We start from the raw sequence: 227,495 nt of genomic DNA, 5'->3' as shown, positions 1-227,495 counted from the left end.
TGAAAAATTACAAAGCCAAAACTTCACAACTTGACATCTGTGTGATACTATAACTGTGCCATAAAGAGATTTGAAGTAAAAGAAAGCATTTAAATGTGTATATACTACAGTTAAAACATTAGGGGTAGCTTAGAAATATCCCAACTCTTTCAAGGAAAAGCACTGTTTTTCTCCATGAAGATAACATGAAAATAAATCAAAAACCTGAGCACAGCAGCGGAGAAGAAAAACATACAGAGAGTAATCAACACAGCCCAACAGATCATTGGCTGCTCTCTGCCCAGCTTGGAGTACAATGCCGGCTTGCAATAACGGAGCAGAGTCATCAATAAAAAATAGACTTCCCACCCTGGCCACCACCTCTTTGACCTGTTGCCCTGTAGCGACAGGTCCCTCAAAACAAATACAGACAGACTTAGAGACAGCTTCTTTCTCAGGGCTATCACCACCCTTTTCTTTTTGTCTCTGCTAAATGTCATTGCACAAAATTGTTATTATACATACCTTGTGATTGATTTTTGTTTTGTTTTTTTGTTGCTGCTAAATGTTATTACACTTCTTTTATTCGCACTATTGTTTTGATTCTTTATTCTATTTCAATCATGAACATTGCACTATTATTATTAGGCCAGCCTTTAAGCACTACTTTGCAAAAACTTAATTTCTGCCTTTCATCCTAATAGGATTTGATCTTTTTTTTCTCTTGGTTGTGCCTGAAACTTTAAAGTATTATAATTGCTTACGCTATCTTCTGGCTATAATCCTTATTGCAGCTCATACAAATATGTAAAATTGTTAGACTTACGCAAATAAATTTCTTTTTGGGGGGTTTGGTTGGCATTTGGACTGTATTTGAAACTTATTTTCTTACTTCCACCATTTTCATCATAGAATAAAAGAAAAACCCGAGCATGCGCGTGAAATCACTCTCTGCCCCTATCCCCCCGCCTTCTTTCCTCCAGACTAATGTGTTCCATGGCCAGAATACCAAGGGTAAAATATTAAAGCAGATATGTGCAGTGGGAAATGCTCTTTAAACTCAGTTGGGAATTGTTAACACATACTTAATAGGGAAAATATTATGGCATGTTTACCCTGGAGTGCCATGTCCAATCTAGTAACATGCAACATTTCCCAATGTAGATATAATTCACAAAAAAGACAGTTCAATTCAATTCAAAATCCACATCATGCATTGTTAACATGGTAAAATGCCATTTTAGCTGAAAATAATTGCTTTTTCATGCAATATATACATATGTGTATAGAGGACCAATTCCAGCAACCAGGACTCCAGTGTTCTAATAAAATGTTGTTTTTGCTAATTGCAATAGAAGGCTAATGGATGATCATAAATCCCGTGTGCAATGATGTTAGCACAGCTGAAACTGTTAAGCTGGTTAGGGAAGCTATAAACTGACCTTTCTTTAAGCTGGTCAAGTATCTGGAGCATCACATTTGTGATGTGATTGAACTTTCAGAATGTTCAGAAAAAGATCATGTTTGTGTGAAACTCAACAGTCTAGTCTCGTTATAGGAAATCAAGGCTAATTCATGCGAGAAATTGCTAAGAAACTGAACATGTACTAAAATGGTGTGTACTACTTCCTTCAGAGCAAAGCAGAAACAGGCTCTAATCAGAGTAGAAAGAGAAGTGGAAGCAGAGGCAACAAAAGGACAAGTACATTAGAGTGACTAATTTGATTAATTGATACCCAAAAGGTCCTCGACTAGCAGCCTCGTTAAATAGTACCCAGTGAAGGGGTGACTCTGAGATGCTGGCTTTCAAAGCGGAGGGGCAAAGAAATAGCCATGAGACTGAGTCTGAGATTGGTCAACAAAATAGATTAATGTGGGCACAAGAACACAGACATTTGACAAGTTAGAGTGTGACTTTTTCATGGAGTCACCCCGAAATTTGAATGGCAGTGTATATTTGTCTGACATAAATTCTGAACACAAAAACGCTACCAACTGAAACTTTCTTTTTTGGGAGAGAACAGCCACTACTGCAACATTTTACTGAGAAGCTAAGATGTCCTACTGCCCTCAGGTGACCCAGAAATATAAAACCATCAAGCAGAGCAGCATACATCAGTCTCTGAGTAAAGATCCAGAATCTGTTAAACTATTTCACGGTTTACTGATTCCTTAACCACTTGGGCTTGAAGGGGCACCACTCCCTGTGGTGTGTCTTGGGCAAGTTACAGCCTGGCGGTGCCCATCCCTATCCAGGCCAGATTTTTGGGTAATGGTTTCTATGTTTACCTGTAGCAAGAGAAGCCTTCTGATCTGACCCGGATAAAGCATTCTCATAATCTGGCCGCTGTTCTTCAGTGCAATACATCAACCCACTCTTCACCAGACCTCCACATGAACAGGCAGTGACATGTGATGATACTAATATTACATCCTAAATCATTTGGGAATACCTCTTAATATTTTGATCAAGACACTAGAGATCTCATCCTCAATAAGATTCTAAGCATTTAGGTTCCTCATTTGAAGATTTTAATTGTCTATACAACTAGTAGCACAATTTGGTTGTTTGTCCTCTTTATCGTTCCATAATGTGCATAAGGCACAGGAGAGACCACATTTTTTTAGCCACTCTAATTTTCAATTAGCTGACAACTTCCATCCATCTAGCCATGATCTGCACCGGTTATCCTCAGTATGGTCGCGGTGGTGCTGGAGCCCATCCCAGCTATCATCGGGCAGGGGACACACTGAACTGGTTGCCAGCCATTCGCAGGGCACACAGAGACAGACAACTCACTTGCTCATTCACACCTAGGGTAATTTTGAACCGGCCAATTAACCTGACAGCATGCTTTTTTTGGAATGTGGGAGGAAACCAGAGTGCCTATGTATTAGTGCTTAGAAAAAGTGGCCTGATCAATCTGAACAACGCATGAAAAGGCTTTATTTTTCATTTATTTTGGGGATCGTGTGACAAGTACATATGACTTGCGTGAATATCAAACAGTAATTCAAGGCAATGAGTACAACTGACGGGATTGATTCAGGAAGAAAAATGACTGCAAAAAAAATAAGATTAAAAATGGTTATGATTTAATGGCGTGTGGGCGGAGTCTCCACGCTTTGAACATTTTAAAAATTGTCTTTATAGATCAATCATTCAATTGGTTTGTGGTTTTTCCCTTTTTGGTAGTCTGTAGTTTATTACTAGTATAACAATTTGTTCATTTCAAGGGAGAAAATGCTTTGACAAATTAAGGTTTTTAGCATGGCTACATAATGGAACTGTTGAGTACTCCCAGTGAAGTGTGTGATGTAAACTTTCACAGTAATAATGTCTCCGGTGATGCAGAGGATGCAATTTAACATTACCAATCATATGTACTTGTCCTCTGGTGTATGAGGGTTGTTGTACTCGTGAGTGTAAAGCACATACTCATACATGAACCAAAATCAGCACATCAGTGATTTAAAATAAATGCGGCAACGCCTTTCTGATAAGAGCAAAGACTGAGCCATAACAAAACATCTTTTTTTTCCCCTAGACCACAAAGCATCTTCTCACTGTTTATGGTACTGAACATTCTGCGGTGGATGACTATGAATCCATAATGTTCCCCGCCGGGTTTCTACCGCCAACCCCACCCCGGAGATGCAATAAATGCGTCTTGCTACATGAGCACAATGTAAAGCATACTTTGGGTCTTGCTGTTTACAATATCCTTGCATCCTTTACTTGCTCATTTTATTATGTTTCAGTACAAAATAATTGGCACGGTTTTTGTCTCTAAATGTGATAGTGTTATCTCTTCTTTTGCAACTCTCATGAAAAGTATCAGTCATCCTGAGGAGAAATGTAATATTAGTTCATCTCAGGTTCCAAGTTTTGGCAAGTCACGGGCGAGTCACAATTTGAAACTCAAGCTTGGCCTCAATGGGTTTTGTTTCCAATGAAGTGCAGCCAAAATAATGATGTAAGGAGATAACAATTTCAAGCAAATTGCATTACTTAAAAAGATGATTCTGAGCAATTATTTTGTGATGTGTTTAAGTCATAAAATATTTAAATGAGACTGCAAAATGTTCTGCTTGGGACCACTTATATGAAAAAACCCATTATCAATTGTATGTTACAAAATAACTTATCTTCTTTCAAACTGTAATTCACACTTTTGGGGGTTTGATTCAGTGCTAATCATGTTACTGACTGGAAACAATATACAGCGGTACCTATACTTAGGAAGTTCTCTACATAAGGTTACGAAGTACCTGAACGGGAAAATATTGCCTCTTGTTACAAAGGCGTTTCAGGATACAAAGTCAAATATACAGTAGGGTACGCACTGCTATTAGCTGCACCCAGCGTTTCTCTAATGTAAACAAGACGACTGCTTGTATCCCAGCATGCTTTTCATGTCACTGTCTTAGTTCAGAGACGAGAAGAGGATGAGTTTGCAGGGTGGGGACCGCAGCTATCATTCAATCAGCCCAAATCAAAGACATTTTGCAAAATTATACGAAGTCTTGGAATTTGTGGAAACGAATCACCCCCAAAAAGTATTGACAATTCAGGCTACCGCTCATTATAATGTCTGCCTTGCCTTTCCGACGTATTGTCAGAAGCCGGTAAAAGCAGATGTCTTTGAATCAGTATTTCAAGAAACATGAGCCGGAAGGGTAAATTAATATTTGTATTGTTTCCTTCATTCTGTTTTTTTTTACATTATCTGCCTCTCATTCTCTGTTTATTCTTCAGTGATCTAATTCTAACATGTGTTTCATGTTTTGATGCTCCTATGATTTATCCAAAAAAATATTAATATTGTACTTTTGCAATTCATTACTAGAGGTACTACTTTATTGTTCATCTGCAATGATCAATCGAAATTCTTAAAAAAAAAACACCTAGCAATTTGAACAACTCTTTTTTAAACCAATGAGTAAATCATTGGTAAACGTAAAACCATAGTAAAAATATGTATCCTGGTTAACACCCAAAAAAGCCAACATCCATCTAATAAAAGAACAGAAATTTTCTAAGGCAGATAGACAGTGTTTCTCATCCATTACACCACTCACACTGTTGGTCCGAATTGCGGTTGCCTTTGCTAAAGTGTTTTCTGGGAAATGATTGGCAGCAGGAGACCTTTTTCTTCCTCTCTGTAACCACCAGTGCAATGACTGCAGAGCCGCGGCTGAGTGTTTAAAACCACACAAGCATTCTGAAGCAAAAAAAAACTTTGTGAAAGCAAACAATGAAATTCTTTTAACCTCTGGACAGGACATTATTAACATGCACTCAGCTGCCACAACACTCGGAACAAATGTATCCGTTTTCCTACAGCATCCTCATTAGGGTGACTGTTGAGGTGGAGCTTATTGGTCCTGACTTTGGGCTGGAGGCTGTGTACTCTTCAGCTGGCCTGTATACTAAGAAGTATACAAGGGAACTTGCAAGCCCATGACATTACTCTGATTGAAAGGTGCCACATAAAATCAATCGAATGGGTAAAGCAGGTCAAAGCATGATTTTTGAACATTAGCGGATACTTCACTTACTGTCTCCATGGCGCAGAGTCGGTCCCGATTTAGGATATAAGGACAAGATTCCACTCAAAGAAAAAAGGGGAAAAACAACATTTGAATTAAAAGCACTTGTTCAATTCCTCTCCGTTTTAGGCAGAAGCCATGTTTTATGCAAGAAAATTGTTGTTGATTCAAGGCTATAAGTAATGAGCAGCGGTTGTCAAGTTTTGTGCTCAAGGCAAAAAAATGTTACCTTGAATAACAACACAATAGTACTATTGTATAAGAAAGAATCAATTCACTAATTTAAAGTCACAACAAACTTTGAGATTCTTGTGATTTAGGGCTATAACAAAAAAAACGTGCCAAGACTAGGAACTATCATTTTTAAATTTTTTGCATGTGGGTCATTTACTTTTAATCACATCGATGGGTGAAGGGAATAGACAATGTTGGAAATACCTAAAGACCTCCCTGCCGCTAATTCAAATGTAGGATCTTGTGTGGGCACATTGCATTTGCACCAGATAGGCGCCTAAGCAAGTGAAACCCATCGAGCCCAGTTTTCAAACATGCGCAGTATTCAGTCTCATCTCATCTCATTAGCTGCACCGCTTATCCTCAGTAGGGTCGCAGGGGTGCTGGAGCCTATCCCAGCAATCATCGGGCAGTGGGCAGGGGACACCCTGAACTGGTTGCCAGCCAATCGCAGGGCACACAGGGACAGACAACACGCTCATTCACACCTAGGGACAATTTGGACCGGCCAATCCACCTGAAAAGCATGTCTTTGGAATATGGGAGGAAACCCACGCAAGCACGGGGGGGAACATACAAACTCCGCACAGGAAGTCCAGTAGCTGGATTTGAACCCACACAGGATATTCCCAAGACCTTAGAACTGTGCCACAATCGTGCTAACCACTGCACCGCCTTGCTGCCCAGTATTCAGTCACAACTTCCAAATTGACTTGACAGCTTCTCTAAGCATTCCGGACAATAATTGTAACTGCGCAAAAAATGTTGGGCCGCTTTGGAATCCCCAAAGCGACTGCAAAATCCAACCCAGATGACAAACAACAATAATTGGAGACATTTTTTTATTCTCTGTTCTTCCAGTGTTGAATTGCGACATTTGCGCAGGGAGTTGTGCCGCAGAAGGATTGTCGGGACCCCCGAGAGAATCTTTTTCTTTCTCCGGTGCACTGAGCAAATATTGCTGCAGAGCATTGAGGAAAATAAAGGCCACTCTAAGCGGCTTATCTGATGAATTCCCCTCCCATGATCCAGTGCTCTAATAAGCTTAAAAACCACCCCTAAGCGGAGCAAGATTCATTTAACACAAATGCAAATGTCGAATGTTTAACTCCTTGCTAGGGTCTCTCTTTGACTCCCCATAACTGCGCACCTTCTGTAAGCAGTAAACATATGTTTGACGGGCATGCGTAAGGGAGGCTGTTTGGTAGATAAAGAGAAAAATGTCAAATATGCAATTTGCTAGTGTTGTGCGTATTTAACAAATGCCGGTTTTATTTAATAATACATCATATGCACACTGGGAGCAATAAGAGAGCTCACGGCGACGGAGCGGCAAGCCTGAGGAAAAAAAAGAAAGTGTTTTATTCCTGAGAGAGGGCCTGATGTTCTGCTGCTTTACGATAAGTGTGTGAACTCTGACACACTCTGCTAGACCATGAGATGGTCAAACATGGTGGATGGAAGACTTTCCTCTAGATATTCTAGCGCTTTACTGCAGTACATCACTGAAAAAATAATTTCATGGTGCAGCAAGGAAATATCTTTGTCATAATCATAGCTTAATTTAAAGGAGAAACTTCCTGTGATTTTAGGACTTTCACAACCAACTTAATACATCAATTTCTACTGCATCTTTTATGGCTAAGCCTTTTTGTATTAAAAAAATTAAGTTGGGTGGACACAATTCTCACCAGGAATTAGGACTTGATCATAAAAAACAAGCCTCTGCAGGGGTCAGCAAACAGTAGTATTCTGACGAAATTTGGGATGCATTCAAAAACCAGACACAGAAAAAAAAAACAACGCCCATCTGAATGTTTATTTTCATTTGTGTTCCAGAATTATTCGTTAAAATTCTATATCTATCTGTAGCATGGCTGAGATAAACTTACAGTGAAGGTTCTTGTCATAGTGAAGGCTCTCCACAGTTTTATGTACAAAAGTATGCAACCAGCTGTTTTCAGGAGATGCAAGGAACACAAGAATGTGCTCACTAACGGGTGAATGGAGGAAAAAAATCGCTAGTAGTTAGCAATACACTGCATTGTATGAATTTCACAAAAATGCAAACCACTATCCATACTTTTTTATGTCATATTTGTATGTGTGTACAACAAAATGTCTTCTTTGCTCATAGCTGAGTATGAGTTTTGGGATAACAAGATACCCAAGATTTCTACTAAGAGTAACAAAGTACTTAACTGAAATAACTTCTATCAAATATTTTCCCTAATTATTCAAATTTAACATTCTAAAAATGCTCATTAATGACAATTCTACACCTGTGGTCCCCTTCATATCTGCCACAAATATTGCAACGCTTAAGAACATTGTCAAGTTCATGAACCGTACAAACAGGAAATTCACTAAATGCTCAAACAATAGTAAGTAGACATAAAGCTGAAATTGAACTATGTGTTGGACACGCATACCTCAGCTGACATGTCGACAGCAAGGCCAGCCGACGGGCTAAATTGCTCTTCCTCTTCTGTCCCCTGTGGAGAAGTTACAGATGGGAGGGCTGGAGCCATCCTGCGGGCCCTCTTAACCAGACGCTGAAATGTCAGAAAAATGTCAGGGGAAAACCCGGTCGGCTTGACCGCAGCAGCTCCTGAGTGATGCCATTGAAGAGCAACAAAGAGGGAAGGCCAAAGCTGTGCTCTCACGCTGCACTTTGCCACAACCGTCCTCACAAAATGCTTCACTTTTACAGTCAATAGCTGTTTATTGTGGGGGGATACAGAATATACCTGTTTGTCTTAACTTTTCAGAAAGCAGGGCCAGATTTGGTAAGCTGTAAAATCAGAGGGTAGATCGAATTTACTCAACCATTTTTATGACAGCCTTTAAAAGGTTCACCCTCCGTGAAAGGTTTGCCAAGCTTGGCGATCTGTGTTGCGACGTCGTAGCATTTTCATTTGGCATCACGGTGTTCAGTATTTTGGTTTCTCCCGAGTGCCAATTAAGCAAAATCAGTGTTGCAACTCTTGCTGTAGGCTTAATTTCCTTTATTGGATCCACCAACAGCATTCAGTCACCCAGACAGGCAGGTAGTAGGTTATAAACCTTGGTTGGTTAAATCCCTTAACCACTAGGGTCATAGGAGCATCAGTTCCTGTGGTGTATCTCGGGCAAGTACAGCCTTGTGGCACCCATCCCTTTACAGGCCAACTTATGTTTTCTCCCAGTCTCGAACAGAGGGCCTACAATGCAATTAAACACTTCAATTTAAAGTACCAAAATAACAAAGCAATAAAATGATATACATTTTAAAGCAACATTCACTATCCTAACCCCCCACAAACATTTAAACAAAAGTACAATACTCATTTATCACGGTACAGCAGAAATGCAGTCATGTGACCGTGCCTAGTCTAAACATTTGCGAACCGAAAAACTGAACTAAAGTAGTGATCACAAAGACAGTGATATTTGTGGCTTAGAGTGACGAAAAAAAAAATGACGTGCTCACAGAATTAATAACAGTCAAACTGGAGCAAAATGAAGAAGGACTAACGGGTGCCTTTTAGCTTCTCTTGATGCACAGTAATGTTATAAGTTCTTTTGACTCAAGCTCTGATGCACACTCCAGTTTTAAATTCTGGAAGCGCAGTTGTTTCGGATTTCGGTGAAAACAATACCCCAATTCCCACTTGTCCTAGACGCAGCGGCACTCACAATCAACCTTCCTCTTTTTATTAATAGTCGCCATGCCGAAAATGGGGACTGTGGCCAAAGGGCTACACCCACCATGTGTCGAAATGTTGAAATTGTTTTTGTTCATATTGATTTTATACTGCGATGAACATTACTGGCAGGCCACATATTAATAATTTTATGAGACAATAGGGGCCAGTCAAAATGTGATCACGGGCCGTATCTGGCCCACAGGCTGGACTTTGGACACTGCTATAGACCCACCTGCCGCAATTGAATATCAGTGATACACAAAAATTGGGGGCAAAAAGACAATGAACAGAGATACAGTGAAAAACCTATCAATTTTTGTCAGAGCATTTGGACAATGGGTGGAACGAAGGCCCAGTGTGCAAACACTGCGTTTATTAACAGTGACAGAAACCAGCTCCATGCAATCAGTCGGCAGGCTTTATGGTCCCGTTAAATAATCTACGACCTTTACTGGACCAGCAGGATTTGACAGCCATTTGGCACGACTTATCTCCCCCTCTAAGCTGCTGGCGTGTGACCAATATTCATCCACTCCTTTAACGCACTCCCACAAGTGCCTACCGCTAAAACAAACTCAAAAAGCTGCACTTGAATAAAGAAATAAAATTAAAAGACATCGAGAGAGTGGACGGATACAATAAGTGTAGAATTTAATTTCACGTGACAATGCTTTCTGTATTTCGGGCGCTTACATACACAAAAAAGAACAAATTATAATCACATGGCTATGTTTGGATAAAAGTATTATGTAAATAATAGGGTTTGTACACCTTTTTCATTGCCATATTCACTTTTTAAGGACTTTCATGGCAAATTAAAAGAAATCTGGTGTGAATCATGTATGCAGAGCCAAAAACATATCTGCGACCGACATATGTGAATTTTAATCTTGAGTACATTTCAAATATATCTGTTTTGGAGACACGTCTCTCCCCATAAAAGTTGTGTAAAAATGAATGCGTAATATGTAGCTTACATTTTTCAATTGCAGGAAGTTCTTCCTATTACAATTTGCTCCTGGGAAACACAGCTTTAACTTTTGCATAGTCCATAAAAAATATCAATCATTAATATGCAAACTTTGCACTAATATAGGTTTCATAGTGCCCTGTTTAAGTGTAGCAAGCACCTTTCCGCTTGGGCGTGACATGGCATACAAACTTGTTGCCGTTAATCATGAGGGAAGAATAAATGCAATAGCAAAGCCGCGAGAGAGCAGTACCGATATCATTTTTAAGCAGATTTTTGCGGAAAAATTGCAACAATTTCAAGCATTTACAAGCAATTCACCCAATTTAATGTAAAATTCAAGCACTTTAAATCTGTGAACACACAACACTTAAATTCAAGCATTTTCAATAATTTCAAACATATTTACGAACCCTGAAAAATGCTTTACCTCACCTGAGAACAGCCTCTTACTTTGGAAAAAGCAAATGCATTTTTTAAATAGCCAACTCGTTTTAAGTTCTGCTTGATTAGCAGTAGCAACTTAAGAGTCAGTCTTGAGAAAAAAAGTGTAGAAAAATCTCAATTGGATGCAAAATTCTGAGAATCCCAAGTCTCACCTTTGAATTTACTATGTCGGTTTTCTTCCTGCGACGATTCAGTTCAGGTGGTGTCCTAAGCCGCAGGGAGCCTGTTTCTCAACTAGCTCCATAAAGAAAGCACCTCCAGATGAGTTATTTTGATTTGGTGCAGTGGGAAAATAATGAAATTGAATTAAAAAAACAATCTCTGGGTTTATGGCCTGTAGTTCATCAGCTGGTGGTGAAATCCCGAGTTGGGTCTACTGGAAGGCCTTGCCAGCTTTACCTGGCGGTATGCCTCATCAAATGTGAGCCCATCTTTCCACATCAAGTAGGCTATGATGATAGAGGATGAGCGTGACACACCGGCGTTACAGTGGACAAGAACCACGCCACCCTAGAGATTCAGACAAAGAAGTTTCAGCCAGACATATAACATTAAAAACAAAGTGTGAAAGTCCATCCTTGTGTTATGTTCTCATTTTTTTTTCAAAAAAACAGGAAGTAGTTAAAAGTAAGTGAATCAGACCAAAGAAAAGCTCATGTATGGTCGCAAGCTAAAAATATAATCCACTCTTTTGGAGTATTGTCAAAATATTCGAGAGAAGTAGGTGGCATTGTGTCTTGCTGTAAAATGTAGCACAATAAAACTCACATACAGTATCAAACTTACAAGCAACTCTCAGTTTGAACATAAAATATCACTTTGAAACAGAGACCAAGGATTACTACTTTGCTATTTTGACAGCAGTCTTGCTGCATTAACATATGGAGGACCAATCCTGCCATATGTAAAAATGCATAAATAATTAATACCTACAGTAATATGCCATAGAAATGAATTAACAAAAAAATAAATCATTTAACTAAATAGATGACACGAATGAAATGTACTCCTATATTCATGCATTTTTGTCTTTTTTGTATCAATTAAATCGTGAATTATATCACTTATTTGGTCGTGTAGTTTGTTGTGTATTTTGTAGTGTATTTTGTCACAACAAAATGTTATTCAAATGAGGGGGCGGGTCAAACAGGGTAAGCTTTTCACCCTTTGGTTGATCAATGAGTACACCGATCGTTCATCACTGATCAATGGGTGAAAAGCTCAGGCCCCCTTCTCATTTGAATAAGAGTTACTCGTGACAAATTACACGAATAAATTAATGACAAAATGCTTGACAAAATAAATACCAAAATAAATAAATGACAAAGTGAATACGTAAATTGTATTTATGTCATATGTAGGTGTTATGTGATTTATTTGTAGGTATTAACTTATACATATACCAGGATCGGGCCCTCTATGTTAAAAAACAAATAAAAAAAATACAAGGATATTTTTAAAAAGTGTTCAAAAACTAAAAATCCAATACCCCCCACCCACCCCGAAAAAAGAAGTGCATGTGTTGTGTGATTCAGAATGTTAAACTTTATTTGATCCCAATTGACTACAAGTTAATAGCTGTTCAATTTGAGATTCTCTGTTATTAGGTTGAGTTGAAAATGACTGCATTATGCGTTTGTATTTTCTTCTCACACAAGCAGCAATAGATAAAATGAATGTAAAGATGCAATCTGTGTACGGAAGCGTGAATATGTAACTTGATTAATATTAATGCCAATGCAATTATTTCTACTGCCTGCAGTGTGTCAAGATGATAATGATTAAATTAAAGACGCATCTCGAGACAGGCCAAAAGCTCAGTCAAGACGCCGACTGCATTGACGTGGTTTGTATTCTATTTGGAGAAGTCTGTTGCGGCGTAAAATCTCTTGTCTCTTTCCACCTGTCAATCAATGTCCAGCGAGTCAAACGGATGAAAATCTCAATACGCTTTTCTGGCCGTAATAGACGAGTTATCACTGCTTTCTGTGGTTTGCTTTTAAACGTAACCTTATCTAGCAGCCCCTCAGGGCTTGCGCAGGCAAACGTAAAACAGACACAGATAAGAATATTCATCTTTTATGAGTCACCATCAGACAGAGAACGCGCTCCATTGCATTTTCTGTGCAGGCTTGGCCAAACTTACTCAGAACAGGAATTTTTTTTTAGACTTTTAGGCGGGAATGAGGAACATCTGCAAAATAAAAACTGCCCTAGCTAGATAATCCATCAAGGGCAACATGAAAACTTAATTTGCTTTTGGTCCGAGTGCTTTGGTTTTGTCCTCATTTGACAGCGTTGGGCTGAGTGTTTTCATATCAGCAGGGACATCGCAGTGTCCGGCGCCCAGGAGGAGCCGAAAGGGTCTGCCAGGGAGGCCATTCAAGAAAATGAGGTCACAGGTGAGTAAAAGGGACATTTTGATGCAGACCTGATGCCAGCCGAGACTTTGTGCTGAGCTTTGGTCTTTGCGTCGCACTGCGCTGCAGATAATCCCCTACTAGGGTGTAACAAATGTAAATGCACTGCAGAGAAGTTGCAAGCCTGCGCAGTGCGCCTAGATTAACCTATAGCAGACTTTCATAATGCAAATTGATATTAGTTTATTTAATTTGTGTTGGTATGTAGTTTGAGTGTCTGTAAACAAAAACAAAACAACAACAAAAAACAAAAAAATAACTTACCGTAGTATGAGTCTAACAAGTTCACAGCCCAACAGTGTTTCTCAACCTTATTTTGAGCTTCTCCATAATTTGTTTTTAAGCACAACGTCAGTCGAAAATCATTAATAATTCATTCCTGGCACCAGTTCCATGTTTGTTTTTCATCTTAAATTATAATGGTGCCTAAAGTATCAGTGCAATTAATTTCTTTATAGATTGTTTTGCTATAAATTGATATTTTACTGATTTCTAACCTTTTAGTTTTAGTACATTTTTACCATGTTTTTCTAGAAAATAAATCACAAAAGTAAAACTTAAAATGAACAAAAATGGTCTGCTAGTGGAACTTAATATTTTGAATATTTTCTATTTTTTTGAAAAAATAAGAACATAATTAATACATAAAATTTTGTGCAATATTCTTACTTTATTTGATGTATTTTATTACTTTTTGGAGTGCAGCTTCAAACAAAATAAGCTATTCAATACAGTTCAATGAACTATAGTCATGATCAAATATTATATAAAGAAAATGTGATCTGCTGCCACCTACTTAAGTAGATAAATGTTACAGTTACTCAGCTGATCACTGGAACAAAGCTAAGATACTGAACAACGGCACGCTTTTTTTTTTTTTTGCAAAAAAAATTGGGAAATTCCTGCAGCACATTAGACAAGGTGCCAGGGCAGCACGGCGGCGCAGTGGTTAGCGCTTGTGCGGCACAGTTCATGTCATGGGAACCTGTTGTGGGTTCAAATCCAGCTCCAGACTTCCTGTGCGGAGTTTGTATGTTCTCCCCGTGCTTGCATGGGTTTCCTCCGGGCACTCCGGTTTCCTCCCACGTTCCAAAAACATGCATTTCAGGTGAATTGGCCGGTCCAAATTGTCCCTAGGTGTGAATGAGCGAATGAGTTGTCTGTCCCTGTGTGCCCTGCGATTGGCTGGCAACCAGTTCAGGGTGTCCCCTGCCCACTGCCCGGAGATGGCTGGGATGGGCTCCAGCCCCCCCGCGACCCTGATGAGGATAAGCGGTACGGCTGATGAGATGAGATGAGACATTAGACAAGGTGCCACAATAGATACACTTCAATGGATTTTTTTTCGTTTACAGTTAATTTGGCTGATTAGTATTCAAGTTATTTAAAAGATTTTATTTCAAACTGCGTCCAGGTCAAAAACTTCAACAACTCTTTTTCAATCACTCTAAAAGAAGATATCGTATGTATTTATAGCTTTTGCCTAACAAAAATTAAGTGGTAGTACTATTCATTGTAAATGTGTGTTGTATCTGTGCACCATTCTTCCACTTGTGCATGAGATGTGAATTATTATCAGCTTTGTGTGATTCAAATTAATCTTGAATTCCTTCCCCCCAATTACATGATTTTAACCAATTTTCAAATTGTTTTTTAAAAAGGCAAATTGATCAAATTAATCCTATTTCACAGTTCTAATCAGCTATTGAACAATCATCAGCTTATAAAACTGTAGAATAGTATTAAGTGATGGATCGCTCCATGTATTGCGATACCAGTTTGATTGAGATAGTGTAAAGAGTTCAGATAAAAAAAAATGCTATTTCATGCATGTTAACAACTTGTGTAAAGTGAAACAAAAGAATACGTCAGTCAATTTATTCCTTTCCCAGTGTAGCCGTTGAGTTGCAGATACCATATTCAGCTGTGTATTCAAAAAAAAAAAAAAAGTGAAAGAGCAAGGTGGATCGGGTGCAGTGCGTGATACCGAAAACAAAGACAGGAACAGATTTCTCAACTGTAGATGAAAACATTGCCGATTCAGCAAAGTCAGGCTTTCGATTTCTTGCTTTAATTTGTAGCCCGCTGTTGATTCGCTTCTCGCGTCTCATATAAAACAACATGATGAATGTACAGAGTGCCTTCGTTGATTGAACACACAGTAAAGCTGGGCAGTGAGAGCCAATCGCAAGTGCTCCCCGGAGACACAGTTGGAGAGTGCATATGGATGAATTTTCTGCCTGCGTGTGCGTCAGCGTACCTGTTCGCAGGCCTGATCTATAAAAGAGCCGCACTCTTCCACATAGGAAGTGATTTGTGTTTCTGGGAGGTCCAGGATTTGGACAGTCTTGTAGACCAGACGATCGGGGAAAGGGTTGGCAACTCCATAGGCCACATTTAACACGTGCGACACCTGCAACAAAAAGACAACAAGACACCTTGAACAAAAAGCCTCCATTGTGAAAGGGGACATAGCAATTACTTGATGGCTTTGATGGAGTTAAAAAATGAAACAGGTGTGGGGGTAAAAAAAGGGAAAAGGAGACAGAAGGGGTGTTTATGATGAGACAGATGGCTTTGATTCATTTTGTTGTCATTGTCCCCTCTCTCACTTAAAGTGACTTTACCTCAGAGGCTTCAATCCTAGGGGCTTTTGTCTCTTTGCAAACAAAGCTCGTTTTCCTTCTTTTGTAAAGGACTTTGTCAATTTTGCATTTTCATAGAAAAAAAATCAGTACAGGCATCTGTGCAATGGTTGGCAATTAGGGGCGTTTGCTACCACTTTTTTAGAGATTAGCCACAAATATGAAACTGGGTACCAATATAGATGGTTTTTTTTATAAAATGTCCACCCCAAAAAACAATGCCTAGAATCTAGGCCAGGGGTCAGCAAACTTTTTGGTGTGGAGTGGCACTTTCAAATTTCCTTCTAAATCAGTGTGCCACACCAAGATTAATGACTCGCACAACATATTTTTAATATCTAACACAGCTGTAATTTTACACCAGTCCAAATACACAACATGGATATACATTTTAATTGTAAAACTCAGTGTTTCAACCCTTTTTGAACCAAAGTACACTTTTATTTATAAAAAAGTTCTGAGGCACACCGTCCCTCCAAACTGTTTAAGAATTAAGTTATGTCAAATATTTCCCTGTACCACCTCATAAGCAGATATGTAGTATATAAAAAGAAGAAAATAATACTAAAAATTAAAAAGAATGATGTGCTTTATGTTTTTAGTTTTTACAGTGCAATCCTAAACCGCTTTGTTAAACAAATTAAGTTATTAAATGTACTGTGCGACCTCAAGAGCAGATAATTAGAACATAAAGGATATAAAAATCTATTGCCACCTACTGATATGGATGACTATTACAGTTCCTCGTCTGAAGATTGCAAAAATACTGAATAATGGCCTGATTTATTGGAAAGATAAAAAAGGGAAAATTCCAGCGGCACACTAGACAAGGTCTCACGGCACACTGGTTCGAAAACTCTGGTATAACTGACCAATTTATCTTCCAATATTCATGTTCATCAATCAACTAAATATAAATGTGAATAACAAGTGGAAAGGCCAGTAGCAATCCATGACTTAAACTTTTTTCCACAAGAATTAACCAGAATCAACCATTCATTAACAATGAACTACAATCAAAAAACAAGTGCTATGGACAGCTACCATACCATTCATCAATGATATCTGATATCTAACAAAAATGAGGGCTCAAAATGACTAATTAAGAAGCGCCTTAAGTCAAAGTTACAGTGCATGAAGGTAAAAATACACGGGTTCCCCTGACGTTGCGTCCTAAATGCGGTATTTTAAAGTCAATGTCGAACGAAGTTGAAAAGTAAAGTCAGTAGAGTTTGTCGAGAACCGGTTCGGCTCACTAAAAGGAACCGGCTCTTTCGGGTCCTAAACGGCTCTTCAGGTCGTTTTTTGCTTCTTTAATCCCAACATGACCAAATATTATGTAAAATTATGCACAAAACGACTTAAAGGAATGGGGGAATAGAACAAAAAAGAAAACAATACCAAAATGAAAAAGTAGTGAAAAGCTGAGAAAAAAAGAAACAAAAGGAAGAGAAAAAAAGAAGGAAAAATTTAGAAAAAAGCCAGAAAAAAAGAAAAGAACAAAATGTAGGAAAAAAGTAAATAGAGAACAAAAAGAAAAAAGTAACAGCTCGGAAAAAATAAACACAATGAGATTTTTTTTAAAGGAATTTAAAAAAAAGTAGAAAAGAACACAGAAAAAAGAAGAAAAAGTTTGTGTTGCATTCAAATAATTCCCAATTATATCAAGTAAATCTTGTTGCCAACATTGTACTTCCACTAAGAAATGTGATTAAGTACAGTTCTGTATCTTACAACCGACTAAATGAGCCCCCAAAAATGTTAATATTATACGACAAAATATGTCAGGAAATAAAAAGAGATGGATATCTTGTGAAAGAATTGTAAGAACAAACGAAGTTTGTAGGCCGTACAACCTTTGCAATAGTACATGAGTCAATTCATTCAAAAGAGAAAAATAATTTTACATTGCCGGAAACTCGGCAAAATGTAACTTGATGTCACGTTTTGGACATGTTTGATAATTAATTATCTTGCCACACTTGGGATTATGGTTGCTCACTGTTGTTTCAAGCGTTGCTCACCGACTTTGTGTGAACACTCAAAGTTCTGATGTCATGAGTTCGAACCTCCTGTGTGGAGTTTGCATGTTCTCCCTGTGCTTGTGTGGGATTCCACCGGGCAACCCGGTTTCCTCCCACATTCCAAAAACATGCAGGTTAATTGGCCGGTTCAAATTGTCCCTAGGTGTGAATGAGATAGCGAATTGTCTGTCCCTGTGTATCCTGCGACTGGCTAGCAACCAGTTCAGGGTATCCCTTGCACACAGCCTGAGGATGGCTAGAATGGGCTCCAGCACCCCCATGACCCTACTGAGGATAAGCGGTGCAGATAACGGATGGATGGATAGTTCTTCAGCAATTATTTTTCAGAGACTTATCAGAAAAACTTCATATACCTAACCGCCTGCAAACCTCACATACATACCGGTAAATTTCGTATTAAGAAGTATAATCCGTTTCATTAGCACTTTCTTAATTATTTCCTGTTTATAAGTTTTTTTTATGTGAACTGCTCTTGGTGATGCAATTGGCCTAGTTGTGTGTTATATAACTTTTTGTTACTGACGGAGGTGTAACAATACTTGGCAAGACACTACCTTATTACAGAGCATCAGTATTTGCAACACTATGAAGGGATTGATTTGTTCCCGTCTTCTTGAGGGTGTTAAACCATCAGGATGTGGAAATGAGAAATTACTGACATTAATTTCATGATAATTAGATTTGGAGGTGAAAGGCTATTTAATTATAGTCCTAACAGTGTCTGGACTTGTCATCAGTATGAGTGAGTAGTGTTCTAGAATCATTCCAAAAGTAGTCAAACATTCCAATTTCCAACATTATATTTGTCAACTGAATTTTTACCGATCATATTTAAAAGAGTCATATGTAAAACAAGTTGCATATACAAGACTGTCTGGTAACCACACATATAAGGATACATTACATAATAAGTAGTATCATTTAATTTATGAGATTTTTTATTTAATTATTTTGTCTTGGTTTTAGATCATTTCAATGCGATTTGCTCCCTGTGGTGCAATTAGCCTAGTTGTTTGTTGTTATAAAGAACCTTTCTAACAAGGAGTGTGTAAAAATACTTGGCAATAATCTGCCTTATTACATAGCATCAGTATTTGCAACAATATGAAGGTGATGATAATGGTCGTCTTCTTGTAGGTGTTAAACGATTAAGAAGTAAAAATGAGAAATTAATGAACTTAAATTTCACGATAATCAGATTTGGAGGTGAAATGTAAACCATCAATGGTCCTAATAGTGTCTGGACTTGACATTAGTATCAGAGACTAGTATTCTAGAATCCATCCAACAGTAGTCAAACATTCCAATTTCCAACATTGAAATATATCCATTTTTTATGTGTCAATAAATGTATTTTACCAGTTTCTTCTATCAGTCATATTTTCAAAGTATCATCAGTAAAACTTGTTTTATGTCCGTGTAGAAATATTCTCTGACCGAATAAAGAATCCCTAACCCCCTGCGACAGAAACTTTGTCCCATTTGCATTCCGTCTATACACCCAAATGCCCTTTCGTCTACCTGATCGGGTTACTCTTGTTAGATTACAGTAGCCGACTGACAAATATTTCTATTGCAATAAAAATCAATGGCTGTGTTCGCATGTCATGATAGGCCGATGTTAGCTGATTCCTGATCTTATTAGTATTTCAGAATTCATTACTTGTACTGTACAGGTGTGAAAAGAAAAGCATTCCTTTTTAACTGTATTGGTGGTCTGTAAAACATACTGTGTCAGTGGTGGTATCAAGGGATGGATTGGGTCTGGTAAATCCCCACTGAGGTCCTTGGTATCAAACGCACGGTCCACCACTGAGCAATGAGCACTGTAGCATATATACAGGCAGCCAAAACGAAGCCCCGATAAAAGTGTGCACATTTCACTCGATCTGAACTCACACCAGCAATAAAAGCAGGAGTGCGGAATGAGTAAAATGATGACTGCGGTGTACTCACCGAGCACCGTGAGTGTTGTGTTCAGCAAATGGAGAGCAGCAGTCCAAAGTGAATGACACTTTTGTGGCTCATTAACGGGGCGCTGCAGAGGCAGTCAACGTGTAAAAGGGGGGTCAGTCGGGTCAACAAATTACTCTCAAGCACGCTCGTTTTATCTCGCTCTTAACACCGGCCGCCGCATCTGCTTCAAAAGAGGAAAGAAAAAGTCAGCTGCCTCAATGTAAATGTGGTCTAAGTCAGCAACCTCGCTGATTCTGGCTGATGCCCTCTTGCACGAGCGTGTGCATTAGCATGTTAGCATGTGATGGATGGCGCTAATTACTCCGTGAAATGTCACAGGTGCGCGCGCCAATTAAATTACAAGAGTCAGTTAGTGTGATTAACGAGCTCAACGAGGCGCGCAAACGGGAATCAAAGTCGACATCAGCATTTTTCGCTTTCGTTTTTTTTTTGACTCAATTTGTTGAGATTTTAATAGAGCCGCCGCATTCACACTCAATCTTATGACTTCTTGTTAGGGGGTAGGCAAACTGATCCAACTATCGATATTATTATTATTACTGAGCAAGTACTCTGATTCGATCGATACTATTGTCCTGGGATCGATACTTGGCTCCTTCACACATTCCCTCCAAGCACCGCTTCTTTATGTAGATAGCACAGCCCTTCATTCTTACCCAACGTCCTCAGCCATTCACTTAGTTCATGCCTGAGCGGGTGACCTAGAGGTCAAATCTATGCGGGCACCTCGACCAGAAGCTAAAAATGACAGAGGTCAATAGAAAGTGCAGCGCAGTGTGAATTTTTTTTCCAACAACAGAAAAGGACTTTACCAGGTGTCATTTGTGTGATAAAGTGGTCTGCTACTGTGGCGACGCCACAAATTGACATAAACACATGGAAACCGCTCTCCCCGCAAGAGCAACGAGCGTGAACCAAAATTGTAATGTCAATGTCCCTGAACAAAAACCTGTAAATCCATTGTCACTATGGGAACAGAGCCTATAAGAGACAATTGATACGTTACAAACACAGCTGACTTTATTTTCAAACCATTGTGTAATTGGAAGTACTTAAGTTGTCTTGTTGACATTGCTATACAGTATTTGTATTTGCGTTACACTGCTTCTTTTTTCTGATTTGACTTTCTTGGCTTTTATTCTGAATTATTTCCATTCATTCTTTTAAGTTTGTGATGTAGTTATTTCATTAAAAAACTAAAACTTATTAAAGTCCTAAAATCTTTAAGCTGTGTTTCGGGAAGATATAAACTAACTCAAGTGGCTAACATTTCAATTATTCAATAATCATGAAATTTCGAAAACATGGTTATATTTATTCAGTTTTAAAGTTATCTTTCTTTTAACTTCAATAATTTGGGATTTTATTTTATAATTCACAGAATTTTAACATTATATAATGAATATTATTAAAATAATTAGTAAGTAACGTAACACTGTGCTAAGAGGATGGAGAATCAGAGTGAGGCACAAAATTCGTAAAACTTCTCCGTGCCTTAGCTGTCGTTAAGGAAATATAAAATGGAATCTATATACAATGAAATATATATATTATGTCTCATTCAATTTCTCAAATTTGGGGATTTTCTTATTCAGAATTTTCTTTCCTCATGGCAAAGATCACCTATCCATTGAAGCTTTTATTCTGACTGAGCAGGGTATACACTTATTGTATTAGCTTAACCGATGAATTAAAACACATTTTCTCTCCTACAAATCATTCACGGTTGTCTAGCTGTGACAATCAAATGATGAACAAGATGTAGGTTCATTTATTTGTAAATCGGACTGTGCCGCACGTCACTGCTCAGTCAGTACCCATTTGTAAAATGATTTCTGAATCCAACAATTCAGACCCGAATACTTGTTTTCGAGCATGTGAAAGAAAGAACTGTTTTTGTAAAGAAAAAAATAGTCCACATACTGTAATGTTTTTATTGTTGTGACACTTCAAGATTTTGAATATTCTTTTTTTATTTTTTCATCCAATTCTAACACTGAACTCACAAAATTAAATCTATGTAGTGTAGAAAATATGGGATTAATGTCTTTTTAAAATGTTTCTGACAAAAAATAATTTTTAATAGTAAATAAAGGGACAGTGAGTACAAATTTGCTCCTTGTGGATGTACAAAAAAAACTAATTTGAAAAAAAAAACTTGATTTAAATAACAAACAAAAATACAGGGACAATGATATAAACATGCATATTTTTTAAAATACTTGAAGGTCAAGAATTTTGTATTTATTTACATAACATGAACCTGACCTAAAGTTTGCTGACATAATAATCAGCCATTTTGCCACTACAGGTACCTGAAAAAGACAAACATCTTGCGAAAGGCCATCTTAGAAAGAAAAGTAGTGAAGTTTGGTCTCGGAGTCTCCATACTCTATACTTCCTTTTGCTTTTTAGCACTAATTTTCAGATGCACACCACGATATAGCGACCTCTAGTGGCATAATAACACATACTGTGCCTTTAGAGCTTTTACTTAAAACGTCTTTACTAAAAATACCAAAAAAGTTATGTTTCCTATGTTGAAGGAAGGAGACATGGCACACAGGCCTAATAGTCACCTTCGAAGACCAAATTCAGGTTCCTAAACGATAAGATTTGTTTGTAATAAAGGAATTTTTGACAAAGCTCTTTTCTAAGATTTTACCGAACTGTGGACAAAATAAAAGTGACCTCTCAGTCCTGCCAAAATATGATCACATCTTCGCAGGCAGTAGGAAAGGGCCAGCGTGTGTCCTTCCAGGCAGAACTAGCAGAGGTATGAAAGCGATCATCCCCAGAGAGAGAGCATTACCTCGGAGTCATGCTGGCATCATTTACTCCCCCTACTGAGGCAAAGCCACACTGCACGAGGCTGTGTCTAATCTCATGTCTCTGCACATGTGAGCGCCAAATCACAAGGGCACCACTGCCTTATTGATTCGCACATCCCGCCCGCACACACATGCACACTGACCTGATATCGCTGCAAGGTGTCCATGTCGTGGGCAGCATCCTGAGAGGCTGAAAGACCAGAAGAAAAGGTGGGAGAAAAGAGTGTTTGAAGCAAAATTGAAAAAAAAAAGAAAAAAAGGTTAAGTTATACATAGTTAAACCTGCAGTTATGCAGGTTTAAGTAGGCAATCTATACACAAGTACTTAAATTGTACCGTATTTTCCGCACTATAAAAGGCACACCCCCTAAAAACCAGTCTTTTATCATATATTTTACAGAAATAAGATGCACCGGACTTAAAGGAGCATGAAATTGAGACTCCAGTTAGAGATACCATGTGAATTTGTGTATAATCTTTGCGTTCTTTATACACTAACGGGAAATATTAATGCAGTTGGTAAGAGTCGCTGATCAAAATCTCAAAATATTGTATGCAACGAGAATCAAACCAGAGTAGTGTCAGTAACACTTTACCACTAGAGCACCATAGGTTTAACAGTCTCTCCACTTCTTCACCCGTTTGTCAATAATATTTCAGTTAAACATATGTTTACGTACCTATAAGAGCTGGTACTGTATTGTGTTAAATGCTTTTCTGTTTTCTCCAATCTATAACATTTGTCGGTGAAGAAGTGAAGAGACTGTTTAATCTATCAGAATGCACTTTGCAATTAAGTGTTTCTGGCACCGTGAGTAATAATAGTGTGATTATGAGATAGGCTTTAATGCCTTTTCACAAGTCCTCTAAACCACTGGTGGCATAGTGAAGTGTCGAGGTTCTCACTGCCACTACTCGGCTTTGACTCTCATTGCAGACTAAATGAACGATAATCAAAAGATCAGTCATTGCACGATCATTGTTCAATTCGGTAGTACAGACGCTCCGCTCCTCTCCTTACGAACATTCGACTTACGCAAAACGGTAGATACAAAATTTTATTTCATAATGTCAAAAATATCCGGACTTGCTGTAAGTTAGATTTTGTATAGTGTGCATCTTTTTCCGAGTAGAGGACAGTGCTGTAGTGGTTCTTTCCGCCGCATGGAACTGTGAGAGGTCACCCAGTATCCACCCCGAAGAAGAAATCCGGCTTCTACTTCCTAGTTCTTGTGTATATACACTGCACTGTATCTCTTGCACGCTAGGAACTTTGACGTTTTTATTGTTTAATATTTTGTGTATCCATTCAATATGGTTGGTGTAAAGAAGAGGCGAGGTGTTTTTTTTTTTTTTTAATTAATAAAAGTGGAATAAGAAAGCTTGATGCGGTTGAGAAAATGGTTGTATTGCTTTTTTTCCCGTCCACTTTTTACCACAGCGGAGGAAGTAGCCTAAATCTTCCAAAAGTATGCTAAACTTAACTTTATTTATCTTTATAGTCAAGTCATGTTTATTTGTATAGCCCTTAATCACAAGGAGTCTCAAAGGGCTTCATCGACAACATAATTTAAACGCCTAATGTCTAGCTTTGTTTTTCATTACCATGCTTTATCATTCAGCCTACTTTGTAACGTTATAGAGCATATCATTTTATTAAACGTTAAGTTTTCCATTTAAAAACAATAAAGGCTACTTAGAGAAGCCTTTGAAAATACTCATATAAACCTTAAACATACATTCCATGCAAAATATATCACTGAAGCAACTTACGAACAAATTCAACAGATCAACGATCGCCCAGAACCATCGTTCGTAAGTAGGGCAGCGTCTGTACACCCTAAAAACCTTGGATTATAATGCATACCTATAATTTCTGCATGCATATCCAATCTTATCCTCAGGATTCTCCAGTTTATAAGGTGCACCGGGTGATAAAGGGTACTTTCAAATTTCTGGCTAAATGGGGTTTTTTAGGTGCGCTTTATAGTCGGGAAAATATGATATATGTCAAGGACATGTAGGTCAAATTTAGGACTCTAAAGAGGTTTGATATGGACAGACTACATTGAGAGAAAGTAAGTATACTTTAGTAAATACAACGGTAAGAATTGGGAATTTGTGACAATTCAAAGCAGAACCTAGGCATTTGGAAGTCCCAGAGCAATCAAAGACCACCTTATCCATTTGCAAGTTGTTATGACATGTGTTCAAAGATAAATTTAACTCCCTCCCAATCTTGTTTTTCATGTTAAAGTTGGTCTGCCAAGTATCTTCTTTGACACCAATCGGAACCCAGCTCTCCCCGTTGTGAATTCTGTAAATGAATACTCAGTTTCCAACCTCCCCTGTGTTTTACTTGATTTGAGTTGAACCTAGACACCTAACGTGCAGTATGTTCTTATTGTCTGATGTGTTATTGACCTAAACAAGAAAGTTTGCGTTAAGAGGGCCATCATTTTGAAACCAAGTTGTGTATTTTAATAAAAAAAATTAACTTTTTTCTCAAGATGGTTAATCTAAGAATCAAAGAATTGTTGAAAGACTATTCCTTCGTTGAAGTTTTACGGCTTTTGCATCCACGGGCACCATCAAGGGCAAAGTTGACGTGGAAATTGTTTCCCCCCTCAGCCACCACCGTTTTATGATAGAGTTTTATGATAGAAGATGACTCAACATAAATTGTAGTCAGACGTGTTCAATAAGTATATGTTGGGAAAAGTTCATGTAAGAATTAAACAATTAGGGCAGGGCTGTGTATGTTTGTACCACAGCCATACCCAACAAGTGGGAGTAGAGTCAAGAAGACACTTACATTTTTGCCTCTTTCTGGGAGATTAAACACTCAAACCAACTAATGTGTCACAACACCATTAGGTGAATAAACCCCCCAATTCCAAACCCTAATGCCCAAGCAGGGAGGCCACAGGTGTCATTCTTACTTATGACTCAGCCGAGCCTAGAACCAATGACATCACAAACTCGGGGCGGATGCCCCATCCCCAAGGCCACCGAGATGGTTATTTATCTTACACTGTATACAAATTGACAAAAGTCGAAAGTGTGCATAGTGTTCTCAGAAGTGTTGGGCACGTTACTTTGAAAAAGTAATTCGTTGTAGCTACTCACTACTTCTTCCAAAGAGTAACCGAGTTAGTAACTGAGTTACTCTATGATAAAAAGAATGAAATACCAGAAAAAGTAACCATTTCTGTTACTTTGAAAATAAGGTTTGTCTCAAATCATTTTAATTTTTCTGAGCATTATTCAAGACAGTTGAGTAGAGAAGAACAGACAGGTAGTTGTGTTATAGAAACATCAGCAACATATTTATCCTATACTTGAAGCGCAACAAAAAGAAACAGTAAACAATATCATAATATAACAATCAGCAGGAAAAGACATAAAGTGAATTTATTAAATCAAATCCAACTTTAATAGTTGGTTGTAGAGTTATATTGTGTTGTTTACACAATATACCGTAAATTCTGGACTATAAGCCGCTACTTTTTTCCCAAATGTTCAGCCCTGCGGCCCATCCAGTGAAGCGGCCAATTTATGTAATTTTTCTAACGGCCGCTTATGACAAGGAAGACTTCAACTCCTTAGATTAGGCAAAAACTGTCTATTTGTCAAAGGTTCTTTCAGATGGCGAGGAGACGCCTTTTATAGCGACAGTTATAGAGAGGAAGATGAGGATGTTTTACTGTGAATTTAACAATTACGGTATGCTTCTTTAACAGATACGTTTGATACGATGCGTGCGTGTTCATAGTAGCGTGTTGGTACTTTTCAAAGGCACAGTTTGGGATGAAAGTTATATTATTATTAAAGCTTTGAAAACTCTCTCGGTGTACCGTCTTTCTTTGTAAATATGTGTAACCATGTATAATATGTATTTGCAACTGCATATTTGTGTAATGTATTTATTTGTATTTATTTGAGACACTTATGCTGATTTTAATGAGCGAATAAGAAAGAAGGGGCGGAGCAAATGCGGGCTGATGGGAACTGGGGTTGGGTAAAGGTGAGTGTTTGTGAACGCAGGAGACAACAGTGGATATATATTTTTCCCACCCTTACCTTTGGAAATATACACTTTTTTTTCCTTGGATTACTTTCAACGGGTACCCCAACTCTGCAGGTCTGCATCAAATGATAAGTAGCTTGCTCTGTTTACTCCACGTATGAGCCCGGTATTGCAGTACCACTGGGAACGATGAGATAGCACTGGTTTGTTCAAACCTCACTTTGTGTTTGCTGTTAAAAACGTAATATTGGAATATAATATTGTGAATGTGCTTAATTGCTGTTGAGATTGTCATGATTGTTTTCTGTTTTTAGTGTCAATAAATTTGTTCAAACCAAAAAAAAAGCACTGATAGTTGCTTGGCCCTTGACTCAGATCCTTGACTGGGACCAAGTGTCTCAGCCTAATAGCATTGAAGTGTATCGTGAATTGACTAATAATAGATAGTGGACGATTGATAAAGAATATAAGTCAATGAGCTTATACAAATCCCCCCTGTCAACAGAATAGTTCCTTCAAAAAACATCCATTATTGAATGTGGGCGTATGCGGCTAATATACCAGTGCGGCTTGTGTATGTACTAAGTCAGAAATGCGGTGGGTGCGGCTTATAATCAGGTGCGCCTTATAGTCCGGAATTTACGGTATTACCATTTATTATGTATAATTATGAGTAATTTAAAAGGGGGGGAAATGAAGCAAAACTAACACTTAAAAACATAGAAAACATGAATTCGCTATCTCACTGTATGGTCGTCGCTATTTTAAATGGTGACATGATCCTAAAAGGTGTGACGCAATGGACTCAGAAGAGAGCAAAAAAAGCCCCTATATTCAAAGTCATGAACAGCTTTTGACCGTCAGTAACGATAACGGCGTTGTAACGGCGGAAAAAGTAATGAGTTAGATTGCCCCGTTAATGAAAAAAAAATAATAATAACGCCATTTCGTAACGGCGTTGTTTAAAACGCGTTATTCCCAACACTGGTTCTTAGGGGAAGTGTGTCATCTTGAAATGAGTTTGCTCAAAAAAGCCAAGTAAAAAAAAAAACACTACAGTGAAATCCCAGCAGAGTGATGAATGAATGTTTTTTCACTTGGTGCATGCTCACACTGATTGGCTGACATGCAGGAAATATGAGCGGCAATTCAATGCTGTTAACACTAATGTGCCATAAAGGAAATATTCCATTTTATTGAGGCGAACAGATGCAATAATAATATTGATCCCCACTGACAGTGAAGTGAAGGGTCAACTGAACGTCTACGAAAATAGAATGACTAAATTGAGCTGAGAGGGAGTTCAATGTCAGGATGAGGGACACTCCAACAGAACACAAATAGATGTAAGGCGCTAAAGTTTGGTCTCACCAGGTGTCGCAGTTTTTTTAGTGTCCTTGCTATTTTCCCAACATACTTTAGACCAGCAGTCTCCAGCTGGTGCGCTAAGAACATAGAAGTAGCCAGGGGACAGGTTTTGAAAATAGCTCACCAGGGTTGGGTCATTGCGATTTCCTGGTAAATTTGATTTTTATTTGACATGATATTTTAGTGGTTGACTTCACTTTTAATATGAGTAACAAAAAGTAGCTTTCAGCTTCAAAACTGTGACCACTGCTTTAGAAAATATTTTATACAGGATTATCACGACATTCAGTTGTTGATTCACAGCATATGTGATGGTTATACGGTGCGTGCATTTCTGTTGGTTTAAATTGACTTTGGCTGTACATTTAAAACAATTATATTTTCTAAGAGACATTAGACGAATATGATCTTTAAACTGATGAATTATGCTGAGCATTAGCTGCAATCAAGGTGACTGATTGGTTCAACACATTAAATCTGAATATCTGTAATAAAATGTGTTATAATCATTGAATTAAATGTTTTCTCTCTTTGCATAAACTGAATATTATGCACCAGTATCACATTATACTCTCATTGCCCTGTTTTAATGCAATTGTTTATGATTCATTTTAAATGTGTACCATAAGTTACCATTAAATTATCATTACTCCGTTTCAGCCTCCCCCAGAAAATCTAACCGGATAAATTGTGCCATGTGGTTCTAGTCTATGTTTTTTGGGGTTCAATTTATTTGGTCCCCTTAGGGAAATTCATTTTCACCAACTGTACTGGTGTACATTCCGTGCTGTCACAGCAGAGCGTGCGCCAAATGAACAATTTACAGAACTTGGTATCCCCAGGCAGTTTCCTATCCAAGCACTAACTAGTCCTGACCCTGCTTAGCTTCGAGAGAGCGGGCGTTCTCAGGATAGTATGACAGTAACAAGGTTATAGTGAGCATGAATACCAGGTACAGTATCGACATTGGCCTGATTTATATGAATTAGTCTTACAGTACTTGCATCTTTTTGTGACCATTTTACCTTCAAGAACGAAACATTTGGAGACAAAAATACAAACAACCATTTAAAGGACTGCTATATTTGAATAGATAGTAGAGAACTATATACGCGGACTGGATTGGACTACACAATAATTGTATACTGGGGATCTAGATACATGATTTGGATGAGTGAGTGGGTAATTGGCTAGTTGGTTTGGTGAGTTTCTGGTTTTAGGTCGGTGGGATGGATGGATGGATGGATGGATGGATGGATGGATGGATGGAAAGGAGGGGGATTGATGGATGCTGATCTAGATGGATGGTTGAATAGATAGATAAGGATCTACAGTGCATCTGGAAAGTATTCACAGCGCTTCACTTTTTCCACATTTTTTTATGTTACAGCCTCATTCCAAATTGTATTAATATAATCTCTTATCTCAAAATTCTACACAAAATACTCCATTATGACAATTTTTTTTTTACTTTTTTTGAATTTATTAAAAATAGAAAGCTAAGAAATCACATTTACATAAGTATTCACAGCCTTTGCCATGAAGCTCAAAATTGAGCTCAGGTGGATATTTTTTCCACTGATCATCCTTGAGATCTTTCTACAGCTTAATTGGAGTCCACCTGCAGTAAATTCAGTTGATTGGATATGATTTGGAAAGGCACACACCTGTCTATATAAGGTCCCACAGTTGAGTGTGCAAGTCAGAGCACAAACACCAAGCATGAAGTCAAAAGAACTGTCTGTAGACCTGCAAGACAGGATTGTCTCGAGGCACAAATCTGGGGAAGGATACAGAAAAGTTTCTGCTGCTTTGAAGGTTCCAATGAGCACAGTGGCCTCCATTATTTGTAAATGGAAGACATTTGAAACCACCAGGACTCTTCCTAGAGCTGGCCGGCCTTCTAAACTGAGCGATCGGGAAAGAAGGGCCTTAGTCAGGGAGGTGACCAAGAACCCGATGGTCACTCTGTCAGAGCTCCAGCGTTCCTCTGTGGAGAGGAGAGCCTTCCAGAAGGACAACCATCTCTGCAGCAATCCACCAATCAGGCCTGTATGGTAGAGTGGCCAGACGAAAGCCACTCCTTAGTAAAAGGAACATGGAAGCCCGTGTGGAATTTGCCAAAAAGCACCTGAATGACTCTCAGACCAAGAGAAACAAAATTCTCTGGTCTGATGAGACAAAGATTGAACTCTTTGGTGTGAATGCCAGGCGCCATGTTTGGAGGAAACCAGGCACCGCTCATCACCAGGCCAATACCATCCCTACAGTGAAGCATGGTGGTGGCAGCATCATGCTGTGGGGATGTTTTTCAGCAGCAGGAACTGGCAGACTAGTCAGGATAGAAGGAAAAATTAATGCAGCAATATATAGAGATATCCTGGATGAAAACCTGCTCCAGAGCGCTCTTGACCTCAGGCTGGGGCGAAGGTTCATTTTTCAGCAGGACAACGACCCAAAGCACACCGCCAAGATCTCTAAAGATTGGCTTCCGTGAATGTCCTGGAGTGGCCCAGCCAGAGTCCAGACTTGAATCCGATCGAACATCTCTGGAGAGATCTGAAAATGGCTGTGCACAAACGTCTCCTATCCAACCTGATTAAGCTTGAGACTTATTGCAAAGAAGAATGGGCAAAACTGCCTAAAGATAGGTGTGCTAAACTTGTGGGATCATATTCAAAAAGACTTGAGGCTGTATTTGCTGCCAAAGGTGGATCAACAAAGTATTACGCAAAGGCTGTGAATACTTATGTAAATGTGATTTCTTAGTTTTCTATTTTTAATAAATTCAAAAAAAGTTTAAAAAAAAAAACTTTTTCACAGGTCTCTCTCTGTGTCTTTTAGGTAAAATAGTGATCAGAGATGGCATTAGGATACGGTAACATTGTCATAATGGAGTATTTTGTGCAGAATTTCGAGATAAGAGATTAAATTAATACAATTTGGAATGAGGCTGTAACATAACAAAATGTGGAAAAAGTGAAGCGCTGTGAATACTTTCCGGATGCACTGTACATACGCAACAAGGATAGATAGATGGAAGGACGGACACTACTATTGTTTCTTACCCAGCAGTAAAAAGGGTCTGACCATGCCAACTTGAAGGTCCAGACTTTTATCTTCCACGTATCCACAACCGTTTCCATCCTCCAGCACCTCCACCTGAACGCTGCCATCGGTGCTCCTCTCCAACATCTTCTTGCCCGTCACCGTGGTAACGCGGGTGCACTGTTTCCTTAAGCGGCTTTTAGAGAAGCCCGTGATCTCACCGGACAGGGACATCTCACGGGACTCAAGCAGAACTGGAAGAAATGCAAAGTACTGTTGGTTTGTCTGATACCTTAACCACGATGGTCGTAGGGGCACCATTTCCTATGCTGTGTCTTGGGCAAGTACAGCCTGATGGCGCCCATCCCTTTCAAGGCCCCGGACCTTTAGCGGGTAAAGTGCCTTATCGAATTTGAAAAAAAAAAAAAAAAAAAAACAATGTTAAGAACGAATACCTCCGCCTCCCATTGATCCCCCTTTGCATTAATAATAATAATAATAATAATTTCCTTTGTATTGTCATTCTTTGTAAGAACGAAATGTCGATACACCTGACCCGTTGTACAGAGTAAACCAACTACGTGACAGTAAAAGGCTCTAATTGGTTTATCAGTTCAAAATTATACGTTGCTATCATCAAAATCTAGATAGATGCGTGACATAAGTCAAAACCAAACATAGCTTTGCAGTTGAAAATGATAAGTGTACTTACTCGTCTCGATTAAAACGTTCGTCGTGGCATCCAAAATAAATTTTAAAGTCTCGATCCCAGGTCTTTGTTTTATATGATATAAAATAATCTACTGTCAAAGGATAACCCAGGGCATATGATCTGCCTTACACATTGTCAACTCAAGTACAGTACTAAACTCCAAAAGAATCCGGAAGTGCGTAACGGTATGATGCCTTCGTAGTAAGGTAAAAGTGGGAAAAAAGAAATTCACACAAGGCGACGCTCTTCTCTAATAAATGTCGCCTTATAAAATTGAACACGACAGATAACATTTTGCTTACAAATTCACATTTGAATGTAGTACAATCAAACTGAAATCATTCTAAATCATTCTCTTGTTAAAATTATTTGGGGGTTTTATTCGTTAAGTGCAAATTGTATTGATACGATCTTATGCTCTATTTGTTTACATTTAAATGTTCATATAAATTATTAAAAAGTAATAAAAATCATCATCAAACAAACAAATCATACAAATGAAAGATAGCGTTAAACAAATTATCTAAATGACAATACCAGACAAAATGATAAAAAACGATGTTCACAGTGAAGGATTTCATACATTTGACTATAAAGGATTTTATACGGTTGAATACAAGTTACATTTATTGAGTTTAATGCTGTAGTTATTTACTGACTGTGCCTTTATTCAATGAGCAGTAAAAGTTTAGGGCACCCTGGTAGGAAATATTGTTTGCAGGAATGGCGGGAACAGGACGTAAGGCTGATAAGATAATCAGCACATCCAACGACGCAGAAAGGCCCTGACGACGGAGGACGGCAGGCATTTTTTTGAGAAACGCTCTGTGCTGTTTTGAGTTTTCCAGACATCGCGGCGAGGTGGTGGAGCTCACGTTGGGCTTCATTGGCACGCCCATGGGAGGAGCCGGCACACCATCTTGCGGAAAGACGTGGGCCGAGAGGAGAAGCGAGAGGACTTGAAGAGAGGGTTTCCTAGAGACTCCAACGACACCAATTCGACTAATTCGGCCGTTCACTTAGTTAAATTGTCAATGAAATCAAATCTGCCCCCGTGTGAAAATGTCGGCTTTTCTTGTTCATCTTTTCCATCAAGAAACGAGCGTGCACTGTTGGGTGAATGTAGATTGTGTTTGGTTAATGGGGTCAGATAGCTAATTCGAACAATTTGGTAAACGATACATTTTAATATTTAATTCCCAACAACAGTAGGCCTACTGCTATTTCTTATGGCAGGGGGTGTGGGCTGAAACGGTTTTAGAAAAAGAGTTGTGTCCTAGAAATAGAATACAAAAGCTGGACTGTATAATTTGGTGGGAATTCGTACTTACTTTTGCAATAAAATATCTATATTTTATTTGATTACAATGTAGTGTGCATAGTGTACAAAGAGTCTAGACGTGGCACCCCAGGATAAAGACGTGTAGACCCGACAATATTGCAATCAAAATAGTGCAATGGCATTAGCAGCAACACTGTTCAGAAATGGGAATGAATTAGATATGAAAATAATTATAATTTCTCTATACATCAGGGATGACAACGACCTGGCCTACAGAGAGGAGGTGGAGCAGTTGGTGGGCTGGTGCAGGGACAACAGCCTGGTCCTGAATGTTGACAAAACTAAAGAGATCATTGTCGACTTTAGGAAAAACCAGCCCAACCATGCCCCACTTTGCATCAACAACAAGGCTGTGGAGGTTGTCAGCAGTATCAAGTTCCTAGGGGTGCACATTACAAACAAACTCACCTGGTCCGTGAACACTGCATCACTGGTTAAGAGGGCACAGCAGCGCCTGTACTTCCTGCGGAGGATGAGGAGAGCCCACTTGCCCCCACCCTCCCTCATCACATTCTACAGGGGCACCATAGAGAGTATCCTGACCAGCTGTATCTCTGTGTGGTGTGGAGGCTGCAGCGCTACCGACTGGGGTAGTGTGAGGAGGGTAACGAGGACAGCAGAGAAAATAATCGGGACTACACTTCCCTCCATTCAGGACATTGGCCAGAAGCGCTGCCTATCCCATGCTAAGAACATTACCGGGGACCCCTCTCACCCCCATCATGGACTGTTCACTCTGCTAGCCTCTGGGAAGAAGTACTGCAGTGTGCGGTGCAGGACCACCAGGCTCCGCAATAGTCTAGTCCCCCTGGCCATTAGACTGTTAAATGGTCAATCTAACATATAGTTAACTTAATTCTAAACGGCTGCTAATCTGACTTTTTGCACTACTGGCAGTTTTTTTTTTTTTTTTTTTTTTATAGCTTGCCACTCCTTGCACATTGCTCTCTGCACTATTGTAATTACAGCGTTTTTGTTACAGTGTTAATGTTACTGTGTACCTGACTTGTTAACCTGACTGCCCATTTTGCACATCTGGTTAGCTACTCTTCTTGCACTATCGGCACTATGGTAAAATACTATACGTAGCCAAAATACAGTACAACTTTATTTATATCTGTACATTCAAGGAAACTGAGGGGGTCAGATGCATCGACATTTCGTTCTGTATACACGTGTACTAGAATGACAATAAAGTAGATCTGAATCTGAATCTGAAGAGCAGAGTGAACTTGCAATTGTATCAAAACTTATGGTAATCTTTCAGTCGTTTTAATCGTGGCTCGCCACAAGCAGTGTCATTTTTTGTACAGCCTCTACCATATTATATAGTCATTAAAAACAACTATATAGACAGTCTAAGTCAGGGGAGGTCAACCATTTTGAAGTCGCAGGCCGCACCAAGTAAAAAAATTTGGCCATGGGGCCGGTCCTATTAACTTATCCAATTTTTTTTCATGAATCTATAAATATACATGCAGACATTTACATGTTATATTTCTTTGTTTTTAAATAGTTTCATCAGATAAAGCTGGTCCCTGTTTAAAGCACTTCATTTGGTATTTAGTTTTGTAGTATTATTGTAGTTCTTGTTTTTTTAAGTATTTTTGTAGTATTTCTGTAGTCTTTTTTGACATTGGAGTTTTAATTTGGAGTATTTTGGTAGTATTTACATTATAGTATTTTTGTAGTGTTTCTGTGGTATTTCCCCAGTAGTATTTTGTTGTATTACCATAATACAATTGTTGTAACATATCTGTAGTATTTTTCTAGTACTACTGTATTTGTATTTTTGTAGTATTTCTGTCCTATGTTTCTGTAGTTGTATCTCTGTATTATAGTATTATTGTAGTGGTATTTTGTAGTATTTCTGAAGAAGTATTTTTAAGTATTTCCAGTAGTATTGCTGTCATATTTCTGTAGAATTTTTGTAGTATTTCTTCAGTATTTTTGTAATATTACTGTAGTAGAATTTTGTATTACAGTGTTACTGTAGTCTTATTTTTGTAGTATTTCTGGAGTGGTTTTTTTTATCTTTTCAGAATGAAAGCAAAATTACATATTGGGTCCCAGTTTTTGAGCGCTAAGTTTAATATTTAGTTTTGTATTATGTTGTAGTATTTTTGTAATATTTCTGTCGTATATTTTAAGTGTAGAACACAAAGGGACAATGGGGACAAAGTTGGCACCCGAAAAAAAGCATCCGGATGGAAAAGCTCGACAGGATTAATATGGCCCATGGGCTGTAATTTTCCCACCCCTGGTCTAACTCAATAAACAATGATCATATTAGACCAGTGTTTTTCAACCAGTGTGCCGGGGAACAGTAGTGTGACGTGAAAGCTTGTCTAGTGTGATGCAGGAAATTGTCCAATTTTATCCTAGCATGCCTTTGTTCAGTCTGTTTTGTAACTGTAACCTTAATCCATATCGGCAGCAGATATATATATAGTTATATACAAATTATCTGGCCATTAGAACAGAGTAATATAGTTGATCAATTATTTAGTTTCAGGAAGATGTTTAAAGGAGCTGTACAGAATATTTAATTCTTTACCCGCTTCTGCAATCTCCTGGCTTATGTCATCATTGGGAACTTAGCTTTTGTGTTTCATAGGCATGTACATGCAAGTACATACATTTCTTAGATAGGCTTGTAAAAAAAATGTCTTGGGGTTTGGGTTGGCGGTTGGATAGGAATGTTCAATAAAGCAAAATAATGATAGTAATAATATAAAAGCAAACAGACACAATGGAAAATAAAGCAGAGGGGGTTTTGAACCCATTTGGGCATTGCTTACACATACATATAAGATAACATTCAATACAATTCAATAATCACCTCTTAAGGGCACATTTCCACTGCGAAAATAGATTAAACAATTAAAAACTTTGCACATAAGTTTATTTATCTAAATTAGTTTGCTGTTTCACCTCAAAATATTAGAATGGCAGATATATTTGCTCATTTTAATTATTTTTGTTATTTTTAATGGGAAAGGGGGCTTTCAAATATAGTCAAATAGGTTAAAATATAGTAACCTCCCAAATTACATCAAACTGACCAAAATAAATAACCTGTATTGCTTTCCTTCTCCTGAGCCACAGTAACCACAAATAGTTAAGGAAAACAGATTGTCAATTTAAGCGATATGGTAATTTAACAATGATACTGGTGCAAGGAATTAATGTTTAAACATTTTTTACAGACGATGTGTCTCGACCCTTTGTAATGATAAAAATGTGCAAGTTGGGAAACACTATACTGTACTAGACTAGTAAGTAGTGGGGGAAAACTTCTCATGTGCACGTCGTGATGCGAAAATGCGGTGTACTGACCGTGAACGCCTCACGATGAGGAAACGAGGACGCCTCCTTTCCTCTCATCCTAGTGACCGAGAAAAAAAACACAACGAGCGGCTGGAGCGAGGGTGGGTGGAGTACAGGAAGCTGGTGCTGTGCTCGGCTATCTGATAATGGCCCAAATCTAATTCCAACGAAAAACTCTATACATTGAGAAAACGGGACTGCGGACAGTTGTGATTTTTTATTACACTCGTGCTTTTTCGTTTCTCGACTGATCCGTGGAGATCGAGGAGCTCCAAGATGTCTCGGGGAGTGATCCAGCCCAGCCAGCAGAAGCTGGCCGAAAAGCTCACCATCCTCAACGACAGGGGCATCGGGATGCTGACCCGGGTTTACAATATCAAAAAGGTTCGCACACTCGCATATACTAAGCACGCAGATCAGATAAATTGGACATACATTTAAATGCACCTGAAAACCGGCGTCAATTGAATTAGCGTACGTGAGAAAACGAATGCTTGATTAGCTAGACTTTAGATGTAAAATCTCAACACATACCACCACTATTTGCCAATTCTTACACTTTGAGCATTTAGGTTATTTCATAACGCTGAAAATAATTGAAAAAGGTGGTATTCATGCACGGTATTCGAGCCTATCTATGGGCACGGTTGCGGCTAACCGTTAGCTTGCGGTAATGTTGGTCCCTTGCGCTTGAAATCGAATTATCGGCCGGTTCGACGTCTTCATATTTGACAGAACCTTTAAAATATTCATATTGCAATTGGTTGTTGAAATAACAATGTTGGAGACGTGTACATTTCCACATTTGGCGTATCTTTACAAATGTCGGGGCCTGGTTCAGAGCTAGCGTTGCTTGATGTTTCGTTAATGGCGGAGGGTGTCGGCTAAGCTAGGCTAACGAGCCGGGGCTCCGCCTAACTCACGTCAACGACAAGACCCGGGAGGAGGGCCCAAGCATGGCGGCATCCTCGCGGGATTCCGCTGTCATTCCCCCAAAACGGAGCGAGCCGCTTTAAAACGAGTGTTTTTCCAACCTTTTTCGAGCTAAGGCACACTTTGTTTTATTAAGAAATCTCGAGGCACGCTGTCCGTCAAACATGTTTGGCAAATAATTCTCAGCTCCAGTTTGATTTTATCATGTTTCCTAATTAATGCAGATTATTCATGTTGGTTTATAATTTTGATGTAGTCTAGGAGGTTACTATAATTTAACCTGTTTATTTTCGAGCTTTACAATATTTTATACTTAAAGGTGGGATGTGTCGTGTCTGTTGGCCTCAAAAAGATGAAAGAGAAATAGTTTCTCACATGTGTTATCAACGCCAAACTGAGTTTAAAGAGCCTATTTTTCACCAGCGCCTATTTGCTTTTATTTTACTTTATTAGAGCTGTTCAGAAAATGCAACACATTACGGGACTGATTCAAGTCTAGTCATGTTTATTTGTATAGCCCTTAATCACAAGGAATCTCAAAGGGCTGCACAGACCACAGGTTATTGAAAACCACATTATTATTACACCATGCCCTGATCTAAAACCTACATGAGGGCAAGGAAAAACTCAAAAACCTCATCATGAGGAAACTAAAGTAACCGTGAGAAGGGACCGCACATGAGGTAATCATGGATTTGCTCCCTCTAATCTTTTCAGATTTAGTCCCCCCACAGAACCAAGTTAAAAATTACAAATACATCTCTCTGAGTTAAAAACTTTATGCTAACTCATAATGCTAACAACTCAACGCTACCGGTTCTCTACCAACATCTGCCAGATCAATCACAACTCTTACAATTGCCTTGGGAATTGTCTAGTTACATATATTTTCCTGTACTACCTCATAATTGTATAATTAGTATGTAAAAAGAAAATAAGTAGTAATTAGCTGCCACCTACTAATATGGATAAATGTTATAGTTACTTGGCTGCTCACTGGAATAAAGCAAATATACTAAAGAATGGCATTCTTTTTTGTAAAAATAATATTGGCAATTTTCTGCGGCATTCTAAAAACACTACTTTAAACTGATAGACTAAATCTTGTACTGTATCTTATTACTTTTATTTGAGAAAACTTGGATCTGAGGGACATGTAAATTCACTCATCGAATTTCAAAATTTAAAACATTTGGATATAACAGATGCACCGAAATGAAAAATTTTGTCGGAGACCGAAAAGAAAACATGTGTGTGTATGTATGTATGTATGTATGTATGTATGTGTATGTGTGTATGTATGTATGTATGCATATACGTGTGTATGTATGTATGCATATACGTGTGTATGTATGTATGCATATACGTGTGTATGTATGTATGCATATACATGTGTATGTATGTATGCATATACATGTGTATGTATGTATGCATATACATGTGTATGTATGTATGCATATACGTGAGTATGTATGTATGCATATACGTGAGTATGTATGTATGCATATACGTGAGTATGTATGTATGCATATACGTGAGTATGTATGTATGCATATACGTGTGTATGTTTGTATGTATGCATATACGTGTGTATGTTTGTATGTTTGCATATACGTGTGTATGTTTGTATGTATGCATATACATGTGTATGTTTGTATGTATGCATATACATGTGTATGTTTGTATGTATGCATATACATGTGTATGTTTGTATGTATGCATATACATGTGTATGTTTGTATGTATGCATATACATGTTTATGTTTGTATGTATGCATATACATGTGTATGTTTGTATGTATGCATATACATGTGTATGTTTGTATGTATGCATATACATGTGTATGTATGTATGTATGCATATACATGTGTATGTATGTATGTATGCATATACATGTGTATGTATGTATGTATGCATATACATGTGTGTGTATGTATGTATGCATATATGTGTGTCAATTCTGACTGTTCTATACTTTCACTTTCTTGCTTTAAAAAGTACAGTATAAAATAACAACTGACAGACATGTTTCATTCATTAAATTGTCATGAAACAACCAAAAAAGGCATTTAGGTGCTTTAGAAACTTTAGACAACAAAGTGATACAGAAGAATTTATACTGTTCAGCGATCTAAATTGCAATAAAACAAGCGTGTTCATCGTACTTTGAGTAATGTGTCTGGTTATAATGAAAAATACATTTCTTTATTCAGAAGCTTTTTTTTTCCAGTTTCAATTTTTCTTCATTATTAGCATAAACACTTTTGTGCCTAAAATTCAGTCTATTCCTAGTGTCTACAAATCAATGTCTCTTGACATCCACATGTCAAAATCACAGTTACCTTTTAAAGCTAAAACTAATTTTGAATAAATAAATCATAAGATAAGGTTGAGCAGTAGTAGTCGCAACAAATACAAATTAATATATATATATATATATATATATATATATATTGTACATTATTAAAATATATGTATTAAACTCAAAATTTCAACCACAATGGCAGTTCTTACAATAAAAAACATAAGGCAACATTGTGTTTCCTGTGGTTATCTTTAAAAAGGAATGTGTAACTTTGGCATTGTTGGACATTAAAAAGTGTGTGCTTATTTTAACAAGGTGTTGTGACGAAATACATGTAGGAATTTAAATCCAATTAAAGTTCTAAATTATATCTTTTTTGTCACTGCAGTTGAATAGTTGGGGAAATGTTCTGTCAACTTAGGTGTACTGTTTTGATACTCTTGTCCACCGCAAACTGCTATTATTAAGCAACTTGTAGACTTTTTGGTGTAATCAAATTCAAAATGACCTTGCTCTCACGTCTTTAAGGCCGCTTTTTGAGGGCAAGAGAAGTACTGTAGTGTTCTTCTATGAATAGTCTCTGAGGGCTTATATTATTTTTGAATGAAGGGGTCAATTATCCAAATTTGTCAAAGAAGCCATTTGTCTGTCTTCTTAGAATTGGTCTTTCATTAAATGATATATACACATAGAGGTACAGTAAATCGGTCATGTTAGATAATAAAGTACAGTACTACTTGCTGTCTGTATCCAGGATGTACACAGCGAGCTATGTCAATTCTAAATGATTGTGTTAAAACAGTCCCTTTCATTTCCTCCCATCGTTTTATTTTCATTTTCTCATAGCACCCCTGAGCATGTTTAAATTCAAGTGCGTGATGAAGACTGGCAAGAACACAAAACAGTGCCTATTTTTACCAAGTCCTTGACCTAACCTACTGTTTATAATGGGGGTGTTTGATAACTTTTTGTTCCCTATCCATACCGATAAATCCTGCCTCTGAGATCAAAAACGCTTTCCTTTTAAAATGCATGCTATACTTGAAATTTAACCATACGCAAAATCAAATTGTTTTTATTTGTGTTTTTATTTTTGTTTACTTATAGAATACTGTGAAATTATGAACTTTCGTAAAGATGAATTCTCGAAGACTATGGCTTGCTTTGATCAATCAAACAACCGGACGATTCTTACGATGTCGAGTAACTATAATGACTATAATAACCAGATGTTGCTATGAGCACTATAATACTTACAGATATTGCAGGACATGCCAATGAATATCAGTATAGGTGTGTTCTTTATGTGAAAAGACATGACCTCTAAACATTATACTAGTGCTCCTAAAGCTTAACTAAAAAAATACATACATGTTGATGCATTGAGGGGAAACTAAAGATTTGGCCAATTATGGCCATGAAGGTCTTTTTCTGCGGCGCACGGGAAGCGAATCAGTGACAGTGATGACTTGCCAAAGGAGAACAAAATATTCAAATATGGGCACTACACTTAAAAGTAAAAAGAGTAACAAGTTATGTTGCAATTCAGACAATAGATGACAGATTTCGCCCGGCAGCTGTCAATCTTAATCAACAAACACAGCCAGGCTGTCAATCTTAATTTAATGGCCGTTCGCATACAATCACACGAGTGCAACAAAAACAAAATATAATTCGGCAAACAAAACAAAACCCACTGTACTTACTATAGATTAACTGTCTATATAAACACAACACTGCACACATCCTGAGCCATGCTGGTGATGGGCGAGCTCTCCGGTCTCTCGTGCACATTACGAGGCAGTAAAGAGTAGACACGACCAATAATACCATAATACCTTTTTTATGCTATCAGTCTAAAATTTCTCATGCATCCTGACTTAACAACTTTGGAAGCTATCATTTTGTAGAAATTTGGAAGCCTGATCAGTGACTAATTGATTGACTCTCCCTGAGATGTCAAGTGTTGTCAAATAAAATCCTAACTGACAAATCCAGCGGGATTTTTGTCTCTTCTTCTAAATTGGCCTTTTCTTAAAGTTTGGCTTACACTGCACAATTAAAGTCCCAGACCAAAATGCTGTTCATCCATCAATGTCGGTTCGTTGAAAGGCACAGAGTCCAAAGTTGTTTGGGTAGACTGTTTTCATGATTGTGTCTGGCCATGACTTTTGAGTATGTTAGAAATTTGCTAATTCCATATATCAGTGCATGTTTTGCTGTTGTTACTGCGCACATTTTGGGAGACTGGCCACACCCACAGTTTTGAAGCTAATGGAGTGCAAAAGTGCAGACCTTGCATCGAAGGTTTAGGCCAGTTTTCCAAGCACTTTGTTGTGATTTATTTTGCCTATTTATCCTGATAGTTTTTTCTCTTTTTTTCTCTTAAGTCTTTATTGCATGTCTAAACTAATTGCATGCACGTTTTACAACATTGATATCAATGACTATTCTATTCTATTGATACTTTTTTTTCAAACATACAAAGTTCAATTAACTATTTTATGTACCTTTCAATGAACAACATTATACAAACAATAAAACAGGAATTAGCCTTAAACCAACAACACAAGCTACAATATATACAGTGCATGAACATTGTGAAGACTAGATAGTTAGCTACAAATAATTGTTATTCAATCTGACAATTTTTTGTAGTTGCCCAAGGATTACTTTGTTACATCTGTGACTTTTGAGATGTGAGAACATTTAAAACTTCCAATCTTATACAAAGTAGCTGAAAAAGATAACATTGGGACAACCTCAAGCACTCTTAACCATGTTTTCTAATCAATGCTCTGAGTAGTAATGTTTTCACTACGCATTTGAAGATTAAGTTGCAGTTAAACATCTCTCAATTATCCAGTTTTTCACATGTTAGTCCTAGTTGTGTGTAATAGTTTGCGTTCCTAATGCCATAACCCCCTGTTGCCCCCATGTTGTGTGCTTTGTTACCCAACTGTTCTGGGCTCAACTAAAGGCCTCCATGCTGCAGCGAATGTTCCAGAATAAAAAGCAGGCTTAAGGCTGATATGATGATCATAGGGCATTTCTGGGGTTGTAAGCAGCCATTATGCACATGTCATCAGTGAAAAAAAGATCAGATTAAATCAAAATACTATTACTCTTAAGGCAAAAATTACCAATGACAGTATCTGTACTGTATATTTTTAATTACCATACGTTGTTTTTAAAAAGGCATTTTCATTTCAACACTTACTTTCTGCTATTTTCTTTTCAGGGAACATTGTTTTACTTCCAATTGAGTGTTTTTGTTTTTATAATAGCAATTATTACTACGTGAGTCATATTATTGAAACAAATAACGTGACTATTAGAGTGAAATTTTGGGCTTTTCTTAACCTTTTGTATTCTTAATAGAAGATAAAAATATATACGGACCACCAATTAAAATTCCGTTTTCAGTAAACAACAAAGAAAAAAATGTGCTGTGTCATCCATCCATCCATCCATCCATCCATCCACCCATCCATCCACCCATTTTTACCAGCTCAGTAGCCTAGATGGTAAGGCGCCCGCTTTGAGACTGGGAGGTCGGTGGTTCGCGCCCCGGCCGAGTCATTCCTAAGACTTAAAAAGTGGTCGGCGGCGCCCTCTGTTGGCTGCGGCTGCATCGGCTCGCTACAACGGGTCAGGTGCAATCGACATTTCGTTCTGTGTACATTGTTACACAGAATGACAATACAAGGAAATTATTATTATTATTATTACTATCCATCGCAAGTGAGACAACATGAAAGTGTTCCCAAGAGAAAGTCATAATGTATACAGCTAATTTAGTATTGTAGCATTGTTGCTCTTTGTAAGGAGTCTTTAATGTAGTAAGCCTAAGGACCTCTGCGTAACCCTTACATTGCTTCCAAAAATAAGCTGTTGATGGTTCATTGTGATTTTCTGGGAGAATTAGATTTCTAACTGGCATGTTTTAGTGGTTGACTGGGCTTTTATTTAACATAACCTGTAAAAATTTCAACCTGGTATTACCATAATAACATAGTAACATCGTAGTAATAACTTGACAGGATGGTATTTTAGAAATGCATATATAACTAGTAGCCATTTGTTCTAATTAGTAATAAAGGCATAGATATCAGCTTCAAAAAGGTTTGCGTCCATCAAGTGTTATTGCTGTTTTTACTCAAAAGGAGTGTTTAATACGAAGTGTGAAGTTTTTACCAGGTCATGAAATTCTCGTTCAATGTCGACTGAGCGATGATTGTTACTCAGAAACTTATTCTAATGCCCCATTGTGGCCAAGACAAACGCAGAGTCACTTAACATGCATAATGAAAGCAAAGCAATTCTACCCTTTGATTGGCTGACACCGCTTAAGTCAAGATTCTACAGTAAGGAGGCGAAAAACTAACCCCAAGTGGACTAAAATAACATGTGCACCTCACATGCACAAAGTAAAATCCTTTTTTATTGAATGAAGATGTGATACCCAAATTACACCCCCTTGTAATTATTCAAGTAATAGAGACATGAGCTGCAATGCTGAAGAAGGACATTTAGCAGCAGTCAAGTGGCCGGCGCATGGACGCTGAGGGAACTCTCAATGTCTGCCAGTTACTAGGCAACAACCTTCCCCAAAATGTAAATGGAAAAGTGCAAGGGCTTAACTTTGTCGTTACGGTGCTGAGTGTCGTTCATATTACTTGGGCACTCAAAATGGATGTGTTACTTCCCGGTGAGTGCGTAGGTACTGGTAGGGATGCTACCCAGCGGGTTAGAGGCAAATCAGCGTGTGTTAAGTGAGTGATAAGTGAGTGATCGCATGCTCGCGCGGCGTGTGTCCTTTTTAATCTGTTGTTATTGCAGCAACACGTTTGTAACAAAATGCATGTGTGTCTGTGTGTGTGCTGAGCAATTTGCCTAGGTGGTTTTGATTTCCTTCTCTTCTTCTCTCCGTTCCAATGCTTCCCCCTTCTCCTATGCAGCAAGGACAAGTTTGGAAGGTTTGCAAAGTTTATCGCCTTCCACTGATGAACGTCCCACCCGTCCTTTTCCTTCCTTTTGCCCTCCCACCCCCAACCATTTAACTCCTTCATCCATCCCACCCTTCTCTTCCTTACCCTCCCGGCTACATGTACTTATCTGTTGGTCCTCTGTGCTTCTTCATGTCCTAATTAATGGTTGTGGACTCCGTTCATGTGTACTTTAGAAGGAACATGTTTGCATGTTTTGTGAAAGATTAAAAAAGTAAAGCAAGTTAGTAAAACTGCAATGCAAGTTGATGATTCGTTCATTTTGGTCATTGATTTTAGGACGTTTTCAGACATTTCATTTTGATTTACAAAAGAAAGAATTTAATGTGAGGCTGATCGCCTTGGCCCCCCCAAAAATCGTTATTTTTATTAAGTTTATTTTGGCGGGGGGAAAGACAATATAAATACCTTTTATACTGATAAACCCCACCAAACATACACTTTTAAGTTTTACTTTTCAAGTCAAGTCAAGTTGTGTTTATTTGTATAGCCCTTAATCACACAGAGTCTCAACACGTTTTACCAAATGTGTACGTAAGAATAATTGATTTTAAATCAATTCTCAGCAAAAATAACCTTATAGGTTCTGTCTAGCCCTTGGTTGAATGCCACAATTTTCTAGTAGGTAACTATTGTTTATTAATGAGCACCAACTTTGAGTAATTCAAATTAAACTCTTACTTATTATTTTCAATTTCACGGATTAGCAGGTTTTTTAAATGGCTCTGTCTAAATGAAATGAATTTATTTTTTTGTCCAGCCTTACTAATAAGGGAAACAATTTTACCCTGTTTCATGCACAACTGTAACACCATTTGTTGTCACGGTAGAAATAGTTTTACAACAAAATTTACAGTATGAACATCTTGTATTGTTCATTTCATTTGTTATAATTAGGCTTTTGGGATGAAATTCTTAATTTTCACCCCAAAACTCTCTAGCTAATTAGTTTCGAGTACAGCAACCATAAAAACTTGTGTATTACCAGTTAACTTCCTTCTAATGTTTATGCTTGTAGGCTGCAACAAATAAAGTTCCAATAATGCAGTCAATCTTTTAAGAGAATATGCAAAATCTCTGCTGAAGTGTCACGGCAATAACTTCTGAAATACACACACTGTTTTGAAAAAACAAGTTGACATGATGGTAAAACAAAAAGTTGGCGGGAAACGCATGTCTAAGATATTGGTGCAGAACAAATAGTCCCTCATATCTACTGCAAATGTTGTATAATAAATATACCACAAAAGTACAACAGCGCCACTAGTTCCACAGAGTGCACTGCAGTCACTGTTTTTGAAGAAATGTTAACAAAATAATTGGGTAAAATGTCATGAACACCGGCTGATTCTTTTTCTTCCTTGATAGCCACTAAACATGGCTTTGCTACAGACACTTATTCTTTAAAGTGGTAATGCCAAATTTCCTGAAAGTCACATGAACCGCTGTTGAGCATAGGAAAGGTGACCATCCAAAATGGAAAAAAGGTTGTGCTCTTTTCGCTGCATAATGCAAAATATCTCATTCAATTACTAAATCAAACAAAATAATCATTATAATAAAATAAAATATTGGATGACTGAATTATAATGTAAACTTTTGACTTGTCCTCCAAATAAATGCCTCTCATAGATGTTTTTTACTCTTATGTTTGAATAAGGAAATGATAATAACTAATTTAAAAAAAAAAATCGCACTTCGAAATTAAGTTTGCAAATGAAAGCAGTGTAGTGACAAAGATGAGTGGCATGCCAAAATAGTGACACTAACTTTGCCAGGTTCAGGATCCTGTTCACCATTGGAGCGTGTAGTAGCATGCATTATTTTGATCAATCAAACTTCACCCCCCGAAAATTTAAATACCCCAAAGATTACATTCACAAATAATTGAAAAGGCTAATCGTAGCTAGAACTTGCTTTGCTGACGTTTGGACAACTTCAAAAGGCCAATGTTAGCTGCGAGTAGAGACGAGATGAAGTTCTATTCTGGTATCCGAGCAACCGCTTCCACGCCCTTCCCCCACCACTCCCACTTATTCCCGAGCCCTCCATGTATTGGCTACACCGTTCCCTCATTCCTTATTTCCATCCATCCTTCCACTATTCATTCAGGCACACAGCTTTACGGATGTATTCTAGCTCTCCATGTCAATTATATCCTGCAATTGTAGTTTGGATCAAATTGATGCTAAAATCGACTGCACTTGGTAGTAGCAGATATCAACTTGAGCATTCGAAGCTCTTGCATGTGCTAGTGGTCGACACCTGCAAAGCAGAGTCTATAGCAGGTGTTTCCATCAAATATGGAATGTCTTAACTCATTGACTAAAATGCATGCGAGAAGCTCCTGTGCCATGACATTGCATCCACAAAATGTTTGTCGTCAAATTTGATTTCACTCAAATCATTGGAACAGAGAAAAGAGATTGTTTCACTTTAGGATGACTGCTCAACATGGTGTTTGCTGGTACTATTCATGTTTTGTTTTTTTTTTGACCAAGTGAGTGTGACCGAGAGAAAAGTTTAATCTGAATAGACTGTGCTGAGATCAATTGGCTACAGACTCGCATCTTAAAAGCTCGTCTGTTGTTGAGTTGGCAAGCAAACAGACAGTAGAGGCCCAAGTGTGAACAGAACTTTTTTTGTCGGTTCAAAAGTGAATTGGCTTTTGTTAGTGTTTTTTTTAATTTTATCCAAATCGTTTTATTGGCAAGCATCTGTTTTTCCTGTTTCAGGGTAACCGTTACATGGTGTCTTTTATTGTTTTGTTTTTTTTAACAGTACTAGTAAATTAATTAACTTAAAAGAAAAGTTATTGGTGAAGCTTGCTTGTTTTTTTTTCTTTTTCTGGGCTCCTTAGTTAGGCTCTTTGCAGAAAACGTCTTAAAGTTAGTGTAGTTAGCAAGCATTGCTTTATAGTTAGAATGTTTTCATGGTTTTCATGAATGGTGTGTTTACATATTTGTGCTTTTTTTTCCTTGTTTTTTTTTAAGCTATTTTGGTCGTTGCTTGATCGACATAACACAATTGTGGGTGTAGTGTTAAAGTAATTAGGTTATGCATGCACCATGTTAATGTTATACTTTTGTACTATACTGAAGTTTCTACTACTACTACAACTAATGATTTTACTACTCCTACTTAATCCAAGTCTGTCGATGGCACATGCATGCACCACAGCTTGCTCACCATTCACCACTACAAACCCCCATGATGCATGAGCTCTGTCGCTTCCCACCATTCAGAGGTCTACTTGGCAAGTCACTGATGGCAATTATACACAGTGCCATTTGTTATAGTGGAGAAAGCTGTAAATTAAATTTTCAGCTACAACTTCTAACATTCTCTTGTGGTGAGTTTGTTTACAATCAACTAAATGTGTAAGGTTATAGTTGTAGTAGTGGGAAGGTGCTCCCATGTACCCTATTTCCTTAAAGAGTGGCCAAAGACGTAGATTCACTCGGCTATAATATTAATGTTGGTATGAGAAGGCAGAATATTTTAAATTATACAAAAGTTGAAAACAGAAGCAATACAGGAGAAAATTGGCAGACATAGCACACATGCATCATTGTAGGTACACAGCCATCATTACAAAAGATCATTAATTCAGCACCGCAGGGAAGTTGTTTACAAGTGCTAAGACTTTACTCCTTAATTCCGCTGAGAGAGTTTACGTGCTTGTCTGGATGCAGCTGTTTTGGTCAGTGAAGGGGCGATATTAAACTTTGATCAGTTTTTTTCTTAAGTGTCAGGCATTTATTTGTCTGAAGTACGGCCGAGCAATAAAATAAATACGTTTAATTAATTAGCCGTTTTTTAAAATAGACAATTTGAAAATTGGTTCAATCGTGAAATCAAGTAAGGAATTTAAGCGTTTTATGAATCAACCAAAGCTGGTGATGACTATTAAACCTTTTGGACTATTGCTGAATGGGATGATTCATAAGACATATTTACAGTAGATGCTACCTAATTGTGGTTGGGAAAAAAACTGAAAAGATAACAAAAAATGAATGTTAAGAGAATGTTTAGGGGAATTTAGGATCTGTTATTTTTGCCTGAGTTTTTTTTTTTTTGCATAGGATGTTTTGGTGACAGTGGTGTGTTACAGTAATTATTTTGTTTAAAATGGATAAAAATGGTGGCCCAAACTAACAGATATAATGTAAGATATCAACTTTTGGCAAATTAGCCATCCCAAGTCAGAAGTAAATGATGCCTAGCTATGATTTGAGGAAATATGTCAATAGAAATCGGCTTTTCTTAAACTTGAAAACCACAGACCGACATGCAGAACTTTCCATTTTGGTCATGCAGTACAAAATGGAAATTTGCCTATATGCGTTTTCTGTTGGAATGTGCGTCTTGTGTGTTGAATGCAGAGAAAGGACGTCAACCTTGCGTCTGTTTTCCATCTGATCAATTTGGACCGGTTTCATCCACCTACTATGATGTACCAGTGTCCATGTTTTGAGTATCATGCCCAATGAAGCTAGTTACCACATGAAAAGGCTTTCATCAAAAACAAACAAAAAGCAAATGTATAACCTTTACTTTTATGTATCTCCTCGCCCTCAGGCATGCGGAGATCCCAAGGCCAAGCCTTCCTACCTGGTGGATAAGAACCTGGAGTCTGCTGTCAAGTTTATAGTTAGGAAGTTCCCCACAGTGGAGACGCGGAACAACAACGTGAGTGCGCCTGCAGCTTGATTTGATTTGTTTCCCCGAGTGTCCATTATGCCAACAGTTTTTTTTTATCTCTAAGGAAGTGTTCCCTCCAGATCATTGGAGATGCTAGAATACAGCTATGTGTTTTTATAACACATTTTTATGATTATGCCTTTGTTTGTCTGAAGCAGTCGTAAAACCGGTGTTTAGAGAGAAATGTGCAATTCACTCTGAAATACTTGAGGAAAAAAAGTGTGTTTTTGCCTGTGGAGGCTCACTGCTTTGCAATACCAATTGTTTCTTTAGCTTATGGCGTGTGTGTTTAGACAAAGCACCCATTTGTGTATGTGTCTGGCTAACCGCTTTATTCAATATAAATGTGCAAAAATTGTCTCTTACGTTGTTTTCTGTTTCTGTGTGTGTCTGCATGCTAATCCTGGCTTATTCCTGGACTTGTGCTTTTTGGTAAGTTTATTTGTGTATATTATTTGAGTTTTGTTGACTGCAGTGATTTTGTTTTCACATGCTTTGAGGCTAAATTGGTCTCTTTGCTTTGCCTGGCTGGCCACATTATTTCTTATTTCTTGCATCCTGTAGTCTAGCTAATCTACTTATTGTCTCTGGAAGCAATATGCAGTTGTTTTACACTGCGTGTGCAAACAGATTAATATTTCTCATCAAATGCAGCATCCGAATATAAATACTGGTCCTCTTATATATGTCACAGAGTGAGGAGCTATATAGGGTGGCCATCCTGACGTAACGGTCACTTAGGGTGAGAAAGGTTTGACTGTATTCAGGCAGTTGCAGCACTGACCGTTAAACCTAAAATCAAGGGCAGATGAAAACAACAGCACAACCACAAACATCAAAGTCCAGTATCCAGATTAAAACCCCAACTGCACACAATACAGGGTTTTGCTTGACTTTATGAATGTTGCCTCACACATATTTTTGTAGCCTCCATACATTTTATGAATATATTTTTTAAATTATTAATGAATTAATGAAATAAAGTGTTGAAGTCCATTATGGTTAGGTTGTGTGCATTGATTCTGATCTCAAGACTCGAATGTGATGTTACAGCAACAGCTGGCTCAGCTGCAGAAGGAGAAGTCAGAAATTCTCAAGAACTTGGCTCTCTACTACTTTACTTTTGTAGATGTGATGGAATTTAAGGTTAGAGGTCACCTCAGCTACATATTTAGCCGTTGATGTTTTTCAGAATGCTATAATGGACACATTTTTATGCTTCAACAGGACCACGTGTGTGAACTCCTCAACAGCATTGACGTGTGCCAAGTTTTCTTTGACATTGTAAGTGATCTTTCATCTCTAAAATGAATCTTCTGTCTCACGATTGATGGATTTTGTTTTCGTTCAGACGGTGAATTTTGATCTGACCAAAAACTATCTAGACCTGGTGGTGACTTACACTACGCTCATGATCATATTGTCACGCATTGAAGAGAGAAAAGCCATCATTGGCTTGTACAACTATGCTCATGAGATGACACACGGAGCCAGGTGAAAAAAAACACATTCAAGACTTTAATCACATTCACTTATGTGACTTCTAATATGTGTGTGTAAATCTGACTCTGTGTGTGTGTGTGTGTGTGTGTGTGTGCGTGTGTCAGTGACCGTGAGTACCCCAGGCTGGGCCAAATGATAGTGGATTATGAGAACCCCCTGAAGAAGTTGATGGAGGAATTTGTCCCACACGGCAAGGTAGTCTCAATTAAATCAAATGAATCATTGATTCTTTTCCTAGCTGTGGAATAAAAAGCTATTTTCACATCTAGTTGTGATGGATTTTCTAAAAGATACAGACTCCCAAGGGGTGCACTAATGCCATTTATTTCAGATTATGAAAAGGGTTCTTACTTTGGAATACTGATGATACAATTTACTGGTAATGCCACAACGTTTTACACTTAAGATGAAGACGTTTTTTTAAATTCAAATAGTGTTTGAAAATGTGTCTTGATAATGTCGCATTAAATGTTTACCACGAACAAAATGAATGAAACAAAATTAAATCAACTAATGGCATACCTAGTTGACTAAAGTTGAAGTTCCAATGTTTGACGTTAAACTCTTGTTAAGACATGTCATAAAACTGGATTAAATGTAATACACTTATTCACTTCAATTTACTAAGTGCATTTCAAAGCTGCACTCTCAGGTTTCTCTTGACTGCATGTGCACCAAACAGAAAGCCGTAAATGATTTCATGAACATAAGTTAATATAATTATGATTCAAATAAAATACAACAACCATATTCGTACAGTTCACGGTCGATCAAAAATTGCCGATGGGTGGAAGAAAGAACTTTTCTCTCCAAATTGTCACTTAAAAGAGACCAGGATCTCAGTTTGTGTACACTTCATTCAACAAAAGTTTTTATGAGCCTTTATAAAGTAAAATACAGCAATGTTAAATTGTCTTCAGTGAAGATATGTTGAAAGTTTGCGGTTGTCTCTTGGTGCAGTCTCTGTCGGACGCTCTGATCAGCCTCCAGATGGTGTACCCCAGAAGGAACCTTTCCGCAGACCAGTGGAGGAACGCTCAGCTGCTTTCGCTCATCTCTGCTCCTTCAACTATGCTCAATCCTGCACAGTCAGACACTGTGAGTGGGTCCAAATCACAGTTTACTTAAATTACTTCAAGCAGAGATAAGGTTGCAAACATGTCTTCTCTTTCTAGATGCCCTGTGAATACCTATCTCTGGATGCGATGGAAAAATGGATCGTTTGTAAGTAGTCAAGACATGTTTGTATCCACCGAGCTTTCGGATTAATTTGCTCTTGTTCCTTGTGCCCAGTTGGTTTCATCTTGTGTCACGCGGTACTGAACAGTGACGCAGGTGCACTGTCTGTGTGGAAGTTGGCACTTCAGAGCTCCACCTGTCTCTGCCTGTTCAGGGATGAAGTCTTCCATATCCACAAAGCTGCAGAGGACCTTTTTGTCAACATTCGAGGGTAAAAAGAGACACTGGGAGTGCAATTCAAAGCCCTGAGGAGTTGGGCAATATTCCCGCCAATCAAAGTCTAATATGAGAAAAAACAAATACCGTATTTTCCGCACCATATGGCGCAAAAGATTATATAGCGCACCACCTAAAAATAGTCTTTTTTAATAGACCTATATAAGGCACACCTGACCATAAGATGCATGTAATTAAAGCAACAGGCGCATACAATAAAATTACATTAGGCGCTCTACCACATTCCTGTTTATAAAATGCGTAATGTTATATGTGCAGTGATTGATCAGGCTGTAAATGTTGCTGACCAAAATCGCAAAACATTGAGTGCAACGGGAATAAAACCCGGGTCGCGGCGGTGGGAATGCCCAAACCTGACCACTAGACTAATTGCAAAAAGCACAACGAGGGGAAAAACTCTGTTGTATCTGATGATGAACCGGACTTTGCGTTTTTTATATATATATATAATTCAGACGAACATATCTGTTTCTCTTTTCTCTAATGTTCGTTTCTGACATCAGGAGTAAAAATTGTTTGATAATGAGATCAAACCATGTGCCTTTTTGTATAGCATCCGTATCATTGGTGGGCTAATGAGTAAGTGTTGTCACTCTCATCGCCAGGATCCGGGATTAATTGCCGTTCCATACAATGCTTTGCGATTATGGTCAGCGATGATTTTTAACGTCTCAATCATTGCACAAATACGGTAGTATACAAACCCCGTGCGTTATTTGTATAGTAACGCACACATATGCAATTCCAAACTAATCTACCGTATTATGCTGAATATCATGCGCAGCGATATACTAGGCAGAATTTCACATTTATGGCCAATTTGGGGTTTCAAGGTGCGTCCTATAGAAAGGAAAATTGGGTAACTGCAGTCGTTTTTTGTAAAAGCTAAACACAGCCCTTTATCCGGGTAATTATTTGACAACCTACATCTTTTAAAATCATCTCTCAACATGATTTCTCAATCGGTTTCTGTATGACCAAACAAGCCTTCAAGTCAATTCTCCTTGTGTGTTTTTTTTAGGTACAACAAGCGCATCAATGACATCAGAGAGTGCAAGGAACAGGCCCTGTCTCACGCGTATGTTCACACTCAATTCCCAAGTGCCATCGTCTCATCTTTTTTTTTCCCTCGCACTTACCAAACTGATTTATTCAGTCACCTACATTTTCCCCCATTTCCATTTCCTTTTCTGTTTTTGCGACCCGCTCATATCATCTCTCTCGGGTGACTCAGACGTCTTGTCTTGCCGTCCTTTTTTCCTCTTTGTTCCTTCTCTGTCTTCCTCAGATTTCATCCTCCGTACTTAATCTGTCTGCGGCTTTCATCTTTGTTCTGATTCTTCTTGCTATGGCTGTCATTTACTCACTTTGGTGTCTGGCGAGGATTGTCCTCAAAGTGTCAATGTTGGGTGTAAACCGGCGGTGGGTGCACGTTTCAATTCTCCACGCTGACTTCCACCTTCTGTTTTCCCGATTCCTCAGAGGCTCCATGCACCGAGAGCGCCGCAAGTTTCTTCGCTCCGCCCTCAAGGAGCTGGCCACTGTCTTAGCGGACCAGCCGGGTTTGCTGGGTCCAAAGGTAGTCTTATCTCATACCCTTGGAGTGCTGCCTCTACTTACGAAAATAATTCCTTCTGAAAGCTGTCTTGTATACTGATATCTTCCTAATAAGAAAGACATTGTACATGTAAATTGCCCAATCCATTCCAAGTCTTCCAAAATCGGACTTCATTTTTATAAATGTAGACGGTAAAACCTGTAAGTGCATTACATCAAAGAGTTCATTTTTTTATACCTCTGTGGTTGTTAGGCAAGAAAGAAATTTAGATGATGAATGAAGGGGCCGATTATCCTTTTTCAGTTTTGGGGTATTTTTCCGTTTTGCATTTCATTTTTCTTATATACTGCTCTCTTCACCATCATTAATCGCTTCAGTTCCCCGAAGTTTTGTAAAAGAGTACGTTTGTTTTTGTCTGTATTTTTTTTCCTAAAAGGCCTTTTTGTCTCATAAAAGCTGTCACAATTCCATCACATTTTCTCTCGAATTGTTCTGCAGGTTTCTGGTCCATTTTCAATTTCTTGCCATGTCATGTAGCAGCGCATGTGGATTTTGAAAAGTTTAACCAAATATTTTTTTCATTCAGGAATGCAAATTTTTGTTATGAGAGCGGTTCATTGCCTTAATAGATATGTTTGTTAGTAGAGGGTTACTCCGTTGTCTCCATAGTCACAACTTGCGACAAAGCTGATCAACAAAGACACGGTTCAAATATATATTGAGAGATCTAATTGATTTGGTGTATTTTTAGGCACTGTTTGTTTTTATGGCGTTGTCTTTCGCTCGAGACGAAATCATCTGGTTGCTGCGTCACGCTGACAACATCCAGAAAAAAAGCACCGACGACTTCATTGACAAGTACGCATTCCGCATGATTAAGAATGTCCACGCTTGTATGCAATAACACGGAATATTATGTCTTGCTTCCCAGACACATTGCAGAGTTGATTTTCTACATGGAGGAGCTGCGAGCCCACGTGAGGAAATACGGCCCCGTCATGCAGCGGTATTACGTGCAGTACCTGTCCGGCTTCGATGCTGTGGTACTCAACGAGCTAGTGCAGGTAATACACACCCCCTGTACTTGATGGTTTTCCTTTTGTGACAAACCTAACAAATACAATCAATCACAGATGTCTGAGTTCAGTATGTTTACTCTTTAAAGACGGGAAAATTATCTGTGTTCCATTTTTTTCATCATTTTTAACTGGACCCCCTTTTTTCCGTTTTCCAGAACTTGTCTGTGTGTCCAGAGGATGAGTCCATAATCATGTCTTCATTTGTCAACACTATGACCTCGCTCAGCGTCAAACAAGGTTAGCGCAGTGGAACTCGCGACCCCGAAATTATTTGGCTCAAAACCTTATATGATTCCTTTGATGGGTGTGTAACTGAAAGTAAATTGTCTTTTGCAGTTGAGGATGGAGAGGTGTTTGATTTTAGAGGGATGAGGCTTGACTGGTTTCGGCTGCAGGTTGGAATAATCGCCTCGCTTTAAATAAATAATCCTCAAAATAACGGTATTTAATCTGAACATAACAGATCTTTACCCAATGTTTTTTGCACAGGCTTATACCAGCGTGTCTAAAGCCAGTCTTGGCATTGCCGACCACAAGGAGCTTGGCAAAATGATGAACACAATCATTTTCCACACAAAAATGGTTGACTCACTGGTGGAGATGCTAGTGGAGACATCTGATCTGTCTATATTCTGGTGAGCTTGCATATATACTTGGTGCTCACTACTATGAAACTACAGAGAATTACAAATAGGAGCTACTACTGTTCTTCATTATTTTTAGTTCTTTGAGTATTTTTTGTCCTTTGTTGCTAGATTTTGTTGTAAGTCAACTTTTTTGTTATGTGTAATGCGATTATTTTGTCTGTGCGCTGGGTGAGGTTAGTGTTCTGGCAAATGGCTGCCTTTTTCTTTTTAGTAGGTCCCTGAGGATACAAATTTAGCGGTACTTTAATTTGTTTTAAATCATTGGACGCGATGCGGAAAAAAATAATAACAACAATTTGGAAATAGATTTGTTCTGTGATTTAGTCGTACATTGGATGTAAGTAACCAATGGCAAATCTGGCAAGATTAAATCTTTAACGACATCAAGCTGATTCTACTTTTTTTTTTAAATGTTTGATGCTATTAGATTCAAACCTACTTCCTGTTTATTAATTTCCAACTGTGTGTTGTGTGCAGTTTCTACAGCCGTGCATTCGAAAAGATGTTCCAGCAGTGCTTGGAGCTTCCCTCGCAGAGCCGACACTCCGTATGCTTCCCTTTGCTTTGCACACATTTTATGTCCTGCACACATGAGCTTTGTCCCGAGGAGGTAAGCAAAAAACAAAGTCCCAATATGGTGAGTGTGGCACGTTGCATCTGTTGTCCTAATGTTATTTTATGTCCTTGCCTCATCCCTGCAGCGCCACCACATAGGAGACCGCAGCTTGTCATTGTGTAACATGTTTCTGGATGAGATGGCCAAACAAGCCCGAAACCTCATTACGGATATCTGCACTGAACAATGTACCCTCAGTGATCAGGTAGGGGAACTGGGTTTTTGGCGTGTCCAACATTTTTCTGTTTGCCATTGCAACTGTCAATATTTCTGAGTAGGTTTTTACAAATGTAATTGAGGGAATTTTATAACAGTGAGAAGTACAAAACATAATACAATGCAGACTTTCCTGATTACATTGTGTGTTTTAACAAGTATCTTTTTTATGTGAGTCCTTCACTCCCATCTGTCGCAATGGCCGTTGCACCTAATGCAAGGAAAAAATATAAATATTGTTACTCAATGTCTAAAGGAGATGTGTAAGTAAAGCGAACTCCATAATCACAATGTCCATCTTTTATATTCCACAAGCAAATAAGCCACAATAAAGACAGCAGAAGTCCACATGCTGTAAAGGGATTAGTCAGTCCTTTAAAAAGAATTCCCTGTGTCACATTTATGTTGGTCCTTATGTTCAAACAATGTAAAAACCTCTTAATTAGCCATGCGATAACCAAATCAGCACTCAAAAATCATTTACGGCCGACCTGACAAGGTTATTCCATCTGTCCAAATGACCCTCCGTTTTTTCCCTTTTGCTGACAGCTGCTTCCCAAACACTGTGCCAAAACCATCAGCCAGGCGGTCAACAAAAAGAGCAAGAAGGCCACGGGAAAAAAGGGCGAACCAGAGAGAGAGAAACCAGGAGTGGAGAGCATGAGGAAGAACAGACTACTTGTCACAAAGTAAGCATACTCTTACACTTCATCCTGATGGCGAATTTCTTCCTTCATCTGTTGTGTCTTTTTACCCCAGTCTGGACAAATTGCATACGGCACTTTCGGAACTCTGTTTCTCCATCAACTATGTTCCCAACTTGGCAGTGTGGGAGCACACATTTACGCCGAGAGAGTACCTCACTTCCCATCTGGAGATCCGGTTTACCAAGTAAGGATCTACTATTCTACTAACAGGTAGTTGTCATGGAATTGGATTGTATAAGGAATACAAATGTAATACATTTGGACCTCTAGAATCTATATAAACAGTACATGTGTACACCATTGTCACTTTGAGCTGTAGAAAAAAAGCTTTCACATTTAACCAGAATCAACATCTTCCAGGTCTATAGTGGGCATGACCATGTACAACCAGGCTACTCAGGAGATCGCCAAGCCCAGCGAGTTGCTGACGAGCGTGCGGGCGTACATGACAGTGCTGCAGTCCATTGAGAATTACGTCACCATCGACATTACGAGGGTCTTTAACAATGTCCTGCTGCAGCAGACGCAACATTTGGACAGCCACGGCGAGCCCACCATTACCAGCCTTTACACCAACTGGTCAGTCTCAAAGCGTTTCCAACATGCATATCATCTTCATGTTTTCACATTCACTATTTGACTTGCAACGCAAGCTTGTTGAATCAAACCTACTATTAAATGCAACAAAATCAACGAGTGTATGATTTTATGTAAACCAATTTTTAACACAGCTTGAACTTGAGAAAATATACACCATAATACATTCCAAGGAAGTGCCCCACAAACTGATCTGATGCGGCGTGATAGTAATAGAACTGCAAACCCTAGAGCACATTCAATTAGACATAACATTTTATAATTGGGCATGTAATAGCTTTATGCAGCATTAATTATGGTTCCATTTTAACAGATAAATGTTTTTTTCCTTTTATAAAGGATAAGGGTGCTTTATCTGGGTAGAAAGATGAGTAGGTATTGTAAATTAGATTTTATTTATTGGTCCCCTTAGGGAAATAAACTTCCATCGACTGTACGAGGGTAAACAGGCATTATCATTGCAAAAATTGCAGAATGAAAAACATATGACAGTGGGACAAGGAGGAAAGACTGAAAGGATGGGTCAGCTGCGTCCGTTGTTTAGAAGGGTAATAGATCAGGCTTTTCCCGAGGTGGGTCCTCCTGAATCGTATTGTCCTGAATCTGCGCCTTGACGGGGGTAGGATGATGTATGGGTGTATTGGTTGAGTCCTATCCTGGACTATTGTGTTCACCGTTCAGATGATGGACATGCTATTTAAGTCTGAGAGGATGGATGTCAGTAGGTTGATGGTTATAGCTACTGTGTAAGTGATTCGTGTGAGTTTGGTCCGGTTCATGACAGAGAGTTTAGTAAAAAGACCCATGGAGCTGAACAAGAGGATGGTTTAACAATGCTTTGGTACAGTAGTAACTGGAGGTGAGGTGGAACGTATGGTTCTTCTAGTTTCCGGGTGACAGGCAGTCTTTGTTGACTCTTTTTTTTAATATCTGTGGAATGCTGATCAAAAGTGTTACTCCCAAGTATTTTAAGGTGTCCACTCTTTCAACTGGTTGTGTGTTTATGATGATGGGGTGTTGGGTTCAGGGGGGGCTTGAACCATTTTTCATTTGATTTACTGATATTGATTTCAAAGTCAGCTGCTGTGCATGAATCTGTGAAATGTTTGATAGTGTTATGGTAGTCCAAGATGGATTGCCTGTTAGATAGGAGTGCAAGAATGGCTGTGTCGTCTGAGTATTTTAAATTTACATTGTTATAAGTGGATATGTTTAAAAGCAGGTAACAATCTGATTTGACATCAGAAATTGGGTGTTAAGAACGTTGGACAAATCAGAATAATACATTTAGATGACTAGTGACAAGAGAACACCATACACTGGGCGTTTTGAAGTAACCTAATTGATATGGGCAAAGCATTACTGACCTCACTTTTCAGAAAGACATTGTTTCCACATATAACTTTTTAGAATAAATAAAAGACAACTTCATTAATGCCTTTCAAGACAATCAATACAGTACAGTTGTTGTTTCCTCAAAAGTTCTACATTGCAATACCTCTAGTATTGACATGGTGTGCTCATACGTTGCTTGCCAGAAAAGTATGTCTACCGTGGTGGCAAAAAAAATAATAATAATAATGTCGCGGAGAAATCTATCAATTTGTGCTAGGTCTCTTGAGTGGATCAAGCCAGATTAAGCATCTTAATTAGATTTTTGTAGCAGCCGGCATCCTAAAAAAAGAAGAAAAAAGTAGTTTAAGAAGAAATCGAGAATGTACATAAGGCAGTGGATAAACCGAATAAGTTTACATAAACAAGTTTTCTATTTGTGAATGGACTATCTTAACCCTCTTAGCATATTCGGATAAATGTACGTGTTTGTATGCCTGGAACTAGGCCGTTGGTCCAGTCTTAATCTGACTATTCCCTACATGTAAACCTATTTAGAACAATTCTGTCCGTCAGCTTTGAAAAGTGATTTGTCACATTTTAGATATAAAAGTGGTGCACAAACAACAAAGCTCGAGCGAAGTATTATTTGAACAGTGAAAGTGGTGTTCACTTAAATGATATTTTCTGTTGTCCTGGAAACCATTGTCGTCAATTATGAAACTGTGGTGCAGGTACCTTGAAACATTACTGAGGCAGGTCAGCAACGGACACATTGCTTACTTTCCCGCCATGAAGGCCTTCGTGAACCTGCCCACAGAAAATGAGCTTACCTTTAATGCCGAGGAATACTCAGACATCTCAGGTACAAGTGCTCACAATCCTCTAATAAAACATGTGACTATACTTTAAAAACAACAAGTATTCATATTGGCAACGGTATTTGTGCTTTATGGCAGAGATGCGTTCACTGTCTGAGTTGCTGGGGCCTTACGGCATGAAGTTCCTAAGTGAGAGTCTCATGTGGCACATTTCCTCGCAGGTGGCTGAGCTAAAGGTACGAGCAGCACGCAGGGTAATGCGTCAAACTTCAGATTTTTGCGTTTGCTCTAAACATTTGTGATATGTGCAGAAATTAGTGGTGGAGAATATGGAGGTGTTGACGCAGATGAGAACCAGCTTTGACAAACCCGACCACATGGCAGCGCTCTTCAAGAAGCTTACATGTAAGGCACAGCCGTCACTTTTCTTTTTAACCTTTTTTGGCTCGTTTATTATTTGAGCCTTGCTTATTTCAAAGAAAGACGACGGAAATAAGAATTTTTATGATTGACACAACCCCCATATAAACTAAGGCATGTTTGGTATTAAACATTATATTTGGGTTGTTTTTCAGTGTGACATGTGCGACTATTTTTCTTTTTTTTAGCCGTGGACAGCGTCCTCAAGAGGATGACTATCATTGGAGTCATCCTGTCATTCCGCTCCCTGGCCCAAGAAGCACTCAGAGATGTAAGGCACACAAATACAGGGCTAGAAAGTGTCACAACAACTTTGCCATTCTGGCAGATAGTCAGCAGTAGTGCAGGAATCAAGAAATAACATTTATTTTCCCTTTGCAGTCAAAATTCAATAACTTGCTCAATTCATCAAACATAACAGCACACTGTAATCAAATTGTAACAAAATTTTCAAGGAGGAAAGAACACTTAGCATTGGACTTTTTTCCCTAGATGACTAACAACAGATGACTTCAAGTGGTCGCGAATGATTGCATTATCCAAAGCAAGTGCACAACAATAGTCATGGGAAACCGGTGATTCTTGCTCTAATATTTTTATTTTAAATTTACCAGTGTTTTGCTAAATGACAACAGACAAGTTTACCTGATAATACTGCCCACCATTAATCTAATCATTATTTTACTCACTCATAGTTCGCTGGTATGATGGCGAATATTTAATACTCTGCTAGTTGCACTTACATTTGTGTTTCTCTACAGGTGTTATCGTGCCACATTCCCTTCCTGGTCAGCTCAGTTGAGGATTTCAAGGACCACATTCCCAGAGAAACAGACATGAAGGTACTTGCATGGCACACCAAAGAAAAAAAAAATAGGGTTATTAAAAATGTCAGTAAAAAAATTTTGGGGGTGTCTAGGTGGCCATGAACGTTTATGAGCTGTCTTCTGCTGCCGGTTTGCCCTGCGAAATTGACCCTGCCCTGGTGGTGGCGCTGTCTTCACAAAAAAGTGGTAAGACACAAACACACACCAAGGCAAGTTTCCCTAAATAATTTGGTCTTGATATGTGCCTGCAGAAAACATCAGTCCTGAGGAGGAGTACAAGATCGCATGCTTGCTGATGGTGTTTGTGGCTGTTTCCTTGCCTACGTTGGCCAGCAATGTGATGTCGCAGTACAGCCCTGCCATTGAAGGTATGCACACGAATAGATTTTTTCCAAATATTAATCGATTCATGTGAAGGTGTACTACAACTTACTAGCTAGACACTTGTTGGGCAATTGTAGACAATTCAGTTCGTGAAAAGGATGAAAATGAGCAATCATTTTATAATTAAAAGACAACCAGGAGACATGATAGGAATCGTTGATTGGTTTGGCAAGAGTCAACATTCCCATGAAGGCCTTTGTACTAGAAAAAATAATTAGTGTGTCCTGAGGGTTTTGTGGATTTACGAAGCTTAAAAAATAGTCAACCCCCAAAATTGGACAAGATCAGGCGTTGTCAGGGTAGTACGGCCATAAGTCAAAAAATAGTTGGTAAGTTGGTGTTTTGAGCATATTAAATAGACCAACAACACACCCAATATCCAACCATTTTCATGCAAACCCTAAACTCAACACCTGGATTTTGGCCTGCTTAACTGCCACTTCTCATATTTTGTGCAGTCACGTCCATGAGATTTATCGCCTGTAGATATGTGCCTTGACCCAAGGCACGTTACAAAGCACTGATAGAAAGTATGTCCATGGCTATGCCTTCAGGGCTGACTGATATTCTACACGAAAGGTCATGTACATGTCATGCTCTGCTATCAGTGTTTACTCTGTATTGTGTACAATATACAATTTATAATCGAGTTTTGATGCATCTCTAGAAAACAGTGACATCTAAGTGTAGTACTTAAGAGACTATTATGTTTTCGTCTTGTGGAAAGTGTGAAGAAATGTTTTGATTTTCTTATTGGAAAAAAATATAATATAAATTATAATAATTTTAAAAACGCACAATAATTTCTAATGATTTGGACGAAATGATGCATTCATTGTTTTCTGTTATACACTGCAAAAAAAAACAAATTATTATACATGTCAAAAAAAAATTCTTACTTTAAATGTAATTGTTCTTAGATGAGCTATCATTAAAACAAAAAAAAATGTATACCTAATAAACTGTATCTGATCTAGTACATGGACGTTTTTTTTAAATAATGCAAAAAATCAAATTCTTGTCATGAGCAAAATAATTTTATCATATTTAGCAGTCAAGGAGGAAAGAACACTTTGTAGCACTCTTTTTTCGGTTGCACTACATGATACAGTGACCTGTAGTGGTCAAATATTACAGTGTACCTATCAGAAAGAAGAAAATGTACTTAGAACAGGCATAATCATCAGACAATTGGGGTAGAAATTACTTTTTTGCAGAAGTTGTTTGAAAAAAATGTATGAAACGACCCAAGTACTTTAAATACTATGAAAAATTGAGGAAATCGTACACCTTTGATAATGATTTTCTTCAAAATTAAGGGGAAAAAACCCTAAATCATAAGTTAATTAAGCTGCAAATCAAACATCGAAGGATGGCCCGCTCGTGTGTTGCCCTGTCAAGAAAAAGATAAAAGTGGGTGGCGACTGCACCGTGTTGCGACTGCTGCAGGAAATGTCATTTACTGCTCCAGTGGCACGAGGCGGCAGCGCCACACGCCAACCGGCCGTGATCGATTTATTACACCGCAGCTCGGCCGCTCACTTCCACGTTAAGGTCACGCCACTCGGCGGCGCTAATTAAAGATGATTATTGTAAAAAGGCGGCACTGAGGAAAGTTGATTCTGTGGAGCGAGAGCCTCTTGATGGAGTCATTGAGACGCGCCAGCGCTAACAACCTTGAAATGAAAGGCGCCATTGTTAATAGGGGCCGTTGGAAGAGGATAATGACTCGTAATAGACTATTGTCAGTATGCGGGCGTCCCGTGTTTCAAGCACATCTCAATATCACACACGCTAACAAAGTCATTGTGTGTTTAAATGTCACTCCAAGTCGCTGTCAATTGCCTAAATGATATCTGTCCTTTTCCCTGTCAAAAAAACAACAAAAAATGGCTAGCCCTTTGCACTGTTACTTCCTAAACTGGCTACAGAAGTGAAGGAGGACAGACTTCTCCTTCCTTTGCGTTTTCGAATCAACACCCTGGAGTGAACAGTTTGCGAATTTGATTTCAATAAAACTAATTAAGTAAATAAAATGGAATGGTCTGGGCTTGAGAGTACAGAACAAGGTTGTAATGGTTTCACAAATTCCATTCCTAAATGTCTGACACTCATTTGTAAAGGGGCGGAAGACTGAAGGTAGTGGAAAATTCCCACAACACTAGTTTCACACCCGCCCTTCGTCCATGTGGTTTGATAAGACTCAAGTAAATATGAACACCACTTAGAACAATGTATTGACTAAGATGACTACATTATGCCAACAAATTAATACAACGATTAAATAAATACAAATGAGTATATGGATAATCATAAGGGGCATTTCTTAACACTGAAAGAATAACTTGGTGATTTAAAAGAATGAAAGGGATACAACTGTAAAATTCCCTCAATTATGACCTTTCTAAATTCTACCAATAGCTACGGACTGACAGGCTGCGGCATCTGTAAACAATATCCATTTTTTAAAAATAGCTATTAAAATATGAATATACGAAACAGTCATATCTAATTGTGATTACTGAGAATTGTTTTATATATGTTTCAATTTGCTTGTATTCATTATTTAACTGTGAATCATGGTTATACATTTAGGAGGAGTCGGGTAAAAAATGTAAATTGGGTGAATGGTGAATAAGGAAACGCAAAAAATGTGAAGGCCATGTAATTTAAATGCATTACAATTGAATGTTGCACAAATGCATAGCTATCGTTAACATGAGTTAAGAAGTTAGTGGGATTTTCAGTAACAATTCATCCCACTTCTTATCCTCAGTTTAGCTTTTGTACTTGCGCAATTGTGCTTTTACATTTTAGTCATGCAGAATAATCATTTACGTTATTAAATTTGAACACTCCTAGTTGTACTAGAAATGCTTGGTGTGTGGGTGTTTTTATTTCACATTGACGCTGTCCTTTAATGTTTCCCCACCTCGCTAACTTGCACTAAAAGTTTGCATTTGCTGCCCCCATCAGGTCATTGTAACAACATCCACTGCCTGGCTAAAGCCATCAACCAGATCGCAGCCGCACTTTTTACCATCCACAAAGGAAGCATCGAGGACCGCCTCAAAGAATTCCTCGCTGTGAGTGGACTGCACGCCTTCTTCTAACATTAAAATCCATTTTGAAATTGGAACTGCTTTTATTCTCACTGATAACAACGTCCTGTTTACAAGTGATGTTAGTCGTAATCAGAGGTGGGTAGAGTAGCCAAATATATTACTCAAGTAAAACTAGTATTACTTCAGAATAATATTACTCAAGAAGTAAAAGTAGTCATCCAAATATTTACTTGAGTAAAAGTTAAAAAGTACTTAAGTACTCAGTAACTATAGCGACGTCATTTTTTTTTTTTCAAACAACCAATCATATCATCAAATTATCAAAGTCTATCCAATCAACATAAAAATAAATTTATTTTAAAATGTATTAAAATAATCAACGTAAATTTAAGTGCTTTAATAAACATCCATCAATCCATTACCTGCACCGCTTATCCTCATTAGGGTCGCGGGGGTGCTGGAGCCCATCCCAGCTATCTTTGGGCAGTGGGCAGGGGACATCCTGAACTGGTTGATGCCAGCCAGTCGCAGGGCACAGAGAGACTGATAACTCACTCGCTCATTCACACCTAGGGAAATTTTGGACCGGCCCATTAACCTTACATGCATGTTTTTGGGATGTGGGAGGAAACCGGAGTGCCCGGAGGAAACCCACGCAAGCATGGGGAGAACATGCCAACTCCACAAAGGAAGGTTTGATCTCATGACCTCAGAACTGTGCCGCACACGCGCTAACTGCTTTAATAAACGATACCAGCTCAGTAGCCTAGATGGTAGGGTGCCCGCTTTGAGACTGGGAGGTCGCTGGTTCGCGCCTCGGCCGAGTCATACCTAAGACTTATAACATTGGTAAAATGGCGGCGCCCTCTGTTGGCTGCGGCTGCATCGGCTCGCTACAACGGGTCAGGTGTATCGACATTTCGTTCTAACAAAGAATGACAATACAAAGGAAATTGTTATTATTATTATTATTAAAATAAAAATAGTATAAATCAAATAAATAAATTAAGCACATGTAGCACCAAGCAGCACATTGAAAGCCCCAATACTTATTTTAACAGGCTCTGCAAGCAGAACAACAAGCTAGCCCATGAACTTGAACAAAGGAGACATTGCAGATTGTAGCTGGTGTTTCACATCCTTTTAAGGGGAACATCCTTTTGATGTGAGGCCAGGGGTGCTCCTCCTTTTCTGTGTTTTCATAGTCGGAATTGTTAAGGGCAATTTTCGATCTCTTTCATCTGTAAACAACTTTTCCCCACCGCTGAAATTGAATATAGTCACGTGGTTAAACACGGTAGAGCCTGGCAGAGTTCTGCGTCAAAATAAATGCGCCTTAGCGGAGACAGACAGACGTGTACTTACATGGAGGGGATTTAAGTTACGAAGTAGCAACTTCAATGTTGCCTGATGTAGCGGAGTAAAAGTACCATTTTTTTTCTTCACAAATTTACTCAAGTAAAAGTATTGGGATTTAAAATTAGTCCTACGAACATAAAATTTCCCAAAACTGAGGTAAATGTAACTGGGTAAATGTACTTCGTTACTACCCACCTCTGGCCGTAATGCTTTTCATTTTACCGATACCTTTGTGGTATTGCCCTGAGCTCACCTGCGGTGGAAGCAAATGGTGTGGGTGTTTGTGTAATTAATTGCCGTTTGTGCGTATGTAGCTTGCATCGTCGAGCCTTCTGAAAATCGGCCAGGAGACGGACAAAATGACCACGCGCAACAGAGAGTCAGTTTACCTGCTGCTGGACATGGTGAGTTTTGTTACATCTTCAATTACTCTGCATTGATTGATAAACAGAAATAAAGTTAAGTTTAACTTACTTTTGGAAGATGAGCTTCAGCAGTTAGGTGACTTCCTCCTCTGTGGTAAAAAGTGGCTGAAAAAAAGCAATCCAACTATTTTCTCATTAGCATCAAGCTTCCATATTCCACTTTCATTTCAAGAGAAACGGCTCGCCTCTTCTTTACACTTTACACCAACCATATTGAATGGCTGCACGAGATGTTAAACAATAAATATGTCAAAGTTCTTAGTGCGCTAGAGATAAAGTGCAGTGTGTTTACACACGAACTAGGAAGTACTGTAGAAGCCGGATTTCTTGTTCGGGGTGGATGCTGGTGTGACCTCTCACAGCGCCACCACACGCCAGTAGTGGCGGAAAGAACCACTACAGTACTGTTTCGTAAATGGAAAAAGGTGCACACAATACAAAATCTAACTTACAGCAATGTCCAACATCCCGAAAAAAATGTTCGTATGTATCGTTTTTCGTAAGTCGAATGGTCGTAATTAAGGGAGCGTCTGTAAACACTCATTTATTCAAAATAATTCAGAATAATTACTGATTCAAGTCTAACAATACAGTGTAGAGGTAAGGTCTGTCCTATTTTTGAAGGGGTGTCGCTACTTCGCGGATTTTCACTTTTCGCGGGTGGTCTTGGTCTCCATTAACCGCGATAACCAAGGGATTACTGTATACCAAATATTGAAAAAGTGTCTCGGGCCGGATGATTTTAGGCCCGATCCTACCTCTGCTATGACAGTGAGAGACCACTTATTTTTGTTTTCTCCATTCTAGTAGTGTACATTTTGTGTCTTTGTGTTGTCAGATTGTGCAGGAGTCGCCCTTCCTGACCATGGACTTGCTGGAGTCCTGCTTCCCTTACGTGCTCCTGCGTAACGCCTACCACGCCGTCTACAAACAGAGCGTCAACGCCAACGCATAAACACACCAACACACACACTCCATAACAACTAACAGTACACTAAAAACATCTATGGACAGTGTTTCCCGCAGCCGATGGTTTCGGAAGCCTGTCTTCAAAAATAGACTGAAGAGTTCAGAACAGGGGCAAATGCTGAAACTTTTTACCAAATCACGTGTTGAATTGTTTGTGCTGTGGTGCAGTTTGGGGGATTTTATGGAAGCGCATGGATTAAGGCGACATACTTTTGGTAAGTAGGCCGAGGTGCTGTTTACATTGAAAAGTACCTTTTTATTTCACCTTGAGGAAATTCAAAAGAATCGATATTTTTTTGTCGATTGTCACTCTTTCAGAGTAGTGCTCAGCCTCTTTCTTGGTCTGCCAAAATTTGTCTGAATGAAAAATTAAGACTGGTGACGCAAAAAGACGCCAAAGCACTACTTTTATTACAAACAGGCTTTCTTAATAGAGGCCCCACTTTTCTTAAAAATCTACCGTATTTTCCGCACTATAAAGTGCACCGTGAGTAAGACGCATCACCCAAAATAGTCTTTTGTTATATATTTATTATACATAAGAAACATCAGACTATAAGGGTGCCTTACATTTAGACTACAGTAAAAACTACTGTTTTAATCGGTGTATAACAGCTCTTATTAAACGTACAATATAAATTAATGCAACGATTGATCAGTCGATAAGTGTCGCAAATTATTGTTTGCAATGGGAGTCGAACCCGGGTCGCGGCAATGAGGGCACTGACTCAGCAACTAGACCACCTGTGGTACAGATGAAAGACATAAAGGGATTAAACCTTATCTTATTATCACAATATTTTACTCACTCCAGAAACACTGACTTGCATAGTACATGTTGTTCCGCAGTTTGATAGGTTAAACAATCTCCACCCAATAGTGTTGAAGTAATATGTTTGCGTACGTAAAAGAGCTCGTATAGTGTTTTGTTGAAAGACTGTTTTTCTGTTTCTGTCTTTTGGAACATTGACGAGAAGTGGAGAGACTGGTTATCTAATCGGATTAGACTTTGCAAATTAATGTTTCTGGCACTGTGAGTAAAAATACTGTGATAATGAGATAAGCTCTGATGCCTTAACCTATGTCATCTGTACCACAGGTGTTCTAGTGGAAGAGTGTCATTGCCGTCATTGCCGTCATCGCCGCGACCCGGGTTCAATTCCCATTGCAAACAATGTTTTGTGATTTAGTGGTCTAGTGATAAACTGTCTGCACCAACCGCCACGACCCGGGTTCGAATTCAGTTGCATTCCATTGCGGTTTGGGTCAGCGATACACAGTAGTATTCTGTAAAACCTCGTGTAGTGACGTGCACATATAAACAATGTATGCATTTCAAATCTTATCCACCATTGTTTGCGATGTGTGTATATCAGGAACACTTTCAAATTTTTAGCCAATTTAGGGTTTTCTAGGCACGCCTTATAGTTCGGAAAATACGCTACTCTCAATCTAAAGGAACAAACATCCCCTTCAACTGACTTCAATTGTTCCCTGGCACAAGAAAGCCACTAGAGGGCAGCAGATCTCTGCTTTTGTAAAACCCAGCTCCTTAACTCACTTAAGATGAGTAATTCCCAAAACAATCAGGCGAGTTCTTTAGATACTAACCCCCCAAAAAATCTGCAAATATGCAAAAACTGTGGATATTGGCTGCTTGCCTGTATTGACACCAAGAAAAACACGTGCACACACTCACACAAGATTTAAACAATTGCATCCAATGGCTGAGCGACCAACATGTGACACGAGCTGGATAAAGCTGGGGATCAGTTGACTGTTTTGCGCTTTTATTATTTTTCTTTTAATATTTCAAGCTGTTGTTCGGAGAACATTAACCGCGACATCAGATAACAAACTCCAGCGTTTGTTTGTTATATGATCTAAAAAAAAGTTATAAATAAATAGTATATATAAATCTACAGTCTATATATTGAGTTGACACTAAACTATTTGACGGCTTGTATGTGGTGGTGGTGGTGGTGGTGACGGATTTTGGATGATTTCTCGATGTATTTTTTATTTTGTTTCCGTTTGTTTTTTGCTCGAAGATGGCGGCCGATGTCCGTTTGCCTGTGTACATTTTCTGTCAATGACGGTGAAATCATTCCGCTGCCTAGTGACATTTCATGGCAAAAAAAAAAAACCACTTCTGCACGCGCACACTTGTAACATGGTGATTCTTTGTTCTTTTCTAGCTAGTGTATAACATGCAACTTTTTGGTGGGTTTCAAAAGAAAAGATTTTGATGTGAACCCAACCGGTCTGTTTTTATGTTTTCTTACTTTTACAATTTTTTTGCCAAACGTGTTAACGACACTACATCGTGTTTTGCGTGAGAGAGGGACGGATGCTGATTGCGGTTTCTGTAACAAAGAAAAGGGAACAAAAAAATATAATAAAAGACCAGGAAGCCCTCAGCTGCTTTCAATCACGGTTAATAAAGTACAAGTGAACATGTCTTCTTTTGTTTGCGTGGACTTGTGGCACTTAAGTTGTTTTGTTTTGCGGCCGAGGAAAAACCATTGCGACTCATTACAGAGCACTCACTCCACCGCAGGACCTGCAATGACATTGTGAGGCACTGTATAACTAAAAAGTTCCTTGTTCATCTTAACCAGGGTTCTCCAACATTTTCAGTCTAAAAAACATGATAGTAAAAGTTTGAAAGGGATATTGTGTATCATCAGCGCCTCCTAGCGATAAAACTGGATTTGAATGACTATCAATCAAAGCGGCGCTGCCACGAGCGGCTGCCTTTTCCAGCAGCTGCCCTATTGTTTTATTGTCTGCTCCTATCTTCGGTGTTTTTTCTTTCCGTTTTGACAACTACACTATTGATTACTTCTATCCTATGGACACGGGTTTTAGCGCACAAAAATGCGTCTAATCAAGGAATCAACTCCTTGCCCTGAAGAATTCTCGTGCCGGCGTGATGAAGGGGCCTATTGTGGAAGAAGAGCCGGAGCTAGCTAAGCGGCTAGCGGCGTTATAAGTCTTCGGTACCATCCGTAATCATGGTAAATGCGAACTCACGACCAAATAAGATCTTCGAGTGCTGGTGGAAAACATCGAAGCGCACAGGGAGCGCAGTTGCTGTGTTTTGCGGAAACGTGGCTCACGTTTAGCATTCCGGACGCTAACGTGTAGCCACCCGGAGCTATCCGGCTTCATCGCCGCTAAATAGAGACACGAAAGCCGGAGGGAATCGGAGAGGAGGCGGACTTGCTAACACGAGGTGGTGTATCCCTGGATTTTCACAAAGAAAAGATTTCCATCTGCCGCAGGCATGTCAAACTTTTGGACTAGCGTGACGTCATCAACTCCGCTACAAGCACCCCTAAGGCATCATGTTAATCTGTTAATAAACAACGGGGTAGACTGCTGGAGGTGTGAATTTCCCTACGGGGATGAATAAAGTATCTTATCTATCAAAAACACATGGAATATCATATAAACGTGCATTCTTTTTAATACTGTACTCAGAATTCTAGATATTTGTATTTATTCTACATAGCACGACGCTTACCTAGAGGGAGATTACGTGATTGCCAATCATCTTGCTGCTACGGGTTGCCTCGACCGAAAACCTTGTGATTGGCTGGGGGAAAAATGAGAAGAAAAATTGTGCAGTTTGGTCACGTTCAGCCTCTGTAGTTTGTATTCTTCCTTGTGTTTTGCAACACTCTTTTTTTGGTTGCACTGGACCAGGTGTTGCATATACCAAAATGTTGAAAGAGCCATATTGGACCCAAAAATTAAAATAATTAAAAAAGACATATGAAACCGCCAAAAAAAAGCCTTACATAAGCCTTATAAAGAGGGAATCTTATACTACGTCTTTCTATATTCATTGGAAAACATTAAAAATGTCTTCCCCGTTTGTCCCCCAACAGAAAGCATTCATCCATCCATTATCTGCACCGGTTATCCACAGGGTCGTGGGGGTGCTGGAGCCCATCCCAGGTATCAGCGGGCAAGGGACACCATGAACCGGTTGCCAGCCAGTCGCAGGGCACACAGAGACAGACAACTAACTCACTCGTTCACGCCAAGGGAGAATTTGGACCGGCCAATTAACCTAACATGCCTGTTTTTGGAATGTGGAAGGAACCTGGAGTGCCCAGAGGAAACTCACTCAAGCACGGGGAGAACATTCAAACTCCACACAGGAAGGTTCGATCCCATGACCTCAGTGCGGCACACGCGCTAACCACTGCGCTGCCCGACACAAACCATATCTTTTCCATTATCAAACGTTTTTGAAAAAGTGCCAGTGAGCCACTAGGGAGCGCCAAAGAGCCACTGATAGCTGACCCCCGCAATATATAGGGGTCTCCAACATGGTTCTAAAAATAGCTCACCAGTGTTGGGTTATTGTAATTTTCTAGTTTAATGTTTTTATAATTGGTCAACAAAATCAATTTAGCCTATTTTTAATCATTAACCTGGTAAGACATGGTACCCGCAGATCCTTGAAGTCTTAAAAGGCATTGAATTCATGATTCTAAAACATTAAAATGTCTTAAATCCAATTTCTTAAAAATGTGAACACATAAGATTAATAGTTATTTGAACTTAAAACATTTAGTAAAGTAATTTTTCAGGAACATGATAAACATTTTACATGAATGTAGAAGAGATTTTTTGGGGAATTACAGTAGTAGTTATCTCCCAGTTTTGACTCAGGATCCATAATACAATGTAAACATACTTTTCATTTATAGTTTTTGATGTCTAAAACATTGGAGACTGCTAAGTTTTTCAACAGAACCAAAATTCGATTTAAAAAAAAATCAAAAACATGAGTTTAAAAACGTCTCGAACTAATTTGGTGATCGTATTGTTTTGTTTCGATTTTTTTTGTTTTATGTTTTTGTCGATTTGGCCTAAATTTGATTTCAAAAGGCGTTAAAAAAAGTCTTTAAAAGTCTTAAATTTAAGCTGTGGGGACGCTGTAATCACATAGTAACAAAATAATATTAACATGATAAGTTGTTATTTTAGTCAGTTGACGGACAAAAAAAAGACTATTCAAGTATCGATAACTATATACAATACAATTAGGGGAACAAAATGTACATTTATTCATGTGTTAAACTAATTTATTTATCTTTTTCTTGATTTACTTTACTAGAAAGAAAACAAACTAAATTCCAATTTTTGGGGTTTCTAAAGTAAAAACACAAATGTGCAGTTTTTGTATTTAGCCATCTCGCTACCTTTTAGCTTTGTTGCTTGCTAGCTTCTTACCTTTTTGGCTATATCGCTTGCTAAATACTGAATATTTGTACATTTTTTTTGCGTGCTATTTAGATAAAATGTTATCTTTTTTGATAGTTATCAAGCTAAATTTTAGCCTCCTTTCTATCTAGCTATTTTTCTTAGCTTTTTATCTTGACTATTTAGTTGTCTTTTTACTCGTTTAACTAGCTATCAAGCTCCCATTGTCTTTTTTACCTGTTTACCTTTCTAGCAAACTATCAAGCTAATTTTAAGCTATTTAGCATGTTGCTATTTTTGAAATCCATATCAAACTGGGCGCTCTATTCATAACAAAAAGTCGCTCTCATCTTTAAAAAAGTTAGATACCCCTGAGCTATACTTTATGATCATTTTTTCCTATTTATTTACCAAATATGTTTTATGATTCAGAAGATTATGAGTAGGGTATATTAGAGCACATTTTCCATCAAATCTCCGAGTATACTTTCTTACGTTTTGTTTCAACATCCAAATTTGAACCTATTGTGTAAAAAAGGGTTACTCAAGATCTTGGGCAATTATTGGATTTCCACAGAGAGTTGATTTACGATTGTTTTACCATATTAAAGAAAGATCCCTGCAACCAGTGACTTGCTTTGAGGTTTTCGTCTGGTCACAGTCAGATTGACAATTAAGTGAATCTGCATCTTATTTGTAGCCAAACAATAGCATTCTGTGTATTCAGAATATGGGGACTGGTGCGTTATACTACAGGACGCATTTTTTTGTCGATAAAAGAAGAATGGGGTAAAATATTCATCATTGACCATCACTGATCTTCGCCTTATTGAAGACTCACACTAGAGACAAGAACTTGGGCCTGGGCCGGAACTTCGGCCCAGGTTCGGGCTTAAAATGTCAATGGTTAAGTCGGGCCGGTCGTGCTTCTCTCGCGTGTTTTTTTTTCCTTCGTGGAGGATCTACTGTGCACAGTAAGCACTTACTTTTACTCGAGCAATTATTTATAGAAAATGCTTACCAAAATATCAGTTGAACTCAAAATGACAAAGTCCAAAAGAAATGGTGTTTGGGTAAAAGGCGCGCGGCTTCCTTCTTCCAACTCCCAGACGTCAGACATCACTTCTGCTTCTTGCCAATAGCTTACAAGCTTTACAAACTTTCTGGTTTTCGTCCTAATCTTTCACTATTTGTAGGTTGTAATTTGCGGGATTTGATTTTCTTATCGGTGCCATTTTGTTCCGTTTCACTTTTGTTTGCTGCATGTCGCTAAGATGTGCACTTTGGCGCCAAACCGATCATTTAGGTGCTGCACCTGCAGTGGAGACTAGATTTGAGGACTTGGCCCCAAGTAAACCCCAAGCTGCGTGGTTCGGTGCTGAAGTACACACGGCTGGAGTAAAGCTTCGTGTTTACTCTGCGGCAAATTAAAGCTTCAGGTTTATTTCTGGGTCGTTTATCAAATCAAGTTAATCCGTCAGGTTTGGGCGAGTTCGGGTTTATGTACCTGTGACTCGGGTCGGGTCGGGCAGACTTGAGGCCTGATCTGACCGCTAAGTCGCACTAACCATTTTAAACGCTGTCAACAGATGTTTATTGATGATGGAGACCAATTCAAACACCACATAAAAACTGTCTTAGATTCATTTCTCTTGGGTTTTGAAGTTTGTGACCGCCCTCCCAGTATAAAATTGTCGGGTTTTTTGTCGGCCTATGGTTGATGGGGCGGCAGTAGCTCAGGAGGTAGCAGGTTTAATTCCAGCTCGTCTGAGTTAAATTTCAAGGTGTCCCGGGAAAGACACTGACCCTCGAATGCCCCCGATAAGCTGGTAGGTGCCTTGCATGGCTGACTCCCTATTGGTGTGTGAGTGTGTGTGTGAATGGATAAATGTGAGGCACATTGTAAACCGCTTTGGGACGTCTTCAGTGACTTGAAAAGCATTATATGATTGCAGACAATTTACAATTCTACAAGCAATTGTCTTGAAGCTCTGTGCCCGAAGATTCTGCACAAATCAAAACTTTGGAAACTGCTCAGTTCCAGCTCCAAGGCTTGTAGGCTATTACCCATTTTACAACCTGGATGTAAACAAACATGCGTGGTAAGAAAAATGACTATTTTCTGTGAGAAATCTGTAAATATTTACAATTTGTCATGAGGGTCTTGTAAATTGATTTCACCTCTGGTTGCAAATGTTGCTATGGATGTTTATGGTCTGTGTATGCGGTGCACAATCTTAAGTCTTCTCTTCATCACAATCCGAAAGAAGATGAGGTTGGACTTTTATTTAATATTCAAACAAATGGAATACGAGAACATTGAATACTGGGATGATAATCTTGGATTACTCAGTGATGTAATCGAAAGTTAGAACAACTCCCAAAATTAACCTTGGACAACCCTCGGGTGATCATTTTCCAAAGAAGAGTTCTTGGGTTCTCCAGGGTTAAGAGTGATGGGGCTTAATCTGCTCGAGTTACATCATTTGGTTTTCGTCATACTGCTTTGTAATCAGTGAAACTGCATAAACGGCTTGCGTCCTTTAGAAGGTGCTCCAGGAGTTTCCTTCATTCTAAAATACTCCAAAAGTCGCATTATTCATTCTGTTGCTTTATTTCTTCTTTTTCTTCTTCTTCTTCAGCAACAGAAGGTTCATGCTTGCCTGCAGGAAGGAGCAGCTAGTTAATTTCCATTTAATAGAATAATCTGGGGATGATTTTAGGCAATCATCCCAGGGAGGTTTTCCGAAAAATCGTCTTCTCAAAGAAAACTGAATTGTAAAATGCGTGTCTTTGATTCTATGGATTTTACCTTAATACCACCTCCAATATAGATCCCACCATATGCAAAAATAGTCAATAAATACAAATATATGCCATATTAATACATGAACACATCATGCAATACCTAAATATATGATATAAATGCAAATTCATGTTTTTATGCATTCAGTCATTTATTAATTTTGGTATTTATTTTTGAATGGATATTGTTGGGTAATTTGTGGTGTAATTCTGCTGGTAGTTTATTGTCCATTTTGTTGTGTATTCTGTTTTGTATTTTGTGTTTATTCTGTCCCTTATTCTGTTGTGTTGTCCGTCGTGTATTTCGGCGCGTATTTGGTTGCAGATTTTGCTCTATATTTTTGCATGTATTTTCTCTCTCATGTTTTCTGCCGCATATTTTATCACAAAAATGTTATTCAAATAAGGTGGCGGCCCAGTTACCGTAACTTACCACCTATTGGTTGATCAGTAATGAACGAATTGTCTAGGATACCAATCAACCAATAGGTGAAAAGCTCAACTAGTTTGACCCGCCCCTTCTTTTAATAACATTTTGTCATGACATAATACGTGACAAAACTAATACCGTAATGAATAAATAACAAAATAAATGACAAAATGCGTAATATAGATAGATGCGTAGATAGATAGATAGATAGAGATAGGCAGTACGGCGGCGCAGTGGTTAGCGCGTGTGCGGCACAGTTCTGAGGTCATGAGATCGAACCTCCTGTGTGGAGTTTGCATGTTCTCCCCGTGCTTGCGTGGGTTTCCTCCGGGCACTCCGGTTTCCTCCCACATTCCAAAAACATGCATGTCAGGGTAATTGGCCGGTCCAAATTGTCCCTAGGTGTGAATGAGCGAGCGAGTTGTCTGTCCCTGTGTGCCCTGCGACTGGCTGGCAACCAGTTCAGGGTGTCCCCTGCCCACTGCCCGAAGACAGCTGGGATGGGCTCCAGCACCCTCGCGACCCTACTGAGGATAAGCAGTGCAGATAATGGATGGATGGATGGAGATTGCATTTCTGTCATGTATTTTGTGATTAATTTATGTGTTCATATATAGTGGAAACCTTTGTTGGCCTGGAGAGGGATGGGCACCACCAGGCTGTACATTTCAAGACACACCACATGAAGTGGTGCCCCTACGACCATCATGGTTAAGGGATCCAAACCAAACCAGACCAACCACATAGTATTTATATGGCACATAATTGTAGATATTTATTTGTACATTTGTTTCTACATATGACAGGATTGGTATTCCAGACACTGACCATATAATACGATAATAATAATTTAATTAAAAGAGTTTTGAGTTTTTTTTGTTTTGTTTTTTGGCAAAACGCATGCGCATCGAGCAACTATGCCAGGAACTCACCGGAACGGCATGTGACCAGCCCGTCATAATTGATGTTGGGTAAAACGATTTTGATAGCTGCTGTCTTTTATCTTCTATTCATTTCCCCACAAAAAACATTTCCAGACAAATGTGTATAAAAGAGAATAATGGGAAATATTTGTCATGTTATCCTTGGCATATAACAACGCATCTTTATTCACAGCCATGTGCATGAACGCCAGCTTACTTTACATGAGATTGTACAATATCGTCACTGTTAAAGCGGCAGCCGGGGAAAAGAGGAAAAAGAGGAAAATCAGGTGGTGGCGGCGATGGTGGTCGGCTACCGGGAAACAGAGTCTGGACTGCAAGCTTGGGACTCGCTCGAAACCTCTGAGGAAAACGAAGGAAGGGCGGACGGAGCAGGAAATGCAAAAAGGACAGAAAAAGTTAGTGTTGCGTTCAAGGCCAAATCATGTCAAACACCACCCAGTCATACCACCAAATTTGCTCAAATTCTACCAAACTGCAGTGTTGTGTTTTTAATATTGTGCCCTAAGAATCCATAAAGCGGTGTTTCCAAACCGTTTTTGAGCCATTGAACTTTTTTTAATCAAAAAATCCTGAGGAACACTATCGAAAATATTGAAAAATGAATACCTGGCACCAGTTACATTTTTTTCAGACACACTGTGTAATATTTGACGACAGGATGTCTCTGTATACCAGCGGTCTCCGACATTTTCAAGCGTCGAGCTATTTGCTGTTAGCATTTAGTGCACCCAGTTTGATAGGCATTTTTTCGAAATAGCAACTTAGCTAGCGAGCTCGCTAAATAGCTAAAAGGGTAGCTTGCTAGATACTGTAGCTGGAAAGATGAACAGGTAAAAAAATAAACTAAAAGGGAGATGGATAGCCAACTAAATATCCAGATAGAAAAGTTAATATACTATATAATTCCATATACAACCAGATGTACTGTATCTGTAAAGCAGTTGTTTGGACATTCACCTAATACGCAAAAGGTCCCCGGTTCGAGACCGGGTGGAAACATATGTGTGGGGGAAATTATGGTCTAGATGTGCCTTTGATACTATATTCTATACTTTTACTTTTATACATTTATACTTCCTCAAAAATTGTGCAGTTGCGCGCTCGAGTTGTTTTCTGGAGTGAGCACCTCCAAGGTCAAGAGCCTAAGCTTCCCAAGCCAAATGAGCTTTGTCTCTACAATTTGGAGCCCACTGGTGGGCTCCCTATCTGTTATCAAACAGTTGCACAGAACTCCTTTCGGCTAACCCATACAACCCAAGGACAAGAGCATAGGCTTCCCAAGCCAAAGGAACTTTGTCTCTACGATTTGGAGGTCGCTTGTAATTTTCTCAAGACTCCAATCTAATTTCAAATAATGAACTGCTGTGATGTATCATTTTTTTATAATCGCACGCTATCTAGCGACCAAAATTATACACTGCATTTAGATAATCTGATTCCTCTCTAAACCAATCAGATTAAGTTCCTGTGTTCATATAAACCAATAAGATAGTAGTTTCCTTCTCATGTTTTACAATGAATGATCTTCCTAATAAAAGAGGTGCGTGTTCTTCTTCTATGAGCCGACTTTGGAAGCACGCACCTCCAATGGGAGGTGCTATCAAAAAAAAGTCAGATTAAGAGTCGGTTCTTTTCCTCTTTCTACTACAATCTCAAGTTTTAACCTTGACAATATGTGAGCCTGGAGAGGGATGGGTGCCACCAGACTGTACTTGCCCAAGACACACCACAGGAAAAGGTGCCCCTATGACCCTAATGGTTAAGTGATCCCACTACCCATACTACCAGATAATTAGTATATCACAATAAACATATTAGTAATATGCTGCCACCTACTGGTATGGATGAATGTGACTTGGCTGATCACTGCAAAAAAGCAATGATAATAAACAATGGCATGCTTTTTTGCAAGGGAAACTTCCTGTGGCACAATAGTAAACCCCGGCACACGGGTTGAAAAACACTGCCATAAAGGATAGATTACGACGAAATGCATATCATTTTCTAAGTGTAATTTATATGCTTCTACTGAAGTTTTACAAAAAAATAAAGAGGCTTGGCCATTTATTATTTTTTTAATAATAATCAATTGTTTACCGGCTGAACTGTTGCTCTGAACCATGCCTCTCTCGTGATTGGCTAAACGTGACACCTGGTTCCCATTGTCTTCCTCCGGATCATTCCGATTGGTCCACGGGAAAGAGCTGTCATAGAGCTGCGCTGTGATTGGACTAGATGGACGGTGCGACCCCCGCGGGGGCTGTTGTTGCTCCGCCCCCACGTGAAGCTCTGAGGGCGACAATTACTCCACAGCTTCCTCAATTCAATTTGGTTGAGCAATAACCTTACTGAAAAATATATTTTCGAAACAAAAATAGTCAATATCGTTACTGTCATGTAAACGTTTTCCCTGCCTTTATGCAACGTTTACTACGTAATTGGGGTCACATAGTACCCAAAACTGATTTATTGTGTTCAACCCACCTCTTGTCCTCATTTTAAAATATATCTTTGTACTTTTTTATACAGCTTACGTGAAATGTGAATAAAAACATTTCATTTTCAAGTAAAAGTCATACATTTCTTAAATATATATATATATATATATATATATATATATATATATATATATACTGGACTGTCTCAGAAAATTAGAATATTGTGATAAAGTTCTTTATTTTCTGTAATGCAATTAAAAAAAACAAAAATGTCATACATTCTGGATTCATTACACATCAACTGAACTATTTCAAGCCTTTTATGATTTGAATATTGCTGATTTTGGCTTACAGCTGAAAAAAACTCAAAAATCCTATCTCAAAATATTAGAATACTTCCTCAGACCAAGTAAAAAAAATAATTTTATAACAGCAAAACTAAATCAAACATTTGAAAATGTCCATTGATGCACTCAGTACTTGGTTGGGAATCCTTTTGCACGGATTACTGCATCAATCCGGCGTGGCACGGAGGCAATCAGCCTGTGGCATTGCTGAGGTGTTATTGATGCCCAGGATGCTTCGATAGCGGCCTTCAGCTCATTTGCATTTGTAGGTCTGGTGTCTTTCATCTTCTTCTTAACTATACCCCACAAATTCTCGATGGGGTTCAGGTCAGGGGAATTAGCAGGCCAATCAAGGACAGTGATGCCATGGTCAGTGCACCAGTTACTGGTGGTTTTGGCACTATGGGCAGGTGCCAGATCATGCTGGAAAATGAAATCCTCATCTCCATAGAGCTTTTCAGCAGATGGAAGCATGTAGTGCTCTAAAATCTCTTGGTACACAGTTGCATTTACTCTGGACTTGATGAAACACAGTGGACCAACACCAGCAGCTGACATGGCTCCCCAAACCATTGCTGATTGTGGGAACTTCACACTGGATTTCAAGCAACTTGGATTTTGCTCCTCTCCAGCCTTTCTCCAGACTCTGGCACCTTGACTTCCAAATGAAATGCAAAACTTGCTTTCGTCTGAAAAGAGGACTTTGGACCACTCTGCAACTGTCCAGTGCTTCTTCTCCATAGCCCAAGTCAGACGCTTCTTCCGTTGTCTTGAGTTCAGAAGTGGCTCGACCATGGGAACACGGCTATTGTAGCCCATTTCCCGGACACGTCTGTGAACTGTGGCTTTTGATACCTGGACTCCAGCTTCAGCCCACTGTCTTTGAAGCTCCCCCAAATTCTGGAAGCGGCTCTTCTTCACAATTTTGTTAAGGCTGCGGTCATGTCTCTTGGTTGTGCAACGTTTCCGGCCACATTTTTCCCTTCCAACAGACTTTTTGTGGATATGCTTTGAAACTGCACTCTGTGAACAGCCTGCTCTTTGAGAAATTTCTTTTTGTGTCTTACCCTCCTGATGGAGGGTATCAATGATGGTCCTCTGGACAGCAGTCAGATCAGCAGTCTTCCCCATACTTGTGATTTAGTTTAATGAACCAAGCTGAAGTGTTTTTAAGGCTCAGGAAACCTTGCAAGGTGTTTCGAGTTAATTAGATGATTCAGGTGATTAGTTGAATAGCCTACTTGTATACTTTTTCATGATATTCTAATATTTTGAGATAGGATTTTTGAGTTTTCTTAAGCTGTAGGCCAAATTCAGCAATATTCAAATAATAAAAGGCTTGAAATAGTTCAGTTGATGTGTAATGAATCCAGAATGTATGACATATTTGTTTTTTTAATTGCATTACAGAAAATAAAGAACTTTATCACAATATTCTAATTTTCTGAGACAGTCCAGTATATATATATATATATATATATATATATATATATATATATATATATATATATATATATATCATTAAGGGTTTTTTTTTCTGGGTTTTTAACAAGACAGCGGCGGGTCGCATTGACCCGAGGACAACAGGAGGGTTAGGACGACGCCTAAATGAGGCCATTCTATTTTTTAAAAAGCCACAAAATTGTGGCGTAAACATTCCACGAAGGAATTAATTGAAAATCGACTAAATAGAGTATGTTTTATCACAAGAGAGCAACGATAAATTATTTGAAAAATAGTACCACTTTCAATTACTTCTGCAGCAAAGCCAAAGTAAAACTCACAAATTATCAAAAATGGATTGCAAATAATGGATGGATGGATGAATGGATAGAATAACTTCAGTGGAATTAGCATTAAAATCGGATTAAGTGTATCTAAAGTTAAAATGTTGTTTCTGCTATTCGAAGAATATTTATTTCAAGTTTTTGTCATTATTTAATTTCTATGATTGGAGTATTCAATAAGGAAAAAATGCAAAATTAAAACTATTTCCCTGAAAATGAATATATGTCTTTTTGAAATAGCAATTAATAACATTATACATCGAAAGTCACATTAATGCAATCTAGTTTGTCTCAAAATTAAACTGGGATGGGGTGGATTAAATTATGCAACAAAATGTAATCTAAACTATATAAGTACCGCTGCTATTTCCAAAATGTTAATACTGCAAATATCCATTGAAATCCAAATGAATAATAAAGGAACATTGTGTCTTTTTTGACCACTAGATTTCGCTGTATTGTGTAGCGCGACTGAAAACAACTGCTAACAAGCACAAGGAAAAATACAAACTACAGAAACTTAAAGTGACCAAAACACACCAATTTTACTTCTCGGTTTTTTTGCCCACACCTTTTGAGGTTTTTGCGTACCCGTAGCGGCAAAATGGCCGACAATTATGTCTGCTTCCTACAGGTGAGGCTCATGATGTGTAAAATAAATACACATTTCTCTACCTACGATTATATAAAAAGAAATGTATGATGGATCAAGTATTTTTGCTTGTTTATTAAATCCATATTATTTTGGTTTAACAAAGTATTTTACCACTTGGTGGCGCTGGTAATACACATTGTCACTTTAAGGCAGAGATGTCAAATTCAGTCTGGCTCTGGGGCAGGATCCAGACTTTCTGTTCTGAGTTAAGCCAGACAAGTCAAAGAATTTCAGCTCGAAATTTGAGCTTTGTTTTTGAGTATTATCCTTTAGCATTAAGCCTACATTAGTGACCTACCCTACTTATTATAAACAAGGGATCTTTTCGAAACACAACACATTTATGGAGAAAATATTTTCATCTAAGGCATTGAACATGTTAACTGGTTTGTTTTAACAGTTAAGTTAATCCAGTTTTACACCTGAACCAACTTATCACACTACACATAACTGTACTGAACACTGCCCCCTAGTGGCCAGAGAAAGCGTTTGGTTTGTATTTAAAAAAAACATAACGTTTGATAGAAATGACCTATAGCAGGGGTCGGGAACCTTTTTCACCCAAAGAGCCATAACAGCAAGATATATTCTCTTTGAGAGAGAGGGCCATACCACACATTTTAAGACAAATTTCAGCGAAAGCACCAAGCCCGCTCTCAAGACGAAATCTAATTTCTTAGCACATTTTAATTTACTGTCTGATGTTAGATGATTTGATAAAATGTACTTGTATCCCTCCCGCAATTGCTTAAGATCGTTAAGGCTCATTTTGACATAATTTTTTTCATTAACAGTGGTTCAAAAACATGGTGCAAGCGGAGTTATTTTCTAAAAATGTCACAAAATACTGAAAACGAGGATACTAACATATTCACTCTTGGTGCAGGAGGCATGTGCAGAAAGAAATGCGCTGTGTGGATAACTCAGCCCACCCAATCGAATTGCTGTCAAGTCAAGTCATTTTTATTTGTATAGCCCTTAATCACAAAGAGTCTCAAAGGGCTCTGAGTGCCTGGCTGTTTACATTTTTTCTGTGGGTTTTCATCATAAAGTGTCTCAGCAGTGAACCTAAATTGTTTAATGAGATTCCATATAAAGGATTCCTTAGCAACATGCGGCTAAAACGGGGTCTGACACCTTGATTGTAGACTGTAGTGTGTAGTAGGCTCTTTATATACGGGACCAAACCATTATTACTGGACTTGACAAAGAATCAGACTGCTATAGATGAGACTTTCACGAGTATTATTTTATCTCTGAGCCATATGTAATCATGAAAAGTCAAGTCAAGTCATGTTGATTTGAATACCATTAATCCCAAGGAGTCACAAAGGGCTGGACAGACCACAAATTACTGCAAACTACAGACTATCATTACACTATCCTCTGATCTAAAACCTATATGAGGGCAAGGAAAAACTCAAAAACCTCAGCATGAGGAAAAGGAAGAAACGTTGAGAAGGTTAATCCCCCTTTCAGGATGACTAGAGTGCAATGGATGTTGCATTAACAAACAAAATAATAAATAAGATAAGTATAATATAAAATTAAAATAAAAAAAATAAACAGGATAACCAGGTTGTAATGCATGAGGTATTAAGAAATAATAGACAAAAAAGAGCCATATATGTCTCCAAAGCCATAGGTTTCTGACCCCTTATTTAGAGACGCGCTTCTTTTTTGACAAATATAGACATTTCTTGAATATCCTACGGGCCCGGTCCGACCAGCAAGCTGTATGTTCGACATCCCTGCTTTAAGGTATTCGTCCGTTGTTGTGTACGCTATTACAAAAGCAACAGCAACAATAACTGTGCTGACGGCTAAACAATAAACGCAAACAAAATTTAAAAAAAAATCCTCCGTCGAGCCAACTTTGCTCTCGGCTGCAATATTTTGCTCTTATTCCGCACATCCAAAATCACACACAGATGCTTTTAATGCTACCGCTGCTCACAGGCTATTAGTAAGAACACACACACGAACACACGCACACTTAGCGGATCAATAGGAGAAAAGCTTTTAGGGTCTTCACTTCCTGTCTGGCTACTGGAGGCTACGCAAGTCAGTGGTTTTTTCCTTTCTTTGTGTACTTGCAACATTGCGACATGCGTGCGTACGAATATTGAGACCACACGGAGGTTGGCAGCCTGTTAAAATATGCCAGAAGGCAAAGCAGGAGCGGCAGAAGGCGATGACTTCACAGGCTGGGACGTCAAACGTATTTTTTGGCACCGAAATCTCGATTTTCCGACATACTGAAGTCGCCAGCAGCTCGCGACGCAACCATCAAGCACGGACAGTGTTCACACCCAGAACGGTGCGGCCCACTTGCTAATACCATATATACTCGCATTTAAGCCAAATTGAGATCTATAAAATAGAGGTAGACCGATTATCGGGCGGGCCGATTATCGACACTGAGAATTGGGAATTTGACCGGTATCTGCATTTTTATTTATTCGACAGGCTGATTATTTAGGCTCAGATGCAGCCGAGCCTCTCCCACTTTTACCTCCCTCCGTCTCGGATGCTACCAACACTGCACCTTCTGATAGGTTAAGCGACCGGGGGTGCAGCCACTGAAACAGGAAGAATAACGTTAGAGTGGAGTAAACAGTGGCAGCTCTGCTAACTCCCGACATACCTGTGAATCAAAACCGTTTAAAATATCAAGATTTAAAAAAGTCTATGGTAAAAATGTGTGTTTGTGATTAAAATATAGCGTAAAAAGTGTAGTTAACTTGTTTTAGGGAAGCTTGTTCAGGTGGAGACTGATGTATTAGCTCTTATCATAACATTAGTTTGTCATTCAAGTGTGTGTCTGTGATTAAAAGCATAGAAAGCACACAAAAGTGGAAAGCTTAGTCATTAGCTGTTACCATGACAGTCGCTCATCAATCTGAAAAACATCCTAAAAAAAAAATATGTGCACACTTGTTTCAATTTGCCAGCTTCGTTGAAATTTTAATGCACTTTTTAAAAGTTAATTGAAGTCATGTTGGTTGTATTTACATTTTTATTTATTTATAGTATTAGAAATCAGTGAACTATTTTGTACGTATCTTTGTAAAAGTTGCTGCTAAGCCTAATTTTATACTGCTTTACTGTTATTTTTTTGTTAAAGTGAATAAATAGTAATGTAAGTTGTGTTGATATTCAATTTTTTATACTGTATAAGGTTACAGAGAGCTTTTTAAGTTTTATTTGAATTTATAACAAATTTCCTTTGTTTCTTTCTGCATTATTCAAAATTTCTCACACAGATTTTTAAGATTTTACAGCAAATAATTATGGGCTCCATATATCGGTTATCAGCCTCCTCTTAATTCTAATAGTCGGTATCGGTATCTGCGCTGCAAAACCCATATCAGTCGATCCTTACTGTAAAAGACGATATTGAAATTGTTTCGGCTTATATGCACATAAAACAGGATGAACGCAAGGGGGTGTAAGACAGGTAGAGCCACCTTTCCAGGCTCTGTCAATTTAGCTCTGCCAAGCTCAGTCCTTGTAAATCACGACTCGGGTGCTTTTCCTAAAACCCCCTTATCTCAGCCTCCATCTTTCTTCCACGATGTCTTACGGCCTTGCAGTGTCCTAAAGCTCCCTCTTCCTCTCCTTGTTCAATCAATCAGCCGCATCCTGATTGCGTTTGTGAGGGACCACATCTCACTTTATTGTGATTTTGTGTGTTTTATTGCCATTTTTCCTTTAATCATGGGGTTTCATGAATGTTAGTAATAAGAGGAAGGAAAACTAGGAAAACAATGACAAGTTGTCAAAACAAAGAAGCAGATTAAGCCATAAACCTGGACAAACTGTACTCATTGGATAAGTTAGAATTCCAGTCTTTAAAATCATGTTACAATTTAAGTCAGATGTGTCTATTCTAGTGTTATTTTTATAATGATTCTTTAGTAACGGATTTCAATCATTAAATACTGTTACTTCTTGATACGTTTGTTGCTATTTGACGAGTACAAAGAAGTTTTTATGGGATGCCAGTTCCTTATTTGGACTCAGTGCTGTTCGTTGTTTTAACTATTAAACCTTTCCAGCTATCGGCCAAACATGTGGTTATTGTTTGATTATTTTATTGCCCTTTTAAGCCTTCTTCTGACCAGATTTAGGAGCCGCAGAAATTCCAATGAAAGACTGAGTAATACAGTTCACAAAGAATTTACACTAAACCACCAGCAACAGCACATGTCCTTTAACAAATTAGATGTTTTTCAACAAAAAAATAATAAAATAAATATTATGTCTGAGGATTATACGCATCATTTCTTGCAGACCAGAACCCTAAACCAGACCACAACTGGAACACGCCTCAGCCAAAGCAGGACTCTTTCCATTGCCAAAGCAGGAAACTCACATATAACATACTACACATTTAATGAAAAACGAGATTTTTTTTAATTGCATTTGAAATGGGCCAGATTACTTATATTAAAAGTAAACAGATGGAAATTGCTACTGCAATTTTATGATTTCAATAAGAGGGCCAAATTGTTATATTAAAAGTAAACTAATGAAAATAGCTGCTGCTAATTCAATAAGCCATGTATGTTGCCGGCCATGATGTAAAGTGTGATACTGGTGAATGGCCAGTACACATGTAAAATGAGTGGGAACATTGGTGACAAAACACAATCAAATCGAAGAAAGAAAAGATTGTACTGTAATGTTGGTGTATGCCATTAAATGTCATCTTAAAGGTACAGAACATTGTTTAAATGTAATTTATCTTTATTACCATTACATTGATCTTTAATATCTATACATTTAAATAATTAATCCAAAAAACATGCATTTCAGGTGAATTGGCTGGTCCAAATTGTCCCTAGGTGTGAATGAGCGAGTGAGTTGTCTGTCCCCGTGTGCCCTGCGATTGGCTGGCAACCAGTTCAGGGTGTCCCCTGCCCACTGCCCGATGATTGCTGGGATGGGCTCCAGCACCCCCGCGACCCTCCTGAGGATAAGCGGTGCAGCTGATGAGATGATGAGATGAGATGTTCTTTAGGTACTCGTTTCATCAATATTTTGGGTACGTATTTCTTTTAGTACGTGCCTATTTAAAGCGGTTTTAGGAAGTGGGCTTAAATGCGATGTAGGCTTATATGCGAGTATGTAAGGTAGATGTCCTCTTGAGTTTTGAAACTGAAGATTCAAATCACCAAGTTTCAAAACCCTGCTAGCCCGCTTGTTAGCGTTTTTCCTGAACTGGTGCTATACGAAAAAAAGGAATTATACACATTGTTTCTCTCATCCTTTCTCTCTCTATCCCTCTATCTTTAACAGGAAAAAGGGAGGGAAGAAAAAAAACAACAACAAAAAACATAATTACCTTTCATGTTGGGCGGGGCTAAGGTGCTTTGCTTCCTCTGAGCGCCATCTACAGACTGACAGGGCATAGAACGGGGGTCACCAACTTTTTTTAGGCTGAGAGTTACATTTCTAAAATAACAACTTATGTTATTATTATGTTATCACAAGGTTAAAATAATCAGAAGTTAAGTCAACCCCAAAAACATCAAGTCAGTTAGAAATCAAATTGACTAGAAAACTGCAATGACGCATCACTGGTGAGCTTATTTTCAGAACCTGTCTGCAGGCCACTAAGATGTTCTCAGGGGGCTACCGGGTGCCTGCGGGCACCATTTTGGAAGCCCCCTGAATGGAAGATGCAATGGAATTGGGTGTTAGTGTGCGTTTACGAGCAAGTGTACAAACCTGAGCGTCTCCACTGGCGTTGTTCTGATCGGCAGCTTCTGCACAAGACACAAAACAGAAACAGCAAAGTCAAAAGTGTCAAGAAAATGAAAGTGGTTTTAAAGGCCAAGTATAAAATACAAAAATCTGGAAACAAAATGTTAAATGTGATTACCAAAATAATACACTCAAAAGGGACATTTGGTATTATCTAGCTCCTCTGAGTGTTTAATTTTTTTTAAAAAGCTGCTTTGTACCACTTGTTTTTGTTTGCACTACACTAGACAGTGACATTTAGGGGTCAAATAATACACAGTGTCCCTTTAAAGTAGATATAATCAGCTGAATCAGTGATTTCTGTTTCCAGCCATGATCGCAGTCTTGTGATACAATTCACGTTTAGCAAGTGGAGGTTATTTGACAGGGATAGTGTCTATATGTATTGCCTTCTAGTGGTAGAAATAATTTATTCATTAAAAAAATAAATAAATAAATATTGATTTGATTTATAAGCAAAAATACATCAACTATCATATAAATGTGCATTTTTTAAAAATACTCGTTGGTCAAGACATTTGTATTTATTCTATAAAACATGAGGCCATGTCATGAGGCTGACATGATTGTCGGTCATCTTGCTGCTAGAGATATCCCCCAAAACCAAAAACCTTATTAAAGGCTGGGGAAAAAATGAGAAGCAAAATGTTGATGTTCGATCACTTTGAGTCTCCGTGCTTTATATTCTTTCTTGTGCTTCGGAGCACTTGTTTTCAGTCGCGCTATACCATCCAGTGACATGTAGTGGTTAACTAATACACGCCGTCCCATTAACGAAATACTAAAAGTCATACTTCCTGGTAGGAATCGTCTCCACCATAATAATAATTAGAAAACACAACGCCATTCCGTCAAAGGAACCAAATAGCCCTTTTTCCATCTGTTTTTCTCAATTGTTATATAAGTACCATAGTTTCCCTACTATAAGGCGCACCCCTGAAAATAATGTTTTTTTTTTCTAATGTATAAGGCGCAGCAGATTAAAAGGCAAACTGAATAAAAACTCAAGAAAGGGCTAAGGTTGCACATGGAAATAAATAAGTCCCATATTTGTTCGTTAATTGGTCAGTTGGAATATATCACGGATCACAATTGCACGAAAAACAAACCCGGATTTCGGCGGAGACGGTGCCGAAACCTGTCCACTGGACCACTAGGGATAGTGACGAGACAAGAAACTTTATTAGATTTGATCTCATCATCACTCTTTTATTTAGTCACAGTACCAGAGACGAATGTTAGAGAATGGAGAAAAAAATTGTCGTCCTGTAAAAAAACGCAACAAAACACAACAAAAACAACTCTCTGGTGTAACTAATAACAAACCAGAGTTTGAAAGATGTTAAAGAAGTACCTTATAAATTTAGTTTATGATGTCAATACATAACTTCAATCATGGCCACTCCTATTCAACAATGTCCGTCACTTACAATACTATTAAAATCATTTTCTGTTTTCTCCATTCTCTAACATTGGTATCTAGTACTGTGACTACACATAGCGTGACAATGAGATAAGACTTAATGCCTTTTCTTGTGCCATGTATGTCCCTAGTATACGTCGCTATCCGGGTTTGATCCCCATCACCACCATTGTTATGCAATGGCGGTCCGCGATATTTTTCGATTGCTCACTCATTTTTTCATGAGTGTATAAGGCACATTTTCAAATTTCTGGCCAATTAGGGTTTTGCAGGTACGCTTTATAGTCCGGAAAACACAGTTATTTATTTTTATTTCATTGTAAACTTGTATTTGGATAAAAACAGTGAAGAAATGCCGATCACTTAACCCTGTATTTGAGTCAGATGAGGAGGCTGCTAATGCTACTGGTAACCACAGAAACCAGTACTGTTTCGTTTGGGGAAGCAAACCCCTACCCCAAAAACAGCCTGGAGAGGAACGGGTGCCACGACACTGTACTTACTCAAGACACACCACTGGAGGTGGTGCCCCTACAACTCTAGTGGTCAATAGATTGGTGAACTGGGATTCATTATGAAAGCTCTTATAATACAAAGGATATAAGTCTTCTATATGTTTCACAACTGTTCACGGATATTGTTTGTGTGTAATTTGGATTCCCGTTGTGTTCTTTATTTAGTGCACGATACAATCAACGCTCCACCTTGCCGGATTCGATCTTCCTGGCCAGTCAATCGTCACCGTCCTGATATGGTTTAAAAGCGACTACATCTTATTTTGTTGTGATTTAGTCCGTTCCATTGCCTTTTTTGCCAGGCTGTTCTTGCTCAAGAGACACCACGGGAAGTGGTGCCCTGACGACACAGGCGGTTAAGGGATCCATGAACTGTTAATGGGTCCCAATAAAGATAGTTACAAAAAGAGGGAAAAGGAAAATAATGATAACAATTGAGTCGAAGAAAATTATTTCGAAATCCGAAAACAGTGTTCCAGTGTCTGTCATCGAAGTACTGCTTAAAGGTACAGCAAAGTATTTATTACAAGTATATTAGCATTTATTATTTACATATTTATATAATAACTCATCGTTTAGGTACACGATTGTTTTCCTATTTTGGGTACAAACTTCTTTTAGTATATGGCTATGATAAAGCAGTTTTACGCAATGTATTCGGTAAATGCCATCTGAGTTTTGAAAGCATAGATTTAAACCATGCACTTTCAGAGTGCGAGGCAACCACTTCTACACAGGGCTTGTCCGCTTGATGGCATTTTTTCCCTGAACAAAATATTTCAAGTCTCGACCAGAACGGAAGTAAGACCCAGATGCGTAACATAACATTAACATATAGAGGAAAGCACCCGCGATCCGGTTATCGCCAGACGCAGGGAAACTAGCCGCTCACAGAATCGAAACGTGTTACGAATGCGGAAGAGGATCTTCCGGAGCCGGAGATCGTAGCGTAGTTAGAAGGAAAAACAGGTCATTAGCCGGGATGGGAGCGCAGAACGTGCTCGGGGTCAAACAATGAGTTGTTAGCCAAGAGGGGAGAACAAAACGTGGTCGGGGTCAAAAAAAGGGTCGTGGCCGGAGACAAACGGGGAAATCAGGAACGGACGCATGGGAAACGGGTGAAAAAGCGAGACCGACGGGAGTCAGAGTCCAAAAATGCTTGCCCTGTGAAAACAGGTTCGCTGGCGGACTCACAACAGACGAGTGAAAGGACGGAGCTAAAGTTGGACAGGGAACCAATCAGGAAGCCAGCAGCGGCTGGCGCCAAATGAGCGTGCACAGGTGAACTGAATCAGTCATCATGACATTTCAACTGAGTGAAAGACGATTCCCGTTGTGTTCTTTATATAGTGGACAATACAATAAACACTTTCCCTTACTGGATTTTATCTTCCTGATCAGTCAATCATCACATCCTAAGATTGTTTGTTAGCTACTACATCTCATTTTATTGTGATTTAGTGCGTTCTATTGCCTTTTTTTTGCCAAGCTGTTCTTGCCCAACAGACACCAGGATGTGGTGCCCCGACGACACAAGCGGTGAACCGTTAATGGGTCCCAAGAAAGATGGTCATAAAGAGAGGGAAAAGAAAAGAGTGACAACAACAATTGAGTCAAACAAAATTATTTCGAAATACGAAAACTGTGTAAAAGTGTCTGCCATCGAAGCGCTGCTTAAAGGTACAGCAAATGCTTTATAATGGTCTTAGTTTTATCTTTACTACAGGTATATTAACCTTAATATCTACACTATGTTTAGGTAAATGATTTTTTTTACTATTTTGGGTACAAACTTCTTTTGGTATATGGCTATGATCCGAAGCAATTTTATGCAGTGTAGGCGGTAAATGCCATCAGAGTTTTGAAAGGGTATATTCAAACCATGTGCTCCCAGGGTGCGAGGCAACCACTTCTACACCACGCCTGCCTGCTTGTTGACATTTTTTTCCTGAACAAAACATTTCCACTAAGTGATAGACATTGCGTAACTCTAAAATGACGCCGTGTTCTTTATTTAGTGGACGATACCATCAACTCAGTGAACTCCTCCTCCTGCTTAGAAGAGCTCACCAAATGGAACCGAGCCCGTTTCTCCATCAGTCTACACACGCACACTCAGCATCCATCAGTCAAGTCTTCACACGGACTGACATCACTTCCCAAACGCTGCGTCTCAAATCTAATAAAGCTTCCATTATAGCCCCACTAGGCCCCTTCCTAGCCTTCCCCTGCCTCCCCCTCACCTCTGGTCCTGCTCACATTCAAAAGGTTCTTTATTGACACAAACGCTGTTGCCAGAGCGCAAACGACCTGTACTGGGGTCCGTTGGTATGCATGTCGTGGGTATGCGTTACCTGCTTGTCTGTAGATTTGCAGTGTTGCAGGCGTCGGTCGTCTGCGACGTATCTGAAGAAAAACAAAAACGAATGTCGATTTGGTAATATGAGGTCTCAAAGTTGTGAGTTGTGTACAATTGAATAGTCAAGTCATGTTTATTAAGGGCGTCACCCTTTATCACAAAGAGTCTCACAGGGCTGCACAGACCACAGATTATTGCAAACCACAGACTATTATTACACCATCCCCTGATCTAAAACCTACATGAATGGAAGTAAAAACCAAACAACCTCAACATGAGGAAAATGAGGAAACCTTGAGAACAGAGCCGCACATGAGGTAATCCCCTTCCAGGATGACCAGACTGCAATGGATGTTGCAATAACATATAATAAACAGATATTGTCAACATAAAACATAGGTTAGTCATACACTATAGAAGTGTGTTTTAATCCTATATTCAAACAGTTCTACTGAGGTTGGAGGTCGAATCTCAGGTGGAAGAGCATTCCATGATATGAGTTGACGTGGCTCCACGGACAATTGTTAAAAGTCAACAGGAAGTGAGAATAAGATGTTTCTGGATAAGATAAAGACTTTAAGCAAGAAGCTCACGAGTCAACTCATGTGTTTTCAACCCGTTCCATTATTTCATGTTTCATTCAAGATTATATAGGCCAGGGGTCATCAATCTTTTTGGAACTGAGAGCGACATCTTTGTTACTGATAAGTGCAACGGGATACCGGATTGACATGCATTTTTTTTAAAGAACTCTTCTTATGTCGTCACTGTGTTATTACTAAGTTGTAAGTGTTAGGAGTGGGGTTAATGAGTTCAATCAAACACAAAATTGCCCTACTCAAAGGAAGGCAATTGATTATTACATAAATATGATCATTTAAAACCATAGTCAGAGTTACAATCAAGAATTTAAAGACCTTGATCATGCCAGTGTCATCTTATACAAGTTAGAAAACATATGCAACCAATGCAAAACACTTCTATTTCATATTATTTCATTCGTTGATTTTATTTGAGCTTTTGTGTGTGTGTGTGTATGCGCAGGATCTTCAGTATAAATCTTGATCAAACTTTGGCCATTCCCCTGTATTTTCAACTTCCAGTTGACTCAAGTAGTCAGAAAACCAGCATAGGTGAAACGCAGATGTAGCCATGTGATACCCTGGGGCTACCCGTTTTTTTGTTAACGCTATATAGCATTCAAATCGTATATACTCCCTATTAAATATTATCTTTTTAGTGTTTTTAGTGCAAAATACTTTTAAGTTTCATTTTTATTAATGTATATGGCCTTATTATAGTATATTGTCATGGTTGCCATGGCGCCCAATTGTCCCCGCCCACGTGGCGCCAGCTGCGGGTCGTTGACAGATTGGCTTTCCAGCTATTTAAGCTCAGTGCTCTCACTCTTCCTTGGTCAGTCCATCAACGAACCTCTGCCCCGCAAGACGTGGGTTCTGACTCGGTCCTGTTTCCTGTTGGTATTTCCTGTCCGGTATTGTTCCCATTTATTTTGTCCTGTTTAATATCGGTGTCCAGTTTCGTTCCCGTCTAGTTTGTCCCGTTTAAATGTTTCAATATCAATCCTGTCTGTCTCGTCTTGTCCGGTATCGACCCCATCTGTCCGATATCTGCTCGGGCAATTTTTGTTGGATTTTTGAGTGTCACTGTTTTGTATTGTATAGCATTCAGACCCAATAGATCTGATCTATCCACAACATAGGCCAAATATGGAGGTTTATAAATGCAGAATGCACAAAAATTAATACACGTTGTTGTTCAGTATAAAAGAAAAATAACAAAAACACTGTGATGAAATGTCTACTGTATTTTGAGGTTTTTCATTGCCCGCATGTTGCAGCCTAGTCACCCTGGAAGGCGGATTACTTCATGTGCGGTCCCTTCTCAAGGTTTCTTCATTTTCCTCATATTGAGGTTTTTTGAGTTTTTCCTTGCCATCATGTAGGTTTTAGATCAGGGGATGGTGTTATAATAATCTGTGGTCTGTGCAGCCCTTTGAAACTCTTTGTGATTAAGGGCTATTCAAATAAACATGACTTGACTTGACACTAGTCTATTTAACATATAGCACAGAGTCCACATTTGGTCCCTCCCCACCGGACTCAAAACATGATGATGTCATCCTCACATCCTCATCACCAAAACACACTATAAGACAACTCGAACAAACGTTCAAACTTCTGTCCAAAACAAATATTAGGTCAAGTGTGATTTTTTGACAATTTTTCCTTAATATTAAAATCTTATGTTGATACTTAAAAGAGAGAAATGACATTTGTTGAGTGATACTCACACTCACACGCACACACGCATGCAATCCTCGCAGAGAGAGGCCCCATTGACGGCGGTTAGTGTGGCCCACTCACGTGTTCTGCAGCCTGGGGGTCCAAATGTCCCTGCAGGGTCGGGACCTCAAACTGAATCTTTTTGGGACTGCCGGGCTCCATCGCAGTCCGAAGCTCGCTCCAGCAAACAAACAAAGAAAGACGAGGAAATAGAGAGCAGAGAGAAGGCGTTGTGTACACGAGTGTATGTGTGTGTGGTGAAGAGGGCGTGGCCTGCTACCCAAAAGCGACTGATTGAGGGTTGAATGTCAATAATTCATAAAACATTTATATTAAATATAAATCCTGGTAAAAAAAATGATTGCAAGGGGAAGTGTTTGTTCTTTGGTGCTAGTTATTTAATAAAAAAAAATATGTAAATAGATATTAAAAGGAAATACATGTTATACTGTAATATCTATGTTAAATTTTGAAAGGGACAGTGTGTATTATTAGTAAGTGCCTCCTAGTGGTAAAATAACTTAATTCATTCGAAAAAACAATATTGATGTGAATAATAAGCGAAAAAAATGTGAACTATCTTATAAATGTGCATTTTTAAAACACTCACAGGGGGAGGTTCACCTAGAGGCCGCTGACATGATTATAAGCCATCTTGCTGCCAAGGGTACCCATTTTTCATTTTATTTTCTCCTTTTTTTCTTTTGCCCTTTTTTTTCTTGCGTTTTTCTTTTGCCTTTATTTGTATTTTCCCCCTATTCCAGATTTCCTTGTTTTTTTCCGTTTAGTTTCCTCCCCTTTGTGCAGTGTTGCTGTAGTTTTATTTTCGTACTTTTTTTTGTATTTTTGAAGGTTTTTGGGGGTAGTATTTCCAGAGTAGTATTTTTTTAGTATTTCTCTAGTACTTTTGTTGTACAAAAGTCAATTCCATTGAAGTTGGGAAAAAGTTTAAAATGTCAGTAAAATTAGAATAGAATGACTTGCAAACCTTTTCTAACCCATATTTAAATGAATACACCACAAAGACAAGATTATCCATGTTCAAACTCATAAACTTTATTTCCATAAGCAAATAATGATAAACTTAGAATTTTATAATTGCAACAAGTGCCAAAGTAGTTGGGAAAGGGGCTTCTTCACCATTGTGTTACATCACCTTTCCTTTTAATAACACTCAATAAACGTTTAGGAAGTGAGGAGACTAGTTGTTGAATCGTTGATAGTGGAATCCTTTCCCATTCTTGCTTTATGTACAGCTTCAGCTGTTCAACAGTCCGGGGTCTCCTTTGTCTTATTCTGCGCTTTATAATGCGCCACACATTTTCAATGGGAGACAGGTCAGGACTGCAGGCAGGCCAGTCAAGCACCCGCACCCTCTTACTACGAAGCCACGCTGTCGTGAGACGTGCAGTGTGTGGCTTGGCATTATCCTGCTGGAAGAAGCAAGGGCGCCCATGGTAAAGATTCTGTTTGGATGGCAACATACTTTGTTCCAAAACCTGAATGTACTTTTCTGCATTAATGGTGCCTTCACAGATGTGCAGGTTACCCATTCCTTGGCCACTCATGCACCCCCATACCATCACAGATGCTGGCTTTTGCACTTTGCGTGCATAACAGTCTGGGTGGTTCTGTTCTTCTTTGGACCGGAGGACACGACGTCCACAATTTCCAAACACAATTTGGAAAACTGACTCATCAGACCACAGAACACTTTTCCACTTTGTATCAGTCCATTTTAGATGGGCTCGGGCCCAGAGAACCCTGCGGCGTTTCTGGATGTTGTTGATGAATGGCTTACGCTTTGCAACATAAAGTTTTAACCCACACTTACGGATATAGCGTCGAACTGTATTGACTGACAGTGGTTTTCCAAAGTGTTCCTGAGCCCATGTGGTGATGTCCTTTACACATTGATGTCGGTTCTTAATGCAGTACCGCTTGAGGGCTCGGAGGTCACGGGCATTCAATAATGGTTTACGGCCATGCCGTTTACGCACAGTGATTTCTCCAGATTCCCTGAACCTTTTCACAATATTATGGACTGTAGATGATGATATCCCTAAATTCCTTGCAATTGTACTTTGAGGAATGTTGTTTTTAAACTGTTCAACAATTTGCTCACGCAGTTGTTCACAAAGAGGTGAACCTCGCCCCATCCTTGCATGTGAATGACTTAGCTTGTTCGGGTCTCCCTTTTTTATACCCAGTAACAACTCTCACCTGTTGCTAATTCATCTGTTCACCTGCAAATAGTTGGTTGATTTCCATTCATCCACTTTCTGAGTAGTTATTGACACCTGTCCCAATTATTTTGGCACGTGTTGCTGTCATCAAATTACAGAGTTGATGATTTTCTCCCAAAACAATAAAGTTTATGAGTGAAGACAATAAATATGTTGTCTTTGCTGTGCATTCATTTAAATATGGGTTGAAAAGAATTTGCAATTTACTTGGATCAATTTTTATTTGCAATTAACACACTTTCCCAACTTCATTGGAATTGAGTTTTGTATTTCAAAAGTAGATTTTTTGTTGTTGTACATCTGTATTATTTTCATAGTATTTTTGTATCATTACAGTAGTTTTATGATTTTAGTATTTTTGTAGTATTACTGTAGTATTATTATCCTTTTAGTATTTTTGTAGTATCTCTGTTGTATTTTGTAGTATTTCTATAGTATTTTTGTTGTACAGTGTTACTGTAGTTTTATTTTTGTAGTATTTTTGGATATTTCCTTTGGAGAATTTTTGTAATATCACTATTGTAATTGGTGGTATTTATGTTGTAGTAATATTTCTCTAGTAGTTTTTATATTATAGTATTATGTATTGGTATTTTTTCAGTATCTGTCATGGTCGCCTTGGTGACCAGTCTGCCCCGCCCTCTGGGCAACAGCTGAAGCAGTTCAACTAATTGTGTCTGCTATTTAAGGCTGGATTCTGGGCTTTGCGGGTGCTGGCTCATTATACATATACACACTCCCGGTCTGTTATGCCTTGTCCTGTCTTAGTTTAAAACATTGTCCGTTCTGTTATGCTTTGTCCTGTTTAGTTGATTTGGAAGAATCAACTGTTTGTTTCGTCATGTCCCAGAGTTTTGGACAACTTTTATTTTGTTAAATAAAACCTATGGATCGTCAACGCATTTGAGTTCTCCTTTCCTGCCTCCTGCATCCGTTCTGGTCCGGTCACCCCTCTCCTTCGACCCCACCACGCCACGTGACAGAATGAGCCAGCCACGACAAGAACTCAGCGAACGATCCCAGCGCGATTTGGGGAGACCTGGAGAACGCAGCTTGGCAAGCGCCCACTGAGTCCGACTTCGACTCCCTGCCCGTTCGAAGCACGGCCCCGCCCGTCATGGCCATTGCTGTGCCTCGAATGGGGTCCCGGGAGGAATTGACGCCTGCCTGTTCGACTCTCATGCCTGCCTGCCCGACTCCCGTGCCGATTGCCTGCTATTCAGTCTCCCCTGCGTGCCAGTCCGACTCCGCTGCCTGCCAGTCCGACTCCCCTGCCTGCCAGTCCGACTCCCCTGCCTGCCAGTCCGACTCCGCTGCCTGCCAGTCCTACTCCGCTGCCTGCCAGTCCGACTCCGCTGCCTGCCAGTCGACTCCGCTGCCTGCCAGTCCGACTCCGCTGCTCCTGTTTTGCCGGTTCTGATTTTGACTCTCTCCTGTTTTGCCGGTTCTGTCTTGTCTGTTCTGATTCCGCCTGCCCTGTCTTGTCTGTTCTGATTCCGCCTGCCCTGCCTTGCCTGTTCTGATTCCGCCTGTCCTGTCTGAATCGCCACTTCTGAATCTGCCTGTCCTGAGTGCGACACTTCTGAATCGGTCTGTCCTGAGTGCGACTCTTCTGAATCGGTCTGTCCTGAGTGCGACTCTTCTGAATCTGCCTGTCCTGAGTGCGACTCTTCTGAATCGGCCTGTCCTGCTTATCTGTCCTGTTCTCGTCGGTTCTGCCTGTCTGCTATCCCCTGTCCAGTTTGCCCGCCGGACCCCCCCCCTGCCGAGCGCCGATTCCGATCCGCCTGACGCAGATGGCGCCTGCCTCTCCCCGTTCCTGCGTGTTCGGAGGAGGGAGCGGGGTTGCCCCAATCGTGAGCGTCGAACCATTCCGGGGCGCGAGGTAGTAATTCTTTCTTTTTGGGACCTCGGGAGCTGTCCCTTAAAGGGGGGGCTCTGTCATGGTCGCCTTGGTGACCAGTCTGCCCCGCCCTCTGGGCAACAGCTGAAGCAGTTCAACTAATTGTGTCTGCTATTTAAGGCTGGATTCTGGGCTTTGCGGGTGCTGGCTCATTATACATATACACACTCCCGGTCTGTTATGCCTTGTCCTGTCTTAGTTTAAAACATTGTCCGTTCTGTTATGCCTTGTCCTGTTTAGTTGATTTGGAAGAATCAACTGTTTGTTTCGTCATGTCCCAGAGTTTTGGACAACTTTTATTTTGTTAAATAAAACTTTTGGATCGTTACGCAATTGAGTTCTCCCTTCCTGCCTCCTGCCTCCGTTCTGGTCCGATTACTCCTTCCCCCCACCACGCCTCGTGACATATCACATTAGAAGTATAATTGATGTATTTCCAGATCACTATTTTCGTAGTATTATTGTAGAATTCTTGAAGTATTTCCATAGTAGTATTTTGTCATATTTCTTTAGTATTTTTGGAGTAAATAATTCTGTAGTAGTATTTTGTAATATAGTATTACTTTAGTAGTATTTTTGTAGTAATTCTATGTTTCTATTTTTAGAATGAAAGCTTATTTATTTATGAGGTCCCTGTTTTTAAGCACTATATTTGATATTTAGTTTTGTAGTTATTGTGTAGTATTTTTGTTGTATTTAACTAGAAGTATTTTTGAGTGGACACACAAAGTGACAATGTTGCCCCCCCAAACAGTTAACGACTCTTGGGGGGCCTCCTAGTGGTTGCAGGGCCCTAAGCAGCCACTTACATCGCTTATGTTCTGCATTCACTGTAATTTTAGCAACTAAATGAGCAATTTCGAGCCCGGACCTTTATGCATTGGATATATTTTCTGTGCACGGAGGTCTGGGCACGCGCACAGCTTAGAGAAAACATTGGTCGTGACACAATTTCAATTGCCTTAACTTAAACAAATACAGAGTTCCAAAACATTAGAGGTCACATTATAAACATTAAATAAGAATGGCTAAAAAGAATGTTCAGATAGTTTTTTTATAGTAGAATTTAGAGAGACATTGAGCAAAACACACACAAGGTTTTTGATTTTCAGGGGTAAGATGGCAGACAATTACCAATCAAACCTGTTGTTACTGCGAGTGTCCAGCAGATGGCATTAATACACCATAAATAACTAAAGAACAATCAACATTGTCCATACAACTATGCATATTTCGTGATTTTTTACAATTTTTTTATTAAGTTTTAATAGAAAAAGTGTATTCCGTAATTTGCTCTAAACTGGCATAGTAAACTACAGAAAAATCATCGTTTTTGAAGGCACTGAAAAACATTTTTTTCGGTTAACCGACTCGTTTGCAAATTATACAAATTATGAAGAGTGCACAAGATGAGGCCAAAGGTTTGCAGCGATGCCAGGTTAACACCAACTTAAGGTTCCGCATCGCCCCCTGCAGGTGAAGGCTGGACTTGCACTTGAGTCGAGGCAAATGCACCACCTGAAGGAGGCCAAATAAGAAACCAGTTCAACAAAGTAATAATAATAATAAAATAATACTAACAAAAATGGTTTTAGTTTTCAAGCCTTTAGGTGTATAAAGTGTGGAAATCTGGTTTCACAACTAAAATGAATGCATTCCTTCATACATGGTTACCATACATAAAAGTATTTAGTTTTATTCATGCATTTTCAATTGTATTTACTGTATTTCCGGTCTTAAAACAGACTGGATTATAAGACAAACTTAAAATTTCCCTCAAATTCTAAATCTTTAGGTGTTCCTTGAAGTCTGAAATTACGGCACCTATTATTATTATTATTAGAATAGGCGGTGAAATACCATAAATGTTGTTGATATCCACCTGATCGGTTACTGATTTTCACACATGCCAACCTTGTGACATCAAAATTCGGTAGACGTTAATGTGCCCCCTATTTTTACGTGCAAAACTCAATCCGTTTCAAGAATATTAAAAATCACAGCATGTGCTTGTTTAAAACCAAAAGTGGCAAACTTTTACCAAAACAAAAATCTAAGGTGATATTTGGAGCAGTTATCTCATGCACAAAGACTTAGTTTCACTTCAAAAAAAAGAAGCCAAGATTTTTTGTTTACTTTCAAATTTGGGAAAGCAGTAGTTGTGTTGTTAGGTATGTGAGTGTATTTACATAAGTGAGTATTAATTGCAGTCAGTACAGATAGTTCCTAATCACGTGAACAACATCTGGGCAACCTGAGTAGTGGTGGCCATGTTGGATGGGAGCAAGTTTACCTCATTATTATGATTGGCATTGGAAATATGGCGATCAAGGCTTTAATTTTGCTGTTGTTAACCCTTGCGGGCTGAGTTACGACCAACAAGGTTTACAGGTGTACAAAAAAAGAATGAATGGCGGACTATCATCGGCAAGGCATTTTAGCGTGCCTGGGCCCTCCTCCAAGGTTGTATTGCGTTCATTCTGATCCTATCTCTTCCCTCAACTCACTGGACAAGGGCGCACACTTTTCCGCCTGGCTTTCACGAACACTCGGGGCATTCTTTGGAGCTCATTTCGGCTGGTGAATGGCACCATATTTTCATATACGGTTTATGGCACGTGCCCACTTTCTCGGAAGATTCCAAATGAAGTTCTAGCCCTGGCCTCCACTCACCAGGTAAGAGTACTTAGAAATAAACGGTAGGGGAGATCGGGTACAGTTGTAACACGGGGACAGTTGGTCAAAGTTTGACGAATGGGAAGAAAGTTTTGTAAGGGAAATTATTGTCTAAGTGGGCCTTTTCTACTATATTTTATCTATCTATCTATCTATCTATCTATCTATCTATCTATCTATCTATCTATCTATCTACCTACTGTGGTCATATCCCTCAAGAGGGGTGACCGACAGCAAGACAAACACATACAATAACAAAGAAAATAAAAGGGGGAAAAAAAGCATTGGGCATTTGGGTTGTTTGGCCAACCCAAATGCCCAAACACCCAAACAAGTTAGGCACCTCGGCACCTAAGTTGGCAATGCTTTCGTCCCTCCAGATGAAACGGGACACAAGAAAGCGGCCATGTCACTCGGGTCAGGGTGACACAACACACTCTTTTGTTCAACAGGACAGCTTTCACTGGTTTACCCCTGACGCATCATAAAGGTGCCCTGCCCAACCCTTAGAACACACCCAAACATCCCACTATCAAGTCAAGTCAAGTCATTTTTATCCTTTTACAACACCTCTCGACTCATTCCTATCACCATATAAAGTATATATTTTACACCCAATATATACTTTATACGTTTATATATCTTTATAAGTTTACATATTGCTATATTGTGATCAAAACCAGTTAAGTTGTCAAGTTGTTCTCAGGAGCAAGCACCTTCAAGGTCAGGACAATAAGGTTCCCAAGCCAAAATAATTTGTCTCTAATTAAAAGCTACGACTCTGACACTCACTGGTAGACTCCTATCTGTGCACGGAACTCCTTTGCTAACCCAACTCGAAGGCCACTACGTATTCTCAAACAATACAATGAACAGCTGTAGTGTGTCAAATGAATCGTTCAAAGGAATTTGTTAGTAAAAGGTACAGCCTTCAAGTATATTGTTATGTTAGCTTGGAAGAGTGTACTAGATTCTTTCCATGTTTATTGTTAGGTTAGAGTGCCAGCAGTGTATATTACACCATGTAACCAAAGAAACCGTCCAATCAGAATCATTTTACGTACAAGTGGTTTTTTTCTATCCTCCAATCAGAATCCACGAGACCGTATAAAAAGGAGGCTCACACTTCAGTATGGGGAAGTATCTCATTTCAATTCAAGAATGTAAATTTGCCTCGTTTCAATGTGCTTGCTCTTCTTTAATAAAGAAGTTTGATTGTAAAGTTTCTTTTTCATCCGGACATCGTTTTTTACCTGACAAGTTTTATTGATGCCACTGATATAGGATTCTAAAGAAAAAAATCCAGGCACATGGCTCCTCTGTCCACATTGTTGGCTTAAATCCTATGAGGTTTTTTTTCATGCTAGCTAGCAACCATATGGAGAAAATGTTAGCTTAATGATGGCTGATAGGTAAGGGGACAGTTGGAAGCTGGAAAACATCCCAAAATGACAACTTTTGATAGTCTGTATGGACAAATGCAAGGGCAAAGAAAATATAGGAATGAAAGAAAATTGGGTACAGTAATTTGATAGCAAGCAATTTGCCCATGAAGGCTGCACCTCAAAGCATTGGCTTCTACATTTGCCACAACTGCTTTTTAGACTTTGATTAGCAACCCTGTCCATACAAGGATAGATTTGACACAAGGACTGATTTCTATTCCATGCTCTTCTTGTTGTTTATTTATATTAAATAACAAGTTCTTCAAAGATTGGACTACAGTGGAACCCCGGTTTTCGAACGCCTCTCAGTTCGAACAAATCGGAGTCCGACCAAAAATTTGGAGAAATTCTTGCTTCGCTGTTTGGTAAAAAAATCGGAGTTCGAACGCCGGTAATGTGTGAGTGACTACGCTAGGGTGCGATGCTGAGCGGCGTACAGGTGTTTTAGCCCCTTATTATGCCTCAGAAGAAAGTCAGTGCAAGTAGCAAAGTTGCTACAGGTGAAAAAAGAAAAGTAGTGCGTACAACTATTGCATTTAAGAAAGAAATAATAGCCAAATATGAAGGAGGTGTGCGAGCGCCTTCTGCTGACCACCACAAAGGTAAGAAATTCGATTCATAAGATTACGATAATGCGAACGTACGATTAGCCTGGGTTAGCTTTAAGTTTGCGTTAAACATTCAGGGTGTTGGAACGGAGCCCAACATTGAGGGTGTTGGAACGGAGCCCCCTTTCCAATGAACCGCTCACCACTTGTTGTGGAGACCCGGGTGCTAAATGACTTGTAAACGACCTGATTTTTTTATTTTTACACGTTCATGTTAGGGAAATCTTTCGTACGGAAGATTACGATAACGCGAACGTACGATTAGCCTGGGTTAGTTTTATGTTTACGTTAAACGTTCATGGTAAACATTCAGGGTGTTGGAACGGATTAAAACGATTTACATTATTTTTAATGGGAAAAATGATTTCCGTGATTGAACAAATCGGTTTTCGAACAGGGTTCTGGAACGGATTATGGTCGAGAACCGAGGTTTCACTGTATCTGAAGCGTATTTGTCATAATAAATCACACTGTAATGGCTCTCAACTAACAGTGTTACAACTGTGCCTGGAACAGTTGCAACACTTTAGCTCTGTGTTTAAGAGACTGCCACAGACTTTTTGAGCTAATTAGCACTCTACCATTGGTGTTTACTTGTAAAAGGCAAATAAGGGTACCATGCAGGGATCAGAATGGAGATTTTCATTTTCAGCTGAAATAGCTAGCGTCCGGTGGGGGGCTCAGGGGGGTGAAGCCCCCCTGAAGCCAACAGCATTTATCTTATTTGCTATGTGAAAATTGCACTAGAATGAATTAAATCCAACAAAACAGAAACCATGTATTTTATATATATATATATATATATATATATATATATATATATAAATTTAAAAAATAATAATATATTGACATTAAAAGCATTTGTAATATTGAACATGATCATGATGATACAAAATAATTTAAATTTTGTTTATCCTGTTCTAAATATTGTATAAACACAAAAGATAAAATCATTTCATAAATAGATTTATAAATACCTCAGATTGGGATTTTCTGTCACACAGGGGAACCAGTGGTTGACTGCTGCTAGTATTTGAAGTGGAAGGATTTGGAACGGCCAATAATGTTGAACCGGTGGTGTTACTGTTAGTTTCACTGCCGATTTTAAATGCGGATCCGAGTGCATAATTTGATCGCCGGCAAGCTATTTTTGCTTTGTGCTTGTTCATTTTAGCATGATCGATCAGTGCCACACAACCTCGCGTACCATAATTGATCAGATCGACACAGTATAGACACTTTGCTTTCCCTGGAACATCACACTTTGCGATGAACTGGCTCAAAGTTTCTGTAACTTCCTCGATCTTTGCGCCGATTTTAACGTTTACTGTGACAGTCTTCTCCAGCCATGACCACTTAAATTTATTCTTGATTCCTTTATCAATCTCGGAGACAAAAGCCTCGTCTTCTTTTCTTAGTATTTTCATATTTACTTTTTCAAACACTCATTTCACCGTTTAAAAAGACCGGAAGGAGCGCTATGTTTGAGAAAGTAAATGCTCTGAACAAAAGCTCCGCTTATTGGTTATCAGCGAACCTATCGACCAATGGTAGGAGTCGATCTATTTGTTAGCTAAACCACGTTGTGTGTTATAGATCTAATGCGCCGCGCTTCTTTTTGCCGATTTTTCTCGCGATCTCTAACTGCTAACTTGGGGTGATGAAACAGTCACGTATCATACCTCACCCCCCCAAAATATTTTCTCATCGAATTTAGACGATTTACGGGAATGACCTTTGGGGTTCAAAAACAGCGGAAATCCGCAGATCCGCGGAAAATTCTGATCCCTGACCATGTATAAAATTTTGAGAGGAATAGCACAAAAGATTGTAAAATGGGGAGGGAGAAAGCAAAATGTGTTACAACTGTACCCTGCTTCCCCTAAAGTCACAAAAACAACTCCATACACATTCCTCTTTCATTTGAACGTCCTAAAATAATATTGTAGAACCGTGACAAGATAAAACCGCATCTATTGGACCTATCCAATATGGCCGACTGCTTACATTCCCAAAATCATCAAGTTACCTTCCAGGGCCGTGTTGGGGTCTGTTGTCAAGCTCCGCTGTTCAGTTTGCTCGAAGGTGCCCCCTGCAGGCGGGCCCAAGTCAGGTTCACTCTCATCTTCGCTAGAAGATGAAGATGGGTTGCAGTCGTCAGAGGATCCTGCATACTCAATGGCGTGCTTGCGCTCCTTATAGCAGCCGGCGCAGCGAGGCACAACAGTCCAATCTGGAATGTACCCGCCCTGGAACAAACAAACAAACAAACGCAGGCACACTTTGCGATGCGGTTAACCTCTTTTTAACACTCCGCTTATGCAAACTTTGCTGCTCGAGTGCAGTTTTTGCATAGACATGAACTGAAATGTGTATGCAAAATAATTGATTTTTGATTGAAAGTTGTGTGCCTCCTTACGTGCGAGCCACTCTTATCATTTTGCATTTGTTTGACTGTAATAAAAATAAGATTCTTAGAAAATCTACGATATGTGCTCGTTAAAAATATTTAAATGATAGGAATGAAACAAACATGTATTATCATAACCGGTTTGAATTCACAATTCATGCATCCATTCATTAACTAAGCAATTCTTGATTTAAATACATTAGGAAAATGTGAAAAGGTTCATTTCGAGTTCAATTTTACTTATTTTCAAAAGATATTGATGGTTCTAAAAGCTGTTTTTGTTACTGATTAGCTCGAGGGGCTACCACTTTGATATGCATTTCAAAAATATCAAAATTTCATGTTATTACAATTTTGTACTGTATTATTGGTTATAATTATTGGAAGTAAGGTTAAATAGGCATACCGTAAATTCCGGACTATAATCCGCTACTTTTTCCCCAAACTTTCAACCCTGCGGCTTATTCAGTGATGCGGCCAATTTATGTAATTTTTCAAACGGCCGCCAGCCGCCAAAGGTAAGATTTAGACCGTTGGAATATATGCGCCGAGGAAGACTGCAACTTCTCGGCTTGACTAGCGGCGAGAAATCTTTCACTAAAACTGGCCGCATGCGAAAGGCAGCTTTTTCGCAAGTCTGCCAGTGGATCCTGACAGCGTAGGGCAGCATAAAAAAATCCACCATCACCAACGGGTTCCGAAAAACCGTGACGGAGAGGAGGGCACACCAGGGACAGTGACAGCGCGAGTGAGGCTGCAGGAGCGTGGGACGACGTCTATATGACACTGTTTCTTTCCGACACAGAGGAAGACAACTTTGATGGCTTCAGTTTTAAGGAGGAAGATGAGGACGGTTTACTGTGATTTTTACAAGTACGGTATGTTTTTTTTTACAGACCCGTTTACTGTGTTGCGAGCGTGTTGCTAGCGTGTTGCTACCTGTCTCAGGCACCGTTTGGGATGAAAGTTATATTATTATTATTAAAGCTTTGAAAACTCTCTCGGTGTACCGTCTTTTTTTGTAAGTATGTGTAACCATGTATAATATGTATTTTCAACTGTATATTTTTGTAATGTATTTATTTGTATTTATTTTGGACACGTATTCTGATATGTTTTGGACGGGCAAATTAAAAAGAAGGGGCGTAACAAACGCGGGCTGACGGGAAGTGGGGACCGGTAAAGGTGAGTGTTCGTGGACACGGCGGACAATAGTAGATATATATTTTTCCCACCCTTACCTTTGGAAATGTACACTTTTTTCTTTGGATTACTTTCAACGGGAACCGGACTCTGCCGGTCTGCATCAAACCATAAGTACCGGTATCATTTTACGTTCATTTAGCCGGCTGGAATTTTTGGACTGGGTACTTTAACGAAGGATATTCAGTTACAATCGCGAGACTTAAATTCGGGTCTGGGTTAATTTTGTGTTACATTTTTTTAATGTGGGCGCATGCGGCTTATATACAGGTGCGGCTTGTGTAAGTACTAAATCGTATTTCCTCTTGAAATGTGGTGGGTGCGGCTTATAATCAGGTGCGCTCTACAGTCGGGAATTTACGGTAGTCAAACAATAAAATACAGTGTCCGGACAGCCCTTCGAGACTTCTTGTGATTAACTTCTGTACAAATAAAAAAGACCAGACGAGAGAAGCATTTGCCTTATATAAGGTCACTGAGTGATTCACATGCATAAGCAAGAAAATCATTTTAAAAGGACATTTGAACAAATCTATCTATCTACCTTGGTCATATCCCTCAAGAGGGGTGACCGACAGCCAGACAAACACATAAAATAACAAAGAAAATAACAAAGGAAAAAAAATATCAAAAACACACACAAACATTTTTGGACCATGGCCAACCCAAATGCCTAAACACCCAAACTAGTTAGGCACCTCGGCACCAAAGTTTGTCATGCTTTTGTCCCTCCAGATGAAACAGGACACAAGAAAGCGGCCAGGACACTCGGGTCAGGGTGACACAACACACTCTTTTGTTCAACAGCAGGGCCCGACAGCTTTCACTGGTTTACCACTGCCGCATCATACAGGTGCCCTGCCCATTCCTTAGAACGCGTCCAAACATCCCACTATCCTTTTACAACACCTCTCCACTCATTCCTATTACCAACAAGAGCTCGAGCTTCCACTAGATTTAGACCTCTTTCCTGCAGTGCATTCATAACACCATCCATCCACGTCAATTGTGGCCTTCCTCTTGGTCTCCTTCCCTTTACTTCTGCTCTGTAGATCCTCTTCAACATCCGCTCCTCATCCATCCTCTCCATGTGTCCAAACCAACCGAGTACTCTCTCATCCACACGCTTGCTCAGTTCCACGACTACTCCAGTTCTGTCTCTCACAATTTCTATTCTCAATCGATCCAATCTAGTCATTCCTCACATACTCCTCAAACACTTCATGTCAAAAAGTTTAACAAATAGATTTAAAGACACTGATCTTGTCAATGAGTTTTACGCAGTTTAAAATAAAGAATTCCTAGAAAATCAAAGTGACTCATCACTGGTGAACTATCACTGGTGTTGTTAGGGGCAATGGTCACCCTTCCTGTACGTAGTAGTTTATTTAAAAAAATAATAGATAAATATTAAAAATACGTTTTATACTTTATTCATGTTTTAACACATTTATTACATCCCAAAAGTTTGATATGATGAAGTAGAAAACCTTCTCTGGTCAACAGTGTAACTGATCAAAATGTTTCGATATTAACAAAAATGTGCGGGGAAAGCACAATTTAAGTCGAGTCATGTTTATTGGTATAGACCTTAATCACAAGAAGTGTCAAAGGGCTGAAGAGACTAGAGACTATTATGACACCATCCCCCTGATCTAAAACCTACATGAGGGCAAGGAAAAACTCAAAAACCTCAGCATGAGGAACTTAGAAAACCTTGAGAAGGGACTGGACACGAGTTAATCCCCCTTCCAGGCTGCAATTACAGCATATAATTATTATTTTTAATATCATTATCATATAATAATAATAATTATCAGCTTAAGAGAAAATAAGTTTTAAAAAAAAATTAAATAAAGTAAAATACTTGCTCATAATTTTGTTGATTTTAATAACAATAAGTTATTTTACTCCCTAACCCCAAAAAACAAGAAAAAAGTTAGATTCGTAGTAAAAAAAAATGTTTGTTCCGCTGGCAAATAATCAAAATTACACCAACATTTTAAACCGATATGAATAACCTGTATTACCTTTTGAATCATGGTGACCAAAGGTAATAAGAACATCTTTATACTGCAAATTTAGTCAACATAACCTGAGACAGACAACCACAAAAAACATGAAACCAGGGCTAATACATTTTCAACATTATAAACTGATGGTGTGCATCAAGATTTATTTTTTAAATGAAAAAGTGTGCCTTGGCTCCTAAAAAGTTTACACAGTTTTGAAATATGTTTAATTCTTTTTTTTTTCTTTTATAAGCACAATCTTAAGTCATCAATGTTTTGGACAAAAGAAAAACCTAATTAACCGAGAAAAACGATTGCCTTTGAACTTAGCAACAAATGAGAGGTTACCTTGGGAAGCTTCGGACTTGCTGCCGGTTGCTCTTCAACACCGCCTGCACACACACAAATCTATAACTTTCTGCAAGTGTCTATGAAGAAATCCAGAAAAAGAAATGAGATAAATAAGAGCAATCCAGACTGACCGTCAAGGGTCTGTCGTCCGCCCTCTGCCACATCCATCTCTGATCTTGGCCCTGCTCTCAAGCGCGCTTTTTGAACAAACAAATTTGCTCATGGGCGTTGTCGTCATCCTTGTCAACTTTTCTTGGATGGAAGGGAGGAAGGTGTACACCTGCAGCACTAACCATTTGAGCAGGTCACGCACATTTCTAGTGTAATATATTCCCACTTTTTGATTTCTACTAATCTGAGTGGGCATTCTTGGGCTTTCCTGGCCATCTTCGAGTACTGCAATATTTTTTCTGTTAAAAAGTGAGGGCCACTTTGCAAAATAAATCAAAATCATTTCATGTAAACGTCATTATTGGGTCTGTCTGGGCAATTTAGTTCTCAATCTGTGTCAGTCCGGTGACATGGGCCTTGCCAACCCTCCCACAGTGGTGCAAGATTCCAAACTTGCAGCATGGCGTACTTGTTTACATTTGATAGATGGGTTAAACAAACCAGCTTTCACATAAGCATAAAGCTCATTATAATGTGTCACGTTAACAAACTACATGTGTCATGATTACTGATGTGACTCAGCTGTGCCTGCTCATTTGGCGCCGCCCGCCGCGGGTTCTGATTGACTCCCTGTTACTATTTGAACCCAGTCCTGTCAGTCCCCTGTTGTCAGTCCGTCTGCAAATCTCCATGTATACTAGGCTAGGTTTTTTTTCCCCTGACTCTCGCCTGTCCCATTTTGTCTCCGGCTATGACCTGTTTGGATCCTGACCAAGTCTACTCTCCCGTCCCGGCTTACGACCCCTTTTTGTTCCTGACAACGTCTTGCTCTCCCAGTCCCGGCTACCGAACAGTCTTCCGCCCCTGACACCGCGATCGCTCGCTACGGAAGATCCGCTTCCGTGTTCGCATCACAATCCGAGAACGAGAGCAACTTGCTTCCCGCGCCCAGCGAACACCGGATCGTGGGCGCAGCCCTTCCTCTCTCTTTCAATAAAACTTGTGGTAAACATCACGCAAGTGGGTCTTGTTTCCGTTCTGGTCCTGACACCATAGTTAATACAGAAAAAGTGTTTGCTTCCAACCAACGAGAGGGTGTTTCACACTTCCATGGAATTGTTTCCAAAGAATGAATCAGTCACGTGCAGTCTAGGGAGGTAGGTGGGGTGTGCCTCACCTGCCTTCATGGCAATATAACAAATCAACAATATTAAATAGTTATATTTAAAGTAAACAATCTTCATCATTTAACGTCACAATTTTTCGATTGTCTTGTTCAATATTGCTGAAATTTCACATTATCTTTGCAGATGTGGACTGAGGCACCCAAATCTCTTGCCTCATGAGGATAGTGAGACGATAGTGAGAGTAAGGATTCTGATTCGGCGCACACCTCAGCCTCTAACAATAGAACTGGTGATAGTATTAGCAAGCTAACTGCAAATCAAAGCAGCCAGTATTTTTCGTCCCATTGAATTTACCTATTTTCATTATTGAGGATTACCTATCTCTTGATGTTTTTCTATTCAAAAAGAGCAGCGCTCAGACTTCATCTGTAAGTTAAGAAAATGTTTTTTCAATTCTGTAGTTTAGATGCTTTCTCACTCAGCCAATCAAAAGAGGAATAAAATGATTCCTTGATGTGAAAATATATCAGTGTCTCAACAGACACGAACCTCAATGCCCGTCAATAGAATGCATTTATAAGCTTCCTTAATCAAAGCGTCAGGTCGGTCTGTATAGAAATAAAATACTACCCCTGAGAAAAACCAAGCACTTTTCAGGGCATGCGTAAGCATCTGTAACAGACCTCGTGAATGATCGTGCACGTTTGTGTCCTGTTCAATGGGCCGGCTCAGGGCGCATCCGGCACAGACGCATCCAGACCGGCGCTTCCTCGTCAAATGACAAAAACAACAGAAATCTGTTGAACCAAACCTTGTAGGCACACATACGCCCAGTCTGTAAACAATGACACAGGTAGCATTGCGTCCCATAAGGGGCCCTCAACTTCCCCTTCAATTTATTTTTTTATTTATGTACGTTCCCCTTTACTTTTTAAATGGACGTTTAGTTATATACTTTTTTCTGTTTTTTGACTGAATACTACAATTGACCAATTTGACAAATCAATACAAAATAATCTGTAATACAATAGTATTTATTCTTTATTACATAGTGGTCCTCTTCATGATGTTTAGGGAAAAAGAAAATAGCTTTTTTGTCCAAATCCAGTTATTTTTCAGGTGTGTTAGTGCATCTGTTTTAACAGACTTTTCCTGTTTAACCAGCAGAACTGAATGAATGGACTAACCAAACTTCAGCTGTAACCACACGTACCACCAATCATTGCAACACTCTTGTAATGGTTTCATTAGAACTTCATCTCAAGGGAAAAAAATATCACTGGGATTAGGGAATGGCTGATGACAGCGGACTTACGGACATATTAGTTCTCACTCACCTCAGCCGGAATTCAGTTCATAATCAGTAAGTAGAAATGGGTCCAAAGTGCTAATTTGCTGATCAAGAAAAACATTCAGTGTCCACATCTAAGTGAGATCTTTTGACCTTCACATGGCCTTCAAATGGAGAGATCTGTGTCCGTGTCGGTGGGTGTGGTCTTGGGACTGGCCACCGCACCTCGTTCCTCGGGGATGCACGGTGGGTCGCCGCTGAGGCATGGCATCAAACCTGGAAGGAAAAATGACTTAAAAGTCGCTCAAGATTTTTAGGTTTGTGGTGAAAATAACCATTTATGGGAAAAATTTTTGAACACAGATTTAAAACAAGTCAACAATCCTCAGCATTATCTTCACACCGTCGATACTAAAGTGATTTCAATTCTGTCTTTAATATTTGACATTGTGATACAGCTGCAAATAAGTATTTGAACAACTGAGAAAATAAATGTTAATATTTGGTACAGTAGCCTTTCTTTCCTATTACAGAGGTCAAACGTTCCCTGTAAATTTTCACCAGGTTTACACATACACTGCAAGGAGGGCTCTTGGCCCACTCCTCCACACAGAACTTCTCTAGAGCCGTCAGGTTTCTGGGCTGTCGCTGAGAAACCCGGAGTTTGAGCTGCCTCCAAAGATTTTCGATTGAATTCAGGTCTGGAGACTGGCTGGGCCATGCTAGAACCTTGATACGCTTCTTACGTCTATTCAGAGAGCAGCGCTAAGAAGAAGGATGCCTCTCGTCTTAAAAAACTGGTAAGGAAAGCGGGCTCTGTTGTGGGCACAGAGCTGGACAGCCTGACAACTGTAGCCAAGAGACGGGCACTGAAAACGCTGCGGTCAATCATGGACAATTCATCACATCCACTACACAGCATCATCTCCAAACGGAAGAGCAGCTTCAGCGACAGACTGCTGTCACAGTCTTGTTCCACGGACAGACAGAGGAGATAATGTCTTCCTCATGCCACGAGGCTCTTTAAGTCCACCCGGGGGAGTGGGAGCGATGTCAACACGTTATATTGGGTATATATGTATTGTATTTCTTTTATTTTATCATTATTGTATTTTCAACACAAGGATACTGCTGGAAGTGTGAATTTCCCTCCGAGGATGAATAAAGTATCTATCCATCTATCTTACGGAGCCACTCCTTGGTATTCCTGGCTGTGTGCTTCGGGTCGTTGTCGTGTTGGAAGACCCAACCACGACCCATCTTTAATGTTCTGACTGAGGGAAGGAGGTTGTTCCCCAAAATCTCACAATACACTGCCCCCTTTCATCCTATTTTTAATGCAGTGCACTCGTCCTGTCCCATGTGCAGAAAAATACTCCAAAGCATGATGCTACCACCACTTTGACAATTGCTCCGTAGCCCTTTCAAGCCTTGTGGATATGTATAGTTTTGTCCCTGGTGTATTTAGAAAGCTCTTTGGTCTTATACTTATATTCTTCACTGTAGCAGTCAGTTGTCACCATGATTACCAATGAGAATGATTGTTATTATAATATACACTGTACTCTATATATAATATGCTGAGAATGGATGGAGACAGCAATGATAGTGCTGATGACAGTGAAAGTGGTATTGGTTGTGGTGGTGATGATGATGATGATGAAGTAGTTACTGTGCATCCACAGAACTTTTGTAAACATGTATAATCTTGAGGTGTTTGTTAAATGTAAATACACGGGATATATAGCTATAAGACACAATTATTAAGGAAGTGGGGTATGGTCAAAAGGGCATATGCTTCTCCCTATTCCTTTTCGGACATGTTACGTTCCCATTGTTTTTGTTTTTTGACTTGTTTTGTTTGAATTTTTTTCTCTCATGTACGAAATAAAGTTTCATTCATTCATTCATTCATATATCATTTATCAGCCAATAATCCATCCCTTATCTGCACCGCTTATCCTCAGTAGGGTCACGAGGATGCTGGAGCTCATCCCATCTATCTTGGGGCAGTGGGCAGGGGACACCCTGAACTGGTTGCCAGCCAGTCGCAGGGCACATAGAGACACACAACTCATTCACTCATTCACATCTAGAGACAATTTGGACTGGCCAATTAATCTGATATGCATGTTTTTGGAATGTGGGAGGAAACCGGAGTGCCCAGAGTAAACTCAGGCAAGCACGGGGAGAACATGCAAACTCCGCACAGCATGATTCAATCCCATGACCTCAGAACTGTGCCGCAGACGCGCTAAACACTCAGCCGTCGTGCCGCCACCAGCCAATAATATTGTTCTTTTTTTATTACCACACCTTTTATCTGCTCTTGTGACCATGCAGATTTAATGAAAAGAGCTCTGAGGAGGACCTTTATTCGGCATTTTATACGGCATTCATTTTTTTGGACCGTCCTTTCCTGTTCTCCTTGTGAATTTAAAATTAATTGATGTCGTCTGTCCTTACTATAACTTTAAACTTATCAGTAAGACACCAGAGAATAAAAATACGTTTTAAAGGAACAGTGTGTTTAGCACTTCCAAGTGGTAAAAAAAAACTTCCTTTATTAAAACAAAGCGCTACCGATTTAAATAATGAGCAAGAATACATGTTTAACCTAATTGACGTGTACCTTTTTTAAATACTTGTAGGTCAAGAATTGTGTATGTATTTTACATCACATGAGCCTAACCTAAGGGAGGGGGTACAGGTTCTCCCTGAAACACAAAACTTTGTGAAAAGCTAGGTAAAAAGTTAGAAGAAAAATTGTGAGGTTTGGTTACTTTCTTGGTCTCTGTAGTTTGTATTCTTCCTTGTGATTTAAAGCACTCGTTTTTTGTTACACTACAAAATACATCAACATTTAGTGATCAAATAAACTGTCCTTTTAAAATGTTTCCTGTGTCCCTTCATGTGACAGCTTTCGAACACATATTTAAAAAAAAAATCCACATTCAGCATCAATTTCACATTCTCTATTCGTGAAAATAGTACTGTAGAACTGTTTTTTTTTTTTTTTTCAAATCTAATTCAAAAGACTGCAGAAAAACCAAATCCAAAAATGGTGGAAAACAAAAAACTGCAAAATATGATAGGAGAAAACACTATTGGGGAAAAAAACTATTTGAATCCAACAAAGTTCTTGCCACCTTTATGCATTGGCTCAGTGTCATAAACAGAGCTGTCCGAGCTGGCCCGGTCCCGCCGTGGCTTCAATCTTGGCCCTCCGCTGCAGCTATCTCTCGTTGCCCCACACCTAAAAAAAGCACAAACAACACACGAGTCCCATTGATTTTATTCTACTAGATCTGGGGTCGGAAACACACGGTTCAGGAGCCGCATGCGGTTCTTAAGCGCTGCCGAGCGGCTCCCTGGCGCTTTTCCAGAAATGTTTACAAATTGAAAAAGATTGGGGAGAAAACTATCTCTTAATTTTAATATGGTTTCTGTCCGAGGATAAACATGACAAAAACACTTTTAGTGTTTTTCAGTGCTGTAAAAATGTGTGGTATATATATTACATTTCAAAGAGGATCTGGTTCACGAAGTTGAACTCCTACACTTTGCTCTCTCTTTCCACTGTTCTGTGTGGCTGTGTGGCCCCAGTTCCTGCCTTTTAAAGGGGAAACATCACCAGCAAGCCCCATGCACCACAAAGGTATACAGATAATTATAACTGAAAAGAACAGAAGATTCAACATTTCTATGACCAAATTATTTGCATTAATTGCCAATGTGAATGGATTGACTGAATGCTTGACAGAAAGAGTAGAATGGTAGATGGTGACTACGTGAAGGAGTCATTCATTAAGACATCAGAACACATTTTTGTCGACTTTTAGAAGAAAAGTCAATTAATGCGGACAATTGAAGACATGCCTCTCTCCACTAAGACAGTGAAGGAAAAGGTCGTGAAAATGGCAAGCATCATCATTAAACAACATATCAAGGTCATGTAGCGCCAAAATACTAAATTGCCTGTAAAGAGTCATGTGATGTGATGGATTTCTTTATGGCAATCTTGAAATTTATCAAAGCAAAAAAAAATATTATCAATCAAATGTATTGTAATAGTTAAACTTGAGGCGGTAACCTACAAGAGAGTAGTCACTTGTTCCATCATTATTAAGAGGATGTGCTGCATCCAACTTAGTCGTTTTGATAGTAGGCTAACATAGCTAATCTAGTTACCATACAGCATGCCTTGCATTCATTATAAGGCTTTTAAAAGGCTATTAGTTTTTTTGCGGTTCCAGACAAAAGATGTTTTTTTTTAATTCAATATGTCTCAACATTTTGGGTTGTGTACCCCTATATTGGAGGAATACATTAAAATATAGCAAAATAAGATCAAATAATATGAAAGGAGTAGAAAAGCAAGTACAACATTGTAAATTAAGAAAGATCATGAGAAAAAATATCTGCCAATGGCACAAAGATTTTTGTCAGGCAGTGTTCAATATCAAAGATCACCACTGGTTAGAGGGATATAGCTGAAACAATATTTTCCCAGTGGTACATAAACGCATTTGGACTGACCTGTCCAAAGTGGATGTGCCTGGATGACTGACAGATCTTCTCATCTGCACACCAAACATTTCACAAGGAAACAGAGATGACATTATCATTAAATTCACATGAAACGCTGTGTTTGTATGATTCAAGTTCAGTTAGAAAACAGCTAACCCTTTCAGTGGGCTGCAAGTGTGGTGCCAGGCTGTGCTGCACCAGCTTCATGCACTCCTCCAGCGTCCTGATAAAAGTGGTACAGGTGGCACTTAGGAGAGACGCCTGAGGAGAGAAGATCAGCCATCAGTACACGACCGCAGGACCCGACAGGTACAAATAAGGATTTCAGCTGGATTCGCAACCTCCGATGTGGGCGTGTCCTCAGGGTCTCTGCAGCTCTGCGATTGGATTGTTTGGACCTGCTGGACCAGGAGGTCACAGTAGAGACGAAGCTCGGACATTTTGGTCCGTAGGCAGTCTGGCCCTACGACGCAGAGCAATGAGCGGGGTAGATTATTCATAATACTGAACATTTTTCAAAAATCGTTGAAAGCGATGTTTTTCGACAGATCAATCATTGCTCAAATATTACCCATGAATGGTCACAGGTTTTACTTCATAAATTCTTAATTAATATACGTGACAACTTCATTTTTTGACTTGCCCTATCTTCTTGTTTGTACACAAAATCAAACTTTACTTTAAACCAGTAAACATATATGTATGGCACTGGCAAAATGAGGTCACTTATTTTGTATAGTTCATTTGGGTATGTTACCGCGCACCCAAACTTTGTGGGTAAAAAAATAATGCGCTTTAAACAGCATAAGCAAAAAAAAAAAAAAAAAAAAAAAAAAAGACTTTTTATTCCTTCAAATAAGTCAACTTTTATTCATTTATGAGCGGCCAAACGACCCAATAATGGTACGCGGCCCGGTGCTTGCTGACTACTGGCCGAGACCACATTTGTAAAAATTGGGTCCTCGAGGGCCGGTGGTCCGGGACGTTGTAGAGGTTTCCGATACAGGTTTTTGCAGAGCTTGCTAGTGAATCAGGCACGTGTAGAAAAGTAAACCTCTACAAAATGCAGCACGACGGACCATTTGGGATTTACTTTGACATCCCAGTTAACGGTTCATGGATACAAGGCCCCCACAATTCTGAGAAAAAAAACTAATTGCGTTTTTACAGACCAGTATTGCAATTTCAAAACGATTTTTGATTTCAAAAGACAGTTGCATTTTCTGTGTTATTTTTCAAAGTATTTAACCTTTGGATGAACGACTGACCAGTATATACTTCTTCTATGAGTGGAGTCGGTAATTAGTGTGGGAAAAAAATAAAAATACTAAAAGAATCATGTCAAAAGCACGTTTAATGAGGAATACCTGGAATGTGAAAATATGACTGTTTTTATAAAGAATAACAACCCATGGGGTCATTTTTTTATCCCACTTATGCATTCAAGGGTTAAGATAAGTGACAGGGCCATCACACTGTTGAGAAGCAAATGTGTATCTGTATGATGTCACCACTCACGTTTGAAATACCAATGTTTAGTTTTGGTGATCAACTTTGAACTGGGACCAGGTAAGGCTTCATAGTATTGTTCCAGCTGTTTTCCAGGTAAGATGCCTAAGGTACACTCTACTTGCATGTGATAGGAGAAAAACAATATCAGGCGAGAGTTAAAAACCTACTATTTCTGTTTGTTCCAACTTAGATTACTAGATGTTGGTACAACTTGCATTGATTATTTCAGTTGTGGACAAAACTTGAGAGGGTTTCCTTTCAAAAGAGAAACCCTCTCAAGAAACCGTCCAAATTCTCCAAACGTTCAACAACAGCTTTCAATTTACTTTGGGTACATCTTGGATTGAGATTTTCTGTGAATTTTACAGTGTTGTTAAGAGGTTAAACTTAAGTAAACAGCGCTCTCTTCTGGGGAGCTTTGTTAGGGTTTCTGTCAATAAAAATAAAACCAGTGTCATACGATGACACAATAACACTACGTCACATCGCAATGTCGATTAGATTTCGGTTAATCGTGCAGCCCTAATGGATACCTCAACCAGGGTTGTAGGGTCACAACTTCGTGTGGTGTGTCTTGGGCAAGTCCTGCCTTACAGCACCCATCCTTTCCCAGGATGACATACTTGGCCTAAATTTTTCAGTTGAAAACTAATTAGATTTGTCCCTTTTTGTTTTATTTTGGAAACCGTTCAACCTGCTGTCTGCTGTAGTGAACTCAATGCTCTTAAACGGGCAGGCAAATGTAACATTGGGTTCCTCCAAAATAGTTAGGATTTTAAGAAACGCTTCATTATTATTTGTATGTGAGTTTTACATCCATTTGTCAAAACGTCCACAACAGGGACAGTTCGCTAAAGGAGTGCCACCTAAGTGCATGCTTGCCTTAATAGTGCATTCTTATAAAAGACTAGACATTAGATTAACAGCGACATTTTCTTTGTCTTGCAGTGAGACCCTCGCGGTAACGCAGCACGATATTGACGATAAAATTATAATATTTGGATATTGGATGGAAAGTAATCTAAATAAAACTATCACATAATGCTTGGTACCAGGGAAAAAAAACAACCGGGAAGATGACAAAAGAGTAAGAGTAAATGTTGATTGAAATAGGAAGAAAATAATATAATCTGTAACGTGAGCTCTCAATTCTGATGTAGTAGAAGCGGGATACCTCTGTGCTTGTGCGCGTCCAAGGTTCCAGCTTTGGACGAGCCGAGCGCCACCAGCCAGCGTTGCCTCTCAGCTGCATTCACTGCCCTCACGTAAAAATGTTGCTCACGGGGAATGATGAGCTCCAGGCGGGTGGTGTCCGTTGGGTGAACTGGAAAGTGAGCCCTCCTCCGTCTTTAAGTGCGTCACACTTTTAGGACGGGCACCGACTAACCTTTTATTTCACACACGGACATCTTGATGGAGCCTTTACTTCCTTTGCCAACATCGTCTTCACTGTCGTAGTATGATATCACGCCATTGTCCAGCACGAACCAGCGCGGCTGCCAACCTGACATAAAAAATGGTTAACTAAAAATAAGACCTCCACTGTTGTAAAATTAAAATGTATCACTCCATGAGTTTTCCATTTATATCCTTTTCATTCTTGTAATAATTTCATCAATAATTTAATCCAGTTAATTATTTAGTGGTAGTCAACGCACCTTATGAATATCCATATTAATGGAATGTTGGTATTTACTCATTTGCTTTGTCTCAATGTATCCATTCATGTAGTCGTTACATTACATAGTCTCTACTATGTTGTAAGTGGTGTTATGATTTGCTGTTGATAGGGAGTCTTATGAAACCACCTACAGGATTAGGTCTGGACAGAGGATGGTGTGAAGCTGGGATTTGGGGAATTTTCCACTGACTTGTGTTCAGTTTTTGTCATAGCCTGCCGTGGTCTGCCCCTTTTGCATATAAATGATTGCCAGCCATTTTGAAAGTGCACTTGTAAAACCATGACAGCATTGTTTTTTACTCACATGCCATGTTTTACAACCCGGATGAAATGAACACGCAGACAAAGAACAATTCATCCTCTTTCATCATAAAACAACAATTTCTTTAATGATTAACGTACAAAGTAGATGTAAATAAACAATACCAATGTGTGCTTCCTTGTGAAAAGATTTCCTATAAAGTACTACTCAGTATCCACAGACTACAAAGTAAAATACTTGCTGCACAGTTTTCTTTACTCAAAAAGAACTAGGGATCATAGCAGAGAAAATATGACCTAACATATACACAACAATTCAAAATGTGACGTTAATGCACGATACTGAAATTACAATTGTTTATTTGTTGATTATATCTATCGATAACAACATTGTTTATGACAAGATTAGACATGGTAAAAAAGACTAAAAAGAAAAAAATATCAGGACAAATAGGCTAAAATATTTACCAGGTAAAGCTTGGGGACTGTCGTAAGTTGTAAATGTATCTGAATAGCTCAAAAATAAGAGTTGAGCAATAGACATGCAAACCCATATTTATATACATAGGCAATAAAATATATATTATCTTTTTCAGTCTTCCATTTGTTTAGGGTGGCGATGCCCTGGGAAAGAAACTGTCTCTGAGCCTGTTAGTCCTTGTTTAAGGGACCTGTAGCGCCTACCAGAGGGCAGCAAGTCAAAGAGCTGGTGGTCGGGGTGAGAGGAGTCCTTTATTATGTTGTTGGCTCTGCTGCAGTATTGCAAGCTGGTCCAACAGACTGGGTAGAGAGGAGCTGATTTTTTTGGGGCTCTGTTGATGAATCTTTGTATGTTTGCTGCCATGCTCCCAGAATACAAGACTGTGACGACGTATGCCAGATTCATTGCAGAGTTTGCATGTTCTCCCCACGCACACATCCTGAAGACATGCTAGAAAGTCAATTGGCGACTCCAAATTGTTCCTAGGTGTGAATGAGCGAGTGAGTCGTCTGTCTCTGTGTGCCCTGGCTGGCAACCAGTTTAGGGTGTCCCCTGCCCACTGCCCATAGATGGGATGGGCTCAGTCACCCCTCGCAACCCTGCTGAGGAGAAGCGGCGTAGAAAATGGATGGAGGTTTTCTATAACTTTGCCTTGAGAAAAATATAGCATGAATCGCTAAAAGTTTTACTTCATAAATTCTAAATCAAATTATGTGACAAATTCCTTTTTTGACTTGCACATCTTCTTGCTTGTACACAAAATAAAAAGTTACTTTAAACCAGTAAACATATATGTATGGTACTGGCTTCATGAGGTCACACAGTCTGTATAGTTCATTAGGGTATTTTCCACTAAAATAGGATTCATTTTTGCCATTTGTGCATTTTACATGTATGTATCAACAAGTAGGTGTGACGGTTGGAATAAGTTATCCTCTGACTGCGTACACCGGTGTATCATAAACGTGACATAGATTCTTGTATTGTAATTAAGAAGGGCCAAAACCCCGCAGAACTGAGCCGGTGAGACTTAACAGCGAACGGGAATGGAACTCACCTGTCATGTAGTTTGTCCATTTGTAAAGGACGCCCTCCATGCTCGTATGTGTTCAAAATCGTGACAGCTGCTAACAGGCTAAAGCTAGTTGGTGAGTTATTTCGCTGCTATTATCGGCGAAACGCAATAACTCGCCCATGCACGCTACTGTCATGTTGAGATACTTCTACTCTCAAATAGGACAACATTTTTACATATAGATGAAATGTGAGCGACATTGCGTTGTCCCGAATAAGCTTTGTTGCTAACTTAAGTACAAATCAGCTGACAAGGAGACAAAAATGTCAACAAAACAAAAGATGACGACGGTGGCCGGCGAGGATCAATCTAAATCAATAAATCATACGCCAACGTTGTGATCGTTTTTACAAGGGATTTTGCTTCGGTCAACATTTTTACAAACTGCATTATGGTGATAACAGATGTCAACGTTTATAAGACCGCTTACGACTAAGTTCTCATCACATGGTGTAATGAATCAGCGTTAACTATGGGTAAATAGATCAATCTAAATATTGATACTTTCATGTAGAGCATGTAATTAGAACAGATTGAAATTATTGTCTTGCGATCAAAACTGTCTTCCCATACATTATCTGGACCGCTTATCTTCACTAGGGTTGCGGGGGTGCTGGAGCCCGTCCCAGCTATCTTTGGGCCGTGGGCAGGGGGCACCCTGAATTGGTTGGCAGACAGTTGCAGAGCACACAGAGACACTTGCTCAGTCATACCTAGGGACAATTTGGACCAGCCAATTAACATGACATGCATGTTTTTGGAACGTGGGAGGAAACCGGAGCGCCCGGCGGAAACCCACGCAAGCACGGGGAGAACATGCTAACTCCGCACAGGGAGGCTGGGAGCTAGATTTGAACCCATGATCTCAGAATGTGCCACAGACGCGCTAATCACTCACCTGCCGTGCCATCCCGACCGACTTCCCGTTAAAATTTAAAACTATCACAATAATAATGTTGGTAGCGTGTCATTTGTTTTAATTAGAAAATACGTTTTTTTTTCAACTCCCTATATGTTTTGGGTTCGTTACAGTTCTTTCAAAAATGTTGAGTTGCCAACTCCTGTGTTTCATGATTTGAAAAGTCCTGTGTCACACCAGAGAAGGAGCCCTGGTACACTGGTTAAGAACCCTATTTAAAGAATGCAGACAGTCATAGAAAAATAACATAGCCTGCAATTAAAACTAAGTGTGACCCAGAAGATGAACGTTTCAAAACTTGCAGAATCATTGATCTTCACTTGCCCTCTATACATTTAGGCTAAGGATGGATATTGTTAGCAAGCAGCTCACAGTTTAGGCCAAAAAAAATCAAATATGGTAAAAGCATAATGCACACGGGCTTTTGCATTCAATCACTGTATGACAGAAGAAATACACATTTTTTTAAATAATCCATCATTTTGTGTTTATTGCATTAGAACATACATTTTTCATATCTATCTATGTATATATTTATATATATATGTATACTCTATAAATGCGAATTTGTACACTACAATCTTGTAACATGTTAAAAAAGACTGCAAAACATAGCACTAAAAACAGTTAACAAACAATGATTGATACATTTGCTTTTGTTTTTGGCCAACAACTTAAAAACAAGTCTGCGGAAATGATGCCGTCCACCTCAGAACGGGGACACGGTTTTTGTCATCACACATAATTTCAGACAAATAAAAACATCTAGAAATTGCCAACTGCGCCTCAGCAGCTAATGTCTGTGCTTTACATCGGGTTTTTTTTTTCATTTTTTTTTAAAAGGTTTAACACAAATCACACACACTGCTAGGAAATGACATCTACTAGAAGTGCTTTGTTTGGCACTATTTTTGTTTTGTTTTCCACACAGTTTAGAGATGAGGCAATATGTTGATCTTCTCGAACAAATATCGATTGAACATTTGTCTCGTAAATCATTTTGTGCTTTCTTTAGGAAAGAAAAATGAACATTAAGACATCACGTTTGAGTTGGCGGTTTTGGAAAACAGCTTGAAGCGGCTGCACAAGTAAGCGAGGGCAAGAGGTGATGTGAGGCATTCAAACACTCCAGAAACATCCCATGTTGGGTTCACATGCTCTTAGCAACAGTACAATGCCTAAATCATTTGGAACAACATAGATTTTCAGTTGTCTTGGAATGCACAAAGGTTAATTAGCAACAACCAGAATCTATAGAGTATTTTTTTTCACTTTGTAAAATGTTTCAGGAGTGATTTCGGCTAAGCGATATATTCAGTTTTTACACCTTTTTTCATGGCCAAATTCAAGCGCTTTTCAAAGCCAATTATTCAATTTCTACAGTACCATTCAAAGAAGAAATCTGATGAGAATCCTCTATTTTGCAGATCCACGATTAGCGTATGCGATTTTTAATCTACATTCATCAGGACATGTGATTTGTAGATTTTGAATGAATCATAAATATATTTTTGGATCCGAACAATACGTGCGTAAACATATTTTGTGACCAATCTCTTACCGTATGTGTCTGGTAAAAATGATAATGGTAATATTTAAGCCTACATTTTCAACTAGTTGTAAGCTAGAAGTTATTTCCATTGCGATTTACCACCAGGAAACACTACCTTATAAATGTTTGCATGGCCTATAATAAATGTACATAACTTTTATGTAATCCTTGCTGTAATACACATTTTATAGTGCCCTGATTAGGTGTAGCATGCATCTGTCCTCTTGGGCGCGACCGCGATGACGCTTTATACGAAAATGTCATACGAACTAATGAGAGCCATTGTCATGGCAAAGTGAAGCCGCCAGAGAGCAGTGTCTGTGTCGTTTTTAAGCAGACTTGCTGTGAAACATGGCAACATTTTCAAGCATGAACAAGCACTTCACCCGAAATTCAAGCACTTTTCAATCCTTGAAAGCACATTAAAATGCAAGCATTTTCAAGAATTTCAAGCACCCGTACAAACCCTGTATATTGGAATCCTAATTTCAGAAAAGCAACCTTGCATTGGAAAAAAAGGGCTGAAAGATCAAATCACGTCCCAATTATCTGATTCCAGATGTTTTTCTTTTTTCATTCATTGAAAAATATTCCACTGAATTTCGCATGGATTCTTTTTTTTACTGTGCCTGCGTGAGTTTGAGAACCCCAAAACAAAATAAGACAACATAAAAAGCGACAATTTGCACTGTTTACACAATTGAGACACACTAAGTCAGGCATGTCAAACATATGGGCTGTCTTGGCCCCATTAGATGTTTTGATCTGGTCCGAGATAAATCCAAGAGAATGGAAAAAAGGGCAAGTTTTTTGTTCGTTTCTATCAAGTTTTTTTTTTAAATAATTACAGACCAAATGCTCCTTCCCGCCACAAGAGGGCAGTGAAGGTGTAAAGAAAACTGACGTCCAGTCTGGTTTCATGTTAGCCTGAGGGGCTTTTTCAACTTCACTAAGCCCAGCCTTTTAGTTTGATCTGATTTTATTGCCCGTTTTTATTTATTTTTCATTTTATTTTAAGGCAGGATGACAATTGACACAAATATCTTTTTATTCATAGCTCCCACTTGAGTTGGTTTATGTTTGTGATGAGTAAAGCTATGTTTACTCAAAAACAAAACAATTTAACACTTTTAATGCCAAACACAAAAATAATGTTTTCATTATTTGTGAATGAATGTGTTGTACTTAGGAAAGATCCCTTTTCATCCATGATTACAATTTGTAGGGTAGGCTGAATTATAAGACATAATACTGCAAACTAAACAAAAACATTTAACGGTAAGTTGGCATTCTTTTACTAAACTGAGTCCGACATGCCTGTTCTAAGTCAACAAAGGCACACTTTTTTTTCTTTAAGTGAATCCCTTTCATACCACCAATTAATCTTTCTTACGTTCGAAAAAAAAAATTGTTTGCTATAGTGCTTTGGCCACACAAATTACATGTAATCTTTCATATAAATTCTCCCCTCATTTTCATTTGGGATAATCTTCCTTCAATTTGTGAATTTTCATCACACACATGCCTACGCACAAAAACCCTGTGTCCATCCATGAATGTATACGCACACATACAAACAGCCTCAGAAAAGACACAACAGGTACAATTTGGAACGATAAACACGGCTGCCTGCTTTGCCAGCAGGAAGCTAAGACACTGTAGTCGAAAAGATAGAGCAGCCAAATGACGCAAGAGGTGAAACGAAGCTCAAAGCGGCTTGATGAGGACCTTCATGATGCATTTGTGTGATGTTTAACCAATCATCGCACAATTACCAAGTACAAAGTAACTCATTGTCTGAAAATTAAAGATATTAAACTATAAATGCATGATAGTTGCCCTTCTTTCTACTGAGTGCAACTAGCATTTCCTCAAATAGTGAATGTAAAACGTTTACTCAATTACAGAAGACTTTTACATATGAAAGCAACAAAACAACGTCATGTTAAATGGCAGAAGGTCAAATTAGCTAGTTGAAGATAACTGATAACGGGAAGCGGCGTCTGCATATTTTAGCTATCATTGGAAACTGCTTTACTTGTGGTTGCATGAAGGCTCAACGTTGCAACTGTAGTTAAGAATAAAGTTGAAGTGATACTTATCACGATACTTAATTTTGCCTAACTTACCTACCACATGAATCACAATTCCGCTATTTGCTAAATTCAACATTGCTCAGTACGGCAAGAGTTCCAACAGGCTCAGTGGTCAACTCGTTTCACATTTTCAATGAAAAGAGACTGTTTGAGGGAAAATTTCAGAGGGGATACTTCATGTTTTAAAAAATTCGATTATACTAGAGCAAAAAGATGGCTTTGTGATATAGTTGTCATTTTGAAACACGTCTTCCATTTAGGGGAAGACACTTTGGAATGTTTCAGGCCAGCCAGCGAGACGGCGTCTTTTCTAATTGTGACATCAAGACAATTGTGTTATTAGTGCTAGATATACAGCTTCTTACCGTACATAATTTTCCTTTTTACCCTCCTCACATCACCTCTTATTGGGATGGTGGACTCAGTCATTCATTTTCTTTAAAATTTTGAAGTTTTGGCTATTCAAATTGAAAATTTTCAGGTCATGTTTTTTTTCTTAAATGAAAAGATTATATTTCTTAAATAGATCAGATAAGCGTTCTCACATAATTAGACCGATTTCAGCCTTTTGGGCCTGATTGTCGGATATTTTGTAAAAGGAATCTAAAGTCCGAACTTTGATTGTGTCCTGAATGCAGTAAAAAGCGTTCCCTTTTTGCCATATCTCCTCTCTGCATATATTTTGGGGCGACGCCCAACGACGTTCTCTCCAAAAGTGGCATGTTGGGAAAAATTTTACCTACCCGAATTTCGCCCAAATCAATCAGAAATGCTTAAGGTGTTCACTTTTTATGACAGTTGTTGCTTCCGGGTCAGGGTTACTGTTAGCTGAGTGATGTTTTAGTTGGTCATCTGGAATTGACACTTTTTGGTTTCTGATGTTGCAGAAACAAGTCACAATGTTAAAAATCAATATGTGTGAACTCTCCTTAATGGGATATATTTAAGGTCATTAAAACTATTGAAGTACTAGAGTGAGAGTACCGAAAACTTGTGAGTGTAGTTTAGTAGTACACCATGGTCAAATAGACAGTCAGCTACTATACAGATGGTCCGATACAGTTATAGTACAACATCTATACATCGACTATACATTGTGCGTTTTTTTTCTTCTCCTTTGTAGTATTTTCTGGGGAGAGTGGAGGCGGTCACCAATACAGCACTGCTAAAAGACGTGTGAAAATGGAGGTGGAACCGCAGATTGGGTCTGACGTCAAGTTTTGACGATCTGCTTTTCGACTCTATTAGTGGCTTTGCATGGAGGCTAGCGGCTTTCGGGTGTTACAAAATGACCTTGACAGCGAAGAGAGAATGTCTGTCGTTACGATATGATGGTGGCCTCAGTTACAATAGCGGGGTCCTCAATGTCTGCTTTGCTCTGGACCATCCGCAACTCCAACTGGGGCGGGCTCGGTCTTCGACCAGGACCTGCTAGTTCTGGTAAAGGAAAAATAAGGAGTGGTAGATGGGTTTTTTGGGTTGTATTTTTGTTTGAGGGCTGTTAAAATACATGAGTTAAAAGCAGTTGCTATGATGTTCTGAGTCAAGGTTGAACGGGTCTGCCTTACCGTGAGCGTACGATATGGTCCGCTGGATGACGTGATGCATCACCGAAAACGTTTTCTCACAAGCTGTCTGCCCGTGAACAGAGAAGATGCACAAATGAAAGTTGGGCTGATTATTCTGGAAGAAACACTGCTCACAAGTATTTGGAAACATCAAGGACCTGAAAAGTGGACTCTTAACATTTGCTACATTTTAGCCCCATTGACTGCTAATTCCTCCTTATTGTGGGATGGGCCTCATTCACATGCAGATTTTATGTTCATATACAGAAGTGCCAAATATTGAAAATCATATTTTACAATGATAAAGATAATTTTTGTAGTCGTAGCATTTAAAGGGATAATGTGTTATTTAGCGCCTCCTGGTCATTAAAAAAACTACAATTATTAACAACAACAAAAAAAACCCAATATTTATTCAAACAATCATCAAAAATACATCAACTATCATACAAACGTGTATTTTTAAAATATGCTTTGGTCAAGAATGTTTTTTTTTACATGACATAAGCCTCCTATAGAGAGAGCTGACATAATTTTCCACCATGTTGCTGCTATAGGGACCCGAAAACCAATTAAAAACTTGCAAAAAAATGTGCAGGTTGGTCACTTTGACACTCTGTAGTTTGTATTCTTACTTGTGCTTTTTAGCACTCTTTGTTTGGTGGCACTACGCATTACAGCAACACCTACAGGTAAGATAATACACACTGTCCCTTTAAGAGTGCCGTTTTTAAGTTGAAAGTGGTTCTTGGACAATGTTATAACTGCAAACAACAAATTTGGTTGGTTGGATCCCTTAACAACGAGGGTCATTTCCTGTGGTGTGTCTAGGGCAAGTACAGCCTAGTGGCGACCATCACTCTCCAGACCAACATATACGGTATTTCATGCAACAGCTTTGTCCCCCTGGCCATTAGACTGTTAAATGGTCAATCACACACACAGTAAGCCTACACAGCTGCTAGTCTGTACATCAGTCTGTTTTTTTTTTTTTTTGCACTACTGGCAGTTCTCTTATACCTAGCCACTCCTTTGCACATCTGTTCTCTGCACTATCGTACTCCAGTGTTATTGTTATTGTATATTGACTTGTTTACCTGACTGCCCATTTTGCACATCTGGTTAGCTGCTCCTCTTGCACTCTTTGCACTTCTGTATAATACTATACATAGCTATAATTATTTAGCATATTATTAGTACTTCAATACTATTATTTATATCTGTACATTCAAGGAAAACTGTGTGGGTCAGATGTATCGACATTTCGTTCTGTACACTTGTGTACAAGAATGACAATAAAGTATATCTGAATCTGAATTTCCACCCGGTCTCAAACTGGGAGCAAAATGTGCAATATGAAAACAACAAAGTGGCATTCATTAATAAATTTACTTAATACCAATTTGGTTAAATATTTGTTTAATGTTAGTAACAATCAACATATGTGTAAAAATTAACATTTTCAATATGTTCTTTTAAATCAAGATTGCTTGATTTTATTTCAATTTTCTTATTAAACCTTTGTAGTTCAACAATGGCATATTCATACAATTTGGTAGCTCTGTATCATGGTGATCCCTCATTTATCACAGGGGTTGGGTCCCAAAATGTACCTTTGACATGGTAAATCTGTAAATTGGAAATCTTTATTTTTTTACAATTACAACATATATATATATATATATATATATATAATATATATAATATATATTGGGCAGCACGGCGGCACAGTGGTTAGCGCTTGTGTGGCACAGTTCATGTCATGGGAACCTCCTGCGTGGGTTCAAATCCAGCTCCAGACTTCCTGTGCGGAGTTTGTATGTTCTCCCCGTGCTTGCGTGGGTTTCCTCCGGGCACTCCGGTTTCCTCCCACATTCCAAAAACATACATTTCAGGTGAATTGGCCGGTCCAAATTGTCTCTAGGTGTGAATGAGTGAGTGAGTTGTCTGTCCCCGTGTGCCCTGCGATTGGCTGGCAACCAGTTCAGGGTGTCCCCTGCCCACTGCCCGGAGAAGGCTGGGATGGGCTCCAGCCCCCCCCCGCGACCCTACTGAGGATAAGCGGTACGGCTAATGAGATGAGATAATATATATTATTAATATTATTATAAATACTATAAAAATGAATTGAAATCAAAGAACAAAACCTTTTTTACAGGCCCACACATTAGTTTAACAAGTAAATGTACTGTACAATTTAATCATTTATTTATAACCAATAATTACTATTTTTGAGACGGTTTAGCTAATCAGAATACAGAACACAATGCACAATGTAAATCCATGAAGTAACAAATCAGTGAAAAGCCGTGTTATAACAAAGGATCACCGTTTATAGAGATAGAGGAAGAAAGAGAGAAATAGAGGGAGAAAGAGGCAGATTATGAGCCCTGTCCCATTACTTTGTCCTCACTCAAGTGGGCATGGGGTACCTTGAGGTCATTTGGGTAGTGGTGCGTCCACGCCAGCAGCATTGCCGCAAACAAGTCGCCGGTCCCGACAAAGACGGCGTCTACTTTGGGAACTTCTATTCTGACCCTCTGTGTCGTCCTGCTGCCGTCGGGATGAACTGACGGCAGAGAAAACGTTTACGTTGAGTAACTCAAACAAATCCAAAAAAACTGAGATGAGGCCCACCGTGACGCTGGCTGCCCAGCGACACCAAGAAGCGATCGCCAAGTCTGGAGGGAAGATCCGAGGAGGTTATGACCACCGTGTCCGGGCCCATGGCATGTAGCAGGTCCATCACCTAAGCACCAGAAAAAACCCTTTCAAATGTTTTTGATCAAAGGTATATATCTTATTGTCAATAACAAAAGTCTCTCACCTCCACAGCGTCTTTCTGTGTGCTAATCTTCTTTCCTGTCAAAAGTCTGTAACAAGCAAGGAAATGATTAATAGCTCAAGTTGCTCTATTTCTATTTCTTTACTAACGTTCTGGCAGATTGAACACTTTAATTGGATTATATATGATAGTTATCAAACGTCTTTTAATTACCCTTTAAACTGTTTTTTTTTTCTATCTCACAGATCGACATTTCATTATGGGTATGGTTGCATATTCCTCCAGAACCCATTTGGCGCTCCCCAAGGATTATTTGTCATGCCCTGCTCTCTGGTCTTCCCATAAAGAGTATTGCTAGCTTGCAGCTATTACAAAACTCAGCAGCACGGGTGCTTACACGGACCGGGGAGGGATCACATTACAACGGTTTTGAAATCGCTGCATTGGCTCCCTGTGTGTTTCAGGCTCAATTTTAAGGTGCTTTTACTTCTTTTTTAATGTTTTAACTGTCTTGGGCCATTGTGTCTGATTTGCTTTTATCATATCAGCCCTTGCGGTCTCTGAGGTTCTCTGGCAGCGGCTTGTTGACTGCTCCCAGGGTGAGGACCAAAATTTATGGTGAAGCAGCATTCAACCAATTTGGTCTTCATCTTTGGAACTGTCTGCAGAGGACATCAGGTCCGTAGGGACCCTTCCCATTTTCAAGAAGAGGCTCAAGACACACTTAGTAATATGGCTTTTGAAAATTTGTTGTCAGGGTTGGGTAGGGTTACTTTGACTTGATTACTTTCAATTACTTTTGGATTACTCCAATACCAAACATGCTAATAAAAAACAAAAGAAACTGAATGTGAATAAAATTACTAAATTTTGTGCAGGCTTGGGGAGTAACGGAATACATGGAACGGCAAAAATGATGTTGGCGAGTAGTTTGGATTTATTTTCATTTTGTTTCTGTCGCATTTTATGTTAGTTTTGCAGGATATCAAAGAAATCAAAGCCAGGAGAGAAAGCTTACCACGTGTTGTGAGTCATAATTTTATTTATATTTAGTTTCTTTTGTCTTTTATTAGCATATTTGGTATTGGAGTAATCCAAAAGTAATTTAAAGTAATCAAGTTAAAGTAACCCTACCCAACCCTGCTTGTGGAATGCTGAATGTTTTTACACAGCAATTTGAGCAATTTTTTGCCTGAAAAGTGCTTTACAAATAAATTTGATACGATTTGATTACATCCTACTATTTAATCTGTTTATCTATTTAATAGGATTAACAATTAATACAAATTTTAATTGATTTCACATTTTGAAACTAAAAAAATATTTTTTATCAACTCAACATAAACAAAAGGATTTTAAGATTAAACCTTATTGAATTAAAAACTGAAATAATACAAGAAAGTCATTAACTGGACAGTCTATTATTTTACCACTAGATGTCTCTGTATTGTGTGTTACAACCAAAAAAAGACTGATGAAAAGAACAAGTGATAACACAAACTACAGAGCCTTAAAAAATGACCAAAAAGCACAATTTTACTTTAAAAATATTTGGGGGTACCTATAGTAGCAAGATGGCGGACAAATATGTCAGCTCACTCTAAATGAGGCTCATGTTATATAAAATAAATTTCAATGTTTCTACCTGGGAATACTAAAAAAATGCAGGTTCATATGATAGTTCATGCATTTTTGCATTCATTTAAATCAATCTTGTTTTTAAATGAATGATTTCTTTTTTTTTTTCACAAGGAGATGCTAAATAATGGTAACTGTTTTTTACAACTGTTAAAATTGTGGTTTTAGACTGTAATACTCCCTCTGGGTTATTAACTATAAGCATTTAAAAAAGTTAAAAAAAAAAACAGTGTGTTCTATTCATTCATTCATTAAACAACAGACTATTGATTTTAAAAAAATGAGCAAAAATACTTGAACTATCATATAAACGTGCATTTCTTAACGTATGTTGAAATATGCCATCTTCGCGAAATGATGGGCAGTTTGGTCACTTTGAGCCACCGTAGTTTTGTATTCTTCCGTGTGCTTTGTTGCACGACACGATACAGCCATATCTAGTGTCCCTTAAACCATGCTACGATATAAAGATTATATTAAAAGAGACACTTTTTGCTGAATATTTAGGATATCCCTTCATGTATCATGCATGTGACGTGAGAAGCTATAACTCCTTCCAGGTCAAGTCAAATTTATAGCTCTTAATCACGCAATGCCTCAAAGGACTGCACAGGTCACAATTACACCTTCCCCTAATCTGAAACAGACATGCGGGCAAGGAATAACTCAAAACCTCAACATGAGGAAAAAAAGAAAAATTGAAAAGGGGCCAAGTGGTAATACCCCTTCCAGGATGACCAGGCTGCAATAGATATTGCATTGGGTAATAATACATAAATCAATAGTCAATAATATAAAAAAACACACAGATAATATGTAAAATTGTTCAAAAGGTCCATGACAGCAACAACGGGATTTTCATTAATTTAGGTGAAAAACACGACACACTTATTCTAAAAATTATCCTTAGCAAACAACTCACTTTCCTTTTTAATAATTGCATGCTCCTATCAATGTTGTTCAAGCTTTTAACAAATTAACGAAAAATGAAATCATGCTTGATAACCAAAGAAGTGACAAATTAAACTCACTCTGCTTCAAATTGGTTGGGAGTGATGATGTCAGCCACAGGAACTACTTTGTTTTTGTACACAGGATACAGATTTTGAGGGACGTACTGAAAAGAAATGGAGAGTGTCCACATGAGGACAAAATAAAGTATAAACAACAACACTAATGAAAGCTCGGGCAACCCACCATGGAGCCGTGGTCACCCAGCACCGGGTCGCATACTGCAACGACAAACAGGAATACAATAAAAATAAAGAAAGCAGCAATTCTAAGAAAGATCAACAAATACCAATCTGGCTGGGTGTAAAGTTTGAGATAGACTGATGGGATTAAAAAAACGTGGCCAATGCTCACCATAGACCAAATTTGGATTGGCCCTCTTTAACTCCTGAACAATATCTACCACCATCTCCAGGAAGGATGTGTCCCTGGTGTACCCTAAACACAAAACATACACATAAGAGTTGACAATTGTGTGACAAATGTGATCGTCCACAAACTGCTATGCACGCACCTGTGAGAACGTAATCATACTGGTGCACGTTGTTCAGCTTGATTCCTTCGTAGAGAACGTGGAGCTCGTCTGCCGTTAAAACCTGACCTTTCCAGTGGGAATAACCTGGATGGTGGGGACGAGCCCGTTAAGTGCCTAACTTGCGCTTCGTGTGCACACGCACAGTCGCATTCAGTAACTGTTTGCAAAGACAATCATACACGACGTGACCTTCTGTCACAAACTTAGCCTTACATGGGCAGTATTAGGACAAATGCCTTACAATGGAGCACATTTCCAGAATGCGATCACTTTTCGACATCAAGAGTACTCTAATGCACTATTGATAAAACCTAGTATCTCTACTGTCGTTACTACATGGTGTGTTACAGCATCATTTTATTCAAATAATAATTTGCTGTGTCCTAAATACTCCTTCAACACTAACATTGTCACATCCAACCCCCTGATCCTCCAGCCACATGCTCTGTGGGCTGTGAATGTTTATGTTATGGGCGGCAGTAGCTCAGAAGGTAGAGCGCTCGTCTTGGGATCAAGGGATCCCAATTCTGAACCCCTAATACCCCCAATAGCAGGTTAGCGCCTTACATGGCTGCAAGGCTGCTATTGGGAAATGTGGAGCACATTGTAAAGCGCTTTAGGAAGTCATTGACTTGAAAAGGGCTATATAAATGCAGATCATTTCATTTATCAACAAGGCACAACTAAAACAGTTAGGGTAGTGCCAGCTCAAGCACGAGTGCGAGCACTCTGGGTTTTTCCTCATAGAAATATTCTCACTGCTGTCAAAAATAATAATTCAGAACCATAAAATACAGAAATCTGGTGGTCAGCTTATATGTGCACTTTGGGTTGTGTGTCCCAGGTAGCAAAATGTAGGCAGTGCGTGGGAACGAGGGAGCAGCTTATGGCAAAATGAAAACCCAACAGGAAACAAATGTAACAGACCTTTGCATGATGCCAGAGAATTTACCAAATAGTGCGCTGAATTTTGATGATTTTATCTATAAGATTAAATTTGCAATACACTATGCCAGGGGAATAGAAATGTCTGTACTGTACCGCTGACTACAAGCTAAGAGAGATAAACGTCGCTGTAGAAAAAACGAACTTGGAAGCAGCAAGAAAGTTTGGTGTAGCTGAAAACAATATCAGACAATTCAAAAATGATACATCACTAGAAATTGCAGCAAAGTCCAAACGTGCGGACAGCAGATAAAAACATGGACAGACATGTGGCCCATAAGCCTCTACTTTGACAAAAAACTTTACAACCCTTTACCAGGCCCAGACTAAAGTCCAACTGAAAAACCCTATAAAATGGGTTCGACCCAGTCCCCATTAAGAGTAAAAATCCTAAAATGAGCCCAAGATGTGAAGGACAGACTTTTCTTTCTTAAGGTACAAGTTTTGCGAGCCAACAGATAAAACAAATATTCGGATTTATGAATACAATCATGTGCATAAAGTACCACAAAATGAAAAACTTGATTTAAATATTGATGTGAGGATTAAAAAGAAGGAAAATGACTGGAAAAACTCACACAATTATGACTATATGCGGTGACACATTTTACTATTACAACAAATGGTAACAAATAGGAGTACATGCACACACACAGTGACAAAACAAACAAAGTAGCATGGACACACAAAAAGGAGACTCTGTAAAGACAACCAGATAAATGTTTGACTTTAAATAGCTATGTATTTACTTGTGTGTGTGTGCGTGCGTGCATTAGCGCACGTCTGTCTGCTGCAGGCTGATGTCGCAGCTCCAGGTGAGTCACATGCGGGTCACGTGTTGGGGGGATCTGGTTGCTAAGCAACACGGCAGGAAAAAGCCGAAGGGGATGAGGAAGGACGTGTGAGCGGTGTGAACGCCACGCCTGCGCGTGTGCGTAGGAGATGACATCATCACTTTCTAATATCGCAAATGAGAACGTCACCTTCCGGGTGTAACCGCGTCTTGTCTCCTATCAGGTCTCCTCCATCTACAGGTTCAGTTGGCCACCTTAATAAATAATAAGGGGATTGCGCTATATATTACACAATTAGTATTTCTATATAGGTTGATATGGCAGGATGCAGAAGCATTCTACACTAAACGTAACCCAAACTCTTACCCATAAAGCAGGGGTCAGGAACCCATGGCTCTGGAGCCATATATTTCTCTTTCCATGAGTACATATGGCCTGGAGATAAAATAAAACTTGTGCAATTGTCGCACGTGCAATGCAGACAATACATACTGCTGGATGGTTCGGTCCAGTATATATAGAACACAATTTGAACTAAGGTCAAGCTGTCACACCAACAGACACTGTAAATCCCAAAATAATCATTTTACGGAAGTTTATTAAACAATCCATGTTCATTGTTGAGCGTCTGCTTCTGACTACCCCTTTTCGAAGATGTTATGATAACATTATTTTGTTGTTGAGTCATTGTTTTTGTCCTGTTTTTATTTTAATGATCAAAATAAAGTTTTCATTCATTCATTCACTAAATGATGAGAAGTCACCAAACACCACAAAAGCTCTAGCAAAGCACATAGAGCAATTTTATTGGGTGAGCGATAAAAATGGGGGGAGCTATACACAGGGCGAGCACACTTCTCCTCCTTGCCCAGCGGTCTGCGCTGACGGTAAATACGTTGGTATCCTTGTTTGCAGTATTTTGTGACATTTTTACAAAAGACCTTGCTTGCACATTGTTTTGAAACCATGATTAAGGACAAAAATGGCAGTCAAAATAAGCCTCAACACTCAAAGAACTGCAGGAGGGGACAGATTTTGAGTGTTATATTCATATTGATATTGGACACAGGCTTCGACATTATCACTATTTCATAGATTTTACGAAATCATCAAACATCACACAGTGGAATAAAATGTGCTGAAAAAATTAATTATTTGTATATAGAGTGGGTTTGGAGCTTTTGTCTTAAAAATATATGGTGCATCTCTCTCTCAAAAAAAATAAATAAATAAATAAAAACAACAACAAAAAAAATATATATATATATATATTCATTTATTGTATTTTTTTTTTTTTTTTTTTTGCTTTTATGGCTTTTTGGGTCAAAAAGGTTCCCCGCCTTGAGACACTGCAGCTACAATTATCCTCTCTGGCCTGGCCTTCATCCATACCAGGCAATAACACACACACACACACACACACAGTAACTGTAGGTGAGCACACTGTGAAGTGTTTGCTCCGAGAAGTGAATCCCAGAAAGGCCCCTGGTCCTGACGGTGTACTATGGAAGGTGCTCTTAGTATGTGCTTACCAGGTGTCCGTAGTTTTCTGCAGGATCTTAAAACTTGCACTGGCCTAAGCAATCATCCCCATGTGCCTTAATTCTGCCACAACAATGCCAATTCCGAAAAAGTCACCTGCATCAAGCCTTACTGACCATCACCCTGTTGTGCCCTCACACCCATTATCATAAAGTGCTTCCAGAGATCGGTCCTTCAGCACATAAAGGATTGTCCTACGCCCCGGACGTGACCAGTTTGCATACTGGGCCAATAGATCCTAGGACACCATTGCCATAGCCCTGCACATGGTGCTTAACCACCTGTAAAGAAAGCACAGCTATCTAGAGGAGAAAAATTAAAAAGGAATTTTTTTTCCAATGTTTGTAGTTCTCATATGAAATGGGCATTTCGTAATTTGCTATAAACTGGCGTAGTAAACCTCAGAAGAGTCTTAGTATTTGCTATCTCTGGGTAACTCCGTAATGTAAAAAACAAAAACCGACAATAAGAACCACCATAGATAGCATTATATCAGCTAAGAATGAACCCTCTCACCAAAATATGTTTACGTTCCTCCACAAAAAGGCCTAATCTTATAAATATTATATAAATCTGGTCATACTACATCAAAAAAGGGACAATATGGAAAGAGATAGTTTGAATTTTAAAAGACAAGCATTGACATTTTACACTTACTAACACACATGCAAACCCACACACGTACAATTGGCAAGCATGAGTGCACACACGTGCACGTATTGGGGTAGTAGGTACTTATTATTTCCAGAATCACAAACTTTCGTTTTTACATTTCTATTAATAAACTAAGTGATGTTGCAGAAGACGCTCACAGAGCAAATTGTTACACTGTACACCTTACCTGTGTGGTTGGAGAACTGCACTGAGTTGATGGAGTCCACCTCAAAGCCCAAAACCTGAGAGCAGACAAAAGTCACAATCAGGATGTATAGTTGTTCTTTTTGATTAATAAACCTTCCAGAATCCATCATTACAAGCCACTTCCAATACATACTTTATCACGTTCCAGAAAAAAAAAATCATCATGAAATCTCTGACGAGATAAATTGCCTAGCACGCTAGATTGATTTTTATCATTATGACTCTGATGGAGCTGCGAAAAAGTCAAATAGAGCACTTGTCTAATATCATGCACGACTTTATCTCGCGTGTAGCTAACCACTTTGTTAGCCTTTGTGTGGTGACCGTATTTGTTCATTTGTGGTAATAATTTAATAATATTTGCTGACAAGCAAACTGATATCAAGGTGTCATATGCTGTGTGCATGGTAGCAGACAGGAAACCCTTACAGGGAGTCATCAACACAGTTTAGAAAATCATCAACTGTGCTTTGCCCAGTCTGGAGGATATTGCCATATAGCAATACAGCAGCAGAACCAACAACAATATCAAAGACTCCTCCCTGGCCACCAACCCTATGACCTGCTGCCTTCTGGCAAATACAACTAATCACTTAAAACAAACACTAACAGGCTAAGATAAAGTATCTTCCTCAGGGCCATCACTGCACTACACAGGTACACAAGACTGAAAACCTGCCTGTGTAGTGTATACACATATTTTAGTTATTCACTTGTATTTTTCCACAATGTTGCCGTTACAAGTCATTTAACTACAGACGCTGCCCTACTTACAAATGAGATTCCGGACGATCGTTCTTGAATTTGTTCCTAAGTTGCTTCAGTGCTGTATTTAGTATGGAATGTATGTTTAAGGCTTGCATAAGTAACCTGTATTGTTTTGTGCTAAAAAATAAACATTGTATAAAATAATATGCTCTATAAAGTTAAGTTTAACATACTTTTGGAAGATGAGCTTCAACAGGTGACTTCCTCCTCTGGACGAAAAAAGGCCATCCTACCATTTTCTCAACAGCATCAAACTTCCATATTCCACTTTTATTTAAAATGAAACGGCTTGCCTCTTCTTTACACTTCACACCCACCATATTGAATGGATGCCATGATCATAAACAATAAAATTGTCAAAGTTCTTAGCGCGCTAGAGATACAGTTCAGAAGGTTTACACACAAAACTAGGAAGAAGAAGCGGATTTCTTCTTCGGAGTGGATGCTGGGTGACCTCTCACAGCGCCACACTGGTAGCGACTGAAAGAAGCACTACAGTACTGTCCTGTACTCGGAAAAAGGTGCACACAATACAAAATCTAACTTACACCAATGTCCGGATATTTTTCGACATCCTGAAAAAAATGTTCGTATCTAACGTTATTTTACCGTTTGTTGGTCGTATGTAGGGGAGCGTTTGTATATTCATTGCACCATTTTCTGATGTACTTACAACAGTGTACAAGCTAGTACACCTTGAAAATATAAATGTATTTAAATCCTAATATATCTGATGCTGGAGTCCCACGGCTAATCCTGTTAACAATGTCCACTACGGTGTCAGCAATGAGAATAAAGATAATTCGATTCTATCATATACATGACTATGGTTTGGATAACCTGAAAGTCCACAGGTCAATAAGGTTTGTGGACATAATGTAGTCCACAGTATGCACCTTCGCTCTTCAAAGTTGAAATCAGTTACTAGAAAAGCCCGTAATGGTTCATCTGTTAAAACTATCAATGTAATGAATAATTATGTCATGATCGTCTTGCTTAATTGCTCACTCTTGTTAAGATCCGTTATTTCATTAATGATTATTGAGAACTAATTACAGAGGTGACAACAAGATGCAAATAACTAATTATTTTCGTAACTTTAATTGCAATTCTGTGAAAAAACAAAACTCAAGCATAGCCAGCATGAAAAACTGAGAGAACATGAGCAGTCTGGATGTCTTTCGGAGGCATCCAGCAGCAGCAAATCGGCAGCCTAGTCACATGCTTATCTCAATCCTCAATTACAACTCCCGTGGTCCTCCCAATTGAAATCTCGATTATGGCGCTTTGTATCTCGGTAAGAACTCAGCAGCATTTTGCCCATGACGTGATAGTTAACTTCTAGCCCGGCCTGCAGCCGTTATAGCCTTAAAGCAGTCATCAGTTTGCCTTTTAAGCAATGACTGAGACAGGGCTGAGGCCCACAAGTGGGAAAACCAGCAGACGAATGTTTTAGGGAACAGCAGTGAAAATCAGCTTTTACAGGCCCCTGTGAAAGGCTTTTCCGTTATATAAAGCAGCTAATGGCTTTTGTGGTCAGCCCCATAGAAAGACTATTATTTGCGCATTAGCGGGCGCAAAGAGAATCAATCAGACGTTACAAGTTGAAGCGCTCTTGCGGGCTGAGGATGAACTTGCCGCAACTTCCTCGGCGTCCCGAGGCGCTGGCGGGGCCAAAAATAGACTTGAGCGCTATTTGCTACAGTTTGACTGATAGAGGATAGAGGTCCATCCAGCACCATCGTTATCATCATAATCATCATCCAAGCAAAGCGGCCACCTCGCTATAACAGTGAGAAAACTTCATGGGCTACCATGCTCACTTTCACGCCCTGCTGAGCAGATCGCTTGTGTGTCTTGCAAAGATTGTTCAGGGGTGTTGGTTTTGCAAAGAACCATTTTCAGTTTTTTTTAACAAGCAATAAACCATTGAGGTAAGATAGGAATTGAAAAATCAATGTAGTTCGAAGCATTTGTGTGCTGTGTGGAGTCTTGGTCATCAGGTTTGTTCCATTCTTTGTGAGGTAATTGTTGCTGTTATGAGCCCCAATTCTGTTCTATATGACATCCATTCTCTTTTGCTACTTTATTCCTCGTTTTGGGTGAAAAATATAGGGAAAATTAGAAATATCTTTTGTCATTGATGACAACGTAGTAAACATTGTTTACAAGCAGACGTGGCATCCAGGATAAGCATATCAAAAAGACTTAAAAGAGAAAAGAGGTAAAAAAGAATATTAGGAAAAATAGGCAACACTATTAACAAAGTAGTACTTGGAGACAAGACTAAACTGTAAGTGCATCAAAATGATGAAAAGTAGTGTAATAACATTAAGCAGCAACATATATCCAAGTAAAGTTGAGACATTATTTTCCTAGAGCAGGCTATGGTTTCTAAAATTGACATCAGTACTGGAATTGATCAACTTCAAACGTAAAGTGTGTTTTTTTTTTTGTTTTTTAGGCCATCTGTTGCCATCCCTACCAGTGTAAATATTGATTTATGTTTTCTAATCGGTATCGATTAGAAAGGTGAGGCTATGCTCGCTGTGTCTATTCCTATGGTCGTATGTGTATTCAGGTTAACTAAAAAGTACCAAAAAAATCAGAGTTCAGGCTACATAATAAATACAAAAAAGTATATACTTTATGTGGAGCAGATGTAAAGAATGGTGGAAGCTGTGTTGGACAGTGACTTGCAGTTACAAGAGGCAGGTTATTTTTCAGAATCAATGAATTTTCACATTGTATTATGAATATTATCAATAATAATAAGTATTTAATGTATTACTGTGCTAAGTGGAGCATTATTTGCATTATGGCAGAGGGGGATACGGAGACCAAAGATGCTGATTTGGCGCACAATTCAGCCCCAAACAATTGTATTAGTGATAGCCTTAGCAATCTGACAGCAAGTCAATGGTTTTGATTAAAACAACCAGTATGTAACATATTACTGGGCTGAGTGTCTCCAGATGCAGAATGAGATACGCAATTCGCTTGCCTCATGGCAGGGGGGAGAATGAGACCAAAGATCCGAAATTGTAACACACCTAAGCCCCGAACAATACAACTAGCCATAGTATTAGCAAAGTTTTTTTCAATTTCCTCGTCCTGAGATTTTTAGGTTTTTCTTGCCCTCATATAGGTTTCAGATCAGGAGGTGTTGTAATGATGGTCTGTGCAGCCCTTTGAGACTTTTTGTGATTAAGGGCAGTACAAATAAACATGACAAACAGAAAGTCACGCCAACCAGTAATGTGTTGCATCGACTTATTTTCATAATGGAGGATTAATACCTGTCAACCTCCACGGCCCCATGCCCGTACAAACTGACATATTTTCCCGTACAAAATAATCGTACACCATATATTTTTTTCTTTTCTGAATGATGCATGATGGGAAATCCCCAGGTAGCAGACACATGCGCACCGTAGTATCAAACCACTCGCTTCGGAAAAAAAACGATACCGAGATAGAGGCTTCCGCGGCAAACTCCTTTGACTTGATTGATTTGCCGTTTCGTGATAGTCTGTGTATACCGGGTGGTACCCATCATTGACAAATTTGCGTTTTTCCGTACAGATTTCCTTGTACTCCGTACTCGTCTTAAAATGCATAAAAAAGGTACTTTGTACGGCAAAACCGTACAGGTTGACAAGGTATGAGGATTCGTTATCTGTTGATGCTTTGATTTAAAAGGAGCAGTGCATAGACTTCATCTAAGATTTAAGGTAAGACAATTGTACTTTTTCTATGCCACAGTTCATTTATTGCTTTCTTGCTCAGCAGATCAAATGGTGAATAAGAAGTTGGTACATTTATTTGCAGGGTTGGGTAGGGTTACTTTAACTTGATTACTTTCAATTACTTTTGGATTACTCCAATCCCAAATATGCTAATAAAAGACAAAAGAAACTAAATATGAATACAATCACTACATTTTGTGCAGGCTTGGGGAGTAACGGAATACATGGAACGGCAAAAATGATGTTGGCAAGCTGTTGGGATTTATTTTCATTTTGTTTCTGTCGCATTTTATGTTAGTTTTGCAGGATATCAAAGAAATCAAAGCCAGAAGAGAAAGCTTACCACGTGTTGTGAGTCAGAATTTTATTCATATTTAGTTTCTTTTGTCTTTTATTAGCATATTTGGTATTGGAGTAATCAAAAAGTAATTGAAAGTAATCAAGTTAAAGTAACCCTGCCTAACCCTGTTTATTTGTAAATGTGACACAAACCTTCACCGCACGTCACTAATCCTAATGGATTGCGTGACCTTAACAGGTTCCTTGAACAACCTGGGCCTCATGTAAACACGCAAGTAGTGTCTCCCGAAAGGATCGCTGGGGTTCGAGCTCTCGTCATAGATAGTAAAACACTTTGTCCTGTCTGGACAGTGGTGTCGGTTTCAATGTCAGGTGTCTTGTGAGAAATGACACAAACGCTCAGGAGGTTTTCGTCCCCAGGATTTTCCAAAATCAAAAACGGACGACTAGACACGTCACGCCTCGTTTGTTGACCAACAGAATAAACTTGAAATCGAATTCGAATGGGATTTAATGAGCGTCACATTGGATGTCAGCCAAGGTCCCCATCGAAGCATCGCATCATGGATGCGAGGAAGGAAGGGGAGCTTGCTCGGCGTACCTGCAGCGGGAAGGAGGCGCTCTTGTTGCCGACATAACCCCTCACGACGTGGCTCTGAATGGACAGGACGCGGCATTCCATGGCGGCTCCCGGTGCACAGCCAAGGAGGACAAGCGCAGGCGGCTGTTTGCTTCACAACATAGCGACGTAGAACCAAAACGACGATTCGGAGTCCCCCGACAACCCGCCCGGCGCTCGCCCACCGGAGCTTCGGTTTAATGTTAGCTCACTGGCTAATAGTGATGGGTAATTTCGGACGAAGCGGCTTCATCAGACGGCTCTTTGAATTGAGCGACGAAAGCAGGTTCACCATTACTGGGGAACTGGCTCCCTTCGACACGCTCTCTTTTTCTTTCTTTCTTTTTTCTTTTCTTCTTTATTTTCCCCTCTTGATTTCTTTCTCCCTCTCTCTCTTTATCTACTATTATTTTTCTCTTCCTTTAACTCCCACTCTGTCTCTCACTTTCTCCTGCCTTCTCGTTCTCACCCCCGTTCTTTCGCTTCTTTATCTCCCATTCTCTGTCTGACATCTCTCTCTATATATACTTCTCTCTTTCCCATCTCTTTCTCTGTCTATCGTTGTCTATATTTTTCTTCTCTCTCCATCTTCTTTCTTTCTCTCTTTCTGCCCTTCCTGCTCCCCTTTCTCTCTCTGTCTTCTTACTTCTCTCTTTCTTTTCATCTCTTTCTTTTTTTACTCATTTTCTCTTTCTAAAAATAAATACAAAAGAATAAAACTTGACCCGACACTTTCTCTCTTTTTCTCTCTCTTTTTCCCCTCTTTCTTCATCTTAATCTCGCTCTCGCTCTCTCTCACTTTCTATACCTCCCTCTGTTTTTAACATAGTCAACATGAGTGGCGTCATCTCTGTATTGTTTGCTTGGAATAAACAATTTGAAAGTTTAAATTACGTAAATTAGCGCGTGTGCAGCACAGTTCTGAGGTCATGAGATTGAACCTCCTGTGTGGAGTTTGCATGTTCTCCCCGTGCTTGCATGGGTTTCTTCCGGGCACTCCGGTTTCCTTCCACATTCCAAAAACATGCATGTAGAGGTGAATGAGCAAGTGAAATGTTAATTGGCTGGTCCAAATTGTCCTTAGGTGTGAATGAGCGAGTGAATTGTCTGTCTTTGTGTGCCTTGCGACTGGCTGGCAACCGGTTCAGGGTGTCCCCTGCCCACTGCCCGAAGATAGCTGGGATGGGCTCCAGCACCCCCGCGACCCTACTGGGGATACGCGGTGCAGGAAATGAATGGATGGCAATTCCGTAAAATTGTACACAGTATCATACATTGAAAGAACAAAAGCTATTATAATACAGTAGCACCATATTTCTTTTTTTCAAAACTAATAAATCCGGTGCGTCGTGTTTCATTATCCTTGGAAATATATAATTACAAACAAAACCAAAAATCAGAGGACCGTTTGTGAGCCGAAAGAGTCGACTCTTTTTAGTGAGCCGAGCCTAAAGAAACAGTTCTTTGAAAAGAAATTCCCATTACTCCTGGCTAATCTGAGGTGTCACGCGCACGTATGACGCAAGTGAGGGTGCACGCGCACAGATGACAGCGCTCGATTTAACCACCTGTCACGTTTTGTTTTACCATTTACCGGTAGTTTTTTTGAACGTTTTCAAAAGATATCTACCAAGACGTAGTTTTATCAAGACAACGTTCAAGTGACAACAACTAAAATCACTGTACATGTTCTCTATCTTCGCCAATGCTGTTGGTGGTGCTGTTGGTATTGCTAGCAACTCAAACGAAGTGACCCTTCTCAGGTGAAATTTAACAAATTTTCAAATGTGAAAGTTACTATTTGCGCTGACATGCTCAAATTAATGAATGATAAGCTTTAACAAATGCGCGTATTACTTGTTTACGGGGTGTGTCGTATCGACTAAAGGCGGCACGAGAGCAGCATTATTGTTTTTTAGTAGCACATAAAAGTCAGGGTCCTCAACATACACGTAGGAGTCGGGTTTTTAAACAGGCGAAATGCGCAGTCACCTAAAATAGCCTAATTGGTAAATGAGGCATTTATGGACATCGTGTACAAATCAAGAATGACGAAAGAGAAATACATTTTATTTTATGTGCAAAAAAATATTAACAAAAATGTGAAACAACTTTTCAAAATTGTGTTTATGAATTTGTTTTGGGGTCTGATATTTGAATAATTAATAATTCCAAATATACAAGTGCTATGTACTGCAGTGTACTGTTGGAATACCCCCTTAAATAAACATGTCTTAACTTTTATTTTCGTTATTTTTCAGAACCGCTTATACTCCCCAAGTTTTTTTTTATTTCATTTTATTTTTTGTATCAATTTTTAGCATAAATTATTGTTGCCTTGAAAATGAGTTTTGTATTATATTGTTTCATGCCAATTTTGTTAGTAACGATGCAATTGGCATTCATTATTTTGTGGTTGCAAATTAAACTCACTTGTTGTTTGACTAAACATGTTATGAATTGTTATCAAAGAAACAAAACCTAACCATTGACACTCAATCTTAAATATATTTTATATTAGTAACCATTTTGAGTTTTACATTTTGACAACTCGTTTCCCAGATTAGTGCATTTCCACCTGGAATTAAATAAAATTCAACTACATCAAATTAAGGAGAAATAAGAAAAGGGATGTTTGTATCAAATGTTATGAATCTGGAATCTCTTGATATACCCAGTTAATGCTATCCATAGCCTACAAAGAGAACAAATGTAATGTTAAATACCGGTAATTGCCTTTTTGAATTATTAAACAAAACATTAATACAGACATAATATGAAACCTGGATCTGTTTGGATTTCAAAAAGAAAAACTGCTAGTGCTGTGACGTTGGCTATGATTGAATTTTAATATTTGAACAATTTACGGCAGGATGGAAGAGGCACGCCAGATTTTTTATGATTGAGACACAATCGGAGTCGTGACTGAGTGAGCGTATAAAACACGGGAGGCTGCAGGGGGAGGGAGTGCATATAAATGACAAATATAGCACAGTATTGCCGCAGAGTCGTGATTGGAAGACTAACGAGTGCAATGCATGTCTCCAACTCCATCTGCTGCGATAAACGAGAACTAAACGTTTGCTAGTCTATCCTTCAACATAAACGCACACGTGGTAGTATTTTCTTTTACTACGAGCAAGGTCAGCACTTAGAAACAGCGATCACTATCAAATTTCATTTTACCCAGTAATTTATGATTTTGTCATCCGCCACTGCCCAACAATGCCGAGGTCAGGCTCATTTCTGAGGAGCAGGACAACGCCAGGAGAAAAAAAACGACGAGCAGATGATGAAGGCGCTGCATCAGCGTCAGATCTGGAAGCTTTTCCGGCACGGAAAGTTTTACAAACCGTTTCATCTGGGGGAGCAAGCCCCTAACTAAAAGGATGGGCTCCAGCATCACAGGAAGTGGTGCTACCATGATTGGATCAGTGAACTGTGATGTGAGAATCGTAAATAGAATTTTCTGTATAGCAGGGGATGTAAACCTATACCAAATAGCCCAGAACCCCAGTACGAGTACGTAACAGGTACTACACGTGTGTAATATGAATGCGTATTATTAAATCGGGTTATAAAGAAAAATACATGTAAAGGAAAAACGACATTTCCCTTTGGTATGATGTGGCTTGAGCTGGTCGAGTGGTGTAACGGCCGGATGCAGAATGGGTAGGAGCCAGTGGATGAATGAATGAATGAAAACTTTATTCGAACATTAAAACAAAAACAACAAAAACAATAACTCAACAACAAAATAATGTTACATAATATGTTCAAAAAGGGGTAGTAGGAAGCAAATTGCTTATATTGGATTAAAAATAAGACTAGGTTATCATAATTTTGTGTGTATATATATATATATATATATATATATATATATATATATATACACCTCTTAATTTCACATCTATTTATTTAGATATTAGGGTCTAAGTGTTTTGAAGGACAGTTTTAAGGTGTTTGAGAATTAGCAAAATGAAAAATTTCTATCCAAGGTATATTAGATTACCATTCATGGATAGAAAAATTGTACATTTTCATAATCTAATATAAACTCCTAATATGAAATAGTCCAGGTTTCTTTTAAAAAATATTTAATTATTTTCGTAAGGTTAAAAAAAGTAGATTTGAGTTAAAACTCGGGAAATTATTATCATATGTCAATATATAACAAAAATCATAATGCTTATTAAGAGTGGTTTATTTAAAATGTATACAAATTTGAATACTGTTATACCAAGGACAACTGAGTTGGATGAAATATATATGAACGTTTTAAGAGAAAGCCATCGAGTATAAAACAGTAATTTGGCACTCGTTTTTAAATGTTTAAAAGGTAAAAAAAAACAGCGAATCATTAGACGCCTGGTTGTGGCTTTCTTTAATTGTAGGCTGAAAATGGTGAAAAGTAAGTAAAGGACTGATTCAAATACAGTCCAAAGGCCAACCCAAATAGATGTAAAAGGAAGTGTATTCGAGTGCATCTTAGAATTTCACATACTTGCACGCGGCAACAAAAGGGGCTGCAATGATCATTTCAGCCAGAAGAGGGTGTCAGTGTGTTTATTCTGACATTTATTAACACGGAAAAGACAGCAAGATACGTACATTTTCATCTACAGCGACGTCCCATCTTCTATTGTCCGTTACCGGTCATATATTAACTCTTCAGTCTTTTTCATCAGTACTTCTACAGCAGCCGAGAAGGCAGACAGTATAAACGGCTTGATTAGCTTAGTATAGAGGAAAAACCATGGAATGGAGAGTAAAATACAAGGTTAAGACGTTTTATCTCATAAGGAAGACACACAAACACTAAACTTTGCCCAGTCCGATACAACAGTGGCTGGTCGCGAGGGCAACCGCCAGTTGTTTAGTGTGTATGTTCAATGTACTGTACACATTCTTCTACGAACAACAGTTCATTCACTTTTGTGTGTTTGTGTGCATGAGCTCTCAGCAGCAACTTAATAACAAGGAAAACAGAAGCCCTCGCAAAAACAATTGTTCTTCCGGTTAAAACAATAAAGGTAAAAAAAGTTCTAGTACCTGTACCAATAAAAAGTAAAACAATCGTCACCATAACAAAATAAACGATGGCTATGGTTGCAAAAATTAAACTCAGTTGAATTGATAGGACTTTCTGGTAATAAATGTAGGGAGTAAAATGAAAACGACATTGACTATCTTCGCGAGTAAACAAAAACAAAATTGCATCATCCTCAGTAGTAGACTTTTGTGTTAGTATCTCCAGTTAAAACTGTAAACTTTACACGCACACAAATAAGAGATTGTCACTGGAATAAGACTGTGGGAGGAAACCGTTAAATTGGATGTTACATAGGATTAGCTGTTAGTGATAAGCTAACGTTTTCCCAAAATGTCATATTCTCCTAAACCAGTCGCACGGAAACGCACAGTTTTGCCGTTGGGTTGCATTGTGGCTTTCATTTGCCTGTTAAAAGAAAAAAACAATTCCTGATCAACGTTAAGTTTTGCAAGCAAGCTGCCTTGTGGTCAAATTTACCAGCTGACGAACCGACTTCTTCTACTGGTCAATTCATAAATAACAAGGATAAGAAAGTCTCCCGTGTATAGAACTCGCTGGCTGTCAGGTCCCCACTGATGATGATCCTCGTGCGTGGTTTTAAGGTTCCTCAAAGAGCTGCAGGTCCAGCCTGACTACAATCTCGCCGGTGGGAACCTCATGGAGTAGCAAGCGCTTAGTGATGGGTCCCTTGGAGCCTTGGTCCTTCTTGATCTCAGCCAATCGAATCTCTGTCCTGCCCAGGAAATCTGAGGGGGAGACATTGTCAAAATTCGTTTAGTTCCTTGTTATGCAGGTCTTCTCAAATATTGGTGGATTTTTTTTTTTTTAAACTGTCCTCGAAAAAAGTGCAATTGCACCTCCATTACTATAGGGGGGAGTGGCGCGCTCATTGACAAAGTGTGCAATCTGTGGTGAAGAAGTTGTTGTTTTTTTCCCTTAATCACTAGGGTGGTAGGGGAACCATTTCCAGTGGTGTGTTTTGGGCAAGTACAGCCTGGTGGCGCCCATCCCTCTTCAGGACATTGAGTGATTTGTACATTGCACAAAGTATGAAATGTATGCAGTAAGTATAGCAGACCATTAGGTTACACTATGAAAAAATGTTTAACAGGCAAGAGTAGACAGGTAGAGAGAGACATTGATAAAGGGACAAACAAGGGCTTTTCCCGAAAGCCAGAGGTTTTCTTCTTCTTTGGGGGAACACGTGAGATGCGACATATTGAGGACAATTCCTGTTATATGTAGTATTAAATGTATAAATAAATACCTACAAATATATACCATATAAATAAATGTATAACATAGGTGCAATTTATTAATGTATTTATGCATTTTGTCACAGAAATAGTGTGATCATGCGATTTAATATAAAGCCTTTTCTATGTCATCTATAACTTTAATGTTCTATTGGTTAAAATTCAACCCCTTTCACTGCCGCGATCAGGGTACGAATGTCGTTGCATCCCTCCATCCATCTATTATCTGGACCTGCTTATCCTCAGTATGGTCGCGGGGGTGCTGGAGCCCATCCCAGCCATCTTCGGACAGTGGGCAGGGGTCACCCTGAACTGGTTTCCAGCCAGTCGCAGGGCACAGAGAGACAGACAATTCACTCGCTCATTCATACCTAGGGACAATTTGGACTGGCCAATTAACCGAAAATGCCTATTATGGGTATGTGGGAGGAAACCGGAGGGACGGGGAGAACATGCAAACTTCACACAGGAAGGTTTGATCCCATGACCTCAGAACTGTGCTGCTGCCCATTGCATCCAATGCTGTGGAACGAGGAGAGCAATAGTTTGACTCATCAATCAGTGGTCAAATATGTTAATGTACTACGGTAAAACCTAGTGTATAACATGCACCCAGACTTAAGAGTCTTTTTTTTTGCGTACAAAAAAATGTGCGTAAAACACGAATAACACTGAGTTACGTGATTTATTTATAATTTAATCTATTTACATGGCATACATTTGTGGCTATTGTTTTAATCATGAATTTCTACATATGGCAGGATCAGAACTCCATAGTGACAGTGGAACTCTCAGCAAAAGTTTATGCACTTATAATAGCTTATTCCACAGCCAGGGGAGGGTACTGTATGCAGCAGTTTGACTAAAATCAATGCAACAAGCCCACAAGAGTTAAGCTCCATAAAAAAAGTTAAAGTTCATAGTTTAGTTTTGCTTGTGTGTTGTTGAAGAAAGAAAATAAAAAGACTGACCGTCTGGTGAAAACTGGTCCCTTTCAAAAACGGTAACACACAGGACATCCTGCTCAAGGTCCTTGATGAAAAACTGGCAGTTGGAGTTCCACTTGGGATTCAGTGTATCCTGAGGTCAATCAATAATCGCAATCAGAAAACAAACAATAGAAGCGGATCAAGGTGCAAAAAAAAAAAAAAAAGATCGGAACAGTTGCCGACAATGTACATGAGAGTATAATCTTCTTACCTGCAGAGTTTTGGTGATGTGGCACTGCGACCCCATGGTGACCTCACAGTAAGGATTGCTTTTACCTATCGCACCAACAAATGAAAAAAGATAAAATTAATGAAAAAAAAAATAATCAAGGAAAAGTGTGTATTATTTGTCTACTAGATGTCACCGTATGATGTATTCAACAGAAAACAAGTGCAGAAAGCACAAGGAAGAATAGAAATAACAGTGATCAAAAGTAAGCATTTTACTTCTTTTTTGCCGAGCCTTTTTGAGCTTTATGGATACCCATAACAGAAAGATGGCGGACAGTTATGTTAGTTCTCGTTAGGTGAGGCTCATGGTATGAAAACAAATGAAAGTTTCTCTACTGACATGTAGTTTGAAAAATGCATGTTTACATGATAGGTCATGTATTTTTACTTATTGTTTAAATTAATCCTATTTTCATTGACACTAAGAGGTTCTAATACATAATACATCATGTCGTTTTAAAGACAAACAAAAATACATTATAAAAATAATGAATGAAAGATTGGAATTTAATCAAACAACATTTGGAATGTAATTTTTAAAAACAAACCCCAAAAATAGATAAAAATGATTTATCAAAAAATGTATTGCTGCCTATAGAATTTCTTCACGTAAGTTCATTTGCATACAGATTTAAAATATTTAAAAACACATTACAAAAAGAATACGATCAACATTAAAATGCAATTTTAAGAAAAAAAATTTTGTATAAGGAGTTGCTTTTAAAATGTGAAATCGCCATTTTTCTTGACCACGAATCAAAACAAATTAAAACAGATTATTCAAATAAAAGAAAATATTGAATGCAGTCAATTTAAAAAATAAGGAAAATGCAGAGCAAACAAACATTGAAAATGATTTTTCAGAATGGATTAAGAGAATTTTCATACGGTTTTAGACAATGTCACTTAAAGAACAAACCGCACATTAAGCCTGCTGTAACTAAAAGTGTCCAGCAGATAGCACTAATTCGCCATAAGTAACAATCAACATCGTCAAAAAGTAGGCATTGCTCGATTTTATTGTGCTTTTCGTAGTTCTCATAAAAATGAATTGACTAGACTGGCATGATAAGATTTGTAGTATTTGGTAGCTTGAGGAAATAATTTAACTCATTCAATGACAATGTATAAATCCGTTTTCAGAAGCATTGTCCCTAAGTACCAAAACGTAAAAATATGTTGTTTCTTAATTAAAAAAAATATTATAAAGGATTTGACACAGATTATTAGTTATCGTCAAGCCTCTGAAAATGATTTCATTATGATAAATCAGCATTAGAAGGTGGGCTATGATCAGATCTTCGGCCACACGTCAAGGAAACCCAACTTCCTAGTGTTGCTTACTTTTTCCAGCAGATAAGTGTGTAGGCAGCACATATGGCGAATGGGCATAGTGAAGCAGTGTTGAGAGTCACAAGATATAGACACATACTAATAGGTACTTAACTACTCAACAGAGCTTATTCTTTTAAAAAATAAATGACCAAGTCCTATCGTCATCCTCTGGACAGAGAAGCATGATGTTCATACACGTCCACGATGGCCATGGTGACCAGAATCGTGTGATTACATAACTGGAAAAAACTGACGCTGAAATGTTCCTGCAAAGTTCATGCATCTTATTTTGCAAACAAAGTGCCCTTTTGTTATGGGAAGCATTGTTTTATAATGTACCGTATTTTCCGCACTATAAGGCGCACCTAAAAGCCTTTATTTTTTTCAAAAGCTGACCATGCGCCTTATAATACAGTGCGCCTTATTTATGGATCAACATTAAGTTTTCCAACTAACTTGCAGCCGCCGACTCGATTTTCCCCCGAACGCCAAGTAGTACGCGGTGGATGCTGGGATTTATTTACCGGCGTTTCATTGGCTAACCAATGTGTCAATCATCATTTGAATTGATCTTTATTGGCTAAAGTTATTCGGAGGTCAAGAGGCGGATCCTTTTTATCATTTACAGACTGCCATTGGCTCAAACGGCAAACAAAGCCTGCAATTGGCCGAAAAAGACGTGTCAATCATCAGTTGAATCGATCACTATTGGCTAAAGTTATTCGGAGGTCAAGAGGCGGATCCTTTTTATTATTTACAGACTGCCATTGGCTCAAACGGCAAACAAAGCCTGCAATTGGCCGAAAAAGACGTGTCAATCATCAGTTGAAACGATCACTATTGGCTAAAGTTATTCGGAGGTCAAGAGGCGGATCCTTTTTATAATTTACAGGCTGCCATTGGCTTAAACAGCGAAACAAAGCCTGCAATTGGCCGAACGTACGTATGCGTATAGCATGTGGCTGACGGCATAGAGAAAGCATTTTTTTCTATTCTGTATTTGTAAATATTGTATTCTCCTGGATTTACTACCCTCACGGATATAAAAGGACATTGCCTGCACATTATTATGAACACAACGACTTCGGTGAGCTACTCCGGCTTTCTATATTATCCCTGTATCTTGTTTCAGACTGAACTCGATGTTTCTGTGATAAGCGGTGCAGATAATGGATGGAATGCAGTGTCTATTTTTAAATTCAACTCAATTCCAAGTGTTTATTGTCATATGCACAGTAAAGTTGTGAGCGAAAAAGAAAATAGATACGAAGGAATGGTTATCATTTATTGAATCCCAAGACTTTAACCTTCCGAATGATGGAACGATGCATTTGAGTGACATCTTACGGACACCGCATCCGCACGTGTTCTCGACACGTATTTGCGTCTTTGCAAGCTTTGGGAATGTTAAGGGGGTAATAAGTTGGACTGAACTATCTGACTGTTTTGTCGACGTTCCCATTGTAGCGCCTTATAATCCGGTCCGTCTTATGTATGTCAAAAATAGGACCAAAAACTATTTTTTCGGGGTGCGCCCTATAACCCGGTGCGCCTTATAGTGCGGAAAATACGGTACATATCATAATTTAAAGTTCTGCTTGAAATGCATCCTTTCACAAAAGCTGCTTTTCTTAGAAGTTTTCTTGAAAATGAGTATTCTCAAGAAACTCAGCAATCTTCAACTGTTGTTTGCTAAACAATGGTTACAGTTAAAAATATAATAACTAATAAAAGTCGAGGGTTGAAGCTAACTTTTGATATGTCTTATGTCTATATAGCTACAAAACTAAATTTTCTGTAGGCCTTCAAAAATTAGTCATAATGGAAAAAAATGGCCTGCACTATTTGAGAGAAACGTATGGCATTGAATGAGTTTAAAAAGGTGAAAAACGTTTTAAAATTGTTTCAACCGTCAATGCTTTATAATGTGTTCCTCGTGCAAGCTTATTAGAATACAAAATATTTGATGAATTAATTACCATGTGAGCGGCACGGCTTGAGTTCGATTCCCTCCACGATGTTGACCATCAACCTGCCGATGCCCGTCGCCCTCTGTGAACGCACTAAAAAAGCGCATCACCACACAACGTAAAAAGAAAGCACTATGACGTCATTACATTCCAAACCATGACAACTACCCAGATAAGCTTTTTCTCTCTTCTTCTTCTCCGTTTCAATAAAGAGCTCAGAAGCCGCCTTGATTTTCTGGACCCACGCCGTTCTGCACACACACAAAAACACATGATGAGATCGACTTTACTTTTGGTCTGCCTACCCAGTCGAAGTTTAGTGATTATTTACCGCTCGTTGATGCTCTCGGCCCTGAGCGTGTAAACTCTGTCGATGTGAGAGATGTGGAAGAGGGGTTCGTCTCCCGATGGGTCCGTCGGCAGTTTCACCAGAACTTCGTTCAGGAAGATAGGCTGCGCAGCGCACATATATCAGGATTCAAACAGTTTTTAAAATGGACAAATTCAAGCCTTTTTAAGAACTTTAAAGCCAATTTTTAAATTTCTCCAGTGTGAATCGTGTATTTTGCAGCTCCACAATTTACATATTACATTTTCAATCGTACGTGTGCATTTATAAAGACATAAGATTTATAAATCTTGAGCAAATCGAAAAAATATTTTTGAATCAGAACCACTATTGAGTTATTATTTTTGAGACAACTCTCTCCCCATGAAGATATTGGGTAAATATAATATGTAGCATAAATTTCCAGTCGCATTAAGTTCTTCCTGTTACAATTGACCACTGGGAAACGCTACTTTAATTTTTGACATGGCCCATAATAAATGCCCATGATTGATTGATAATCTTTGCGCTAATGAATATTTCATAGTAGCCTGTTTAAGTGTAGCATCCACCCGTCCTGTAGGAGGCGAAGACACCTTATAGGACAATGCCCTACAAACTATTGCCAGCTGCCGTTAATCATAGGGAAGAAAGAATGCAATGGCAACACCTAGCCCCCAGAGGGCAATGTTGGCTTCAAACTACACCCAGCAGGCCACATATTTCCTGTCAAGCCTTTTAATCAGACACGCCAAACAGAGAGCAAAAAAGTATGTGAAAACCTGGTTTTATTTTAGTTCTGCATTCTGATTGGCTAAACAGTCTCTGTTCAAAGTTTAAATTGGTGTTTAAAAGTATTATTTGACAGTGCAGTGCCGGTATATATATATATTTTTTTTTAAAAAGTAAATGAAGTACAATCATTAAAGGTTTCTACTTCACAGATTTCGCCTATCACAGGTACTTTGTGGAACGTAACCCCTGAGATAAATGAGGGTTCACTCTACTACAAATATTATGTTGTTGTTTTGGTTCTACAAGAATCCCAATGTGTGTCCGATTCCGCTACCCTCTCCGTTAAAACATGTTGTTTTAAAAGGATTAATGTGTTCTGCGCCAACATTCAAATAAATATTTTTCTAAATGTACTTTTTCTGTGTTAGCTAGATTTTCATCATGCATTTACGTTATCAAGATATGTATCATATATCATGGAAAAAAACACCTTTGCATATTTTTTGTGCATAACAAATGTTGTGCTTGGAAAAGTGTGTAATACATTAGAGATGGTCAATAAATAACAAATATTGAATTAAACGTAACATGTTTTTGTAAATGTCTGCATGTAAATTTATTCACACACGTGAAAAAATGGATGTCTTTTTTCCTAGTGCATGGTCGAGATATCGGATACATAATGAAATAGATCTTTTTTTTTTATTCTTTGCCCAGCCGTTCTGTCAATGTTTTTAATTCAAAGTGGTCAAAGATTAAAAAGGTTTACCCAGTGCCCCTTGTTGATCCAAAGTAAAATATTTAAAAAAAACAACATAACATTAACAAAGAACAAATTGAAATACATAACCTCTCAACAAACACATTGCTAACACGTCAGATTTTTTTGTGATTTACTTTAATATGTGACTGAGAACAGATACTTTAGGCCAGACATGTCAAAAATGTGGCCCGCGGCCCGGATCCATAAAAAACAGTATGTAAAACAAAAAAAACACAAACGACAGCGGATCCGCGGAAAATTCTGATCCCTGTATATTTAGCATTGACATTTTTTTACTGATTAAGCCCACCTGAAAAAGTCTGGATCTGGCCTCAGAGCCAAAGTGAGTTTAACATGCCTGCTTTAGGCATTCACTGATGCTAAACACAGACATGTATCTCTGTCAAATAGTTGATGTTGTAATATTGATTTTGATTTAAACAACACACTGAAAAGTAACGATCTGTGTACATATGGTCTCACCGTTTTGTACATGCGGTACTGCAGGTGCGTTTTGGAGGAGAAGACTTTATCGGATCCAGACGAGCCCAGAGGTTTTGTGACCTGGGGGACAAACATGAAAGTGGTCTTCAGATGACACGCGAGTATTTTGGGGGAGACGTGTAAACTGGTGACAGTGGTGGGAATCCTCTGCGAGGTTGGATCACCTGCGTCAGCAGCAAAAAGTCATTGAAAAGGAAGCCGAAGAGCTCTTTGCTGCTTTTGGCTTTGAAGAGTTTGCCGCTGTGGAGGAACTTGCGAGGACCCAAACAATTGGTGACGGAGTTGAATACCAGTTGCTGCAACACCGTAAGAAGGCATTTGAGCAAATTTGCCTCAATTTGGTATTTTCAGTGTGTGCACATTCATTTCTAAAAAGTCTTGGTTATTATTTAAGGACCATTAAATCTATTTTCAAGGCCTAACATCCGATTTACGGCCGGGACCAACTGTCGTCAATTAGATTGGACGCAAGTCGAAATGCATTACAATTGCGCCATCTGTTGTCGAGTCTGTATCCAGACCAGTGTTTCTCAACCTTTTATAGGCCAAGGCACCTTTATTTTGGTTGAAAAATACCGAGGCACACGGTCTGTCGAAAACATTTCAAAATTAATTCCTGCACTAATTTCACCTTTTTTAAAGGGACAGTGTGTAATATTTAGTGCCTCCTATTGGTACAAAAAACTTTCATCCAGTTAAAAAAAATATTGATTTGAATACCAGACAAAAATACATTAACTGTCATACCAATGTTAATTATTATAAATAAAAAATATAAGTTGAGACTTGTTTATTTATTTTACACCGTGGATACCCACTGGGTTTGGCGCCGTGTTTGTCTGGAATATTTTCGCCACGCTGTGCTGTGTATTACTGGCCCTCGCTGGTAACAGACAACACACTGCCATCTAGTGGTCAAACATTACACGTTGGGGCTTTAAAGCTTAAACAATCATGTTTTCTAAATTGTCAGTCTGTTTTTTAGTCATTGTGGTCTATGTGGCTCAGAAGGTAATACTGGTTATTCATTTTGGTTGATAATTGTGCTGCAATCTTGGGCGGCATAAGCTCAGGAGGTAGAGCGCTCGTCTTGGGATCAAGACGTCGATTCCCGGCTCCTCCGTGTTATATGTCGAAGTGTCCTTGGGCAAGACACTGAATCCCTAACGCCCCAATAAGCAGGTAGGCACCTTGCATGGCTGACTCCCTATTGGTGTGTGAGTGTGTGTGTGTGAATGGGTGTGAAGCACATTGTAAAGCGCTTTGGGAGGTCTTCATTGATTTGAAAAGCGCTATATAAATGCAGACCATTTACCATTTAACTACAGTTTTAACGTGATTTTTTTAAGTGTTACTAGGTTTCAATCAGCTTTTTTTGCAGGAATAACAAAAACTAGAAGAAGAAGAAGAAAAACTAGACTTTAAATGTGTGAAAATGACCTACTAGAAAATGAAAAAGTTGTTGCAGGATCTTTAATTTTAGTTTTTTTGCAGAGCAATCTTAGCTTCATCCTACAAAACAAGTTAAAAAATGTTTCCCTGTACTACTTCATTAACAGATAATTAGTAATCTGATTCCACCTACTGATAAAGATGAATGTTAGTTACCCTTCTGATCAGTGGTAGAAAGCAAAGCTACAGAACAATGGCATGCTTTTTTGCAAAATAAAATTGAGCAATTTTCTACAGTACACAAGACAAGGTCTCATGGCACACTGGTTGAAAAACACTCATCTAGACTGAGTGTTATGGTAGTCTGCTGTGTGGAAGTGAGATGATGGGATGCCAGCTGTGTACGAAAATTGTGCGGAGCTGGACTGTGGTGCCAGATATGTAAAAATCATTACAAAAAAAAGAGCATCTTGGTCATAAGTGTGAGTGGATGTAAGTGGGTTGTAAATCGGATGTTACTTTTATTGCTGTTGCAACAATATGAATGTTGTTTTTTCACTACTGCTAAGTGTATTCTGTTTATTTATTTTTCACAGCCAACATTTTAAGAACTTCAGAAGCTATGTTGTACCTCGGACAGGCCTTCACACTGAACATGTGCCTGGATCCACTCCAGACGATCTGAGTTCTCTTTCTCTCTCACGCCCTCGTTCACCTTACACACAAAAAAAGGGTCAGATTTTTTTCAGGACTATACACAATCCCCCACAATATTTTCTTTTGTACTGTATTTTTATAACCATAAGGCGCACGTTGGAGCCTTGGCTGAATCAAGACTTACAACATTTATGGGTGAAATACAATATTTTCGTGAGGTAGTTAAGATTTTCAACTAAATGCAACATGTATGCAATCTCCAGTGGCTTTTATGCCTTCTGCCATGTTCGCCACAAGTTTCCCACAAGCACAAGAGGACACGTGACATCACATAGAATAGAATAGAATAGAATATGCCTTTATTGTCATTGTTACAACATGGGATATGCTGTGACAACGAAATTGGACGACTCCAGTCCCACATTTACAGTGAGGATAAGGAAACAAAGAAACAAGGAACAAAGTACTAACTGACTTTGTTGTCCTCGGCAGGGGTGGGGGGTGGGGGGGGGTTGTGAGGGTCAAACAGAGTTCCCGAATGTTTGATCTTACATTACACAGTCCAGCGTTTTTCCGAATTGCTCAGTCCACAATTAGTAGATTTGGGAGTCCACAATTGAAAGGATTTGGGAGTACAGTCAATAAACATGCCCGATTAAAGTCGCCGTCGACGATAAAGCTCCGTTGGGGTAGTGCAAGCTGATGTTTAGCAGCGGGCAGGAGATATAGCGCTATGCTGATAGCTGCTAACACAGTAGCGTATGTAGCAAAATAAGAGTGTCATTTTTTCAAACGGACAAGAGTAAAATGGCACAGAAATTTCCAGCAAATTATAATGAAAATAATTGATTGCTGACGCTTGGGCTAATGTGTCTGCCGGGACCGTTGCTCGAGCTTTCTGAAAGTGACTCTGAAAGTGAAGAAAGTGAACCTTTAAATCGAGATTTAGCGAAGATGTTCTAGTCAGAAACAGAGGACGAGGATTTTGACCGCAATTTTACGGTTTACCAGTAAAAAAATTGAGTGCCAAACTGTTTCGCACCCGCTCTTTTTTAAAAAAATGTTATTTTATTCGTACAATTTACTTTGTAATCGATACTTTAATAAACGACAAAAATACTCCGTTTTGCTGCTGTTATTTTCTTAAATACGCACACTTGTATGCTTGTCTGTGTTGTTGTAACGCGGCCGCAAGCAGAAGGCTCCCTTGCCCTATAGTGTGGTGCGCCCTGCGTAGTATCAAATACAGAAATGGGACCAGTTATGGAGACTGTGCTTTTTAACACGGTGCGCCTTATGGTCGTGAAAATATAATACTTTTTAAAGGTCCTTCTAAAAGCTTTTGAGGGGACAATGCAATGTATTTGCCCACTGAATCTATACAACCTGCGAGCACAACTCCTCTGCTTTTTCAATTGCAGCTTTCAAGTGGTTGTGGTCCGGATGTAACTCTGGTGTGTTTTCCAAGATCTGTTCGTGAAAGCAGAGGAACTGAATGATGCCACTGTGCGTGGATGTACATGGATAAGTGTAAAAATGCTACGTACATTCTTGATAATGAGGGGGTAGCGAGTAACTCTTTGCATGGGCTTGAGGAGAAAGCTGGAGAGTGGCATCCCTTTGCAGCGAGGGTCCATCGCTAACCGCTGATAGACACAAACACTGCTTCAATCAATTGTAAAATATAGAATAATTTCCCTCACAATACTATTTTACATAAAACAGAATGGTAAAACGTCTTGGCATTTTTTGATTGAGACAGAAAATATATTAGTCTTTGTCTCTGAAATACTCATGAATTCATGTTACCTTTAGGAAGTCTTTAATTTCAGGGTTGTCATCAGTTTTTTGTTGAATCAGCGTGGCTCCATTCAGTTGACAAGAGCAAAACCTGTATGATCACAATCGGGGATGAGAAAAAGTCACAGGATATCACAATCGATCCACAGGTAAGTATGATCACCTGATGTATGGCTGCATGTGCGGAAGCTGATTGGTCAAGATGTCGCCGATCATCTTGACTGGCATACGGTCGCCAGACATCTTCTTTCTGACCCTAAGTGCCCTGTTGGTTGTTGCTCTTGAGGATCATTTTTTCCCCCGAAAAGCCAAACTTGCTGTAGATGTACGGATGACATGTGTGTGATCTTACTTGAGCAGCTTGATGTTGCACATGATGAGTTCCTTCCAGTTCACAAAGATCATGGCCACTTCTTTCTCAGTCAGTAACTCGCACTCCAGCAAAGGCTTGTGGAAAACCTAAATCAACAGGCACATATTTTGAGTATATACAATTATGTAATCTATTCTTTCAGAGGATGGAGGAATATTGACTGTTGACATGTGTTGCTGAACTGCCTTTATTGAACTGCAACATGACATTGATGCAAATTTTGCGTTCTCTTCAATTACCGTATTTTCCGCACTATATGGCGCACCATGTTATAAGGCGCACCTTCAATGAATGATATATTTTAAAACTTATGCCATACATAAGACGCACCCCATTATAAGGCGCTATAAGTGCATGCTGGTTTAAGATCAGGTAATTGTGCAATTTTGTAATTGTAATCCTGTGCAGTCCTTCGAGACATTTTGGGGATTAAGGGCTATTTACGGTAAATAAATGTGACGACTTGACTACAGTAGAGAATGTAGTTACTTTATGCAACCTCTAGATGTTGCCACGCTCAAGGGAATGTCAACAAACCATTCAAAAAGGTCAAACTTTATTAACAAACAAGCTTTCCACAACTCCATTCACTCCCAAAATAAATAAACAGCCGTTTTATTATTTTCTCTGAGGTAAAGCATTTTCGTGACACATCTTTAACATCTTTGAACAACATCGACATATCATTTTATTTTTTGTCCATTTAGTCAACACGCAAAGAAAAAAACGTCTGATACTGTTATTTTAAATGAAACGTTAGTGCAATCGCAATAAAGTGACACTCGTAATGTGCAAAAACAACGAGTGCAAAGCAATAACATAATAACTGTAAAATGTAAAACGTAAACACACAAAAGAAAAACAAAGATCACTCTATAAGCTCCTCATCGACGAATCCCTCGAATTCTTCTTCTGCTGTGTTCGAATTGACCATATCTCAGTGAATGGGCCATCCAACACGTCCGGTGTTTTTGTGCCAGCGCTGTTGCCTTCATACGTATAGTTATCGTACTGACACTTCTGCTTGCCGCTCTTTGTTGAACAACCCACTGTTCAAGTGTCTCCTCTAACTCTGGCTATCTTGCTTTATTGCCACGGAAACTTTGTTGAGTTTTCCTTACTTGGCGGAGCTTATCTTCATCCTTTCTCCACTTCCGTACCATCGATTCATTTAAGTTTAACTCTCTCGCTGCCGCTCTATTGCCGTGTTGTGCTGCGTGACTGATCGCTTTGAGTTTAAACTCGGCGTTGTACGCGTGTCTCTTAACAGGAGCCATTTTTTATACAAATGCACGTATGAAAGAGAATCTCGCTCGCTCTCTCGCTCTCTCTCTCTCGCTCTCTCAAACGTGACATTCTGAATAATTCTGCGTTTGTTTAAGGTAAATTGTGCTTTACATCTTCACCAGTCATAACCCTGGATTCAGACAAATACTGTATTTGTTGAATATGAATTAAGCAGTTTAATGGGGTAGCCATTTTGCCACTTAGTAAACAAATACAACACGAGCCCCGGCAACTACCAATCGTTTAATATTTCCCAGTATGCACAGCGCGAAAAATGGAGTCGGCGGCTGTTTCTCGTAGTTGCGAGACCTTGCGAATTTAATATTGAGCCATATATAAGGCGCACTGTGTTATAAGGCGCATGGTCAGCTTTTGAAAAAAAAAAAGACTTTTAGGTGCGCCTTATAGTGCGGAAAATACGGTATCTTATACCATAATTTCAATACTATAAACCCTACCCTTTGTGACACAATTTAAATCCTGTGGCCTATGCAGAGATGCAGCTAAAGTATGCATTAGGCGCTCGAGCAGAAAAGGTAAGAGTGAGACAGATGGTGTCAAAGAAAGCAAAATACGTCACAACCACCAGTATTTTATCGAACTCTAACCCGCTTTTTACATGAACAAAATTTGCATAAACTGACCCTCATCATGCAAAATACGTCATAACCACCAGTATTTTATCGAACTCTAACCCGCTTTTTACATGAACAAAATTTGCATAAACTGACCCTCATCATGGAAAATACTAAAGGAAAAACAGCTTTTCAAGTTGAAAACAATCAAGCTGGCCAATGAAAAATGAAACAAAGCTTCTGCACCTCAGCTTTGCTTTGAGGAATCAGTTTTACAACACCCGAAACGTCATCATAAAGGACTGGAGCAATATATGAAGAGAAAAAAAAGCTTGGTTGGTTTAAAATCAGGCGATGGTGTAATTGTAATTCTGTGCAGTCCTTTGAGACATTTTTGTGATTAAGGGCTATACAAATAAATAAGACTTGACTTTCAGGAAAGACAAAAGCGGGTGATCCCATTTGGAACACATCCTTGAAGGATGGGTGAACACACAGAGCAGATGGCCAAAGTGTTTCTACTGTGCAGATCATTGACTTTAACCAGTGTTTTTTAACCAGCTCTGTTAGTTGCATGCTACATGTGTTGCTGCTGTGATTTTCCGGTGTTACTCGTGTTGCTGTGTCTCGGTGCCTTTTCCTTGTGTGTGTTTGTTGTTAAAAGTTTGAAAGGGGTTTTTTAAGGGTTATTGTTCTATCTTCGTTATTCATTATCCATTATCCGTTATCGGTCAGTTCATAATACGCTACAAAGCCTAGGAGCCGGGACACTTACTCTCAGCCAAAAGGCCAAGCTAAGGTCCTAGCCCTAAAGCCTTGCTGCGATCATTGCGAATGCACCGTTCCCGGAGGTACAGCAATACCGGGCCGATGCGTGGAGTGGACAGAGCAAGCTCTTATTCCATCTCCGGATTGCAAAAATCAAAGATCATGGCAAAGGCCAAGCTAAGGACTGACATAGCGTCAAAGCGCCAGAAACTTCTGGCCGTGAAAAACTTATGCAACATGTGGCTTATAGTCAGGTGCGCATTATGTTTGTACAAAATTGTTTCACATTTAAAAAATGTATTGGGTACCGCTTCAAGTCAGGAAATTACGGTAGATTGTGGGTTAGTTCAGGTGAATAGGAAACAGGAAATGGGTACAACTGACAATTACAAATACTTGTGAAGTTCATTGCTGCCATATACTATAGTGTTTATGAAATGTGCTTATGTAGTATTTCAAATTTTATGATAACTATATTGCAAGAAAGCCCATTTCTTAAGAATATTTCTTTTAAAAAGAAATGTCGCTAAATATTAAAGAAAATATACGGACAGAAAATGTTTTTCAATTGCTTAGTCAATCATGATTGTTCTTTTTTGATGCAGTCCTCCCCCGAAAAATATTAACTTCAGAACAAGTGAGAGAACGTTAAACTTAAAACATTTTTTCCTCTACCTCAGTGACGAGCTGCAGATCATTGACGTAATTTTCCTCGGTAACGATGAGCTCGTGGATGTAGCCTTGACGTTTTCTCTCCATGGGACTCAGCATGTCCAGCAGGTGCAAGTCAGCGCACCCTAAAAACACAAAGACCAAATCAAGAAAAATTTGAAAGCTCAAGAAATAAAAAAAAAAAATAAGAAGATGGATACATACCTGATGGCTGAACACACATCATGTGTGCATTAACCAGAATGCAATTGAATTTGCATTCTAATTTAAAGAAATAATTGTATTTTTTTTTTCTAAGAAAAGGTTGTCTTTTCAGTTGCTATAAATTTTTTTTTTTTTTAAAAACAAACATGGGTTTTACTGACTCCCAAAGACGTTTTTTAAAATTACACCAAGCTTATCAATTTTAAAATAATTGTTGCTATTTAGTGCAGGTAAAAAAATTGACATTTGACTATGTAATTCACAATCTGTTAAATGGTTGATTGTGTATGTATAAGTAAAAAGCACGTACATGTGTCTCAGAGCATTTAATCTCCTGGATGCAATATGATTCAGCATCTCTCTCACAAAGCAGGAACAGTTAGCGTCAGGCTAACATTCATTCTACACACGACTTCATTCTTGCATTAAAAAGAAAATTAATTCATTCACTCAGGCCATATTTCCATTTGTGCACAAATAGTGCAGCCTGCTTGCATTCTTCTCGTTAAAGATCCTCAAAATTCAGACGCCATGATTAAAGACATTCAAATAGCTCATAAAATCTTGAGTCACCAATGAGATAGGGAGCCAACGTGGGATGCGGGCAGGCTAATAACAACCCAAGTGTGTCTTGGATCTTTTTAAAAAGGTTAAGAAATCAGTAATTCCATGTGTGAGGGCAAACACTTAAAAAAATCACAATACTGTCATCTGGATAAACAACTACAAATAAAATATGGCAAACACTATAGAGCGAGTCTGTTGCTATAGGAACAGTTGAAAATCTAATGCCATCTTTTCTTAGAATTAAATTTCATGTTGTGTTTTCTGTTAATGTCTATGTTAGCCATGCAGAAGAGTTTTCTGTGCAAATTAAAGTCTTGAGCTTTAAGAGGTTTTGTAAAATTACAGTGTCTCTCACTCAAAGAGTGATACTAAAAACATGTCTCAATCGTGAATCAAATTCGGAAAATCTAGAATAAAAGCTAAACCAAAAATCTAGAAAATTTAGTAAAGGTCAGTGGCCAATTTGTGGTGCTGCTGTAAAGGCTACTACTAGTGTGTGTGCGTCAATAAATAAGCTGAATAAAACTGCATAGTTGAAACTCAGTAAACGTAGATATGACAACCATTATCTGTGTAATTGTTTTTGAGGGGCGTGGCTGTATTTCTAATTGCTATTGTGATGCCAGATTTTTCTAATTTTGATTAAAATATACGAATTGACCACCCCTGCTGTACAGCAAAGACTATATGGAAAATACCTGGTATTCATTATGACGCAATAAGAAAAAAAAACTTTCTGGAATGATTCATTAGTACCGTGTGTGCGCAAGTGTATGCATATTGAACTGCCAACCGTCTAATTGTAATAGCAACAGAGAAGCCCATAATAAAAACGTAAACAGAAAACAAAAGAACAGAACTATAAGAATACATCATTAAATTGCTAAAAATGACCATGCATGAAAAACCTGTTGGATGTGTGTGAGGGTAAAATCCCCCAACTCTGTACCATGTCCTTTTTGTGTGTGCATGTGTTTTCCTTGCCTCCCCTACTTTATTTCCTCTTGCGGGGAAAAAGAAGAGGAAGACTCTTTGGCTGTTACGTTACACATTGAACGCATCTTCCAGCAGATAGTGGGTCTTTCTGTGAAGCTGTGGGGAGGGCTTGGGTTAGTCGTGGGGGCTGGCAGTGAGGGTGGTCTGGGAGACGTTTGACTGACAGGTGAAGGGAACTGCTGAGGGGAGAAGTAGAAAAAAAAATGCAAAAGTACCAAAGCATGGATGGACAGGATGAAGATTAGGACCACACTGAGAAAAAAAATTGAGATTTAAGTTGTTGTTTAGAATTTAGAGAACACCATTAGAGTACTGTATTTTTTGCACTGGATTATAAGGCGCACACCGAATACATTTGTGACATATTTTTCATATATATGGCGCATGAAAGTAGAACTAAAGTAAGGGCTATGGTCTCACAAAAAACAAATAAGTACCGTATTTGTGCATTGATTGATCGGTCAAATTTTGTCACTGACGTCAATTGCAAAACATTGGATGCAATTGGATTCGAGCCTGGATGGTGGCGGGGAGAGCGCCCTATCCTTTTTTACTAGACAACTAGAGATGAAAAACAGGCATAAGCTTTTATCTCATCATAAAAGTAATTTTAGTCATAGTACCTTGTTAAAAAACAGAAAGTCATCCTAAAAGATGTAAATTAATGCAAAAAAGCACGAGGGGGAAACAGCCCCTTGGTTTATCTGAAGATGAATCATACTTTGAAGGACAAAAATATATTGTACATTTTATGTTGGGATTGTGTTAATGTTTAAATTGTCAATAAATTATTTTAGTCATGGCCGCATGTATTCAACGTTTGTCACTTACAAAGCTTTGTTTGAGCTGGGAAAAAGTGAATCAAAATTTCATACTGATTTTAAATAACTTTTCCCCCTCCATTTTCTGACATTTGTATATGGTACTGTGACTAAAAATAGTGTGATAATGAGAGGCCTAATGCCTGTTCAGCCTAGTGCTTAGTATTTGGCATTCTCTTTCAACTGATCAATAATAGCGCATATATGTTACTTTGCCAGTATGCAATATCAATTTTATGCGTATACAAAGGAGAACTGGATTAAAGGCAACAATATCAGATATCTGTCCAATTTGCGTTTATTAGGTGCACCTTATAGTCCGGAAAATTACGGTAAGTGCATTTAAAGGGACATTGTGGGCAAGACATACTTTTCATCATAACTATTTCAGATAAATAGAAATATTCTTGTATTGATATAAGGTGCAACAAATACATATTCTTATAAGCTATTGCGTGCGTTGATGTTTACGTTTTAAGATATTTTACTTAAATTGATTTCCGAAACAACTATTCAAGAACTTTCCCTCCAAAATACAACTTAACTCTCATTGTATTTGATTTCAGTGTGGCTCTCATACTTTCAGAGAGAGATGAGCTGAGGTGTTTCTAAAGTGACAAAATCTCCCGTAAAGCCACAAAACGACCCACTATCCACTTGTCCACCGCGCTAAAACTGAGGCGAACACGCACATGCGTGTGAATACAGTCCAGGCCAAACACGTCAACAAGTCCAATCATCTTGATTTCCCTCTCTCCTGCAGGCCTCGCCTCTCCTCTCGCTAAAAACAAGGTGAGAGGCGAGCAAGTCCCGCGCACGCTGACAGACAGATGCTGAACAATGCAGTTTGTCAGTCAGTCAATCTGTCTGTCCTTGTGTGAGGCTTCTATTGGTGGTGAAGGGTCGCCATTTCCCGGGTCATGTGACCGCTCGCTGCAGTCCCATTGGTTGAGTGGCCTAGTGGGCGTGGCCTAGTGGGTCTCTTTGAGGGCTTTGAGGAGAGGGGGGATCTGGGGAATGATATGATCCTAGAGAGAGGACGACAACAACAACATCAACAGAAAATAACAAAAACAAAAACAACAACAACAACGACAAATTGGGTGCTACGAGGTGGGTGAACATGTGGCGACAGCACACAAGAAGAACACTTATTTTTGACCCAGACCCCCTTATGAATTCCTTCTTTTTTCCCATCAGGCCCTTTCTGATTTAAAGCAACCATCAGAGTGTTTTGGTCATTAAGAATACAGTCAAAATTCTTACTTTTTTTAATCTTAATTAACAACATGTATTTGTAGCAGAACATATTACCGATACATTTTATTGGTTTGGTGCCGGCCATGTCCATAGTCTGGCCTATGATTACATTTTTACTGGCCCATGGGCTCTGTCAAAAAATGTATAATATGTGGCCCACCCAGTAATGTTGAGAGCAATATAAAATAAATCTGACAAAAATAAATAAATAAAAAAATTATCAAAAAGATGGCAGTAGCCCTCTAGCCACCTTGCCCTTGGCTTTCTGTGACAATTTGATCCCACCCCATTTCCGACAAGGCAAATGTAAATAAAAAAAGTTGACTGCTGGGGCCGCTTCTTCCAGGATTTTTTTCACCAAGTCCCAAAACAACTATGTCTGCCTAATTTACCAAGAGACTGTGGCTGTTTTCAAAGAATATCAAGAGGCACTGCCAGAGGCACATGCGGACTACAAAAAGCAAACTGGAAAAAAATGCTGTGAAAGAGTTATGCAACTCTAAGCTGTTTTAACCGCACAGCCGGGATTTTTTCACAAGACCCTGCGAGTCAAATAAAAATGGTACAAACACAAGCTACGAGGTAGCGACACTGATCACCAAACACTGCAAACATTTTAAGGAGAGTGAATTTATCAAATAATGCCAGACTGAATAGCCTACAAAATCTAGCCCCCATTCTGAAAGGTTTAGACACCCCTATTGTAGTGAAATACAAATGACTTAATATTGAATACTTTAAAAAAAGCGATCATGTTTTCATATTACCAACATCTGTAATTCACAATTTATTTAAAGATTGGCAATTTTAACATTATACCTTTTCTTTAGTAATTGGAATGTTAACCAGGATTTATCAATATATTATTTATGATCACAGTTACACGTTTTTGAAAATTTACAAAATTAGGTCGTTCTTATTTGAATACTTTTAAATTCATTCTTAAATGTAGACATTTTAAGTAGAATTATTCTTTGTATTATTTTGTATGATTAATACACATGTTAAGCTTTTAAGAAAAACTTCTTTGTATTAAAAACATGGATCAATAATCAATAGATTATTATTAAAAATGAAATTTTGGAATAAAAGTGAATTATTTTGTTTTAGACTGAAAGAAGAGAAGAAGAGAATAACACCCATAGGATAACTTTGCATTTCATGATTTACCACGTCAAAGATGTTCTTTTTTGGTGGAAAACCACAAAGACTATGTTGACTTGTACCTGTGTTTATTCAGTTTAATTAATCTGTAATCTTTAACATGATCCACCAACATTTTTATTTTTTATTTGCAATGTCAACGTGTCTTTTTCCCAAAACGGAGTTCACAAATTAATATACATAGATTTCTTTTCCCATTAATCTTAAAAAGGAACATTTAGGGCAGTTGCAAAACTTTTGCAAATTAACAAAAGATTTAATCATGGCAATTGTTTAAATTACTTTCACAATGAATTTCAAACTATAACTATTCACATGTCTACATTTTTATTTTTAAGCACATTCATTTAAATGTTCTTGTGCACATGAAGGCCACATGTTCAGTCTATTATCTTCTACATCTAGGATGGATCATGCTGAAAGTGGGTTGGGCAATATGTGTGTGAGGGAAGGGGGAGGCATGCGGGAACAGAGCAATCACCGAACACTAATAAGCTTTCACATGCATAAACACACACATAAAATGAAGGCATATGGGCACACAAACACCATCCAGCGGTGGTGTGTGACTAAACTGGGGAGGTTACCAAAGAGGCCCAAAGGACGCCAAAGTGACACGGTGACTGGGAGGAAAAGCGTCTCCACACCACAATCTGAGGTGTGTGTGTGTGTGTGTATATATTTGTGTGCTTTTGAGGCATAGATAGTGCGTGTAAGTGGACGTGCATGTGTTAAAACGACACACTGCAAGGATGTTTTGATTCAGTACGTTTTTGTGCGTGCGTATGTACTCACACTGGGTGCTGGGATCTGTGTCTGTTGTGAGCTTGACATAATTGCTAGGAAAGAGACCCTCTCGGCCGTTTAGCTCGCCTTTCCACCAATCACAGTCGTCCTTGTTAAGCACGGTGATCACTTGGCCCTTCTGGAAGGCCAGCTCATCGTCATTTTGCGCCACGTAGTCGTACATGCCAATCACCTGACACACGGCTAACGCCCCAAACACCAAAAGTGAGAGTAAGTCGCATGTACATTTCTTAAAAACTTTTTGTCATTAATTAGTTGCCTCCCATGTTCATGAGAGAATGTGGATTGAAAGTGTTTACCCGAGTTGGCAGGGACAAGCTTTGGTGGCATGGGATCAGTTGGCGTTGTCTTGCTGGTGCTGGGGCTGAGCAGCTTGACGTAATTGGCTGGAAACCATCCGATTTGCCGCTTTTTACCTCGGGCCTTGACCAATCATAGCGCAATACGTGAGGCATAAAATCAAATACCTATGTTTATCTCATAACTTTGTTTCATCAGAGTTGTTTGACGCCTAGCAAATATTATGCACGTCTACACAACCTAACTGGAAAGGTTGCGCAAACACAAGGCTTGGGTGCCATTTACTGAAACACATCAACACTGGAAAATGAAACTCACAACACAGCAAATAGGAATAAATAACCCATGCGAATTCATTATACATGAGCTCCAGTGGGAACAAAAAAAGACTGACTTTGAGTGTAGTGACATGCAGCTAGCATGTTAAGTCCTCTAAATGTTAGCCTGTTTTACTGTTACTAGTTCATCTCATAATGGTTGTCTTAGTACCTGAAGCTCGCCTTCCCACCAGCCACCTGGGTTCTTCTTCCTAATAAGGATCAACTGCCCTGGTGCTAATGTCAGCTGCTCCGCTCCCGTTGCGCTGTAGGGGGCGATCACTTGTGCAATCTCTGATGAATAGCAAGGAAAGAAAGTTGAATCATTCCAGTTTTCATACTTGGAAAACTGCATCAAGTGTTCAAGAAAACAAGGGTGAATAAAATACCTGGTTTCTTTCCCAAGCTTCCAGTTTTTCCTGCAGGTCCTAAAGACTGAAGAATGATAAATCATTAAAGTACTGAGCTACATGCTGAATCAAAAATATATAGAATTCCATGCGGCAGCCTATTCCTGGGGAATCTCACCTCCGATGAGGCATCTCGCGGTTTGACATAGTTGGAGGGGAAGACCCCGGTCTTGCCTGCTACAGTGCCAGTCCACCAGTCACCCTCCTTCCTGGTCACCATTACTACGTCTCCTTGCTGGAAGCTAAGGTCGCCCTGCTCACTGCTCTCGTAGGTGTACATGGCCACATACTCTGCGCAAACACATAAAAAAGGATGCATCTGTGAGTTGCATGCGTGAACAATTACTGAATGTAGTAAAAGGAAAGGTTTTGTGTGATGATTACCATCTCCTGATTCTGACGGCTTGCATGGGATGGGTGAGGGGCGTTTTCCATTGGGGGAGCTTTCTGACAACACGCATTCACTTGAGGGTGAAGAAAGAGATACAAACTTTATTTGTAAAACTAACAAATTGTTTTGTCCCTGGAAAGGCAAATGTCAATATTTTCATTTTGCAATATTGAAATTTGGTAAGGGTTTGTTCCGCACGTGTTTTATGCTTTTAGATCCAGTATGCAAGCCACTCGCATTTGTGCCACTTGTTTGTAATTGTAATTGAATCTATACAAAGTGATGGTTATGCAGTGCATCATAGTCAATACTGGCATAACAAAAAAAAAAAACAAAAAAAAAGAAAGGGGATAAGCAGTATATAAAATCATTCGTTATGCTTATTCTATATCATCAACTAGGTCACAGTTAAAATATGGAGGGGATAAAAGTGGAGAACATGTTCATTATGAAGTGTTTGAATCCCAAATCCAGCTTTCTTGTGTGAAGCCCGAAATAAAATGGGCACTAAAAAATAAGAGTGGCGTTCTCCATGGATACCTCTAATGAAACATAACTGTTCTACTCCAATTGAGTAAACCCATTTATAGTTTAAAGCAAACCGCATTTCAAAAGAGAAGAACTATACCTTGTGTTCTTGCCTCGTGCTGAGCAAACGACCTGGGCCGGTGCAACCATTGGACCCACCACAGGTAGCGCAAGTGGCGGTGTCATATTGGCAGAGATGAGTTTAACGTAGCTTTTGGGGAACCATCCCCTTTGTCCGGACTGGAGCTCTCCCAGCCACCACATGTCCTGCTGCTCCAGCACTGTTATAATCTGTGACACAATAAGGAGAATTGACTGCAGATATGGCACGTGACTACTAAGAGTGGGAACGACACATATATTTAAAGTGTACGAGGAATAGAAGAAAAATTAATGCAACAAAAGAATAATATGGAAATAATTCCATCTAGAAAATCCTATGTGTCAAATGACGAAAAATTAGGATGATGACCTCGTTTTTGTTAAAGTTAAGGTGGTTGTCCTTCTTGGCTCTCCAAGGGTACAAGGCCTGAGCTTGGAGACCCTCAACTTTTTCACCCTGGCCTAGTACGGGAGAGGGCGAGGAGCCTGTGGTCATTGTGGCAGGTGTGAATGCAGATCGCTGCCGCAGCTGAGCCGACGGGACACTGAGGGACGGATTCTGAGCGGTCGAGGATGTAGGCCATGCGTCCCAACCCTCGTTGTCCATCTGGCTGCTAGCGTTTGATGGCCAGCTGCAATTGTTCACCACAAACATCAACATTGCCATACAATGCATTGGATAAAGTGTGCATAGAGTTTACATCTACATTTACCCAGTGATAATCAACAACCAGGCCACGGACCAGTACCGGGCAGCATAGAAATATATAAAAGTTACCTTATTTTAGGGGAAAAAATGCCTTATTTGTTGCTTATACCATATATAACGCACATTTTTATTAGCCACCAAAATAGCTCGAAGTTTGCAAGCGCATTACACGTAATATGATTCCATATTTGAGCAAAGATTGATAAGTCGAAAAATATTCCTGACCACATTTGCACAACATTGGATGCAAAGGGAACCGAACCGGGATAGCAGCCGTAAGAGCTCTGATTCCTAAACACTGGAAAACTAGGGCTGTGGATGACACAGGACAAGGGATGAGATTTTATCTCATCATCCCACAATTTTACTCTTGGTACCACATTGAAAATTAAATTTACAATTTATTCATTTAATGTACTTCAAAGTTGGGCTCATCACCAGATAGACCAAAAAGTTGCTTCACTCGTCGTGCTTGTTTATTTATTTATTTCTGTTTTCTTCATTCTATAACATTCATCTCTAGTACTGTGAGTGAAAATAGTGTGATAAGCTAAAATCAAATGCATTTTCCTGTGTCATCTACATCCCCAGTGGTCTAGTGATTACATAGTGGATTAAGGCTTATTGTTTTCTTATATTGATATTATTAGGCTGGGTCTCAAAAATATTGTCAGACAAACTGGTCCATGGTACAAACAGACCATTGAAAAAACAAATCTTTGATGCCAATAAAGAGGAAAACACCCATCTCTAAATAACCTTTTCATTGTTTATTTTACCTCAACTTCTATTCATTTGAGAAGACTTGAACTTATCATTGATAGCAGAATATTAAGTACGGTAGTCAAGTCACATTACATATCAATCTGAGTTGACAGCAGAAGGCATTAAAAGTCTATATAAGGCCCCTGAATGGAGTGATATGCTTTAAATGCATTATAACGCCCCCAGAAATCAAGTAAACTAGTGTGGGCACAAAGAACGGATTGAAAATAAAACGTGTAGCTTGACTTCAACTTAAAGCTGGAGAAACCCTGTGGGGTCTCATACCAGACTCTGTGGCTATAAATGCATGGGTAGCAAATCGTAAAATGTAATCCTCACGTGGTGCTGAAGTCGGCCCAGTTACTATTGCCAGACGACGTTGATGAAGAGCCCTGCCCAGGTGCAGGCGGTGGCGTGCTGTCTGGTTGATGTACAGAAGTTGGCATGGAAGAAACTGCTGTCCGCAGGCTGACGGGTGCTTCGCTGTCCGGTATCCGCTCGGCGTAATTGGCAGGAAACCACCCAGTTCGACCCCTGAGTTCTCCGCCAAGCCAACCAGGCTCTCCTGTCTGAGACTCATCCACCTATAAAGACACAAGAGACTCTTAAATGTGCATGAAATGCAAAGCTGTACAGTGACTGTGTATAAGCTTGTACACTTGGATTAATAGTACAATTTTCAATGCGTGATATGTAATCACTAGAATAATTTTAAAGGTCTTTTTTAAATCAACAATGCCATTTAAGTGCAGCAGATTGTGCTGGTGACAAAAGTAAAGCATACCATCATGTTCATGAATATTTGCCAAAGTGCATGCTTCGGAATAAAATAATGTCTAGGATGTGGAATGGTATGTAAATATATATGCAATCATGATTTATAATTTCCCTTAACTTCTAAAAATGAATTCCCTTACACAAATTTGTAATCATAACATATGGCTAGAGATTTTTGATTGGGTGTAACCTGCATTTTACTGTCTGCACCTTTGAGTGCAATGACAATATTTACAATTGATAGATCATTAAAATCTAATGGAACATATTTTATCATAAACAGATAATTTATGAATCATTGTACTATTTATTTACAAACATCGATTTTGTTTTAGTTAATACAACAACTTAAAAATCTTTGTGAAACATAAAAATGACAGGTGAATGAACATGAGTGAGAATAATGAGTTGACACAAGGGTCGCAACACCGAGCTGGAAGAGGCCGTGCACTTACCCATTCCCCCTTCACCTTCAGTTTGCACAGCAGAGAAGAAAGCAAAAGGTTACACGCTCATACACAAGCACACCAGATATAAAGAGGGTGTTTGAACAAATGTGATATCCTTTGAATATAAATAATTAATTAGAATAATATACTTATTTCCCTGGACTAACTCACAAGCAGATGATTTGTGTATAAAAAGAAAAAAATATGAATCTGCTGGATACTGCAACCCCAAAAAACGTTTGGCAGGAACTGGATTACAGGCTAGACGTACGCCTTGATTTAAGCAGTGCGTATATGGAACATTTGTAAAATCGTTTACATAATCCACATGCTTGTCAATTTCTTATTCAGTTTTAATTTTATTTGCCTTAGTCATGTACTTTCTGTGATATTTATATCTCAAAGGATATAAAATGTTTTAAAACACCCTGCATTTGATTTGGAGAAGAATTAACTTTTTTTAAGTTAGGAAAGAGGACTGTAGTATTGTAATTATTTTATGCAACGTTAATAATAATAATCAGTATCTTACTATTATTACAAAAATAATCCAACTACTAAAAAGAAAGTTATCACAATGCTCTTTGAGTATTAACTGTGCCTAATTTTATCATGATTTAGTGATAGATCATTTTATCACAGAAGTATCTGGGTTTTGGGAAAGCTTTTTACCATGATGACGTCACCGGGCGTTATACTGATCTCGTCATGGCTCCGGGCATCAAACGGGTAGAGTGCTCTGTAGTAAACCACCTTCACCGCCTGCTGCTGCTCAAAGCCACTGCCAGTTGCCTTCTGCTCAAACAAGCCAGCCACTGGAGCCTTTTCTGCTGTTAATAAAAATAATTGTAGCAACCGCAGTCAAAAGATAAGTACAAAACATGTTGGGCTGGAGTAATATAATGTTCAAGCTAGCGTGGCAAGAATTATGCAAGTGAAATTAAGGTTTTTAAATTCTAAATTAGATTGAAGTAGACTTTCCAATTAATTTCAGGCAAAAATTGATCAAGTCTTGAAGATTCAACAAACTTACAGTGGTATCTTGTTTTGCCGGTTTGTTTTTAAAATCATGCTTAAAATTCTAAACCTGTTTTCTTCATTGAAAAAAACAGAAAAGCCGTCGATCCACATTAAAAAGTAAACAGTTTATTTTTTTAAAATAAAAATGCATTTATGGTGTTGGTCATTAGCGTAATGTTTTTCACATTGATCAACCTTAGATTCAAAAGAAAACTGGAAGGCAAGGAATTAAAGTAATTGACAGCAATCCTACAAATCTATTGTAATGTAGATCACAACCAACCTGTCGAAGCCCAGGGGTCGGCAGGTTGGTTGAAGAGTTTATTAGCTTTTTCTTGCATGTCTTTTTTAGCCCGGTTGTCCTGGTCCTTCTCTTCCATAGATGTGGCAATCTTGCGGCCCTCTGCATCCTCCTCCAAGCCTCTGCGTTTTCTCTCCTCTTTCTCCAGGGTCACTCGGTTGAGCCATGCATGCGAGGTAGAAGCGGGGCTTGGCGCCTTGAGAGCAGAGTTTCCTGCGTTCTCAGTTCTCCAAATAAGAGTTTTGTCTGAGGACAGCCTTAAACACAACGTGAACCTTAGTTTACTATAATGTAAAATACAACTTTTAATGGCTTGTGTACAAATATCGGCATATTTGAATTTCAATATTCACAAATTATCATATGCTTTCGATATATTTTTTAATATAAAATACAGCTAGAACCTAATGCACCTAGTTGTTCAATTTCTAGGGCAAGATATAAACTACTTTAAGCGAAAATGTTTCCCATTACACTCGATTATTCTCTCATTATCGTTTTTATTTACTTGAGTCCTACCTGCTATCCTGCAACTCGGTAGAATTACTGTCAATGGGTGTATGCATCATTGAGTGTAAGTCGCCTTCCAGCTCTTTCTGCTTCTGCATCTGCTGCCGGCTGTGGATCTCCCTTAGTTCCTGCAATGCAACACGGGAGATACAGGAACCCAGAATGGTAAGGAGGAAGGGTGGTCGGATTGGCTGATTTCTATGGGTTAACACTAAACACAAAAGCAGCGGTAACAGTGACAAGAGCAGCGGCAGCAACAGCAAATTGTATTAGTTCAGAGACTGATGTGTAATTATGACAACCACCTGTGCCAACTAATCTGCTATTCAGGCAGATTAAATTTACTTTAATTACTCTTTTTAGACATTATTTTTTAGATTGTTGCTGTGTTTCCGTTTACAAATAAATATTTTAGTGCTAATGGCTACGTCAGCGGGTGCCACAAGGGAGCCTTGGCACCATCTGTGAGTGTTTCTGTACAAACTTTTTATCCATCCCATTCTAATCTTCGTACAGACATTGCCTATTAGCTAAAAGCTGTTTCAATTCAATGACTATGTCTTTGTAAAGATAAGGCCATGTTTTTTTATGTTACGAAAATTTGAAATACGGTTAAATTTCATAATCGCTTTTGAGACAACAATTTACAATGAGCCGCAACCAGCGGAAGTCCAGCATACATATGACAAGCAAACACTAATGCTCATTTAAACATCCTGTGTTGATTACAGGGGTAAAATACCATTGATAATATGGAAAATAGTTCAAATCTAATCAGCAAACACTTAATCGCTGATAGCATCACATTTAACATGAAATGGTACTGAGAGTAACAGAGAATTAAATAAGCGCAAATAGGTGTGATAGGTATTAAAACGGAGCTGTCCTTCCCCCAAAAATCTATTTCTTATCTTTGGAATCATGTGTTTTCCTTTAATTAGCAGATTTCGTCAGATGGAAGGTTAGAAGCACACAACTACCAAAAGACACGACACACAAAAGTCAGTGCATGCATGTCAAGCCTCAGCAAAGTCCACAAAACCAAAACAACCTGGGCCGGTATGTGATCACGCATTACTCTGCCCTTCATTAGTAATGTCCAAATTCCCTAAATTATTACAGTGTGGACAAATGAAAATATGAAGTGTTTTGCATTCCACTGCACACGAACATCATTGAATATTACAAGCCTGTGAACGTTTATTGAACAAAGAACTGACAGGGACATAATCTGAAATATGTATGGAAAATAATGAACTCAAATATGGTTCTAGTTACAGTAAATTATTTAACCACTTTCTCCAGTTCCAATTTGTCAAGTGTGAAATTACGCTATGAAGGAAACCTTCTACAAGTTTATCAAGTATAATATGCATGATTTGGCAGCAAGCCTGGTCAGAGATGTATGACATCCAAGACACCGTGTTTAAGCCAAAATTCATGGAATATTGCGTTGAATTATTCTGCAAATACGAGGACTAAGTTGTGATCAGCAGCACACACTTGATCTATGAAATTGTCCAAGCAGTGGACAAGTTGAGGAAATTTCGCTTTAATATAAATGTCTGCTCAACTGTATTAGCATTGTTTCACTTGTTAAGTGTACCTCATTTCCTGCATAAAGTGTTGCCTCCACCAGTGAACTTTCTTTTACTTGCATGTTTTTTCACACTTTAACTTGTGCTTCCGCAAGTAGAAGTTCCTAGTTGCATTGAACTTGCAATACATGACCGCAATACACTGGTTAGGCAGTGGCATGAGTTGCGGATTGGGGTGAAGGCCATTAGACAGGACAGCTCATTTAAAATATCCCCCAAACAACTGGAAATTTCATGCTCCTGACTATATTTTGCGGCTGATTTTAGAGTGAGTAATTTTTTTGAAATATATGTTATGCTTGGGCAATATCTTTTAACTATATGTTTTAATAGTTTTGTTCATATCAGGCCGTTTCCCAGTCACAGTACCACCCCAGTCCAGCAGGAGCAGAGTGCGCTACCTGTCTCCCTCTCTGTTCGTTGTCAAGCCGTCGTCGCAGAGCTTCTATTCTGGCACAGTGGCTGGCATAGAACTCACAAAGAGACTGGCATGGGCAATGGAGTGAAAAAAAGACATTGTGGAAAAGAGGGCGGGGGAATAATTAAACAAGCAGAAAACAGAAGGAAAGTTCATAGGAAAAAAACTCACACAAGTTTGAAAAAGAGGGCATGGAAAGAGAAGGCAGTGGATGAAGTAAGGAAGGGTTATGTGGCCAGAAAAAAAGCCATGTAGTGAAGTCAAAAGGAAGGAGGAATTCCAGGACAAATGTCATCCTGTACTTCACAGTAGACAACGTGTTACTGTGAAGGTCTAAAATCAACATCTATCTCCACATTTAATAAGCCATAATTGCTAAATTACTCAGTTTAGTGAGATGCTTTGCTCCGTTTGTGTAAACATTTCTCTGACTTAACCTGCGCTATTGTCATTCATCAGTAAATATACCAAATCCTCCTAATTTCCACTGTCAGCGGAAGAAAGTCGGACACTAGAATGCTTCAAGAGAAGTTTTGATATGCTAAACCCTAAAACTTGTTAATGGGTTATAGTTAAATAAGTTAGTTAAATAAGCAAAATAAATATCGAACAACACAACACAAAGCAAACATATATGAAGCAACAAATTTGGACAATTATAGCACAATGTCAGTGCTTTCATAATTCAGAGAATATATTGCAGGAAAACTCCAAAGCATGTTTAAAAGGCCATTAGTTTTTTAAATTATTCCCACACAAGTTTCACAAAAGCAGTAAGGAAGAAGCATTGAGAGATTGTAAAAAAATAGTGCAAAATTGAGGGATGTTCCAATTTGCAACCCACACAATGGACATCATCAGGTTTGTGCAGCTGTTTGGTCGTTGTTATTACTTTAACAGCACTTTGTATGCAGCAACAAATGTCTTAAAATGCTAAAAAAAAAACATGGTGATGGGTATTAAAATGAATAAGCTGAATGAATAAATACACAACTTGATACAAAAACAGGAACACAAAGTTTATCCAAACTCTAAAAATGATGCTCCATTTCCTCATCACTACCTAAAAAAATTAACGCGGAAGTACCCGATAATCATCTAACGTCATTTTCTTTTCATACCTAAGGACAACTGGAAATGTGATCAGAAATGGGAGAATGAAGGAATGATTGCAATTTAAAAAAACACAGAGGCAAAGAATTAAACCCAGCGTCCTGATGTTAAGGACTAGCCTTGGCACATGATGGAGAGAGTCAACTAGTGACCAATCCACCGCTTAACTTAGTGAAGTGTTTTATGTCGAAAACTAATATCTTTCGAAAACATCAAAAGGAAAAGTGAGATGAATTTCCAGTGGTTTGACCATCCAAAGAAGTGCAATATGTTGAGGTGTTTTAGCAGACAGACAAGTAAACACAGACACATGAATTGATTATATTAAAATAGTTGTCTAATCGTCGACTTACCTTTAACTGAGTGTTGAAAGCATCAATCTCTAGCAACTTGGCCCTGGTTTCCCTCTCCACAATGTCGAGCTGCTCCTTGAGCTGCTGTCTGCTGGATTCCTTCTGGTCCACAGCCTTTTGTAGCGACGAAAGACTGTCGCCTGCACACATGAACAAATGTTAGTAGATGTCATATTCACCTGACAATGCTAGAATACCAAATTTAGGAGTACAGGGGTTTGGGTGAAAATTGTATTTTACTTTTAATTTATTTTTATATATTTATAAGGACAACGACAATACAAAAAAAAAATACTCACGGTGCAGGCTGTTCTGTTGAACTTGTTTCAGCTGATCGTTGAGATTTTGCTTGTCTGGAATGAGACTCCCGAGCCAATGCTGGGAGTCCTGCAGTGACGCGGATGAGTATTACATGATGCATTGTAAAGAAGACAAAGATGCACGAGAAGATTTGAAGCATACTTGAAGCTGCTGTTGCAGCAATGTGATTTCAGCGATGCGCGTCTCTCTGGCCTGGTTGGTCTGCTCCACTTCCCTTCGCTGAGCTGACAGGCGGAACCGAACGTCTTTTAGTTTGCCCTCTAACTGGTTCTTCTTGTCATTCTGAAAAAGAATGCACAGGAAATTACAATTATATGTTTGAAAAGTCATTAAACTGAGGCTGAGTTATTTTGTTTGTTTGTGTAGTTTTGGTTTACCAGAGCTTCCAGTTCAAACTCTAGAGTCTTCTTCCGGGCTTTGAGCAGGACAATGTTCTCCTGCTCTCGGTTCCTTTGAGTCAGAAGCTCCTGGCGACGCTGCCGCTCCCATTCAAGCTGCCTCTGCCGTTCTAGCTCACGTTTAGCAGCCTATTATACAAAAAGACTAATTAAAGCAGCAATTTCCAGCCTAAAGACTTATGAGGTACAGAATGGCACAGGAATGTAGATTAATATTATCTCGTGCAGTACTTTGAAATACTCTTGGGTTTAGTATATTTTTGTGTTCTGGCTCAACTAACAGTTGTAAAAAATCAGTATCTACACAATAAAAGTCACAGTATGTCTTTTTTCCAGCTAACCTCTCTTCTCTCTATTTCTTTGCGTCTCTCTTCTTCTCGTTGCCTTTCCAGCTCCCTCTGTTTCTCAAGTTGTTTCTCCAACTCCTGCTGCCGCCTCCTCTCTTGCTCCAGCCTTTCCCGCTCCTATCACACACAAACAGAAAACGGCTGTCATTTATTCCAGTCCAAATCTTCCTTGTGTCATTCGTTCTTATGTTTATATGTTTTATGTGACAGACCTTCCTCTCCTGCTCTTCTCTCTCCAGCGCCGCAAGCCTCTCCTGTTCTTTCCTCTGCTGCTCCTGCAGGGCCTGGCGTCGCTTTTCCAGCTCCAAGTTTCCTCGCTCAAAATTTTCTCGTTTCTTATCCTCAAATGTGACTGTGGGGGAGCAAACACAGACCAGTTACAAATATATTAATTAATCAACTTTTGTGTCTATTATACAAATAACGTTTGTGAAAATGAGGACTTTTTGGTGTTTTCCTCTCCTAAAAACAATTTTTAAGACATTAAAATTTAAAGACAGTTACAAAAGATGCACTCTTGAGAAATAATCAAGAAAATGTGTATCTCCTGTCTTTGAAGTATGCAACATGTAACATGTAATTTTTTGGAGAACTTAGAACACAAATATGAAGTTGAAAAAGCTACTTATGTTGCACCATTCCAAACCTCTGAATTTGATTTGTGGGCATATGTACACGATGATCTTTCTCCCATTTTCTGGCTCTGTGTACCAATGAATATTGTGACTCGGATCTACCCAGTAGTATTACGCAAAAAAACTACAATCAATTACTAGGAGGAGAGTCAAAAATATTGCTGAACCTGGGAGTTTCTTGTCCTGGTTGCTCTCAGCATCTTCCTCAGCTTCTTCTGGGACACTTTTTTGGTCTGACTGCACACTGTCACTTCGCACGCGCCTGGAACAGGTATAACAAGACAAATGGCATATCAGTCTTGTAGTTGGGTTTTGTGTACACAAAATAACAATTTAGGTTCTTGTTTTTTATTAGCATACAGTGTTATACTAGTTCTCTTATTATGGAGGGAAGAAAAAAATATTACTCTTTCAATAAAAAAATATATGCTTTTAACTTCAATTGCACTATGAGGTACATATGGTAGTTAAGTTTAAATGAAATCAGGATTAAGAAGGGTTCAAAGTAAATAAATCAACACCTATACTGTAAACCTTGGCCTTAAATGTTTTTAAAATCCTTGCGATTCATGATCGATGTACCTGAATGTAGGAGGGATATAATCTGGTGGCAGCACAGGAGGAAGAGGTAAACCAGACATAGCCATGTCTATGAGATGCATAGCCAAGATGAACTCCTCAGCGGTCAATTTCCCATCCTGGTCGATATCCGACAGACTCCTGTCAACAAAAGACATGTTTTACCATAGTTATTAATCGGATACGTTTTTGAATATTTTTTTTTTTCAAATACTGACCATATTGAGGCCAACTGGCCTTGAGGAAGACTAGACTGCATGAGGATGGTGCGCGCCTGGGGACCTGGACGAAACAAAAAGAGAATATGTCAGTCAACTGACACGCTCTAGGTACAATAAAAAAACATGTTTTGTAGGTGTTGAAGAGTGTACCAGTCAGGTGGCCGCTCATCATCTTGTCATGAGAGTTAAAAAGCTGCCTGTACTTGAGCCTTGACGACTGAGGGACTGCCCAGTCCACAGGAGGCAGGCCACTGCCATACACATGATAAAACAAATAGTGTTTTTATTATAAAAATAATAATAATAATAATAATAATTTCCTTTGTATTGTCATTCTTTTGTAAGAACGAAATGTCGATACACCTGACACATACCCGAATATTAACAGGTCAGAAATGTGCCGCGACCTACCCAGTGGCATCAAATGATGGGCCTTTTTGCAATTTGACGCTGGAACGATTGAAGGAGCCCTTGTTGATTGAAGAAGCTATGAAGGAGAAACAATTGGAAGGTATTAAAACCCTTTTTCTCTAACTGAAATTAGCCTGTTTCTAGGCAGACAACATTGAGTTAATACTTCATTACTATAAAAGTTAAAAAAAAAAAAAAAACGTTGAAAAAACTTGAAAAACAAAACAGTGCCTTGTTTATTTTCTTCAACACAAGCTTTAATTTGGTGATAGAGGTAAGATCTATCCATACATGTGACCATGTCAGACAAAGGATTTTATGATTAAAAGACTGGGGAGTACACTAGCGTAAAATCAAGAACTATGTTTTTCCTGAAGGTGACAGCACTTCAACAAGACACCAAATTAAGCCAGTTCTCACCATCCTATTTATGAATTAGTAAACCACAATATGCGCTTAATGGCACACCAGACCATCACACATTGCCAAGACATTGCTTTTTTAATTTACCGTTTTGCTTTTGTCAGACAAACAATGATGAGAGATTAGTTGACATCTTCAAAAAAATTCAGAAACAGAATGTGTGTAAACTGTGTAAACACACACAAAGAACCGAGCTGACATATAGAATATCCTTAGGCACCATCTTACCTGGGTGGGAAAAGCCTGAGATGGGTTGCATTAAGCCGGTGGTAGGAGCTCCATTGGCCATTGGTGGTGGGAGGGGAGGTGGTGCCGCTGAAACCATAGGCGGTGACACCCCAACTGACAAGGGAGGGAGCGGGAGAGGCGGCACACCTGGAAGGGCAGTTGTCATCGGTGCCATGGTGGGCATAGGTGGCATGCCTAGAGGTACAAAAAAAGAGTCTTGGTACAAATATCCAGTAGATTGGTGCGATTCCGATTATGTACATTTTGTAATGATGTCCATATATCAAGCAGAAAAAAATAGCTTTTTCAAAATTAGCCACATTGCACTCTGAAAAGTGATGAAGATTGATGGTCACTCAATCCCTTGATATACTCCACAAGGCATGTCATAAGCGCAGCCATAGAATAAACAAATCTATGTGATGTACATTTGCAAAAAAATGCCTTACCGAAGCCAGCCTGTGGGGGAAGAGACAGCGGGGGCTGTTTCATACTGGCAGGTAACGCAGGAGGAAGGGGGTGGCCTTGGAGTTTGAGTTTAATTAGCTTCATTGCAATGGAGAACTCGTGGATGTCCATGCGGCCATCACTGTTCATGTCGGCCAAAGCCCTGGAAAAACAAAAAAATCGATGTGAGTGACGGCTCAGCGGGAAATACAGGACTACTTTTTTTGAAACAGATTTGTATTTATAATTAACTGAAGACTTATTTGACTAAAGAAAAATACGTCCAGGTTTTAAAAAGTGTGTTCTTTCGATATACATTGCTGTTGCAACGCTTGAGGGTTTCCTCAAAACTTGCAAGTTGACTCACCAGATTTGGGCGAGGATTGGTGGAGGCAGTCCAGACTGCAGGAAGAAGTTCCTGGCCTGGTCTCCTTATAATGCCAATGAAAGCACATACACCAATACACAAACACAAATATTAATTGAGCAATTGGGATGACACATAACCACACAATGGATAACCCTGAAAACCATATTAAATTGGATGCATATGGTCTGGAAAACATTAAAAAAGGGTTACCTGTAATGTAACCCCCTTGAGTGGGAGTGAGGCTATGAAACTGTTGGTCATGTTTGGCTCTCTCATCCACTGAAATCACAAACACATCCGGACCTAAGACCCCAACAAATACGCACAACCCAAAGGGACAGAAAGAAGGGGGCCAAGACACAGAAGAATGGGGGAAGGAAAAAAGGAAGGTATGAAGAGAATGCATTAGTCATGAGTTTCATTTCCTGTGTAAAGAATTACATTGCAGGGACGACAAGGCGTTGCATTTACTGACCTGTGAATGTGGTGGGAAACTGTGCCATGGTTCATATAGACCTTCAGGAACACAACCTATAAAAAAAGAGAAAAGGATTTAAAGTGGCTTGCTTTTCAGCCAAGTTACTGCCTGTCTCCTACTCTTTCAATGTATGAAACATACACTTGCAGTACTGTGTCTAATTGCATTTAGTACGCTTCTATTGTTTCATCAGGGCTAATCACTGAAAATGTGATCAATCATACCATCAATCATTTGTGTCTGCCATATTTATTATGTGTGTGAGGAGTAGCAGTTTGTTTTGATGGGATTAGTCCAGATAATTAGAGCATGGGGATGAAAACCGGAATGCTGTTAAGGCTTGTGGCAGATGCCAGTTTAACTCAATGAGACACACACAGACACTCGCACTAATATGAAAGCACACACACATTCAATGTGATACCGATTAAGGTTGAGGCTCATACTCTGCCCTCTTACTTACCCTGATGACCCCGCTTACATGTGAATGTTTAAAGATCTAAGTGCTAGTGATACTGATGCACTGAAAACTCAGATTGTGCTCAAAAGATTAAAATGACACTCCATCAAATGGATACAAGCAAATACAATTATCTAAGTCTGACTAAAAACAGTAGCAAAAAGGACAAAAGGGATTTTTTTGCAGAAAATAAATTGTTTGGTTTAATCACTAAGGTCACTTTTTGCATAACAAGGATAGTATATACTGGCATTCTGGAGTAATTCCGATAAAACAGGGAAACATACAGAGTGAAAAAAGTTTCCCTAGAACTGACCCGATGGTAACCTACATGCAATGGTCTTTCGATTTTTAAATTTTCAATAACTTACAAACTAATTTATTTCAGGTAAGAAACAGTACCTTTAGAACAAGTCAATTACACCTATGTGAACTGTCTCCCAAAGCATTAGCAGATTAGCTCTCATACCGCAAAGCTATTTAAAACACACTCACCTCTCACTCTGCTAACCCTAGCGCAGTAACACATGGCAGCACATTCTTATCACACTGCTGTAAAGTGGTGAAGTCATATGTAGCACATCAACCCAACCACACCCTCCTCCATTTCATTTATCAAACTTCATATATAAGAGATGAAGAACCTTAACACAGATAACAATTTAATGCAAGTTAACACAGTTCTTATTAAACCTCCCGAACATTGGGGTAGAGAAAAAGTTCCGTATTTTCCGCACTATAGGGCGCACCGGGTTATAGGGCGCACCCCCAAAAAATAGTTTTTGGTCCTATATCTTCCATAGATAAGGCGCACCGGATTATAAGGCGCTACAATGGGAACGTCGACAAAACAGTCAGATGATTCAGTCCAACTTCTTACCCCCTTAACATTCCCAAAGCTTGCAAAGAAGCAAATACGTGTCTTAGACACGTGCGGATGCGGTGTCCGTACGATGTCACTCAAATGCATCATTTCAAATATCATTCGGAAGGTTAAAGTCTTGGGATTCAAGAAATGCCAACCATTCCTTAGTTTCGATTTTATTTTTCGCTCGCAACTTTACTGTGCATATGACAATAAACACTTGAAAATGAGTTTAATTCACTCAACTCATCACAGCAACATCAAGATCGTTCTAAAACAAGATACCGGGAAAATATAAAGGGGCATAGCTCACCTAAGTTCTCACGTTCAATAATGATACGCAACCATGGTTTTCTTACGACCGTGAGTGAAGTAAATCCAGGAGAGTAAAATATTTACAAGTACAGACTAATGAAACATGTTTCTTTATGGCGTACTTTAGCAAGCTTGCTACTCAGAGTCATCTTTTTCAGCCAATTGCAGGGTTTGTTTTGGCCCTCTAGCCTATCCGAGGCTCCGAATAACTTCAGCCAATAGTGATCGATTTAACTGATGATTGACACATCTTTTTCGGCCAATTGCAGGGTTTGTTTTGGCCCTCTAGCGTATCCGAGGCTCCGAATAACTTCAGCCAATAGCGATCGATTCAAATGATGATTGACACATCGGTTAGCCAATGAAACGCGGGTATATAAATCCCAGCATACACCGCGGACTACTCCACGTTCGGGGGAAAATCGAGTCGGCGGCTGTTGCGTAAGTTGCGAGACCTTGCGACTTAATATTGATCCATATATAAGGCGCACTGTATTATAAGGCGCATGGTCAGCTTTAAAAAAAAATTTAGACTTTTAGGTGCGCCTTATAGTGCGGAAAATACGGTAGTTGTTAATGATGGTCAAAGATTATTTTGGAAGATTCTTTAAAAAATGTCATTTTTACATCAATATCATATTTTCATTGTTGATGGTTGAATTAGGACTGTTCCGATGTTCAAGGCCTTGCCTGAAGTATTACTAACAAAAACATTAGTGTTATAGTAAATTATGCTTAACACAAAACACTTGTAAAACTTTTGATTTAAATGTGGAAACAGAAAAAAACAACCCATGATCGATTGCTAATAAGAAAAAAATAAGCAGCATAAAAACATGTTTGTGGTCAAAGAGAATATTTATCTCTTCACCAGTCTGTCTGTTGTCATAAAACAAAACATTCGGTGAGCCTTAAATGAACAACTAAAATGCTTAAAAAGCTAACACAGCATTGGGATGCACCTCTAACACAATTGCATACACAGCAAACACATAGCAAGATTCAATTACATCACCAACTAAAACATGTAAATACCAATTATATAATATAGTATACAACAGTGTCTGAACTGACGTCTGCTCGGACGCCCGGGGCATGCATCTATTACATCGGGCGTACAACTTACACAACGTCTGTCTGTCTTTTAAGAAAAAAAAAATCTTTTGTTTTATTTTTTTTCAAATCGAACGTTAGCTTTATTCTGATTTCGAAATCTTCGTTCGGAGTGGAAATTTCGGAATTTTGGTTTGTTTGGCAATTTGCATACTCAGCAGCCAATCAGAGGCCTGCATCGAATAACTTCGTGCTTCCAGACATTCCCGAGCGTTATAACGTTTTGCATTTGCATATCATTTTGCATAGTAGACGCATAGAGAACATAAGAAAAATGGATAAGTGGTTAGGAATCAAGCCAAAACCTCAGTCCCAGAAGAAAGATTCAAATGAAGCTAACAAAATTTATGACGCTACAAAACGTAAACGTACATTAAAAGCATCATGAAAAGAAGAGTTCACGTGGCTTGTAGAAGACGACGCAACGCAAACATTGCATGAATGAATATGAGTAAATACAGGTACATACTGATGGCAGATGGAAAACAGCGATGTAATATACTGTACATGAAATGAATGTTATAAGTAGATTTATAATGAGCTTAAAGTTAAAGTGTTGTTCTGTTATATATATTCTGATTATCAATGCTTAATACTTTGCAACAATGTTTTGTTTTTTTTCTCGATTAGTTGTCTTATTGCATTTCAAGTTGTGAAAAATGGGGCAGGCAATTTTATGGCTGGGCAGACAACTCTGAAAAGTTAACACAGCAAGTTAACACGCTGGTGTCCGGTAACTTTTCGTCACGAGTTTCAGACACTGTATATAATATATAATAAAGCAATGTAGCACAAGGGTCCCAGATTCTTGAAAAAAAATCCCAACACCCTCGGAAAAAGTGTGCAATAAGGCTACAGATCTACTTACCTTAGGGTTTTTACTTAAACATGTATGCAGTTTAAAATCATAATTTTAAAAGGTCTAACTTGAATGCATACTGTTCATAATTCATATTTAAGATTCTTTTTATGAAGTTATTATTTGCACATATGCATTGATTTTTATTACCACACCCAAAGAATGACTTCTATTTTGAATAAGCCCAGTCTGCAAGCTAGTGACCATATACAAATTCTGTGCGCGTATATCGTTACCATAGAAACTGCTTCACGCCAACGTTTTCACAGTATTTGGAACCAAGAAGGCTAAAAGTGTTTCTCACCTCAATACAGACACGTTTCGTGACAGCATACGGAAATGTGCTTTACATTCAGCGTGACATTTCAGAACCAAGTGCATTTTCCTACGCAACGATTTAAAGGGGTGGGCATTGGTCCGCCTGCGGTAGCATCAAGCTAAGGCTTGGTTCCAGTAAATCAGTTATCAGTATTAAGCGGCTTGGTATGATCATAGAAGACATTTTGGAGTTGATGGGAGTTCGAGGTCAACGAGAGGCGTTGCAAGATGCAGTGATTTCACGTTAGCATAGCAGAGGCTAACGTATGGCTGCTAGCCTGGGACAGACTTCCCTACATTTGGCATCCTGCCATCGCAATGAGTTTAATAACACACCGGTAATGTTACACTTTATCCATGAAGACCAAGCCAAACGTGCAGTGTAAAAGACATCAAAATAGTTAGCATCTAGGCTAACATTAAGCTAACGTCAGTCCGGTTGGGGGACGTTCTTGCCCATCACATCCAAAACAACAACATTTACCTCATGGTAACGTTTCCATGCTGAAATGCTGCACAGGGTAGTCAGTTTGATGGCTTAGACGCCCCCAAAGCGTGCTATTTTATTTCCCAAAACGCCCCTTTTTGCCTCCTGTATTTCTCCTCTGCTGCTGCTGGTTCCGAAATCCTTAAAGTGCAAGCAGGGAGAGTTGGGAAAATGGGGGTGACGTCCGTTTTCTATCGCGAGGTTTTGAGGGTATCACAAGGCGTTGTAATCTCGCGACAGAATTGCACGGCGTGGTGGATTTGGCAGTTACCCCCACGGTCATATAAAACAGGGAGGCGTTGCCACCCCCAAATTGAGAAGGTTTTGATTTTTGTTTTGTTTTAATATTTGGCATTAGTTGTTTTCAACACAGACATGACTGTCCTATTGTTGCTGCTACAACAACAACAACTACTACTACAACTAGTACTACTCCTACTACTACTACTACATACCTGTCAACCTCCACGGCTCCATGCCCTTACAAACTGTCATATTTTCCCTTAAAAAATACCAAATAACATTGCACCATATTTTTTTTTCAAACGTGTTTATTTATGTAGTTTAACGTGTTATAGTTTACATGTATTTAACTATATGATGTATATAATTAATTAACATTTTGTTGTGAGATCCTGAGTTGCTCAACGTGAATGAGGTTTATTATAAAAAAAGTTCAAAAATTAAGTAGCTTGGACGTTCACTGTAGAAGGAAAAAATACATGCAAATATAATTTAGTAGAATAATACATTTTCTTATTCAAATTATGAATTCATTTTTAGATTATTGTTGGTAATATACTGATTACAGTGGGACCTCGATTATCGCGGTTAATGGGGACCCAAAACCACCCGCGATAAGTGAAAATCCGCGAAGTAGCGGCGCACCTTCCAAAAAAAAAAAACCATTAATTTTTTTTTTTTTTTTTTAACAATTATTTTTTTAGACCCGGTTAATGGGGACCAAAACCACCCGCAAAAAGTGAAAATCTACGAAAAAAAATAAATCTCATCTCATCTCATTATATGCACAGCTTGTCCTTATTAGGGTCGCGGGGGGGCTGGAGCCCATCCCAGCCATCTCCGGGCAGTGGACAGGGGACACCCTGAACTGGTTGCCAGCCAATTGCAGCTGCAAATTACATTAGTTCTCGCAGCTAGCTGCGTTCTTCATCGACGCACGAGCCGAGTGATCCACCGTTAAGAGTCGGACAGCTGGGCAATTTTATGTCCGCCCGGGACAATCGGAGACAAATTCACGACAGGGTCTAAACTTGCGCCGCACCGCGGGTGCCGTTCGGTCGCTCCCGCGAGCGAGCCCCTAACCTGCGGCGCGGGTACTTTCGGGCGCGATACACACGACACCGCGACAAGCCGAGCGGGTCGGGCGCTCGGCGCGGAGGCCGGCGATGGCTCTACATGGCGCTACACGGCCCTCGATGGCTCCGGCCGACGGACGGGCGGCCGCGGGGGAAAGGGGTAGCTGGGGGGACCTGTGGGGTTAGGGGGGGCGGTGAAGCGGAAGCCACACCGAAACCGCGCGCCGGGAAACGAGAACGGCGTGCCGTGCTAGGGGTCATCGGCCTAGGGGGATTCCTGCAAAAAGTGAAAATCTTTTTGCAACGCCCCTAAAATAAATAAATAAATAAATATATACAAATATATATATATATATATATATATATATGCACTTCCTGAGATTGCTCAGGAAAAATAACCTAAAACAGCAGCTGCAGGTGTCCTTCTACAAAGCCACAGTGGAGAGCATCCTAACATACTGCATCACGGTGTGGTATGCTGGGTGCACAGCAGCAGACAGGAAAAAGCTCCAGAGGATCATCAAAACAGCCCAGAGAATCATCGGCTGCTCTCTGCCCAGTCTGGAGGACATTGCCTGCTCTCGCTACCTTAGCAGAGCAGGAAACATCATCAAGGACTTTTCTCACCCCGGCCACCATCTCTTCGACCTGCTGCCTTCCGGCAAGCGCTACAGGTCACACAAAGCAAAAACGAACAGACTCAGAGACAGTTTCTTCCCCACAGCCATTACCACCCTAAACAGACACCGCACAAAAAACTGAAAACTGTTGCAAAAAACTACCTCACACGTATGTAAATGGTACTCACGTACATGCTGTCTGCACTATGCTTGTTCACTGCTCAAACAGACACCGCACAAAAAAAAAAAAAAAAAAAAACTGAAAACTCATGCCAACACTACCTCATACGAATATAATGTTACTCATGTCTTATTCTTGCACATGCCGACTGCACTACATTTAATGCTCAAATTGCACAATGTCTGACCATTTCCTGTTTCTGCACTATGATGTCTATGTTTGCACCAATGCATATGCTGACTATTTTTGCACTATGATGACTTTGCACCAAATGCAATATTGCACAACCGTTACGATACCAACGTTATCACGACAACCCTGTATGTAACATCCCACATGCCGACATTTCTTGTGTAAATACCATGTAAATTATAACTATAGCCTTATCCCCCTTGTCTTATAACATTATCTTCTCTGTTCCTTTATCTTCTTGCTCATACCTCACTATGAATGTGTAAAACTGGAGTGTCATGCCCAATTTCGTTGTCACAATATGTTAGCCCATTTGTAGCAATGACAATAAAGGTATATTCTATTCTATTCTATTCTATTCTATTCTATATATATATATATATATATATATATATATATATATATTAACCAGACATGGGGACTTGAGACTTAGTGACTTGGACTCGAGTCGACTCGAGTCGCTGTTTTTATGACTTGTGACTTGACTTGGACTTGGCAATCTAAGACTCGGGACTTGACTTGTGACTTGACTTGCCCAAGAAAAAAATACTTGGGACTTACTTGGGACTTGAAGGTGAAGACTTGAGACTTACTTGAGACTTGCACATGTGTGACTTGGTCCCATGTCTGATATTAACCATTCCAGACCGTGAAGCTCTGAAGCCGCGAACGTCGAACCGCGAAGTAGCGAGGTCCCACTGTAAAGGGATAACCTCAAACCTGTCTTTTTTCATTTTGTCATTTTATACTTCCTTTTTTCTTAACTTCTTTATACAACATAATAATTCGTAATATAATGCATCAAAGCAAGTAAGCCGTTTGAGAGCCGGCTCTCTTTAATGAGTTGAGCCGGAAAAGCCGGTTCTCTAAAAAGAGACGAACTTCCTTTCACTACATCAAACCACTCGCTTAGTTTGCAACGAAAAAATGATACCGAGATAGAGGCTTCCGCAGCGAATTCGTTTAACTTGATTGATTTGCCGTTTCGTGAAGGTCGATGGTACCCATAATTGACAAATTTGCGTTTTTCCGTACAGATTTTCTCGTATGTCGTACACGTCTTAAAATGCATAATAAACGTACTTTGTACGGCAAAACCGTACAGGTTGACAGGTATGCTACTATTACTACAACTACTACTACTACTACTACTACTACTACTACTACTACTACTACTACTACTATTCATCACCCTAAACAAGCATACAAGACTGGGCCAGTTGTATAGAAAAAATTGTATTGTATGCAAAAAAAGGGTATCTTATCTTATTTATTGGAAATTTTTGTAGCTGCTAAATGTCATCACACTGTTTTTCATTGCACTATTATTACAATGCACTTACAACTTAGGCCAGTCTCCAAGCTTACAGCTCACGGATCCCTTCACTGCCAGGGTCGTAGGGGCACCAGTTCCTGTGGTGTGTCTTGGGCAAGTACAACCTGACAGCACCCACCTCCTTTCAGGAGATTTTTGTTGTGCCTTGTAAATTTCGTTGCCTCTTTATCTTGACTTTTTTTTCTAATTTTCCCTTTTCGGTGATTATTACGCGTTTATCCTGGAGTGTCATTTAATTTTTTTTGTAAACTATGTTAACTTTTTTGTTACCAATGACAATAAAGACAATTTGGATTTGATTGTTAAAAACTACTACTACTACTACTACTACTACTACTACTACTACTACTACTACTACTACTACTACTACTACTACTACTACTACTACTACTACTACTACTACTACTACTACTACTACTACTACTACTACTACTACCACCACCCTGAACAAGCAACTAATAATAAACAATATTTTACTATCTACCAGTAGGGAGCCAGGAGGGCCTGCAAGGGCCTTTTCTTCACAAAAGACAGGCTTTACATGTCGCGCATCCATGCACCGCGGTTACACTTGCATCCCTCCTTACCCTTTTGCGCAGTTCACGTTGCCGAGCAGACTGAGCTTGGCGACCAAGCAGTGGCCGATATTACCTCTCTTCCACAAGAGTCCATCTATCCGCCCGTCTTCTACACCGCTTATCCTCCTAGTGTTGCAGGGCCACCAGAGTCTTCGCAAATAAAATAGAAAATGTCACTACAGAGAGCCGGCTCTTGGAACCAGTTCGTTCACGAACGATACATTGCTATTTAGACTGGCGCTGAAGGCCTAGGTGTAAATTCCACGGTATTATTAATACCACTAATAATACTGACTGTCTTGGCAACACGAAAATTATTACGCGAATTGTCAAGGAACACTCGAAAAATTGGACAACAGAGACTGTTAGCATTATCAATGGGTGGTTAATTTTGTATTAATTATTTCGTATCCGATTTAAAGTATTTACAACAACAATAATAGTATTAATTGATTCCAAATTATTTCCGCAACAGCGATTAACAACTTGCAGTGTAGATGAGCTATCAACAGATGGCGCTAGAGTGTAAATAATCACGAGTCTGCTGCCCAAGAATGAACGAAGAAAAGACACGTAGTCACATGACACAGGAGCGTAAACAGAAACGTCAAATAGTTGTTTAGATTATGATTCTTCTTATTAAAAATCATCGGTAATTGTATAGGCGAATACAAAACATGAAGGGGTTATTTTGTCAAGTTACTGGCAGCGAGCTCAAATTTTTCACTCAAGAAACGGTGAGATTTTTTTTTGGTTTGAACAATTTTATCGACACTATTAACAGAAAATTAACAATGTGAGGTTTGAACATTTTTTCTCGACACTTTTAACAGCAATTAAACACATTCACAATTTCATTATATCATATCCCAACAATATGAGTTTTTCTCGACACTTTTAACAGCAATTGAATACATTCACAATTTCATTATATCATATTCCAGAGGTTATTGTTGTTACTTTGATGTCAGATACATAAGAATGAAAATATCTCCTGACGAGGGCTGTTATTGTATGTAACACATGTCAAGGCTTTGTGATGATCTCCTCTCTAGACACTTCCCGAGGTCTTAGACAGCCACGACGTCAGGATTCACGTGAAGGCGTGTGGCCTCAGCCCAGTGGACATCAAGGTAATAATAATGTTAACTAGTAGCCCTGACAAAAAGGGAAATTGTCAATAATCCCACTATGTTTTTAATGCTCACAGACCTTATGGTCTCCTTCTGTTGCATGTTACAGTTTCTTGGAGACATTGGGCTGCAGAGGAATGTGATTCCCATTGGCAAAGAAGTGGCTGGTGTTGTTCAACGAGGTGAGAAGCTCCATGACTATTCTCTAAGCCAGGTCAACACATGTCATGTTTACTTGTATAGCCCTTAATCACTAGAAGCGTCAAAGGGCTGTACAGACTACAGTGAGTTCTAAAGTTCGTACCTCTACTTTGATGTTGTACTATTTTTTTTATAATCCTCAACATTCAACTAGACTAGAATAGAATAGAATATACCTTTATTGTCATTGTTACAAAATGGGTTGAACATATTGTGACAACGAAATTGGACGTGGCACTCCAGTATCACATTTAACAGTGAGCATAAAAAAAAACCAAAGAAGATAAAGGAACAAAGAAGATAAAGGTTATAATTTACACAACATTTACACAAGAAAGTGTGGGCATGTAGGATGGTACATACAGTGGGATCGTATTAGTGCAATATGCGGTAGTGCAAAATAGGCAACATTGTGCAAAGTGGGCATAGGCATGAATACAATTTTACATTGTACACTTGGCTCAGGAGGTAGAGCGCTTGTCTTGGGATCAAGAGATCGCAGTTCGAATCCCGGCTCCTCCGTGTTACATGTCGAAGTGTCCTTGGGTAAGACACTGAACCCCTAATGCCCCCAATAAGCAGGTTAGCGCCTTACATGGCTGCACGGCCGCTATTGGGAAATGTGAAGCACACTGTAAAGTGCTTTGGGAAGTCTTGACTTGAAAAGCGCTATATAAATGCAGATCATTTCATTTCATAAATGAAGATATCAATGTTTAAACTTGAAATTTGACATGAAATAGCCTAGTATGTGTTTGTACGACTGCATGATTTAGTAAGAAATGAATTAACATTGCATTGATTTAGTGTTTTTGTGAGTTTGTCCCAATAGAAAGCATAATAATTTGTCTTTTATGGTTCATTTGCATTTAATTTGTATATAGTTCATAAAAATAATCTGTGCGACCCAAATCTAAATATATAAGGTGTTAAAGGTTTTAAACTCATTTTTAGCTTGTGCCACATAGTAGAAAAAAAACTCACGGGCCACTTCGTACAAATAAACTCACGGGGCAGGACAAATAGATTAATGAAAAAGAAAGACAGTGAAAGAGTAAGAAAAAGAATGAAAGAAAGAGATGGAGTGAACGGGAGAGATAGACAAAAAAGAGAAAGACGGAGTGAAAAGAAAGACAGGGGAAAGGGAAAAGAAAGAATAAATGTGAGGGAGGAAGACAAAGAGAGAAGAGAGAGAAAAATAAAGAAATACAAAGAGAGAAAGAGAAGAGAAAAAGAGAGAAGGAAGAGAGGTAAAAGAAAGACAGACAGAGAGAGAGACATATAGTATGAAAAGGAGAAGAAAAACAAAAGAAAAATTTGAGGAATAAGCAAACAAGTCAGAGAAATGGAGAGAGAAAAAAGGGAGACTGAAAGAAAGAAAGCAAGAGAAAGGAAAAAATAAAGAGAGAGAAAGAGACAAATTTAGAAAGAGAGAAAAAATAGGGAGAAAGAGCGAAAAAAGAGATTGAAATATTCAAATGGCTGAGAGCAAGAAAGAGTGGCAAAGAGAGAGAAAGAAAGAAAGGAGAGGGGAAAATCCATCTACAGTTGTATTTGGGATGGTGTGCAGACAGTCAGATTAAAAAAAAGATTGGCCAACATCTCATTAGACATTTGATTGGCTGTGCAAGAAAGCAATATATAAACTGTAACATGGAAGAAAAAGTTTTATCAATCAAATAAGATCAATTAATTAATTCATTAATTGTCTTACTTAACTTATGTGCTGCACATTTTGAATAAACGCGATAAAATATAAGTAATTAAGAAAAAACATCCCTGCAACGAGAGAAAAATACTAGATGGCTTGGCTTGATGATAGTTAATCACTAATTCTACTGTTTGGGCCAGAGTTGTGTGTCAAATCAAAATCCCTCATCTCACCATCGCTCTCTGTCAAGGGGCAACAGAATTGCAAGCCTCACTTTGCATTTACAGACGCTCAGCACAGTAATGCATTACATTTTTATTTTAATAATACTATTCTTAGGGCAGCATGGCGGCGCAGTGGTTAGCGCTTGTGCGGCACAGTTCATGTCATGGGAACCTGTCATGGGTTCAAATCCAGCTCCAGACTTCCGGTGCGGAGTTTGTATGTTCTCCCCGTGCTTACGTGGGTTTCCTCCGGGCACTCCGGTTTCCTCCCACGTTCCAAAAACATGCATTTCAGGTGAATTGGCCGGTCCAAATTGTCCATAGGTGTGAATGAGTGAATTAGTTGTCTGTCCCTGTGTGCCCTGCGATTGGCTGGCAACCAGTTCAGGGTGTCCCCTGCCCACTGCCCGGAGATGGCTGGGATGGGCTCCAGCCCCCCCGCGACCCTAATGAGGATAAGCGGTACGGCTAATGAGATGAGATGAATACTATTCTTAATATAATGAGAAAAAAAAGTTAAATGAACATTTTTAAACACTAAATAAATTACAGTATTTTTTAAAAGGGTTCATAAATATAGTATTAACTCACAAACAGATAAATTTGTATATAAAAAGGGAAAAAGGGAATCTGCTGGACACTGTAACCCAAAATATGCTTCTGCGTGTCTGGCAGTAGCTGGATTACGACTTGATGTAAACCATTTCTCAGGCGGTGCGCTTTTTTACACAATCCCATTTTTCTTTTACTTTCTAATTCAGGTTTGCAAAAATAAATGTGATAATCGTCAACATTAATATTTTTAATTTAATTTACCTGATCAAATACTTTCTCTGATATTTACATCTCAACGGATACAAATGATTTTGAAACACCCTCCATCCATCCATCCATTAGCTGCACCGCTTATCCTCAGTTGGGTCGTGGGGGTGCCGGAGCCCATCCCAGCTATCTTCAGGCAGTGGGCAATGGAACACCCAGAACTGGTTGCCAGCCAGTCGCAGGGCACACAGAGACAGACAACTCACTCGCTTATTCACACCTAGCGACAATTTGGACTGGCCAATTAACCTGAAATGCATGTTTTTGGAATGTGGGAGGAAACCGGAGTTCTTGGAGGAAACCCACACAAGCATGGGGAGAACATTCAAACTCCACACAGGAAGGTTTGATCACATAACCTCGGAACTGTGCCACACACGCGCTAACCACTCATCCGCGGTGCTGCCCTTGAAACACCCTTTCTTTTAATTGTAATATTTTAACCTTGTGGTAAAAGTGCTGAAATGAAGAATGCTTACTCACATTTTTATTTCCCTGTGTTACTTCCAGTCGGTCCAAAAGTCACCTTCTTTCAACCCGATGATGAAGTTGTTGGTAGGTTACCCACAATGCTTGATGTGTGCATAACATGTATGAGTGACCTAATATGAACTTTTTGACAGGTATTCTACCTCTGGACTCTGTGTGCTCGGGACTTAGTGATGTCATTGACGTAAATGAGCAGTATTTAGGTAAATATGGACTGTTCTTTACATTCAGTTCATAATGTGCCAAACATGCCCTGAAGTGACACACAAGCTTTTTTTAATCCAATATGGAGATTCAATAGCAGACAATGGTTTAACCCAGGGGTCAGGAACCTTTTCGACCCAAAGAGCCATAAAAGCAAAAAATGTTTTAAAAAGAAATTGAGAGAGCCACATCATATATTTTCAGACAAAAGTGAAAAAACTGCCAAATACGCTCTCTAGACAAAAGCTAATTCTTCAGCAAATTTTATTTCACTGTGTGTCATTTGATGATTTAATCAAATGTATGAAATGATAATAATAATGCCAAATCCTGTGTCCCAAATCAATTTCAATATGCCATTTACAATTTGTCTTCCACATTAGGTTAAGAGTGTTGAGGCAATTTTTTTCCATGAAATTTGTCCTTAATAACGGTTTCAAAACAATGCGCAAGCAAGATTCCTTTGTAAAAATATCACAAATGACTGCAAACGATAAGCATATTGTCATATTCACTTTCGGTGTAGACTGCACTGAGCGAGAGAGAAGGAACTGCCTTGCGCTGTGTGCACGGATCCGCCCACCTGTACTGCTCACCCAATCAAAGTCGTTTGTCTGCGTTTTTATTTATCAGTTTAAATGGTTTCTTATCCAACTTCTGCATTAAGTTGCTTCGGCTTTATATTGACCAAAATCGGGATGAAATCACTTGACTTTGGAACGCCACAGAGAGATGTGCAATAGATACATTTTATTTCAGAGCCATATGTACTCATGAAAAGAGCCATATATGGCTCCCGAGCCATAGGTTCCCTACCCCTGGTTTAACCAATAAAAATAAATAAAAAATGAAAGCTTTCTAACTTTAAGTTTCAGGAAAAAAAGGTTGCAGTTACCTATTTTAAAATGGAATTACATTATCTCTGATATTACTGACACCAAAAAGTAGCACGTAAAATCTGGACTATAAGCCGCAACTTTTTTCCCATTCTTTAATTCTGAAGCTTATGCAATGATGCAGTGAATTAATGCATGAACTGTATTATTAAAACAATTTCTGTGTAAATATCTTATGTTACAATGTGGGTACATGCGGCTTATAGTAAGGTGTGGCTCATGTATGTAGAAAATGGTTTTTCTTTAAAAATGTACTGGTTGCGGTTTATAATCAGTTGCGCTCTATAGTCCGAATTTTACGGTTAGTCACAAATTACCGTATATGCTCGCATAAAAGCTGACTCCATAAAACTGCTTTAGAATACCCACATGATAAAAGAATTAAAAGAAAACGAACACTTAGCTAAGACACTCCACATCAATTTTGTCTTTGGGCTTCAAACCACTCTCCTAATCCATTTCTAGGTTTTGGCCAAGATTCTTTTTTTCTCCAGGCATAGTGTATTGTAAAATATATTTTTACAAATAAAAATACCTTTAATTCAGCACACTTTTACTGTAAATTATTTGTTCATATACGCCCCATTTATTTCTCATGAGTTTGTTGTTCCTGTATAAGCCCACGCCCATCTCCCATTCGCTAATGGTGATACGCAACTGAATATCCGCACATAAGCTGACTCAATGAGTTCAGTATTTATTTTCATTGTTGCAGATTCGGCTCAGATGCGAGTATACATGACGGAAAATATCTACATGAGGAGAAAATTAACATTCTCGTACTCTGTGCTTAAAGTGGCTGCACCATAACTGTTGTATTTTAGTTGTATTTCTCAGGTAGATATAAACACCATTCAGGAGTTACTTTCACCAAATTAGGAATGTATGTGACAAAAACACCGTAAAAGAGCACAATAAGTAATTTTCTGTCATTATGAGGTAGCGGAGTAACGTTATAAGCACCAAGTAGTAACAGTAGCGTTACAAAATGTTATTAATAATGCATTACAGTACTTGTTACCGAGAAAAGTATTTGCATTCCAGTCATGATCCTGCCAATCTGACTACTTTGCCAGGTACCAATACCTCAAATAAAGCCTAGGTCCAATACTGATTTCAGTCCTGGCACATCCCTGTCGGAACAGAATTTCAACCTTAAAAATCCAAATGTAACTGAAGCATGAGCGTTTGTTGTGCAGTTCCAAAGCCGCAGAAGCTGAGCTGCACGAGCGTGGCCGCAGCGCTCGAGGATGGCCTGCGGGCATACAGCGCCCTCCACACTCATGCTCGCATGGCAGCCGGTCAGACGGTCCTGGTGGTGGACGGGGCCAGCGTACGTGCAAATTTTTCGCTGTAATGAAGGGGAAAAAGGCACTTTCCCTGTGACCTGAGTGTCTGATTTCGCCTCCTCAGCCTTTAGGCCTGATGTGCATTCAATTAGCGTCTTACCATGGCTTGAGGGTTCTGACCACGTCTCACTCTGAGGAGCAGCATGCCTTTTTGGAGGAGCTACGACCGAGAGTAGGTCTGTTCTCGCACCCATAAGAAAACCAATCTGTTTTTCAAAAAATCATATATTCACAATGACATTTTTTATGGATCTAATCTGGCTCACCACTGTTTTGTTTTGTATCAGTTCCCTTTATATTTTTCAAAAATGTGTCATATAACAGAAACTCACCATTGAGAGCTTTTTAAATGGTTTTGAAACCATTTAAAAAGTTTTTATTTTCTTATTTCTTTTTCTTCTCCTTTTCTCAAGTAAACAAAAATCCATTCTGGGGCTTTTTATTCCCTTGTTGGAATATTTTCCCCTCTGTTGAGTGAATCTAGCTGAAGATATGAAAAATGATCAAATGTCAGTGTTTATGCAAACTTTATGGTACCCATTTGCATTACATAAACAAGCGTGGCTTGAAAACACATTTTAAGGATAGAAATAATCAAACCAAAAAAGAGTAATTCAAAACCCTTTTTTAATTCTATGTGATGTTTTTTATCATTTTGTTTGTGGCAGGCATAAATATTTGTGGTATTTGCTTCAGTGTGCATGCCCTCTTTTAATAAACTTCTAAGAATAACTCTGACTAAAGTTCCTCTGCTTAATCCTTAATAAAGTTGAACATTTTTTCATCTCAAAATTGTGAAATCGTGCAATGTCTGCCCAAGTGTTGGGAGGGTTACTTTACAAATGTAATCCAATACAATTGCTAGTTACCTGTCGTAAAATGTAATTAGTAAATACTATAATAAATAAGTAATTTTACTGGAATACTTTGTAAAACTCCAATGCTTATAAAAGACAAAAACAATAAAAAAACAAATTAACTAAATTGTGCTAAGCACAAATGAGCAAAGACTCCACTGACTACATTTATATCACTGTGTACTCCAGGTGGGCGTCGCGCACTGTCAACACCCGCTCTATCTGGGAGTTGCTTGTAGTCCTACAAAAAAGTGCTCAAATTTTAAACACCTAGTATAGTTTATTAAGCAAAATAACATTTTCTCTATCATGTGGCAGACAAGATATGCTGTTTGAGTTTACAATAAGAAGCAGGGTTGGGTAGGGTTACTTTAACTGGATTACTTTCAATTACTTTTGGATTACTCCAATACCAAATATGCTAATAAAAGATAAAATAAACGAAATATGAATAAAATTACTAAATTTTGTGAAGGCTTGGGGAGTAATGGAATACATGGAACGGCACAAATGATGTTGGCAAGCTGTTTGGATTTATTTTCATTTTGTTTCTGTCGCATTTTATGTTAGTTTTGTCGGAGAGATCAAAGCCAGGAGAGAAAGCTTACCACGTGTTGTGAGTCATAATTTTATTCATATTTAGCTTCTTTTGACTTTGATTAGCGTATTTGGTATTGGAGTATCCATCCATCCATTAGCTGCACCGCTTATCCTCAGTAGGGTCGCGGGGGTGCTGGAGCCCATCCCATCCATCTCCGGGCAGTGGGCAGGGGAAACCCTGAACTGGTTGCCAGCCAATCGCAGGGCACACAGGGACAGACAACTCGCTCGCTCATTCACACCTAGGGACAATTTGGACCGGCCAATTCACCTGAAATGCGTGTTTTTGGGATGTGGGAGGAAACCGGAGTGCCCGGAGGAAACCCACGCAAGCACGGGGAGAACATACAAACTCCACACAGGAAGGCCGGTAGCTGGATTTGAACCCATGCAGGAGGTTCCCACGACCTCAGAACTGTGCCGCACACACGCTAACCTCTGCGCCGCCGTGCTGCCCGGTATTGGAGTAATCCAAAAGTAATTGAAAGTAATCCAGTTAAAGTGACCCTACCCAACCCTGATTAAGAAGACATTAAGAACCAATATTGTTTTAAACCCACCAATTTTTCACTAAATTTCCAACAAACTTTTCTACGTGTTTGAAGTTGTGAGGCCAAGCCTCTTGAAAGTACAGTATTCAGATTTACTAGGGTAAGTAAATTACTCTTACGACATTACAGTGATCAAGTAGTGGATTCTGAACAACCATTAACTACAAATTACAAAAAGAAGGTGTTCAAATTTACTAAATGTCCCTGAACATATCACTAGCGAGCAATTTTAATGCCATGTGCCCAATACGCACACATTAGCAGCCTCACAAAAATGCAGGGCAGGCTCACGCAAATTCTTCCAAATGAGTTCTACTTTGAAGGAGAAATAAAGTGCTTTTACCTTCAACAGTCTGACAAACATGCATTGGTCTGTACAATCTTCGCAGCAAAGAGCTTCTGCGCGTGTGTAAACCTAATCTCTCTCTGTCTCCCTCATGTCAGTGATTTGAATTATGACACATTTCGTCTATCGGTGCATTATGTATTCAATACATAATTTAAAACAAACTGTAATCCTGCAAAGTAATCCCTATTTTAACTAAATGTACCTATAACTACTTCTTTTTTCTCTGAAACGTTAACAATACAATTCATTTTTTTTTAACCTAATTGTGTAACGCCGTTACATGTATTCCATAACTCCCCAACTCCGGTCGACCCCAAAACTTCAAAACAATGTTGTTATTCTTTGGTATTAAAATGATGACTGGTAACTAGATCAAGAAAATCCGTTATTTAAAGCAAAAAATGCTACTGTTGAATAAATAGGATTCTTGTATTGTATCTGGAAGTGACTACCGGTAAATGTTTTTATCGCTGCAGTGAGAGTGATTCCCCTCTACAAAAACCCATCAGAGATGGTTCCGGCGATCATGGAGGAAACTGGGGGTCTGGGAGTTGACATTGTTGTCGATCAAGGAGGTATTTAGAGTTAGAATAAGAACAAGTTTGTATGTGTGCATTAAGATTGTACTACTTGGCTCAAGTTCAAGAAACAGAGCTGCCAGAAGAGGAGATGGTGAGGTTCCTCCCTCACAAGCATGACCTCATCAGTGCAATGGCAGTAGGTGGCCACTGGGTTACTTCTCAACAAGACCTGCAAGTTAGTAATCGTGTGGCTCTTTCCCTGCAGCACGCAATTGTTGTTTTAAGGGCAATGAAAATATATTCATACAATCTGTTGTTTTATTACAGCTTGATCCTCCAGACAGCAGGTTAATGTTCTTGAGGTCTGCTTCTATGTCGTTCCTCAATCCGCAAGTGTGGTTGGCTTCTTCATCCAAGCAGGGACGATACCTTCGTATCCTTGGACAGACATCCCTGATTTAATGCAGCACTCTCATTTACTAAATGTGCTAACTTAACTACCTGCTATCAGATATTCTCAGAGACATTATGGAGAAGATGTCATCTGGAGTACTCAGGTACACAAGGCAGACAAGTTAATGTCAAATAATAAACTCTAGTTTATTTAATGTAAGGGACTACCTCATTATAATGGGTTCATGCCACAAAGATATCAGTGTGAGCCAATTCTATTTCACCAAAACTTGTCTCGAGTACTAATTGGTTTTCATGTGTTGTGCCTGCAGACCTCAGCCTGAGGAGGCAGTTCCCCTCCATGAAGCAGCCACAACCATGGAGGACGTGCAGCTTCAGCACAAGAAAAAAGTGGTTGAAATGTGAAGATGACTCGGTCAAAATGGACATTTGACACACAAGGACTATTTCAGACTGGCAAAATGAAAGCAAGACCAATAATATCCCGTTTAATTATTTAAAGATATGCAGTCCACTTTCCTTCCTGCAGTTGTTTACGTTAAATCAGTAAATACTTGTTCACAAACAGTTCAAAGGAACACAATGTCTCTTTTTCTGTAGGATTCTCACTTTTTCATTGTGTTTATGTGGTATTAAATAATCAGTGAAATCTACCCAATAAAAGTTTTCCCCCCTCAGTTTCTTGATGATGTGGTTTTCAGGAGTCTTTCAGTGAATCAAGGCATCTTCCCAGAATGCATTCCTCCTCCAGTCGAAGTGATTGGACTAAACGCAACTGTTCTTTGAGTGAGGGCTCTGCCTCTTGGAGAAGTTTAGAAATCTGCGTGGGAAAAGTACACATGACCACTTGCTTGAAAGTAAATACAAATGAGAGGAAAAAAACATCATGATTAATAAGTTGTGTTTTTTGTCGTGGTACTTGGTTTTTATTACATTATCAGAACAAAAAAACTCAAGTGAGTGCTTGCTTTATTTTGTGTAAAGGATTTAATGCTAAGCTTTTACTTAAGAGTCATCACAAACCTTATTCAGAACCGCTAGTGTATCTTGCATTATTCTCTGGCACAACATTTTGGCCATCTTGACACACCAGCGCTCTGCCTCCTCGCCGACCATTTGCCCGCGCAACACTGCCTTCCACTGATGACTGACGGACAAGCACACCAGATTAAGACCTTTAACATGAACCACGAGTTTAATGGACGGCATTTCTTACTAGAGAGTTTGAGGTATTGACATCAGTCTGAGGACAGTCATCAGCCTCCAGCCTAGACCTTCACCGCTCACACTCAAATTACTGGAAGGACAAGGAGGACAGAGGTAATAGATTCAGCACTGACATTAAGTATTGCTTAAAGAAAGCTAAGAGTAAAATGTCTGACTTAAGGAAGTTGTTCTCTTCAAGGAACTTGATTTTGTACTCCAAACCTGTGCATCCTTTCATTGCCTCCAACAGCATTTCTGTAAAACAATATCAGTGCTCACGTTGACACTCAATATTACAACAAAAATAATGATACAGTAATCGCTGGCTTCAACGCAGTTTACTTTTTACGGTTTCGCGACTTCACAAAGTTGCATCGTGCATTGTGTTCTGAGTTCTGATTGGCTAAACTGGCTCCCTACTAAATATAATTTGACAGTACAGTGGTCATCGCTTCTCGGCCTTTTGGCTAAGATCAAGTGTAGTATGCCAACTATGGTTCTAGAATTGTGTACTATCTATGTGGTAGCAAAGAGATTGTCTACTATTTATTTAGTTACAATCTTTGATTTTTGCATTTCGGAGATGGAATATGAGCTTGCTCTGTCCACTCCACGCATCGGCCCGGTATTGCAGTACCTCCGGGAACGGTGCATTCGCAATGATCGCAGCAAGGCTTTAGGGCTAGGACCTTAGCTTGGCCTTTTGGCTGAGAGTAAGTGTCCCGACTCCTAGGCTTTGTAGCGTATTATGAACTGACCGATAACGGATAATGGATAATGAATAACGGAGATAGATCAATAACCCTTAAAAACCCCAAAACCCCATTTGTAAGGGAAAGAAAAAGACTAAAAATGTTTACACTTCTTTAATTTGTTAAACAAATGTTGAGCCTGTAAAAATGTTTGGTGTCAGTGTATACTAGTAATCATGTATCTATTTGTATAACAATTGTAAATAGACAATACAGAATCTATGTAAATAGTGTTTTCCTTTTTGTATATACATATTATACATACTATTTGGCCCCCTTGAACTTTGTGACCTTTTGCCACATTTCAGACTTCAAACATCAAGATATAAAACTGTAAATAACTTGTGAAGCATCAACAACAAGTGGGACACAATCATGAAGCAGAACACACTTTATTGGATATTTTAAACTTTTTTAGTACATAATAGACGAAAAAATGGGTGTGCAAAATTATTCAGCCCCTTTACTTTCAGTGGAGCAAGTTCTGTTCAAAAGTTCAGTGAGAATCTCTGAATGATTCAATGTTGATCTAAATGACTAACAATGATAAATGGAATCCACCTGTGTGTAATCAAGTCTCTGTATAAATGCACCTGCACAGTGATAGTCTCTAGTCTGTTTAAAGCGCAGAGAGTATCATGAAGAACGGGGAACACACCAGGTAGGTCAGAGATATTGTTGTGGAGAAGTTTAAAGCTGGATTTGGATACAAAAAGATTTCCAAAGCTGTAAACATCCCAAGGAGCACTGTGCAAGCAATGATATTGAAATGGAAGGAGTATCAGACCACTGCAAATCTACCAAGATCGGGCCGTCCCCCTAAACTTTCAGCTCATACAAGAAGAAAACTGATCAGAGATGCAGCCAAGAGGCCCATGATCACTCTGGATGAACTGCAGAGGTCTACAGCTGAGGTGGGAGAATCTGTCCATCGGACAACAATCAGTCGTATACTCCACAAATCTGGCTATCCATAAAAAGTGTCGTTTAAGGTTTGCCACAAGCCACCTAGGAGACACACCAAACATGTGGAAGAAGGTGATCTTCTCAGATAAGACCAAAATCGAACTTTTTGGCAACAATGCAAGACGTTATGTTTGGCGTAAAAGCAGCACAGTTCATCACCCTCAACACACCATCCCCACAGTCACACATGGTGGTGGCAGCATCATGGTTTGGGGCCTGCTTTTCTTCAGCAGGGACAAGGAAGATGGTGAAGATGGTCAAAATTGATGGGAAGATGGATGGAGCCAAATACAGGACCATTCTGGAAGAAAACCTGATGGGAGTCCGCAAAAGACCTAAGACTGGGACGGAGAGATTTGTCTTCCAACAAGACAATGATCCAAAACAAAAAGCAAAAGCTACGATGGAATGGTTCAGCTAAAAAACATATCAAGGTGTTAAAATGGCCAAGTCAAAGTCCAGACCTCAATCAAATTGAGAATCTGTGGAAAGAACTGAAAGCTGCTGTTTACAAACGCTTTCCATCCACCCTCACTGAGCTCGAGCTGTTTTGCAAGGAGGAATGTGCAAAAATATCAGTTTCTCTATGTGCAAAACTGATAGAGACATACCCCGAGCGACTTGCAGCTGTAATCGCAGCAAAATGTGGCGCTGCAAAGTATCAACTCAGGGGGGCTGAATAATTTTGCACACCCACTTTTTGTTTTTTTTATTTGATAAAATATCCAATAAAGTGTATTCCACTTTATGATTGTGTCCCATTTATTGTTGATGCTTCACAAGAAATTTCTGTTTTATATCTTGATGTTTGAAGTCTGAAATGTGGCAAAAGGTCACAAAGTTCAAGGGGGCCAAATAGTTTTGCAAGCCACTGTAATTGTATTCTAGTTTCAAACTTCATCAACAATGAACAGAGTGGTTGCAGAAAAAAAATCAATTTTATATTAATGGCAATAAAGACCATCTTAAATCCTAAAAAAAATAAAGGATACTACTTCACAGATTTCACCTGTAACGGGTTCTTTTTGGAATGTAAACCTGCGATGAATGAGTAGATCCACATTTAGAACACTTTAATATTTCAGTAATCTCAAATAGCTACTAATTTGATTTATTTGTTTTCAACACAGCTTTGGAAGTCTCATCTCATCTCATCAGCTGCACCGCTTATCCTCAGTAGGGTCGCGGGGGTGCTGGAGCCCATCCCAGCAATCATCGGGCAGTGGGCAGGGGACACCCTGAACTGGTTGCCAGCCAATCGCAGGGCAAGCTTTGGAAGTTTTTTAGCAAATCAATAGTTAATATCCTATTCAAAAGAAAACTGCAAATATTATACCCATAATCATAATGCATTTTGAAAGTAATCAATACATTTCCACAGTTTTTAATAGCAGCATAAAGGTATAATTTTTTGTAAATTAAGATGCTTAATTAACGCATTTTTAACTGCCAATTCCTCGGATATTGAGGAGGGAGCTGTCGGGTAGATGGTCCACTCGTTCAGTGCGAACGTGCTTGTTTGTGGTGGGTTTGGGCACTAACACTACCATTAAAACTACTAATATTACTGATGTGCAACTCATTCCGCATGTACAACTACAAAAACTCGTTTTCAATTATTTTCCCATCCCAACGACTACCATGCTATGATTGTGACCCACCTGTGTCTACATAGACTACACTGTGCAGGTTATTGGGCGCAATGAAACCATACTCCAGCAGCAGGCTCCGATTGTCATGGGAACCGTAGTTGATGAACGCCTCCTTGAAACGCAGCGTCCCGCACACGCTCCTAATCTCGTAATTTTTAGTCTGATGATTGAATCCTGCTTTGACCTGTTGAATAGGCAACAATCAAGACATTCAACGAATGCCTTTTGGACAGCATGTCTACCTGTACGTCAGGCCGGTGGTTGAGCAGATCCAAAAAGGGAGCCAGAGCATAGTCATCTTGCCCACACAAAAATGGGTTGGCCGGGTGATCCATGAAGACAGAACGGGTGTTTACGGTGCACCACGCCCACCTGGAGTGCACAGTGATATTTCAATGTAGCCTTGTAGACAGGATTAATGTAGTCAGTGGAGTCTTGTACTTCAGTGCAGTTTTCCAGACCTCAGCGCTTCAAACGTGAACACGTCCTCTACAGGTTGACTGAGGATTGGCTGCAAAGTCCTGAATTGAAACATCTTATCAGAAATGACCGCCCTATCTGGTGTTCATTTGTAGAATGCACGTACCGAAAAAATTCCTGATTAGATGCGTGCATTCTCCTGACAGCATCCTTCTGCGCATGAGCTCGGCGACGAAGTCCGATGGGCAGAAGTGCCACCACATCGTCATCAAAATAGGAGGGGCACGTGTAGGAGGAGGGTAGGACTCGGATGTAAGGTGACCACTCGGCATTTACTCCTCTGTGCCGCTCGCACACCAGGAAGATGCAGAGAGACAACAGAGGCGATGGTCGCGGCTTCCAGCTGAGCAGACAAAATATTGACACATTTTCTATGCTGTCCTAATTAGACTTGTTAATTTGACCTGACATTGAAGTAAGCATCTTCTAGCTTCTCTGTACACTGTACGTCAGAGTCGCCAACCTTCTAGAACCTGAGAGCTACTTTTTTGTTAGTGATTAGCACGAACAGTTACCAGTTCGAATTGCACTTCTAAAAGATAACTAATGTTATTACTATGGTGTTACAATGTTATCATTATTGTAGAACCTACTAGGCTAGGTCTAGGCTTGTTGAGTGGTAAAATTAATAAAGGAAACACCAGAGTCAACATTATCCATCTGCAGCAGGTTTCAATCACCGCTTGCTGCCATCTTGTGCTGTTTGGCTGCCATGTTCACAGTTTTGCTGGTGAGCCAGCCGGTGGTTTGGAAAGGGCAGGGCTAGGAAATGCGAGGATCCACACAAAAACATTTTTGAACCATGGCCAACCCAAATGCCCAAACACCCAAACGAGTTAAGCACCTCGGCATCCAAGTTGGTCATGCTTTCGTCCCTCCAGATGAAACGGCACACAAGAAAGTGGCCATGTCACTCGGGTCAGGGTGAAACAACACACTCTTCTGTTCAACGGCAGGGCCCAACAGCTTTCACTGATTTACCCCTGCCGCTTCATACAGGTGCCCTGCCCATCCCTTAGAATGCATCTAAACATCCCACTATCCTTCTACAACACCTCTCCACTCTTTGACAGCAGAGTCAACATTAATTTGAACAAAAGCGGCAATTAAATGAGCAATGGACAAGACAATAGACAACATTTAAAATTAATTATAGTAAAATACATAAGGTATTAGATGAGAACTTCTAAATTTGATTAATCTTTGTTATAACCCTCCTTTATTTCTATTCCAGTTTAATGCCTGTCATCTACTCTTCAGTTTATAAACCTATTACTTATCGCAAAATTTACTTTTATGGGTACCAACAAGATTTTAGTACCAACCTTAATCGTTTCAAAAGGAAAAATGCAATTGTGACCTTGATGTGGATTCTTGATAAATCAGATCCTTGTTGGATTTCTGGTCTATGAAGCTCGCCACTCGGATGCCACAGAGGTTTGATCGTATAACGAAGTTATTGAATAAATCAAATTATTTCAATTAACAAACAACGATTTGTTGCTCCCTGTTTCAATAAAGTTTTGTAAATCATACACAATTGACATATTAGCATCATTGATTGCTCACTGCGGGCAGAACGTGCACGCCAGCGAAGACAGCAGAGAGGACCTGCGATTATCAATTGCAATCATTAGAAAGACCGTGCTTAGAAAACCGAATCTCTCCCTTTTCAATCAAAACTTTCCATTCAATCTAAAATGTTTAAATATTTACTACAATGTATTTCCTATAAAATTTAAATATTCTATTTAAATGTCAAATTATCCTTCTATTTATTCATTTATAACTCGTCTCTTACAACTCACTTTTCAACAGGGGTTACATCAGGTTATTACCAGGTTGTAATTATTAGGAGTAGGGTTAAAATAAGCATAGTCAAACACTAAATCGTTTTCAAAGACACTGATCATGTAAATGATTTATCACGCCAATAAGAAAGCGAATTTCCTGGAAACTCACGATATGACCCATCACTGGTGAGCCATTTTAAGAACGATATGACCCATCACTGGTGAGCTATTTTAAGAGCGAGTATGCAGGCTACTCGGGTGCTCTTAGGGGGCTACCTGGTGCCCTCGCACACCAAGCTAGAGACCCCTGCTGTACATCAATGCGGGGTCTAAGGACACATGTGGTATTTACCTCTTGATGTAATGTCCAACGTAGCTGTTCAGGACAGTGGAAGTGGTAAGCAAACAAGACTCCGGCAGAGAAATCAATAGTTGGTTGGCCTTCGAACACAAAGATGTGCTTTTATCAATTTCAGTTCCTTGGGCTCTACATGAGAAACCTGACTACAGTGCCACCTTTTCTTACCTTGATGCTCTTGACAGCCTGCAGACCTCGCCCTGTATCTGTAAGGGCATCCAACAGAAAAACAAAAACTTGTCCTTCAGTATGTTTCAGATTAAATGCAAATGTGTGCAAACCTTGAAAGAGTGCTGGCTGCAGCAGCGTTGATGTGAATCCTCGCTGATGGAGAAACCTGAGCAGGTCCACGTATTCAAGCTGGTCTTTTAGAGAAACTGACAAAAGAGCATATCCGATGTGAATATAAATGCAGACCATTTACTACAATTTTTGCAATATAGCTCTGTACTGTTACAGAATTTCGTAATATACCTGATTGGGCCACGTAGCAACGTTTTTTCTTCCTTTTTCTTGCTGCTCGTCCACATCCACTCATGGCCGTTGAGCATTATTTCAATATATTGATTAAGTATTCAATCGATCGCTAATACATTGTAAAACAATCTATAATAAAAAGCTTATAATCCACACGTTATTTGTGAGCATTTAGAGCAAAGTTTGCCTGAACAACACGCTAAGTTAGTTTTAAAATTCATTTAGCAAAAATATTTTTCTCCTTACTGTAGCGCTTAGTTATGAACTTTCTGTTTTAATATAAAATACACGAGAAACCAACCCCGCAGAACAAAAAAATACGCGCTTCCTTAAACGATACACATGGTTAAACTAAAAAGTTACTATACATATATAAAATACTAAAACTAATTAAAAGGCATTTCATTAAATACGATCTTTGTAGTTTGGGGGTTACGGCTTTTTTCAGGCATGCGCAATGTATTTTGGAGACTTCGAAATATGGCAGCCGAAGAGAGTCAAAAAGCAAGCATAATATTTATAAACTTTATCATATTTCAACTTACAATTGACAGGAATTCAGTCATACGTTCTCTTTGACCTTGCTTCTAAAAAAGACAAATAAGTCACAATTTTTTTCTTTTATTTGATGTATACTTTTCAAATACAATATCATTTAAAATAACACAGTCATATTAACACGATAATTAACTGGTAGAAATGATTTGTTTATTAAAAAAAAACGAGAAAAAAAGTTTATTAAACAAAATTATTTTGATAACAGTTGTGATTGATGGATACACTTAAGTAGCAAATGTGTCACAATTTTTTAACGTTTAACTGTACAAAAAAGCAGACATTTATAATAATAGTAATAATATTAATATGATGAAAAGGTAAAAAAAGTGGAAAATCAACATTCATTCAAGTTTGATCCTCTGCGGCCAATTTCCAGATGTTGTCAAGTTTCTCATTGTAGTAATTTCAAATTCCCAGGTGGGTCAAGGGAATTCTTTTTTTTCTCCCCAGCAAAGCTGAGGCTCATTTTCCAGATTTTCCATGATAAAAGCCCATACGACATGCCATAAAAGGGATAATACACACTCTCCATCTTGTTTATTTTGTTGGTCCAGATGGGCTTCATAATCAAGCGTGTAAAATAACTGCTAATTGAATTTTTAAAGCCAAATGCAGCATTTGTTGTAACTGGCGGGAGAACTTTTGATTCCATTGGGGAAAACACCATCCTGAATATTACTGAGATGCGTTTTGTTAAATCCTGTGTGTTTTTCCTACAGCATAGGTGTTTTTTGGGGGGATGCATGGCAGCAGACAGGAAAACCATATAGAGAGTCATTGACACAACCCAGAAAATGATTGGTTTCTCTCTGCCTAGTCTCGAGGACATTGCCGGCTTGCGGTACGGCAGAAGGGCCAACATTGTTATAAAGGACTCATCTGGCTACCACCTCTTCGACCTGATTTCCTCTCAGGTGCTACAGGTCCCTTAAAACAAGGACTAAAAGGGTCAGAGACAGTTTTCTTCCAAGCACATCAGATTGTCAAGTCAAGTCAAGTCATTTTTATTTGTATAGCCCTTAATCACAAAGAGTTTTAAAGGGCATCACAGGTTATTACACATAAGCAGTTTAGGTTATACATATGCTATAGAGTAGAAGTGAGGTTTTTTTTTTTAACTTTTTATTTCTCACACCAATTTTGACAGAGGTTTGATTCCACCATCTTACATCAACACAAAATATATACATTTGACACACTCATAAATAACAGAAGTGAGTTTTAAGCTTAGATTTAAACATTTCCACTTGTGAAAAATATATATCTTGCTTATGTTGAGGAAATAGTTGTTCTTATTTTATTTATCAAATGATTTTGGAATTTTGTTGCTAATAAATGTAATTGCACTATTTTTCTTTGCACTATTATTTCAATGCACCTACAACATATCCAGTCTCCAACCACTACCTTGTAAACGTTTGCCTAATTATCCTTTCATTCTTTTCACCTTAGTCTCTCTTTTAAGTCTATAATACGTGCTTATCCTGGAGTGCCATGTCTAATCTCGTAAACATTGTTCACTGTGTTGTTATCAATGATAACAAAGGCAGTTCAAATTCTAATTCTAATAAAAAAGTGCACAAGACTATGAATAAGATATAGCTTGCCTATATATAGACCAATGTATGCGCTTAACCAGCCTGTTGCTTTTTATAAAACTCTCTTTTCTTTAATAAAGGACAGAATGGGCTTGCATGTGATTGAAAAGGCTGGATAAAAATGGATTTTAAAAAAGTAAAAAAATAATAATAATAATAAAGGTAAACAACGTTGCATCAGAAAAACTCCACTAAAATAAAATGGTTCAGTCCATTTGATTCCTAGCACCGCTCCTGCCCCCCTCCCCGATTCTCTTCTGCTCGGCCAGTGTCACTTGCGGCATGGTCTGTGGAGATTCCGGGGTATTACAGTGAGAGTACGTTATACAGTGGTTATGCTGAACAGCTATTTTACCAACCAATACCATGACTTTTTTATCAACAGATATTAGCTGCATTGAATCGAGTGCAAGTTGCATTCGACACTCTGAGTGCTCAGCTCTGAACCTAGAATTGTCCCTGGAGCAATGGGTATTTATATCTTATTTCTCTACTTATTCTGAAATTTTGTTGATGCTAAATTTAATTGAAATATTTTATTCCACTATTGTTACAATGCACTTACAATATAGGCTAGTCTCAAAGCGCAAACATGTGAGGATTTTTTCTATTTTCCTGACATTTTTCTCTTTTTTCTCTTTTATTACGTATTTATCTCAGAGTAGCATTTCAAATATTGTTAACAATGTTCACTACTTGTTATCAATGTCAAAAAAGAAAATAATTATTTACTGCGAAGTGGTCCAAGTGTTGTGAAGTTCTTCGGCTTTGATATTGTTTGCGGCGTGTTAGAGGTATTAGGGACGGTGATTTGTAATGCTTCTCATGGTCATAACTGTGTTGATGACTTCCAGACAACCATGCTTTTTTTGTCTTTTTAAAACTTAAAAAAATGGCTTAGTCAGTTTTATGACAAGAGGGTCAGGCCCAAAGAGTGGAATTCCGCTCCAAGGCTTCTGCATGAAGGGCCTCAGTGTTGATAAGGCGCATCACAAGTTCAAGCCGGCAGCGGAATCAACCGCGTTGTCAGATGGCGAGATCGTCGGCTCGCGTTCGGCTGCTCGCGCCGCTAGTTTTGCTTAGTCTACGTTTATCCTTTGGGCATGCAACGGCATCGGCTGCACCCTGCAGCAGCCGCTCGGTGCCCGTACTATTCTGGATCCCCAAGCAGTTGGCGGCGTCGTAGCAGGCCACATCTGCAGCGCCATGCCAAGCAGCCGAGTAGCAGTCAAGTTGCAGCAGGTTTCCATCAGCGCTCGCTGCCATCTTGTGCTGTTCGGCTGCCATGTTCACAGAGTTTTGCTGATGAGCCAGCCGGTGGTTTGGGAAGGGCAGGGCTAGGAAGTGCGAGGATCCAATCACACACTGGCTGAAATCGGGTGGCGGGGTGGAGGGCGGCGACGTTGGAGATGGAGACAAGACCTGTTTGGGTTGAAGAGACTCCTTGGAGATCTCCGACTTCTTTGATGTAAAAAAGCGTCTGCAAAGTCAGAGAATATGCTTTGTTGGATATGTTTGTCAGAAAACATTATACTGTATTTGCCAGACTGTAAGGTCTGCCCAAAACCCCCAAATTGGCTAGAAACATGAGCCTTATAAGCTGGTGTGCCTTATATGCGGACAAAATGTGTTACAATTATTGCAAGTCTTGATCAATCGATAAATGTTATCACTGACCATAATTTCACAACAAGGGCTGTATGGGGGACTAAGCCGTACAAGTCTCCAGCATTTTCTGTACCACGGACCAGTTTAATGTCTCACAACATTCTTGCGTCCCGGTCCAATAATACCACCAACAATTTGGTACAATGACTAAAAATAAGTGATGATGAGATAAAATCTAAAGCCTTTTCAAGAGTCAGCTACATTGTATCCTTAGTGGTCCAGTAGAACTGGGTGTGCAACCTGCCATAATCTAAGTTGGAAGCCTGATTATTTTTGTGCAACCCCAGCTCTTAGTATAATTCTAATTCCACGCACCTTATAGTCCAGTGTGCCTTATATATGAAAAATATAAAAAATACTGTGTTTGGGGGGTTTGCTTTATACTTCAGTGCGCATTTTAGTCCCTGAAAATGTAGAATTTGCGGGAAAACATTGTATAACAAGGATACCGCAGTGTTCATTTTATCTGTGAAAAGTGATGGTTCCAGGGGACTCGCATGCTCAAAAGTCTGTGGGTCCCAACAGAGATGTATGGGTCCCCAAAATTTAGTGTTATCGAGGTTGACATTGTAAATTGGCGACAAATATATAATATAATAATAATAATAATAATAATAATTTCCTTTGTATTGTCATTCTTTGTAACAATGTACACAGAACGAAATGTCGATACACCTGACCCGTTGTAGCGAGCCGATGCAGCCGCAGCCAACAGAGGGCGCCGCCATTTTACCAATGTTATAAGTCTTAGGTATGACTCGGCCGAGGCGCGAATATTCATTCAGTTTTAATCATCACAGTTAATTGATAATACAAAGCAGTTATCACTTCAGATTTCTCACTTCACAAAAATAATGTACATTATACAAAATAGTATTGCTGAAATATTAGTCTATATATTCGTGCAGTTTTAATCATCACGGTTAATTGGTAATACAAAGCAAGTTATCACTTCAGATTTTCCAATTCATATATTCCTCGTGGTTTGCTGTCCCGCCACAGTTGTAATGCCTTCTCAAGGTCCAATCCATTATCATCCTCCTCGTAGCGTAACCAGGAATATAATTGAGTCCATTTTGGCAGAAAAGTCCTTGCTAGGACTATTCTTTTGTTTGTTTTCTCCGTCGAATCGTTGGCTTCAACACACGTGTTTTCCTTGCCTTCGCGATCTTCCAAAGAATTTCTCCGCCGCTTTTTCGTGCCGGAATTATTGCTGTTGTTATCATTTTCTGCATTAAGTTTCGACTTATTACTGACACTGAAGAAATGACCAATTTTGTGTTGATTTTCACCTAATACTAACTTTTTTCGGAGGCATACTTAGCCTTCACTTTCCCTCGATGACAACCACCACAACAATGACGTAATCTCGAAACAACGAGATCCCGTTTTCCGAGATCTGCGTGCAGACGAAAACTCGAACCGTGAGACCAAAACAACAATGGCGGATCTGCCTGATGAAAAGTTTGGAGTGCGGTAAATCTTTGTTTAAAAAAAAATGTAATCGAGTAAAAATGACAATTTTGTGTCAAAAAAGTTGCGTCCCGGGGACGCACGTCGACTTGACTCTATGCGTCCCCAGCAAAAATGATGCATCTAGGACGCAGGGACGTGGGCAAACGAGAACACTGATATCGGTCCAGATATTCAACTGAAAAAAAACAAGACATTTAATTGAAAATACTTTTATGTTGTGTAGGGGTGAATAATTCGAAATCTGTGCAAGTTTGGGAAAAAAAACAAAAGGAAAAAAAAATATTGTTTTCTCTGTGCACCTGCAGCAGTGCCTCCAGGCCAAGTGATGGAGCTCCAGCACGCTGAGGACAAGGGACACACCTGAAACGGCCAACATGAAAACAATGAAGACGTTCTTCTCTGTGGGCCGCGACACGTAACAGTTGACCAAGTGTGGACATGGCCATGCCTAACCATTCACACACACACACACACACACACACACACACACAAACCAGTGTTAGTACTTAATGGCTGAGAAATTACACTATAATCACTATCAAGCTGTTTTGTTTGTTTTTACCTTGCACACATAGAGAGGGTGGAGGAAGATTCCGTACAGAAAGTACTGAAGGCAGAGAAACACCACCTGCATGTGAGAATACACTAAAGTAAGGTTCTTTACAGAGTGAGGTGTAGTCAGGGGGATTAGCACATTGAATTTATTAAGATATATTAAATGTTTATACTGTATGTATTCAGTGTTGAAGTTCTTTTTCATTCAACTCCACAATTTTTGGACTTTCGTTTTCAAAATTGCTGATTTTTTAAAATGATAAGATAATTGTTATTATTATTACTATTACCGGTAGTATGCAACATATTACTGAGCTGAGCGTCTGCAGATGCAGTCTAAGGCAAGCAATTCTCTTGCCTCATAGCAGAGGGTGATAGTGAGACCTAGGGTTAAGATTTTGCCCGGCATTCAAGAGCAAATCGAAATTACGATAATTTCCAGACGGTACAATTATAAGGCCGAGTGCTCGATATGGACAAGTATACACTCTGTGGTACTGCATTAAGCAGTGAGCGCAGATACAAAAGCCGGGAAAGGGTTCATGCAGTGTTTTGCTTCCTTAATTTTAGAACAAGTTTACATCCTCTAGAAAGTGTTAGACTGCCTTGAGAAGGGCCTTTTTTTCTAAAAGAGGGAATTCATCACTGCTGAGGAGAAAAAGCTTCCTGGCAACAAGCCCATGCAAGATTTTCTAACATTAGCATTGTGTGCTAATGCCAGCAGTGACTACAAAGTAAAGCCACTGCTGTTGTTGTTGTTGTTGTTGTTGTTGTTGTTGTTGAGTCACTCAAGGCGCCTAAGGATAATCCTTAGTAGCTAGACTCGCTTGTGGGAGGCTCCGTAGTTCTCCGAAGGAGAATCCCAGCTGGCGGTGGTATCGGGCAGACTGGAGTGCAGGGCACCGTAGCCAGAGATGCTTGGCCGATTCCACTATTGTCACAATGCACTTACAATATAGCTGCTGTTGTATCATACAGAGAATCCACGCGCATTCAATTCTCATACAGTTATCAACTGCCGACTTCTTCCACGGTAAGTGCTCATGATAATATTGCATTTTATTTTGTTAATATTATCTTATTTATCTTATCATTGTGTGTTTATGTACAAATTACTGTTTAATTGGCTTTTTAGTAATCAGGGATATGCTTACAGCTTTTTTAGGGTTAATTTGGGTGATTTTGAATGGCTGGGAATGGATCAATTGATTTTCAATTATTTCTTATGGGGACATATAAAATAAAAGAAATTCGAGATATATGCTCCATCCGGGGACATATTAATCTCGTTTGTAAAAGGGGCCATTGTATCCATTTTGGTATCGATTTTGCTACCATCTTGGTCTGGAAACTTTACTTTGAAAAAAAGAACAACTGATACCAGCAAGATGCAGCGGCCTACAATAAGCTGCAAACAGAGTAACTATTCACCTACCTCCATGATGCTCCTGATAAGGATGCTCAGCACGTACGTCTGCAACAGTGCCCCCTTCAGGCGCACCTTTCCAGAGGGCCGCAATTTCTTGGCCTTTTCCGATTCCTTGCAGTCTTTGTTTCCCTGCTCCTCATCCTCCTCGCCTCCCCCTGGGTCATCTGTGTCGTCCTCCTCGCCCGGGTCGTCTTCCTCTCGGCTGCGCCGTTTCTCTTCCCGGCGCACGGTGTGCATTGCGTGGCCCATGTAAACCAGGCTGGGCGTGGACACAAAGACGATCTGCAGCACCTGGAGGGACAAGTTCAAAAGCTTCTGAATGCTCAACATTTGACAGTATTGACACTTGACAACAACATGTACTACAACTAAGGGTGGGCGGATCGATCCAAATCAATATTCTCAACATTGAGCAAGTACCTGGATCTGATCCATACTATCCTCCTTATATCGATACTGCCTTCCATCTTACTATCACAATAATAATGTTGTCATAAGATCATACACACATTATACCTTTACATTTGATCCAATTGATTTCACTCATTTGCACAATATGTGGAAAGGCATTCAGGCCATCACCAGCTACAAGCCAACAACCACCCCAGTGGGGGACACTAGCATGGACTTCCTGAATGACCTCAACAACTTATTTGGGAGGTTTGAGGCACAAAATGGCACCCATGCAGTGAAAGCGGTTCCACATCAGGACGAAACAGCACTCCTCCTGGACTCAACTGACGTGAGGAAGACCTTGAAAGGGTCAACACACGCAAGGCTCCAGGCCCTGACAAAATTCCAGGGCGGGTCCTTAGGGAGTGCGCCGATCATCTGGCTTGTGTCCTAACAGACATTTTCAACACCTCGCTAGACCAAACCATGGTACCATCATGCTTCAAGATTGCCACCATCATCCCAGTGCCAAGGAATCCCCAGATCTCATCACTGAACGACTACCGGCCCGTTGCACTGACTCCTATCATAATGAAGTGCTTTGAGAGACTGGCTAAAGAGCACATCACCTCCAGTCTCCCCTCCTCACTGGACCCCGTTTAGTTTGCCTACCGGACAAACTGCTCCACCGGGGATGCCATCTCCTCTGCTCTTCACCTGAGCCTTACACACTTAGAGGAGAAGAACACCCATGTGCAGATTCTATTCTGGGACTTCAGTTCAGCATTCAACACCATCATCCCACAACCCTTGGTAGACAAACTGAGACTCCTGGGCTTCGACACCCCCCTGCCGAACTGGCTGCTGGACTTCCTCACTGACAGACCCCAGTCAATGCGGCTTGGTCAGAACATCTCTGATGTCATCACCCTCAGCACGGGCTCCCCCCAAGGCTGTGCCCTGAGCCCCCTGCTGTTCACCCTGATGACACACAACTGCTTCCCTCGATCAGCCACAAACCACATCGTGAAGTTTGCGGACGACACAACCGGGGTGGGCCTCATCAGGGACGACAACGACCTGGCAAATATATTTACCGTATTTACGAATATATAAAAGGCGTACTAGATTAAAATGCGCACTTTTAAATCTCTGGCAAATTTGGGGGTTTTGGATGCACACTATAGTCCTGAAAATACAGCATTTTAGTTGTCTTGTGACATTGTTTCACTGTAATTGTGGTTTTGTTACATTGCTGCTTTTTTGGTTTTACTTTCTTCACTTTTGTTTTGAAACAGCTGTTGTTGTTGAAGTAATTCATTTTTGTACACTGTTTAATGTTTGTACATCGTACAAGTTAATTTTTGACACAAATTGCCATACGACATGTCCAAAAATTTACAATGTATCTCTCTTAGTTTAGGGAAAACGACGTTTTGTTCTAGATTTCTGCTAACCGGCAAGCCAAACTCATACCCAGTATCGTATGTGTGCGATGGGAAAGGCTCTGTCGTAACAAACGTTCTCGCAGCCTGGTTGCTCCGTGTCACAGTTGAAGTCTTCCTGCTCGTCACCCCAAGAAGACTCGGCCGCAGTCCCCAGGACCAGGATGCGGAAGATGAACAGGATGGTTAACCACACCTGCAACCGTTCGAGCACAAATCTCCGGTTTGTTTCTTTATGACCATACAACTGTTTTTGAATCAGTACGTTGACAGCTAAGGAACATTAAGAACAGGATATTGCCAATAGTACTGTTTAATAAAGCCATGTAAATGATCACTCGACTTGAAGGAAAGATATCCTGGATGCAACTGCGACACACCATCAGTGATGTTTGCCAGGTTCATCGGGTGTTTAGGGTCTCGCAACATCAGACACAACATCAGCCGAGGTTGATCAAGCCTCGGCTTGCGTTCCAGTTGCAGTCCATGGATCTGCCCATTAGAGCTATAACCGCCTATTGGCTTTCTCTGTGGCTATACTAGTTGATTCAATGGTCTTCTTGGTTGTCCCTGTCACACGTAAACATCCTAAGACTTTGCAGGAACTGAAAATGGCCATTTCATTAGCAACAGGTTTTAATTGTGTTAACAGGTGATTTGCCTCACCATTGGATATCTATCACGTGACTTCACAATTGTATGCAAACGTGAAACTGCTCCATAGTCTGATTAATAGATTTGATTTGCTCCTTTTCAAAACAAATTAACATTGATGTAAACCTGTTATTTTTTATCTGAGGCTTTATGCGTATGCTCATTTTTCTCTTGGGATATTTTCTTCTTGATTGATTGATAGACTTATTGAACATATACCAACTCTTTATCCCAGTGCCCTCATGTAGGCACCACCGTTACCTTGAAACAAGGACTAGCAGGCACACAGGACCGTGAAAAACTAAAAATCTTGTCCAATGTGCAGAAAAATGGGTATTCATATCTTATATTTCAACTTATTTTGGAATTATTTTGTTGGTAAATACCATTGCACTACTTTTTCATTGCACTATTGTTCTGTTGCACCTACAAGTTAGACCAGTCTCCAAGCACTACCTTATAAATATTCCTAAGTTCCATGTCTAATATTGTTGTAACCAAAAACAATTGTAATTCTAATAAAAAGAAAATGCAAAATCTATAAGAGAAAAAGAAAAAAAATCAAATGAAGTGTGAGCTAATATTCATATAAATCAAGTATACAGGTAACTGGCTAACCTGCAAAACGAATTTGATGTGAATATATTGAATTCACTTGAACATTTCATTCTAAAAATGAAAAATCATAACGTTGGCAAAAAAAAGCCTCATTTGCATTTATGCATTTATAGTGTAAGCATAAAAATAGTGGTTCTGGTGTACACAAAGGCAACACAGGAAGGAACCACGCTTTTGGAGCAAGGGCTAACCGACTACAGTACTTCGATTGTGGTGAGGGACATGAATAAAGTCATCTAAAAATTGTAATGTAAAGACATTGTTTATATGCATTATGACGATGATTGTGCTGTACACCTTCCCTTCAGGTTTTTTTCAAATGCCATGTATACATGTTTAAATTTGTCTTTTTTTCAGTCATTTTAAAGGGAAAATATCCTCTCATTTTAAGCTCTTTTAAAGAATAACTCAAGGCGTTGAACCACCGTAACATGGTTATGTATTACCTTTGATGCAATGGTATTAATTTTCTCCTACCAAAAGATTTCAATTTTTTCAGGTGGTCATCCAGAAGTAAGGCGCTCACTTGGCCAAAAATATATCTTCCTAAGGCAAATGTCTGGGGCTTATTTTTAGTTTTACTCTTGTTGTGCTGGAATTTTCTCAGATGGATGATTGGGACCGAAAAAAAAAAGAAAAGAAGAAAATCCTCGACTGGGTTTTTAGTGAGGAATTAGCATTTCTAAAATTGCCAAAAGGTAGATTTGGCTAGATGTGGCTCCTTTTAACATAATGTATTTATCTCAAGACAAGATTGATACAGACACAAAATGGGAGCAATTGACTTACAATAGTCAGCAGACATTCTTCAAACTTGAGTCAAGAATTTCAAATACTGTATGTGTGTGTGTATGTGTGCACACCTTGCCAATAGAGGTGGAGTGTTCCTGAACTTCCTCCAGGAAGTTTCCAAGTAGACTCCAGTCTGCCATGGATTTCCTCGCTGGCTGTTTGGATACTGGCAAACCTTCAGCCAAACTCACTTTTTACCTTCGAGTACAAAGCAGTTGCAACTTGTTTCAAATTCGCACATCAATATTTTAATCAAGTTAATCGTTTGGTGGTAATTAATGCACTCTATGAGTATCCATGTATTTTAATGTTCTTATTCACTCGGTCTCAACATATCAATCTTTTTAGTTGTTACACAGTCTACGTTGTTCTAAGTGGTGTTCTGATTTAGAGTTGGGAGGGAGGACTTGAATTTATCAAACCACCAGGAGGATTCAGTCTGGACAAAGGACTGGGTTAAAGCTGGTGCATTGGGAATCTTCCACTGACTTAAGTGTGTCCACCCATTAGGTATATAAATGATTGTCAGCCATTTTTAAAGCACTCTTGTGAAACCACACAGCCTTGTTCTGTACTCACAACCTCAGAATATTAAGCTGTATCTATTCTGTTATATTTTAATGAAACCTCAACGGAACTGCTGACCCCAGCACATGTTTTCACCCGTCTCATCTCGCGATCTAGATGTTGATTCGATCACACAATGTAAGAATAGCTCCGTCCTTCTTCAGAACTAGCTTCTCCATATTAATATCATGATTCATTTACATAATAAGCCTCTGCCAATGGCTGGTGAAGTAGGCCGGGTTAAGAGCCAGACCTTCAGGTGAATGAAACCACAAACTTAGCTGGGATGAGAATAAAGATGAGAATTGCTGCTGTGTTGTGCTTGTCCAATAGGCAGCTGCGTAATGTTGTTATGCTAATTGAGAAATGTATGAAGTACTGCCTCCACCAGTGAATAAAGTTGCTGAGAGCAATTTTATGATTACTTGCCTTTTTTGCACACTGATGGTGCAATACCTCCAAGAACAAAGAAACTCGTCTAGCTGTCATCATGGCTGAAAATTTCAAAATTTAAATTGGCCAAATTTTGGAAATACATTAATAAGAATTGTGCAGTTTTTAGTTTTTATCATTTTTAAAGTTGCTGTTTTAATCTTTTATCGTGATTACAAGGAAGAGTTTGAATAATTTGATGCCCTCGTCTGCATAGACTCGGGAAACCCTTAGTTTGACCCGTTTTAAAAATATACATTTTGTGTTTTTCCCCATATTTGTATGACTCGACTTTCGGTTCCCACACTCATCCCCGATGCTCTCTTGGGAAGGGAAGCATTCACTCCCACATACACTCCCACATACAAACACACACATACACAACTCAATTTGCTGCTATTTGTGTACCAGCTCAACCCACTCATCTATGAAAACGTTTTCATTTGATAACATAACAGCTGCTCATGTTTGATCATTGTGAAAGGGTTTAGAAGGAGCACACGGTCCATATTATATGTTTCTTTAGCATTAATGTAGAGAGCATGACTTCAAATGCTTGATAGACAATGGCAGTTTTTGTATCTTATTGTTTTTCTTATTTATTTTTTCACAAAGGCATTTGTGTAAAGACATTTGTTAAATTAATTCAACTTTGGAAGAATGTAGTTGATATATCATTCTCCTTGTCATTTTTTATCGCCCTGAAATAAGCTTCATTTGAGATTTTTTATTGTTTTGAGGTTAAAAAAAACAGTAAACAGTACATGGACAGCAAACTAGTCCAATATATTTTTACTTGATGCTGTCTCAGTCGGATGCGGAGATTATGATTCATGGGTTCGTTACCTCCCGTCTCAATTACTGTAATGCACTACTCTCCGGTCTCCCAAAGTCCAAAATCAAGAGCCTTCAGCTGGTACAAAATGCTGCAGCGAGGCTTTCAACTAAGACAAGAAAGTTTGATCACATTACCCCGATTTTAGCTAACCTGCATTGGCTCCCTGTTGGCTCAAGATGTGATTTTAAGGTTCTGTTGGTAGAATACAAAATCATGCATGGACTTGCTCCCTCATATCTTTCAGATTTAATTTTGCCCTATGTTCTGTCCAGAGCCTTCGCTCTGAAAATGCTGGTCTACTAGTGATCCCAAGAGCCAAGAAGAGATCCGCAGGTTCGAGAGCATTCTCCGTTCGGGTCCCAGTGCTGTGGAATGCTCTTCCCCCTAAGATTAGATCTGCAACCTCAGTCTATCTATTTAAATCTAGGCTTAAAACACACTTCTATTGCATAGCATATGAATAACGTATATTTTATGTTGACAATATCTGTGTATTATTTGTTATTGCAACATCCATTGCAGCCTGGTCATCCTGGAAGGGGATTACCTCATGTGCCGTCCCTTCTCAAAGCTTCTTCATTTTCCTTATATTGAGGTTTTTTTAGCTTTTCCTTGCCCTCGTGTAGGTTTTAGATCAGGGGATGGTGTAATAATAGTATGTGGTTTGCAATAATCTGTGGTCTGTGCAGCCCTTTGAGACTCTGTGATTAAGGCCTATACAAATAAACATGACAACACTTGAATATTATTTTAATGCCCCTCAGTTCCTGTTTTGGGGATACCTTAAAGCTCTGATCCAGATCTCCACGTATACCTACTGTAGATAGGTGTGTTTGTCGGTGGGTTTGCATGTTTATACTTATGTGCATATGTTCAAGGTTTTCAGAAGTGGTCCCGAGATACTTGATAACAATATTACTTCCTAGTATAGACTATTGCTTGACCTCTAAATGTGCATGTGCGTGTGTGTGTATGTTCATAGCACTCAGCATTGTTCTCCATCCTGCTACAATTATTCTCTGTTTCACTCTCTTTTACCTTAGTAATAGTGTATGTTTTCTGTTAGGAATTAACTGGGCGTAACCTATTTACGAGCTATTCAGTTATTGAGAAATCCAAAATACAGAAACACTCTGTAAGAAACTTGAAGAAAATGCAACTAGAACAAATCCACTCTTTATTTCTGCAACTTTTTCAAGTGTGTTCCTGTGTTTGTTGTGTACAGTGTGATCTTTTTGTTTTCCTATTCAAAAATCAGCTCATTAAAAAAGGAACTGATCATATGGGATATTGATGAATGTTCTTGCTCTGTGGAAATTACCAGTTTAAAAAGAGATCTGGTGTAAAATTTGTTTGAATATGCAAAAAATTGCTCATATTTATCCATTTCGATAAGGACATTCCATTTTAATTATTCATTTTTTTTGCTTCATATTCATGTTTTTATTCTCATTTGGAGCTTCAACATAGGTGCACTCAACAAACAATATTTTAATTTGTGTGAGTGTGTATTAATGTTTAAGTGTGAAGCACACTGTAAAGCGCTTTGCAAGGTCTTTAGTGACTTGAAAAGCGCTATATAAATGCAGACTATTTACATTTATTATTTATTTGATTTTGTCGTATTAAATTGAATGCCTCATTTCATGCACAATGAAATCATCTTTCCACCTTACAACAAATCTCCAGTCAAACTAGAAACCAGTACTACACATGTTTATTCTTCCTTAAAGAGACGGTTTAATGCATGTTTTCAATGGACCAATGCAATGTGGTAGGATTAGGATTGAGTTGGATTCATACATACACATATTGTAAATGTGGCTTGTTTCAAAGAATATTCTTTTTTGTAGATTTTGTCTTTTCATTCAGAATGCGGTCAATACTTTTACGTTTATTGCCAAAATGCTCACAATTATTGTACATTATTTAAAGCAGGGGTGTTGAAGTCAAACGGATGGAAGGGACAGACACAAAGGGCCAGACAGATCAAATGATAGAAAATTTAATGACGCATATTCTAGTAAACCTAATTGGACCTACCAAAAAGCTAACAAATATTTCCATATGATGAAATAAATAAAGAAATATTATCTTTTTGGTCTAACAGTAACCATTAATTTTCAACAGGCACAAAAGACAAATTAACTTGATATAAAGTCCCCATTACATACATATTTCATGAAACAAACTGGTATTATACAGGCACCATCAGAAGCCTACCTATATTTGATGTTTTAGCAAAGGTGTGCTAAAATTACTTCAAAGACATTTTATATATTTACTAAACTTCAATTAAACTAAAGTGCAAGGAGAAGTAACGCATAATGATGACAAATACACACTGATTCCTGTTTTATGATACAAAATGGATCAAGATCATCAAATGGGCCGAAAAAACCCTTCACAGTGGCCAACGGGCCGTCCATTTGATGTATGTGATTTAAAGGGTGTATATGTCTACCATTCAAAGGTTTTATTGAACAGTCCTCCTTGTGGTGTGTTTACGTATCCTAAACAAAGTTGTGTTTTTTGCTGACCTGTTTAATTGCATGTTACCTTGTTTTTCCAAGTATAGTTTTTGCTGTGCACCCGAATAACAGTTAAGGAAGTGCCATGAGAACAAGGCCTAAAGGATGTGCATGCAAGCTTGTGTGCAGGTGTTGTAGATACACCTCACCTACCTGAGCTTCTGGATGATGTCGATGATAATGGAATTCAACTTGTGGTCTCCAAGTGAAACTTGGACAACTTGCGGCAGATATGTGTTGGTGATGTAGTTGGGACACCTGAAGAAATTCTAAACACCTCTTGGATTGGAAAAGTTAAACGCGCACACCTACTGTCACGGAATAAAGTTAAAAAGTCGTTTTCGGTCCGAAGTGAGTTGTTGGATGAGAACACACTATGTGTGTAAGAGGGGACGTTGGCGAGATGCTTTAGTAGAGCACTATCTCTCCCTCTCTCGCTCGCTCTCTTTCTCTCACAGTGGGTCTTTCCCTACTTTACTTGCCCTGGGCCGTGTCTCCGAAGGAAGTTGTCCTGGTGCCATGCTGCTGCTAACATACATGTGTGCTTGGATGCTTGCTTAAGCATTTGTGTATATCAGAGAGTGAGTTATTGTGTAGTGGTGAGTGTACGTCTCGTGTCGCGCAGAGGAAGTCATATATTGTATGAGGACACAATGGTTTCGGATCCAGGCCCAACATTCCCTCCTTGTCGCCCATTTCTTATCTTGCCACTGGTCGCCGGCACGCTAGCCTTAATGTGTGT

General features: G+C 39.1%; 10 protein-coding genes and 2 pseudogenes across 20 annotated transcripts; 3 read left to right on the top strand and 9 right to left on the bottom strand.

Moving 5' to 3' along the window:
• Nucleotides 1-7,594: 7,594 nt before the first annotated feature.
• On the bottom strand, nucleotides 7,595-37,605 carry LOC148353904 (dual specificity protein phosphatase 19-like). Of its 4 annotated transcripts, none has more exons than XR_015852576.1 (6): nucleotides 31,949-32,103; nucleotides 31,257-31,490; nucleotides 22,934-22,980; nucleotides 15,553-15,705; nucleotides 11,025-11,382; nucleotides 7,595-8,969 (listed from the first exon to the last, which is right to left on the bottom strand). XR_015852576.1 is itself a non-coding variant. In XM_088352019.1 (6 exons), exons 2-6 carry the CDS (start codon nucleotides 31,468-31,470, stop codon nucleotides 11,357-11,359), a joined length of 522 nt encoding a protein of 173 aa, XP_088208145.1. In that variant the 5' UTR covers nucleotides 31,471-31,490; nucleotides 31,949-32,103; the 3' UTR covers nucleotides 11,201-11,356. The 4 variants fall into 4 exon arrangements, 3 of the variants coding, with proteins under 3 accessions (XP_088208144.1, XP_088208143.1, XP_088208145.1); XM_088352019.1 differs by lacking the exon at nucleotides 7,595-8,969 and adding an exon at nucleotides 19,939-20,020 and having other exon boundaries at nucleotides 11,201-11,382; XM_088352018.1 differs by lacking the exons at nucleotides 7,595-8,969; nucleotides 31,949-32,103 and adding an exon at nucleotides 36,630-37,605 and having other exon boundaries at nucleotides 10,085-11,382.
• On the top strand, nucleotides 36,686-70,034 carry nckap1 (NCK-associated protein 1). Of its 4 annotated transcripts, none has more exons than XM_088352013.1 (32): nucleotides 36,686-37,004; nucleotides 44,821-44,838; nucleotides 49,450-49,560; nucleotides 50,632-50,718; nucleotides 50,800-50,856; nucleotides 50,924-51,066; nucleotides 51,180-51,270; nucleotides 52,036-52,173; nucleotides 52,251-52,299; nucleotides 52,369-52,525; nucleotides 53,573-53,629; nucleotides 54,034-54,130; nucleotides 54,861-54,967; nucleotides 55,041-55,173; nucleotides 55,344-55,425; nucleotides 55,525-55,583; nucleotides 55,678-55,823; nucleotides 56,313-56,445; nucleotides 56,537-56,656; nucleotides 57,217-57,356; nucleotides 57,427-57,558; nucleotides 57,735-57,953; nucleotides 60,038-60,168; nucleotides 60,263-60,360; nucleotides 60,436-60,529; nucleotides 60,733-60,815; nucleotides 61,306-61,386; nucleotides 61,464-61,557; nucleotides 61,623-61,739; nucleotides 64,732-64,841; nucleotides 66,494-66,583; nucleotides 67,443-70,034. In XM_088352013.1, exons 1-32 carry the CDS (start codon nucleotides 36,897-36,899, stop codon nucleotides 67,557-67,559), a joined length of 3,399 nt encoding a protein of 1,132 aa, XP_088208139.1. In that variant the 5' UTR covers nucleotides 36,686-36,896; the 3' UTR covers nucleotides 67,560-70,034. The 4 variants fall into 4 exon arrangements, with proteins under 4 accessions (XP_088208139.1, XP_088208138.1, XP_088208142.1 ...); XM_088352012.1 differs by having other exon boundaries at nucleotides 50,626-50,718; XM_088352016.1 differs by lacking the exon at nucleotides 44,821-44,838 and having other exon boundaries at nucleotides 36,687-37,004.
• Nucleotides 70,035-75,067: 5,033 nt separating this feature from the next.
• On the bottom strand, nucleotides 75,068-95,489 carry LOC148353902 (protein phosphatase 1 regulatory subunit 1C-like). 2 transcript variants are annotated; one of them, XM_088350726.1, is made up of 6 exons: nucleotides 94,662-95,489; nucleotides 92,270-92,321; nucleotides 87,942-87,979; nucleotides 87,556-87,610; nucleotides 79,076-79,267; nucleotides 77,111-77,317 (listed from the first exon to the last, which is right to left on the bottom strand). In XM_088350726.1, the coding sequence occupies exons 1-6, from the start codon at nucleotides 94,740-94,742 to the stop codon at nucleotides 77,268-77,270; spliced, it is 468 nt and encodes a 155-aa protein (XP_088206852.1). In that variant the 5' UTR covers nucleotides 94,743-95,489; the 3' UTR covers nucleotides 77,111-77,267. The 2 variants fall into 2 exon arrangements, with proteins under 2 accessions (XP_088206853.1, XP_088206852.1); XM_088350727.1 differs by lacking the exons at nucleotides 77,111-77,317; nucleotides 79,076-79,267 and adding an exon at nucleotides 75,068-75,459.
• A 4,276-nt stretch (nucleotides 95,490-99,765) lies between these two features.
• On the bottom strand, nucleotides 99,766-111,473 carry LOC148353901 (uncharacterized). Its single transcript, XM_088350728.1, has 5 exons — nucleotides 111,356-111,473; nucleotides 109,566-109,722; nucleotides 109,432-109,475; nucleotides 105,488-105,707; nucleotides 99,766-100,247 (listed from the first exon to the last, which is right to left on the bottom strand). The coding sequence occupies exons 2-5, from the start codon at nucleotides 109,600-109,602 to the stop codon at nucleotides 100,180-100,182; spliced, it is 369 nt and encodes a 122-aa protein (XP_088206854.1). The 5' UTR covers nucleotides 109,603-109,722; nucleotides 111,356-111,473; the 3' UTR covers nucleotides 99,766-100,179.
• Nucleotides 109,700-121,802, bottom strand: plekha3 (pleckstrin homology domain containing, family A (phosphoinositide binding specific) member 3). Its single transcript, XM_088350725.1, has 8 exons — nucleotides 121,486-121,802; nucleotides 119,393-119,509; nucleotides 119,180-119,329; nucleotides 116,835-116,956; nucleotides 116,650-116,754; nucleotides 116,503-116,546; nucleotides 115,113-115,219; nucleotides 109,700-112,239 (listed from the first exon to the last, which is right to left on the bottom strand). Exons 1-8 carry the CDS (start codon nucleotides 121,523-121,525, stop codon nucleotides 112,130-112,132), a joined length of 795 nt encoding a protein of 264 aa, XP_088206851.1. The 5' UTR covers nucleotides 121,526-121,802; the 3' UTR covers nucleotides 109,700-112,129.
• A 1,087-nt stretch (nucleotides 121,803-122,889) lies between these two features.
• On the bottom strand, nucleotides 122,890-143,636 carry LOC148353899 (pyridoxal kinase-like). Its single transcript, XM_088351823.1, has 11 exons — nucleotides 143,168-143,636; nucleotides 137,730-137,784; nucleotides 133,587-133,691; nucleotides 133,427-133,510; nucleotides 133,259-133,293; nucleotides 133,093-133,178; nucleotides 130,466-130,511; nucleotides 130,276-130,387; nucleotides 130,071-130,207; nucleotides 127,639-127,705; nucleotides 122,890-127,507 (listed from the first exon to the last, which is right to left on the bottom strand). Exons 1-11 carry the CDS (start codon nucleotides 143,246-143,248, stop codon nucleotides 127,392-127,394), a joined length of 924 nt encoding a protein of 307 aa, XP_088207949.1. The 5' UTR covers nucleotides 143,249-143,636; the 3' UTR covers nucleotides 122,890-127,391.
• A 4,099-nt stretch (nucleotides 143,637-147,735) lies between these two features.
• itsn1 (intersectin 1 (SH3 domain protein)) lies at nucleotides 147,736-189,168 on the bottom strand. Of its 4 annotated transcripts, XR_015852584.1 has the most exons (46): nucleotides 189,026-189,168; nucleotides 184,609-184,664; nucleotides 184,344-184,436; nucleotides 184,131-184,194; nucleotides 183,766-183,926; nucleotides 183,317-183,511; nucleotides 182,666-182,741; nucleotides 182,405-182,505; nucleotides 182,252-182,315; nucleotides 182,037-182,174; nucleotides 181,622-181,716; nucleotides 181,032-181,171; nucleotides 180,814-180,936; nucleotides 180,452-180,601; nucleotides 180,216-180,356; nucleotides 180,053-180,140; nucleotides 179,754-179,893; nucleotides 176,281-176,399; nucleotides 175,744-176,018; nucleotides 175,113-175,270; nucleotides 174,447-174,461; nucleotides 173,554-173,798; nucleotides 172,111-172,372; nucleotides 171,739-171,929; nucleotides 171,104-171,183; nucleotides 170,838-171,010; nucleotides 170,699-170,744; nucleotides 170,482-170,603; nucleotides 169,992-170,115; nucleotides 169,681-169,875; nucleotides 163,877-163,998; nucleotides 160,551-160,657; nucleotides 160,362-160,463; nucleotides 160,208-160,289; nucleotides 159,946-160,044; nucleotides 159,785-159,868; nucleotides 158,373-158,456; nucleotides 156,514-156,645; nucleotides 156,329-156,409; nucleotides 154,351-154,472; nucleotides 154,188-154,270; nucleotides 154,029-154,112; nucleotides 150,695-150,759; nucleotides 150,466-150,574; nucleotides 148,716-148,984; nucleotides 147,736-148,643 (listed from the first exon to the last, which is right to left on the bottom strand). XR_015852584.1 is itself a non-coding variant. In XM_088352082.1 (45 exons), exons 2-45 carry the CDS (start codon nucleotides 184,634-184,636, stop codon nucleotides 148,836-148,838), a joined length of 5,307 nt encoding a protein of 1,768 aa, XP_088208208.1. In that variant the 5' UTR covers nucleotides 184,637-184,664; nucleotides 189,026-189,168; the 3' UTR covers nucleotides 147,736-148,835. The 4 variants fall into 4 exon arrangements, 3 of the variants coding, with proteins under 3 accessions (XP_088208208.1, XP_088208209.1, XP_088208210.1); XM_088352082.1 differs by having other exon boundaries at nucleotides 147,736-148,984; XM_088352083.1 differs by having other exon boundaries at nucleotides 147,736-148,984; nucleotides 175,113-175,267.
• LOC148353898 (U2 spliceosomal RNA) lies at nucleotides 163,263-163,382 on the bottom strand (annotated as a pseudogene).
• A 4,656-nt stretch (nucleotides 189,169-193,824) lies between the features above and the next one.
• cryzl1 (crystallin, zeta (quinone reductase)-like 1) lies at nucleotides 193,825-204,192 on the top strand. Its single transcript, XM_088352035.1, has 12 exons — nucleotides 193,825-193,991; nucleotides 194,310-194,387; nucleotides 194,497-194,569; nucleotides 197,796-197,840; nucleotides 197,909-197,977; nucleotides 200,074-200,207; nucleotides 200,288-200,399; nucleotides 203,057-203,155; nucleotides 203,221-203,336; nucleotides 203,429-203,534; nucleotides 203,613-203,658; nucleotides 203,827-204,192. Exons 1-12 carry the CDS (start codon nucleotides 193,932-193,934, stop codon nucleotides 203,918-203,920), a joined length of 1,032 nt encoding a protein of 343 aa, XP_088208161.1. The 5' UTR covers nucleotides 193,825-193,931; the 3' UTR covers nucleotides 203,921-204,192.
• setd4 (SET domain containing 4) lies at nucleotides 202,937-211,641 on the bottom strand. Its single transcript, XM_088352037.1, has 12 exons — nucleotides 211,197-211,641; nucleotides 211,004-211,099; nucleotides 210,891-210,928; nucleotides 210,717-210,805; nucleotides 208,678-208,914; nucleotides 208,553-208,612; nucleotides 208,334-208,463; nucleotides 208,101-208,275; nucleotides 204,898-204,976; nucleotides 204,732-204,812; nucleotides 204,539-204,662; nucleotides 202,937-204,335 (listed from the first exon to the last, which is right to left on the bottom strand). The coding sequence occupies exons 1-12, from the start codon at nucleotides 211,258-211,260 to the stop codon at nucleotides 204,213-204,215; spliced, it is 1,296 nt and encodes a 431-aa protein (XP_088208163.1). The 5' UTR covers nucleotides 211,261-211,641; the 3' UTR covers nucleotides 202,937-204,212.
• LOC148353895 (U2 spliceosomal RNA) lies at nucleotides 205,169-205,380 on the top strand (annotated as a pseudogene).
• A 1,104-nt stretch (nucleotides 211,642-212,745) lies between the features above and the next one.
• LOC148353893 (gap junction alpha-5 protein-like) lies at nucleotides 212,746-227,117 on the bottom strand. The gene is made up of 7 exons (XM_088352034.1): nucleotides 226,907-227,117; nucleotides 222,457-222,583; nucleotides 220,353-220,517; nucleotides 218,490-218,774; nucleotides 217,062-217,127; nucleotides 216,799-216,947; nucleotides 212,746-214,835 (listed from the first exon to the last, which is right to left on the bottom strand). Exons 2-7 carry the CDS (start codon nucleotides 222,523-222,525, stop codon nucleotides 214,382-214,384), a joined length of 1,188 nt encoding a protein of 395 aa, XP_088208160.1. The 5' UTR covers nucleotides 222,526-222,583; nucleotides 226,907-227,117; the 3' UTR covers nucleotides 212,746-214,381.
• Nucleotides 227,118-227,495: the final 378 nt, after the last annotated feature.

This window comes from Urocampus carinirostris, chromosome 13, assembly GCF_059441175.1.
Source record: "Urocampus carinirostris isolate Australia breed hairy pipefish chromosome 13, RoL_Ucar_1.0, whole genome shotgun sequence".
Lineage (NCBI taxonomy): Eukaryota > Metazoa > Chordata > Actinopteri > Syngnathiformes > Syngnathidae > Urocampus > Urocampus carinirostris.
The sequence above is the reverse complement of the archived record's forward strand: the minus strand, read 5'-3'. Positions and strand labels throughout refer to the sequence as shown.

Coding starts and splice junctions, on each gene's coding strand:
- LOC148353904 (XM_088352018.1), bottom strand. CDS start 31,470: ATGTCCCTGTCCGGTGAGATCACGGGCTTCTCTAAAAGCCGCTTAAGG. Junction 15,706..22,933: donor ACACCTTGCAGCGATATCAG/GTCAGTGTGCAT, acceptor TTTTTGTTGCAG/GTGTCGCACGTGTTAAATGT. Junction 11,383..15,552: donor TAGATCAGGCCTGCGAACAG/GTACGCTGACGC, acceptor CTGAATCTCTAG/GGTGGCGTGGTTCTTGTCCA.
- nckap1 (XM_088352012.1), top strand. CDS start 36,897: ATGTCTCGGGGAGTGATCCAGCCCAGCCAGCAGAAGCTGGCCGAAAAG. Junction 53,630..54,033: donor GAACAGGCCCTGTCTCACGC/GTATGTTCACAC, acceptor CCGATTCCTCAG/AGGCTCCATGCACCGAGAGC. Junction 60,361..60,435: donor CGCAGGTGGCTGAGCTAAAG/GTACGAGCAGCA, acceptor TGATATGTGCAG/AAATTAGTGGTGGAGAATAT.
- LOC148353902 (XM_088350726.1), bottom strand. CDS start 94,742: ATGGAGCCCGGCAGTCCCAAAAAGATTCAGTTTGAGGTCCCGACCCTG. Junction 87,611..87,941: donor ACGCCAGTGGAGACGCTCAG/GTTTGTACACTT, acceptor ATGCCCTGTCAG/TCTGTAGATGGCGCTCAGAG. Junction 77,318..79,075: donor TCAGAGCAACAGTTCAGCCG/GTAAACAATTGA, acceptor CGTTTTCCTCAG/AGGTTTCGAGCGAGTCCCAA.
- LOC148353901 (XM_088350728.1), bottom strand. CDS start 109,602: ATGGATGTGGCAGAGGGCGGACGACAGACCCTTGACG. Junction 109,476..109,565: donor CGGACGACAGACCCTTGACG/GTCAGTCTGGAT, acceptor GTGTGTGTGCAG/GCGGTGTTGAAGAGCAACCG. Junction 105,708..109,431: donor CAAGTCCGAAGCTTCCCAAG/GTAACCTCTCAT, acceptor TGTTTGTTCCAG/GGCGGGTACATTCCAGATTG.
- plekha3 (XM_088350725.1), bottom strand. CDS start 121,525: ATGGAGGGCGTCCTTTACAAATGGACAAACTACATGACAG. Junction 119,330..119,392: donor GTCCGTGTGTGAAATAAAAG/GTTAGTCGGTGC, acceptor CTCACTTTCCAG/TTCACCCAACGGACACCACC. Junction 115,220..116,502: donor GGCACATCCACTTTGGACAG/GTCAGTCCAAAT, acceptor TGCTTTTTTTAG/GTGTGGGGCAACGAGAGATA.
- LOC148353899 (XM_088351823.1), bottom strand. CDS start 143,248: ATGGAATGCCGCGTCCTGTCCATTCAGAGCCACGTCGTGAGGGGTTAT. Junction 133,179..133,258: donor TGGGTGACCACGGCTCCATG/GTGGGTTGCCCG, acceptor ATTTCTTTTCAG/TACGTCCCTCAAAATCTGTA. Junction 130,208..130,275: donor GCTGGGCAGCCAGCGTCACG/GTGGGCCTCATC, acceptor CTCTGCCGTCAG/TTCATCCCGACGGCAGCAGG.
- itsn1 (XM_088352082.1), bottom strand. CDS start 184,636: ATGGCACAGTTTCCCACCACATTCACAG. Junction 154,271..154,350: donor GCCGAGAGCATCAACGAGCG/GTAAATAATCAC, acceptor GTGTGTGTGCAG/AACGGCGTGGGTCCAGAAAA. Junction 148,985..150,465: donor GGACCAGTTTTCACCAGACG/GTCAGTCTTTTT, acceptor TCTCCCCCTCAG/ATTTCCTGGGCAGGACAGAG.
- cryzl1 (XM_088352035.1), top strand. CDS start 193,932: ATGAAGGGGTTATTTTGTCAAGTTACTGGCAGCGAGCTCAAATTTTTC. Junction 194,388..194,496: donor TCAGCCCAGTGGACATCAAG/GTAATAATAATG, acceptor TGCATGTTACAG/TTTCTTGGAGACATTGGGCT. Junction 203,535..203,612: donor CAAGCAGGGACGATACCTTC/GTATCCTTGGAC, acceptor ACCTGCTATCAG/ATATTCTCAGAGACATTATG.
- setd4 (XM_088352037.1), bottom strand. CDS start 211,260: ATGAGTGGATGTGGACGAGCAGCAAGAAAAAGGAAGAAAAAACGTTGC. Junction 211,100..211,196: donor TTGCTACGTGGCCCAATCAG/GTATATTACGAA, acceptor CTCTTTTGTCAG/TTTCTCTAAAAGACCAGCTT. Junction 204,813..204,897: donor GAAGAGAACAACTTCCTTAA/GTCAGACATTTT, acceptor TTGTCCTTCCAG/TAATTTGAGTGTGAGCGGTG.
- LOC148353893 (XM_088352034.1), bottom strand. CDS start 222,525: ATGGCAGACTGGAGTCTACTTGGAAACTTCCTGGAGGAAGTTCAGGAA. Junction 217,128..218,489: donor TTATCAGGAGCATCATGGAG/GTAGGTGAATAG, acceptor TCTCACATGCAG/GTGGTGTTTCTCTGCCTTCA. Junction 216,948..217,061: donor ACCCTCTCTATGTGTGCAAG/GTAAAAACAAAC, acceptor GTGAATGGTTAG/GCATGGCCATGTCCACACTT.